Raw genomic sequence first — 242,521 nt, 5'->3', positions numbered from 1 at the left:
TCCTATTTTTAATGAAATTATGCAATCATTTTTTATTTTTTTTTAATTCCTCCTACTTGCACACCTGGAGGCAAGAGTTTAGACCCCTCCTGCAGGTCTGCAGATGCCACAGCTGTTTTCTTGCTCCCATATTCCTGACAGAGGGACACACAGACGCAGTCCTGGCTTGTTTATGGCTCAACCAGTTATTCCTTCTAGTTTAACACACATCAAAATAAAGGGGTAATTTTTTGGATGTGCTTGATTCCATCACTGAAAGCAGCCAATAACAGGATCAAAAATCTGTTTGCAAGTGTGCAAAGCAGGAAACGCACATCCAGTGGGAATTTAAAGACTCATTGGAAATGGAAAAAGGAGAATAGGACAACGCCCCAAATCTTCCGTGTTGTCTCTTATTCGCTAATATAGCTTAAACCCTAAGCTCTATCTTTCTCACCCAGTGACTTAATATAATTCTATCTAATTTACACACTCACATTCTCAGTTTCTCTACTTAGTTCTTGAAGTTTTCTCCGGGGTTTTAAGTTAAACTCAGTGCTCTCTTGAGAGTCAGAGCCTGTCAACACAGATAAGGGAATATTTCCTGTGCCTCCGACTCCAACATGAAGCATCTTTGCTGTTTAAGGGGCTGAATCTCATTTCATGTGAAGAACCGCCAGCTATCCGGGATTATTTTTATTTAACTCCACCAAACATCTGTATTACAAAGAGAGAGGATGCCAGGCCCTGAGGCGGGGAAAGGGGAGCTTCATGGCGGCCGGCCTACAGTTCCCAGCATGCACCGCGTGGCTGACACGAGGGTGCTAATACTGAGCATGGACGGACTACAGCTCCCAGAATACAGCGCGCGGGCAAACGGCACAGTGCGAAGGCGGCGTAAAGTGCACTACAACTCCCAGCACGCACCGCGCGGAGAAATCGAAGTGACACATTCCATTGATGGCGGTGACTACAGCTCCCAGCATGCCTCTCGGTCCCATTGACGGCAGCGCCTTTTTCCCGCGCAGGCGCAGAACGGGGTCGATGCTGTGAGGAGGAGGAGGAGGAGGCGGCGATGGCGCTCAACAAGAACCACTCGGAGGGCGGCGGCGTCATCGTTAACAACAGCGAGAAGTGAGGTGCTATCCCCTTCTCCCCTCCTCCGGCCTCGGGAGCCGGGAGACAGCGGCGAGTTGCCTTCTCCCCCTGCCCTCCTCCTGCCTTCCCCCTCAGGGGGAGCGGTTGTGTGGGTCATGGGGGGGCGTGCTGAGGGGGCGAGGCGGGTAAAGGGGGTGGTTTAACACTCTCGGTGCCGGCGTTGCTCGTCCTCCCCTCATGTCCCTACGGTTTAGGGGCTGTAAATATCCCCCTGCCCCAGGGCCTGTGCCAGGGGAGCTCTGCTGGGCTTCAGCCGCGGGTCTTGCCCTCCTGCTACACCGTTTCCCTCAGCATCCAGCCTGTCCCCCAGCCTGCTGCTGTCCCCAGCCTCTCCCCCGAAGGCTCAGGAAGGGCTGGCAGAGCTCAGCTCCCGCCCAGGTGATCTGGCCTGGAGCCAGGCCTCCCCCCTCGGGGATGCTGCACCTGCATCGTGCCTCAGCTCAAAGGCTGCCCGCCGTGGTTTGCCAGGTTCCTGGAGCACAGCTCCCTTTCTGTGTGTGCGGGAGGGAGCAACAGTGCTGGAAAAAGGTGCTGGGATATAACCATGGAAACGGCAAGCCTGCACAGAGCTGCCTCTGTGTGCATGGCAAAGGGCTGTCCGCACCCGCTGCCTGCCAGCGTGCTTCTGACGTGGCAGTCATCTGCTTCGGGGACAAAGGAGTGCTTCTTCCTCCAGCGCCTCTTTCCACGGGGCCACTTAAACATTGCTGCAGGAATTCTGTGCCTGACTTCCACCTGGGACGTGGCACTTCTTAGACGGCTTTAGTAGGATCAGTTCAGGTACTTAAATTTGCATTCCCTGAGAGAACTGCATCAGCTGAAGGTGTTGCTGTTCCCAGCTGTCAGCCTGCCTTTCGTCAGGGCCTGCCTGTCCCTGGGTTGATCCAGCTGAAATTATGCAGCCTGAACAGAGCTGGTCCTACTGCCCTTCCCCAGCTGTTCCTAGAGGGACAGGTATTTACAGGCAAATGACTGAGGATGGAAACATGTCAGCTGCCAAAGATAGAGGTGGTGGAGATTTCTGCAGCTTTAGGGATTAGAGTCCCTAATGTGGTGCTGTAATGTCAGTATAAGTTACCTGCTGTGTCCATGCAAAGGTTTTAATCAGGTCAGTTTGTAATTGAGAATTAAGGAATCAGTGCAGGCAACACAAGTTAATGAAGTCTTCTGGCAAGGAAGGGGAGTTCCTCTGGATCACATTTTTGTGTCAGAGGTGCTTGAGCTGTGGTGAGACCTTCAACAGCCATGTTGCATAAGCCAGCTTGAGCAGTTTCTTCTCCTGCAGTCCTTCCTCTGTCATGTCACTTGGGGACAATCGAATTAGGGAACTGATCCAGCAGAAATGCAGAACAATTTCAAACAAACAAACCAAAACAAGTCTTGAGATTTTGATCAGCTCCGTTGACCGGGTTTGCTGCCTGGTTGTGCAGACAGCAGCAGCAGCTGTGTCAGCACACTGGGAAGGGAATAAGCAGCCAGTGCTACTTCAGTTGCTGCTGCCAACAACAACAACAAAAAAGAGGCAAACCGGAACTGAGTTTGTCTGCTCAGCATCTCCATCAATGCTGAGGTTACAGGTGGTTTTGGTAGGTCAGCAAACTCCTGTGCGTGCTGCACTTCTGCTTTGAGCTGTAACTCCTGTCTCTTCTGTCACCATTTGCAGTGTTTTGATGACCTATGACCATGTAGAAATTACCTTCAGTGATCTGGAGCCGATGCCAGAGGCCTTCAAGGGGACCAAGAAAGGGAGTGTTTTCCTGACTCCCTACCGGGTGAGCGGTGAAAGGCTTTATCTCCTCTAAGGAGATAACAGCCCTGGACTCTGTATTTAAATGTCCTCAATGCATGAAAGTCAGGATAATCTACTCCTGCTTCAAGTGTGGCTCATCCTCTCCCTCTGGGAAGCATTATGAATCATGGCATATCCCATCTATTTGTCAACAAATAATAAATCTGATTAGTTCTTGTACAGGCAGCTGTTTTGTCCATCAGGCATCTTCGAACTGGAAATTAGCAGTGGTCTGGAAATGCTGAATGCAACAGCACAGCTACTAAATCATAGCTGTGTGGACTAGCAGGTTCTCTGGAATCTGTGAGGAGCATTAGCTGAGCAAGAGACTTCCTGGAAGGCTTTACTACCTTGAGGATTTGGTTTACCTTTGTGGCTGTTGTGTGTAGCTTTTGGCTTGTGGAACTGGTGATTTGGGAGGGGTTTCAGTCCATGGAGGAGTCTGTTCATAAAATAAATCAGGGCTGTGTTTCCTGTTGGTTTTGAATAGCTGTTGTAATGTTACTTTCTTTCCAGGTTATCTTTGTGTCGAAGGGGAAGGATGCTATGCAGTCATTTGTGATGCCCTTTTATTTGCTGAAGGATTGTGAGATTAAGCAGCCAGTGTTTGGGGCAAATTACATCAAGGGCACAGTGAAAGCAGAGGCAGGAGGTAGGTATTGCATAGGGTATGTTCAGTGTCTCAGTTCAGCTGCTCAATTCATAGCAAAACCCTGGCTAACCAAACCTAGACACTGTCCAAATGGGTTTTCACACTCCTGCAAAAACATGTTTCTTACATTGGCAGCTAAAAATATTCCCCTTACCAGCTCCCTGCTCAGTTACAATGAGCAGATGTGCTCTGCAACCCATCCCATTCCTGCCCTCTGCAAAACAGAAAGTTCAATCAAACAAGTGATCTCAGCAAATAAACATCAGAGTGGAGTCAGCAAGAATGAGGATGTAATTTTGCTTTGGTCACTTGGGATCACCTATCCCACCTGCATCCAGGTTCTCCTGTGCCAAAAGCTCAGATCTTTTCTGGCTCTGGGTTCAGGTGCAGATCCCCAGAGCACTTTCTCCATTGTGTTTCTTGTGCAGCTCAAGGACAGGTGTGCTATTGCTGTAGTGCATCCTGGCAGTGAAAACAGCACTTGGAAGGAAATGGACTGTCTTGAAATCAGGGAATTTAAGGAGCTGTTTCACTTTAAACTCAATGAGAAGGCTGTGGCAGACATTTTCAAGAATAATTTTGGTTTTAACTGTTTTTTTTACCAAAGGCACAGAGTTCAGCAAACTTTCGTCCTCAGCTTGATTCAGTCTAGTAGTTATGGCACAGAAATCACAGCACAGGGTGTAAGAGCCTTCAGCTGGAGTTCTGAAATCAGCATTGTAGCTTCTGCATGGGAGCTGAGTGGGACCATCCAGCATGAGAGGCAGCCTGAGCATTAACAATAATAACTGTGTGAAAGGCAAAAGGCTTTAGCTAAATCTTTGTTAATTTTTCCCAGAGGCCATCTCCTTTAATGATGATGTTGTCTTAAAAGCCATGAGAGTCTGGTTTAGCTTAAAAGGCTCTTTAATCTACTTGTTTCTGTTTCAGCACAGCTTCTGCTTTGATGCTTTTTTTGGGACTCTGGTCTGTGCTTATTTTTCTTTTTTTATACTGTAATGTGAGATTTGTTGTTTAATTATTATTTATTCTGACTTGAAATATCTTCCATGGGCTCTAATGGATTTATGTGGACCATGTTTTTCATTAAGCTCTTTGCTTTGTTGGGCACTCAGACTCCCAAACTAATTTGGAGATGACAGTTAGGTGTAGTTGCAAAGGCTTTTTAGCAAACAGCATTAACAAAATCCCTGTCTTCTGTACTAATCTTATCCAAAGCAAGAGCAAATCCAGCACTCCTGATAGCTTGGCCTGTGACAGCTACTGTGGCAACGGCCACAACTCCAGAAATCTTTTGAAGCTCTCCCTCGTGGATGTTTCTGCTTCAGGTGTCTCTTGACCTGACAATACCCCAATGTGAATTTTTCTGATGATACCATAATTCTGCCACTTCCTCTGCTTGCTTTTTTTTTTTTTTTTTAATTTGAATTTTTGGGATAAGCTTTTTAAAGCTCTATAAAGAATTACATAAAGAACAGCACGCAGCCTAAATAGCACAGAAATGGCTTCTCCTTGCTCCTCAGTGCTGTCTTTCCTCCCTCAGGTGGCTGGGAAGGATCTGCCACATTCAAGATGACGTTTTCAGCTGGGGGTGCAATTGAATTTGGGCAGAGGATGCTGCAGGTGGCATCACAAGGTATGGAGGTCTGGGGGTGACTGCCAGAGTTCTGTGGTTTCAGGAGCCCTTGTCTGAAGCTTGCTTTAAAAAAGACTTTTTTTCACATCCAACAAGCAGCAGATTTATTGGGATGACACTTCCTTGTTTTTCTCATAAGGACTGTCTAAGTTTGTTGGAGTTCTTGGCCTGCATTTGAGACAGGCTTGATGTTCTGATGAGGTCTTGTCTTTGCTTTTCCAGTCTCCAGAGGTGAAATCCCCAGTGGAGCTTATGGCTATTCCTACATGCCAAATGGATCCTATGCTTTTGCACCACCTGCAGCTAACGGGGGCTATCCATACCCACCTCCTCCTCCAGGTAACCCTGGGAACTGAGGCTGGGGATTGTTCTAGTGAGTAAGAGTTAAAATAGGTAAAAAGGGAAAGAACCACAGATTTTACACAGTGTTTTAGTGATGACATGTAGCTTTTGTACCTGAGTTTAATTACATTTACCTTGGCTGCTTTTGGTTGATAACTCCACCCAGAGGAGTTAAGTCTCTTGCTGTGTGATCTCCTTTCCTGACAGACTTTTATCCTGGTCCTCCTGCGGCCGATGGAAACATGGGCTACATGCAGCTTCCACCCCCACCATACCCAGGGCCCATGGAGCCCCACGTCAGTGGCCCAGACCTGCCCTCCACTCCTGCAGGTACGTGCATGTCCAGGTGAATGAACTCAAAACAGTTTTGTTAGGAATGAAACAGACTTTTTCCTTTTTGGGAACTTTGAAGCTCCACTTAGAAGTTGAAATTTGTTTAGAAAAGGGATTAGGGAGCTCCCCTAATCTCCAGCCTTGTATATCCAGCTCAGTCTGGAGTCCAGCCCAATTCTCTTCAGGGAAGACACCGTTAGTGGGCATTTTACAGATGGATTTACTCTTCTTTTGACAGAAAAAATACAGTTTGTGATTCTCCTGTTGTGGTAATCTTGCCCTAATGGATAAATAAAAGGAAACTGATGGTGAAGTGTGTTTGTGGTCCATTTTAGTTCACAACTCTGGCTTTGGTGGTATTTGTTCCCCTTCCCCTCTTTCATTCTTAATGTGATTGTTTTTGCTGAAACAATATGAAACAGGAGAAGAGATGATGGAAAGGAGTTGGTAAAATATCAGCCTCATTTTTCACTCATTTGGGATTTATTAAAATGAAAAAAGAGCTATTGTGGTTGGGCACAGCCATAGATCTCTTGCAGATAAGAATATTTGTTTGGATAAGGATTTAACTTTTTGGTTTGAATAAGCAACCATTCATCTTTTGAACTATTATTTGGAAGGTGGCACTGCTCCAGAGGGTTGTACAAGATTTCTGTGTTCTGCAGAAATGGAGGATCTGGATTATCCTCATAAATTACCGTCTTTAATACATAAATTCCCTGAGCTGCTATAAACTTGTGCTGATTTTTGTTTTGCCTGTTGATTTCACTCCCAGGAAGGATGGTTTGTTCACTGCTTTTTTATAAAGGATATTGTCTGTATTTAGGCAAGGCAGCAGCAAGCATTTATTTATGGTTGACATGCAAGTCCCAGGTGACATTTCCAAACTCCATCTTCCTCTGTTTCACTGGGAATTGACAATTCTGTGGTAACTGGAAGAGATAATGCTCAATTGTTTGTTGTAGCTATTTTGCAACTTGAGCCCTGCTCATAGGGTGCTCTGTTAGTAACTCTTGATGGCCAGGAGTCCTTGCTTTATTGTAAAGAGTTCTCTGTGTGTCCCTGTCCTGTCACTTCTCTCCCTGTGACAGCTGAAGCCAAGGCTGCTGAGGCTGCTGCCAGTGCTTACTACAGCCCAGGCAACCCCCACAACGTCTACATGCCCACGGTGAGTCCCTGTTGCTCTGGGCTTGCAGGGGAGCCCAGGTGTGTGTCTGCCAGATCCTCTCTCAGTGGCACAGCTGCTCTGAATTGATGTTGGTGTCTTGGGTTTTTTGGGGGCTTTGAGTTTACTGTTTTATTCTTAGCCATGCACTGATGTCCTTTTGTCATCTTTATTGCAGGACCAGCCACCCCCTCCTCCATACTTCCCACCAGAGGACAAGAAAAACCAATAAGCTGACACACAACTTCTCCATGACTCATTGCTTTCTTTTTTTTTCCATTTTGGCAGAATTCTGGGGCACAATCCATAGCACTGAGGAGTAGAGCCTTCCCTCAAGGCACACTGCTTTCAGGGGCTCTAGGAGTAGGTCTGTGCAGAGCAAGGGGAGGGATTTTGACAGCCTGGGTCACCTGTGGAGCTCTGAGGGTTTGCTGTCCTGCAGCATTCCCTCCTCCCTGTGCACAGCACTGCTACACCTGGGGGTTCTCTTCATCTGTGACTGCTTCCCTTAGCTCTGTTTCTTTTGATACTTAAATTATACTGCTTTAGAGTCAGCATCCTCAAAACTGCTAATGAACATGATCATGACATGGAAACAAGGCTCTTGGGGGTGGGAGGTGTCCTGAGTTTTCCCTTAGTGTGCATCCAAGAGCACCTCTGGACACAGGGATGCCTCTGGTTATTCTTTTTAATCCAGAGTGTCACATCCAACTCTTTGCTCTTGAGAAAGGACTCAAAGGCAACCTTTGGGATCTGAAAGGAAATACACACCTATGACATTTTTCAGATATATATTCAACTTTCTTGGGTTTCTTTTTGTTTTTAGTCTAAGTCATTCCTGACAATCATAGCAATCTGGTAGCCCTTCAAGTTTCCCTGCTGCTCACCATGTATGACAGTACTGACCAACTTCTCTTCCTTAGACATGCTGCTCCTCACAGGGTTCTCCAGTAGCATCTGACCAGTTTAGATCCCATGGGAACACTGATGTTTCTGCAGTCTCTATTTTCCAGTTAGATGAGTTCACTAAGTCCTGAACATTCTCCTCATAGTCTGTAATGCACTTTTGTTTTTCCTTTGTTGTAACACGAGTTACACTTTTTGGCCAGTGAAGCATTTTCCTGCTGTGATTTACCTGGTGAATTAACACCTAATGGGCAGAAAGCAGTTGCTTTATTTCTGTCCTGGAAGCACTTGAGAGAATATGCAAAACATTGGAATAAGCTGTAAGGTACAAAGTGTTGTTTATTGCTGTTTGTGTTCCTGGTCCAGCTGTGAATTCCCAGTCACCCAAACACAGACTCCTCATAGCATTGACTCCTTGGTTTCACTAGCAACAACTCCAGTGCAGAACCTCTGCAGGACTGATGAGAACCGGGGCTGTGAAACTTTTGCATTGTACAAAGCTTTGCACAAGTCACACTTCACTTCTGACAGCTGTGAGAGAAAATCCTTCCCAGCAAAGTGACAAGATCCTGTGCTAGGGAACTGCTGAGACTTGCTGCATGCAGCCTGCTCGGAGAGAAAAAAGGTCCACCTCTTGTTTTCTTCTTCTTTGAGTTTAGCTGATTAATGAAATTGCTACTGTTTGTGCACTGACTTTTCTAAAATTGCTACTGCAGTGATGTAAAGAAATGGTTATTTAAAAAAAATATTTATTTTGAAAGCGTTTGATTAATATATTAATGTGAAATGACTTTTGAATGCAGATTTGTTTTGCCAAGACTGTGAAGTAAAGAGAAATCAGCTCAAAACTTGGGGTGTTTGGTGTGTGTGTGAATGGGCAAACTTCTGATGAGTTGGTGGCTTTGGATGCAGAGATCATAAAGAACACTTTGATTTTATGTTTTATTAGTAGAAGCAAAATCAGTTGGCTCTTCACTGGTGACATCAGTTCTTGATTTGTCTCAGGTGACTTTGGGAATGAAAATGTTAAAATGTTTCAGCAAACTCCCATCTCACAGTTCCTGTTGAAAGCTGGTGCAGCAGCTGCTTTACCCAGATGTTTCACCCAAGTTGTTTTTCCAGACCAATTGTCCTCATAAAAGTTACAACCTGTTACTATTTTACTTTGCAAGAACTAGCTCAGCAATGCAGCATAATTAATGCATCTAAAATATGTCTAATTAGAGGCAAGCCACAGTTTTACCCTTTTTATCCTAAGTGTGCTGAGGTACCTGGATGGTTGTGCCCAGTGAGGTCGGAGCTGTCTCGGGTGTGTTCCCCCTGTGCTCCTGTCCCTGGAAAAGCCGGGAGTTGTGCTCCAGCAGCAGTGCCAGAGCTGTTCCTCACTTGGCAGGGCAGGACAGGAGTGTTCCACGTGGGATCAGGTCCTGCTCAGTCCCCCTGGCTCACACTCACACCTGTCAAACAGGACAGAAGCTGCTCTCCAGGTATCATCCAAACCTCGCTTAGTTTCATTCTCTTCCCAGCAGCTGCTGTGGGTGCCTTCATTCTCTTGGATTCCCTGACCAGCCAGCAGAGACATCTTCCAGATTCTGCTCATTTTTAGATCCCTTTTTCCTCTCACATCCTCCCACATGGCTGTTTGACTGCCCTTTAAGCCTGGCTGAGCCACTTGGGTTTGTTTTCTGTAGAAGAGGTGGCTGGTGGAAAGCATTGAGATAAAATTTTACAGTCCAGTAGGAGCTGAATAAATCCTGATTTGTAAATTAAATTACTTCAAGGTTTCCTCAGTCACATCTGTCCAACTCTAAGATGGTGCTGAAACCTTTCTGTTCTGGCTCATTCCCAGTTGCCATCTACTCTGAGACAGAATCCTAGAAAACAGATTGCACGAACTTTCCAGAGCTCTTGCCCAGCCCCTCTCCCTGTGCAGCTCTTAGGCCAACAATGAGAACAATCCATGGTTCTTTCAAAACCTTTCCTCAACTCTAAGTGTGCTTGAGAGAGAAATATTTGGATATCTGCTTCCATGGGAACTCAGCTCCATGCTTCGAGCTGAGTCACTTCCCTTACAGTGGAGAAGTGGCAAGACTTCCAGAGACACCATAAGGTTTCTGTCTGGCAAAAGGGAAATACACCAAAGGATGAGTCAGGCTGGAATAAATGAAATATTCCTTAGCACGGGTGAATGGGCTAAATCTGGATTTGGAGCTGTGGGCTTTCCAGCGTGGTTTGAGGCAGAATGTTCCCATTCCCCCAGGCTGGAGCTGGGCACGGTCTGTGGGGAGGGGAGGAGGAGCAAGCCAAAAAAAGAGATTGGGCGTGGTTTCGTGTGTTTGGAGTGTGCTTATGGGGAGTGAAGCACATTTTGGCAATGCTGGAAGTGTGGGGCCAGCTGGGCAGGCTACACAGCCAGCAAGGGTCAGGCAGGTATTGCGCTGAGTGGAGCAGCACGATTTGGGAATCCAGATCTTTGGGTGCTGCTGAGAATCCCTGCCAAAACCCCCAAATTTGCCTTTGCTACTCACATTCCGTGCCATCCCCCCGGTGGAAACTGGGAACTGTTCTCTGCTTGGGAAGGGGCTCAGGGAGGGTGGGAGGCTCACCAGTCCTGCTGCCCATGCAGAAGGTTTTAAACATTAAATCAGGGAAGTGCAATTTGAAGTCTGCTGCTGCTCTGGAAGCGGGGTGGGAGTAGGGCAGGAAGAAATGTTGTGCATTGACACGTCTCCAGGTCTGGTCCCTGCCTCAATGATTAACTGGCTGTGCAGCAGGAGGCTGCCATGTGACAGCCAGATTGGTACCATTAAACTCCAATATTTGTATGGTGTTATAGTACTGAAGGAAAAGTGGAGGCATAGGGAACAATTAGTGTTGGATCCTTTGGCAGAGGCAGATTTTTCCATCACCACCTACAGTTCTGTCTCTTTGATGTGACTTGGGCTCTTCACTTGAGAAGTCTCTCCCTGCCCCTGATGCTGGGAAATGCGGCTGCTTCCCTTCTCTGGGGAGTGTGGGATAACAGTATTTCCAAAGTGCTTTGAGATCTTGTGCAAAGAAGTGTTGCAAGTGCTGCTGACAGATTTCCTACTGTCAGCCCTGAAATCCTGGTGCTATCCCTGGGGGCTGAGGAAGGTCTTAGTCCTTAGGGATTAAGGATCCTAACCCTGGAAGGATTGTCCCATCCTGTATGTGCTTGCCTGGGGTTGCCTCCAGACACAGAATGAAACAGAATCGTCCTCTTCCTCCACACCATTCTGCCCAGGTTTTACCTCAAGTGCTCCAGCTTCATGCATTATTTTTTTTCTGGCTGGGGGGATGCACTAAGCAATTGTAGGGGTTGGGGTTAAGCCCACCTGGCCAGCACCTCCCTGTCCTGTGTGTGCCTTCCTTTGGAGATCACAGGGACTTCCAAATGATGCCTTAAGTTTTAGCTTCCATATTTTCCAGCTTCTGTACTGCATTGGTGTATAACTCTGAACTTCATATAAAGTGTTAGCAAGTTCAACTCACAGTTTAGTCAGACAAAACAGACCTCTGTTCTAGGTAGCCTCCCAAGGCATCACCACCACTCTCAGAGCTGTGTATGGTCAAACTGCCTCTGCCACATGATGGACACTGTGATTTCTCAGCTCAGCCTCACAGCACTGTCTCCTTTTGCAAGCACTGCTGGAGGTGGCAGGAGTCGTGTGGTGGAGTTTGGATCCAGCTGCTCCTGGAGCATCCAGGAGCCCTGCCCGCCCTTGCCAGTGAGCAGCTCCTGTTGCATCACAAGCACCACCACCTGTAAAGAGCTGCCAGGGGTGTGTTGGAGTCAGTTTCACCAAGGCTGGCTGTGATCAGGAGGAGTTTCAGGTTAAAGCTGCACAGAAAAGCCCAAGTGACAAAAGTGAGGTTTGTGGGTGGGGACGGAATGCTGAGATGTGCAGGGATCTTTATTTCAGTGAAGGCTCTGCAGCCGTAGCAGGTGTTACCTGTTTGGAGTGAGTCAGCTCCAAGAGACTGGAACTGGTATTTCAGCCCCCTCCTTGCTCAGGGCTGGCCCTGTGTCACCGTGACAGGCAGGGCCCAGCGGGACATGAAGTGGCCCAGGGGAGCAGGAGCTCGTTCCTGCCGGTGGTGGCTGCTGGATCTCACACCTCAGGGTGCAAACCCTCCCTGCAGGCTCCTCCTATCCCACCTGCCATTCCCTACACAATTCCTGTGGTGTTCGGACGCTGGAGCAAAAGGTATCAGCTTGGCTCTATTTACAGCTCAGCAAATCCTGTCTTTCTAAACTTTTCCTTTCCCCTGCTCAAGCTGTGTCTCCTCCTCCTCCCTTTCCATGTACTTTGCTCTGCGAGGGCTGGGCTCTGGCTGGGACACGCTGGCTCTTCCCGTGGCACAGACTGACTGCAATAATATTCCATGTTTTGGCGTGTCCCTCTGGAATGAGGGGGCGGTGGGAGCGGTTGTCCTGCAGCCTCCTCCCATCTCCCAAGAATGTGGCTCTGTGGAGCTTGGTGGGGTCCTCAGGGGCTTCAGCAAGTGTGTGGGGAGAATTGTTGGTAGAAAAGCCGTGGGGAGAATGCTCTGTGCTGGAGCTGGTCGGTAATTTGGCATCTGTGCTCCAGAATAACCTGGTTAATGGGCACCATGGGGGTATGGAGGTACCTGAGTGTCAGCCCCGGGTTCTTCCACCTTCACAAGCATCACCCTGGTCCCTCCTCAGCTCAGGCACATGCTGTCAGTCCTGCTGCTCTCAACTCAGCCCCCAAACCAGCAAATACATTGCCTTTGAAATCTGTGTCCCCCATTCTCTGTCCCTGCAGCGAGGGGATGATAAATCCAGTGTCTGAAACAGAATTATCTCACTGGGAGAGGGAAGTGAAGACAGCACATGACAGTGATGGTGAAAACATTTTTAAGTGGTCACAAGGTGCTGTGAGGCAAATGAGGGACATCCAGGTCTACACATAAAGTCTGTGACTTCCTCAGAGTCATCCTTGCACACCCCTGCCAAGGAGCTGGCAGCTCTTGTGCCAAACCTCTGCTCCTGCACAGGGCTCCCAAGGGGAACAAAGCTTTCACAACTGCTCTGTCCTGTGTCGGTGGCTGGAAGTCCCCTTTGCTCTTCCCAGAGGGATGGAATTTGCCTTGACATCCTTCTAAAATGTCCCAAATGAGGAGGGAGATGCTGTGTATTCCCCACTTCCTTCCCAGGTGCCACCAGGTTTTGTGAGGTGCCCCCAGAGTGCTCAGGAGAGATGTGGGGTCAGGGCTGGAGTTACTGGGGGGCCCCACTGGAAACAGGGAGGGGGATGACTGACATCCCTCCTGGGTATGGAATCGTTCCCCACAGCACCCAGTGGGTCCCAGGGGGATACTTCACTCCCCAAAGAGGGGAAACAGGGACATCTCTCATTTTGAAACCACCTTTCTGTCCTCTGCCTGGTGCCTGCACTGTCCCCTTTGCCAATGCCTGGCAGGCGCCACTGGCTTCTGCAGAGTCATCAGACCCCGTGCTTAAAAGGAGAAGTGAGGGAGGGACATGTTGAAATCATTTTTTTGACTATTTGTCCATCTCCGTCCGAGAGATAAGAGTGTGGCCAGGCTGTGGCTTCAGGATCAAGACGAGGTAGGAGATAAACTACTGTCAATGTTGCTGGAGGGTTATTTCCTAGCAGCTTTTCCTTTAGGGGGAAGATAATTCCCTATAAAGACAGTGATGATGCTTGTTCTTTGGAGATCTGTTTTCTCAGCACCTATAACCCCATTCACAAATGTACTGTGAACTTTATTTATACTGGGGACAGGTATAAAGGGTTTTCCTTTAGGATTCCTTTGTTTTGGAAAGGAATGTAAGGCTCCACCCCACATTGTGCAGATATATGTTGGTTATTTTGGGAGGCAGACTGACAGCGTGGGAAGCAGGGGCTATTTTGTGGAATGCCAACCCCCTCCCTTTGTAAAGTCCTGCCTTGGATGTCTGGAATGTTTTGCAAGTTGTCTGCCAGTCTGGGGAACTTTATCAGGAGTTTATCAAAGTTTATCAGGATTGTCTCTATTGACCAGAAATCCTCGCTCATTCTGGAGCTCTTCTCTTATTGATTTCTGGACAAGGAGTAATTTGAGGTGCAAATGCTGGAGCTCAGTGATTTTTGTCACTGGTATTTTGTGGAACAGGTGGCTGCTGGTAAAACCCAGGGGAAAAAGAGATATTTGCTGCTTTTGAAACCTGATCACCAAAGAGCTCTCCCATGGCACACACAGAGGCTCGGATCCATGTGATCCCTGCACAGATTCCTTCCCAAGGACCGTGCTGGCCTCTGATGGGAGCTGTGCCTGAGCATTTCCTACATGACACTGTAGTGGCCAGCTTGGGAACTGCTGGGGAAAGTGCTTTTAAACAGACACTTCCACACTGCAGCTGAACTTTTGCTTTCTAAAGCCTGCACAGCCCCAGCCTAGGCACCAGCTCCTGGCCAGAGGGTCACTGCCTGATGTTTAGCTGTAGTTACAAATGGGTTTTATTTCTCCAGTGTTACAAGGAGGAAAGAAGTGGGTTTGAGGATTACTAAACCCTTTCAGCTGTTCTCTCTGTGCTGGTTGAGGCAAGAGACATCCTGACTGCTGTTAATTTGTGTTGGCAAGGAGCAGTGAAAGGTGTGAGCAGCTCAAGGATGCTGAGTCCATGTCCTGCCTTTACCTCTGGAGCTCCTCTTTGCAGAGCCAGATTTTGCTTTTGCAATCAAAGATAAAAGCAAAGATGCCAGCAATGGTTTCCAAAGGCCATCATGCACTTTTCTCTAGTTCCCACTAACAACATTTTGCAAGGGAGCACAGAGCTGGTGTCCCAGATCAATAAACTGCATTTGTGTGTGTTTCACGGGACAGGAATTGGCTTCTCCACCACATCCCCTCCATCAGCAAGGCAGGAGATGCTTTTAAGCCGTTTGCCCAAGGTGAGCCAATGAAAAAAGGCTGGATAAAGCCAAGGCTGAGGCTGGCAGAGCTGGGTAAGCACCTCTGAAATGTCTGACAGTTACCAGAGCCCTCCTGACAGGGGAGAGAGCAGAAGTGTAACAAGCAGCTTTTTGCAGACCTCAGAGGACAAGGCTGAAAAACCTCAGGAGTGCATTTCAGCTTTATGGTATCTCACTGTATCTCTGGATTTTTATTGTGTAGATTATCTTGGCATCCCCCTACTCCTGGAAATTCAGTGTTTTTATGCTGTGCAGCCCCTCTTGGTCCCAGTCCTGTGCTGGCTGTCCTGGATAAAGAAAATCTGCATCCCACATCAACCCCCTGCCTTTGCTCTCAACCCTTTTTCCATCTCCTGGTCCCACAACTTCAGGGAGCCCCTTTTGCCATTATAACCTCCTCTTACAGGGTTCCAGGGAAAAGGGAGGTTGTGTCTCTCTCAAAGCAAATAGAACAGTGCAACCTGCCTCAATTAAAGGACTGGATGAGTGCAAGGCTGGAAGGGACTGGCTGCCTGCCCTCATCCTCTCACAGAGGTGCTGCTGCCAGCATCCTCCTGCAGCCCAGCTTGGAGCCAGCATGCTGTGGGGCTCTGTGCTGATGGACTCTGATTCCTTCACTGGTATTAAGGAGACAAATTCTCCAGTGCAGTTTCCATGGTCATGGTTTCCTGTTTGGATTCAGCACAAATCCCAGAGTGCCTGCACAGTATCTCTGATCCCACTGTGGAGCCACTGCTGCCTGTGTTACATCTGAAGCATCTTTTTGAATGGCTTTTGGACCATCCAGGGGTCAGGAAGGTGTGGGGAAGACAAAACCTGCCCTTGGGGAGTCACTGCCGTGCTGCACAGGGCCTGTGGCAGTGACACCAAACCCCAGCAGTGACACTGAGCACGGGCTGATGTCCTTGTCCTTCCCCGGGCTGTGGGTCAGGCTGCTGAGCAGAAAATGCTTGTGCAGCTCCACAGCTCCTCCAAAGCCCAGGCTGCTCTCAGCTGTGCCTGTAGACACAACAGACACCCAGCAGCAAACTGGATCTTCCCCTGGCATCCCCTGGTGCCCAGCCAAGCCTTCCCCCACCCAATTTGTTATCAGTGAGAGCATCCTGATAGGGATCTGCGAGGGGAGTACTGCTCTGTGACAGGCCTGGCAATCAGATAAAGTGTTTACAAGAATGAAAGCTGATGGTAAAGAACAAGTTTTCAGCGTCATTTCTTTCTGCTTTTTTTCTCAGTAACCAGCTTTTTCCGGGCAGCCCGTTCAGGTAAAAGGTCACAGGCCCTTTCTCAGTGCTGTTCTTGGCTTTTCATTGCATCTGCTCTCAGCCCAACCTTGTGCAACTCTCCTGGGTGTTGCAAGGACTTCCCCTGCTGCAGCTTTTGCATGGGGCTTCAAATCCCCTCCATCCCCCGGGGCTGAAGACACCCCCTGCTTTCTGCACCCCCTGCCCCTGCTCTCGGCACCACGGATCCCAAAGACACATCAGAGCCCAGATCCTTGGTGCTGTCTCTGCTAATCCTCTACATCACCCCCTTTGCCTTCTCAGGACTATTTCTCTCCAATCCCTGGCTCATGGGTGATGGCAGGGGCTGGATGTGACACGTCCCATGTGTGATGCCATGTGTGCCATGCGGTGCCGGTGGCTGGGGGTGCAGGGCTGGGGTTCCTGTGTCCCCGGGGTGCTCTGGCAGGAGCCCTGAGCGCGTTTCCGCTTTGCTGAAATGGCCACGCTCTGATAGGGGCTGTGGTTTCCTCCTCTGAGCGAGCGAGGCACTGGGGGAGAACACAGCTCCAGGCAGAGCTGCAGCCCTGCCCCACACTCAGCCTCCCCCCGAGATGGATCCTGCTGCTGAGAGCCCCCCAGGGACCCTCCCCGGGGGGGACAGCCCCGAGGTAGGTGGCTTTGAGCTTTTTGGAGGTGTGCTGGCACCAGGCAGGGTCAGGGGGACCCCAGGGACAGCACTGGGTTCTGGGGCTGTAAAAGGAGAATGAGAGAAAGGGGAGCGAGGCCTGGGGGTGCCCGAGAGATGGGGGTGCCACACCCGTGTAAATGGGCACCCCACGGGGTCACCTGCACTCTGTGCCCCTACTGAGGTCCCCTCTGGGCTCGGCTGTGGTTTCCCAGCACTTCCCATCCTCTCTGGGCTCTCTGCTGCCGGCAGCTCCCCCAAAACCTGCTCCAGGCCATCCCAAACCAACCAGCTTCCTCTGGGTCCCCACATCTGTCCCTGTGGGAAGGGACCCACAGCTCTGCCCAGGGCTGCTGGGAGGGCACAGTGCCCCGTGCCCTGGATGATCTGTCCTGGTGCTGGTCCCCACTCGGGGACTTGTCCTCCCTCCCCAGAGCCCCTGTCCCTGCTGCCTCCCCCTGCTGCAGCTGCTGGGCTGGGCTGATGCTGGTGCCTCTATCCAGACCTGGGTTTAAGCAACACTCCTGGATTTGAGCTGGGTTCTTGGCATGAGGATTAGCAGCAGTAAACAGGTCCTCAGCTTTATCTTAACCAGCCCCCTGTGCACATGGGAGCAGACCCTGTGTCCAGGGCAGAATGGAACAGCAAGGAGCTGCCCCAAAAGCAGCAGGGATTCCTCCCCCTGCCCTCCTGTGCTACCCCACTGCTGGGCAAGGCACAGATGCTTGTGTCTTGCGATAAATAACAGCAGCAGAGAAATAAAGTCCCTTTTCTGTCCCCTCTGCACTTGCAGCCTTGCAATGGGGCAGCGCTGGCTGTGGGGATGCTGAAAGATTTGGGATGGGGCCATGCCCCTCGTGCCTTGGCACAGGCAGGACAGTGCCAGCAGCAGCAGGAGGTGCCCCTGGGCAGGGGCAGGCTGGGACCCTCCTAAGTGCAACAGGTCCCCCTTTCACAGGGGGCTGCTCAGCCAGCAGAGCCCCCAGCAGCCGCCAGTGGGTACAAGAAGAGATGTGGACGGTGGGGGGAGCAGCTCAAGGGTTAAACTCGCCAGGGCTGGAAGGGTTGAATTCAGTCCAGATGGCCGGGGGATTATGCCAGCCCTAGATTTGCCATAAGCAAATGTTCAAGCTCGGGGTTGGTTTATTTTTTTTTCTGCTAGGGGTTCCTAAGGTCACTTTGGGGCCTGGGCTGACCCACAGGTAGGATTCATCCATCCATCCATCCATCCATCCATCCATCCATCCATCCATCCATCCCTACCAGCCCTGCATGAGCAGGTGCTGGGATCGTGCTCTGCAGACTCCCCTCAGCCCAAAAAAGCCCAAACTCATTTAAAAAACTTCTGTCACATGTTTTGGTGTCAGCCCCTTGTGCTCCCAGAGGCTCCAGTGCCAGGACTGCTAACAGATGGCACAGGGACACTGCTCCCCTTCCTCTGGCAGTGTCACTGCTCGGATTCAGTTCTTGTTTGGAAGGTCAGTGCTGTTGCTGGCCATCCTTCAAGTGGGGAATGAGCAGTGCACCCTTGCAGCTTTCAGAGATTTGTAGCAGTGCACCAATTCCTGATGGTTTTTGGCATCTCCTTGCCCAGCCTGGAGCTCCTCATGGTACTCTGGCCCCCTGCCCTGTCCCTCAGCTGCTTTTCTCTCCAGCCTGCTGGAGTGAGTGGCTCTGGGGGGTGAGAGGTGGGTGATTGGCTTTTAAAGCCTCCTGGGGGTCACCCCCAGCTGCTGTTGCCACCCTCGCAGCCCCCTCCTCAATTAATGGGGCTTGGGGGTGAAGTTCCCCGTGCTGCCCTGCTGGTGGGTAATGGGGGACACTGTCCCTTGGCCATGGGGTGTCTGTGGGGTGTCACAGCATCCTTTGGCACATCCCACCCTCGTGCTGTGGGTGATGCTGCCCCATCCTGGCTGCCCTGCCCTGTCTGGCCATGATTTCCTCCTCAAACCACGCTCTTGATGGGAAACCTCTCTTCTCTTCTCCTCTCTCCCCAGATGGATCTGTCCCACCGCTTCTCCAAGGAAGAGGTGCGAGCATGGCCCCACTGTGGTTTCCCTTGGTGGCCCTGGAGGGGGTGGCAGTGCTGCAGGGTTTTGGGGACGTGGCTCAGCTCCTGGAGCTCCAGGACAGCCAGTGGTGGTGGGCAGGGCTGGGTGCAGGGCCTGGCATGGGGCTGGGGGAGCTGTGAGGAGGAAATCCTGCTGATCCTGGGGGGTGCACAGAGCATGTCCCTGCTGGCTGTCCCCACATGAGGTGTCAGCACTGTCCCCCCACAGCTGGCCCTGCTCTACCAGGAGGTTCTCTACACCATCCGGCACCGCCTGGGCAAGCCCAAGCAGCAGCACATCGGGGATTCCCAGGAGCTCTACTCTTATGTGCAGAAGGTGTGTCCCCCCAACAGGGTCCCCAAAACCTGTCCCCTGACATGTCCATCCTCCCAGCTACAGGGGATGGTAGGGATTTGTTATGTCTCAAGCTCACACAGTGAGTTTTTACAGGGGCTTTGATTTACTCTGGTGGTTCACAGGAGACCACAAAATCCTCAGGAGGCTGAATAACACTTTTACTTGCAAATTTGAGAATATTTATGTTGAATATGGTTGGCCTTTCCATGTGTTAGGGGCTTGGACTGGACCAGGGGCCAGGATGTGGAAATGCCCCATCCCACCTATGCAGAACTTGCCCTGATCCCCACCACACACAATTTCTCTCTGCTCGTTTGGAGCCAATAATCTTTCCTCTGGCCCCCTACAGGGTCAGGCAGAGGAAGCTTTTAACAAACACCATGAAAGATGTAGCAGCAGCATCCAGCCAGAGGGCTGGGAGCATCCTGTGGCTGGGAGATATTAGCCCTGGGGAGTTTGTCTTGGGGATGGTGGGAAGAAGGCTCTCCCTCTCTCCCTCGAGAGATTTCAGCTGGTCCCCACCCTTCCTGCTGGACTGTGCCACTTTCCTCTCCCCTTGGGCTGGTCCCAGGGAGCAGAGGGAAGCCCCTGGCTGCTCTCCAGCCCCTGTTCACAGGGCAGCATCCATCACCAGCCCCAATATCCACACAGGCTTTTGGCATGGACACGGAGGAGCACAGTGCGATCATGCAGCAGGTCATGGAGCTGGAGGTACAGTGTGCAGACTGCAGCTGGGCTGGTGCTGGGGGGCTGCAGGGCCTCTGAGCCCCTGTGACTGGGATTTGGGGTGCTCTGGCATTGTCACTGTTTGGGTGGGAGCTGATGGCAAGGTCCTGCTCTGACCCCATCCTTTCTTGCAGGGTTGAGCCTTCCTCACAGGGTTGGTGACCCCACACATTAATAGCTGTTTTTTCATTTTCCCAGAGCCCCATTTACTGCCTGAAAGCCACTGTGAAGGAAGCCAAGGGAATTTTGGGTAAAGATGTCAGCGGTAAGTGGAGATGTGTGGGTGTCCCGTGGGAAGAGGGGCAGCCGCTGCTTCCCAGTGGAATTCCCACACCTTCACCCTCACAGGGCTCAGTGACCCATACTGCCTGCTGGGCATCCAGGCCAGGGGCCAGGAACCAGCCCACCCTGACCACAAGAAGAGAACGAAGGCTGTGGTGAAAGACCTCATCCCCGAAGACCAAATCCATCGCACCCAAGTGATAAAACAGACCCTCAGCCCAGTGTGGAACGAGACGTTCATCCTGTAATCCCCCACCCCACCCCTTGGCTCTGCCCTCTGGGGGGATGCAGGGCATGGCCAGGGCTCTCAGCTGTGGATGGGGGTTCACCACTCGAATGTTCCTCGAGTAACAAAATCCCCTGGTGCCTTGCAGGGAGTTTAAAGATGTGGAGACAGCCAGCTTCCACCTGGACATGTGGTGAGTGACCCTCACCTTGCCCCCAGGGTGTCCTGCCTCCTGAGATTCAATCTGCAGCTTTTTTAAAGGCCAGAGGCCAGCTGGGAACCCCTTTCCCCATCATTTTCTGTGGATCAGTGCAGGATGTGACTGACCTGTGCCAGCAGAGAAATCCCAGGCTGGCTGTGCCCAGGCAGGCCTGGTCCTAAACCCTGGTTTCATTTATGGAGAGAAGCCACATGCTGGCAGATTTGGGCTGGGTTTGGGGGTGGCCTCAGTCCTGCCACTTCCCTGTTCCTGTACTTTCCCTTCTCCACCGTCATTGCAACTCTCTGCTCTGTTTTTCCATGGCCTGGATTTCCCCCTTTCCCTGCGGTGGGCTTTGTGCAGGGACTCGGACGTGGTGGAGTCGATGCGGCACAAGCTGGGGGAGCTGACGGATCTCCACGGCCTCAAAAGGTTGGTGCTGCTGTGGCCCCAAGGCTGCTCAGGAAATCTGGGCTAGAAAATGCTTATTTGCCTGCTGGATTTTAAAAATCACCTTTGGATGGAGGAAGGGAGTGCAGCAGGTCTGTGTCACCCTGCTCCACGCAGAGCACGGCCGGGTCACAGCTGCAGGACACCTTCCCACCCCCTTTCGTCTGTTCCTTTCAGGATCTTTAAAGATGCTCGCAAAGACAAGGGGCAGGACGATTTCCTGGGGAACGTGGTGGTTCGGCTGAAGGTGAGCGCCGGGTGCCTGCCCTGCTCCAGGGCAGCAGCCGGGTTAAACCTCCCGGCAGCCGGGCAGGGTCCCATCCCTGCGGCAGCACAGCCAGGATCCCTCCAGAGCCACAAACTGACCTCAGCTCCCTCCCTGTGCCGCACTCACCCCACCACAGTCACTGCACAGCCTGTGCTTTTAACCCTACACAGAATCTCCCTGCCCCATTAGCACAGCAGGATGAAGATCCCCTGGTCTCTGAACGAGATCCTTCTCCTGGGGAGGCTGCCCAGGGCTGCCCCTTTGTCCCTGTGTGCCTGCAGGACCTGCACTGCTGGAATGACCAGTGGTACCAGCTGGAGCCACGGACAGAGACCTACCCCGAGCGGGGGCACTGCCACCTGCAGTTCCTACTCACGCACAAGAAGGTGGGATGGGATGTGGAAAGGGATCCTTTCCCTTTGCCTGGGCAGGATGGGACAGCTGCCTGTCCCGTGGGGCTCGTCTGGGGCTCACAGGTGCCAGCACCAGGGTCTGCAGGTGCTGACCCTCCCCTGAGCTCTGTGCCAGCACCAGGACCCTGCTCCTGGGGCACCTGCAGCCCTTGGCTCTCCAGCCCCTCTTTTTGGGCGCTGTGTCCCCACTGTGACAGCGTCCCTGTGTGTCCAGGCAGGTGATGGCTCTCTCTGCCTTGTCTCTTTCCAGAGGGCCACCACGAGCAGCCGGACACAGCCGAGCTACACCGTCCACCGCCACCTCCTGCAGCAGCTGGTGTCCCACGAGATCCTCCAGCACCAGGTACCACCAGCACCAGGAGCAGCCCTCCAGCAGCTGGGCTGGGGAAGGGCTTCCTTTGCAGCCCACACCCTGACACGCTGTGTGATGGGAATGAGGGTCAGGATGATGCCTGGCATCCTTCCAGGGCTCCCACTCCTGCACATACACCCCCTCCCCGCCCTGGTGCCTGTCCTTATTCTCCCTGTCTTGCTCCAGGACACATTGTCCCTCCCTTTTCCTCCTGGCAGGCCGGCAGCACCTCCTGGGATGGGGAGCTGAGCAGCCACGCCAGCACCGTGCTGTACCTGCACGCCACACAGAAGGACCTCTCTGACTTCCACCAGGACATGGCGTGAGTGCCCTGAACCTGGGGCACCCCAGTGCAGCGCTCTGGGCCTTCCTGGGACCCTCTGCCACAGCTGGTCTGTCCCATGAGCTCAGGTGTTGCCCCCAGGACACCTGGGTGCCACCCCTGTGACCCCAGCTGTGACTGGGGCTGGCTCCTGGGTGCCCCCAGCCCCCGGGGGCTCAGCCCAGCCCTTCCTCCTCCCCAGGCAGTGGCTGGCTTACAGCAAACTCTACCAGAGCCTGGAGTTCAACAGCAGCTGCCTCCTCCACCAGATCACCAGCATCGAGTACCGGTGGGTGCAGGAGCGCCTGAGGCCAGAGCAGGTGAGGGGGCTCCAGCACCACTGTGGGGCAGAGATCAGGGAAAGGCGCCCCCAGCCCAGAGCCTCTCCTCCTAGGAGCCCCTGGGAACACTCCTGTGTTCCAAGAAGGGCAGGAGATTGTGGGGTACAGGGGTGCCGGGGTGTTGGAGGGCATTTCCCAGTGCTTTGTTCCCCCCTCTGTGGAGAACCCCTTACCCTTTGCACTGACATCCCCTCCCCCACCTCTGATCACAACCCCCTGCAAAACTTAAATATGACCCAATTTCTGCTTCTCACAGCCTTTTCAGCTTTTCCCAGAGCATCCCTGCACCCTGCTGAGACACTGAATTTTCCATGCATAGCAATGAGGTTTAAGCACAAAGCTCAGTTCAGTCCCTCCAGGGAGAAGCTACCAGAGACATCAGGGGGTTTTTTCCCATCCCTGGAGAAGGCTGGAAGGGAATGGGAGCACCAGGTGCCATGGTCCAGCCAGCATCTGCCTGTCACTGAGGAGGACAGTGCATGTTTCCTTTCTTCTCCCCAGAAAGAGGAGCTGGCTGAGTCCTTCCAGTCCTTCCTGACCTACGGGGTCTCCCTCATCCGTAGGTTCCGCATCATTTTCCCCCTCTCTGTCCCGAGGTCCAAGGAGAGGCTCCAGTCCCTGCTCCGGTGAGTTGGTCACTGCTGCCAGCTGCACGTGGGGTCCTGTGGCTTGGCCACTGTGATGGACAAGCCCCTGAGCTTGAGCAAGGCTCAGTGTGAGCCCTTCGTCCCCATCTGGGCTGCTGTGACACTCGTCCTGTCCCATCCCTCGTCCTGGGCTCCCTGTGGCGGTTGTTGCTGGAAGGGAACGCTGTTTGGGCAGGGTCTCTGAGGGAAGGGGTGTTTGTTTCTCATGGCAGGTGCTGGGTTTCACTTGAGGTTCTCACTTTGCAGGGTCCTCGTCCAGATGTGCAAAACAAAAGCTTTCCATGAGCTGTGCACACCCAGCCCTGACCTCACCCAGATGGTCTCAACAGCTCTGAAGGTACTGGGGGTCTCACCCACCCCAATCCCTGCAAGGAGGGACCCTGTGGCTCTCCCTTTCCTTCCATCCCAGTCCAATGCCCACACCTCAACAAATCCACGTGGATCACCCTGGCATGGGAAATACCCACCCCTCTTCAACCTGGTGGTCCCTGTCTGTGGTTCCCACCTCACCCAGGGAACAGGGAGAGTGAAGGGGGTGACAGAGCTGGCTTTGCTCCTCCTGCTTCCCTGCCATCCCACCAGGACTCCTCTCTTGCAGTCAGGCACAACGGAGTGGTTTCACATGCAGAAGCAGCACCTCAAGCCCATGGTGAAGGTGAGTTCCCATCTCTGTCCCTCTGACATGATAAAGTCACCTCAAAATGTCTGAGCATCCCAAACAAGCTGTTCTTTCCTTTGCAGAGCATAGAGGAGAATAGCAAAGCCTTGTCCAAGCTCCTCCAGGAGGTGATAGAAGACCTCAAGCAGTGCCAAAAGATCTGGAATAAATTGTTCAGCACGTAGGTTTCAATGCTCGATCTCACCCCATCCATCTTCCCTGGGATCAGGAGTGACAGGGCATTTTGATGCCTCATTCCTTGGCCCTCAGGCTGCACAGATGGGATCTTTGGTGCCATCTCTGCCCCTTGCAGCTGTGCTGTCCTCACCCAGGACACAGCCTGGCAGGCTTTGCTGGGCAGGCTTTGCTGGGCTGGGGTTGGCAGGCTCCTGACTCCGCATTTTTCTCTTGCAGCAACCTGAAGCTGAATATCTTCTCCATTGCCTACCTGGAGCTGGAGAGCCTGGTGAGCAAGCCTGGGCTGCTCTGCCCTCAGGGGACTAAGGCCTAAAGCCAGGCTGAGGTTTTTGGCCACCCTTCAGGTGGCACCTGCTTGTTGCAAGGCTGGAAGGGGAGCGAGAGAAGCTCGCCCTCTCTCCCTGTGTGCCCTTAGAGTGACTTTGGGGACTATTTGACCCAACAAATCTCCTCAAATGCCACCCAGAAGGAAGAGGAGTCCCCTGAGCTGACCTTGCTCCAGAAGGAGCCTTCCTGGCCGGACCTCAGTGTGTGTCCCCTGCCCTTGCTCCCATCCAGGTCGCAGAGCACGTCCAGGAGCAGCTGCACGAGGTTGACAGCAGCATGTCCAGACCCACAGCCGAGAGCCTCTTTGATCTCTACAGGAAACTGCAGGAGCTCTGTCAGATGAGGGACTCCCTCCCAAACAGGTATGAGAGCTCTCTCCTTCTGAGAGAGGAGAGCTGCCAGAGGGAGGGATCGAGCAGTTAACTGAGAGGATCTCTGGATCCTTCCCACTCACCTACATCACTAATTGCACACCAGGCAGAGCAGGCTGTTGGTGTCTGGTGTCAGTGGGAGCATCACCAGGAGGGTTTTGGGCTCATCTCTGGGTGGGGTTGGTGTGAGAGCAGGAGGGGTGGTGGTCCTGTGCTGCTGCTGTGCGGTTGGAGAAGCCAGCACATCATCCATAGGGATGATGCCTTCATCCACAGGGATGGACCTCTGGCTCTGAGCAATTTCCACCAGTGGTTCGAGGAAGCATTACCCCTGTGGCTGCAGAAGGCCTACACCACCACGCTGGAGAGGGCTCAGAGAGCCATCCAGATGGACCAGGTAAGGTGGGGAGGAGAAATCTCCCTCCTCCCTTTGGGACACTCCAGCTGTCCTCCATGGCTTGCTGCTGTGCCTGGCTCACAGCACTGAGACCACCACGGAGGTGCCACTGACAGCCCAGGAGCAGCCTGGTTCCTCTCCCAAAAGCATAAAAATATCTGTTTCCCTGGGCCAGGTGATCCCACCCACCCTGGCCCCACACAGTGTCCCTGTGTCCCTGGCAGCCTGTGATCTGAGCACCCTGCATTTGGGCTATGCTGTGAGAATCCCCTTTGCTTCCAGCCTCCCTGAAGAGGGGAGGAAAGGCAGCCATGGGGCCACAGGCTGCCCTTCAATGGGGTCCAGCAACACTGGGTGGGTGTATGGAGGGAAGCAGGGAGCTCGTGCTGCTCCATCCATCCTCATCTCCACTCTCCAAAGTGGTTTTGTGATGACACTGGGATCCAAGGAGCTGATGATGGGCCAGAGAGCCCCAAAGTGAAGGAGCAGCTCTGCTCTCTGGGATGGCATCTCTCTGTACGAGCTGTGTTTGCCTTCTCTGCCCCTCAGCTGAAGCCTTACGGGTATCACAAGCACAGCACATCCACTGTTGACCTGTCCACCTGCTACGCCCAGATCGTGACAACCTGGCAGCAGCTCAACTGGCCAGACCCTGAGAAAGCCTTCATGATCATGGTCAATCTCCTGGAGGTTTGTACACCTGGGCACCAGTACCTGGATTTTCCTCCTCCTGCTCTTGAGGACGTGTCCATGAAGGAGCCGGTGCCCCACGGTGATGTGGGTCCCTGAGCCCACGGTGGTCCCTGTGATGCCTGGTTCAGTCCTGTTTGTTTCCTCTCTGTCCTGCAGGACATGTGCAAGATCTCCCTGATGTACTGCAAGCTCATCAAGGAGAGGGCTGAGGCTCTGTCACTGAGCGAGCAGAACGAGGGCGAGGCGGCCAACAAGGTTGGTACTGGAACTTGTCCTGGTTGCTCCAGGAAGGGCAGGATTTGGCCCTGGTTTCTGGACAAAGAGGGAGCTGAGCTGCTGAGAACCCAGCTGACATCCCCAGTTTGGGTTCCAAAGGGACCAGCTGGCCATCAAAAGCCATAATCTGGGAAAATCAGGAGGGAAATGATGTGAGCAGGGGGAGCAGGATGGGGATGGGGACACAGGTGAGGATGAAAATGAGAATGGAGATGGTGATGGGACTAGGGATGAGGATGGGGATGAAGATGGGAATAATGATGGGGATGGGGATGTGGGGTGCTCCAGGGAGTGTGGATCCTGGAGCAGACCCCCCTCTCCCAGCTCTGCATCGTGGTGAACAACATCGAGCAGCTGCGGCTGCTGATGCTGAAGCTGCCATCACAACTGGACTGGGCCCAGCTGGAGCAGCGCATGAGGGGCATCATCGACCCACAGCAGATCCAGAACGCTCTGCACAACCAACTCCACAGCACCGTGGCCTGCCTGGACCACGAGGTCCAGGACGTGGTGCAAGCCCTGGCTACCAAGGTGACCACCTGCCACTGATGGCCCCTTGGCCCTCACCCAGCCCACAGCAGTCTCACCCAAGGTGTCCTGAAGCCCATAACGCTCCTGGGATGGAGACAAGGTAGAGCTGGGCATGGGGAGGCTGGTGCAGAGGGAAAAGTCCAAGTCTCTTCCTGCATTTCTCCCTGGCAGCTGGAAAAGGGCATTGCCAGGCACATCCAGGAGCTCTCATCTTCCAGTGACACCCAGAAACCTGAGGATGTAAGTATCTGGTCCAGCCCCTCCTGGACCATCTTTTTTGGACAAAAAAGCCCTAACCCTAACCCTTTGCTTGCTTGGTGGGTGCCTCTGTCACCCTCCATGCCTGGGGCACAGGACACACCAGTGATGGGCCCCAGACCTCCACAGCCTTCACTTGATGCCCATGTCAGCAGCAGGACCTCAGCAGGCACAGCCTGCCCGTGTTCTGTGGGAAGGAGCCCCTCTGGGATCCTCCCTGGCCTGCTGTGTCCTGCTGGATACACCCCCCCTGCCCTCCCCAATGCCCCTCTCCTCTCACTGCAGTCCATCATCCCACTCATGAAGTTCCTGGAGTCGGAGCTGCAGTACCTCAACGAGCACCTGGTCCAGGAGAACTTCAAAAGGTGACCAGGGCACTTGGGATGCACTGTGGCAGAGGCCACCAGTGTCACCATCTCTTGGGCAGGAGCATCCCCTCAGCTCCATGGGGCTTGGGACCATCCCACTTTGGGGCTGGCAGGATGAGGCACTTCCTTCTGGGGTTTTGCAAAGACCATCCCCGAGCCCAGCCCCTGGATCCTGCTCACAACCTCCCTCTCCCCTGCAGCCTCCTCACTCTCCTGTGGCAGCACACCCTGTCCGTGCTCTCAGCAGCACAGGGGCCGCAGGTGCCCTCGTTCCAGCACTGCCAGAGGCTGTTCTGTGCCCTGAAGGTACCAAGGGGAAGCAGGGGGTCCTTGGCAAGGACAGGGGTTTGGTTGGTGGTTGACAGCATCCTTGTCCCCAGAGCCTGGAGCTGTGCTTCCATGCCGAGGGCTGCGGGCTGCCGCTGGAGACCCTCCACAGTGCAGCCTTCCAGGTATGGAGACGGGGATGGGAGTCCCTGTGGGTTGCTTTGGGAGGAAGGGATGCCAGGAGGACATCCCCGGGCTGTGGAGCTGTCCGTGTGCTTGAGCATCACCTCACACCCTCCCACAGAGGCTGGAGTCTCACCTGGCTCTCTGCTCCGCCACCAGCCGCAAACTCATCCAGAAATACTTCAGCAACAGGATCCAGCAGCAGGTAGGAGTCTGGATGGTGCCCCCAGCCCCCTCCCACATCCCACCCTTGCCCACAGGCCCTGCCTGTGGAAATGTGGAATTTCCCCACCACCCTCCCAGTCCTGGGGCTGTTGGGGCAGGGTTTGCACAGTGTTGAACAGGAGGGGACTCAATTAATGTCAGAGGATTCCAGCACACCCTGATACCCCAAAATTCCTGCTGAGCCTCTGCCAGACCTTGTGCATCCCCTCCATGATGGGGATGAAGGACAGCACCTTTATCCTTGTACCCCACTGCCCAGCTGGACGCCAGCTCAGAGAAGTACGGGGCCGTGACCATCAAAGCTCTGTACCGGCCTTCGGAGCAGAAACTCCATGTGGAAGTGCTCAACGCCACCAACCTCATCCCGCTGGACTCTGATGGTGGGTGTGTGTGGGCAGGGGAGACACACTGCCCCAGGGCCCCTGTCCCTGCTCCCCGTATGCCCCAGTCAGGAGAGATGCTGGCAACGCTTGGACTCTCTCTTGATTTGCTTTTTTGTCCAAGGAGGTGGATTTGGGGGAAAAGAGGGGTTATTGCACTGGTTCTGGGTGCTTCGGTGGGATGTGGCAGGCAGGACTATGCAGGACACTGTGCCCGCATCCCACTGTTTGTGGCACAAGCCAGCAGCCAGGGCAGGCGGCTTTTCTTCATCACGCAAACCAGCAGCAGATAAAAAACCACTCCGGGGGTGAGCAGGGAACTTCTGCCGGTCCGGCTGTCGTTCGGGGAGCTCTCCAGGAGAGGTCACTCCTCCTGCAGCCACCCCTGGCCATCGCTGTGCGGGCAGGGCTGGGGACGTCCCCGCACCCTCCAGGAGCCCGGGGTTGCGGTGAGGATGCCCTGACCCCGCCCTCTGCAGCCACCCCGGTGTGTCCAAGCCCCCCCGGTTGGGTTCATCCGTGCAGAGGGGCCAGGGGAGGGGGCTGATGTCTGCACCCCACCAGGCTCCAGCGACCCCTTCGTGCAGCTCACCCTGGAGCCCCGGCATGAGTTCCCCGAGGTGGTGGCCCGGACCACCCAGTGCAGGAGGAACGAGCTGCACCCCCTCTTCGACGAAGCTTTCGACTTGTACGTAGGGGCTGACACCCCCCGGGCCCCCCCCACTCCCCGCAGCCCCTCAGGCTTCAGCAGAGCCTCTGCCATGGGGCTGCTGCTCCAGGAACGGGCTCTGCCCAGGGATTTCAGCCCCTGCATCCCCCAGACAGCCGGGATGGTTCGGGGCTGTGCTGGGGCTCCAGGGGTTTGGGTCAGTGTGGGGCTGTGCATTCCCATGGGGCACGGCAGGCTGGCACCGAGGGGACGGGCTGTGATGATGCCCTGGTGCCCCCGCAGCTTGATCCCCGCCGAGAAGTGCCGGCAGGAGGGGGCCTGTCTGCTGCTGACCGTGTTTGACTACGATGTGCTGGGGGCCAACGACCTGGAGGGCGAAGCCTTCTTCCCCCTGTGCCACCTGCCCGGCCTCGACAGCGAGGAGGACGAGGCTGACATGGGACGGGTGCCCCAGAGCCGGCTCCCCCTCACCCACCCCAAGCCCACGGGTACGTGGTGCCACAGCTGGGCTGAGCTCCTCCAGAGCGGGGAGGGGGCTGTGGGGAGCAGCTCCCACCATTACCGCCCTCTTCTCTGGCAGATGAGATCCTGCAGCTGCTGGAGTCCAGGAAAAGGGACAAAGAAGCTCAGGCCTTCGTTAAGCTCCGCAAGCAGCGAGCCAAGCAGTCCAAGGAGACAGAGTGAGGAGGGGAAGGAAAATGGCCCTGGAAGGAGGGGTCCGGCCAGCGGGACCCCGGGACTTCTGTGGTGTTGGGACCAGAACCATCTGCAGGGAGTGTGGGGACAGAGGGGTCCCTGTGCCTGACCCAACTCACCCCCACCTTCGGCAGCAACGCTCCCGTGAGCCAGGGAGGGTGGGCAGGTGGATTCCGGGGGATTTCTTTGCCTGCCTGGACTAGTAACACTACACGAGGGCTGTGAAAGTGTGCCTGTCCCTGTCTGTCCCTCTGGAGCTGTGACTGCCAGTGCTGCATCTCCTGGCCGTGTCCCCAACCCCCCTGTCTGCAACATGACTGACTCAGGCTGGGGACAGCCATGGCCAAACCTGCCTTCATTTTTTTTTTTTTTTTTTAATTTTTTAAATGTCTTTTCCCCCTCATTTTCTTGTGGATAAGCCTCTTATTTTAAATGAAAAGCCACAAAGCTGATGCGTGGGCTGTGTGCTCTGGGGCAGTGGCCCTGTGCTGGGAGCAGCACAATGGGGTGGGACAAGGCATTTGAGATCTGGTGGGAGCTGCTGAATTTCTCCTTTTTAAAAATGTGCATAGCTGTTGTGTCTGTTTGATTTTGTTGGGTTTTTTTAATTTTACCACCAATTTTACCGACCTCCTGGAAGCCTGGGATCTTGCAGCAATCAAGAGCATCACAGCCCTGGCAGCCAAACCAGGAGGCATTTTGGGCAGACAGTCCAGGCACAGGGTGCAGGTCCCTGGCATCACTCCCAGCCTGTGCCAGGGACCTGGGTCCCTCTGGAAGTGGTGGGAAGCCCTGCAGGGTGCATCCACGTGGGGTGACCCACTATGACAGCAAAAATGCAAGGCAGTTGGTTGTAACAATTTGGTGGGTTTTTTGGAGCTTGTTTTTTGCTGCAATTAGTACTAATTATACACCTGGAGCTCCCTCTACCCCCACCCTGCAGGGAGATGGCCGTGTTTGAGCTGCAGCAGGTCCCTGGGAGCTGCCAGGGACCAGGGAATTAAAAGCATCCCCCTCCCGGGTGCCTGAGCACCAGCTGCTCCCTCGGTGGGCAGAGCAGCCGCTGGGTCAGCTCAGGTCAAATCCTGGATGCGGGGGTGGGAAAAGAAAAAAGCTCCTTTGGTATCTGTGTGACAGAGCCCACAGCAGGAGGGATTAAGGCGCTGCGGGCTCTCAAGGAAGCCATTTGCTGGCTTAGGTTGCAGTGCAGAGAAATAATATTCCAGAGCTGGGTCTGGGAGTGTGGGGATACTGCGGTGGGTGTCATCTCAGCCGGGTCCAGCACCTCACAGTTCATCTGGAGCTGGCACCTCACACTTCATTACGAGGTTTACTACACGAGGCTGGAGGTTTGAATATGGTCTCAGCTCATTTTTAGCTGTTTTTATAAAAATCACTGTGTCCCACCTTGCCCTGGGCTGGCACCGGCAGGTGTGTCCCAGGGAGCAGGTGGCACGGGCTGACCTCTCATTTGAGATTGCTTGCACTGTATTATTCAAGGTGCTTTAGCTTCATTTTTGCTCAGCTCCAGGCACTTGTGTGTGTCTTCTCCCACCCTAAAAGAAATCCCACCTTTTACAGAGAAAGACTAATAAACCTTAATCAGTCAGAGCACAGCTAGCGCCATGGAGGTGGAGAACAGCCCAAGCATTAAAAAATAATGCTTGAAGCACACAAAACCAGCTCCTAGCAAATGCAAGAATGATGAGAGGAAGAAATCTCCATCATCATCCTCCTAATCCTGGTCAAGGACCCGACACAGGCAGATGGCCAGAACACAAGAGGGAAGGGGCTGGCATTTAGATCTACTGATTTTATTGTGTTACCAATAATCTGCAATACAAATGGGCCCATTCAGATTTTTGTTGTGATTGGACTAATGGGAAGTGGTTGATACATCTTTGAAGCATTAATTAGACCAAAATTAACAGGTAATTTTTGGATCCACAGGCTGGGTGTGTTCTTTTGGGTGTCAACACACAAAACACTGTGCAGGCACAGCTCACCTCTGCCCAGCCTGGCTCTTCCAGGACATAAAACCATGTCCAGACCAAGAATTTGGGTGAGAAATGTTTTGATTTGCCACCTCCAAAGGGGTCTCTGCCCCACCTTAACCACATTGCATTGATGTTCCCCCTCTTTCACTATGCCTCCACCAGGAAAGTGAATTGCAACACCCCGAAAACGGAGGGGAACTCAGAGCGAAATTACTCTTGGTTGTGTGAAAATTTGCCACAGATCTGTTGCTTTGAAGGCTCCAAAGCCCAGATTTCTCCACCCTCCCAAGGCCCAGAGCAGAGCCTGGGGCTGCACATCCACCCGGGCACGCATGCGCACACACACACGCACACACCGCTTCAGTTTGTAGTTTTTTTCTTAGCAAAAAAATAAAAATTTATTGTCCTCTAAAAAAAAAAAAAAAAGAAAAAAAAAAAAAGAAAAAAAAATCCATCCTGCCCTTGGAAACTGTGACACAGATTGAGTTCTTTCCAGCCCCACATGCAAATTCACTCTGCCAAGAAAAGAGTCTAAACCAGGTTTCCGACAGCCAAAACACATATTTACAGAGTACGAGAGAACGACAGCTGAAATCACAGTTCTATACATGGAATCAACAACACGTTTTACACCACTGATCACCATTCTGCCAACTTCTACACGGACTAGGGGCGCCTCTGCCCAGTGCCCTTCCTCCTGGGGAAAGCAGGGAAGGGACTGGGCAAGAATTGCCACCAGAAATACTGCAGTGTGTATTATTATTATTTTTTTAAAACGTATACTGTATTTATTTTGTTTTAACATTGGAAGCTACGGAGTGGGGAAGCCCCAGAAATCTCTCCAATGCAGTCACTACTTTGCAGGAATACTTCACCTTTAAAATACTAGATTTTACATCAGTAACATCTATTTTGCTGTTGGCCATCACTCCAAGGATTATAACTCTGGAGGAAAACACTGGTAATATTCTTCCTTCTCAGATAGGGGAAAAGGAGGAAGAGAGGAGGTTCGGAGACTGGTGGAACAGCAAGGGGTGACTGAGTCCATTCAGTGTTACGGGCTTCCTCCCAGGGTAAGGAATTCTCTTCATTGTCTCAGCTGCACAAGCCTTGCCAGTGGCTCAGGTTCAGCTTCAGAGATGAACAAAAGTGTAAAACCCTTCAGCAGGGGATCAGCTGCAGGGACCCCCCAGGGGAGGGATCTGCTTTAGGAAATGTGCTCCAGCTCTGGGAGCCTTCCCGGGTCCCTCCCGTGCCACAGCAGGCACGTGGCTGCGGCACCTAAGGCTGGAGAGGAGCTCAGAGTGGTCCTGTTAGCCCAAAATGCCAACATCCTTCAGCTCCTGGCTCTCACCTACAGCTCCAACCCTGCTTGTTGCTCTGGATCTACCCAGGCTCCTGTTGTCCCAAGCCACCTGCTTTGGGTTGGTTTTCCGTAATAATGTACAAGTTTATTGACCTTTAGGATGCTGTGGTTTCACAACACAACCACAACTCCCTTCCCCCAGCTCTCAACTCAGAAGTGTCTGACCTGCCCAATTCATCAGCCAGGTCAGCTCTTCTGAAACTCCCAAAAACTTGGGGAGGAAAATGTCATTATCCAAGGACTCTGTGTGAGGGGGCAGGACCCAGATGTGGTCAGGGCTGTTCAGCAGGGCTGCTCCCCCAGGAACCCTGTGTGGATCCCACTTTTGTTTGTTTGAAGCCCCCTCAGCTCTGCTGTGTTACTGTGTGTCCTGTAAAGGGAGTTCCTGCTTCAGAAGGAAGCCTGACAGTACGTGACAGGGGCTGCACTTATTAGCACCAGGTTTATTTCAGCTCTTTTTACACCACACAAAAGCTGATCACAGACTCTCAAGCCTCAACTGCAGTGCTGTGATTATGGTTTGTCCTTCCTGCACGGAGCAGGCAGCAACAACTGCTGGAGTGGGTCAGGAATGATGCTCCTTCCCCCTGCTCCCACCTCATTTGGTTCAGAAATTGTCTTTAAATGGCCCACCAGAACATTCACAAAATATGCAAAGATGAAGTTCTCTTTTCCATCTGATGCTTAAGAAAATAAATTCACATTTCAATATTCCTCTCCTTTTTTTTTTTAAAGCAGCAAACAAATAGATAGAAACCTAAATTTAGGAAGTGTTTCTTCAAGAACCAGAGGAAAGTGAGAAAATCTATGTGCTTGTGCAAAGAGAGTGCTGAGAGAGGTTGGGGTGGGGGCAAGGGAAGGGTCTAGTGCTAATTCCTTCAGGCTGCTCTGCCATGAGTGCAGTGTGGCAATGGAAAGTTAAAATTTAAGGGCCACAAACAGGTGAAATTCTGAATTCTTTGGTCCTTCAGTATAAGTTTTAAAACAGAGAAACTGTTTTACTCAAAAGGGAAAAACACATTTTCTCTGGCCAGGAATTTTTCCTTGTACCCCAGGGAAACTGGGGGCAAACAGCTCTTTCCCCTTAACCCCCCCAAGTCCTGCATCACCCCGTGACTGGAAATCCCACAGAGACAGCCCAGGCTGCCCTCAGGGGATAAGTTCCATGTGGAGGGATTCCCTGGTGGAGTCACGGAGCTGGTGCTGGACAGATCTGGAAAAAGAGGGTGGGCAAAAGGCAGCATCACCCCTGAGCAGCCCCCAGGGAGGAGCAGAGAAACCCCCATGCTCATAAAAAGTGTTACAAACCATAGCCAAAAACGGGCTGATCAGCTCTGCTGCTTATAAATATTAAAGACCTGATTCAAGAGTTTATTTCCTATGATTTAAGTTAGTTACAAAAAAAACTTTTTAGTATTTTTTTTTCTTAATTGGGCTTTTTCCTCCTCCTCCCCCCCACTTGAATTTTTTTTTTTTATTTTTTATTTTTCCTAAAAAAAAGAGAAATGTTCACGTATTTTAATAAAAGGTCTTTCCTTAAGATCAGACCAAGGCAGATGTGCTGCCCCATGGCACAGACATTCAAAGGCTATAACCAAACAACATAGCCACAATAGTCACTCAACAGTGTCTCTCCATTAAAAAAAATTAAAAAACCTGATGCTAGTTACAATAAAATACACATGGAAAAAAAGCATTTTTACCAAAAAACCCAAAAACAAGTTAATGGGAAAACATAAAAAAGAACTACACAGAGCTGCACTTAAGAGATCATCTGGGAATGCATATTAACCCCTTCCATGGAGAGGAAAGGTGGAATTATGGAAGCAAACCTAATTATGTGTTTGTATTAAATATGAAGCTTTCTGAGAGGCTCTGGTAAAAATTCAGTTTTCCTACAATAGTGGGCAGCTGGAGGTTCCAGTGCTTTTCCAGGTCAGGGAGGGGCAGCACAGGACCATCCCTGTGCAAAATAAAAATGTTTAGTCAACTGAGTGGCCTTTTGGTTGAGATCCCAGCAGGTTACTGCAATCCACCTGATGTAAAATCCAATGGACATGCTGGTAGGGAAAGTCACAGGAAAGCTCAGCTGCTGGGCAGGTCTGAGCTGGTGGCATTTCTCTGTCCTGCTGGACTATTTCTGTCACCACACATCTCCAGCACAAGGATCTCTGGAGCCAGCAATCCACAAACCACCCTTGAGCTGCTGATACAGGCAACAAAAATGTCCTCAGCCTATCTGGAATTGGTTCATGCACTTCAGCAGTGACTACGAGTCAGGTCCCTGTGGCTAAAACAAAACTAATCTGGTCTGAAACAGTAAAAAGTCTCTGGACAGCCACCAGACAAAGGGGTGCCTGGAGAGAACTAACCTCTGCATCCAAATTTCCTTCATAAAGGGCTTTGGCTCACCCAAGGGCAATACTTCTAAGGCTGCTCAGACTTGGAACATGTTGGCTGCATCAGAAGTGAACATTGGTCACTGAATTTTGGGGCTTGGCTTGCTCTAGGTCCAATATAAATATTTTTTTTTCCCTCTTTTCTTCTTTTCATACAAATATACAAAGAGCGTAAAAAAATTTAAAAAGTGAACTTTGCTGATTAAATGACAGACAAAGTTCCTGCACATTCAGAGATGGGCAGTGTGAGGCCCTCCAGGCAGGAGCCTGGCAGAGCTCCCATCAGGGAGGACGGCTTTAACCAAGCTGGGTCAGTGAAAGAGCAGGGGGACCGAAGGCATGAGCAAGTCATTTCAATCCACCTCGATCCTCCCTGTGATCTCAACTCTTCCTCTGGAAAGCACGTGGAAGCCCCTCTTGCCCACTCTAAGTCCTTCTGGAAATAGTCAAAAATTTGTTATCACCTAAATAGAAAAGAGGAGAAACACAGACTCTTTGCAAATGGCCCTTTGATCTGTATTAAAAACAGCTCTCAAAGTTCATCAAGAGTTAGAATTAGTGGGGCACGGGTGAGGGGCAGTTTAGATACGGGATGTAAAATATTAAAAAGTGCTCTGCAACTAATTTTCTGTTTTCATGTGTGCATGTGCGTGTGTGTGTGCACGTCCCTACACGTGCACAGCCACACCCATCCGCACACATATATACATATATATATATACACATACATATATATGTACGTATGTATAAAGTTAAAAAGTTCTATAGGATATGATCAGAAGGAGTGTCCTCGGGAGGTCACGACTGCAGGGAGTGGGGCCTGTTGGGGTGGCAGATGGGGCACTCGCCCTCCTCAGCGCACGTCTCGCACAGCACCGCGTGTTGGCACGGTAACACCACCCGGTTCTCCTCCTGACACTTAAGGCATTTCACTGACTGCATCTGAAATACCGCCTGCAAGAGAGGGGGACAGGGCACAGCGTCAGTGTCACACACACAACAAAGGGCTCAGCGGCTTGGGGAAGGGCAGGGAGCAGCAAGTCTACCCTGTTCATGTCCTGAAGCAAAAGTAAAGCAGCACAGTGTGATGCCTTTCAGGACCTTCAGGATCAACAGAGCTGCTTTGACTGATTTAAGTTCTGTACTTTAGGTACAAAGAAGATGGAGTTATTTTCCTGTGAGCCAGCTAGAGCTCACTTTGATTACATCTACCTGGAAGTGCTCTGATAGGCTTCTGATTTCTGGGTCTATTAAAGAAAAGGGAAAAAGCTGTGACCTGTAGGAGCACAGAGGGCAGAGCCCTGCCTTGCCAGGCCCTGGCACTCACCTTGTCCACTTTCTCCAGGTTTGCCCGCAGCTGTTTCTGCAGGGTGTAGAGTGACGAGAGCGAGAGCGTCTCCAGGTCAGAGAAGGAGCGCAGGAACTGCGGGTCCTGGCCGGTGTGGATCCTCTCCAGCTCCTCCTGCAGCTTCTTCACTTGCAGCTCCAAGGCTTCCCTCTGCTCCCGGGCCAGTTCACATTCCATGTTAGCTGTGTTGGCGCGATCATTTGCCTCCTCTGCCTCCTTTTTCCAAGCATCACAAGCCTGCAAGTTCCAACAAATGGGGTAAAAGAAGCAGTCTGAAAACTTGGTCTGCCTCCAAAGAGAAACCCAGGCAAAACTATCAATTTCCATACACTCCTCACACCAGTTCTGACCCATCTGCCCTGTTCCCAAATTCTGAAACATGTTTGGAGCCTTACTTCAAGGCACTGCTCACTCCACATATCCCATCTGCTTGGGCCGTGGCTCTACTCGTCTGGCTCACAGTGTCCAGGGGATGAACTTTCAAACTGACAAATTATCATGGATCAAAGCTCTGAGAGACTGTCAAATGCTTCAGAGTGCCTGTCCTGACATCTGGCCTTGCACTTCCAGCACCTGAACACACCAGGCCCAGTGACTTGGTGATTTCCAAGGGAGAGGAAAGAATGCTGAGAACCTGTAAAACCTACAGCTCTGTCCATCACCTCCACGTCCAGAAAGAGTCTGTTGAAAGGCTGACACCCCCTACTCCTTTACACTCCCTAATCCCATGATTTGCCCAAGTACCTGCTTGGCTTGTTTCCAAGACTCTTCCCACTGCTTTATTGTGCCGTTGGCTTCGTCCAGTTCTTGTCGTAGCCGTGCCATCTCCGCAGCACCTGGACCTGACAGAAATGCAGGTGAGGTACTGGGCGAAAAACTCCCCGAAGCAAAGTGTTCCCATATGCTGCTGTTCATCCCATTTAAACCTGTTTCACAGGGAAATAGAGAGGGTTATGTCACAGGTGCTGGCAATTTCCCCATTTTCTCCCTAACCTGTGAAATCCAGGATTCAAAAATGTGTAAATAGGATACAAAGTTCATTTAGGAATCAGTTTCATCCCCATGACCCCAGAGTCCATCACAGAGGGACTTTATAGGGAAATTTCACACTATTAGGCCTCATCTTTAGTGATGGAGGAAGGAACCATGACACTGAGTGGAGGCAACTCTTGAATGAGGCTGTTTTTAGAAGCATCACTTTCACAGCAGAGCTGACTGTCAGCTTGAATGCCCCTTCTTTCAGGAGAACCCCTGCCCTGCTTCTACATCCCCACCTTTCAGGGCAGCACAGCCACCAGAGTTGGTTCACAGAGCCCAGGTGGTGCTTCCTCCCACCCTACACCCTGAGAAACTCCTGCTTTTGTCTCCTCAGCGTGGGGCTTAGAAAAGGAGCCTCACTTCCAAACAGTGACACAAAAATGCTCCAAGTCATTACTGTTTCCATACACAAGGAACAAAAGTGGAAAATCCTGTTTATAAACAAGTAGAGACAATAGTATCTGTATCTGCTTCATCCCCTGCAGAGCTCTAGCACTGAGCTAGTGAGCAGCATCCAAGAAAATGAATTAGCCATTTCTCTATTTTAGCTTGTGCAAATAAACTCTCTTTTCAGGAAGAAATTCAAGGCTTAGGAGACAAAGGAGTAGCATATCAGTTGTAGACAAAACTGGCTATTTTTCCAGAGTCCAATGTTTGCACATTCAGGGGAAAACTAGTAGGAAAAGGTAATATTGAGGCAGAGTGTGGACTCTTACCCACACAATTTGCTCCAGTTTGATGTGGGAGTCATTTTCATGCAGTGGTGTTCACCACTGGCTGGGAACATTCCTAAACCGAGCTGCAATTGATAATTCTGATCTCACAGCAGCTAAACTGTCCTGCAAGTGACCCCTGGAGTCAACAGCCTCTCACTGAGGTCTATCCCAGCAGCATTGACTTCCCAGCCAAGACACAAATATACAGCTGAAAAATAGTAACTCGTCTTCACCAAGGGTTTAGGCACATTAACTCATTCAGCAGAGCAGCAAAGGATCTTTGCCTGCTCAGGCCACTTACCACAGATCCATTTCAGCTGCTCTGAAGAGTGCTCAGTTGAAAGCAAGAAGTTTTAATGGAATCCCAACTCACATTTTGTTCTTTAAACCTCAGTTTTCTTGAATGGGAATCCAGCATTAAGCAGGATGCTGGCAAGCCACAAATTCTGCCACAGTGCTGACCAAACTGATCTTTCAATTTAAACTCCCTCTTCCCAGCTGCTGTTCTCATTTCACATTGGAAGTATCAAGCCCCTTTGGACAGGAAAACCTCTGCATATTTCGCACCTAGCACAGTGGAAACCAGCCCAAAACTAGGTATTTTAACTCAATTTCAATACAAATAAGTGATTAGCTACACACTTGACATGTTATGAGCATTCATTAAGTTAAATGGAACAGATGATTGCCAACTGCTAAGAAACTATTTAAATATCTTTTCAAAACCCCAGCAAAGGATTTGTTGTGTTCATGGAAAAATATCTTTTATAAATAAATTATTTTAATGCATTTGTGAATTTCCTGCAATTTTTTTGCTTTTTATTTGTATAAATACACAGTCAAGATAAACATAACTAATTTCTTCTGAAACAGCAATTTTTCCTTTCCTTACAAAAACTGGGATGAACAGCCAGCCTCAACCTAATTAAGAGCAGAGATGGCTTCTGATGTCTTTTATTACAGTTAATTGTAAAAGCTGTTAAAGCCAAACAAGCAGCAATGGCAAGCATGGAAGCATGGGCTTGGGCTGTGCAAACAAGGGATGGAGTTACACAGATAAGTGCATGCAGAAATAGCTTACACAAGCATGTAATCATTTTATTAGGTTAAGCTGAATATTAAAGATTAAAGTGTATCTCAGATTTTAAGAGGCATTTATGTCTAGCATCAATAGAGAGAATTAATATTTACTGTTACACACAGAAATGAGCAGAACTGGTGCCCCTGTAGCCTGGAGGCCAAACAGTTTTATTTCTCAAGGTAATCCTGTGTCTTGATAATAAAATAGATTTGTCTGCTAAATTCCCTGTTTTTCTTGATACAGCTGAAGCTCCAAAGTAATATCTCTTCCTTCAGTCCCTCATGCAGGAAAAGGACCCTTGAGGAAGGGAAGGAGCAAAGGGGACAAAACTGGAACACTGTCTTTTTGCAAAGTCCACACTGCAGAATTGGTGCAGTGTCAAACAGTGGCCCAGGTCTGCTCTAGAGCTCCCAGAAGCCACTCTGACCCACAAGCAGTCCCAAGGGCAAACTGCAATCCCTACCTAAACTAAGCCAAGATAAGCACCCAGCTCTGAGTTTTATATGAAGTCTCAGCAAAGCACTGCTGGCTGGAAGAGGCAGAGCTCCTTTCCCCAAAAGGCATCATCAGAGCAAGACAATTAACCTATAAGTCCTTTTTTCTCAGCCCAGAAACCAGGGAAGTAGAGGGAATTGCTCCCTTGTTCATGAGGTATTAGCTGACTTTTGGTAAAACAGCTTCTAGTCCCATTGCTGTTCTCATGGGAAGAAGAGATACATGGCAGCAGTGAAATAACACATTGAAATTAAAGCCGACTGAAAAGAAAATACTTACATGGCACAGACAGGCATGTACATGGGACACACACACTGTGCATTTACCTAATGATCCATGAGAAGCTGATGTGCCCAGGAACGTGTTTTCTGACTGGCTTAAGTGTCCCTGGGGCTGATGGAGGAAATGCGATGAGAGGCTGACCGGTGGAGAAGGAGAGGCGGAGTGAAAGGAGGCAGAGCTTCCAAGGGACCCGGGGATATTTACAGGAGCAGAACTTTGCAGCAAACTCCCACCTGGACAAAGAACACACAGAGAGGATGGCTATGTATGACCATGAGGTGTGGGCACAGGCAGGAGTTCAGAGCAGGAGGTGTCAGGTTCCCTTTCTCCTCCCTGAGCCCCTCGGGATTCCCTCCACTTTTCCTGAGGTTTCATTCCCCTCTCAGCCTTTAAGAGGAGCACTGAAGCTGCCATCCCATGACCCAGGCAGGTTAAAACTCTCCACAATTCAATGGATTACTCTTTCAGTGGCCAAAGGAACAAAAGGTTTTCTGACCAGAGCTCAGTCCTTCTAGTCAATCTAGAGAAGATAAATTTGGTATCTGGTGAAATACTTCATAATGAAAAATTCACTTCTAAAACATCTGCCTTTAATAATTCCAAACAACCTGTAGTGAGAAGACCACCATGCTGGGTGGTCTCATGATCTCAACCACTAAAAACCAGTGACTAGCTGTAGTTACACATACCTGAGTGCCTGGATCTATCACTAATAAAAAACCCCAATAAACAAAAGCCTAACCACAAAAGCCATCAACCTCCCTTACACCAAAAGTTCTGCCTGCCACTCACAGATTTAGGGAGATCTCAGCCCTGCTCTCTCCGCAGCAATGTCTGTCCTTAGAAGGTCACCAGGTAACACCCAGGTCTGATGTGAAGAGAGGGAGAAGGGGAGGATCCCCAAGGCACTGCAGGTGGGGAGCAGCAACAGCAGGGCTGGCAGCAGACAGGGACAGTAAACCTCCAACAGGCTCTAATCTTTGGCAGGAAAATGGAAGTGCTATTCTTTCCACAGGTCCCTTCCTACCTCAATAAAACTCCAGGCAGTGCAGTTCCCTTGGAAACCTTCAGACAACTGGAGTTAGCTCCTGTTCAAACACCTGCTTTGCACAGCAAGGGTAGCCAGAAACTAAAACCACTTCCAAAAAAGTTAGGAGACGTTTCTTTTTTCACTGGACACCCATCAGAGACAGGTAGAGGAGGCCTTAGCCTACCTCCATGTATCAAAATGAGACAGACATTCCAGGAACCACATCAGCAGACCATGATGACACTCTGACAGATGGATGGCATTACCAGGTCAGTGAGTTTCCTGTTACAGCTAGGGAGAGTTTTCTGCTTAAGATGCAAATTGTTATACTTTGGCCTGATTTGAAATGTATCAGATGCCTTCTAGAGTCCACTTACACACTCAAAAAAAGAAAAAAAAAAAAAAGAAAAAAGAAAAAAAAGAAAAAAGGAAAAAAAAAGGAGGAAAAAAAAGGAAAAAAAATCAGGCAAGTCCCATTCAGTCTCAAGAAACATCCCCAAGACACCTGGGCCCAATGGAAACAACTCAACTCTTCTAGTGAGTAAGGGCAAGCTCTCACTTTAAAGATGCTCAAGGGTTGCCAGAGTTTGTTGTAACTGCTGTATTAACCAATGTAATTTTGGGACTGGTTTTAGGGCTTGGTTGGGCTGGCTCCACTGAGGTGACTGGGCAACACTGCTTGGCAGAAGATAAAGAAAGCTCTGTTGCTTTCATGTACCTATCATGATGCCACTCGTGTGGGGCACTGTGCTGCTGTCAAATGTCTTCTCCAGGGCAGCCACTCCGAATTCATTCAGGTCCAGGTCATCCAAGGCAGACTCTGCCAGACACAGAGGTACCAATTATGTTATAAAGGACCAACAACTTCAAGAGATAGGATGGCCCAAAGAGCCTACATGCAGAGGAGCCTGTGCTTGCTACCTCTCAGTGCCCTACTCTCCATCCTATTCTCAAATGGTTTGGCAGAAGTGTCATGGGCAGCTTTTCAGTTCAGGTTGTTTAACCTGACCTGTTTCTTTTTGTTTTAAAGTATTCCCAAATGGTATATGAAAACAAAAATCTGATGAATTAACAGCAGATCCCATAAGTCTTCCCCAAACTGCTCTTTTAACTCTGTCCCTTATATACAGGAACACTGGCTTATGGCATGTCTGGGTCTGGTTTGTGCTTTGTCCCTGCTTTCCTGAAAAGCCACTTGGAAAAGAAATACCACGAGAAGGGAACACTTGAAAAACATCTCTGAGGTTCACATATTGGGTAAAATAAAGCTTATTAATGCCTGAAACTGTTATATCTATTTGAACATGCCTCATTACTAATGATGATCAATATAATTCCAACCCACACATGCCCACTCATTTCTATTATTATTTTTAACAAATTAGTGAGATCACCTCAGAAACGTTATATTTAATTAAAAAAAGGAAAAAAAAGAAAAAAAGGAAGAAGAAAAACAGGTGACCAAAAAGCCTGTGCCTATCTAAGAGTGACTCCACTCTCTGGACTCTCCTGTTTTCCTCTCTCTTACAGCCTCTGTCCTGCACTCTACAAAGGGCAAAGTCCTTACAATCTACCTGGTGGTAGCTCTGGCTATAAAACTGTCATTTAGACCTGAGGGGTTGTAACTGTGGAAAATGCCCCTGTGATTTGCTGCCTAGTCCAAGACCTCTTTGTCACTTTGACAAAGCTAAAACTAAGGCCCTTTTACAGCATGTGACATTCTGAGTGAGTGGCTCAGAGGCCTTCAGTTGGTCCCGTGGATGAATTTCATCCAAAATGACCCGCAGGAAACATCAGATGTGTCACAGTCACAGAACAAGCTTCAGGAATCTGCCAGCACTGACAGACACAGAAAACTGGAGGTCACTGGAACACCCACGTTATTCCAAGTCTCATACCTGGTGATCCATGGCTGAGGAAGCCCTATTTTCATAAGTGAAAAAGGCAGTTACCTATGACAGACTCAACGGTGTCACTGGTTGGATAGAAGGGAAGGGCATTGGCATTCATGCCTGGAATGCTGCTGGTGCCGGCGGGGCTCGGGGGGGTTGCAGCCAGACTGGAGGTGATACTAGAGGAGATGCTGGATGTCAGTGGGCTCCCCACTGGGAGAATGCCCAGGATGTCCTGAAACAAGAGGTAGGAAATAAAACATCTTTATAGAACAACCCCTTCAGTAACGTGCAGGAACGAGCCAAATGCCAGCAACAAACCTGTTTCCTGCCTGCTTCCAACCTGACAGATGGCTATTGCTACCACAGGGCTGGGGGTGGGGAGAGATTAACAGCTTTTCTTTAATTTCTGTTGACTGTTCTCCATTCCATGTCCCCCCCCTGCCCCAGTATTCTAAACATCTTTCAGGCTGCCCCAGAATTAACTCCTGTGACCCACAGGTTGCATGCAATCACAGCCATGGGCCACACAATCACTCACTCAGCCTTAGCTCAGCACACGACTTAGAACCTGATATTAAATTCCCTTTGCCAAATCCTTGAACTTAGATGACTCCAGAGATCCATTCCAGCTCAATTTTCTGTAATTTGAAGACTCTCTCCTGCACAGTCCAACCCTATGAATCTACCCTGAATTCACTCAAGTCTAACTACTCACAAATAACACCTCCAGCAAATCATCCCATCTTCATAAAGTAATCCCTCCAGCTGAGCATCCCTAATGGTGTCTGGACTGTTATTTACTCCCTGCAGAGCTGTCTGGATCCACAGATTTCTCTGTGGTGCTGGAAGCCCTGAGCCCTGCCAGCAGCTCCATACCTGTTTGGGCTGTAACAAAGGTTGCTCCTGGCTCCTGTGTTCCAGGGAGTGGGACTTCATTTTTGCTTGCTGCAGTAAAGAAACAAAACAAAAGGTAAGCAGAAGGATTATTTAGCAAAATTAAAAATGACTGGCTGCTGGCTTTGGAGAAGCCATGGGAAACACAGTCCACTCCTCTCTTGGGCTGCTCAAGGCACTGGAGAATTTGGAGAGAGGAAAGGCACAGCAAACTGAAAACATTCCAAGTAAATTGCTTTCTGTATACCAAGACATCACCCCTAGAGTTAAGCAGAGACTTGTCACAGTGACATTTGCCTTTAATGTTGCTGTAAGACTCCTGCTAGCACAAAGCACATCATCAAAACCAAATTATTTTGCCTTGCTGTAACTAACTCATCAGCCCTACTAGCATCTAACGCCCAGAAAGGGCCAGAAATGATGGGAGGCACGCTGCATTGTTAAATTATGCAAATATTTTTCAGTTTGGGGAAAATAAAAGCATGTAGATTATGTTTTCCCTCAAACTTTTCCAGCTCCCAGCTAGGATTGCAAAGTAAAACACAGTGATAACTAACCCATTTTCAAAGCAACATTATCAAACTAACTTCATAAAAAATCCTCCCCTCATCCATTAACATAAGAGCTCAAAGGTAGAAAACATAAGTGAGACCAGGGCTGTTTGGAACTGCAAAACTGCATGATTGCCAATACACATTTAGAATCCCACTATCCAGGCTAAAAATTCAGCTTAAGGTCCTTCCAGCATTATATCCTTAATGGATATCAACTCTCTTGCTTTGCAACATCAGCCAGTTCTGCTGGGATTCAGTTGGGAAGTGGCTTCAGGAGCCTGTCAGAGTGTAACAGTCTGTCTGCAGGCCTTGCTCCCTTCCTCCTGTGCTGTGACATGGCACAGGGAGATCAATCCCAAATCCAGCACCATCTCTGCAGGAAACTGAGGCACAGTGTGCAACAGCAGCACATAAGGCACCATCTCGAGTTAAGTGATACCATTTGACTTCTTGGCCTCAACAGTCTCATGACAAAGATAAATTAATGCTGGAGAGGGGTGACGTAACTAGACAGGCAAAAGAGCAGCAGAAGAATTCTTCCCTTGGTTTTAAATAATTTTCTCTGCTCAGCTCTATGCCCATGGGCAGATGGAGAGGTCAAAGCCTGGCAGACAGGCAGTTGGGAGATGAACACAAAGATCCTTCTGCAGCAGGGACTGCTCTCTCCCACATCCCTGAACATGCTCCCAGCACAGGAGTGACGATGGGCTCGCTCTCCTTTGTGTGTGAGAGCTGTGCTGAGTGCCCCTGTGTGTGTCTGATAACGCTCCTGCTGCATTATCCAGCCCAGCCCTGCCCCGTTTGACACTCATCTGAGCACAGAATGCGCTGTCTCGGACGTCAGCAGCGGAGGGGAGGGCACACACGCAGCCATGCCCCCACTGAGAGGCTTCCTGCCAACGTGGGGAGCTGGCTCTGCTGCAGTTAAGTCTTACTGGAAGTGCTTTTTTTTCTTTAAGGAGGAGAAAAGTGAACATATTTCCAAGCTAGCCCAAATTCCCACTGCCTGGAATTCCCACAACACAAGGGAAAAATAGAGCAAACAAAATGCCACCGCTAAGCCAGTCTCCTTTAACTCTGAATAACATTAGAAAGGGCACACATAGAGACAGACACTCAAAAGACAGGCTGAAATTCTCCAGCTCTCTCTGCTGCAGTCAGGGAAGAGAACAAGGGACATAAATTATGAGTGAAACTAAATGTTTTCTGACCAGCATGGAAGAAACCTACTGTGCTGTGTGTCAAGACTTGGGAACACCTCCTGGTCGTGGCATTCAAGTCCTTCCAGTGCAGCCAGCATTTTTCCAGCTTGCTAAATCTTTTGGGACTTGGGAAAAGTATTTTTAGCTTTAACTGCTGGCTCAGCTTTACCATAAGCTATGTGGAATCTATTAAGACAGAAGGTGCTTTTTTTCATTCTAATAAGATAGAAACTATTTGTACCAATTCTACAGGGGAAAAATGACAAGCCCATAGCAGAACTGAGCCAGAGTGTCTCCTCTGACGTTTTCATACAGGAGCTGACAAAGTTAAATGCCTCATTATTGGTCTAATTTATAGGATATTTGGGAATCTCTGGTGCCCACTGCAGTTAAAGGGAATTACAGTAGAATTTAAAAAGTAAGTAATTACATATTAAAGTAAAATTAAATCAGGACACTTATGAGACACCTAATTTTGTCTGTAGAAGCCTAACATAAGGCAACTGTGATTACCTTCTGTCTATACCTTAATAATAGCTATTTATTCCTATTTAACATAGGTTTTGCTTAATTAAAGCCACATAATTAAGTAGTTAAGTGAATACGGTATCTTTGTAGCACAGATCTGACTTCAGATACAAATGCTCATCATCTGGCCTTCCTTTTACAAGTCCTATTCATGCTCCATCCCCTTTCTCCTTGGCTTAGGCTTGCTGCCCATTTTCTCCGAAGCAGGGCCTCCTTGGCACCCTGCCTCTGCTGGCAGCAGACAGGGGTTCTCTCAGTCCTTCAGCTCTGGGTTCACTCCTCCTTTGCAGCAGAGGCCACAGAGAACGAGGACATGTTTTTCCTTTTGTTTCTAAACAACTGTTACAAGCTGCTGTGCCTGCAAGAAGTGCCAGGATCACAGCATGCTCTGCTCTTTACCCCCAAAGACGTGTTGCATCAATTTGCAGTTTCCTAAGGCACATCCCCCTTAAGGCAGACAAAGGGAGCATTGATAAGAGAGCACACATGCATATAGCTTAATCTGGATTTGTCACTCCATCATTTTAATTAGACTAAACAGTGCTCAAGACTGGCCCTACTGCAAAGCTTGGCCATATTTTCCCAAAGCCATAAAAATAAATAAAACCCATGGAGTCTGCTTCTAAATTCAACTACTTTATGCAAGACCTTGTCTGGACAGGATATTTCCACAGTTCTCTCACAGCAGTGCAGGCTCATTAAGACTGACTTCTTTAATGTCACAGACCAAAGTTAAAACATGGTCAGGCTGAAAGCAGCACTTATTGTCCTCTCTTCTCAGGCAACACAGAACTAGTATTCTTATCCCTTTTTATACTCTTGTATAAAAGACCTTGTAGGAGATACTTTTGCAGGCACCTCCTCATAAAAGTAGCTATTCCCCTCCCTCTAAATCAAGATAAAGTTACAAACTCAGTGAGGAATAAAATCTGAAATAAAAACCCAAACTCTGGGTTGGGCTCAGGTTGGAAGGGGTGGTGCAGAGAAACTATTAATTGTAACATCAAGAAAGGAAATTCACAGCAAGAAGCTGACTGTGGAAAAGCTCATATGTGGCAAAAGAGCTGGAAGAGACTGTTCCAGACCTAGGGAGCAGCATGAATAAGGCATGACACCAGGAAGAAGACTGAGGAAACAGCAAGGCAAGACTGGGATATCCAAAAGGGATAAGAGGAAATGTCATTAAGAGATGTGGGTTGGGTAATATTCAGAGGGTTCCTCAAATAAGAATGAGAAATTCTAATTTAACACAGAAGCCACAGGATACAGCCACAGAAGCAAGAGAAAACTAACACAACATCTTTAATACACCAGAGGAATGGTGAACAGAGGACAAACCAAGTCATGGAGACCAAGGTAAGAGTTTGGAGAGGGAAGACAGAAGGAAGGATGAGTTTCCATGGGACAATTCAGCAAAAGACACAGCAACTCTTGGCAAGGACCTAAACATGGAAAAATAAAGAGCAAGAAGTGATGTGGGAAGCTACCCAGGGTCAACACAAGACAGAAGCTGAGAGGGATTAGGAAAACAAGCAGGAGCTCAACTTCTACAAATTGGGTGTGTGATGGCAGCAAGGGAGACAAGACCAGATGTGAGATGAAAGAGGCTGGAAGGGAGGCTGAAAGCAAGAGCAGAGATCCAGAAACTTCTCATATGAGACCAGTGCTTTTCCACTTTTGTTCCATCAGAAACAAAACCCCATTCATGTTAGACTGGGCAATTTCTCATTCTTTCTCATCCCCCCAATTCTTCCAGCCAATATTCCCCACTAACCTGGCATTTGAAACTCTTCAAATACTCGGCCCCCACCTGATCTTCTCGCTCAAACCCCGGTGCTTTCTTGTAGCTGCCGGCTGCTGTGACTGAGTCTGGAGGAAAACCAATGGTCTCCAAGCTGTGGGGCTTCCCAATGGCACCGGGAGGAGACCCACATATATTAGATGGGCTTCCAAGACTGCTGTTCCTACAAAGAATCTAACAGAGGGAACAAGTGTCAGGAAAGTACAGCCAGACAGCAGGAACCACTCAAAGAGAGGCATCCATGGAAGTGCTCGATCACGTCACTGTAAATTGATTACACTGACAGCCAACACAACCATACAAGCTTCCAGTAAACACTCATTAAAAACACAGGAAAAAGCTCCACTGAATTTACACAGTCCCACAATTATGCTTTTTCTGTTGTTACTTTGGAGTGAAGTCTTGTAAAATCTAACCTACAGCTCTATTGATATTTATTCTTTCTGAGGCCTCAGAGGTGACAGATCAGCTTCCCAAGACGACCATAACACTCCTGTCTTTCCTTAGGCTACAGTGGGTCCTGTCTGACTCTGGGTAGTGGTGTGGAACCTGGAAAGGTGCTGTGGCAGTCACAACAATTAGGCATATCTGAGCTATATGTACTACTGTATTTTTTGCTTTCTAGTTGGAAATCTCAAAGGTTTAGTGCAGACACAAGTCAGGTATCAAGAGCTGCATTAAAAAACCCAATGATTTCCAACACTTCCATTCTTTGGACTAATACCAGGGATCACAATCACATGCAACAAGGCTAGTTTTGCACTGTAGATGAAGCCACAGACAGCAGCAAAGGAAATTGAGTCTTAAAGAATGTGTCCGCCTGGATGAATGCAAATATCCCATTTCTCTGGGACAAGAAATTATTTGCCTCCACTGGCAAGCACGACTCTGCTTCAGACATCACAGATTCAAATGTGGCACAGTCTGGGCTGGCATTAGGGAAAAAAAAAAAGGAGCAGCCTACAATGTTTTTATTTTATTTTTATACAGACATTCTGCTGTCCACGCTTCCCTACAGTCGCAAAGATAACTACTCACTGTGGTGGAGGTGGGGCTAGTTGGCAGAGTTCCTGATTTATTCCACACCTACAGTACAAATACAAAACAGAACAGGCCACGTGAGGCTGGCTGCTACAGGGACCTTTTCTCTGATTAATTCATCATGTAAAATGATCACCAGCAAAACCATATTTGTTTGCAAGCTACATGCAGATGCCCTGTGGAGTGATGAAGTCATAGACAGACATGTGTTGCCATTTGGCACATATCCAAGGATTAGGAAAGACTGTTTAAAAGACTAAGAGCTTGAGATAGACAAGACCTAAACAGCCTAAAAGTTGGAGATATCTTCAACTGCCCTGCAGCTTTCAGAGAATTTAAACCATACCTTGGTAAGATTGCTTTCCAGTGTTATCTAGTAAGAGACAATATTATGTCCAGACTTTTCAAAATCTGTTTGGAATTCTACCCGCAATCCAATTCAGGACAACTGTGAACTATAAACACAGATTCTCTTTTCAAAGAGAGGGAATAAAATAAAGCAGAGGTCCTGGATGCGTTCACCTCAGTCTGACCAGTTTCAAATGAGTTAAACTCATGTCATTGTACCTTCTCAAAATCTCAGCCAACCATTTGAAAAGGTTACACACCTTATCAAGTGCAGTACAAACAGGAAAGACTTAACAAAAAAAAAAAAAGAAAAAGCTAAGTAAAAATGTAGTCTAGCATTCCATGGGTTTCTAATCTGACTCTGAATATCTGTTCAGCACTTAGACATCTCCTCTCTTGTATGGAGAACTAACTACCAACAATGTGGGGCATTACTGAAACATATCCCAGAGTTCAGCTATCTCCAGAAGTACAAGAGGGCGGGAACTAAGGATATCCTATAATGCAACACACAATATGCACAGGCTAAGGCTCTGAGATTACATATGTAAACAAACTCAATTGTAGTTATGTACTTTAGAGGCTGCTGGCTCACAGCCTTTAATTATAGGTCTTGGAAGCTAAGGCCAATATGTACCTCCAGACAGGAAGGAGTTGGACTTCATGTGCGGATGTATTCCACTTTCCTGAAAGTACATCAACAAACCCTGCACAGAAAGGAAGGCCTGGAATTTTTATAGGTGAGAGGACAATACTAAAGCCACTGAATGTATGTTCCAAAAATACAGATCCCTCTAAAAAACGTGGAGCTGAGAATTAAAAGAAAAATTTCATATCCTCTGGGCTTTTGGATACTTTTCTTGGAAGGAAGAACAGTGACTCTGAGAAACACAGATTTGCACAATATGGACAAGGCTTCTCCACAGAGCTACTACATACATTGCTAAGGTCTGGGGCATGTGGACTGGAAGGGCTGACTGGAACAGAGTCCCCAGCTGCTGAGGGCATGTACATCACTGCTGCTGTCTGGGTGGGGCTGGACACGGCCGAGGATTGCTGTAAATCTTCACTGAGCGCGGGCTCTGTGGGAGACAAAGCACAGGGAACACCACTCAAAGCTGGGCAATTGCCATGGAGCATGAGACATTTAGGAACAAGAATACTCAGATATTCCTGAGAGGAAAAGCTCCACAAGCACCTTATAAATATAGAAGGAGAAACCTTATTTGGCTTATTTGCTTATCTAATATTCCTCACGTTTTTACTGTCATCACATACACACTGTGCTGCTCTTTAGCTCATTAATGCTGCTCCAAAATTATCTTCCCTGGATGAATTGTGTGTTATTCATTCAGCTCCCTTGAACTAAGCAGAGTTTCCTTCTTTGCTTGGCACGAAGTTGATGGGTGCATTATAATTAGCTGAGGGAGTTAAAGTTTCCATCTGTGCTCAGTACAAATCATTACCAAAAAAAGTGGCATTGGTTTGGAAGGTAGAGATGCTGTAGATTTGTAGGATTTACATCTAACACTCAGCATCTTCACAAAAACTATAGAACTGACACTACATCTATATTTCAATATCCTCAAAATGCTGGTTTCTTGCTATTAATCAGTAAAACTCAGGTTAAGAGCAGATATAATAAATGGAGTCCTGTTATTTTAATGGCATTAGGCCTGTCTTTGTTGACCTTGTAGGAAGGACTAAAAAATACAAATTCATAAGACAGCACAAAAAATAACCAAATTGGAATGGCCTAAGTGCCACAGAATGTTACTCTAAGTAATACCATATAATGTCAAGTGTAATAATCTTATTAGGAATAAGGCATTCCTAAACAAAAATACTATGTTATACCCAAGGAAGTTTGCTAAACACTGCTCCTTTATCAAGATTTCATTTCCTAAAGCTTGCTGGATCCCACTGTGTAGTTGCACTGCTGTGTTTTGGGCCATTACAGCCCACAGCTCCAGCTATAATTACTGCTTGTCAACAAGGCTTCCTATAAAAGGAACTGCATACCCTGTAGGGAATTTACTCTCCCCATTCCTTGTCAAAGGCAGCAATTACTAAATTCCCTCATTTACAAAGGATAATCAAATAACAAAGAGATTTTTTTCAAGGCCATGCAGTGAGTCAGTATCAGAACAAATCTAGTGAGTAACCTGTTCTAATTGTTGCAAGTTCAGCAGTGAGATTGCAGGGCAGCAACTGAGGAGGAGCCCTAGGACAGTAACTAACCATTACTTATGAACGTTAGGACCACCTGCATGTAGAACTTCCACAACCAAAACTGCATCACTAGTTTATAGTTGATTAAAGTGAGGATTGAAATAATGCCCTGTAAGTCAGGGAGTATTGAGAAAAGAGGATTTGAGATAAAGCAGTAAAAAAAAAAAGCTGCATATTTTTCTTTTCCAACCTGACTTAAACTTAAGTAAAACTTCATGAAGAGTAAAACAGCATTCTTTTTTCATGGATCAATAAATTATCTACAATCAGCAATTTTAACTTCAGCTTTTTAAAATAGGACACTTGGCAATTTAGCTAGGTACATTCATGTACAGAAAAGAAGCAGCTTTCTCCACTTCCATCCTCCTGAACTGACACCCAGAGAACTGAGCAGGTGAGAGGGAACAGAGGGAGATCCTTCAAGAGACAGTGCAGTGAGAGCTAAAGGCTGAGTCCTACAGGCCACCTACTGCCTCCAGCTCTGCCAACACCTCCCACACCAGCACAGTTTTATAGAAATCAAAGTTTAACCCTTCACAGAAGCTCTGGCTTTGCAGCTCTACATTTGAACTCTCTTGGTCAGAAGCTTTCCACAGCTCAAACATCCAGGAAAGATGAGAGAAGTAGTGCACGTACGTTCTACGTGTGCAAAGGCACAGAAGGGTCCTCGGGGACAGCTGCCAGACTGCTGCATATCATTGCATTTGGTGGATTTGTAGATCTAAGGATGGGGAAAAAAAAACAAAACAAAACAAAAAAAACCAAACAGAAATGAACAGAAAATAACAGTGACCACCAGGTACAGAAGTACTATGAAGAAATTTGACAGCAGGCAGGGACACAGATAAGAGATGCAAAGGCCAGCAGAGCTCAGGGTGACCATTTCAGTGCTTTGTTTCAAAGAGAGGAAAACCCACTATAGTTTTGGAAAAACCAAAATATGCCCATGACAGCTAGAGCTCACCCAGAGACCAACCCACCACACACCAGCTCACCCAAAGGTCACCATCTGCCATGAAGTCCCTCAGACTCACTGGAAGCTCCATGGACATTACAAATGGCAAAAGATAGGAAACAGCTGACAGATGACAGCACAGAAAGTTGCAGGCACGTGTTTGCAAGGAAAATAACAAACCATTGACAAGGACTGTAGCAAATGGATTATTCCCTTTCCCCCCAGTTTGACAGGCGGTGACAATGGTTACTGTGAAGATACGGGCCCCACAAAGCTTTTCAACACTGTAACATGAAGCAGACTACGAGAAGGTCTTAATTACACTTTCTGTAAGGATATTGGAATGCTCTGGGCATGCTCACAGCTAAGAGCTTGGTGGTGTTTAGTGCTATCAACATGAACCACAAACTCTTAGTCAAAGAAACAGATGCCTTTTGCTCACATGCAGACCCACATCATGCTTTCCAAAGGACCCCCATACCTGAGACTGCTCCTACACATGAGTTTTTCCCCACTTTCTTACCTCCTCCCATACAGTCTATTCTGCCAAGAAGCTGAATTGCAGCTTACTCCCAACATGCAGCTTCTCTCTACCCCAGGACCACACTACAAGCAGCCCACATCCTCTCCCACCTGACACAGTAATTTACTTTGTAAGACTGGAATGTTTCTGCCTTTCTGAAGTGGAGTGAGGAGGTTACTGTACCTCTGGATGGAACTGCTGTTCTGTGCGAGTGTGGCAGTACTGGCAGGAGTCTCCATTTTCACACTTGCTGGGATCTCCCCACTCATCCCCGTGTTTCACACTGGGACATGGTGAAGATCTGTGGAAATAAGGCAGCAGGAGAAGGCATCAGACTCATGGACGTGCTCTGAGCTTTGATTACTTTGGGCAGCTGGAGGGAAGTGATTCTCCCCCTCTGATCCACTCCTGGAGGACTGCATCCAGCTCTGGGTCCCCCAAAATCAGAAGGATGTGGACCTGCTGGAGCAAGTCCAGAGAGAGCCAAAAAGGTGCTCTGAGGGTCCCTCTGCTCTGGAGCCAGGCTGGGAGCACTGGGGGTGTTCAGCCTGGTGAAGGCTCCAGAGAGACCTCAGGCTCCAGGAGAGCTGGAGAGGGATTTTGAACAAGGGCCTGGAGTCCCAGGACAAGGGGATAAATGGAAAGAGAATAGGTTTAGATTAAATACAAGGGAGAAATTCCTCTCTGTGACAGTGGTTCACAAGTTGCCCAGAGAACCTGTGGCTGCCCCTGGATCCCTGAAACTGTTTCAAGCCAGGCTAGATGGGGCTTGGAGCAACCTGAGATAGTGGAAGGTCTCTACACATGGCAGGGGGTGGAACAAGATGAGCTTTAAGGTCCCTTCCAACCCACACCATTCCATGATGTTACAATTCCTCAGTTGGGGCCAGGTTTGGCTGCCCACCCTCAGCTGTACAATCTGTTTGGCTGCTGCTTCCACAGCCCCCACCCAGCTGCTATTGCATCTTCTCCCCCTTCTTCCAATTTCCCAATGAAAAAAAAAAAGGCTTAATTCTCTATTTGAAACAAAATACAACTTGAACCAGCATAACAATATTAGCAGCTGATGTGATTAGTGTCAGAGACGCTGGGTCTGGTTTCTGTTTTGGAACTGCACCTTCATAGAAAGCTAAGAAGTTAATTGGCTAATCCTAAAACACATAATACCCTTACAGAAGTATGTTTCCAGGTTTATAATGTGGCCATGTGGAAAAGAGGCTGAGTCAGGTCACTGGGGAAAAGGCAAGTCTGTTTTCTTTCTCCCAGCCAGGAACAGTTCCTTTTCCCAGATCTAAATTTTTGCCGTGACCTACTTCCCCTCCTCTTTATGCTCTTAACCATTCCCTCAAACAACAGCAGAGGGAAGCAGATAGCAGCACCAGCACAGCCACATCAGGTGGGGTGGGGAAAACACACCAGTGAGTAGAGAGCAGCAGAGCAGCTTTCAACTCTTCCCTTCCCAAAGGGCCCAAAGAGGGGCAAAAAGCACATAGCTGCTGCCTAAAGACTGCCCTCGTGGTTTTATTTCTCCTTAAAGCATCAACATTCCTTTGATTGTTGCCTGTTTCGTTTTTTTAAATATAGAATTTCAGTGCCAATTCAAAAATTTCTGTGAATGTTGGGGGTGGGGAAGAGAAGCGAGAACATCCCTGGTATTTTCTCTCCTGGCTTTCTGGTCTGCTCCTATGTTTTTCAAAAAGGAACTAAGGAAAAGCCCCACTGAGACCACAACAAAAGCTCTGTTGTGTCGGAGGAAATGAGGGCCTATAATTTGGATGAAATGCGTTCAGGGAGACACAGCATACTGAAAAATCCTTCGACAGTTGAGTGACAGAACACCCCAGTGCCTCAAAAGCAGAGCCTTTAGCAGCTGGTTAAGAATGCATGTCCAGCCACAGGCCCTCCTCATGATCCCCATCAGCAGGCATACACAACAAGCAGCCTGATGATTCTGAATCCTTTACCATGAACACACTGTTGTGTGAGTTTGTTTCTAGATGGGGATTAAAACTTTCTTTTGTCTTCTCTTCCCTGCACTGCTTTTTAAAGGAGAGGTTTATGTGGTAAGGGAAAGCCAAACACAGGTTCTCTTTGCTATAAAACCAGAGTTGTAACATGACTTAACAATTCATTAATTAGAGTATTGGTTACTATATACAGGAAAACTTCTTGTTTAGTTTATCTTTCTGCTAGGAAGAAATAACAGTCCATCATACCTCTCAGTACATGGCTTGGAGATACACTAGAAACAACTATCTAGTGGTCAAAATCCTGCCTCCTGCACCATAGATTTCCAATACACTGCACCACTCAGCTGGGAAGTACAATATCCAGGACCACAGTACCTGTATTTGTGTTTTCTTGGACTTCGTCTTCTGTCTTTGCTATTGTGGTAGTAGGGACAGGCATAACCCTGGCGACAGAGCCGGGGGGGTTTCTTACACTGCTCTGTCTTGTAATTTCCCAACACATATGTTGTATCTGCAAAAAAATCCCAATGAGTCAAGAGAGATGACCACAGCCCATATTTACTACAGAAAAGTTCTGGGCAGGAGCAGGCACTCCATAGAGACAAACTTTCCCAGCCCAACAGACCCTCAGTGACACTCACCTTGCCACCTTGGCTCCTCACTGAGTATTTTCTCTATCATGGCATGGCTGGCAGCGACCGCAGACTGACCCTCAATGCCTCCTTCAGATGTTGTCTGACCATTCTGTAAAGCTTCCATCGCCTGAAGCTCTCTTCAGGGACAGAGTTAAATGAACAAACAGACTGAGCAGAGGAAGAGTCAGATAAATGTGTATAAAAACTGACATACTGGAGCATTTGCTAAGTGGGTGCATTTCAGCCATGCATGTTTTGTCAGAACATCTTTAGCTGAACAGCAACTGCAGTAAAAATAAGTCTTCATTCCCTGGGAATTCCAGATGCACTGTTTTGACCCCCTCCATAAGATTCCAAAGTGTGATCCCTTCCCCCATTTTGAGAATCCTCCCTGGAGGTTTTTTACATTTGCCTTATTAGGAAGGGATGTCTCGCCATCGCTTCATTTCAGGCTGAAGCAGTACTGTCCTTCAATCATCTCACTTTTCACTTGGGTACAGAAATTACCTTTTCCATCATCTCCTTTTTCATTTGGGTACAGAAATTACCCTTTTCTCAGGAGCCCCAAGCTCTACTGACCTGATGTCATACACGGGTGAGCGCAGGTCATGGGGCCCATGAGCAAAGGCGCAGTGGACTCCATTCTTGGTGCAGTTTCCCTTGGAGTCTGTCTCATGGATGCAGATTCCAGTTTTGTAGTAGCGCAAGTGATACCTCCTCTCTGTGTCTCCAGTAGTTCTATGCAAGAAGGGACACCTGAGGAAGGAAGAAGGGGAGGAATAGACAAGGTTTTGTCACACAGACGAGGGATTCAACCAGACACTTTGCTGAGAGAAGATGCTGCAGTTGACACCATCTTTGCTAACTCTGCCCCTTCTCTTTTGCTGTGACTTCCAACACTTCAGAGAACCCCCAAACCTGTCACTGCAAAGGATGTGAGGGTTTCCCTCCCTAAAAGAAAACTGGATTATTAATCCAGCAGCACCTTATTGACAAGTGGCTGCCAGGAATCTGGAAAAGAGCAAGGACATGGGACAAGGAAGGACGACTACAAAACTACCATTTTAACTCGTTTTGTTTCCTCTTTTAGGCAGAAAAACAATCTACATTGAGAAATAAAAACAGAAATATAACAAGATGGAAAGGGCAAAGTTCAGATATTGCAGCATCAAGGTAAAAATATAAATGAGCAAAGGTTCCTAGATGACAACAGTTTTCATTCACTGAGTTTGAGCCACGTATCAACCAGCGATCTAGAAGCCAAAGTCCCCAAACATCCCATTCCCAGTTCCTTCCAAATCTCTTCTAGCAATGAAGAAAGTATTGAAACTGAAGCCTCAGGCCTGAGGGACTGTTCCATTCTGCTGTATTCACAGAAACTTTATTTAATCGAGATAAAAAAGTTTTGCCAATAAACAGCATTTTTGTATGTTGATACTGGCACCACAAAAGAGAATTGAAATTCCATCTTTACACAGCATCTCTCTATAAAACACTCTCCATATTTGACCACAGTTTGGCTACACTATTTATCCCATATCGGTCACGTGGCTAAAGTTATATTAGCAGGTTAACCCCTTACTAACTGGGGTCTACCACACACACAGCAGAAAAATTTGTGGTTTTGCCCCAGTTAAACCTACTGCAGTCATTGGGGAGAACACACAAAAAATCCAAACTCTTCCTCATGTTGCCTTATTCTGGGTACCTCTCAATTCTCTACTGGCTTTTTAAAAGCTCAGAAAGACAAATTAAACTGATATGAGTTTAAAACTCGGGGGGCAGATTGGAGGACAAAGGTCCTGCTCTTTCTTCAATTTGTGAAAAACTAAATTATCCTGCTAGTGAACAAGAGCTGAGAGTCAGGGACTTAGAGGACAGAGTGTTTCTGAACTCATTTGTCTCATTGAGCTGTTTTTCCCACCTCAGCTTTGCTGAAGATGCTAAAGCTTGCGAGCACAGTGAGTTCCCAAGAGCTGAATTCCCATCTAATTCACCCTCAGTACTGCCACTGCAGCAGGCCTGGAGCACACAGGCTGCTATTCCAGATTTTACATCTGGTCTCATGTTACGTATGTGACAAAGCTGCTTTACTGCTGACTTGCCTCATCTCTGCAAGAACCAGCAGGAATCATCACCTGGCCTGATCCCAAAAGCCTAATGCCTGAAAAGCAGGGTGCAGCCTTTACTCACTCATCTCCTTCCGGGCAGATTCCCGTGGTCTCGTCATACTTGGTGCAGTAAATGTCAGGGCTGTAGTTGAAGGTCCCGTCGCGGCGGCGGATGGACCTGCGCCGGCGCTGGTTGACAAAGTGCCAGTGGAAGCAGGTGTAGGGCCGGTGCTGAGTGCACTTGTGCTGCACGAAGAGCGGGCACTGCTCCGTGCGGAACTCCTTCAGGTACCTGCGGGAAGCGGGGTGTGAGCAGCGGGATGCTGGCCAGGGGAAACACCCAGGCACCCGCAGAGCCCCGAGCCCTGTCCATCACACAGATGTCTGCTGTCCTTCCCACAGCCTCCCTGCTTCCCCTCCCAGGATGGAGGCTGGGAGCTGCAAGATATCCATTACACACAGGAATGTAACAAGAGCTGAAATCACTTTCTGTCGGGATCGTTTTGAAGAGGCTTTTCATGAGCTTAGGAGACAGTTTGTGAGAAAATAGAACCTTTCTAACCCTTTCTAAATCTGTGACCTATCTGAGCAAAAAGGGCTTTCCTTCCTCCATGTTCCGTTAAAAAAAAAAACAACAGAAAGAAAAACCCAAATAGAATACACTTCTTTGAGCCACATTTAAAGCTTCAAGTTACTGAGAAAGAAAGATTTTTAAGATTCTTTCATGCCTTGTCCTCCTGGTTTAGCTCTGCTTTATCAGTATATGGTCAATTATGAAATAAAAAATAACCAATTTCTCTCTTGCAATCATATGAACTCAGGGCTCAGTCTTGGAAAGTAGGATAACTATCCTCAAATTCCCACATGTTTATGTTGCTTTAATTTTAATATGTAATTCCCTGAAAGTACATGGCTTCTTTTATCCCGAGAACTAAAGAAGTCACAAGCTTTTATTTGTGACACTAATAACAGTCTCTAAACCCAGATTGTAGAGGATTACAAAATGGTTTAGATCAACATAATGATCTGACTGTGATCTGTGTGTAGGTGCTTAGAAAATCCACGCTGCTGAAACCCATAGGCTGCCCTGTATTTACAGGGAACATCCAAACAGCTCCAGGAGCTCAGACCCAACCGAATCCCACTAGGTTCAGTCTCAAAGACACATCCAGGAACAAGGCAGAAAACACAGAACATTCTGGTCTCTTATGTTTACAGGTCAGTGTAAACAGTGAGGACCAAGATTTGTAGGTCAAAAAAAAAAATACAAGTGTTCTGCTGGAAGCAACAGGGTGATATAACAGCAGATTCGGAGTCATTTTAAACTGCGTATGTAGTCTGAGGCAACAAAAAGGAGTGTAGGAATTCATTCCCATGTCAGACAGTCTTTATCTGCTGTTTCTGAATAAACGGAAAGATGTCTGATGCCCAAAGATGGATTTACAGATAATATCACAGTGCTAGGCTCATTCTGAAAGCAACATCTGTAAATAAAGCCTTCTTTCCTCTTTACCCCAGCTGAGGAGAAAGCCTCAGGAAAAGGCACAGATTCAACCAAAGTGGTTTTATTTGTTTGCTATGAAGAGACAGTATCAGTGGCAAGAGCTTTCCTACATTGGATTTTACAAGCATGAAAGGATAAAAGCTCTTCCTCTTCTTCAACCTCTAAATATGTGAGATTTGCAGGTTCCACTGCCTGGGATCTGCAAACGCCTGGGGCTGGAAGCCTCCACAGCCGGCTGTAAGCCCTTCTCTACCCAAGCCCATCTGTCCCCTGCAATCCAGAGTGGCTGGAACAGTATCTGCACTGGGGGCCAAGGCTTAACAGCAGAAAAAACAGAGCCAGCTGCAGAACCAGGTCTGCTTGGCATAGGTGAGGGATAACAACATCACTTTGCTTCTTCTCCCATTTAAAAATCCAGCCCTGTTCAAATGGAGATCCCTACTTCAGCCACACCAGCAATTCATCTGGAAACTGAAAGCTGTGGTAAATTCATCCATTCTTGAAAAGCTTTCTAAGCTATTGGACCAAGTAGTTGTAGAAGGTGGAATTCCACAGATTATTTTATCAGTGCACTAGGAAGACTTGGAACAAAAGTGACTGCAACATTTTGGTTAGAAAGTGAATTAAGTAACCTTAAGCAGGACGATGCTGTCCACAGATGATATAATCACCAACCAGTCCTTTCCACTTACACATATCCATGTACACCTTAGAGACACCAGATCTGTGTTACTCCCATCTTACAAAGAGCAACACAGCTACGAGCCCCAGCCAGTATCACACAGCAATTGGAATCCCAGACAGAAACCAAGAGCATTTTAATTCCTCCATCCTCACCCAGTGCTGGGCTTAAGTTCAAGAACAGCATCCTGAACCTCCTCAGTGCTCTGGAAACTAAGGGGAGATACCAGGCTTACACAACCTCAGTATTGAGCCCAGCACTCCACACTTGTGACAGGCCCAAATTAAACACTTAAAAATCCGACAGTTTAACAACTCCATAATCAGCTGAGCTGAAAGCTGCTTCCCTTCAGCAGGGAAGTTTAAAAACGTACACACTGACTAGGGATTTCGGTCTCTAGTGTCTCAATTGTTGCTGAAGAGTATTTGAAAATTAATTGCATTTCATGATTGGCTAAACTCCCCGGAGAAACATTTATTGTAATGTTAACGAGAGATAATTACATAAGTAAATGGTTCACCTGAAAAGTGTTTAACACCTAACTTGCTTCATCAGAAAGTCCTTCTCTAATGGTCTCTATTAAATAAATGATGTCTCACTCTTAATTTCAGAGCAAGTCCTGCAAACAGGTACCACTGAGCTCCACAGACATTAACTGTGCACAATCACCTCTGCAACAGACCCAGCTGAGGGAAGGAGAGTTGTCACATTAACTCAGTCATTTCAAGCCTTTCAATCACTGCTTTGGGTTTTCCTTTTTTCCAAGCCACTACAACGTTTTAAATCACCCTCCTCCACAATAGCATGAATGGTAAATTGTCTTACAGCCCTTTATTTTCTTGATCCATGAAGTGAGTTTTGGCTCCTCTGGGAGAACATGGACCACTCAACCACCCACTTTGTATTAAAATATATAAAAGGCCTCTAAAGCACGTGTGTTTTGAGAACACAGAGAGGATATAGAGCCTGCACCACCGCAATGTGATGTCGCAGAAAGCAGAAAGCCATTAATATTTCAGGAGCCTCTTTGCAAAGGCTCTAAATAAAATGCAAAGAACACTGTCAGGACAGATCCTTCTGGTGTCAATGGTCTCTGTAATTTTATATTTTTTTTTTCCAGAACAGCAGAAAAAAGGAATTTAGGAACGACCCTTGAAGCTGAAATCACATTGATGACTGGTACACATTTCACAGCATGTCAGCCAAACGCTGTGTCTGCACAGGAAGAGGAAATCCAGTAACGATAACTTGCATTTCTCAACCCCTCTCAGGAAACTCTACAGCCCTCACTTGAGGGGCAGAAGAATTATTAGCCCTATTTTATACTGGAGCTACTTCCATATTTCTTTTGTAAAAAACAAAAAATGTAAGTTTATGTTGTATTTTCATCCAAATATAATTTTTAAAAGGTGGAAAGCACATAGCACTGTCTTCTGATACAACATTAACATCAACACTCAGATTCCTGGAGGAAATGGTATCATTTATGAGCCCTAGTAAACAAAGATGAATGCAATTCTAAACAAATAGGACAAGACTGGCCAGAACAATGCAGATCAAAGTCCCCAGGCTGAGCTGAACTTGCTGTCAAACAGGATGGACGCTGCTGGAAATGAAAGGTTTTTTCCCTGGGAAGACAAGAGGAGAGGTTCTTGGAGTAGTTTTAGGAACTCCTAGAGACCAACAGGAGAAGCAAACATCAGAAAAAACTCAATGCTACTTTGCTGAAATTCCACTTCCTCTGGGATAAGGAAAGGGGCAGTGATTATTCTGCAATTACTTAAGACTAGTGAGGAGGTGCTCACTGTCTTTAACTGCTAGTAGCATCTCAAGTCTCCAGGGCAGAGTAGCAAGTGTTTACCTCTGCAGCTTGGAATTGCAGGAGTTTCCCCTCTGCCCTGGAGGAATGGAGCAGGAACCTGCTCTGGGAGCTGCAGGGAAAAAGATGAGTGCAGTGGGGGAAGAAGAAAAATATTCAAACCTAGAAAGGAGGAGGAAAAAAAACAAAGCAATAACCCAAGAAGAATTTTTAACTTAGAAGTTTCATTTTTATCCTCCACAATCGCAGTCGTGTCCTGATCCCTTCCTTGCCTCCTAGTGCAGAGATCTCTTGTTTTTCTGCAGCTTTTCTGGTTCACACTGGTGTGCCCAAGCAGCTCGGTAGGATTCCTGCACCCATCCTGCTTCCAGGGCTGCAGCTTCCTGTCAAACTGACCCAAGTCACACATGCAGTGGAATGAGCTCAATTCAGGAAAATGTGCTGGTAATGCACAGCTGAGCTCCAAATTCCTCATAAAAGCCTTAATCCAAAGCTCCCAGAAATCACTGGAAGATGCACACTGATGCCAAGACAGTCTCTGAATTGTAACAGAGGGATCAGGGGAGAGAAACAATACCAAGGAGCAAGGAAATGAAAAGATTAAAACCAGCTCCTCAAAACTCTTGTGGCTTCACTGATGCAAAGCCAGGCTCTGCTTTGCTTCCAACACCCCTTGCACTGTTTGAGATCTTTATGCAAGTCCCAAGACAAGCTCCTCTCCCTTGCAGCCCTTGTTGCTCTTTCAGGTCAAAGAGAGGCTCACAAACAGGACCTGAACTGTCTGCAGCAGAATGACACCAGAGAGAAAACCATTGGACAACATAACCATCAGAGTCTGGGTAATCCAGACTAGGACACGGTCTGCAAATGTAGGGCAGTAGTGAGATCTAACACCACCATCATCTACATTCCACACACGGGTGGGGGTGTGTTTACACCCCTGTGCTGAGAGGCTGCAGCAGCCCTGCTTGTCTGGTGTCACTCCAGTGTAAACTACGAGCAGCTTTTACACCAGGTCCTCACTCAGTGCCACTGGCACTGGGGCTCCCTCCCCACAGCTGCTCCTGGGTCACAACAAACCAACCCAGAAAAGGCAGCCCAGGCCTGGGCTGTTTCTGTAAAGTCCCACCTGGTGTGGGCACTTCATTTTGTTATTAGCATTAATATTAGGAATTATTAGTTCAGGGCTGTACAGAGATTCTCAGCCACCATCCAGAAGAGACCCCAGAGGCAAATTTAACAAAAAATCTACAGATTATTTTTAGGTTGTGTGTTTTGTCTTGGGTTTTGGTTTAGGGTGGTTTTTTTCTGTTTTGTTCTGGCTTTTTCTTCAAACCAAGTCTTAAATTCCTGTTAAGATTTCAGGTATCAGGGAGAAAATGCTTTTCTGCCATTACCATTTATTTTAGTCACGTGTGCCTTCTCTCAAACCATTACACTGGCAAAAATGCCATTTCACTGGCACAAAAGTACATGGGAATGCTGGGGACATTTGTTGGCATTTTTACATCAGTCATGTCCTGCTGTTTCACACAGGACTGCATGAGGCCATGGACCTCTCTGTAAGGTCTCAGGTGGTCCCAGTTCCCATCCTGAAAAATGCAGTCTGACTGAGAGCTCACTGCTCTCAGCTGCTTATTAGCTTTTGTCCTCTGGAAGCTCTGAGTGGCACTCACCTGTCCAGACAGCAGGATGGAGAAAGTTTTCCTAATTCAGATTAGGAGAGGTTAAAAAAAAAAAAAAAAAAAACCAAACAAAAAAAAAAAAAAAACAACCCAAAAAACCCACCCCTCAAAAAAACCCCAAAACAAAAAAAACCATATATATATATATATACATATATATAAAACCCAGCTTCACTTAAAAATTTAAATTAGGTTTGAGCCAACACAGATAAAATTATCTGAAGCAAACCAGGGTGTGCTTATCCAACAGACTGTCTGCTCAGCAGACAGCATTGCAAAACTCTGGAGAAAATATCTAACTATAGATATTGATACTTCTAATTCAATAATGCTTATCTTTTGGGAATATTTTCAAAACTGCTATTTTCTTCTTAAGCTCAGAGAACCACCCCGACACAAGAGGAAAAGAGCTGTCCATATTAAATCAGCTCTCTAAATTCATTTCACCCTCATAAAATTTTATTGCAAAAGATGATATCAGACACACTTTAAGTAAGAAACCCATGACTCAATTATTTTCTTTTACTGAACTGTGGTATTCCAATTGAAATGAGTCAGTGGTGCATGACAGAATCTACTTATTCCAACAGGATACTCAATAAAAATCCTACTAATGCACCTTTCGTTTAACATATTACTGATAGAGAAAACCCATGATATGCAGCTCTGACATTGCTCAGGAGTTTTTGCTCTTGGGGTAAGGGAGATGTTTCAGATTAAGCAAGTTGAAAAGAGAGAGTTAAAGAATAGATTGTTCCAAAATAATTCAGAGAGTTTGATACCTGCACTCACACAATGTCTTAGGAAATGCTGGCATTTCAATGCAAATTCCTGACAGGTAACAGAACCTTCAACGCTCAAGATTTCTTGGAATTTGGGAGGAAAGATTTGAAGCAATCTGACTTCATGGTAGCTGCAAACCACCAGCAACCTGGTTTACAACTCTGCAATGTTTAGTGTCTGTCCAGTAAGAACAGAAGTTAAGACAGGTCTGTTTCAAGAAATATTTTTTACTGACTGACAGATGAAATTTAATATTGAAACAGAGCCTCACATGAATCGCTGCTGAATATGAAACAATAACAAACACTTTAAGCAGCAATCTTCAAAGTCTTAATCATAATTTCATGACAAAATTCTCATCAAGTTCTACCAGAAATCTATGTCAAGGCATAGTTTGGGTTGAAAGGGACCTTAAAGATCATCTATTTCCAACCTCTTGCCATGGGCAGGGATGCTTACCCACTAGATGAGGTCTATCAGCTATTGTGGCTCATCAATATTTAGATATTTCCCCTTTTACCACATTTCATGGTATTTAGAAAAATAACCTCATACACCTGACCAAGCCCTCACACTTTACACACCAAGCTTTTTGCATACACGATGCACCATTTGGCACAAAAGGCAAACATCTCTCTCATGACATCTCCACAAGTATCAGTCCATCTGCCTTTCCATACCCTCAGCAGCCAGGTGCGGTTCTGTAAACCTTGAAAAGATTAGAAAGCATTTAAATCTCAAAGAAAAATATATGGATCACTTTATAAAAACAAAAAGCTGACCGTGAATGTGGGGAAGGAGAAAAGGATGAGGAAAAAGTTTCAGTAAGCTCAGATCTGTCAAGAAGATAGACTTCACATGCCTCAGTGTTTTCTTTATCACCTAAATAAATTGAACCATCAACTGGAAAAAGGTCACACAGCAGACAGCAGTGTGTGATTTTAAAGCTGCTAGATTTCCCCTCCTCCATTAGAGCTTGACAACAATGTCAGTCTAAGGGCAAATAAAGAAAATGAGAGTTGGAGAGACTTATTACAGATGCATGGAGCTGGGTTTGTTTGGTTGTGGAGGTATTTTGTTTTAAGACTTCATATAACTCATTGTGTACCTCAGTGGTCAAAATGCCAACTGCTCGCAGCCATAAGCCATTGCTTCCCCCAGTTTTTGTTGTAGAAATAGGTAGGCAGCGCTCAACTCTTCCATTTTGTAGGCATCTGAATGACTTAGCAAGCAAAGTTGAGCTGGATGCTTCCAAATAAATGGAAATGCAGAAAATAAAATACAAACTGCCAGATTACAGGAAACTGAGAATAATACACCAAAATGCACACAGTCACATTCAACAGTAAGATGATCCCTACTGGAGCTCCATTTCTGGATTTCAAAGTTGATCACATGTTGGACAAGAACACAGCAAATTCATTTCAGCCACGACAAATTAATTCTATACTACCAATACTTAATTGATAACTGAGTGACTGCAAAAGTTCAGGCTAAAAATAACATGTTTTGGCAACTATCAAAAACCATCAGGATATTTTTTGATTAGAAGGAAAAAGACAAACAGTCAAGCCTTGCCCACAGTGCAAAACTAAGGGAAAACAGAGAAACACTACTGCATGGTGCTGGCCCATCATGGGAAGACAGATTTGCACCAGCCTTGGGCAAAACATTGTTCAGTTTCCACAGTTATAGCAAAAATGGTTTTGTTTGGAGAGAAATGCCATGCTGAAGGTAAGAAGCTCACCAACACTCTGTCCTGATGAGGAACAAGAATCAAGGTCTTCAGCCTGGAGTTCACTTGATAAAATGCACATTTATCACATCTGTGAGCAGCCAAGACATGAGTTCCACGAGTCACAACTGTGTTCCTGTCCATGGGTGTGGGGAAGAGGTGCTTGCTCAGACTTCCCAGGAGCTGTGCATCCCTTTGCTTGGCAGCCCTTGAGTTGTGTCACTCAAAACCCAACAAATAAAGTAATTTGAGTCATTTTTTTTGTCTGCATGCTGTCTTTAAAAAACAGGCACTTGTTGCATCAGCAGACCGTGAAATGTATATAACCAAGTCACACCAATAAAATCCATTTCAAATACAAGTGTTTGTTTACACAGAGCTTTCACCTTTTTAATTAAAACAACCCAAGCACTGGCAAAGGCAAACACTTAATGGCACTACATTTCAGAGGCATTTCCTTTAAAGCCATTCACCAAGATCCAGAATTCTGCATAAAGCCTTGAACTTACATTTACATTTCCTTGAGTTAGTTCTCCTTTTTTTTCCCAAATTACTTGGCAATGAATATTTATTAGACATGACCTCGAAATTACCTCAATATTTAGGCAGTTCATGCAATGTTTTAAACACACAGCCCATTTTTCCAAGTTTAAATGACATATTTGCAATTTGACACCGTTAGTTTATGTAAACTGTGCCTAAAGCACATTTTCCTGTTTTCAAACATGGATCACCCTGATTGAGACAACCCTCATCCCTCTCTGGGCTGGTTTTTGCACCACAAACTATTTAGTTGTCATTAATCCTTCCCTACGGCACCTGTATAAGTGGTGAGTCTGTGAAAACAGGATCATATAGAAATAATTATTTTTCAGTAACACAGGTTGAGCCTGTTGCAGGGAAAACACTGGAGCTCACTGCATCCAAACACTGCTGAAGGTCTGTACCTGCTTCAGTTGTCAGCACAATATATCAACATATCCTTAAATATGAAGAGTTAAATATTTTACTACTAATTACTTCACAAAAACATCCATCCCCAGACTTATCTATTATGGCAATTTATTCAGTTTATAGCCAGGTAAATTTTCTCTTTATATTAACTCATATATTAACTTATATTATCCCATCTCTTATGGATGGGATGGATGATGGATCTTTATCCCAGTGTGTTTGTAGCCTCAGAAAGGTAGAACCCAAGCAGGGTTAACACACACCAGGTTTGGTACATCAAATTAAAGTCTGAATAACACCCTGATGTCCTGTGCTGTAAAAATTAAAGTTCCAGTTTCCAGCAAAGGTTTTTTTTCCACACTGTACTTCTGTCACCACTGATTCAAGCACTAACAAAGCCTACCCAGGGCTTACAATTGTAGAAACACCAGGGAAGGCTGGGAACAGGGCTGGGCTGTTTGAAAACTTGTGTTACTCACTCTGCTAGTTCCCTAAAACAAAACATCCCACATGCAAGAATTCATAATGGCCAATTCAGAAAAGTATGATTTCCATACAAGCCATTCCACAGCTCAGGCTTTCAGCTGCAGATTGTTATGAGCATTTGTAGCCAGCTAAGCCTCAACATCTTGTCTCACAAGAGGTGCTTTGGAAACAGAGCACAGCAGCCTTCCCTCTCCTGGCCACGCCAAGACCCTCATGATTTTACAGACAGCTCACAGATCAGCTTCAGCCCCACACTCACAACAGTTTTAAGATAGAACATGAGCTGTTTCAAGGGCTGTATTTACACAGGACCAAAACCAGACAACCAAAGCTCCACATGATATGACAGCTCTGTAGTGCTCTCACCCAGCCCAATCTACATTGGAAATGAAATAGCATCTGCTTCTTCTCAGGTTAAACACCAGCAGCTTTGCAGCAGCCTCTTTGGAAAGGCTTTCATTTGTGAACAGACATTTTCTGCTGTGAGTTTGAAACAAAACACGGTTATTATCTAACAAGCATGAACCTGCATCCATAACACATGTGCCAGCACAAAGATAAAAGCCAACCCTTACTGGCTGATTTTGAAGAATCAATGTCAACCATTCAATCGATTTTCTTTTCCGCTCAGCACTCAAATCAGACTTCATCTGTGCCTGCAGTGGCCCAGTGGACTCTTTCAGCACTCCAGACAGCAAGCACACCTCTGAATAAAAGTCCTGCACACTCTGGTGTCCCAAAAAGCTCCACTGCACGTTGATAGCAGCTCTCCTCCAAGGGGAAAGCAGGCAAACTCTAGACTATTCCACAGCTTCTCATTTCCTACTTTGACCAATCAATGCACTGATAAATCTCTCATGATATTTTAAATGTGCAAACAATATTTTTTTTGTTGCTGTAAAGCTGCACAGTTTTCCTCAGGCATTTGCTGTTTGTATTTCTGCTATGACAGTAACAGTCAAGTGCCATCAATGAAAATTCATGGTCTATTGAAAACTTTAGAGGCGAAAAAAAAAAAGTCACCTCTGAGCACACTGGGTGTGGACTGACAGCTTCTTTTTGAGCTGAAGACAAAGGATAACAAATAGGATAACAAGTAATACTGACTTTAATTCATTTTTTTGCAGATATTCATAGAATCATAGAATGGCCTGAATTGGAAAATACCTTAGAGATAATCCAATTCCAGCCCCCCAAGTTCTGGTTCCAAGTTCATCCAGAATAGTTTCAAAAAACTAATTCTCTTTCCATATGGCCATGACTGCATATTAATCAAAACAAATTTTAGGCATACAATGATAAAAAGCCATCCCACCTTAATTTCTTAGCTGCACTTAGCAGTGCCATCAGTCTTAGGAAGGCAGTATATGCTCTGCTGAAATGGATTTGCCATTTTGACCAACTGATAGTTAGAGATGGTATGAGAATTTTCTTTGACAAAATTCAGTGCAAGTTTCTTCTCTACCACTGTTTTGACAACTTCATGCAACAAAATGTCTCTGACTTCTAGCAAGAGATAAGAAAGGGGCCAGTATTGAGCATTTCAGTGATCTATCTCTTTCATTGCCATCACTGCACTTTTAGTGCTTAAAATTCCTTAAAATATTTCTTTCAAATAAAACCTAGAACTTTCCTTGTTGTAACAATCACCTCCTAAACCTGAATGAACACTACAACAGGGTAAGGGGTCTGTGAGTCAGAAGCCAGCCTGCACCAGAGCTAAGGAGAGAAGGAATTGCTGGTATTCATTTCAAGGGAACACTCATTCCAGCTGATATTTCAAATGTCAAGTTGGTATTAACTGCATCAAGCACTGATCAAAATACACAAGACAAGAGATTGCTGAGAAAATCATCACAAGCATCTAAATTGGCTGTCAGCACTAGGAGGAGTTTGGGAAGGTACAAGCCTTTAGCATCTCCCCATGCTCCCTTCTGCTGAGGCTCTGTATTTTTGATGCCCTGATATAAAAGACAATAAAAGACAAACTCTCTCTCAATAAATTAGAGGGGAAAAAAGGTAGCTAAGAAATAGCACTTGCTCCAGAGCCTGCTGGCACGTGACCACCCATTAATTTAGGACACTGAGCGGGAACTGCTGGCTGGCTCTGTGCACACACAGCTTTCAGCAACAGCTCTGTACCTGATTTGCAAGTGATGTGCTGAACATTACAGAAAGTTTATAGAGTATATAAATTCCTTATAAGATAGAAACTGCTGTGATTTACTCCCTCTTATAATTCACAATCTCACCAAAATCCAGTTTAAGGTGGAAACTGATAAAATATTGAAAATTGTTTTTCAATCTAATCTAATCTTTAAATCTAGTAACAATTAGACAAAAAAAAAAAAAAAAGTCTTCACTACAGTGATGCAGGTGACTCTTGGGAAAAAGGACCAGGTAAGTTCTCACCATCTCTTTCAGCCTATTCTGCTACTTCCAAAAAGATTTATGGAGTTTTTAAAAACAGCAAGTTAATGGAAGAAACTAAACCTCCCCATAGCATCCTCTGAAAGTGAACATGGCTCTTCATGTCCTGACAAGCAGGTTCTCACAAGCCTCAGCCCAGCAATTAAAGATATTATTGCCTCTTTATTTTGCTCCTCTGTCGGAAATTACAGCTCCTTTAACAGGGACCACAGAAGGGCTGTGTCCTTGCCCAGGCTCAGCCGGGTGCATTAACACAGTCCCCAGTGACAGCTCATGCTAATATGCCACACAATAAGTGTGATTAACTGAAGTCCTGACACATTCCCTCCTGCCACGATGTCACAGGGGCAGGGACATGCAGCAAGCAGCCAGGCAGGGATGCTGGAATGTACTGCAAGAAAGATTTTCCCAAGGACACTGGTCAGACCCCTTGGAACAAGAAGAATGAAGTGTTTCAGCTGCTCCTAGAAGGTAATAAAAGCTTTTTCTAGAAGAACAGATCTAAAGACAATAAAATGTTGGAATTCCAACAGAATTTTCCTGAAAATAAAGATGTTAACAATGTTAAAAATACTAGACAATAAACTTACAAATGAGAAAAACTGGTGTAATGGGAAACTCTAAGCTCTGAGCTCAAGATCATAGAACAGATGGAATTGGGAGGGACCCACAGAATCACCAAGACCTAGATTTTCTAGAACAATTATTAACTTTAATATTGTCTCCCATGCCACAAAAAACTATCCTATGTGCTAATGTAAGCAACATATGACCATCAACATAATACTTTTTATTAAATTAAAAATTAAAGAACCATCTTCCATAGTGAAACAATTCTGCATCATTGAGCCCTTCTCCTCTTTCACAGAGTTTCGGATTTTTGAAACATCAAATCTTGCCAGACCAAAACTAATTCTGAAAACATCACAGCAGTACATGAAGCTTTTTGCTCTGCAAAATATTGATATGACACCTCTAGGGCAGTTGTCCATACGTGAATTCCCTGTCAGACTGATAGCCAGAAGTATTCAAGAAGTGGGAATGCAGCAAGCAAACCACAGGTCCAGCCCTACTTCAACACAAAGGGGAAAACCCCATTTTGCCCCAATACATTTGGGGCACAGATTGAGCCCAAATTCCCTTCACCAGCCCCTCTCTCAAGCTGGAGCCTTTCAACACTCAGCCTTTGAAGAACCATAAAATCTAAAATGTTATTTTCAGCACATGTGTTTGGTGGTGAGAGCATACTGTGAAGGCAGCTCTTCCTGTTCACACTCCAGCACTTTGTATTTCCAACTTCCTGTAACTATTCACACTTCCTAATAACAGCTGGCAGTGGATGTGCATTCAGTGAAGTTCACACAGACTCAAAAAATACCAGTAATAATAACCAGCTTATACTTTCCTGATGACATTTACAGGTAATGATGTAGTAGACCACTGGTAAGCCCCAGGTTTAGAAGTATTGACTCACTCTGTGCTTTCTTAAGGGTATTACCTTTCATTGTATATAATACAGTAACATCATCTATTATACATCTTCTCTGCTTTCTCCAAAGGTATTACCAAATCTGAAACCTAAAAACACCTGGGTTTCTTTTTGTTGTTTTTGTTTTCTGGGTTATTTGGGCATTTTTTTTCTTTGATTAGTTTTGTGTTTTGTTTTGTTGGGGTGGCTTTTTATTGTTGTTGGTTTTGTTTAAACAATGGAGCTAGTTTCTACAACTTGTATAAGTCCATATCAGCTTATTGATCTAAGGGTTATCACCAGTAAAACCAAAGCAGAATTAGGGCAGCAGTTTGTTATTTTAAGAGTCCTGATGGTTTAAAAAGAACACAAAAGGTTTCTAAAAACAATTTCCAAAGCCTCAACTCATGCAGTAGGGTGTGAAGACCACCCAACTCCAGCACATTAAATGTATAACAGACTGAGCAGGAGAATGTTATGGCCCTGCAAGAGCAAACAGCAACCCTGAAAAATTGCTAGCTACAAACCTGGTTTTTGGTTTTCTTCCCACAGACACTCAGTCTGCACCTTTGAGATCAGACATGTCCTGTTTGCTCTGCCAGTGGTAAGACACCATCCACTGATAAGGAGATAAGGATTACTCTCTGCTGCTACGGAGATGCGTTTTTGAGTGCTGTTGGTTTTGAGTAAGAATTCAGATGTACAACTTTTAGATAAGTAAGACTTAAATAAGCACACCTATGGTCTTGGTACTTTTGCTTCTTCTTCACCCATATTTCCATTGCTGTCCTAATCTGAGTTCCTATTTGAGGCCGAGAAACCACCAGACAAGGCACGATGCAGACGCAAGAATGTCTCTGATTTAAGTTATAGCCAAAGTATTTCACCAGCTCCATTTTCACCCCCATTTACAAGGTCCTTCATTCAAGTCCTGTGGTCCTTCCATGCCTAAATGGCACCAGAATGGTTGCCAGACAAAGCTTGGCTGAGCACAAGCCAGCAGTCACTACACAACAGCCCAACCAGCCATGTGGATGCAGCTCCAGCACAACTTACAGAGTACTAATCCTTCAGGAATTTCCCACAATTCCTCTCCATGTGCAAAAGGGAAGACAAGTTTTTTGCCTTTTCTGCTGCAAAGGTATGATCACAAACTTTATCTTGGTGCACTGCAAAAGAGGACAGGATGTGCTCTCAGCATCTCACCCAGAACTCAAGAGTTGGTACAGCCGGTCAGGACACGGAATCCTGAAGGTCACTTCCAGGAGTGCTGCTCATATTTAAGATGGGCACACTCAAGAGAAATGTCTTGAGTAGCAATGACTTAGGTTATGCACAACAAATCTGTGTCCCAAAGAGTTTTTCACCTAAATCAGAGTATTTTAAATGCCATTTGTGAGCGTGTGTACTCTGAATGCACCCGACTGAAGGGGCTCTCTGTTTTTTATTAAATGGGTTAATTTATCTCCACCTGAACATTTGCTTTCCTGCAGAGTTATTAAACTGTCTGACTTTCAGGTGAATGCACAGTGAATAAAGGGCTGCTCCACTTTCACTTATCTAAATTCTGCCAGATCAATAAACACCCAAGCAGTGGAAACAATCTTTACAATTCACAATTAAGGCATCAAGTCTGACTGAAACCAAGCATGCTGCCAGCAGCCGAACAGAGGAACCGTAGCAAAACAAAACTGTCCCAGAGCATTCCGTACCTACAGCTCCAGTGACTGAGCACTTGCTTTCAGTTTCTTCCACATGTGTAGATGCACATTAAAGACAGAAGTACCTGCAGAAATAACGTGCTAGACAGAGCCAAGAAATGCTGCAAAACCAATCCTCAGCTGAGGTTTGACAGAGCCTACCCAAACCAAATCCACTTCCCATCCAGCCCCTGCAGAGCACATTGCCCCAAGCTGATCCCAGCCTCCAGGAACCCCAGGAACAAGGCTGTCTCACCCCTTTGTTCCTGGGAATACACTGGTTTCATCCTGCTATGGGAGCTGTGGGATCACAGAAAGCAGCCACATGCAGGAATATCTAATCCAGTAACCCGGGGAGAGCACAATGGAGTATTTTGTTACTCACTCGGGTTCTACAAATGCAATACCAGATCCCCAGACAAGGAGCATGCCATCCATAATTAAACAGCAAACTTCAGCATCTACCAGCAACTTGTCTCCAGGAATATCCAGCTGCATGCCATGACTGCTACCAAAGGACACAAATCATGGAAGTTCAGCCTCTTCTGCTGACAGTGACAAAGGTGTGGGAGAGCATCACCAGCTCTATTTTTCCCACATTTTCTTTTGCTGCACATCTAAAGTAAACACGAAGGCTTCCTAGCAGAAAAAAAGAGAGGTCCAAAGTATCTAAAAAATCTCATGCAAGAAACACCAAGAGTTTAGAAATTCACACTAATACAGAAATTGGAACATTTCCTTACAAATACAACCAAAACTTTCCGAGAGATGCCCAGCACCAGATTGCCTGTCCCCAGGGAACAGCAAAGTATGCAGATAATTAAGCTTACTTGAGTTTACAACTTGTAACCTTCGTGTCATTTTACGGAAACAAACTGTATTTAAAGGAAAAAAAAAAGGAAGAAAATATTTACATTTTGACAACATACAACTTGTTCACATGAGCGACCACCAAATAAGTTCCCATATGTTATCAGGAGGAGGTTTACAGTCTGATGTGACCCAGTGTACACATCCTAGACTTCCAAAGGATGGCTCACATCCCACTGTCAGCACTCAGCAGCCCCCAAACCCGTCTTTCACTTATGGTTATTCAGCTCCTCTGCAACTGTTTCCACTGAAGTATTTTTAGCATCCATCTTCAAAACACAAGTTTTACCCTCTGGAAAGAAGCTAATTGCACCACCAGCTTTGTTCCACGCTGTCCCATTTCCGTCCTCTTTCCCAATCTCCTCTTTTTTCTTGAAGTCTTTCTTCCTCTATTTTTTCTAATACTTGATCCTTATTTCCACAGTCATGCTTAGCCAAGTTATCACCTTCACCTTCCCTTATAGCCAGTGTCCTCACTTTCTCAACTTCATCTCCTTGTTTTCCTTCTCACTTTTTACCTATTCTTTCTCCATCACTGGTGTCACTCCATCTCTACAGGCAGCTCCTGTTCCTTCTTTTTCCCTACAGCAACATTCCCAGCAGACTCTTCCATGCCCATTTCCCCCCTAAAACCATCAAACTTGTAGACCACACCAGAAACTAGACAACCTATGACTGTCGCCATTTCTGTAAGGATCATGACAGGATCTTCACAATAACAATAAAACCTGGAAGCCCTCACTCTGCCATAGTATTCCAAACAGCCTGAACGAGCCTGTGAATTCCTCAAAGCTCTTTTTATTCCAGGTATCACAGTGTGGACACAGGGAAGTCCACCATGAACCTTATGAAAATGGAAATTAAAAGCACACAGAGCACACGTCTCACTTTGGGTGGGGGCACTGACACAAGCCAGAGATATGAGTATTTGTAGGGTACTTATAGGACAACACCCTAAAATGATAAGAGCAAACGGCTCAGCACATGTATTTTCTCCGCAAGGAACAGTTCCAAACTTTTCTCTTTTAATGACCTATTTCCAGCCGTACCCATCCATCGGCAGCCCACCTCACAAAAATAATGCTCACTCCTGATCCATTATCCCTGTTGCACAAGAGGATGGGAACATCATCACCACAACCTCCAACAATTGGTCACAGGCCAACTTCACACAGCTCTGACAGGTTGTGTTTCCTTGGGACAAGGCAGGGAAGTGGTATTTTTTGGTTAGGAAAGACACATTCCAGCAACAAGTGTTCCCTAAGGGAGTATCTCCAGTGATGGAGGTGACACACACCAACAGTGCGCCCTGAACAGCCAGATCACACCCGTGCAGTGTCAGGAAAGCAAGAATGGGGCAAACGCTCGTCCAGTGTTCCAAGGGGGATATTCCACACATCTGTGTCATTCCCAAAGACACCTGCCCTGAGAGGGACCCACTCGAACCCTCCATCACCAACCACCAAGACTATGACCTGGGGACCTCCTGTCACCTCACACCTTCCCCCACAGGTGCCTAGGAACCCCCAGAACCCTCAGGGGATGGAGGACAGGGGTGACAGCCCTGGGTGGCAGCTCCCCAAAACCTCAACCCCCCAGAGCACCACCCCCACACGAGATGACACCCGGGGGAACGGACCCCCACCGTGGGCAGGGGGCAGAGCTGGGGATCCAGGGGTCCCCTCACATCCCGTGGGACAGACGCCCAGCCTCGGGCGGGGGTGTCACCAGAGGGCCCGGAGCTCCACCAACACCACGGGGGAGGGACCAGGGATGTCACTCGTGGGTCCCCTCACCCGCCGCGGAACGGATCTGGGGTGTTGCCCGGGGGTGCCCTCACACCCCGGGGGATGGACCCCCACCTCAGGAGGCGGTGTCACCCGAGAGGGAGGGACCGGGGAGTGAGGGGCCGGGGGTGTCACCCGAGGGGCCGGGGGTCCCCTCACCCCCGGGGGAGGCGCGGCGGCCCCGGTGCATCACGGGGGTTTGGAGGGGGGGGGTCACTCATCCCCCGCCCCTCCCTCTCCCCCCGCCGCCCCCGGCCCGCGCCGGCCGAGGCCGGTTCCAGCCGGTGCCCGCGCGTCCCCCCGCGCGCCCCCGCGCGCGCCGCACGCTGACGTCAGGCGCGTGTTGGCGCGCGGGCGGGCGGGCGGCGGCGGGGAAGCTCCCGGCTTTACGTACGTGTAGTGCTGCGGCTTCTCCGGCTGCGCCTGCAGCGCGCTGGCGGCGCTCGCCGGCCCGGCCGCGGCGGGGCCGCCCGCCACCGGGCCCTTGGACATGCCTCCCGCCTTCCGCCGCCGCCGCCGCCGAGGAGACCTTTATTATTCACTCTGCGCGGTCCGCACGGAGGGCGCCGCGCGCAGGCGCCGCCGCCGCCATTGCCGCCCCGGTGGCGCGCGGGGCGGGGTGGGACTTGTAGTTTGGCCGCGCGCGCGCCGCCCGCCAGCCCGGGACGCGGTGGGCGGTGGCTTCCGGCCGGCGGGACTACAAGTCCCAGAGGCGCCCCGCGGCGTTGCGGCCTCCGCGTTTCCTGCCGCGTGGGGCGCGACGGGAGCTGTAGTGCCCGGGGAGGCGGGGGTGGCGCGCCGGGGCGCCCCCCGGTGGTGGGGGGGGATTGGGGCTGGGAAAGCCCCGAGCCCAGGGCCGGCACCGACCCCCGGGGAGAATCGAGCCCCTGAGGGGGAGGAGCGAGCCACAGCACGGCACCGAGCCCCTGGGGGAGCACCGAGCCCTGGCAGGACACCGGCCCCGGGGGCGGCACGGCCCGCTAGGCCCAGCCCCTCCAGGCCGGTTGGGACGGGAGCGGGGGAGGCCAGGCCGGGGGGCTGGTGAGGGGCCGGGAGTTATTTGTGTCAGGCGACCTCACTTCCTTCCTCCCCCCTCTTCCTCTGCCTCAGGGGCTGAGCGTGGACGCGGGAGCGCGGCCAGAGGGTTATTTTAGTGCTGGCATCGCTCATCGCTCCACGGCCCTCCCCACCCACGGGACAAGGCCGTGCAGGAAGTGCCCGGGAATAGCACTGCGGCCCGAGGAGGAGGAGGAGGAGGAGGAGGGGGAGGAAGGCCCAGCGAGCGCATGGAAAACCTACCTCGGAGCAGGTGACACCAATGGCACCTGGCTGCTGGGACATCGGGACACGGGCTCCCCGTCCTCCCCGGGGAGAAACCCCCCCCTGGAAACAGCCGTGTCCAAGGAATCGGCCGAATTCCCATGTGGAGCGCTTCCTCTGCCAATTAACTTCTCTCCCAGGGGAGGAAATGATACGAGTTTCTTTTAATAGGACTTTGATCTCTTGGGCTCCACACAGAAGTGCTCCTGGCGCTGGGATCTCCGGCGGGGTGGGAAAGGGCACACGGCATTTATCGGGCAAACACCTTTTTTACCTCTGCCAGCCCACACGGGGTGAGCAACGTTAATAATAAACTGTAGGCTTGGTCTCTGTAGCTGGTTTGGGGAGGCAAATCACTTTTTAAATTCCTATTTATACTGATTTAATATCTACTGCAGGCAGGCTTGTCCTGAGGTGATTTAGTAGTTTATTTCCAGGCATTTGCAGGAATAAGTCACAGGATATCAATACCTTCTTATTCATCTAACCAGCCTCCATGAGAAGCTGGAGGACTGGAATTATGCAGCTCCTGGTCAAGTAGGGCTTTTTCTCAGTCAGTGCAGGTGTTTCAGTGAGTATCTCCACACACTGGGTTGGGTACACCCAACCCAGAGCCACTGTCAGTCATGAACCTGCTGGAAAATCCACTCAATTATTGAGGAATCACACTGAAAACACCACCAACCTGCACTTTGTCCGAAGGGACTTGGATGCCACAGGCTCCAGTCCCTCCTAGTTGATGTTTACAACCTGGTGCTGACGCTGTTTCATCTTCCAGGGCACACGCCCTGCCAAGTGATGGGGAAACACTGAGGACACTCCAGGTGATGTGCCCAGGGTGCATTTATTCCCATCTTTGCTAACCTGGGTTGGTTTGCCCTCCTCAGCTTCTGTGTGTACACCTGTCCCGCACCCTGCTCCACCCCAGGTGACGCCCGGCTTTTCTCCAGGGTTTTGGAGAGGAAAAAAACCAAAGTATCTCCAAAATGAGAAGTCCGAGTAGCCATTGCTATGAAAACTGGAGAAGGAAATAATTAAGGAGACTCTGAACTCATGGTAACAAAGTTTCACCTGGTCTCTTGGCATTAGTGACAGTGCAGTGCGCTCTCAAAAGTGCAAATTAAATGTATTAAATTCTGTTACCACCAGAACCAGTTCCTAATTTTATTTTCCCTATGAGTGAACAACTCAGATGAAAGGAGAATTCTTCCCTTTCCACCTTCCAAAACAACGCAGTGAGTATTCACCTACAGCTCCCAAGCTTGGATACACAGCTTTTTGCCTCTGATAAATAATTAACATTTTCCTTTAGAAGAGAAAAAATGATCCTGAAAATGAGGACCAGAGGCAGGGGAGAAGACGTCCCTCAGGCAGCAACAGCCTCAGCACACGTGATGGCCCTGTCACACCACGGTGCCACATCTGCTTGAGTGGCCAGGTGGACACAGGAGCAGGATGTGCTCCCAACACATTCCCGACGTGCCAAGCTCCATCCTGGCTCGTCCCACAGGGCCAGCGCTGACCCCAGAGGCCGAGGAAGCAGAGTCTCATGCAGAGAGTGGGTGATTCCAGCTGCGCTCCACGTTGGGAAGCTCACGGACGCCTTTGGGAGCGTCTGTTTGTGTTCCCTCCATATCCTACGTGCTACAACTCCAGGGCATTTGGGACCTGTTCTTCTTGATCCTGGGAGCCTTCCCATGGGGGCAGGGACCTGCCTCCACAGTCAGTGCAAATACAGTAAAATAGCAATATAAATCAAGGCATAAATTAAGGCAGCAGTTTTCCCCAAAAGACAAGTTTTTTATTGAATTGTTATTTATCTTAGGAAGACAAATGCCAAGACGGTAACAACAGGGAGCACAGATTCTGGATTTGTAGTTGCAGTAAAAGTTTGTGATTCCCTTTGGGGATGAAGGTGCCCCACAGAGTCAGTGTGATTTGGGGAATGGCAGGGTACGAGGAGCTGAGCCCCAATTCCTGAATGCTCCCTTCTCAGGGCCAAAGGTCAGGCTCTCACTCGGGGCAGTCACATCCCCGCGCTGCCCACTGCGAATCCAAGTCCCGTGACAACCCTTCCTTGGCAGCTGGAATGATAAATCCGGGCAAGAAGTGCCGGAGGCGCTGCCAGGCTTCCCTTCCCTTGCGAGGGCCTCTGCTCGCCCCCACGGACACCCCCGAGCGCGGGTGTCGAGCGGCCGCACACCGGCGGCTCCCGGGGGAGAGGGGGCGGAGGCGTGGGGGACCCCGCGGCCCGGCCCTCGCCGCTCGCAGCCCCCGCCGGGCGCCTCCGCTGCGCAGGCCGGGGCCGGGGCTGTGCGGCGGGGGCGGCCGGGGGTGCCCGGGGGATCCCGCGGCGCCGCCGCCGCTCGCCCCGCTCCTATTGACTTCCCATTGTGGAGCTTCGCAACAAAGGGTAGGATCCAAACCCTGCCCCGTTTCGTCCAATCAGCGCGCAGAGCGCCCGCCCGCCGCCGATTGGATCCTTCTCCTCCCTCAACAGCCAATCGGGCGCCTACTTTAACAACCAATCAGAGCCCGGCCGCGCGCCCAATCAGCGCCGGGGAACCGGAGCACGGCCTTTGTGTGTGGTGACGCGATGGCGCCGGCGGAGGTCCCGGCCAATAGGGCGGCGCGTTGCTTACAGGCATTGTGACGCCACGGCGCCGCGCGCGCGCCCCCACTATAAAATGCGTGTCCCCGCGGCGGGGAGGGCGCAGTGAGCGGCGCGGCGGCTGAGGAGCGGCTCGAGGCAGCAGCACAGCGTAGAAGGTTCGGCGCGCAGCGCTACCGGCACCGGCGCTTCCTTCTCTTCCTACCGGTAAGTACCGGACAGCGGACGCGTCCCGAAGCGGGTGGTGGTGCTGCGCGGCTACTCGCGGCCTTGGGTCCTTCCGGAGCGCGGCGGACAGGCCGGGCCTTGCCTACGTGCCCTGAGTCACGGCAGGTTCCCATCCCCCCATTGCACCTCCCCCCCCACCCCGGAGCGGCCCGGGAGGAAGGAGGAGGCGGCGTGACTCAGTCCGCTTTCCCCGGGGAGGGGAGCGGCTGGGCCGCAAGGCGGGGGCGGTGGGGTAACCGTAACTCCTCCTCCCCGTCCCGGGGGAGGCCGCTGGCCGCCTGCCCGCGGCGGGGGAGGGGGGCGTTTGGAACTTGAGGGTATTGGCTTCTGTGTTGTCGGGCCTCGGGGTGACGGGGAGATCCGGGCCCCCGTGTCACGCGTGCCTGTTTCTGTAGGTAAGTGAGGAAAAATGGCCCGTACAAAGCAGACCGCCCGCAAGTCCACTGGGGGGAAGGCGCCGCGCAAGCAGCTGGCCACGAAGGCGGCCCGGAAAAGCGCCCCCTCTACCGGCGGCGTCAAGAAGCCTCACCGCTACAGGTAAGGCCCTCGGCTCGGCCCCGGCTGCCGCAGCCCCTGCTCCGCCTCACCGCCCCCTCCTCCCTCTTCCATCCAGGCCGGGAACCGTCGCGCTCCGTGAGATCCGTCGTTATCAGAAATCCACGGAGCTGCTGATCCGCAAGCTGCCCTTCCAGCGGCTGGTCAGGGAAATCGCCCAAGATTTCAAAACAGACTTGAGGTTCCAGAGTGCGGCCATCGGTGCGCTGCAGGTACTGCAGAGGGCCGGGTGGGCCGCGGCGCTGGGGGAGCTGCGCTTGAGGGTTTGTAACAACATTTCTTCTGCTGCTCTTGAAACAGGAGGCCAGCGAGGCTTATCTGGTGGGTCTGTTTGAAGACACAAACCTGTGTGCCATCCATGCCAAGAGAGTCACCATCATGCCCAAAGATATCCAATTGGCTCGCAGGATACGGGGAGAGAGAGCTTAAGTGAAGGCTGTTTTTATGGTGTTTTGTAGTTAAATCTGTAAAATACTTTGGTTTTAATTTGTGACTTTTTTTGTAAGAAATTGTTTATAATATGTTGCATTTGTACTTAAGTCATTCCATCTTTCACTCAGGATGAATGCTAAAAGTGACTGTTCACATAAACCTCAGTGATGTTGAGCCTCGGGCTCGGGAGTGACAAGTTGCTAATATGCAGAAGGGATGGGTGTTCTTTCTTGCTTCTCATGCATGTTTCTGTATGTTAATGACTTGTTGGGTAGATAAACTTGTAAGGTACTAGAATTGATATAAATGTGTACAGGGTCCTTTTGCAATAAAACTGGTTATGACTTGATCCAAGTGTTTAACAATTGGGGCTGTTAGTCTGACCATGCATCACTGTGATCAAATGTGGACTTCCTTCAGAGGGTGAAACTACAAGTCTTAACCACAGTGTAACTTACAGTTTCCTAAAAACGTAAACCTGGCAGCTATAGAATACACTATGTGCATTTATAATAGCTATTTTATATATTGTAGTGTCAACATTTTTAAATTAAATGTTTTACATTCACATGTGAGGAGTCTTTGTCATTTGGTTTGAACGAGCTTGAAGAAGCTTCTGCCTCCTCCTACAGATTCCTGTAAGCTGGGGATGCTGCTCTGGCAACTTAACCTCGGCTGGCGACAGAATGGAGAACTTTTGGAGTATTTTGGAGATTTTGTGCAGCTTGAATTCTTGCTGTTGCCAGTGGGAGTGGAGCTCTACAGCTCTGCAGGGTCCAGGAGGACTGGGTGAAACTGCAGTGGCTTTTTGGGGGGCTTTTCTCTAATCAGAGCACAAACTCGGCTCCGCATTCTTTCCTCCTTTCCAGTGGCTGTAGGGAAAGTTTATTTTGGAATTGTGACTGGTCTGGCTGAGGCAGAACCACCTGGCTGTTCCCAAGCAGTGTGGATGGCAAGGTGGGGGAGCATCCCCGTGGGATTGGGCTGTGCTAGTCCTGGATCTGCACAGGGGATGGTGTGCAGGGGCAGCAGCTGATTGTACACCCTGGGAGCAGAGGGGCTGCTGAGCCACACGGGCGGCTGCTCCATGGGATTCTTATTTCCCATCCAGACTTTCTTGGATGGAGTAGGATTATACTCCAGCCTTTGCTTCAGGCTTGGCTAAGGCAGGTCTGGGTTCCTGCTGGGCCGTGGTGGAGGAAAGTGCTCAGACTGCACCTGAAGCACAGGTAATTGACACTGAACCTGGAGGGAGCCAGAACAGGCTGCACAGGTAGGGCTGGAGTCATCACAGAAAGCAGCACAGGAAAGTGGTTGAGCCAGCTCAACTTGATTTATTCCAGTGGAAGGATGGTGGTGTTCTGGGGGAAGAGTAGCAGCAGTTCTGACCTGACTCAGGTAAATTGGTGTTGGCTGTTCGTGATCTCCCACCACGATGGTGAGGAAGAGCATGAAAACCATCCTGGCTCGTTCTGGGAGTCGGGGCCTGCAGCCCACAGCTGCTGCTGGGACAGTGGAGCCTCATCGTGTTCTCCCTCAGACAAACCACTCTGTGTGCTTAAATCCTGCAGCTGGAGGAACAGGCACTCCTCACCCACCTTCTTACACAGCCTCCTCCTCACCTCCCTGTCCTACACTGCTCCAAGGAGCAAACCCAGCCCCTGGCTCACAGCAGTATCCTGCTTTGAAATGATGGGTTTAGACAAATATTTTCCTGTTCTCCTTGCTAAAGCTGTACGGGGAAAGATTCCTTTGATACAGAGTAATGAAATTAATGATTTAGACACAAAATTAAGCACCAGCTCAAACTTTAGGTGATGCTCAGTGATCTCAGGTCAATCACCTGGGCAGGACTTTCCAGGGACCCTGCCTGCCAGGAATGTCCCCATGGGAAATCTGAGGATCTTTGGTAGCCCACGTAATTCAGGAAGAACCACACAGCTTGCATTTAGGCCAATTGAAAATGAAATTTCCAAGTAATGGGATTTGTTTGTGAGCGCTTGGTTTGGTGCTGAGCTGCAGTAGCAGTCTCAGCTCCTGCAAGAAAAGTATGTTTAAAATAACATCCCTTGAAAACAGTATCTCCTGCAAGTCCTTACTGGAAACAATGAAGCATCTGGGTATGCCTAGAATAGTTTCTTAAAATAAAATCATTGTCTGGTGGTCCTTAGAAACCCCCCCACACACCAGAAAATATCAAAGTATCTCTTCATCTTAGTAACCTCAACAAAAGGAATTAAGTCAGATCCTGCATGTGGTGATCCAGAACAGAATTCCTGGTATTCCACGGTGTCACTGATGGTAGCTGAAGCCATAAACCCTTCCCTTACCGATTCTCCCGATGATTTCCTCGCATTCTTGCTCAGAACTGGATGCAAACACCAGGCAGTTGAACGTGCTCCCATCAGGGCTCTCGGGGGAAGAGCTAAAAATGGAAACACATCCATTATCCAGCAGAGCTCGGAGCCCAGCCCTGCTTTCAACCGCGCTGGGGACCCTGCGGCTGCTCCGGACCTCGCTTGTTTATTTTCCCAGCCCCACATCCCTCTGTGCCCCCTCCCAGGGCCACAGGCAGTGCTCACACCACACAGAAGGCAAAGATCCCGGGGCTCCACGGGCAGCGTCCCACGCAGGAGATGGATGGGTAGGGATGGCGGCACAGGAGCTGTGCAGGGGACAGGAAGGGGCCGGTGTTTGGGCTGTGGTCAGATCCTGTCAACATTCCTGGGTGATAATGTCCCCAGGACCCTCCAGCTGGGCTCCCCATGCCTCCAGATTCCCAGGCCTTGGATGTCACTCACTCACCTTGGAAGAAGCCTTCTCCTTCACAAGGACTTCTGCCTCCTTCACATCAAATAAAACCTCCTGCAGGGGGGATGAGGGGGAAGAAGCCCTGATCAGCACAGCCCTGAGCTCTGTTTTTAATCAGACACTCACCAGAGATTATCCAAATGAAGAGGTGATGAAGCACAGTCAACCTCAGCTTTTTAAAATTTCCTCTGTGCTGCCCTTTTTCCCCCACCACCCAGTGCTCCCACACTTCAATCTTTTCACAAACAACCCCCAGAGTCTCAAACAACAGTGACCTGAGCCCTAAAGCACCCTTGGAATCAGGCTTAACCTTCCCAGAGTTTTCCAAGTGCTTTCCTGCATGCTGTTGCATTTTTTTCCTTAATGCCCCTTCCTATCCTGGCTGCTGAGATGCTTCTGACTTGAAAAACCCTCCCAGGGGTGATGGCATGGCAAATATTCAGCCAAGCCAAGTGAACTAGGAGCTGGCAGGAAAAAATATCCATGGCAGAGACCCTGGTTCCCTGTATTCTCTTCCCAGGATGTCCCCAGCCCTGTCGCTCACCCGCGCTGCCAAGCGCCTCTCCAGCACGGCAGGGATGGCTCCCTCCAGCACCTCTTTGCCACCACACTGAAATGGAATGGGAAGGAGGGAATAACCCCTGGACACATGAAAAGAACTGCAGAAGAGATGATTCACCCCATGGCAGGTCTCTGCCCCACAGCCTCACCGTCCCAACGCTGGTCTGGCCCAGGTAGCGCAGGTTGTAGAGCAGCCTGGGGAGGAAAGGGCTCAAGGGCATCAGAGGAAGGACCCCACACACCACTCCTGCTGCTCTTGGCAGGAGAAGATGCTCACAGCCCCCTCCTCACCTGCAGGCCATGGGGGCAGCTTTGGCCCCACAGCCTTGAGCAGAGATCAGGGACAGCGTGGGCACAGGGCTACCCCAGTGCCAGGAGCCTCAGCCCAGCCTGGGGGCTGCCCATGGCACAGACCCACCTGCCCCCCTGCAGCTGCCGGGGCTCCCCCTCACCCCTGTGCTGGCTCAGCTGCAGGTGGAAGTGAGGCTCCTTCTCCTTCAGGGCCTTCAGGTAGGGCAGCAGTGGCTCAAAGACCGTCCCGTCGTGCCACCGCCACCGGAGCAGGCGGAGGGTGAGTGGCTGTCCCCTCAGTGTCTGCAGCATGGCCCCAGCCTGGAGGGAGGGAGGGAGGGGGAGCAGAGGGGAGCAGGGGGCAGGAGATGAGGGGGACAGCCCAGCCCTCTGTGCCCACCCACCTGCCCGGGGCAGGCGAATCTCAGTGAGCAGCCGTTGATCTCATCGAGGATGTCACCGGCCAGCACCACCTCGTCCACCTCTGCCTGGCTCCCAGGGAGCACCTTGGTGACAAGGACTCGGCCATCCACATACCTGAGGGTGCAGCCAAGCCTCAGCTCAGCCCCAGGGACCCTGCCTGGCTCCCCTTTTGTACCATCCATGACATTTCACCCATACATGGAATGCAGGGAAAAGCCACCTCATGGATACCGGCAAAGCTGAGCTGATGGGGAGAAAAGGGCCTGAGACAGCCCCAATGCTCTCAGCAGGATAATTAATTCTTTTTTTTTGAGGCATTTTCAGTGCTGGGATGACCAGATCCCTCTGGAGAGTGGAGAGGAGGATCCAGAGTTCCTACCTGAGCACCATCCCCAGTGCTCGGCACGGGACTGTCTCATAAACACTGCACACCTGAAAGAGAGTGGATGGTGACAGTGGCCTTGCCAATGGCCGTGGGACATCCAAGGGACCCCATGCCCTGGATAATTTCTGGCACTGATGCCAACCCAGGGCTTTGGGAGCCCAGGGAGAGGCAAGTCCCAGTGCCACAGGCTGAGCTGGGACCAGCTTGTCTCTGTCCTCTCAGGATTCGGCCGTGCCCAGACCCTGAAGGGACAAAGCTGCTCTAGGGACGGGATGGCAAAGCAACAGCAAACCCTTAACTCATTGAAGAGCCCTCCTGCCTCACCCCACATGTCCCCACGCAGCGGGGGGATGCAGCTGCCCCTCCCCAAAGCCGCTGCTCTTTGCAGCAGCACTTACTGTCACATCGCATTAGCCGGGACCTCGAGACACGGCCAGCTCGGCCAGGGGCACTGGCTGTCAGAAATGCCCCAAAGCCAGTGGGATCCCAGGCTCTGCAGCAGCACCACGGCTCAGTGCACGCCTTGACCAGTCCCAAAGCTGCCTTGAGCTTTTTGGGGATTCTTTTGGGTTTAAAAGGTGGTGGAGGGATGCTCTTCATTGTTAAAAGACATGAAGGCATCCCTGCTGCTCTCAATAACGCACTGATGTTTCACTGAGCAAACCAAGAGCAAAACCAACTGATGCGTAATCTGTGTCAGTCCAGGGAAATGGGGATTTTTTTTGGCAAGAAATCAGGGGATGGAGCACAGGGAATGATCACTTATATCAGCGATTTAGGCCTGGGTACTTCTCTTGCTTGTTTTTACTCCTGGGAATGCTGAGATCTGCTCCTGGTGCAGGCCCAGGCACCCGGCAGGATCCAACCTCCATAGCAGAGACAGCTCTGCTTATCCTGGTGAACCTGAGCCAATTCACCCCGGGGTGCACGGCAATCCCTCCCCACCAAACCCCTCCTTATCTCCCTCATTTGACTTCTCAGGGAGGGCCAGGTGGCGGAAGGACGCTCCCGGGAGCGATGGGCTCTTACCGGCAGCAGCCAGCTCTCGTCCAAGAAGCTGCAATTCTGCAAACAAAGGAGTGCCAGCACCATTGGTCCCTGCAAGGAAGGGGCCAGGGCCCCACACTGGCAGCCCTGTGCTGGTCACCACCCCACTGATTCACCACTGCACCTGCAGGTCCAGGGAGAAATCTATCTCTGTCAGCACCAGCAGCAGCGAGAGGAATGGCTCTGCGGAGGGATGGGGATGGAGAGGCAGTGTCACCACCTGGCAGCCACAGCCTCACAGGGACATGGCAGAGGACAGAATGAAGCCATTTGCAGTATAACTGAGGTGTCCTGGGAGCAGGGCTTTGAGAACATCCCAGCACCACGCACCCAGGCTGCTGCTGGAGGCTCATCCCAGGCTCCCGCTGCCAGCACAGGGGCAGCTTGGTACCTTTTTTCCCCAAATTCAGACCAAGGCTTGTAGCAAATGCTATTTCTCCCCTTAGAAGTACAGCAAAGCTGCCCAGGCTCTCCTACACAAGCCTTGCAATCACACTGCTGGGTCTGAAATCTGCTCATGCACCAGCAGTGCAGGTGATTTATAAACCATTGATGTACAGGTTTAATATGGGGTTATTTATCATAATCAAAAGATTAAAGGTTTCCACCCTGGCCTAGCCCAGCAAGGAGCACAGCTGTGGATGGATGGAGTGCTGCAGCCTGTCAAGGCAATGCAGCCATTTAAGCCCCTGTGCCAGCCCTCAGCCCAGGCCCATCTGACATTTCCTCCCCTTAAAGCCAGACTGGGTCTGCTTAAGGCAGAATCCTTTGTACAAAGGAATAACATGGAAGATACTTCAGAAGCAATTTCCCTATCCCATGCCACTAAAGCCAATCTTAGATGGATTCAAATCCTGTTTAAATATTTACACCTTTTTTTTTTTCTTCCTCCCCAGTCACTGCAGCAACATATTTAGATTCCAGCGCTAAGTTTGGATTAGAAAAAGCACAGTGGCCTCTTCCCCCTCCCCTGCAGCAGTGCAGTGCTGCATCCTGCCTCGGGTGAGCCACCATCTTACCCCGGAGATCTTCACTGCCGAGGATGGAGCTCCCTGGATCATAAAACTGAAACCCAGTGAAACAACACAGATTACACCTCTGGTTCGCAGCTCATCGGCCGTGGGTAGCAGCTCCCCCCCACATGCCGCACCTCCAGGATTCGGGGGGTCTGTGCCAGCTGCCTCACGGCCACCGCCAGCACCTTCCCTTGCAGGGCCAGGCGCAGAAAGAGCCGCCCCCGGCCCTGCGCCGTCCGCGTCCGCTCACAGCCCCCGGCTCTCCGGATGCTGCTGGACAGAGAGCTCGGCCTGTTTGGGGAGAGGAGAAGCAGCTTGGGCAGCACACGGGAGCGGCCTCCCTGCGCCTGGGGTCTCTGGGATGAGCATGTCGCGACAGACGCCAGCACAGCTCAGATTTTCACCCCAGTCTAGCTCGGGGTCGCTTACAGGCCGCTGGTTCCCGTGGGAAGTCGCTCCAGCCAGTGCCAGTAATCCCGTCTCCGGAAGCCCCAAGCCGGTTCTGCGGGAGAAAGGGAGCTGGACACCCCTCGCCGCGGGCCCGGGGACGCTGCCACCGCCCGCCCGGGCACGAAGGGTCACTCACGTCGGAGCCCCTTGCGCAGGATGCTCTCCAGCAGCCGGCAGAGCGACACGAGGTGCGGCGAGGTGTCCGTGCACGGGCCCCCGTCCTCCCGCAGCCGCAGCACCCCTCCTGCGGGGAGAGAGAGGCGGCACCCGTGAGTGCCCAGCCGGGGAAAGGGGACAGGCCACCCCGGGGACAGCTCTGCAGGGCCCCCGGAGGGGTCCCACCCTCCCCGGCTGCCGCCGCCGCCCTGGGCAGGAGCTCGGGTGAACTTCCCCGAGGCCAAGGTCGGGCGGCGGGGCCGCAGCTCCGGTCACACCGGTGCTGCTGCTGCAAGAAGCTCGGCCCACGCTCACCTTTAAGGGCGCTGAGCAGCGGCTGTTTCCTGGCCATGGGCTCGCTGCCCCCCAGGGCCAGGTGGTCCCGCGACGGCGGCTGGACGGGAACCGGGAACGGGGAACCAGGAACGGGGAACCGGGAACGGGGAACCAGGAACGGGGAAAGGGGAAAGAGCCCCGCCCCAAGAGCGGAGCGGAGCGGCCCGGCCCCACGGGCGGTGGAAACCTCAGAGACACACACAGGTGTACGTGTACCTAAGCTGAAAGCACAGACGCTGATGTACATTGGTGTAACACAGCGTCACATACACCTATCTATCTGTACAGATATATAAACGCCATACATTGTATCGGCAGGCCCCGCGTTTATGAGACACACGTGTGAAACATACACGTATTTATCTGAGTGTGTAAGGACAGGTTTTGGGATGTAGATATATGTGTTGTAAGGCTTCGGTGCCGGCCCCGCCGCAGGTACACACGGGCTGTCCGGGGGGATGCCCACGCACGAACAGCGATTCCGAGGACGGGGAGAAGGGGCGCGGAGGGACCCGGGGGCGGTGCAGAACCCACCGGGGGCGGTGCAGAACCCACCGGGGGCGGTGCAGAACCCACCGGGGGCGGTGCAGAACCCACCGGGGGCGGTGCAGAACCCACCGGGGGCGGTGCAGAACCCGCCGGGGGCGGTGCAGAACCCGCCGGGGGCGGTGCAGAACCCACCGGGGGCGGTGCGGGGCTCCCGGAGAGGTTCGGGGCGCTCGGGGGCGGTGCAGAATCCATCGGGGGCGGTGCAGAACCCACCGGGGGCGGTGCAGAACCCACCGGGGGCGGTCCGGAACCCACCGGGGGCGGTCCGGAACCCACCGGGGGCGGTGCGGAACCCACCGGGGGCGGTGCAGAACCCATCGGGGGCGGTGCAGAACCCACCGGGGGCGGTGCAGAACCCATCGGGGGCGGTGCAGCTCGGCCATGGCGGAGCCGGTGGGTCCCGGTTCGTCCCCGCTGCTGGCGGCCGCTCGCCGGGCGCACGAAGCGGCTTTCGGGGGTGCGGCGGTGCTGGCAGCGTGGGCCCCCGGCCGGGTCAACCTCATCGGAGAGCACACCGACTACAACGGCGGCTTCGTGCTGCCCATGGTAAGGGCCGTGCTCCGCCGCCCCGGCCCTGGACTCTGGCCGTGTCACCCTTCCGGGCCCTCCTGGCGGCCGCCGGGGGTCCTCGGCCACCGCCTTCCCATCCCCGTCCCAGGATGTCCCCTCCAGGATACCCCATCCCGGACCCTCAGGGATCCTCCGGGATCCCCTGCCCAGGACCATGGGCTTCGGAGCCAGACCTGCTGCAGCCCCCCGTGCAGCCCAGCTCCTCACTCGCTACTCGGGGGATGTGATTCTCTTCCCAACCACCTCTCCGAGAGACTGAAACCTTTTTTTCTGCAACCCCGTCAAACAACTTCCCGTTCCCACAGAGCGGTGTTTCAGAACAGCGGGAGCTTCCTGCTCCTTCCGAGCCCCTTTGGCTCAGCGGGGAAGTCCCTGCTCAGTCCTAAATCAAACCTTCAGCTGATTACTGTGAGGCCGAGGAGCGTGGGAGCAGGTCAGCTGAATTCCCTGGCAGGCAGGAAAACTTCCCGAAGCCTCTGCCATTCGTGACATGTTTCCACTCCCCCGGAGCCCAAGCAGCACCCGGGACCGAGCCGGGAGGTCAGGCACAATATTCAGTGGGAAGACTGACCCTGTGTATCAATAAATGGGCGGAAGTTTAATTCTGTGCCAAGCTGGAGTGTGCAGTGGGCTCAGGGGTGTGAAGGAGAACACTTGGATGCTCCAGCTGTGGGCTGAAGCAGCCACAGCTGTCCCCTGCCACCCGTGGGGATGCTCCGAAGGGTGCTGCGGGGTCTGAGCCCACCTTCCCCACCCCCAGGCCCTGCAGCTGGGGACGGTGCTGGTGGGATCCCCCACGCAGGACGGGACCATCTCCATCATCACCACCTCGGCAGAGGCGGACGAGCCCCACCGGGTGCAGTTCCCGGCTCCTGGTCCCGGCAGCTCCCTGAGCCCGGGGCTGCCTCGCTGGGCCAACTACGTCAAGGGGGTCATCCAACACTACCGGGGTAAGGCTGAGCGGTGGGTCAGAGCCCCCCTTGCTGATTGGGGACTGGTGTTCAGACTCTGGGAGTGCACTAGGGGCTCTTCCAGTGTCTGTGTAATCCTGCAGCTCTGCCAGGACCAGGCTCCAGGAAACTCAATCTCAGCTCCAAAGGTCCTTGTGCTTGGGGGGATGCCGGGTTAAACTCTGCTGTGGATCACTTTGTGCTCTGCAATGTTGCACAGGGGCTCCTTGTGTCATTCCCCATGAGCTGTGGGGCGCACACAGCCCTGCAGGGGCTCATGGCCCCCCTTCTCCTCCTGCAGGTGGTCCCGTGCCAGGCTTCAGCGCGGTCATGGCCAGTGATATCCCCCTGGGCGGGGGCCTCTCCAGCTCGGCTGCTCTGGAGGTGGCTACGTACACCTTCCTCCAGCAGCTCTGCCCTGGTAAGGCAGCAGCCCATCCTGGGCCCTGGCATCTGTTTCCAGGTGGGAGCTGGGATGAGGGGGTGCCCTTAGCTGGATCCCACAGCCCTTGGGAAAGTGCTGCTGTGAGTGGGTAACAACTCCCCAGCTGGCACCGCCCTGCCTGTGTGGCTCCTCTGGCTCATCCAGCCTGACCTGCCCAGACCTCTAAAATCCGTGGACCACTCCTGGGGCTGGTTGGGAGAAGGAGAGGAAATTCCCTTGGGAGCATCCTCTCCTCACCCTAATGCCACCAAAAGTCCAGGTACCTGAAACACCAGTGTCCATTATCACATCCAGCTGGATCTGGGGGCCCAGGCTGGCATAGATGCCATGCAGTGGTGCAGGAATGAGCACCTGCAGCTGCAAAACCCCATTCCATGGGAAAACAACCCTTTACCTCCATGTTTGCTTCCCCTGATTCCAGGCAAGGGACAAAGTTGCAGGAGCTGCTAACCTGTGTGTCTCTGCTGTGGCACAGATGATGGGGATTTGGTAGCCAAGGCTCTGGCCTGCCAGAAAGCAGAGCACTCGTTTGCTGGGATGCCCTGTGGGATCATGGACCAGTTCATATCCGTGATGGGCAAGGAAGGCCACGCACTGCTCATCGACTGCAGGTCAGGGTCGAGCGCTGAGCTCACTGTGCTGTGCTCACCTCCTTGAGCAGCTGGGGGTGAACTGGCCCTGTGGCCATGAACCAAGGGCAGGAGTGCAGGGAGAGGTTAACCCTTGAACCCAAGGGTTCAAGGGTTTTGAAGCCCAAAAACCTCATCATGGGGGCAGGGCACCCTGCACTTTAGTTCCTCCTTCTCTTGATTCCTCCTCCTGCAACCTTTCTGCTGCTTGCCTGGGCTGTCTTTCCAGCGGTCGTTAGGGTCTGTTGTGGAACTGATAACCGGGAGGGAGCGAAATGCTTGAGTGAAATCCTAAACCACCTGGACTTTGCCTCTGTAGTTCAGGATCTGCCTGCCACGTGGCCTCACTCGGGTGTCTGAGAGCCGGGGTGGGCAGGGGGGTGGGCACATGGCTGAACTCTCCCTGCAGGTCCCTGGAGACCGTCCTTGTCCCCCTGAGCGATGCCAGCCTGGCCGTGCTCATCACCAACTCCCAGGTGCGGCACACGCTGTCGGGCAGCGAGTACCCAACGCGCCGGCGGCAGTGCGAGGAGGCGGCAGCGGCGCTCGGCAAGGCCAGCCTGAGGGATGCCACCCTGGCCGAGCTGGAAGGTGGGGACAGTCCCCCCCTCATCTCTGGCCACTCCTTGGGGCATCAAGAGCTTGGTGCCCCATGGGTTGAGACCTGGGGCAGGTGGGTAGGTGCACGTCCTGTGCTGGGAGCGAGCTGCAGGCAGAGAAGCTTTGGCACAGGATGGTTGCAGGTTGCACCCCGCAGCATCCTGTGAGGTTTGCTGCAGGGACACAAATGTCTCTGCAGAGGCCAGGAGCCGGCTGGGGGACGAGGTGTTCCGGCGGGCCAGGCACGTCATCGGCGAGATAGCCCGGACAGCGCAGGCAGCGCAGGCACTGCAGCACAGGGACTACAGAACGTTCGGGAGGCTGATGGTGGAGAGCCACAACTCCCTCAGGTGAGGATGGCCAAGGATGCTGGCAGCCCTGGGCCAGGATCTGCAGCACCCAGCATCACTGCCATGGCACCAGGACACGCGGTGGAGCTGTCGGTGGTGCAGTGGTTGTGCCCAGGGTGCAGGGCACAGCACGGCTCTCCTCTCTCCAGGGATGACTATGAAGTGAGCTGCCCAGAGCTGGACGAGCTGGTGGCAGCAGCGCTGGAAGTCGATGGGGTTTATGGCAGCAGGATGACCGGGGGAGGCTTTGGTGGCTGCACGGTGACGCTGCTGGAAGCTGGGGCTGCAGAGAGAGCCCAGCAGCACATCCAGGTATGTGGGGGAACAGCCCCAGGAAACTGACTAAAGATCCCAAGGGAACACTCGGGGGCACAGCACAGGGACACTGTTGAACTGTGACTCCTGAGCCCGTTGGGGGCAGTGGAGCCCATCCAGGGCTGTGCAGGGGTAGCCCTGAGGCTGCTGAGCTCTTGCAGGCAGTTCAGCGCTGTGCTGGTCACAGAGCCCTGCCCCAGGACCTCGTTGCTTTAACACAGGTAGTGAAAGGTAGTGCTGGGGGAGCTTCAGGAAGGCCAAATCCATCTACAGAAAAGTGATCTGAGCTTGGGCACTGCTGAGCTGGGCACTGGCAATTATAGCCCAGGAGAGATCTCAGTGCCATCACCACTGTTCCCTAACTGAGCACCACGGTGTGCACAGGGAGCTGGAAATGCCAGCAGAATGGGGGTGTCAGGACATGGGGCCTATGAACAAGGCAGAACATCATTTTGCTGCTCTGTGAGATCATGGTGCACTTGTAAATAGCTGGGGGAGTGGGACAGGAGGGAAGAGGAAGGTCTGAAATGAGCAGAGACCAAAAGGACTTTGGCCTCTGCCAAAGATGGGAGAGAGGAAACATGACCAGGAGCTACAGTACAGTGAAGAGTGAAGGTAGAGCGAGTGTGGAACTGACCAGCAGGCCCTTTCCCCCCAGCTCTGGCATCAAACCCAGCCTTGACTGCTCCTCTTGTTTTCCAGGAGAAATACAGTGGCACAGCCACCTTCTACCTCACCAAGCCCTCAGATGGTGCAAAGGCCCTGGCCCTGTAGAGGAGAGACCCCCTCACCTGGGACCCTTGGGCTGGCACTGCCTCCCTCCCCAAAGGGATCCATTTGTCCATCTGCATCATTTGCCTAATAAAAACAAAACATTTGCACAGTGCCCATGGTAGCTAAAATCACTTGGGACCCTTCCTCAGAGGATATTGCTTTAGCTCCAGTTTGCAGTGGTGTAAGGAGCCCTTAGCAGGGCTGTGGAGTCCAGGAGAGCTGCAGTAGATGGCAGTGGAGGAGCAGCTGGCACTGACACCTGGCAGAAATTCCTGCTTGGGAATTTCCCTCTGGCCCCTGCCCTGCATCTACTGCAGCTGGAGGGTAGTGAGGGGGAAGGGATTTTTTAGTTTACTTTATAAAAAAAAAACCAAAAAACAACAACAAACAGGCAGAATACAGAGAAAATATTTATTGAGTGCAAGAGGAAGCCAACTGATCAAAGACCTGCTCTGGATCCAGCTTGGAAAGGCTGAAACAGCACCAGCTCCAACAAGCAGATGAAATTAAAGACAGGCCTGGGTTAGTGCATGGGGAAGGCCTGACTCCCTGGAGAGCAGCTGAAGGGCCATGCTCTGCTCTTGGAGAACGAGATCATCTTTGGTTAAAATGCTTGGGGAAGTCCCTGTTTAGGCAGTTCTCAATATTTGACCCTGGACCACAAAGCCCAGGGAAAGGGTCACAGAGTCCTTGTGCAGGAAGAGAGAAAATCCCAACCCCAGGCAAGAAGGGAGCAGGGAGGAAGGCAGCCTTGCTCAGGAGAAATAAGTGCTTCTTGAAGGCACAGTAAAACCTCAGGGCTGGTGAAGAATCCCTTCCTTGAGCCAAGTTCACAACTGACCTAGCTCCATCTGCAGTCATAGAGACTCCTGTGGACTTGGTTCACACACATCCATCTTTGGCTGAAAGATGTACAACCCTTTCCCCAGTGAAATAAAAAGCCTGAAGAGGAGAGGGAATTGTTGGTAGTGAGCTCTTCTTCAGAGTCCAAAAGAAAAAAGGAAATAAAAAAAGAAATAATAATAAAAATAAAATAAAAAGCACAAAAAAAAGGACCAAAGTCCATTGTGAGATCAAAGCAGGCTGGTGATGCTGCTGGGGCCCAGGCAGCTGCTGCTTTGGTTGGAAGGTGTAACCAAAGTTAGAGCCTAGCGCTAGCTCGCCTAGTTGTTCCCAGGCTTGCTCTTCCTTTGTATTTACTGATGGATCACAGGTCTCTTTATGGATGTTTCTGCTGGGCAAGAAGTCTTAAAACACACCCAACATCCTGTGCCCCGAAATCTCACACTGTCCACATCAGCTGTGTAAGGAATCCCAGCACCATTCCCATCTCAGCTGCTGGGGCCATCCCCATCCCTCACCTCCAGAAGCTCCCAGCCCTTCTGTGCCCAAGTGTTCCAGTTGCGGGATGCTCTGCAGTGAGTGGATCTGGCCCCTTGCAGCCTTCTGCTGGAGTCTGGAGCTGAAGGATACAAGGTCCAAGGCAGAACCCACCAGCCTCATCACAGGGTTCAAGTGGCCTTTGGATCAAGCCCTTAACTCATTTCTTCAGGTATTCACGTTTCCCAGCAGCCACAATCCCAGTGTAGCCTCCACATTCAGCATAGATCTCCTCCACCTCCATATTTTTATAAAATAATAAAATACATATATATATATTTATATATACTATGAAAACTGTACAGTATTGTATGCAAAAAAAAAAAAAAAGCATCAGGGCCATCAAGTAATGCAACACAAACGAAAACTTATTCTTTGCTATCATGGTACCAAATGTCAGCAGCAAAGGTCAGCCATGAACAGGTGCAGTAAGAAAGCACAGGTTACCCCTAAACCCTACCTTGCAGCTCTCATAAAAACCCCCATACTGAACAAAACAACCATCTCCACTGGATAGGTGAATTGCCAGAGAGCCTGGAGCAAAGATGGAAATGGTGACCCTCTATAAATTGAGATTTTGGCATCTGGGATCCTCTCAAAACCGAGGACCTGACAATAAAATAATTCTGTTCCATTTACCTGGGGAGGCTGAAGCCATGGAAACACCCCAATTTCTGCCCTGAAGGATGAGCTTACACACCCAGCTGTGCCAGGGCTCTGAGTGTGCTGGGCTCCAAAGGAGAGCCTGGAGTGCCACAGAGGGTCTGTCCCTGCTGGAGGAGCTGCCCAGGCACTGCCTGGATGAAGCACCCTTGAGTTATTCCATAGAATCCTGGCACCTGATCCCAAAAGTCCTGCTGGTGCTCGGCCTGCCCTGGCTCAGGCCTCGTAGAACTGCCTCTCCACCTGCTGGGTGAGGGTCCCGCTGGCCATCACGGTGCGGCTCACGAACTCCTGGGTGAGGGTGCTGCTGGAGTTCTCCACGTGCTGGGTGGTCACCAGCATCCCGTCTGCAGGGGGAAAGCACCAGGCATGGGGTCACAGGGAGCAGGGTCTGCTCAGCCCTGGGACTCCAGCTTGTTTTCCATCACAGAAAGTGGTATTTAAGGGCCTCTCCACACCAGGTGATTTGCTGAGCCAAGGGGATGGATCTCCTAACAGCTCCCAAACTCTCCAAACTGAATGCATGAGCTCAAGTGGGACAACACTGGACAGATACACTGATGTGAGTAAAGATGTTTGTCTGGTTTTCTCTGCTCTGAAGAGACCTAACCTTGCAGGAAAAGCTATCATTCGGTCCCTAGTGATAGTGCTGGAATACAGCATTCCCTCCAGGACTGGGCAGCACATGTGGAAATGACTGCAGCTCTCCCTGGGGCAAAGCAGGGACACAGAGTAGGAAAAGGGGCTGAACCTCTTCAATCCCACCTGATGGACTCTCCTCCCCTGCCTTTGGCACTTGAGGTTAAAGCAGCCTCAGACCTTTGGAGAAGCAGAATTACCCTTTGTTTTCTGAGGGCTGCAAAGCAACAGTGAGCCCCTACCTGTGAAGTGGGGATCCAGAGAGGAATGGCTGATGCTGGTTTTGGTGGTGTATTCAGTGGGGAATTTGTAAACTTCTCTCATGTACTGCTGTCCTCCAAACTGGGAGAAAGCACCTGGGGAGAAGGAAAAGGGACAAGTCAGTCAAGAAATAACAAAGAGCTTCCAACTCCTCAACCCTGCACAGTGAGCACCAGCAAGCTCAGAACTTTCCCTTGCTGATATCAGAGCCAGGTTCAGGAGGAACTGGGAGGACTGGGAAGGTCTCACACCCGGACAGTAAGGAGCTGCCTCCAGGTATTTGTACAAACAGGCAGAAGTTTCACCATGAAAGTTAAACAGTGGCAGGTGTTCCTCATTCAGTGCACCAGAACTGGGACAGTGCTCACCAGGCACAGCACTGCCTTCATGGAAAACACTCTCCATGTCTTTCATGGAGCATGGAGTCACCACCAGAGCTGGAAAGTGACTGCAGGAGTTGTGTTCCCTGCTCTGAGAGGTTTCTCTTTGCACCTCCACAAAGATGTGGTACTGTACCTCTGTCCTGAGATTCAATGGTGATGAGACCTTCTCTCTCTGGCCCAAAGCCTTGGGTGGTGTTGGCCTGCACTTTGAACTTGTACGGGACATTCTCACTCAGGTGGGGCACAGTCAGGGTGGTTTCCAGGTTGTCTCCTTCCACATAGATTGTCCTGGGCTCCCCTAATCCACAGAGACACGGAGTGGTCAAGACTGACCAGAGTGATGGTTCCTCCAAACACACTCCCCCCCAAATCTGCTGCCTCAGCTTCCCCTGAGTTTTATACAACCCACGGGCTGTAAGATTGCACCCACTTCTACTGAGGGTTAAAACAGCCCCATTTCACTGCAGTGGGGGTGCCTCAACAACCAACCTCCACGGCATTTTGGCTGCAATAATCAACAGGTCCTTCCTCTTCCCACCACATTTGTTACACCAGAGCATGCGATGGCACAAAGTGTCAGGAGCCACCAGCTCCCAGGCCTGGGACCAGCCCCACGTCCCCACTTTGTCTGTGCTGATGTAAGCAAACAACTCTTTTACTGGTCCCAGCCAAAATGCCCCTCCTGGGCCCCATCCTCTACCTCCTCCATGCAGCATCTCACAGGTGATCCTGTAGCCCAGGATGGGCCCATTGGGCTCACGGGGTCTCTCCCAGCTGAGGTGCAGAGAATCTGGGCTGAGGGCAGTGAAAACCAGTGGTCCAGGGGCACAGGGGGTGCTCAGGGTGAAGGGGGTACCTGCAAGGGCACAGGGGACATGTGAGAATCACAGAGAAGGGAGCCTGGGAGGGATCTGCAGAGAGCATTTGAGAAATGAGCTGGAAGGGTTCAGCTCCCTGAACAATGAGTGTGAAGTGAATGTGTGGGGAAGAAGGTCCTGTTCCAAAATGAGGGGAAGGAAAGGAGAGCTGAGGATGTGGCAAGAGAGAGAAAACAGCTGCCAGCACCATCGACAGCAACACAGACTCCAGTGCCACCCTTCTGTCCCCAGCCACCTCACCTGGCACGGGGCTGAGCGGGCTCTGCGGGTCCACCTGGGACTCGATGGTGATGACTCCCTCCCTCTCAGGGCCCCAGCCCTCCTCGCTTTGCGCCTTCACCTTGAAGATGTAGGAGTGGTTGGGCAGCAGGTCCTCCACCACCACTGAGTTCTGGCTGGGGTTGGGGATGGTGATCCTGTGCACCTCTCCTGGGGCACACAGGGAAGAGCACGTCACCACCACGTTACAGGCACAAAGACAGAGCCACCACTTTCACCTGAATTGTCTCAAACTGCCTGCAAAAGCCATCCAGGGTCCCTTCCCAACCACCTGCATCACACCTTGCCAACAACAATGGGTAGTGCAGGATGAGATGTCTTTCCAAAAAAGGCTTGGGACAAACAATAGCTTCTTGAAAACTCAAGGGGTTTCAGACAAAAGAATAATATAATCTCAGGGCAGTATTAGTGATAAATGTAAAAAGGTATTTTCATTTCAATCCTTCTTCCAAGTCCCATGTGTTGAAAAAAGATTCATGTAAAATGTTTGGGCTGAAGGAGAGCATCAGTCAAAATGAGGGTTTTTTTGGAGGAGAGATGATTATACAAACAACTCCAGAAATTGCTCTCCCTCTAGAAGAAACAGGGAATGAAAACTGTGGAGTAGCTGCAACATCTCCTGCACAAAAAAAAGGCTACACAAGAAGCAGATTTAGGACCCTGAAACCCAGAATGATTGGAGGCTGGAAGGCACCTCTGGAGATCATCTGGTGCAATCCCCCTTGCTCAGAGCAGGGCCATCCAGAGGCAGAAGACCCAGAGCAGACTCTCCAGCACCTGAACCTCCCACCAAGCCCCCGTGCCTGCTCACTGACCTCCGTTGAGCAGCTGGTACTGCACGCTGTAGCCCTGCACCTCCTTCTCGCAGCGCGGCTCCTGCCAGCTCACCTTCAGGGACGTGGGGCCCAGGGCAGAGAACACCAGGCGGGTGGGGGTGTCAGGGATGCCCAGAGGCTTCCTGGGGTCTGAGGCAGAAAGGGAACATCAGGCTGGAGATTTTGGGGATGGGGCTAAGGGGGCTGAGGGAGAGGAGGGGGTGGCACACGCAGACATGGGATGGTCCTGATGGTTCAGGGAGGATGTGGTGAGATGTCATCTCTGCAAGCTGAGCTGTCATGAGGGGAACTGGCTGGCTCTGCACAGCTACAGGGATGTCCCATGGCCTCAGGGTGGGACAAGTTAATGTAAACTTCATGCCCCTGTGGCAGAGAGCCCAGAGAAGGGGCCTGGTGCTGGCTGTGACCTTCCTCACCCCTAAGAACCCTGTCCAGTCTGCCAGAAGCTTCTTAGACTTCATCAGGTGTAGGTCAATTAAGACTGGCCCTAATCTATAGCTAAATCAGCCCTCCAGACCCTGTTTGTGTGGCCTGGGGTCGCATCTGGGTGCTCCTCAGCTCATCCCACTGGGACACAAAGCTCAGGAGAGCACAACACCTCCCAGGTGACACTCAGGGACTGAGGCCACTCATTGACAAGGAGCTTGCAGAGGGACATCTCATAAGAAGCACACATTCTCTCCCAGAGTTCTCCAAAGGCCTGTGGACTAAGACTGAGAATGAGAAGCTCATTAGGAATGAAAAGAACAGGGACAATGGGTTGATCAGAGCACGGTGGCAGCAGTGGTGGTGAATGTTAATCAGTCCAGATGGGCTGAAACCTGCAATTCACCTGCAAATGGAAAGGTGGTGTGATGGAGGGGCAGGCTGGATCAGAAGGAAGATCAGCACAGCACGCAGCAAGCCATGGAGAGGAGGTTTGGGGTGAGCAGTGGATGGCAGCAGCTCATGGATGGGCGGTGGCTGGGCTGTTATGGGATGTGTGGCTGGGAGGAAACACTGGACAAGCTGTACCTATGAACTTGCACATCCCTGCGGCCCCATCAGTCATGATTATAGAGTCCCGACAGCCAATGCTGGGGTAGTAACCCTTCACCTTTGCCCTGCTCCTGAAACCCACGTCCCGGGGCTGGAGGAGTGTCCTCCCAGCATCTTCATGGATGGGAGGGAGGAGTGTCCCCGGGTAATCTACAGAAGCGGTGCAAGAAGAAAGAGAAAAACACCATTGGAGATTTCAGAGCAGGTTCAGCCCAGGCTCCTGCACAGGTGACTTTTTAAGGCTCAGGTTTGAAGAATCTTTAAACCACCTTCTGTCAGCACCAGCTGATTGACACACGTGGAGCTGAAAGGCAACCACACTTCTGGATAGAGTGAGGAGAAGAGACGTGCTCCCCCTGAAGTGCTTCGTAGTGAAAGGATAAGGATGGAGCTCCCTTCCCTGAGCACCCTGCCTGTGAGGGGTGGGAACCCTTTCCAAACTGGTCTGGAAGCAGAGAGGCCTTAGCAAAGCACCAAGACATCAGTGGTGGGGATATGACTCTCTAGACCTGCGGTTCATGGGCCCCCTTAGCTGTGAGCACAGTCCTCACTCCAGGAGGACTTGAGGGTGCAGGTCCAAAGGCAGTCTTGGGGATGGAAGGGAAGGTCCCACGGCTGTGGAACTCACCGTGCCCCATCAGCACCGTGGAGTAGTCTCTTGTCAGCGAGGAGCTGCCCATCACCCTGTGCTCCTGGTGCACGTGGGAGCTCAGCTGGTGGTAGCTGCTGTTGGCTGTCCTGGTCAGGGTGCCACTGCCACTGCCAGGGAAGGAGAAGTCCACCCGGCCATTCAGCAAGTGCTCTGTGGAAGAGGGCACACCGTGAGCAACGTGGCTGTGGACAAAGTTGCTGCTCCTCTTCCCATGAGGAGGAAGCAGGAGGCATCGTGGTGCCCCCCCTGCCTTGGCTGAATCCCAGGTTCAGCCGCTCTGGAAGGTGATTCTGGAATGTTACATCTAGAACAAGCCACAACACCCAGCATGAGACACAAAGATGTAAACAAAAACTTCTCCCTGCACCAGACACACCCATGGTGCCCAAGGTAACTCCAGACCTCGGCCTTGCTGGGGCACTGCCGTGTGGTTCTCGCCACATTCTCTCACATCTCCCCTTAGACGCAAGCACTGGTTTAGAATTTTGGATTATAAAAGAAGGTGGAAGAAGGAAAATGTCCCTCTATGGAGGAGGTTTCTCCAGATCTCATTCTGGATCCCATCTCAGCTGGATCTGAAAAGCAAACTCGGCTCCATTGTTCTGGTCCTTGACAAACAAATCCCCATCCCCTCCCAGCAGGCCAGGAGAGATCAGCCATCTATGAGCGAGTGATTTCTGTTTAACAGTCCAGCAGATCTGCCCCAGAAGCTCAGGGCCCTTAATTAAGGTGAAGAGCTGCCCTTGGAGGTGGCACTTAGCAGGTATCATCTGAGTTTGCTCCTGCCTCGAAGGTCCAGCCTTTGGTAGAAGCAACTTGCTAGCAGGCTCCCAAGTCCGTGCCGAGATGGGGGTTACCTTGACACTCGTGTGAGCAGACACACCAGGACAAGGTTTTGAAGCAGATCACACCAACAGGAGGGTGGGCACACAAGGGGAGGCAGGGGACACAGAGCCCATCCATCGGCCCCTCGGCTCAAAGCAGGACGAGACAGGACACTCAGTGCTGTAACAGAGCCGTCCTTCACCTGCTTGGGGCCGGGGCGTCCCGCTCCTCCTCGCACTGCCAGGAGCCACAGCGCTGTCCTCCTCCTGGAGGAGCCCCTCAGTGTCCGAGGAGAGGCGGCTGCTGCCAGAGAGGCGGGGAATGGTTTCGGGTGGGAGCCTCCAGGTGATGCGGCGAAGGTCCAGGTCTTCTCCCAGCAACGGCACAAATTTCCACCTGGAGCCTTTTGGGACAAGGCAAGCACTGGTGTTGGCACGGTCTGCAGGGGTCAGGGTGGGCCACCCACCACCTCCGTGCTGCTTGCTGGGGAGAGGAAGGGACAAGCACCAGTGGGGACGATGCCTGTTCACAGCCCGTGTTCCAAGAGTGAGCTGAGGAGCTCAGGTGGTGCAACCATCGGGTTGGTGGAGGAGAATGGTGGGAGCGTGGCACGCAGGGGGTTCCTCAACCCCCAGACTGTTTTCTAGCCCTGTGTCCATCATGACAAAAGGTGAGAGTCAAAGCCCCACCACACGCCTGTCCCTGCATGAAGAGTCTGCAACAATTGTCCTCTGCTCAGGAGAGGTTTCATTGCTCCTTGATGTGCACTCAGGGCAGTTGGACTCCTGGCGTTCCCATCACTTTGCTCTCTGAAAAGACCAGGGACTCACTCTTGGGTGCCAGGCCCTGGAGAACGCTCCAGAGAAGATCCTACAGACACACCTCATCATTTCACTTATGGCTCATGTCCCAGCACAAGACCAGGGAGTCAGCCTCATTCAGAAAGTGAAGGGATGGAAGAAGAGAGGCCAGTGCCTTCCCAGCACTGCTGAGTTCCCTCCTGTTGGCTTGGCCTAGACCCTGAGCATCCAAGGGACTCAGAGGTCTGTGCCTTTGCCGGTGCTTTTTTCCTGATGTTAGCTCTCATTGTCCAGCCAAATGGCAACAAAAAGGGAAGATGAGCAGGAAGGGCCATGAAAAGCTCCTCTCCCACTCCACACTGAGATTTCTCTTTGCCCCATGGCTACAACAAGGAGGCACTGGCCTTATTTACAATGTGACCAGCCGAGTTCCCCAAGTGTTCCCATGGGTGCAGCTACTGAGCTTTGGAAAGGCAGATCTCCACCATCTCCACAACTTGGATCTTCCCATCCTTGAGAGATGGAGAGGAGCAGTGAAGCTCATTGCTGAAAGCTGCTGTTAAAGGAAATGAATGTTAGAAATGACCTTTTCAAACTCAGAGACACAAACCTGAATCATCAGAGACACTGGGCCTCTTGCTGCCAGCTGGAGAGCGGAGCACATCTGCGCTGTACATCAGGTAGCTGTCATAGTCCTCACCTCCCTCTGCATCGATGATGGGGACATCAGGGATAATGGGGACTGCAGGAGAGGTGGAAAGGGCCATTAGACAAGCAGCAAAAAACTGCACAATGCTCAGGCTGGCCCTCAGCATTCCCAGGAAGGCTGGAGAAGCAGAGCAAACAGGAGAGGGGGGGGAAACAGCTGGGCTGATGGGGAGCTCTCCCCAGCACTGCTCCTGTCCCTCTGCCCCTGCCCAGGCTGGCACTCACTGGACATGGGGCGCTTGGGCTGCGTGGCGAGGTTGATGGTGGCTTCTCTCTCGGGCCCCCAGCCCGCGCCGTTCCTGGCCTTCACCATGTAGCGATAGGGCTGCGACTCCCGCAGGTTCTCAATCAGCACCATGCGCTTCCTGGGCTCTTCAATCAGCACCTTCTTCATGGGCCCAATGGGTACTGCAAGGCATGGGCATGCCTGTCACCCAGCAGGCACAGAGGACCCTCAACACCCTGCACTTTGGTGTTGGGATGCAGCCTGGCTCTGGGAAAAAGTGCAGCAGCTCTTTGGGCTGCTCACAAGCAGCAGCATCGTCTCAGGGTAATTCCCAAAGCCAGTGCTGAAGTCAGCCTCCAGGGGAAGTCTTCTGTTGCTGGTGTGTCACAAATAACACCTTCCTGGCACCCCATCCCTTTATAGACCCATGAACTAAGCTTTTGAGATGAAAAACAATGTAAAACACTATGAAATTGAATGGGGGCAGTTTTCTGGAATTTGCAGGGTTAAATCCTGACTGTCAATTCTTCTATCTCTTTCCATCAAGACGTGACCCATCCAAACCCCAGTTCTCAAAAGAAACATGCCTGGAGCTGTTCTGGCTCTGCTGCTGTGGTTTGGGACTGGCCCAGCCTGCAAAACGTGTCCTCCAGCCCCTAAGCCTGCCTGTCCCATCCAAAAACGAGCTCTTACCATTGTCCTCGTTGACAGGCCCATAACTGACTTCATAGGCCGTGATCACCCCGTTGGTTTCTGCAGGCTCAGCCCAGCTCAGCTGGGTCACAGTGGAGGACACAACGTTGAACGCCAAGCGCCCGGGCTCGCTGGGCACTGGGAAAGCAAAATCAAAGGGTCCCCATCACTGCAAGTCAGGACCCAGTGGAGACCCAGAGCTCCTGAGATCACAGCTGGGCTGCAGTGGGAGACATCCAGAGCTTGACCCTGAGGCCAGCAGAAGCTCAGGGCTAGAGCCCTGACCCTGGTGCTGGGTGCAGAGGTACAAACTCGCTCCCACATGGAGGGAAGGAAGGTGTGGGGTCACTCACCCTCCTCCAGCGTGCGGCAGTGGATGATGTCCGAGTAAATCCCTTCTCCCATGGCATTGTAGGCACAGACTTGCATCTCGTAGTCGCAGAAGGGGTAAAGGTTTGTCAGCCCTGCTGATGGGGTTTTGACATCAATGAGACGGGCTTCTGACTCAGGGTCTCCCTGGATCCAGTATTTCACCTGGCAAAGCAAGTGCAAGCCGTGATTCCTTCAGAACCTCACATGATGGGTGAGAATTCCTTGTCTCTTACTAAAGCTCTGGGAATGGTGTTGTGCCATTCCTTTCAAATGGGAGGCCAGGACAGTCTGGGCACTACATGGTAAGGGATGGAACCGGAGATGAAGTCACCAGGAATTTTTCTTGCATATCCTCATCCACCAGCAATGGTCCCTCAAGGATGGAGGGGACCAGAAGGGGTGAACTTCTCCCTCCTTCTTTTGTGTGTGTACTTGGACCCCTTTGGTACAAAGGTCTGTGTGAAACACCTGCAGGAGGAGACCCACACTCCTCCCTGGGATCCACTCACCCCTTACCTTGTACCCCAGGGGTTTTCCTGGTGGAGGAAACCAGTTGAAGCTGATTTCCCTGGAGCTGAGGGCACGGGCGTCGGGATTAAGTGGTGCACTCAGGCGGCCTTTGGGGGACTGGGGGACCTGGCCCAGGCCAGTCATTGAGGGGACACCATCCACCAGCTCTGCAGACAAGAAAGTGTCATCAGTGCCAGTCCTCCCCCTTGGATGAAAAAGAAGGAAGTGTGCCTCTCTCAGCACTGCCCTGCTGTGATAAACACATTATTGATGTTATTGACACAGCTGATGACAGTTTTGCTTGTCCAGGCACAGGAACCACCACACACCATTCATGGCAAGTCCTACCTCTCCCTTATTTTTATAGCTTTTCATTCAAGTTCCTAAGGAAAAGGAATTAAGAATCAATTTCCTTTGAAGAAGAGACGATCCATCCTCTCCCCACCCACTGCCTATTCCTCCTCGTGCCTCTAGAGGGGGACCCAAATCTACCAGTCGGAGCTGGAGGAGCCTCGCTGCGGCTTTTTGGGCGAGGATGGCACTCTGGGCACCGCATCGGGGTGGGCTGGGCTGGGCAGGAGGTCCCGCAGCCACTGCCACCACCCGGCTCCCAGCCCCTACCTGGGTCAGCAATGGTCACCGTGGTCTGCGGGTAGCGGCCGATCTTGGCGCCGTACTTGGGGTGGAGGAGGTCGATCGCAAATTGCTTGAGCTGGCAGCTGTTGAGGAGGGTGTCTATCTCTGTCAGCTCCAGCAAGGGCACCTGCACCTCCTTTCGGGTCTCCCCAGGCTGGAAGAGCAGTTCACCCTCCGTGAAGATGTAGTCCTGAAGCAGAAGGAAGAGGTGTGTTCAGGGTGAGGCTGGATGGGGCTCTAAGCAGCCTGGTCTTGTGGAAGGTGCTCATGGCAGGGGTTTGCAATCTGTAAGGTCCCTTCCAACCCAAACTGTTCCATGATTCTATGATTACAGCCTGCAGTATCCATGAGGTGACTCCCAAAGAGCTTCCCCTCATCCCCCAGTCAATCCTCATTTGCCTTCCAGTGCCCACAGCTCTGGGGGCAGCTGGTACCCTCTGCCTCAGGCACAGGTGTCCTCTCAGGACCTCCCTCCCCGAGGGAGCAAGGGATGGAGGAGAAGGTTTGCCCTTGTGCTGACCTCAAGCCTTGGGTCCCCTCTGTCCCAGCCACATCCTGATAACCCCTCTTCTGCAGCCCCAGGGTTGGCCTTTTCCCAGCCCCACATTCCCACTCCTTCCTGCCTGCCACAGCCAGGAGCACCACCCTTACCCTGCCACTCTTGGCGGTGAGATCCCGGGTCCTGTAGGTGACTTGGGATCTCCCGTTGTCTATGATCTCCCGGAGCACAGGGATCTTGGCCAGCTTATCAAAGCGGCTGTGGGAATATGCTGGCTGCAGGAAGGTGATGAGGCTGCTGGCTGGAAGGGGCAGGAGAGAAGGAATGTGTAGAGCAAACACACAACAAATTGCATCCCAAACACTCAGGTGTCCTCCCTGAACAGATTTCCAGTCACCCATGGGTGTGAGATGTGCGTGGAGTGTCATTGCATGGGCTGGAGATTTCCCCACTTCCCATTTGTGCTCCTTGTTTCTAACAGCCAGGTGGGAAGCAGAGGGAAAGTGCTGGGGACATTAGCACAATAACATTAAAGAGGTTCTGCTTCACACCAGCACTCGATGAACTGGAGCAGCAGGAATGTGGTCAGCCCATAATCTCTCATGGAATTGGCAGCATCCAAACTTGTGATGGTCAAATGTTTCTGTTAGCAGGGAAGATGATCCTCTGGATGCATTAAAGGATGCTCCAGTTTAGACCCAGGTGACCTCAGAAAGGAGTCACCAAGCGAGTCTCTGCTCTGTGACCAGGGGGTGCTCAGATATGCAGACTGTGCCTTACAACCACGTCAGTCTGTAGAGAGGACACTCAAACACAAACACCTCCACAGTCACAGCCCTTCACCTTGTTCTTTGATGATGGTGATGTTGACAACCCTGCGTCCAATCTTGGCAATGCCATTGGGGACCTCAATGGCCTCCACCTGCAGCTGCTTCTCATCATCATCATCATCCCTGATGAAGAGCGGGACACGGACATCCACCAGCTCCACAGCCTCTTGGAACTCCACCATTCCCTGAGCATCTGGGGGAAAAGACAAAGGTGAGAGGTGGGAAATAACCCCCTGCACCCAGCCAGGAGCCAGTGCTGGGCTCTGCTCCCTACCTTGGTCTGAGGTCACAGTGTAATAACCCGGTGCAACCTTCAGGTCATTGAAAGCCTCGTGGGAAACGTGTTTTTCCACCACCTTGATGATGTCTGGCTTGGCTGAGTACGGGGCAGTGAGCACTGTGTCCACAATGGTGTGGTCCTGCCTGTGAGGAGGGGAGGGAAGGGCAGGTGAGAGCTGAGACCAGAGTACCTCGTGTCACACAGCAGCTGGGGGGGCAGTGAGGTGCAGGGCACTCAGTACACGTGTGTGTACAAAGAGGGAGGAGCAGCACCACAGAGCTGCAAATTCCTCTTACCTTTTCCCAGAATTGGGCTGTAACCTGGGGGAATAAAAAAACCCAACAAAATCAGAGTGACTAATACCTTTGGAGAGACAAAGTGCTGTGTGAGTCACAGCCCTGTGCAGGTCTGAGCTGCAGCACTGCCCTGCAGGTGCCAACCCACCCCGCAGAGCCCCAGCACATGTTCCCTCCTGCCCAACTGCTCCCTCCTGCCCTGGGTTTCCCAATGCAGCAAGGAACGTGCCCACAGGGGAGAACACATCTGGATCAGGCTGTGGGAAGGAGATACCACTCCCTGCTCAGCACTGGCATCCCCAAATTCCTCCTGGCCTGCACCAGGCACTCCTAAGTTTGCATCAGGCTGAAATTTTGAAGCCAGTGGGAATTCTCCCATTGAGCACCATGCAACCAGGATTCATTCCTGTTGTTCCAAAGCCAGACTCAGCTGAGATCTCCTCCACAGCTGGGCGGGCAAAGCACCACACCAGACTTGTGTCACAGACGAGTGACACGCTCCCTCCCAGCACTGCAGATTTCATTCCTCTGGGTCACCCCATCACCAGCAGCCCTGGGGGAACCCTGTCCTGCAGGAGTCTCTCCCCCACTGACTCACCTGAACTTGGTCTGCTGGACCTTGTGGCAGCCAGGAATGTGCTTGAAAACGTCGTTCAGCTGCAAGGAGCAGGAGGGACTTTCAGAGCGTATCCCTCACTGAAGAGGGATGTGCTCAGGGAGCAGATGCTGCTGCCACAAAACACAGGAGCCACCCCAGGCCCTCCCACACCAGGTTTCTTCCCAGGACATGGCAAGAGGATGCAAACTGAAACCAAGCAGGAGCTTCACATGCCCCAAAGCAAACCCATAATCTCAACAAGATGCTTCGCTAATTCTTACAATTGTGACCTTAAAGATTGTGCTTTCTCACAAAAGAAGACAAACTGCTCCTTCCTTTCCATAGCTGTGGGTTCCCAGGGAAGGGGCACTGCCCAGTCCCCTGTGTGGCTGTCCCCAAGGCCAGCTGTCCCCAAGGCCACCCTGAGCCCCCCTTGTGCCAGGCTCCTACGTTCTCCTCCACTTCCTTGCGCAGCTGCTCGCACTCGCGGGTGTCTGGTTTCACCAGGTTCTGAGTGAAAAGCCGGGTCAGCCTCAGGGATAGCCCGTAGGGAACTGGAAAGAGAAATTCCCCACTCAAACTCTGTCCTTCTTGGCCAGAGAAGTAACCCACGCAGAAGCTGGAAGCACGGGGACACTCACTGAGGTCCTTGGGGTTGGTGGCAGCGGGTGAGGTGACTCCCTGCTTGTGGACATTGTTGTGGATCTTCCAGCGCACCGTGTCCCGACCCTTGAGGGAGCCGCTGCGCACCAGGGGCGTGTCCAGGTGGTCAGAGGACATGAGGCTCTGGCGGAGCATGTAGTGGTCCTCCTTGAAGCCAACGGTGCGACCTGCAGAGCCAGGGGTGGGCTCAGAGCCTGGGCACACTGGGACAACACCAGCCATCAGCTTCCCAGCGCCAGAGATTCTGTTCTGGGGGATATTTAGGGTTTCCACCATGCTGAGAGTGTTGGGATGTCAGGAGGGGAGTGGGATGGAGAGAGCAGGATTCCCAGCAGGGACAGGGAAGAAAAGTGGATCAGCAGCTCCAGGACTCCTTGGCTCAGGCTCTCTGCTAGGAGCCTCCTCCCAGAACCACCTCTCCAGCTCATCCCAGCACACCCCAAAGCCAGGAAGGCTGTGCACCCCAGAGCCCTCCCCCCAGGACCAAGGGCTGGTACCTCGTGCGCAGCAGGGGAGCAGGGCCAGGCAAGCCTAGAAAACAAATGGCCAGAGACACCATCACTTTGTGGCCAGGGACAAAACCCCTCTAAGTTTCCATCAGGAAGGATCCACATCAGCAGGGGTGCGTGGGCTGTGGGTGGATGGGGCTCTCAAGCTGATTTTAGCCAGATAGGGGAAATCTGGTTAAAATTTAACCATTGGCTCATGTTTGCAGCAGCAGAGGGTTGGATCCCACAGGGACATACCCTACTAATCTGGCCAGGCTGAGTGGATTCTGAAAATTTGTCATGTTTTTGGCCATATCTGGTTCTCTCCCTGGGCTGGGGAAGCCAGCTGAGACACTCACCTTGCAGCAGGCACAGAACTTCCAGCAGAGCAGGAGCAGCAGCCCCAGGAGCAGGATGAGGAAGATGAGCAGTGGGATGAGCCAGAGGAAGCTCCCAGGTGGGCACTCTGCAAGTGACAGCAACGTCACTCCCAGGCACCAGCCCCGTGTGGGGTGAGCAGGGAGGCAGAGGCAGAGGCTGGAGCACAGCTCTCTGAGGGATGGAGCAGCCCAGTTAACCTTGGCAATGCCTCACAATGAGGAAATGCTGTTCACACCTCTGCTCCCACCCAGCAAGGGCTGTGCAGCACCTTGCAGCAATCCCTGGCAGCAGGGGAAAGGTTCTGATCTCTAAAGGTCTCTGAGGGTGCCACACTCCACCCCTTGCAGCTGATGTGACAGACAATGTCACCCATCAAGGTGGGCAGGGAGGTGCTGCCTGCAGCTGACCCTGCCCAGGGGCACAGCAAAGGGACAAAGCAGGGATTGGAGGCACTGTGGAGTTCATTACTCTGATCCAGATCCCAGGCTGGACATCCCCTTCTCCTCCCAGGTCCCTGCTCACCTTTGTTCTTCTGCACACGGACGGTGGTGTTGGGGAGGACACTGGGGTCTCCCTCCAGGGTGTAGTGATAGGTGCAGTCATCATCCTCATCCTGGAAGGAGCAGTACTCACCAGCCTCCTCTGTGGGGAGAGGGGACACTGTTGTAAAGTCTGCAGGGAAGGACTTGGGAGCACCCTGTGTGCACACACGGAGCAGAGCATGCAGGAGACGCCACACACATCTGCACCCAGCTCTTCTCACGTTACCTTTCTTCAGCTCCTCCACCATCTGGATCTGGAGCTGGCAGGAGCTGCAGTTCCCTTTCAGGTTGCCTGTCCCCCAGGTCTGGCAGCGGACACAGTCCCGGATGCTGTCACACACAGCCTGGAAACCCTGGGCAGAGACGGGGTGGGATGGTCAGGGACACCCCCGGGAGAGAGGGAGGACGCAGCCTGAAGGGCAGAGCTGGAGAGGCAGCTCCTCATCCCAGAGTCAGGGCAAGGTCCAGGTCAAAAAGAAATCACTGAGAACAAGAAGCTAATGAAGGCTTTATAAGCCCAGTTGTCTCCAAAATCTCTTACACCAACTGCTGGCATTAGGGCAGCAATTAGATGATCTCCAAGGGTTTCAGTGGCCTTTCCAAAACATGATCAAGCCAGTTTTCTCCATCCCCATGGGATTAGCCCATGCTTGTCAATGAGGGAATCAAATGTGTTCAAGGCCAGGTTGGGTGGGGCTCTGAGCATCCCGATCTAGTGGAAGGTGTCCCGGCCCATGGCAGGGGAGCTGGAATGAGAAGTTTTAAAGTCCCTTCCAATCCAAACCAGTCTGTGATTCTATGAAATGAGTTTTTTCCTCATCTTGAGGCAAACCAGAACAAACCAGAAGCTGAGCCTCAAACCTCTGCCCATCACCAAGGTGCAGATAAACACAGACAGACTCTCAAGAGTTGCTGCTGGTGAACAGGAGGGCAAAGAAAGCCTGTGGCTACAAAGCAGCTCCCATGCCAGCCCCTCCCTGCCCACAGGACAGGTGAGACAAACCCTCGCTCAGGATTTCGTTCCTGGCTGAGATGTGCCTTCATCTCTGCTTTGCCTTTCTTCCCTGGGGGCTCTGCATGGGGATAAGTGATAAAGCCAGAGGGACTCACCAGGGAGTAGCTGATTTCACAGGTGGAGCTGGTGTAGAGCGAAGCCATGTCACAGATGCATCTGCCACATTCACACCTCCCGTGGTTATTGCAAATGCCCTGGGAGAGAAGAGATGAGAGCCTGAGAGCAGCGCTGGGACTCAGCAAGGCACCGCTGTGACCCAGGGATTCCAGCAGTGGGGCAGGTCCCACAGCCCTGCTGGAGCAGTGTTCTGGGGAGGTGGGGCAGCACCTACCCCTCGGCTGTCGATGCAGGTGTCGTTGCTCGTGGGACATTCGCAGCCCGGGCCCTCCCAGCCGCTCTCGCACACGCAGGCACCCCTGGAGCAGCGGCCACGATCTGGGGTGAGAGCGGGGATTACCTGGGCCCCGGTGCTGTGCCATTCCCCCAGCCCTGCCTGTGGCTCCCCCACCTTCCCTGGGGTGCACAGGGGCTGCAAACAGACTCCACAGCATCCTCCCTGCACGTCTGCAGAGTCCCTGCAGCTCATCACTGGTCACTTCATCCCCCCTGCCAGTGCCACCAGCCCGGGACACCCTGTCTGAGCCACCAGACCCAGCTCATCCCCGAGCTGGGGGGCTCTGGGGGTGCTCTCACCGTTGCAGAGGAAGCCGGAGGTGCGCGGGCACTGCAGGACATCGAACTCGCAGAAGGCGCCGTCGAAGCGCAGGCTCTGGTCCTCGGAGTAGCACTGGCACTTCCCGCACAGGCACTCCCCCCGCCCCGAGCACGGCTCCACCTCCCCGGGACGGATGCAGGCTTCGTTGTTGGGGGATGACGCCGGGGAGCAGTCACAGGTGTCCCCTCGCCTGGGGATGGAGATGGTGCTGAGAGAGGCAGGAGCAGAGCACAGCACTGCAGGGTCCTGGGCAGGATGCCCAGGGTGTGAACGCATCACTGTGGGTCCCCAGACACAGCAGGGTCCCTGGCAGGGGTGTGGGATCTGGCCATGTGGATCTGGCCATGTGGGATCTGGCCAGGTGGGATCTGGCCAGGTGGGATCTGGACACAGTCCTTACCAGCCCGGGTGGCAGATGCACTGTCCACAGACAAAGTTCCCATGGAAGCTACACTTGGGGGAGTTCAGCTCTTGTTGCTGGAAGTGAAGAGAGAAGAAGAGTTGCTGAGTGGGCCCAGCTGCCCTCAAGACCATTTCAGGAATCAGAAGGGCAGATCCAAGGGCAAAGTTTTGCCCTGAAGACCAAACTCTGACAGGACATCACACCCAGCTTGGAACAGGCAGTGATGGAGATCTTGGCCTGGCTGAGCATCACTGAGGGGTCAAGCAGGACCAACACATTCCCACCCCAGGCTGGCCAGAAGAAGGACTCCTTTTTGCATCACCCCACCTGCTCACAGGGACACACGTCGCAGACGACAGCAGCTGACACGGTGAGGCTGTCGCTCAGGGACGTGGGTTTCACGTGGATGACTCCGTGCCGCTCCTTCTCGGGGAGGCTGCAGACGTGCTGCCCACCAATGTACTCCAGAGCCTTCACGTGCATGTGGAACTTGCTCTGAAGGAAGGGACACACTGCAGGGATGAGCCAGCTCCCACATCCCAGCCGGACACGGGGAGCTCATCCCCCCCATACACCTTCCCTCCGCTGCCATCTGAGGACTTACCACTTTTCCACGGGTGATGTGGAAGGAGCCAGATTCTGTCTTTTCAAATACCGAGGAGGTGAACTCTGTCTTCAGGGCTCTGGGGGTGAAGTCAGCCCGGATGTCCATCTTGGAGCGGATGCGCTGGGTGGCAGAGGATAAACACAATGTTGGTTTTCAGCGGTACCCTGTGACCACTCCATGGCCTGCTCCAGAGGGGACACATCCTGCCTTCTGCCTGCTCTCCTGCCCAGGAGGTGCCCACCCTCTGCCCTCCCTGGGAGCCAGGGTGAAGCTCCACAGAGCACCGTTACCTCAAAGGCTGTGCGGAGCAACTCCACAATGTTGGAAGAGTCTTCCTGGAGCACCCCGATCTCAGAGATGGGGAAATACTTGTGCAGCTTCTGCAGAGAGACAGGAACTCTCTGAGCCAAGGCCTCAGAACCCTCCTCTTTCACAGCAGTGGACTCTGCTTTGAGCAGGACTTGGACCAGAGACCAAATGTCCCTTCCAACCTAAATTACTCTCCAGCTCTGTGCCTCCTGCTGCTTTACAAGCAGCAGAAACCAACACAGAGAGACCTCTAGAAGCCCAGATTCCTGCGCCCAGGAGTAACCTAGAGCAACCCCCAACACAGCGTGGCACCCTCCCAAATACCAAGGTGTTGGTTTAGCACTTAAGGACAAGCAAAGGGAGAACATTTTCTCCTCACAGCTGAGCTGAGGCACAGGTCCTGGAGGAAAGGTGGCATCACTGCCATGGTCTCCTCACCTCATAGTAGCTGTAGGAGTGGTTGGTGACAGCAAAGATGGGGATGATGTTGTGCTGGCCCAAGAGGCGCACGAGGGTGGGCACTGAGGGATAGTCCTGCTTGGTGTCGTACACGTAGGTGCCATGGCTGTCCAGGTGACACTGCTCATCGTTCCTCGCCAGGATCCCTGCCAGCACGTTGGTACCATCAGCTTCGTAGTGAAACGCAGATTCGGTGGAGAACACGAGCAGGTGAGTGCTGTCCTTTCTCCAGCCGATCTTATCCTGCAGCCAGGGAGGGGGAGAAGGAACTTTTATCTCTGCGCCTCCCAAACCCCTGCACAGCACTTGCAGCCTTTGGCAAGCTGGAATACCCAGGGGACAAGGCAGCACGTGCACCTGGCAGCACATGCAACCAGCCACGTGTCCCCAAGAATCCCAGCACCCATCCGCACCCGCAAAGCGCGGGGAGTCTCCCACCCAGCAGCTCGGTGCCAGGCACCAGTGTGTACAGGGGGCAAACCCACGCTTCCCTGGACGTGTCTGGAGCTGTGCTCATCGCTCAGCCAAGCCCAAGTGGGCTCTTTTCCAGGGAGCAGAGTTTCATCATCACAGGCACGGAGGGGGACAGAGCAAAGAGGACACCCATCATGCCCAGCAAGCAGCTCCTGCACTGGGCATCAAGCACCTATTGGGCACATATTCTAAGGCTTAGGGAAAACTGGGAATGAAAAACAGCTTGGCACTGGGAGTGTGTGGCTGGGAGGGCAAGAACCAACTGTGGCTGAACTGGGGCTCCCTGGCTGCCCTGTCAACTGCCCTGTGTGTGGCTGTTCTGCTCGTCAGTGGGCATCAGGAAGATCCACTCATTAAAAACACTGCCCTGGCCACCCTCACCTTGCAAACAGCTGTCTGCAGGATGGCATCGAAGCCGCCCTCGGGGGCATCCAGGTTGCCGGAGATGCGCTCCTTGCTGAGCTCCTGGCTGAAGTGGTTGATGTTGCTGGTCAGGCGGATGACGTGCTTGAAGGAGAACGGGGAGTCGGCGTTGTGCCAGGGCTCACGCAGCCTAGGAGAGATGGAACCAGGGGCCTTGTGTGGGGCAGCAGCCAAGAGATGCTAGGGGGCAAGGAGAGGAAACGTGGGGAGAGTCCCTCAAGGGAAGCCATGGAGTTGAGCAGCTCAGCTACCAGCACTGAGAGGGAGAAGGGACGAGGGCAGAGATTGAGGGGAAGACAAGATGTGCAGTCAGTTGTGGCAGAGCAGGGAAGGTCTGAAAGCAGAGGATGACACTGCTGGCACTGTCACAGCGCTACAGCAAGCCCTGAGGGATGGGGAGACCAGGGAAGACACTGGCAGTGAAGGTGGAGATGGATGGAGGCTCTTGCACTGCTGACACTGAAAGCCATGAAGAAACAGAAGGCACTTTCTGCTCCCTCTACTCCCACCTCAGGGACCCATGGAGCTCACTCACTTTTCAGGTCTCATGTCTGTCTGAGGGGATGAAACTTTGTCCACAAACTTGCCAAATCCAATGGTGTAATTGGAAGTCAGGGCTTTCAGGAAGTCCGCTGGGAGGAAAGGAAAGGAAGGGGGAAACACAAAGAGATGCCTGTGAGCTCCCTACTCCAGGGAAAGAAGTCCTTTTGTGGGCATCTTCGCTGCTGGTCAGTTCTTAGATAACATTTCCAAATTGTCATATTTTAAGATCTTTGGGCTTTTATAGGGCAGAAACCTACACCCCCTTTGGCAGCCCCAAAACTGGAGCTTCTGCAATAGCGCCCAGCAGGTTGAAGGTGCCAAAGGCCCTGCAAAGACCAGCTCTGAGGGGCACCAGCTGGGCTGGAAGGGGATGTGAGGATCCCTGCAGGTCCAGAGAGACATCCCCACACAGGGCTGTGATAATGAGAAGCTCTAATTAAAACAAACATCTCTCAGCCCGTTGCCAGCTGCATCCCCCTCTCTGGTGCTGGCAGAGGTCTCACAGCCACAGGCAGGAGTGAGCTGCCTGCCTTCATCAGGAACAGGCTCCCCTCTTCTCCCAGCTCTGCCCTCACCTAGGTTATGCCCCATGCTTTTGAGGTTGTCCAGATCATCAGACATGGAGTAGGAGAAGTCCATGAGGATGTAGAGGTCCACAGGGCTCTCCTTGGGCTGGAAGACATCCATGTCGAAGCTCATCTCCTCCCCAGCCCGCAGCCGCATGTACATGGCCTGGGGGGACACCTGGGTCCTCTGCAGGGACGTGTTGATACTGGAATTCTGTGAAGGAGAGGGATGTGAAGGGGATGGACTCCATCCCAGGAGGATGCAAGGAGCAGGGAGATGTGTGGGAAGTGCAAAGGCAGGGATGAGCACCCTCCCCTCCCTCGTGTACCATCCAACAGGCTCCACCACACCCACTCCTGTCCAGCCAGGATGCTCTCATCTCCAGAGGGATGAGAGAATTTTGCTTGCATCTGCTTTGTCTGCAAGGTCACCCCAGCCTGGATCAGGAGCAGTGGCCCACAGGTCCCCCAGCTAGTGAAGGCATTGCTTTTGGGTAGACCCTACCTAAATAGCAATCTGGTTTGTTTTTTTCTTGCTGAGGAGCCTAGAGAAGGATGAAGGACATGAAGGACCCCTCAGGAGAGGCTGGGCAGGGGCTGTGTCCCCAGCACACACCTTCAGTGTCCTCATCTCCCCCTGGGTGTAGACGATGCTGGCCTCGCCGCAGCCGGAGCGCAGCAGGTTCTCCCGCAGGTCACAGCGCGGCTCCTCAAAGCTCTGCCAGGGGGCAAGAACAGCATCAGAGCTGCAGAAAGCACCAGATCCACTGAGAAAGGAGGAAATAAACAGGGAAGGAAGCAGGGTTCTGTGCCCAGGGCATTATGAGCCTTTGGGAGCAGGAGTGGGGCAGAGAGATGGGGATGAGCCTCGCACAGAACCAAACCATCAGCTGAAATGTGACCACCAGTGAGTTACTGAGCTGCATGGGATAAAACTCTCCCTCCATCCCTTGCACACACTGTTTCTGGTGCACTGGCACATTCTGATAAACCTCTTTATTGCTGCAATTCTGCCCTGGATTCCCATCCCTCCCCATTTTTTGCACCAGAAGGAAATCCACACTGCAGCCTTTCCCATCCAGAAGAGAAGCTGGATCCAGAAGCTGTCCCTGCTCTTGTGTCCCTCTCCCACAGATGGTGGTGGGTCCCTCCATCAGCAGGGTGGGAAGTGGAGCCCCAGGCTGCCCTGCAAGGTCTCACCTCGTCGGTGCAGAAGGAGCAGTCCTTATCCACACGGATGCACTCGGTGCAGCTCTTTGCCCGGGACAGCACACAGCGGTTGTCTGCCAGGAAAGATCAGGGCATCAGGGATGGGGAAAACACACTGAGCTGTGGGAGGGTGTGAGGAAGGCTGATCCCATGGAGAGATGGAGGTTTTGTCTGGTTAGTGGAAAGTGGCTGCAAAACAGCAGCAGGGTAGCAAGGGAGGGTCCCCAAAAGCTGGGGAGATGGAAAACAGCAGGAAAAGCACACAACAGGTGTTCTCCAGGTGGTGTTTCTGGAGCTCAGGACAGGTACACACAGTCCCCAAGGGGAGGAGGCAGACACAGCTCCCTCAGCTCCACTCACTTTTGCTCCATTGGCAGAGGCCGGTGGCGCACAGCAGGGACAGGAGCAGCACCCTGGCACATGCCCGTGGCAGCACATTCATCCTCTTCCTCCTGAAATGAAGGGATTGCTACATTGCAGAGAGCCAAGAGATGGAAATGGAGCTGGACATGACCAGGGCAGCTCCCACAGAGCCCCTTCCCAGCCCCACCAGGGTGGGACACCCCTCACATCCCAGGGAAGCCGAGGCTGGAAGCAGTTGCTGAGCTCTGCATGGCAGGGCACAAAACAAAGCCAAGGATAGTTTGTACTCTGCTCAGGTATCTGCAAAAGGCTCCAAATCCCTGGCAATGACACCCCTGTAACCTGGAGTTGGGGTGCCCAGCTCGACATCAGGGGCTGGTGCAGGCAGCTGGAGCACAGGAGGCTCCCAGACAAACCCAGCACCATCCTCCCATGTGAGCACTGACACTGCTTTTCCTGGTAGCTTAGGAAAAAAAAGGAGGAAAACAAAGTGAATTGTCCACATGTCTCCCCAAAAGCAACACTGACCCCTCCCTTCAGCTATTTCCTATCACACTAAGAGTTTCCAGGATGGTCAAGCCAACAATAAAGAGAGGGTGAGGCCTTGGGAAATGCCAGGCTTGGGGTTTTGGAGTTCTTGAATGAATTTGTGGTTTTGAGAGCCTGGCAGCTCCCCTTTGCCCTGTCCAGGGCAGCAGGACCCCTTGATGAACACAGAGGTCAAATCCTAAACAGAGGGAACCATTCTCCCCTCACCACACGTGACTGAGGAAACTCAGTGCCATCCAGAAGTCAGCATTTGGATGTGATAAATAAAAGGCACAAAGCTGGAACTCGAGTTCTGCAGCTGCTGTGCCAGAGGTTCAGCCTTGCACACAGCAAGGGGAGCAAGTGAGAGCAGCCAAGGGAAAAACAACAGTGTAGAGTTATCATTAAATCATCTCCTTCCTGGTAGATACAATTGTGAAATATAAAATGTGAATGAATTCTTACAGCTTTTTGCTGTTTCAGCCCTGACTCTAAAATGAAAAGAATGTGAAAGCCACTTAGACAGGGAAAGGAAACAAGAAAAAGTTGTTTCTGCAGTTACAAAGAGTTCCTGGGGGGCATCCAGCACACAGAACAGTCACCTGGAGACTCAGCTGCTCACAGCCTGCCCTGGCCTGCAGGGAAACCCCTGGAAAGACCCAACCTGACTCAACAGCAACAGATCCCACTTGGCCTCTGCAGCCAGTGAAATACATTGAATGCAGCAATTGTTGTGACACAGGGCTCAACCAACCCAGCATCAACAGCACAGGACATCTCCCTTGGTGGCTGCACTTGGCTCCATGTGAGAGTCACTGGGTACACAGGCAGCAACTGACAGGACTTTGGTGTCTCATTCATCCTGCCAGCTGTGGCCAGAGGGATTTAGCACAGTCATTAATGCCCAGTGGCTCAAATGTGAGAAACAGGGGAGCCTCAGGGCAGCATCTCTGCAGTGAAACCCCGGGAAGCTTTGCTGTTCCTCAGCCTGTAGCCAATGTACAGCTGTTCTTACTGGTGAAAGGTACCAGCTGACCAAGGGAACTCCTCAGCTTCCCTTCTGTCACACTGATTGTCCCCAGGCAGGCCCTTTGCAGGTTTGGCTTTGGGTGGTCCCTGTCCCCCCAAATCCAGTTGCAGCGCTGGCTCTGAGGCCACCATTCCTCACCTGGCACATGCCCATGACCTCCTTCAGTCCTCACACCAAATGCTGTGTCCCTTGCAACTGACACAGGTAGATTTTGAAGCCAGGAAAATCCCTTTTTCCTTGCTCTGCCCCAGCCCAGGACAGCGCTCTGGAGACGTGGGGAGGTGCCAGTTACAGGTGGGATACAAGGGTAGGGAAGAAATCCTCAGAGCCCATGGAAGGAAAACAAAAACATCACCTGAGCACTCAGCAAATCCCATCTGCCACCATGGGCCACAAGGAAAGGATTGAGTATGGGACCAGACTTCTCAGATCACAAGGACCTAACGCCTCTTCCTTTAATCACCAGTTAGGAAAAAGTCACCAAGGAACGGATGGACACACCCTGGGCCTCTGGCACACAAATTGCTATCATGTCTTTTCAAGTGCTGAGATAGAAGGCCATAAAATCCTGCTTAATATTAACAACCTGTTGCCCTGTGAGCCACCAACCTTCAAGGATTTTGCTGGGCAGATGCCAGCAGGCCAGGCACTGGTGGCACAGAGCACGGCCACTGCAGGAATGCAGCCTGCAATATTTGTGCAAAAATATGGGAGTGGCCACCCCTTACTTTCAGAAGTGTCCTCTGGAAGGGAAAACACCGCTTTCACTTCAGGAAAGCTGCAGGATTTGGTTTGGTTTTCCTGACGACAACAACAAAAATAGTGTTCAGTTGTTCAAAAACAAGGAGAAAGGCAGAGTAGCTCCTGGCTGCACATAAACTTCCTACCACTTCCCAGACCTGCTCCAGCATTTCCTCCTGGTCTCCTCTTGCTCCCCCAGCCTTTACCCTGCCCCTCAGCACAGCCTACAAACCTGCTCCAGGAATTTGCCAGGAACCCCTGAGTCTGGAGAAGCTGGGACTGGCTACCTCATCCCCAAAAATCCAGGCTATGCTCCAAACAACCCACAGCAATGAGACAGAGGACAGGGTTGGAATGGCAGATGGGGGAGAGGGAGCAAGGAGCAGGTTGTGGTGAGCCACAGAGCAGCAGCAGGAGCCTGGTCCCAGCTGCCACATGGGGGACACCCGGCAGGGAGTGGCAAAGTGAGGGAGATGCTCAAGCAGTGAGTTCCCAAGCACAGCCTCTCCTCTCTTGGGTGGGAGCTGTTCTTTTCATGGCTGCAGCCATGGGGGCTGTGCAGGGCACTGACCCTGGAACAGGCACCAAGGAGCAGCCACCTGTCCCTGTGTGCTGAGGATGGGCAGTGCAGCCATGGCCCAGGGGATCAGGGACTCTCAGCTCATGCTCTCACCCCTGCACGTCTGGTGCCACAGAGCAGCTGGGCCCGTGCTCCAAAACTTGGAAATTGTCAAGCCAGACTCCCAAAAACTTCCAAAAACTCGACCCACATATCAAATCATTACTTACACACAAAATCGTACCGGTCTTGTTTTGTTTGCCTTCCCCCTCCATTTCCCCTCCTTCCCCAGGTGTGCTCCTGGGAGGCTCCATGTGAGGGTCTCCATTTGTTGTTTACAGCTGCCAGGCTGAGCTCCAGACCCCAGACAGCCCCCAGCACCCTCCAGCTGGGGACAGGACAGAGCAGGACCCAGCCCAGGCACCCACACGGAGCTGCTTTGTGGCCAGCACCCCCGTGCTGTGAGGGGCTGGTGGCTGTGGGACCATCTCCCCCGGGCTCGGGGGAACCCCAAGGAGCAGAGGCAGGAAGGGCACGACCCTGCCTGGGGACTGCCCAAATGCCAGCACAGCCCCGGGACCATCCCGTTCCCTCCATGTGCTCTCCCTGCCGCTTTCACTGCTCCTTTGGCCCCACAAGACACTTTCCCCCTCCTTCTCCTCATCCCCCTTTTCCCTCACCTAACCCATGCCCCTCACACCAATCCTATCCCGTTTGCTGTTCCCTGTCCGTTCCAGATCCACCAATTTGCAAATACCCCAACACCTGCAGTTCAGCAAAGCCCACCCTGAACCCCCCACTCTCTCCTGGCCTTTCCCCCTTCCCTTGCTCCGCCCTTGCAGGGGCAGCCACCAGTTGTGGAAAGCAGCCCCGGTGGGCTCCGGGGGCACCCACAGCCCGGCTGACCTCGCACATTTTCACCCGTGGAAGCTTTCCCTGGGTGCCAGCTCGGAGGCACAGCAGCCTTTCCCCTGGAGCTGGGCTGAGGGACAGGACAAGCCCTGAAACCCCCAGCAGCTGTCCCCAAAGGGCTCTGCTGTCCCACCCTGACCCCAAATACCTGAGACACAAACCCGGAGCCGTGCAGCCCCCAAAGCCCTGCCCGGCCACCAGCGCTGCCTTTCCCAGCCGGAGGCACCGGACGGGTTCTGACAGCAAAAAACGGGAAAAGCAGAGGGAGCAGAGGGCTGAGCCCCTTGTCCTGCCCACCTGTCCCGCATTAATTCACTGCCCGCTTCATCAAAGCAGCAAAGTTCAAGCGAGCTGGACGCTGCAGAGCACAGATGAATTAATTCCACAAACCTCATTAGCGCTGGGTCTGACCGCGAGTCCAAATCCTCTGCCGCAGCCCGAATAACAGGCACCCACACACCAAGCCAAGAAATTCTTCCGAAGGCAGAGGGGGAACGCGCTGCTTCCCTGCTGCAACTTGATTTCCAGCTTTGGGCTTTTCTTTCTTTTTTATTTTTTTTTTTTTTTCTTCCCTCCTCTCTATTTTGAGTCCTTTTTCTCTTTCCGGTTAAACGTCAAGTCCCGGTCCGGGGGGGAGTGCAGCCAGCCCGCGATCCCACATAACTCCAGTCAAATATTCCACTTTGTTCTCACTGCCCGCGCTGCCGCCTCGCCCTCCCGAGGGGCTGCCTGGCAGGAAAGGTGGGAGCTGCGATAAATGAGATCGGATCCCAGGTGAGGAGAAGTTTTATCCCAGCCGGGAGGGAGGAGGGGGTGCCCGTGACGCAGGGCTGGCATTCGCTGCTCCCTCGCACACCTGGCCGGGCAGGCACAGCCCTCTGGAGCCTCCCTCCGAGCAAGCACCATCCCACAGGGAAAGAAAGGGCTGAGGGAAGGCGCTGTCCGGGGCAGGGAGCCTGGAGGGGCTGCTCGGCTTCACCTGCCCGCTGAGGGCACAGCTCAGCGAGCTCCCCGACCTCCCCCGGCAGGGGTTTCTCCTCCCAGTTTCCCCCTGGCACGACTGGGAGGTGTCACCCTCAGAGCTCAGGTAATTCCTGGCTGAAATATCAGGGAAATCCCTGCCCCGACAAGCTGCAGATGCTGAGCCCAGGCTCGGCGCTTTGCAGGCAGAGAGGATGGCTCTGCATCCTGCTTTATGCAGGGCATGGGCACGGCAGACACTCCTCACCTGCAGTAAAGCTGCCCCGAGAGTCAATGCAAGCCCTTGTGGCACCATGAATGAGAAGCATCCATACCTGCATCCCAGCATGGTGCCAGGCTGCAATCCCACGCCTGATTCCAGTCCTTCTGCTGAGCTCGAGCCAAAGCCCCAGTCCAAGGAACAGCAGAGGAGAGTCTGGAGTTCAGGTGAGGTTGTTTTTCTGTCCACAACACCCTTTTGTTTAGTCTGGGGTTGGTCACAGCTCAGAACCACTCACACTTTCCACAGAGTGGAGCACAAACGTCTTGGAGCAGATGCAATGGCAAAGGCTGCATTTCAGCTCCTGATAGATCCCCTGAGCTTCAACACAAACAATAGCAACAGCTAGATGAAAAAATGGCACATTTCCTGCCTGATTTGGAGATTAAAATTATGAGCAGGGAAATTCTGCCCTCCTTGCTATCAGTGGGGCTTTACAGAGGCTGCTGCTCAGCAGAACTGATTGAAAGGTGAGGAGCAGGACTCCTTTCTCTACAAGAATTTAGGAAGCTCAGGTTAATATATGCAAACTGCCTTAGCCCCAGGATAAAGGAGGATGTGCTTGTGCCATTAAAAACTGCAGCAAATGGGAAACAGGCAGGGGTGCAGGGGGAGATGGCCCAGGCAGTTTCAGTCTGGCATTTCCGAGTTTCCCAACACATGACTTGGCAACCCCAGCCCTTTTGGAGATGTGATTTCCTAGATTTAAACAAAAGTTCTGAAAATGAATGAGGTTTGCTGTTGTTTTTTTAAAAACACATCAAGACAGCAACTGCAAAAGGAGAGCTGGGACATGAGACAAAATAAAGGCAGTGCAGGACCAGGCTGTGAGTGCCAGGTGCTGATGCTTGAGCTGCTGGTGAAGAGCAGATGGTTCCCATGGAGGGGCTGAAGGCTCCTGCTGTGCCTCAGGAGCCACAGCTGCAGGAGATGTTGAACACTGCAGATGAAATTAAAACCGGGCTTCAGTTCCCAAAATGGGAGAGGAGCTTGTGCTGGTGCTCACAGACGTGTCTGGTCACCTCACCAGCCCCATCCCACCTCCCACTGGTGCAATTTTCCTCTTTGAGGTAAGCAATGCTGCCACTGCAGTTGAAAAAGCCAATTTAGGCTGCAAGCAAGAAGCAGAGTAGTAAAACCCCAGTTATTCTAGTGATGGATCCCTAAGAGGAATCCTGAAGCCAACCAGAAAAGCTCATGAGCACCCACATTCCACCACAACACTCAGTGTCCTGATTTTCTGGATGTCCTCCTTTCTCCACCTGAGATGGGGAATGTTTATGTTGCCTCCTGTAAAGGATCTCTGTTCTCACCTGCAGACCCTGCCAGCCCCAGGGCTTCCTGACACCCTCTGCCTCCCATCCATCCCCACAGCCTGCAGCAGCAAGGAGGGACCAGCTCCCTTCAGTCTTTCCAGCTGGGGAGGAGAAGCCCAGTTGCAGCCTCTGGGTGCTGCCAGAAGAGCTCAAGATACCAATTATGCACCTTTCTTTAAAACACATCCCCCCAGCACCTGAGAGATCCCACACCCATGGAATGTGAATTTTCCCAGAGCTGTAACTGGGCTGCTTTCACGTTTGCAGGGCTGATAAAGGCCCTTTTCCAATATAAAGGCAACTTCACCACCAAATTTTTAGGGCAAAAAAGCAGAGAGGAATTAGATTTTTTCTGTAAATACTCATGAGAATATAAAAGGTTTTAGCTTCATCTTATTTTTTATTTTTTTTTAAAAAAAACTTGTTTTATGAGTTGTCTTCCAGATAACTTCTCCAAATTACTTCCAACAAGGGAAGAACACCTGGTGAACCCAAGTTCTTGCCTTGGTTCCACACCTTGCTCTCCCTGCCTGCTGGATTAGGCTTTTGCTGCACAAATTTGCTGTTTTTAAGAACAGAGGACAGGGATTTCAGAGGCAGGGTCAGCAGATTTCAGTGCAGATGGCTCCACCACAGCTCACAGCCACATTTGTGGCAAATCTTGCATTTATAAATCGTTTTTTGCTGTGGCAATGTGGCCTAGAAATTTTTGCCCTAGGAGGGAAAACAAGTAATTTTATAGCTCACATGAAATTATTGCTCTCTCTGCTGAGACTACCAGTCTGAGTGCCAATTACTGATAATTACAAGTGATTTCAGGGTTAATTATTTTCTTCTTTTTTTAATGCCACGCCAGCTTGCAACAGAGCCTTTCTTCTTTCTGTCCTGCCACCACAGCGTGCCTGGAGACAGCTTTGGGGCTTTTCCTAGGTCTTTATTGAGCAGTTACAGCCAAAATCCTGCTGCTGGAGCACATTCATCCCCTTCTGAAATTCTGTAACAACACACATTACTAAAAGAAAAATAAACAATCCCAACACTGCACTGTACACTGTAGTGACAATATCCTGCTACGTGGCTTAAATAAAAGGGATGTGTAATAATGTATTATTAACAATCATTAACATGCACATAATTTATTGCACTAAATGATGCTTAATATAATTCCCTGTTCAATTAAAAGTGCCAGATGAAATCCTGTCATATTCTCTCCCTCAGCCTTTCCCCCCAAGCAGCATTAACTACACGTGCCCCCTGTTTTCCAGGGGATGTTCCTTGGCATGAACATGTTCCTAAAGGAAAATCTCACTGATGAACATTTGCCTCTGGGACAGACCAGCAGCAAGAGGGAAGCGGGACACAGAAACACCATCAGAGGAAAACACCAGTAAAGGATCCAGGATACAACTTCAGCCTGGGACAATCCTATCACCCATCTGGGGACACCAGGGCTCTCCAGGGATACCTCAGCATCTCACCCAACTGCCAGGAGCTGAGCACACACCGATGTCTTCTCTGCAAAAAGGCAAAACCTTTCCTTGTAAAATCCCAGAGCTCTGCTGTTTACTGGCAACACAGAGCACGAGCCCAGCCCCAGCCAAAGACAAGCTTCAAATAAACAAAGACCAACCACTGGAAGTCATTGGTGTCCATAGCTCTCGCTTAGAACAAAAGGAAGGAAGTGGAATATAAACAGTCAGAAGAACAGCAGTAGGGAAGGCTCAGAGGTGGGAAAGTGCTCTGTAAAAGCCATGCAGGAATGTGCTGAGGTAAACGTCCCCTCCAAAGGGAAGAGGAACTTTGGTGGAACTTTGTTGCCCTTTCAGGGGGTCTTGAGCCTCCACAGCAGTTTATTTATTGGAACATTTAACACTAGACAGTCTTGGGGAGTCCTGCTGAGAAGATCTGAATTTCTCACTCCCTCTTTGGAGATATTCCAGAACTGTCTGGACACAACCCTGTGCCAAGTGCTCCAGAAAAAACTCTGCTTGAGTCTGGGCCAGTGCCGTCCCTTCCAGCCTCACCCATCCTGTGATTCCCTGCAGGTACCAGCTCTGGGCTTTCCTGGGCTCACACCATTCCCCAGGAAGGAGCAGCTCATACCCTTTGATGACTCACTGGGCACATTACAAAGCCCACCTGTTTGAGGGGCTTCACAGGAGGTAACTTCTCCCCTGCAATGGAGAAGAGCTGGAAAGGAGCTCGTGCAGGTGTTGGCTGCAGCCATCACCTCCCTCACTGCTGGAGCTGTCATCAGCAAAGCCTTGGCATGGCCCAAAGCCCTGGCAAAGAAGACTCTTTCTTTCATTTTTTGTTCATCTCAGTGCATAACTCCCCTAAACCAGACAGTGCAGCAGCAATCCAACTAAAACATAGCTTCAGGTGCTCCCATTCCACGGTTTGAGGTGGGGCTGGCAAGGGCTGCCCTCCCCACCTGCTCCCTCGGCCCAGCAGCACCCAGTGAGACAGAAAATAAAAGCAAGTCCTGAACACACAAAATCCCTTCCCACACCAGCATCAAAGGACAGATCTCTAAAGCACAACAAGCAAACAGGAGAGAAAATCAACACCTCGGGGCATGGAGGTGGAAGAAAAGACTTCAGAAGGGAGAGGGAGAGTAGAACCAAGTGTGCCAAGGATGACTTCATTACTGCAGCTCTCCTGCCTCTGCTGAGGCAGAGACACAGACTTGAACGTGGAGGTTCAGCTGAGACAAAGCTCCTTGAGTTATGAGACACCCCTGCTAAGGAAGGAGACAGGCAGAGAGAAGTCCAGCGGTGTTCAAGGAGCAGAGATTGTACTTCTTGGACTAAGGAATGATGAAAATGGGACTGGTTTTACTCTCCTGGGTATGATTAGCATCACTTTGGAAGGAGAGGTAAGAGCGAGTATCTCCAGCTTTTAGAGTCACAAGTGCAGCCTGAACAGTCATTGTTGCAGCAGCATAAGGAACATTTTCTGTGTCAGCTCTGGGTTTGCAGCTGAGGCAGAGTTTAGCACACAGGACTGACACACCCAGCAGGACCCTCCAGCCTCAGCAGGGCTCACACAGCCAGAGCTCCAAAGAAAACCACTCCAAACTCCTGTCTGAGGGCTTCAGGCCATGGTTCCCAGGCCAGGAAGGATCCTTTTCCCTAAGGACATCACCCTTGTGTGCCTGATGTTCCCTCCAGCTTCAGTGGCACTGACTGACCACAGCTCAGTGAAAGCCATCAACCTGTCCAGTCCCATTTTCAGAGCTGGGAAAAAGGCTTTTCCCTCAGACCTGCAGCTTCCAACCCGAGTATCCATCTATTACCTCAGCAAGACAAACAAGAGCAGCAAGTTACTGGCTGCAAGTTTGTTATACAGGGGTTGGCAGCCTCACTCCAGCTCAGGAGGATTTCTCCTCATCCCTCATGCTGCAACATCAAGTTCCCATGATCAGCATTTTCCCTCACTCCAGATGCTGGACAGTGTCACTCAGTGTCACTCCCTGCCTGCCAGAATAAAACAGGAGCTGAACCACCAGTTCTCAGTTCTGATCCTAAAATCCACCAAGAAATCCAGGGGTTTGGAATGACTATGGATGCTGCAGAGCGAGGAGGAAGAGGGCACATGGAAGGGGGAAGGAGTGGGGTGCCAGGATGTGTGATATGAGTAAGATAAATTTAAACAACGTTCAGTACCTTCTGCAGTGGGATTCAACACCAAGAACTCCAGCAGTTGCCCTGACAAGGGATTAACTGGCAAGAATGACTAATTAATGTGGTGTCATCAGGCTCTCCCAGTTTGTGCTTTCTCCCAGTGACAGTGTCAGGGCAGAGCTGTTCCCCACAGGATGTAGATGGAGTTAATGCACCTTTACAAGCTTACAGGAGCCAAGCAAGCAGCCCAATGCAAAGTAAATTAACAGAGATGTTTCCATCTAACTATTTTCATGCCTTTCAATATTTTATTGCTTTAAAAAGAGCAATTCCACCATCTCCCCCAGTCTCCCATGCTAGTCACATCAGTCCTCTGGTTTAGTTCCCATGAGCATTCCTGGATACACAGATGCTTCTTTTTTTAAAGCTTAAGTGACTGCCAGGCCAAAGTGTTTAACATGTTTTAAAATTATCTAAAAACAGGATATCAACAAGCAGGAGCAACAACCTGTTATTTCTGCCTTAAGTCTCCATAAATGCAAAGTCTTGATAGGAGTGACATATGCTACATAACAAACTGGAAGGAAAAAAAGAAGAAAAAACAACCCCAAATCATTGAATTCTCAGAAAATTACACTTTTGCTGATCTGGCAACCATCTCTCCCTACCATTGCTTAAAACACTAGGACAAAGAGGCTCTGGGTAGAAATTTGACTCTAAAGACATGCAGACACATCAATGACACCATGGATTTTTTTAAAAGACTTTTCAATTTTTATACAACAAAATTTTCAACTGAAAATACTTTTTCACAACAGTGGAGGAAGCAGTAACTGCCATGTGTGCATTCACAGAACATCACGAGCTAAAACAAAGATGGACAACATCACAAACAGGATCAGACACTCTCCTCTGCTTATCTGCTGTCCAACCTCATTCCATGGCAATAGAAGTGTTTTCTGCACAGGTCTTTGCAAGTGAGTTCACAAATCAAACCTCTACAGCTTGAGGGTTCTGCATAGAAATCTCCATCCCTGTGAGATGGTAACAGGATGCTCCAGCACAGTTTCCTCAAGAGTTCCACAGTTTCACATGTGGTCACTAAGATCTACACAGAGAGCACAGGGTACAGGTGTCAGCACTAGAACAAGGAGTGAGCCTACACTCACTGATGTAGTTTGCTTCAAGTCTCTGCTACACATCTGGACGTGGACACTGAGTGGTTGTCTCTGCTTCAACTCCCTCAGAACTGAGCTGATTCTGGAGGGAGGCACCTACACAGGCTGCAGGCAGCCCTGGAGCACCACCTGGAATACACAGGGTTAACACTGACAGGCCTTCCCTGCTTGCCCTTTTAATTTATTTTCGTTTTTCCCCCTAAACCAAACTTGCAAGTAGGTAAGACCTCAATGCAGTAATTAATAAGCAAACTTTTACAGCTGACTCCAGATACCACCTTCCTCCAGCACAACACAGGCAGCCTGGTTCTTCCCCCAGCAAGCAAAGGCAAAGGCATGGTGGGCAGAGGTCCATTCCTGTGGGCACACAGCTGGCATCCTGCTCCTGCCCCCAGCCTTCCAAAGGAGAACTGTGGGCTGCTTCAAAGAATCTTGTCATCTTTTACCAAAGGGGAAAGCCACCCCTCCCTTCCAAGGACAATGGCTTCAGTGACAAACAAGTCCAAGATTCCAGGCCCAGCACAGCAGTCACTGCTTGGCCTTTTTCACAATGGTGCCCACAGCTGAGATCACCGTGGTTTTGGAGCCACTGGCACTGGTTGTCACTGTGACAACACCTGGCAGTGTTGCAGTGGTGGTGAGGATGGTGGGCTGAGCTATCGTCGTTACGGGGATGGCAGAGTCCCACTTGCTCTTCCTCTTCTGGGCATCTGTGAATTGGATTAAACCAAGCACACAAGGATTAGCATTATGTTAGAGGTCACCAATCCCCTCTTAACACCCTGTCTTGTCAACCCTTAATATCCCACTGCTTGACTAGACAGCTTCCCCTCATATTATTTCAGGATACACTGGCAGTAAATGGTGAGAAGGAAAGGCAATTTTTTCTTGGGGAACGAGGAGTAATAGTAGAATTCTAGACCTGAACTCCAGCCAAAGGGGAGAGAGGATCACTCCCTGCCCCAAAGCAGATTTAATTTCAACAGAGCAAATGTATCCCGCTCACTCAGCTACAGGCACTGGACACACTCATCAGCCTCCAGCGATTTTTATCCCTTCCCCTCAGTTTCCAAGACAGAAGACTGACTTCCAGTATTTCCAAATCTCAAAATTTATCAGTCCCAGGAATACTCTATAACTACAGACAGCAGCAGGCTTCTTAACCCACTAGTAAGTCTCTTCACTATCCCACCTGGCCCCAGTCTTTCATTCCAGGACAGCCATGGAATACAGGGACTAGAGGAAAGCTAGTCCAACACCCCTTAGAAGAAACACTCCCTTGCATTATCTACAGGACCATTCAGGAGGCTTCAGGAAGCACTAATCCCAGCATTACTGCAGCTTAAGGGATACATTCACAGCTATTCTTTACCTCCAACAGTGGTGCTGGATGTTGTGGTGGTTGTGGAAGCAGCACTTGTTGTTGTACCCTTTTTAGTGCCAGTCACAAATTCGATCTGGTAAGGGGAAGAAAGAGGAGAAGATAAAAAAAATGAAGTGTTAAGATACACAGCCTTTTTTTAACCCACAGAACCTCTCTATGTTTTTTAAAAACAGCTTTTATGTGATGGAAGACATTGGACTGGCCTCTGAGCTGCCCATCATGCAGGAAGGAAAAGACAGACCTCTCAGGCCACAAGAATTAAGGATTAATTAAGTTGCAACCCAGCTCCTAAATCTGATACAATAAAAATGTGTTTGTCAACTGGTACAAGCACAAGATTTGATACAGCTCAGACAGCATCGATCCTGGTCATTAAACACTGTATTTATACAGTTAGAAGTTCTTGTTCATTTTACTTTAAGGAACATGCAAGGCAAGTCCCTGCTTGCACAATTTATTGTGACTGCATCACAGCAGGAAACCTGGCAACAAGAGCTCCAACAGCACTGCAGCCTCAGAACTGCAGATCTGGGCAAGGGCATCATCAGATACCTGGATTACTGTGCAAGAAACCAAAACAAGCAGCAAGACACAGCATGCATTGCATGAAAAACCTCCTTGTACTGGAGATGGAAGGAGCCTTCTGCAGCTTAGGTGGCAAATCTTTAACATCAGACATGTTCTAATGCCAGCCACTGGCTTAAAGGAAACACAGGACAGGAATGAAATCTCTTCCAAAGCCTGTCTGTGCTCTTTTTGGGGCATATCTAAGAATAACTGGGCTTGTCACAAAATGCACAAAGTTAAAATAGGCCCAGCTTTTCTGGAAACTGGATGCAACAAGGAGAACAGAATGCAGGTATTGTCTCACACAGAGAAATTATGAGGAAATTAAGCTTTAACTAGGCTAGGCACTAGGAAAAATGTCATAAATTAAGGAAAAAGTTGTTCTTTATTCATTATCTTGCCTGTATCTGACTTACTTAATGCCATTTTTAGAGCTCTCATTTAAAAATACTGACAAAACAGCAGGAAATCCAGTGGAATAAACAACCTATAAATGGACCTATAAGGAAGGGCAAATAACTTTATCTGTGCAGTTTGGGAAAGACATGCAAGAAGGAAGGAGAGATCTGGGATAAAACAAGCAGTTTTAGCACAGAAATAGCAAAGCAAAAGAATGAAATTCAGCAGGGAAAGAAACAAAAGCCCTGCACCTGCATCTCTTTAGGTTTTGAGTAGGTACCTTTGTACGTTCCTTCTTGGCCTTCTCCAGTTTGTCCATCTCAATCTTCTGGGCTTTAGCTGAGAAACAGCAGAAGATGTAAAGCACTAAGAACAGTAAAATTCCACAGTTCTCATTTACACATTTCCCATTAAAAAAAAAAATCAAATTCTATATAGAAAAATTAAACTTCCGTGAAAGCAACTGCTGCTTTTTAATCAAAGCATTGCAGCACTAATTTAATGATTTGAGAGATGAAAACATTGCAGAACCAATTTAAATTAAAAGCCTTTCCAAACTGATGAAGCATCAATAACATTCAGGCACATCCAACCAGAATGGAGTCATTAAAGAGCATGTGATGACTTCTCATTTATACAGAAAGTGAAGACTCCAGTGTAGTTAATTAAGTACAAAACACAAAGACCTAAGCTAGGACAAAAAGAGACTTCCTGGAATTACCTAGTGCCTCGTAATATGAATCCTCTGACCAGCCATGAGGATCAAACATGTCCTGAAAAAAAAAAAGAAATAAATCAGATTAGGGCTATTCCCACAGAAACAGAACCCAGTGCAAAAATGTTTTATGTATTGCCATTCTCTGATGATAATCAGAGGTGACAATGAGAATCATCACTGATTTCTTCCTGTGTCCCAGTGACACAAAGATCCCATCAGACCTTCTTTTATGGGACCATGTTCTGTTGTGAATGAAGAAACAGCTTTGAAGCAAAAAAAGGATGCTGGGGTAAGTCATGCATTTTTCTGCTACTCAGCTTCTTTCCCCACTCAAGGAGTTCCATTCAGACCTCCACAATTCAGCAGTTTTTGTGCAGAATCATTGTAGCAAAGGTTGAGGCCCTGAGCCTCAGTGCTACACAAAAACATTCACTTCACTGCAGAGGCTCAGACTGAGGTTGCCTTACAGGACCTCTGAGCAAGCAGGCTCGAGAAAGCCTGAGGTGAGACTTTACACCTCTGTGTTACCTTTATCCACTCCTTTTCCAGTCAAAAGCACTGCCCTCACCTTTGGATAATTTGTACCGAGTTCATCGATGGAACAAAACTGGATCAGCTTTTCATAGATGCTGCAAAGGAGAAGCAAGAGGTCAGAACAGAACCAGGGAGGTAGAAGGGAACAGAAGTGTTTCAGATGTGTAAACAGAGAGATGCTGTCACCTCTTCACACTACAAAGTGAAATGAGAACCTGGGAAGCTACACCTGCTATGATGGATGTGACACCCCATTATCCACATTATCCCCTGGAACATCTCCCAGCTCCCAGAACAGGCACATCTTCTAAAGTACTTCATCCTGAGTCTTCACATTTTAAATCTAACCAACACACCAACTCCAGCTGCTGCTTTACCAAACACAAAGAAGAGTTTTACTGTTCCAGTCACAAAATTGAGAAAGACTATTTGTGTAAGCAGTAATCCTTCCTGTTCAGGATCCTTCTGCTACAACTCCAACAAAGAAGAAAATTCTTCAAATTTGCTCTGTGGTGCTGTGGTCACATGAAAAGATGGTGGCTCACCTGGGATTGCGAAATTCCTTTTTCCTCTGGATGATGTAGTTCATATCCATGCCCTCTTTCACTTTCCTCTCATACAGCTTTTGAATTTTATCCTAAAGGAGAAAGATCATAGGGTGAGCCAGGATGAAAAGGAGCAGCACACCAGCTGACTACTGGACATGTGAAAAGAAGCCAGCTGAACCAGTGACATCCTTGACCTGAGCTAGGATTTCACCTTTACACCAGAGCTAGGCTGCTTAAGTGACACTTTTTCCTTGAATGTCTGAAGTACCTTCATGAACTGTCTGATTGGTAAAGGAATTATCTTTGCAATTACTGAAGGCTTTAGTGATTAAAGATCTGTATATAAGGCACAGACTCCTCCTTCCCAGTCTATTGCTTCCCTTTACACAGAGAAGCCAATTTTGAAATCCAGAGGTTCTCCCACCAACTCACAGCACCCACCAACACCCACCTGCAGCCTCAGGTGAGCACCTGAGAAACAGCAGCTGGGCTACACTGCCCACAGGGCAACATCCCTGCTCATGTGTAACCCAGGCAGAGCCAAGTTCTGCTGGAGAACTAAACCCACTGTGATCATCAGGTATTGCTGGGGGTGCCCACTGGCAGCCAAATGCTCTTAGGAACAATGTGCTCATAAATCCCTGCTTTGGTACCAGTCAGATGGAATCAGCTTCTCTTTGCACATCACCCACAAGGCACAAGCCCATGCCAAAGACAATTTAACTGACTCAGGTTGCAGATGTCAAGCAGTCTACTCTCCAAAAAGGCTGAAAGATTTCAAATCAAACATGTTTTTTTCCTTCCTCAGCAAGGTGGATGAAAGTATGTAAAAGTATTCCTACTCTGGTGATGGTGAAGGGACAGCAGAGGCAGGAGCTTTCAGAAAGATCAGAGAGTTAAGTGGTATTGCTAAAATATCCTCAGTAATTTCCATCATCTTTTCTTTATGACTGAAATTTCTGAAGTGCAAGAGGCACATAAAAAAAGACCAGAGGCTGGGCCTTCAGTCTTTCAGGATGGGAGAAGCTGAGTCAATTTTCTTCTGTTGCTTCTGGTTAAGTCACTTCATGTCTCCCTCCCTGGACAGTCAGACACAGAGCTGACTATTGTCTGAGGGCTTGCTGCAGCCTGAATAAAAGAGGATTGTTAAGAGCTGATATGAAACTCAACAACCTTAAAAAAATCTTCTATGAGATAAATTTTCATCAGGTTGTCAAATAATCAGCAAGAGGAAATGACACAATCTCCACATCCAGCACACACATTGTGAGGTTTGAAGGAACAAACTGCAAAAAAGTGAATCTGGGGAGTAGAAATGATTGAATAGGTGTTCCCTTTTATCCCCTCCCCATGGAGTAGCAGTGAGGTTCCCCAAGTCCACAGATGGGCAACTACTCAGTCAACTTTATAATAAGAAATCCTCCCTTTGGCAGAGTTCAAAATACAGTTTATCAGAGGAAAAATTTGACAAAAGAGCAAACCACTAGTTTTGCACTTTTGCATTTCTAAGCAACAATCCCATCTCCTTGCTCAAAGTGCTCTAAGATGTGGTTTTACATGCCAACAGAGGACAAGTTCCCCTTTGATGTAACACACTAAATTGCTGTCAAAGGGGAAAAACTCTGCATTATTCTGTCTGCCCTGTCAAGCTCTGTGCATTCCTCAGGTCTAACACACTCCAGTTCATTGATGTCAGAACAGTAAAATCCTCCTACAGTACTAGAGGAGGTCTGGGTGTGCCCAGGTACGGTGTGTGGAGAAGAAAGCATCATCTGGATGGTGAGTCACTCTGAATCACCACTGCATGTTAGGGGCTACTTTATAGAGCCTACAGGAGTGATTCTTTACTTGTATTTCTGCTGGGCAGAAAATCAGAGTTAAAACTCAAGCATATTGAAAGAGCAGTCCCTACTCTTTCATTTGCATTCAATGAAGAGAACACAGTTCTCACTGCTGTTATTTGGGTGTGCACCAGAGAAAACATGCATTTGTGTTTTTTTGTTGCCTCTAAGGTACCAGCCTTCCCTCCAAATGTTTACAATCCAGAGACATGTAGGTGGAAAAGGAATCCAGGCATTGCTGCCTCAACTATTCCAGTTTAGGGGATTTTGGGCCTGTACAGAAAAACAATTTGCTCTTTGCTAGGGAGCTGAATTTGCTGAGGTAAGGGGAAAGCAGCCCTGACAGTAAACATTGCTTCTGTGTCACTGCTGGGATCAAGAGCTGTTTTAAAGCACAAGTAACCCAGAGAGGCTGGAAAACAGCTTAGAGCTACTTTGAGATTCCTAAACTAGAACTGCTGTAAAGCCTAAAGCATTAACATGATGCATTCATGAACTCAGTGTGATAAAACCCAGTTTTAATGCTGGAGCTTTGCCTTGTGCAAAATTACTGAGCTGGGTTCCCAAATATGCCCTGAACTACAAGTCTTTAAAAAAAATAAATAAATGGACTTATACCAACCTGCAATTGGTTAGAGCATCTGCCAGGGGGCTCAGGAGGGATTTTGATCTCATCTGGAGACATGTTCCGCACTCTCTCTGAAAAAGAAGCTGGAGAGGGCAAACTGGGATGAGTTCTGGCGCTACTGACAGGAATTTCAGCCATACAAGTCATTAAATTTGTTTTATGTCTTTGTCATCACTACTCCCTCATTGGCAACCCAGGGCAAAGGTGATGAGAATGCTGACAACTGGTACTTGTGGTGTTTCCAAGATGCTGAGCAAGAAGCAACTAAAGAACCTGAAGGTTGGCTCATTAAAAGAGAGATGTGATGCTTGTTTTATTGATACCTACACTCTTGGAAAGAGAATTGGACCATGCATGTGGAGGAGCAAAGGATCATTTTTATGCAGTCTGGTTCTTTGCCATTTTAGGGGAGATAATCACTTGGTGACTGTTTAGTGACTATTTAGTGACTATTTAGTCACTATTTAGACTATTTACTTCAGGACATACCTGGATGAACCAAAATGGTTCAAGGAGGGAACAATGATCCCTAAGGCTGTCAGGAGTTAACCACAAGAAATTACATTTCATCCTTAAGTTAACACTTCCTTAACAGGCACTTTGATCTTTGCTTACAGAGACAGACTATTGCTAGAAAGAACAACTTGTCCTGCAGGACTGGGAACAGCCCAGTCCAGATTGCCAAATTTCCACAGCTGTTTGTGCTGGGATATACTACTACAGTACCTGATTGCTCTGTAAAGATTAGTTTACAGAGTTATCAGCAAAAGAAGCAGCCACATTTCCCTCCATTGCTTGCTACTTTCCCACTATTATGGGAAACCCAGGCAATTTTCTGGCCAAGCCAGAAATGTGCCCCATTTAAGCAGCTGGGATTGTTTTCAAGCATAATTTGTCCAGGGAACACACCCCAGAGTTGCTCTGTACTGGATAAGAGACCTGAGAGCAGCACAGAAGTCACATAGACCAAGTTTTTCACACGTGCAGCTCCTCAGTTATGCATTCCTCAGTAAAGCTGCCTGAGCTGCAGCTCCAGCACGCAGAGTTCAGCTCCTCTGAATACAGGCCAGGAGGGCCCAAAGGCCAGACAGGGCTGCTGGAACCCTGGAGAGCTGAGGCTACAGATAAACAACACCACACAAAATCAGTGCTGCTACAGTTTCCATGTCCTTTGTGAAAATGTGAAGCACTAAGGACAATATCCTTTGGAGAGGCAAAGCTGGCAGGCGACCGCTCATTCTATTTGATCAAGATGTTGCTGAGGGTTAAATTCTTCAGCAGTTGCCAGTAAGGAACAAAAAGTGTCCTTTGGCATTTACCAAGTGGGAGCCTTTGTGGAAGGAGGAAAGCTTGCCAGAGCCCCCAAAGAAAGGCAGGCAAAGGGAGCTCCCTGACAACAAGGCACATATTTGTTCCAGGTTACAGCTGCTGGTGGGATGGGGAAGCCTCTGGGTCAATCAGAGCTCCAGGAAACCCAGAAAGATAGTGGCAAAACCACAGAGGTGTGGATAATACACAGCACACAAGGCTTGCTGGGAAAGGTAAAAGCTGCTTACTGGCTTAAGAGGTTCACAGCATCAGCAGAACATTAAAAAAAAAAAAAAAAACAACAAAAAACGACCATTAAATCTTTATAAGGCAAAGAAAGCACCTAAAAAAAAATTAAAAAAATAAAAAATAAAAATCAAGCCTAGCTCCACATTAGGCATCCCACAGAGAGGGATGTCTAGTGTCTTTGCAGATGAGGCACAGAGAAACAAAACATTTATGGGAAGGGGAACTGTGTGCTCATATAAACTCAGGAACTCTGGGCAGGAATTCTGTTTTACCAGCAAAAAAGTGTCAGTCATATGAATATCTTCACCAATCTATTCAAAGCCCCCTTGAAAAATAAATCATTTTGGAGGCAGAACAAGAGCTCCCAATGAGACAATGTATTTTGATTAATTACTTTCCAGGTTTGGTGCTCATTTCCTCTTTTGTTTGAGCCTTGTGAAAACAATCCTTTATCAACATTTTGAGGAGAAGCATCTTATAATGGCTTACAAGGAACTGGAACTAAGAAATCTTTGCCTCCTGCAATCCCACCAGAGCTGGAGGCAGCTGAACACTGCCAGCAGCAAGGCAGGACATGTACCTCACAAACTGAGCACAAACTTGCAGCATTACTCAGTTATTTCATCACTTTGCTGCCAGACTGAGGTGCCACATCATTAGGAAGAAAAGGGTGAGTTTAAGGGTGAGTTTAAGCCCTTTGGGCTTATTTACAGTAAGGAAGTACAAATAGTCCATGCCCTCCAGCAGTCCTCGAACTTGCTCCCCATTCAGACAGAATGGCTGATTCCACAGCATCCTCCCAGCAGCTCATTCCCTAGAGGAAAGGGTAGCTGGGATTATAATCCTGGCACTGCCATGAATGGCCACATATTCCTGTATAAAACATTTTGTGTTTTTCAAGTCCCAAGGGCAGCTTTCCACCCTCTCTACAGCAATAACTGCAGATGAACAGCTCACAACAAGGTGTGTCCTCACAGGATACATCCAACTGCTCTGTGCATCCTGTTATTCCTGCCAAGATCAAAGTTTTACTTTGACATGAGTCACAGGTAGTGACACTGGCTACAGCCCCTAATTTGCCCTGTGATTTGCAGCCTCACAGCCTAGAGGATCTCCAAGTGTGGACCTCAGGAAGTGGCTGTTGGCACAGTTAATCACTCCAGGCACACCCAGATTCTGGCTCACAGTAAGTAAATATCTTCCTCAATCAGATTCCCAGTCCTGACAAAGAACTAAGGCTGTGAAGCAGATCCCGTGAGTCAGATGGGGGTTCAAGAAAGCAGAGGCCACTGCCCCTGAAAGCATCCTGCTGCTAAAGGACACTGCTGCTGGTGCTTAGTCCATACATTCTCCTTCTGCAAGCTGACCTAAAAATTAAAAACTTCATCAGCACAAGCAATAGGTGTTTGTAGCTTTTTGTGCAGTCAGCACATGCACTGTGGTAAAGGAGAGCCACTCCTCTGCTCCCAGGCCATGCACAGCACGCCAAAGCAGGCAAATATTACGGGGTACCTTGCAAAGACTCAGCACCCCAGCAGCCAGTGGAAGATATTTGCTCACCAGACCTTGGTGAGGCAGAAAACAAAATGTAAATGCAATGTTTAATGTGCTCTTCAGTTTGAGATAGATGGATTATCTACAAGGACAGTGACCTATACCAAATAGCAGGAGACAATCTGCAAAGCAGGAGAGAAAGAGCAAACTGTGAGCTCCACTTCCAGAAGGAAACAACTGCTCTCAGTCCAAAGACTGTGCTGGACCCATTGTCAGAGAGCACACAGGAATTCTGTTTCCTACAGATGGGAAGGAATGTTTTCCTAGTGCAGAGAAAACCAAAAGAACAGAGAGCACAGGAGCTGGCTGCACAGGACAGACATGGTACAGATCGTGGCTCTTGGATTAACGCTGCTCCCAAGTAGGATGAATAACTCCTGTCCCTTTCAGGGGTCACTTATGTGCTGTGTTTGAAGCAGCCACAAGGGATTAGAGGCAGTTAGTTTGTTTCTAAATGTCACACTATACAAAAAAACAAGGAAAGGGTGATCAGAGTGACAAAGGTTTCCCCTGGAGACATGCAAACCGGTGGTGCCTGGTCTCTAAAACTGCATTCCCTGGCACTCTAGTCAAGGCTGCTTGGCATAAACCAGGGTGTGGGGGGGGGTTCTGATTTGCTGGCACCAGAACAGCCAAATCAGAGGGAAGAACTGGAGACAACAACATGCCAGTGAGTCACCCATCCATGGAAGGACACCAGGTCCCTTTCTGCTCCATGGGCTGAGAAATGCAGAGGGAGACCTGCAGCTCAGCCATACTTTCTGCTCTTATGAACACACTGACTTTGTGGTTAGATATCCCAATGGCTGGAGAGAACATTTCTTATGATCCAAAAGGTAAACAACCATGCTGCAAAGAACTTCAGGGCCAAAAAAACCCCTACATCCTAAAAGTATCATTTTGCAAGGCTGCAGGAAACAGCAAATGCAATGTCGTGGCAGCACCATGAACTCTTCAGAGTGGTACAAAAAGCTCAAAAGGACAATGCTGATGTAAAAATCTATGAAAATAAGTTTCACACATATTTCCTTCTCAATCATGGGGCTAAAATCTCCCCTCTCATTCTGTCAGCCACTGATTATGTGATCACTACTTTGGCATAAGTCAGGACAACCATGCCCTTCCCAGCAGCTCATCACTACTGTTTTCTTTGTGCCAACTCCAGTGTTCACCTAGCATGCACTAAGCACATCAGGGAATGGATCCAGCTGGAAGCCTTACAGGGAAAAAAAAAAAAGAAACAACAAAAAAAAGAGCAGTGAAGATGGATCCCAGCTGGCTCCCACTCCCAGAGCTGCTCCAACATTACTGTGCATCTGGGGGAGGTAAAACACAAACAGTGCTTTTGGCAGGAGACTACATTTATTTAATACTCAAGCAACTGCAGACTTTAATAAAGGTGATGCTGAAAAATGTGGGGTTATCTTCTGAGAAGGGCAGGCCTGTATGCTTTTAATGCAAAAAGCAGTTGTGAAAAACTGTCCAAGGAGGACTTTGACTTCCCCAGACTGATAGACAAAAACCAGATTGGAGCAGTTATTTGTTTTGTGTCAGAAAATCTTGCACCTTTTTCCATTAAAAAAAATTTAACTGTGGAAGTCCAAGCTTCCAGAAAGGGAGTGGTTCTTACATTACTCCAACTGTAGGTCTCTTGCAACAGTTCCTTTTCAACTAGATAAGATATGGTCTAATGGAACAGACCTACAGAATCCAGCATGGCAAGTATGCTGACCTCTAATGACCTGGTTCTGCACAAAGCCAGCCTGCACACTGCTGTTGGAAAAGGATATTAAAGTTAAGATTGCAGAGACCTCAGACCAGGTCTCAGACTCTCCAATACTGTTCACCCATACCAAGTGTTCCCTGTGCTGCTTTTAAACCCATGTACAAGTCTGGGCCATCCTGAGATAAAGAAATCCAGTCTGGGCAGCCACTGGGGGAAAAGTGGACTAACAGAATTGTAATCTGAGCCTTACACCTTCCTCAAGAAAGGACTTCCCACTACATTGCTCCACAACTGTACAGCTTCACCCATATGTAAAATACAGAGGAAAAGAGCAGCTGGCTTCCTGAGATTTTGCTGTACTTTTTACCCCAAATGCTGTTGTGTCATATATGTTTCCAGGGTGCATTTTGAGGTGGATGTGAGTAGATTGGAGAAAGATTTCTATTGCATTTGATGATGAGATTGGTTGAAGCAGTTTTGCCCTCTAAAGGCAGAAAATCCAATAGAGCAGTTGCAAAGTCTGAGCAGGCCAACAAAAAAAGACTTATAAATCCCAGACTTCAGTGACAGCTGCTGTAGGAGTCACAGCTGAGCATCTGAGTATTTTCCATCTTAATTTATACTTACACATTTTAAGTCTGAAATATCAAACTGCTTTGAGAGATGAAGCAACTTCCAAACTCATTAGTTTTTAATGATGTTATTACATGGTACCACACGACTGCAGAAGTAACCTCAGGAAAAGAGGATCAGTTCAAGACAGTCAGAAATGCAGTGTAAAATGCAGCTTCTGTGCAGTTCCCAAGAGACCAAGTAGAGAATTGTATTTCAAGATGACAACCCTGGACTTTCCAAATCTAATAATTGTGCAATGAATAAATGAGATGTCACAAAAATCAAGTCAGTTTTAGTAACCATTAGAAAACATACAGTACTATGACAGCACAGCTGTAAATCTCTAAGTGGCTCACATTTAAATGTGAATAGTTTTGAGAACAAAGTCGTCACTCCAGGTTCCACTGGCTCTGACTAGACAAAGCTACACTATTGGTTCTAAGTTCATATAGAAAAACACCAACATTTCAGTTCACTGAAAATATTCAGGCAGTAATTGAAACTACAGCACTGCCAGGGCAGAGGGAAGATGCTTTTTTTACAAAGCAGGACTTACAACATCTATCTTAAAAAAAACTGTGAATAAATATTTCTGAGTGAACTTACCAACTAGCTCCTGAGGATCTCTTTTCTCCACTTCTGAGAATTCCTGCAGAAAAGGAGGGAGAAACAGATTTTAGTCAAGTTATGCCTCCAACCTAAAAAGCTACACTGTTTATTTGTTTGGAAAATTACAACTTTATTCTCAGACAAGAGAATAAAAATTAAGACTGAAATTCGATTTATTACATAAGAGGACAACATTTGGACCATGGAAAGTCAAAGTCTAATAGGATGCACCATTCCTTTGCAAAGCTAAATTTAATGAAAAAAATTAAGGCTTTGTTTCACCAGGTCTTGGACACTGAACTCCTTTGGAATTCCACAGAAACTGTTGTACTCTAAGCCTTTCCTCAAAACAGATCAAACCATGGATTCTTCATTTCTGGTGACTGGCCCTGGGCACCAAGCAGGAGTTTTAGAGGCAAACACAGGCTGGATCCAGCCCACAGGAGACTCCTTTAGTCCTGGGAATGCTGACCACAGGCCTGTGCAACTCCCAATGCTCTAAGCAGGATCAGCCTGGTGCATTCCCCAGAGGATGTGACAACAGCCCAGATGCTGCCAGAGCCAGAGCTCAGCTGATCAGCCTCTCCAGCCTCCCAGAGCTCTGCAGGGTCCCAGGCTGCAGAGGTTTGCCAGATGTGTGTGTGTGATTCATCTCTGCCACTGTACAGGGCTTTGGCTGACAAACCCTCTCCAAACCAAACTGCCAGGGAGAGTGGTGGTGATGCAGATCCTGCATTCCTATTTTAGAAGGATGATCCCACTGCCAATTCTCTTGCTGCTGCTTTCCAGGAGTGATACAGCCAACCTGCTCTAGCAGAGACTCAAGGGCAACCTCCACTGGCTTGCAGTGCTCTGTCTGGAGATCTCCACACAGTTAATTGAAATTAAGGACACTTCATTTGCAGATGTTTGCAGCAGAGTGTGCTGAGCAGAAGGCATTATGTAGGATAAGACACTTAAATATGGTTTCACCATACTGAGACCAACACTCAAATATTTTGGTGCTTCTGGGAGATCCCAGGAGAGTCACAAGCGATATCAAGTTCAGCACAAATAAAGTTTCTGAAACAGTACCAGCTGTATGCCAGCATCGAGCTCTCCCCCTGCCTTCCTCCCAAAGACCTTTTGTGACTCACTGGACTGTTCATCCAAAATTCCTCAGTGCCTCCAAACACTGAAGCCATTCATTGAACCTGACACTGACAGAATGCTGCCTCCTTGCTGCTTGGTAACTGCTCCCTGACCCCCTCCTTTTCTCCATTTCCAGTCAGGTGAGAGGTGCATCAGGTGAGGAGAGAGCAGTGAGGTCACCAAGCCAGATGTGGGAACAGCCTGTGCCAAATTCACTCTGAAAATGACCCATTTTCAGAGAAGACAAAGCCCTCTGGAAGCAGAAAAACAAATTCTTTGTATGGCACTAACTGCTACAGGGCATTTTTTTATAGCCATTCATGGAAGACACAAGGAAAAAAAAAAAAAAAGGCACTATTTCTGCATTAGTACACTTGGATCACAAAAATACAAGGCTAAAGCTATTTCAGAAAAAGAAAGAAGTACACAGAGGAACACACATCTTCTCCCTGGCCAGCTGGCCCCAGGCCCCTCTGAGATGGGCTGAAGTGTCACAGCTCCAACCCCTCTGAGACAAAGCCTTTGGTGTGTGCACCAACAGCTCTTTTCCCAGGGCCTGCAGCAGCACAGACAGAAAAATTTAAACAGGAACATGACATTTCAAAGCAAAAAATTTATGCCAAAGCAGTAGCTCTCTTTGGTGAGAGCGCTGGACAGGAATCCAGGAAAGCCAGACTGCCTTCTCCATAAACCTGCATGGATGGGGAGTTCACAGACTGAGCTTCAGGTCACCACTGGAGAAGTGGGAGCAATTCTGGGGTAACTGATGGGCTGTGAGGACAAATCCAGATGAATGTGGAGGCTGAAGATGCTGCAGGTGCAAGGTAACATCTGTCCAGGCACATACAGTGACTCACCAGCAGTAAATACATGTGGTCAGGAGACTGCTCATTCCCTTTCAGAGGGGAACTCGCCAGATGGGTAATTAAAACTATTTCTCACCTTGGTTTGAGATGACAAGCAAATGTTTGTTGAGGTGAAAGAACTGCTTTAGCCCTAACCTTGACTAAACTACATCCTGCACTCTTTTGAAAGTTTAAAGTGGAACTGAGAGGGAACTGGAAGAAAGAGGCTATGTCCCTGAGCATCTCTTGATCCTTCCTCATACTCAGCACTGCATTTATTATTCCATTATGCTCCCCCCATCTCCTTCTGCCCACCTATCCCCAAAGGCAAGAGAAATAATCCCCCAAAACAGCAATATTGCCAAGCAGGCACTTAAACAACCCAGCAACACAGCCAAACTCAGGTGCATTAGACATGGGCTACGTGGCCCCAAAAAGGCTGCCCTCTTATTTGGGGCCACTAACAGCCTTGCAAGGGGCTGTGCTGCATTTCTGACTTTCCCAGAAGCTGATTTTCCTGGAGTTAGTACCAAGCATAAGCACACAGCTTTCAAGAAAAATTAACTAATACACTGAGAGAGAATCTGATGTCCAACCCCTCTCCTCTCACATACCTTATATTAGACAAAAATCTAATTTTAGATCTCTGCTTTTACCAGAATTTTCTTCTTTAACTTGCATCCTTTGAGTCTATCCCATTTATAACACTCTAGATCAAGCCAGTCCTATCAGGCTCCACTGTTTTGCCCTGGCCCACACTTTCCCACCACAGCTGCTCCAGCAAGTCCAGTCCCCACATCCGCAGGCCCCAGCCAAGACATCAGAGAGCCCAGAGCTACACCAAGCAAAAGCAAACACGTTCAGCACTGGGTTGCAGCCACACCTCACTGCCCAGGGGATAGGAATTTTGCTTAGTGAGGAGTTCCTTCATACCTCCACCCACTGCTCCATCCTGAACAAGCTGGAGACATCAACACAGCTTTTCATTAACTTGGGCTGCTTTCAAACCTCTTAAATGCCTTCAAAAAACAAATGGATGACCAACTTCTCCTACAATGCTTGTTCATATTTGCTCAGTTTGCTGTTGAAAACTACGAGGCAAGCATCAACAACTTGACCAAAGTTTGGCAGATGCAAGGTTTAAGGAGACTTGTCCAAGCCTCTGAGTATCAACTGAAGATCCAGAACATTCTAAAATCCTCCAGTGGAGCAATCACACAACAAGAACTGTTCTGCACCCCCTGAGGCTAATTTAAGTTTGAGACACACAATGAGTACAATGAACTGATTAGGAAAGACAGCAGAAAAACCACAAATCTGCAGATCTAATCTAATACATTAAGTGGAATGAAATGGAGAATCACCCAGTGGAAAAATAAGGTACAATAAATACTGAAAAGTTGCTACCTTTTGGTTATGAAAGAGAAGAAATATTTATGCATGGATGAGAGATTTCTAAAGGAATTCCAAAGCATTTAAACAATGGAAAATTTGAAGCTAACTGAATTTTATAGGGAAGTTACCTAAACACACTTAGGCAAAGGTGATCTCTCTGTAGATTACATCACCAATACCCACTGTGTTATGTATCAGTATCTCACATGGAGCATGAAATCAAGCATGTGAGTAGTTCCAGCAGGAGGAATTTTATGTCAAATCTCCCTATCAGAGTAAATATATGAAATTATTAGAGATTTCAAGCATCCCAGAGCTAAAGGCATCACTTAAAGGGTTCATTTCCATTTGAATTCTGAGGCCTTTCAAAAAATAACAAGGTTAAGACTTTGCTAGTAGCACCTGTACCACAAAGTTTTCACAAACCAAACCCCTGAAAATCTGTATGGAAGCAACTCTAAATTCACTTCTAGCTTGACTGATTTTAAAAAAAAAAAAGCACTCAGCAAGTTGATTTTCTGGCCACAATCTACTCTGCAGCCTTGATCTCACTGGATCAATGGTTTGAGGGCCCAAAGTCAGACAGCCTCACTCCAAAGAAGCCACTGGAAGGAGTTAAGGGATGCCATGGTGCCCCAGAGCCAAGCTGGAAGAAGACTGGAAACACAGAAACAAGCAGGAGGGACACTCCTTTCCCCTCATCTGGAGACTAATAAAGAGCAGACTTTGAAAGGCACAAGCTGCTACGGACAAAGTATTAAAAACACCCCAAACCACACCTTTTTCATAGATTTCTGTGCTTCCAAGAACAATTGTGCACATCAGCTTGCTGACAGGATACAACACTTACACTGTTACTGATCCTGTTGGAGTATAGGTACAGGTTTTTCATTTTTTCTTTCCTAAAAGAAATGTTTTTTCAAGCCCTGGACAAGATGACTGCCTGCAAGAGCTTGGCTCATGAGCACCCAGAGTGCTGGTTCAGTTTTCATGTATCATCATCAGTTAAAGGGGAGCAAGATGAAGGGAGTGTGTGTACACACACATAAGGAAAAGGCTGCATTTTGCCTGAAGCTTTCACCTCACTGGGGTGAAATCCAGACCATCTCCTCAGTCCTACGGTGTCTCCATCCAGTTTCACAAAAAACAGTGTCTGCTCAGGCTCCATGGAAAATAAAACAACCAAACACAATCCTCACAGCATGGAACAGAGATTAAAGGAAGGAAGCAAAACAATATGAATCTGAGACTGATGAATTCCAGTTTCAACAGGCTTGCCCAGAACAGCTTTATTTAACGGAAAGAATGGATGGCTCCAAGAATTGGCTTAAAACAATGCTCACTAAATCCTTGCTGTGACAAGATCCATAAATCCAGCACAATGCTTACATCCAACATAACTGTTGGCATTAACTGTCACCACAAAGTACAAATTCAAGCAATTCTTGCAGAAGCAGGTGCACATGTCAGTGCAGGTGCACTCCAAACTACAGGAGAAATTGTTCAAAAGGGAGGCAGAAGATACAGAATCAGACCTTGATGGCTTTAACTAAGATGCAAATTTTAAGAAATAGTGAAGGTGATGCCAGGTTTGCCACTGCTCAGTTGCACACCCAGACTTGCAGCCAACTGAATCCTGCAGCTTCATTTTCCCACTGACTTCCAAGTAATATTAAAAACAACTAGCTCAGACAGTACCTCCCCCTCAGTATTTTCTATTTTTTTTTTAGCTAATGCTCTTGTGCTGCAGAATTTCTTCTCTCTCCCAGTTACTTCACCTCATTTTTTGCACATAAACTTAATGCAAATTTAAACTGTCAGCCACAAAATGTAAAAACCAGTTACTTCATTGTTAAGCAGTGTATTAGACTGAAGATATTGCAGAGAATTTTTCAGTACAGTCCTTCCACCGGTAGCCAGGGGATCTGCTGCTGTAACAGCTGTTACAGTGGATTTCTTGAATCTGAGCAAGTGCCAGCAACAAGATTTTGTAATTTTCCCTCCTCTCGACAATTCAAAATATCTCCAGTAGTCCCAACCCACAAACAGCCTCACTTGGCTGAGTATGATGGGAAGAAACTATAATTTAGCAGAAGGTGTTGTTGTCTAAGCCAATAGTGATGATGGCCTTGCCAGAGCAAGCAGGTGAAATGCCTACATCATGCAGACAGCAGGAGAAAGACAACCCCAAACCCTGCATCATGCTTTTTTTTTCCCCTTTCTTTTCTTTTTTTTTAAAGGAACATGGTAGCAATTATGTTCTGCTTTTCCTCTATAAAGATCAGAAGTACTCATGGGAACAGAACACCAGAAACATCTCATTTAATATTAAAAGTGCATGACAACATCAATTTCATTTCTTGTTCCCCAGATCTGCCTGATGTTGGTGTGCACCCAGGCTGAAGGCAGCAAATAGAGTGCATGTCAAGTGCATTGAGAGTCTGGGGAAGAGAAAGCCACACAACAAGAGCACAATGCTTTTACTCCTCCTCCCTGCCCAACCCTTCTTTTCTTCTTGTATTGTGAGAGAGGAGAATCCCAAGAGAAAGCCTGAAACATGCACATTTCCTACAGCCATATCCTGTTTGCCAGCTCTGCTACGTAGCTCCAGGCAAAGTGCCCAGTTCAGCATAAGAAACTGAACTAAGAAAAACCTGTGGGCACCATGATCTAGATAGCAAGAGAAGTCCAGCAGCTCAGAAATAAGCCACCATAGAAAAAAGAGCTGATACATCCACCCTTCAGTGACACTTCTGTACAGGTTTTACAAATCTGTTTGGAGATACAGTCACAGACAGAAAGGGAAAGAAGAATCAAAGAATCAACTCCTGAGACATTCCCTATCAAAATGAATGTAGTTGACACTGCCTTTTACTTTTCCAGCTAAATTACATCTAAAAAATCCACATATATTAATGAAATGAAAATAAAAACTCCACTGAAAAAATCCCAACCAAGACCTGGCAAAACATTTCAGTGAGAAAGTGCTTTAGAAAGGAAGCATTCATAGCATGAAGCATTTAAATAGCTTCTTTGAAACTTGACTCCATTCACCTGACATATGCTATCTCAATACTTGACAAAGATTATTTGTTAGGAGCAATTTCCAGTCAAGGAACTGTGTGCCAGAACTTCTGCTCTCCATGTGGAGATATAATTAATAACACCTGCTTCCCACTGGAGCCTGGTCTCAAAGCTACCTGCTTCCCTTCACAGCCCCAGCAGCACAACAGCCCCCAGCAGCCTGACCCTGATCTGCACAGGCCAAAAATTCTGCTTTCAAGTCATTTTTGCTTCCTACAGTGAAACAGAAATTCACTGATGAAGTACCAGCAGGACATGACAAGGCTGCAGGTGTCAAGCTACTTCGATGATTTTATTTTTTTACAGCTTGTTGCAGTGCAGAATCAAGCAGAAGGTGAAGGTGGGCTGTGAAAATTCTGAGGCCTCATAGCAGCAAAGGAAAGGCTCAGGGGAGCTGGCAAAACTAACTTCTTGCACAAGCTTTCTCCCCTAGCACATAGTACTAAAAATTCTTCATGGTTTGGAGTAGAGGCAAGATGTAAGAGCAGCAAGAAATTCACTCCTCCATGAATGGATCCCACGGAGTTTATCCAGATTTTGCTTCTTCTGTCCCCAGAATGGGGCAGCTGGAAGGAGCTATTTTCAGCTATTTGCTGGTGTTTGAGGCAATGCTCCATCTGTGCTGACTGCTCAGCCTCTCACTCTGACATGCACAGACCTGCACACTCAGAACAGCAGCCAGAAATAATTGCAGCTACAGAGCTGGACTTGTGGAACTCAGACCTTTATCAGGTGAAATATGCAAGGGGAAGCAGCTCCAGAAAGGACTTTTCTTCAAGTTTAAAGACAAACAGAACAAGCCTGGCTCTTCTTTGGAGGAAGGCAAGCCACACCTGTGTCAATAATCCCTGGTATTTAGTACTGCAGGGAGTGAAGAGTCTGCTGCAACATGTATGCCTGGCGGGGAGGAAGGAACAAGCATGTCCACGGACATGTCTCATCTTCCAAATGGCTCCAGAGATGGATGGAAGCCAGGAGCTCTCCAGGAGGCATTCCAGCTTCAGAGCCTCACAAGGCTGTGATCTGTCTCCCTCTCAGACAGAGCTGGAGACAGGAGTACGTGTGGCAAGGGGAAAAATAATCCCAGATGCCAAATGTTGCTTCGCTTCCTGCACGCACAACAGCTTTGACTGCCTGTGATATTCTCTGGCAATAACCAAGGTTCACCCAGATAAAATGGGAACCAGGTATCAGCTGGTTTCATGTCTGGGCACTCACTGTAGCAATGCAGAGAACAGCATTTGCAGCTGAGTTACCTCTACTCCCCTCTAAACTCTCTGCAAAACTCCAGTTCTCACTACAGAGCTCTGAAAAAGCATCTGTCAAACCTAAAACAAGGGAAAAACACACAGAATTGGAAGCTCAGGCAGCATTTTACACAATTATATTAAAAGGAAGCTAAAACACAGAAAAAGAATCTGAGACTGCAGTGCTTATTACTGGCACCTTCAGGCTGTGCTTCCAGGCAGAGGAATGAGTGAGGAAACAAACCACTGGAATTCTAACCTTGACCCTGACCCTGGGAAATGCACAGTTCATGCTTTAAAAGTGTTTAGAGAGGTATGCTCACAGCCATGCATAATGCAAGGCTGTAATAAGGATAAAACTTTTCCCAAACATACTTTTCCCCTTCTTTGGAGCAAAATAATTACACCTGAGATGAAAGTTAATGAGTAGGTCCAAGCATTTTTGAGAACCTGGCTTGATGAATGTATGCTGAATTCAGAAAAATTAATATGCCTTATCAAAGTAAGAGTTAATTTCAGGGATTATGTTACTGCACACACACCCATTTACTGGTTCTCAGCACTTACCACTTTAAATCAAGATAATTTTGGTATTTAAACAAACAGGTTAATGGGTAGGCAAGATAAAAAAACCACTGCAGTCAAAGCCTCCAAGTATTAGCACACACCTACACATCATAACACAGCAGAATTACTTTACAGGTATGCTGGATCAATAAAAGCTAAACATAATAAAGAGCTGATGGTTATCAAGAGGAGGTACTTAGACATGCTTCGAGGCACAGTATTCCTCTGAAAATTTGACACCCTTCTGCCAGATCCCAGTTTGGCTGCCTCTGCATAAAACACCTCGAGGATGCAGAGGGGACCTGGTTTTGTTTTTTTTAAAACAAAACCAGGAAAGGAAAACATCAAAGTAGCCACCTGTTCTGAAAAATTGCTACCATGTGTCAGGCATTCACCTGCCAAGGGAGTGGCAAATTTCTTAAGCTTCCCTGCACTGGCTGGTCCTGATACAACAATCAAGGCTCAAGAGTTAATGATTTCCCTCTAGGAAAGCTCCAGGACCCAAGCTGCAGGGCTGGGCTCTGTCCTTGATCAACACTCACAACCTGTTATTCATGCAGCCCTCTAACAAGAAGCACAGAACCCCTCAGGAGAGGCTTGGAGCGCAAGGTCAGTATTTTAAGGTTCATTTTTCATTTTCCAGCAGGGTTGGTCCATTTAGTGAGCTCTGAAAGCTTGTATCTTGTTTCTGCATCAAGGCTGTAACCAGAGCCAGCTGCTGGCCAGAGCCCCAGCAACCTGCACTCCCTGCAGCCCTTAACCCTGTCCTTCCAAACCAGCACAATGCCACATTTCACACCCAACCCCAAACCTCCTTCAGTTTGTACCCAGGGCTCCATCAGCTGAGGAAAGGGCACAAAGAACTCATCCAGCCTGTGGATTTCACTGTTTTAACATCACTGTTAAACAATAGATTTTGCTGCCTATTTCTTTTCTCTTTAAAGCAGAAGGTTTTGTTTCTAAAGTGCTTTTAAGGCAGATGCTTGTGTACAACTGGTGACTGCTCAAGCAAAATTGTGGCCATTCACAAACCTATCCTGTTCCAGAGCCTGAGCACATCCATCCAGTTTTGATTTCTGGAAGAGCAGCTAGCTCAACCCAGATTTGAATCTCCAGCTTCCCATGGGCACCTGAAGCACTTCAAAATGCAGGATGCAACTGAATACATCTGAATCTGCTGCTTAAAGAGAAGCATTCTGCTTTTTGCTGCAAGCACAGTGTTTTTTTGCATAACTCACAGATGCTCAGTAACAAGAATCCCATGGGCCAGAAATCTTTTCTGCAAGAATGCTTCCAGATGACTGATGAAGCTTAAATATTCTCCTCCTCCTGGCATGCCTTTTCCTCCAAACAGGTGTATAAAAACTTTTCTGTCTTGCCAAAAGTAGAGAGAAAACAGTGGTTTGACATCACAATGTTAGAACTTGGAAAGCTTATTGTGACTGGCAAAAAAAAATAACCCAAGGAAAGCTGCAGTCCCAACCAGCTCCTTGTATTGGCTTCCCCTCCAGTGAGGAACTAGAGCTGAAAAGCCAGAGAGGTGTCCCTTCACCACAGCCAACAAGGGGAGATACCCTGGGATCAAGAGAAAAACAAGACAAATATAAAATAAATATCTTCCCAGTGGGGCTATTTGAGGCAGGCACCAAAATCCACTCTCCCCATATCATGTTACCAAAGAATTTTTACATCATTCCCCACTTTCTGTCTCCTCTGACTCAGCCCACAACTGACACCAACTGACCCTTCTGGAGGTTTTGTGTCTGGCACTATCCAAGTGCACAACGAGGCCAAATCACAGGATGCACCAGCAGCAAGGGAACTGCTCCACACACCCTGGCTCTATTATTCAAGATATAAACTCTAGGTAGTTCATTCATAATATGTACAAAGAGGCAAAACACCATAAAAAAAAAAAAAGAAAAGAAAAAAAAATCTTCAGAGCTTGAAATTACTGTATTTTTTATAGTATTTTTTTATTATTTTATATAAATTACTATATAAATTGCGTTTTTTTTCCCTCATTCATTCATTTTAAATTATTTTCTTTCTGCCTATGGTCAGATTCAGACCTTGAAAAAGCCCTAGCCATATATAAAGAGCATGGGGGATATATTTAAACATGTTTCCAGGTCTCTGATGTCTCCATGAAACTGAGCAGGCACAACTACAGCACTCTGCAGGTCCAAAACAAAACTAAGTTGCCCAAAAGTGTTAGCAATTTGTGATTTAGGGCCTCCCTTTTTGCTGCACTTTGGATTTACAGTACCTGCAACACTTGTTAGCTGTCACAGACATTGCAAGCTCCAAGCAGTGAGGATGGAGAACACTGCCACTTGGTGGTAAAAGGGGAGAGGAAACTTTTGCACCTGCTCCAAGTACAAATAATTCCACGGGGATGTTCCATCTCTCCCCATCTCAAGTGAATTTCTTAACAGCATGGCTGGTGCAGCTGCACCAGTGCCCCCAGAGCCACACCCCAGCACGGCCCCACCTTGCCCAGGGCCAGCTGGCTCTACAGCTATGACTTAATATTAAAAAAAAACCCCAAAAGCCCAAATGAGACAATTCCTTTTTTCACCTGTGTTTGAACACATCTGTTAAGGATGACATGGAAGTCTGAAACTGCTGAGTTTCAGACTCAGCTCAGCTTTGCCTCCCTCCTACTCTTTTCAAACCCCACCCTTCATGCCACACTGGGATGGCAGGAATTACATTTTACCTTTATTTATTTCCTTTAATTCACATTTTCAGCTCTCACAGAGTTATTATTGCACAGTCTACCAAGACACAAAATGCATTTTATTTTTAATGCATTCATTATTTCTTTGCTCCTCACTGAAGCTGAAATGCTGCCCTGTGGCCATGTGTGGCTCTTCTTCAGAAGCACAAAATGCACCTGGGACAGCAGCATACAAAACTCACAGAAAGTAAGAGGCTTTTTAAACAAGCCAACATGAAATGTCAGTGACATATTAAAGCAGCAACCACACAATTCTGTGGTGAGATTTCCATCATGTATGATCAGTCAGATAAGAACAAGTACAGTCTAATTGTGCTCTTTCTCTCTGCCAGATCTATTCTCCACTGCCCTGAAGTTCTACACCTCTTTTAGAGAAGACAGAAATGCACACACTTGCAACAGGGCCTTACTACACAACTTCAAAAACTTGATTTACACCAAATTTATCTTCTAAGGAAATCCCATATTTTTATTTCATAGTACACATTTGAATCCAGCAGTTTTTACAGAAACCTCTTGCTAGCATATTTACCAGGGCAAAAATGGAAAAGTAAAAAAAGGATGAAAGTGAGACATTCCCTTTTCCTTTCTTTCAAAAGAAATTTCTTTCTTGCAACAAGGAAAGGAGACAATACACTCCATTTCCAAGTGCCTGGGAGCCATTTTACACAACTGGGACTTTACCAGTTGCAGTGCAGCTGCCAAGATTTCCAGATGTGTATCACAATAAATCTGTAAGAATGTTGTGGGACCCGGAAGAAGGTGCTGCTATAAAACTAATTCAAATAGAATATCTAAACACATCCATTTGCCTTCACCTTAGCCTATCAAAACCATGTGGTAAATCAAATTCTCTACAGAATTTTGCTTTGCAGCACAGTCCTCAGGTGTTTGTAGCAGAGTTTAGGGGCTGTCTGCATCCCTGAGGAAGCTGCTGGACAAAATAAATGCCTTTGCAACTGCTCAACACTTGGCATCCCTGACAAACAGAACTGCTTCTACTGAACTAACAAAAAAAATTTAAACATGGCTGTCTATAATTTCAAATAGATTTGGTCTTCTGTCCTCCAGCTTTTAGAGTTATCTATGTCCTGTGTGCTGCTAAACATCTGCTGTTCAGCAGAAACAAGTTGAAATCCCAAGATAAAGATGATTTAAACTATTTATGATAATAGCTATTATCTGGGGATCTTATCTCAATTTTTAAATTTACCTATGACCTTTACAAGACTGCTTCATTCAGAAGGACAGAGCTGGAGAGAACTGAATTGATTTTGGCACCTTCCATGGCCTCTAAGAGCACAGGATCCTTTATTCATTAAGTTGTTTTAAATGAAAAAATTATTCCAGCTAACACTGGTCATGCAGAATTCTGTACTGGATGTTGCACCTCCCACATCACCGCCAAACAGGTGAGATGCTGTCAGCAAACTTCAGATCTAATGCACAACATGACCAAATTCATGAAGGCCGACCTTCATTGTGACTCAGCCTGTGATCTGCTGTTAACTGCCTTTGGCACAAGCCAGAACTAAAGTCAGAAACACAGGTTAAAGCTACAGAAGGTGTGGAACTAACTACAGATCACAAATGAACACCAAGCCATGCTGTTAAGACTTACTCCTCTTGTACTGAGCTTCCCCACCACCACCAGACCACACTTTCAAATACCTTTAGGTCACCAGCCTCAGGTTTTTCAGTCTCTGAATCGTCATCTTCCTACAAGACAAGAATTTACAGGATTAAGCTTAAAGAGCAGGCCTGGCAAGTAACTGAACTTACAGCAAAGGGCATTCAGCGGCCCAGCAGCAGTCCAAGACCCTCTCCATGGAGGATAGTTTTGCCCCACCCACTCATAACCAGAAAACAGGTCCTACAGTTAGGGGAAGAAGTATTTGTTTGGTTTTGGAGGTTTTTGTAGGCAAAAACATCACTCAGTACCAGTTGTGCCTACAAAACTCATGCAGCTCTGGAATACTCAGACAACAAGAAGCAGCAGAACTGGGGAAAAAAGCATTTGTCCTTTGATAATTCTGTCTCCTCCAGTTGGCAGGTGGTGATTGAAGAGCCTCTGTTCAGCAGTACCCACAGAAAAAGCAGCATTTACAAGACCTGTGATAGTCCCAAGCATCAGCAACACACACAGGACACACAGCTGGCCTGCCACCAAACCAAACATGCAGGCTTGGAGAGGGTCTGGCCTAGCACCAAGTTCCAGGGATGCAGCAGACACAACTTCCTTGCTGGTGCCAAGCTCTCGTGCCTTGCTTGCAGGTGCTGTGAACCTCCACAGAAGGGAACACTGACAAGTTTCAGGTAAAAGTCTCCATTTTTTAAAAATTTATTTTATTAACTAGAAATAAACCAAAGAACTGGGGGAGCTTCTGCCCTGTGAAAGCCTAAAATACTGAACACAGCACTGTGTGAAAATCCACACCAGGTGAGCAGGAAGTTCCAGTTTGGTCCCCACTGGCAGCAAACCTGTTGTCCCCTCACTGGGCATCCTCCAGGATGCTTTCTCAAAACAACTCATAACCTCCATGAGCTACCAGCACAAGCAATGCCAAGGAAGTTTTCAAACCTACTCAGAGAATATTTAATGGAAAAAAATGGGAAGTAACTTGTGCAACCTGCAGTGTAACCACAAACCTATGCAAGATTCACTGGCTGACACCAGAGTGATTGACTGATTGTCATTTCCTGAACAGCAGCTGATGATGGACAACTGCACCCTGTACCAAAAGCTGTGTATGCAATAAAGTCACTCCATTTACACCCCCTTTACAATGCTAACTAAACACAGCTGACCTTGGCAAGCACCTGGGTCACACACAGGGCTTCCTCTGAACTACAGACCTCCCTTAAACAGAGTCTAGAAGTGCTGGATATAAAAAGAAGAATCACTGAAGCAGTAAAAAAACTTCATTGCTTTGCTAAGGGAGACATCAGGGGAAACAGAACAGAACTTAAAGGAATTTCTTGGCTGCTACTTGGGCAAAGAGATGGCAGAAAATCATGTCTCCTAAGAGACTGATCTAACACACATAAAGCAGATTTCAGTGAGGAAATAGATAGGAGTATCCCTGGGTTTTGGCTGTGTGGCAGAAGAAAGAACTGGAACAGAGAGAAGATAACACAGTGCTAGGAAAAAGGGTCACGATAAAGAAAGGAGCTTTCCCTCTTCCCCAAAGTTATTCACTCTCCCAGACCCAGGGCAGAACTACACATCCTTCTGTGTGATGTAGCTGCACTCACAGCCTGTGAGCTCCATGCCCTGTCCCCCCACAGTGCTGTTATCCCAGAGCTCAGGTGATATCAGACACGTGCCATGCACCTGTGACACACAAAAGCCACCCACATGTAGACAGGACACTGTTACATCAGGGTGACCTGATGCAGGGAGTGGATTGAGCTACACACAAAAGTATAATTTAAGACAACACAGAAGTTATTCTTTTTAATCCACCAGCTGACAGTGTGGTCCTCTTATAAGATTCTTACATGTCAACTATGTTTAAAGAATAGCTTTTATTTGGAGTGGCTGTAACAGCCTTTTTCCCATAAAAGAGTCCAACGACACCAACACAGAAACGAGCAACATGAGCTGTGCCAAGCTGCTTATGGGTTTCAGGGCAAATGCTTTCTACTTAAAAACAAAGTGGAAAGGAGTAGATGGAGAGTGCTGAAACCCACAGCATGAGTCAGATATCCCGGGTTCCATCACGGGTCGCTATTCCGGGTTTTTATTTGGAAGAGAAAAGCCTCTACAACCTGTGTAAGGGGTCAGGACAAGCTGCCGGAGCAGGGAGGTACTTACTGACTGCCTGCTGTTCTCATCATCCTCCTCTTCGTACCCTTCCTCGTCCCCATCCAGGCGGGTAAAGTCATCTTCTCCGTACCCAACTGAGACCAGGCCGCCTTTCTCTCCTAAGGAGAAAAAGGAGAACTGTGAGGAAAGGGGAGCTGGCAGCGTGCGGGGCCTTCCCTTCACACAGGGGAAAACGCCAGGCCGGCGCGGGCCGCGCGGGGGAGCCCTGGCGCCTCAGCCCGCTGCCTGTCCCGGCCCCCTGCCCGCCCTCACCCATGGGCGCTCCCCCATCGCTCCCCGCCGTGCCGGCCTCGCTGTCCGACTCCGGGTCCGAGTCCTCGGCATAAACCGCCAGGGAGGAGAGAACGCTGCGCTTCGCCGCCGCCATTTTCCGCCCCGGCCGCGGCGCACTTCCGGCGCTCGGGGATGACGCACGCGGCGCGGTCGCCGTGGCAACGCTGCCATTCCTCGGCTGTCTGAGGCTCCCGGAGCAGCGGGGGAATCCCGGCCTCACACAGGAGAAACTGCTCGGGGAGCTCACGGCCGGAGGGGAGAGCCCTCAGCGAGGCGGAGCGGAGCGTGTCTGGGGAGGAGAGGGGATGAAAGGTGCGCGGGCTGCTCCTTTAACTGAAGGTTTTGACGTCATTTTGTGGCGCCGCGACAGCACCTGCCGGGTGTGGAGCGAGCGCGGAGGGCGGGGGCCGGGACAGGGCGGAGGTGGGACGGGAACGCGGGGGCTGCAAGGACACGGGGCCCTGGGAGGGAAGGAAGGAGGGAGGGTGGGTGAGAAGGAGCCGTCTGCCCCCACACACCCGTCCCCACGCCCATCCCCACACGCCCATCCCCACACACCCGTCCCCACATACCCGTCCCCACACACCCGTCCATGTCGGGTGCGGGCGGGTTTGGAGAGCTCTGAGCCCCCTCTGCTGTGCCCCGTGGGGAGGGGGCTGACCCACAGTAAACACACTGTGGCCCTCTCCGGTGAGGGGGTCTGGATAAACATCCCTGAGAGACCCGAGAACAGGAGGAGTGTGGCAGGGAGGCTGTGGGGGAGGCCGTGCGGGTCTCAGGGGGTCGGGGCAGGCCTTGGGCTGAGGAGGGTGGCGGTGTCCGGCTCCAGCTCAGGTTCCTGTCGCCGTTCGCAGCGTCCTTAGGATGAGCGGGAAGGCTCCCCCGGGCCTGGAGGGCAGGGTCCGGAAAACACTGCAGAAGGTCTTCGGGTTCGAGTCCTTCAAGACTTCCCTGCAGGAAAGTGCGACCATGGCTGTGGCCAGAGGTGAGGCTCGGCATGGGACACGTGTGGAGCACGGCTGGGTGTCCATCCCCGTGTGGGGGTGACCCCGCAGGAGCTGCTGTTGTGCCTGCTGTGAGCAGATGTCGCCTGGACTAAGCAGGAGCGCCAAGCCCTCCACACCTTCTTCTGCTCTGAGGTGGTTTTGGTGGCCCAAGAGCACGTCCTGCACATGAGCTCTGCGTCTTCTCCTTTCATTTGCTTTGTAACACCTCCATTGCATCAGCCGTGGAAATGGGAAAGTGCAGCATTGTTGGTGTCTTTTCTAATTGTTTCCTCACACCTGCCAGTGTGTTTGTGGTCAGATGACATCAGACCTGTTAACATTCAGGCATTTTCAGAGTAAAACTGTCCTTGTGTTAAAAGACAATACCAGCAGAGGACTTGATTTCTTAGCATAGCTGAGATCCTCAGAATCATGGGGCCATTATCTGAAATATTTTTGTGCTGATGTTGACACACACACCCCGACAGGCAGCTGGGGGTGGACAGGCAGCTCACCCAAACAAGCTGCCAACTCCCCCAGCAGCTCTCTCAGTGTGAATCAGAACAGTGCCCAGTTCAGTTTCCATCCATCACCACTCACAGTTGACAACAGACCTGTCAGAAGTGGGATTCTGTGTGCAAGGTGTCTCTCCCTGGTGTCACTAGCACCTTCCTGGCTTGAACTGGATCCTGGTTAGTGCAGGAACAGTCACTTCAGGATATTATCAATGTGATTGAGATTTCCAACTTCTGTTTCATGTGAGGGATAAGCTTTAAGAGGATGTGGTCAAGTTCTGTCATGGGGCTGGTGATGTAGTAAGTGGAGGTCTGTAAAATGAGTGAAAGCAGCTTTTTTGGAGGAGATTCAACATTAATAACTTCTGTTTATTTTGGTTTCTGTGTAGCTTCTGGTACTTTTATTCAGCTGCCTCTAAAAGTTTACAAAGCAATCTGAGGTACTTTGAAGGAAACCACTGCTGGCATGTGTTATAAAGCATTGCTGTGCTTTTAGAACCTAAACTGAAGTCTTTTGTTGCTATGCCACCTGGTACATGCACACATGTGCTGTTTCTGTCCACCCCTCCAGCCCAAGCCCCAGAAACTCAACACCACTCAGAGGCCTTGAGCTTTCTTCTGTTGTTTTTGCAGGAGAGAAGGATGTCTTTGTGTGCATGCCCACAGGGGCAGGGAAATCCTTGTGCTACCAGCTTCCTGCAGTTCTGGCAGTGGGAATCACCATTGTCATTTCACCTCTGATTGCATTGATTCAGGTAACTGTCTCCTGTTAGCTGGGGAATAGCAGTCAGGGAAGGGGTTGGGAGACTCTGGAGACACGGCAGGTGCTCTCTTGTCTTTCTGCCCACGAGTCTCTGCTGCTGATCTGCCTCTGGATTCTCTTGATGTCTTGTTGTGCTGATAGGTGAGGACAGCAGAGTATCTCTGGTATGATACTTTGCATTTCTCTAAAAGGATGGTTTTGCCTTTAATAGTAGCCTGGTGGTTTTTGTAACTGGGCCTTTCTCCATTTTCTTCAGACAAAAGCAGCAAAGCAGAGTAAATCAAATGCACCAAAAGATGGATCTTTCCCCAGAAAAAAAACCTGCCACTTTACCTATAAACTAATAACTCCAGGAGTGATGAAGTTGCCTTTGAGGACACAATTCATTCTGCATGAAAATGTCTTTTCATTGCAGTCGATCTGATGGGAAGAAGCTGGTTTAGCAGAACTGCTCCATGATCACTTTCATCTGTGACATGTTTTTTCCTCTATTTTACCTTTTCTTCTGTTTCACCATCTGTTGGGAGAAACAAGTCCCTGTAAGAGCAGCTGTAGCATTGCTTGGACTTGTGTAGACCATTAGCACTGCATGACATCTGGTGCTGCAGGCTGCTGGTTTGGGATTTGTTGTTTGTGGAATTATTTAACTCCTTTACAGTCTCACTGTAATACACATTAAGAACTATAGCAGTCTTTCCTATACTATAAAGAGTGAATTTGTTCCAAGTGTGAGGATTACTGATTGGGCTCTGGTATGGCAAATATTGGTGAAATGGATGTTATGATATTGATAAGGGAGTTACAAATAGGTTGAGATGGGCTCGATGAGTCTTAGGGGAAAGAGCTGGAGTAAACCCCCAGAGTCTTCTCATTAAGCCCTGAGAAGGGGTTGCTGTGCCTGAAATGATCATGATGTATTTCAGTGTAGCCAAACTTAAAAGAGTTTAGCCTGTGCAGTTCATTATAGGGAAGGCTAAGGGGTGGCTGTGAACAGAAAACAGAAACAGACATTAAATCAATGACTGAAACCAGATATTGAGTAAAATAATTAGATACCTGTTTTTTTTCAGGACTCTTCATATCCTGAAACATCAAGTGCAAGTGAGCAGGGGATAGGGAAGTGAATTTGTATGGCCTGTGTTCATCTGGATGTGATGCCATGTTTTCTTCTTGGTTTTGATGACACACTGGATTCTCATCCATGCTTCTGGTTCTGCTGCAGTGGTGATTTCCATGATCCTTGCCCTGTCTCAGCTGTATTAGGGCACCCTTCAGTTATTTTGGAGTGAACTGCTCCCTGTTCTTGCAGGGTGGGAGTGTTCATTTTCCATCTGTGACAACTTCATAGTGTAAATACTGAGATGTGTTCAAGTCACAGTGCCTGTGATGAGTTGTTTTGCACAGATCCCTCCTGGTGCTCCCTAGCAGCAAAAAGACTATCTTAAAGTGAATGGATTCACAAAAATGCAGTTGAATGTAAGAGCTGGATGGAGCTCACAGGTGAAGAAAAGGACATGTAGAATTGAAATTGTAAATAACAGGACTATAGGTGTGTGTTGTCCTGGGATTTGATCCTGGAGGTGGAAGCTGAGGTCTCACTTGGGTCTCCCAACTAATCATTTTAGTTGCTGGTGACTTTCTTTATTCCCATTTGATTTTCATTTCTATTTTGTATTTACTTTAGGATCAGGTGGATCACCTGCTGGCTCTGAAGATCAAAGCCTGCTCTCTGAACTCCAAGCTGTCTGCCCAGGAGAAGAAAACCATCCTGGCTGACTTGGCAAGTGAGAAGCCTCAAGTAAAGCTCCTGTACATCACCCCAGAGATGGCAGCTGCCTCTTCCTTCCAGCCAACACTGAACTCCCTGGTGTCCAGAAACCTCCTGTCCTACCTGGTCATCGATGAAGCTCACTGTGTGTCCCAGTGGGGACACGACTTCCGCCCCGACTACCTGCGCCTGGGCTCCCTGCGCAGCCGCATCCCCCAGACCCCCTGCGTTGCCCTGACTGCCACTGCCACCAAGCAGGTCCAGGAGGACGTGGTGGCAGCGCTCAAGCTCAAGCAGCCACTTTCCACCTTTAAGACTCCTTGCTTCAGATCTAATTTGTTCTATGATGTGCAGTTCAAAGAGCTCCTGACTGATCCGTACGCTGACTTGAAGGATTTCTGTCTGAAGGCGCTTGAAGTGAAGGGCACCACTGGGGTAAGTTTTACCTTTAGGGAAGAAAACTAAACTGGACAAAATGTTAATGGTCCCTGACCTTCTAGGGCTTGGTGGGGCCCTGACAGACCTGTGGCAGGAAACAAGGAGGTCCCAGAAAGGAAAGTGCTTGTGTGTATTTTCTAAGTCCTCTAAAAGTACACACATATTTTTTTTAGTTCCTCTAAAACAGGTAGAATGTGAAGGCTGTGTTCCTGTCAGAGGTGTCCTCAGAAGGGGGTTAGTCTAAAAGGAAATTGATTAGGAATACTGAACAAGCATTTTCACTTGCTTTGTCACATCCTCTGTGACCATTGTGCATTTGTGTTCTGCTCCATTAGTGTGGTAAGGGTGAGCAGAAGCATTTGAAGTGTTGAATTTCCTGCTCTAACACTAATTCTCAAAACAACTCTCAGCAGCTCAGCTATAACCTCTGCACCTGGGTGTGTCTGTGAGATGGTTCATGCCTTGTGTCTACTAGGAGGATGAGAGGCTGTATTTGCAGCTTTGTTGTTTGACTTCAGGCCGTGTCCTGGCCTTTGTCTCCTGGCTCCCAGGTGTACGCCGGCTGTGGCATCGTGTACTGCAGGATGAGGGATGTGTGTGACCAGCTGGCCATTGAGCTGAGCTACCGAGGGCTGAAAGCCAAGGCCTACCATGCAGGTACTGGAGTCTGCATCTCTCACTAGCTGGGAGAACTGAACTCTTCCACTTGGGCTGGAGCTACCTAGAAAAGAACTTTCTAGGCATGCTCTGCAATCTGTGTGATGCTCACACATCAGGTCTGTGAGATAAGTGCAGGCCCTTCACCACAATGACATTCCCTTGTCTCCAGAGCTGTTGGATCTTTCATGGCCTGAATATAACAACTGCTTTTATCCCAGGTAGGGAGCTAGATTTTTTTCCTTTGGAATAAAAGCATCTGCTGCTGACTTCTGCTTGGTTCCAGGCCAAGCACTGAGAAGAGAGGAGTATGTACATCAGTCAGTTTTAGTGAGGGCGTTGGCCTACAATGGGGAAATGGATGAGAAAGAAAATCCTCTTGTTTCTTTCCTTCTTGATTTTTTTTGGGTTTTGTTTTGTCTTTGGTTTTTAGTGGTGTTGTTGGTTTGTTTGGTTTGGTTTTTTATTGTTTGGTTTTGTGTTTTTTTTGTTTGGTTTTTTATTGTGTTTGGGTTGGTTGGGTTTTTTTTCATTTGTTTATGGAGTGGTTTTTGTGTTTTTTTTTTGGGGGGGGTGGGGCTTGTTTATTTCTTTTTTTGTTTTTTTGTGGTGTTGTTTACTTTCTTCTCTTTTTCTTCCCAGGCCTCAAGGCAGCTGACAGGACTTCTGTCCAGAATGAATGGATGGAGGAGAAGATCCCTGTCATTGTTGCAACCATCAGTTTTGGAATGGGAGTAGACAAAGCAAACGTCAGGTGTGTGAGGCTGAGTGTTGTGCACAACCAGAGACTGAGACCTGAGCAGGGGGAAGGAAAAGTCTCAGGCTCTGTTACCTAATACACCTGACTCAACTGCCTGATGAACACTTGCTTAAACCATCAAAACCGGTGCTGAAAGATTTTTATCTTAGAAGCAGCAAAACCAAACCTGGGAGGGCTTTGTAAAAACTTTAAACACAAGGCAGCATAGCTCTTCTTTGCCAGTCATCCTTAAAATCAAGAGAATTGGAAGAAAGCTTTTCTGCCACACCCTCCAGGGTTTCAGAAAGAGCCATCTCAGTGCAATCACAGCTGTCTCTTTCACTTCTCTTAATGCAATAGCTGCTGTTAAAAAGCACTGGAAAGAAAATCTGCACCTAAAATAATTCATCCACCCTCTATTAAAATAGTCAGAGCCAGCTTTTTTTGGAGATCTCTTGCAATGCAATGGGGAAAAAATAGCCCTTCACAAAGGGCAATAACCATATAAAAATACAGCTCTGGTCCAAGGACAGAAACTTTGCACATGGTTTCCACTGCTGTTCCTCTGGGACTGCTGTCCCCATAAGGGCTCTGTGTTAGAATTCCTGCCCTGCAATACGGCTGTGCTGAGTTATTATTATGATCACTTACTAGAGGGATAATTCAGGTGTAGCTCAGACAACAACAGACCTGATCTTTAAAATCCATGTACAGAAGTTGCTCTGAATCCTGTGAAAGGAGGGCAGGATATCACTGAGCCAATCCCATCAGTTCACAACTGTGCTGCCAGGTAACAGGATCCTATAGCAGTGACAATTTTACTCCTTGATGCACCTTTCCAAACAGAGAAGTGAGGAGTCTCCTAGGACATGAATTAATGACCTGCTGAAGCCACTCTGCCCTGCCCAGTGGTCATTAAAAAGGGCAAAGAGTAACTGAAATGCATAGTAGTGACTGAAAGTGAAATATGGCTGAAATGTGCTTGTAATCTAGTTAATTTTCAAGGAATGGAGTTAAAATGTCTCTTCACAGGATTTTTTAAAAATAACGTTATACCCAAGCCTAGTTCACAAGACACTGCTGCTTAGCCTTTGTAGTGTGTTGGCAGATTTCTGAGTATTCATGCATATGTTATCAAATAAGGTCAGGTTTGACAACTTCTAGAGGTGACTCATCTGGACAAAAGGGAAAACAGAGGTGGTGTCCCTTTTTTTCTGATGGAATCTGTTCCTCTGTCTTCACTGTTAATTCAGTCCTGCTTAAAATTATTTATCAATTTCTTCAGCAAACTTCCTGATGGGACTTAAATGTACAAGGCTCTGATGCTTCCTGCTTGGCCTGTTCCTGGGCTGTTTGTGTTTGAAGAAATACGTTTGCTTGTTTTTGTCATTTAATCTTTAGCTACACCCATATGCATCATACCTGCCCTTGGGTCATGCTGGCTTTAAGGAAGACTTGAAAACCTTGGCAGCATTACAGTGCTGCCCAATCCTCTCAAAACAGGTACAAGCAGAATTGCTGAACAGTCAGGTACAAGCAGGATTAAAGCAGTCTTGCAATGCTGTGTTGAAAAACCTTCCTGCAGAGATTACGTAAAATTTAGTAATGATTCTATAGTCATATTTGCTGCTTAGGAGGGTTGCCTTCATCTGAAAAGAACAGTGAGGTGGAATTTCCCATGGAGATTTTGGCTAAGTGTCTTTTAAAAGTAAAATATTTAAAAATGTGTTTTGTAATGGTGTGATTGCATCCTACAAAATAAATACAACTCTTTTATTAATGCTGTATTTTATGGTAAAATATCCCAAACTCCTTATTTCAGTGTCCTTATTCTCAGTCTTCATAGCTGCACAGTTGTATGCATGTTTGGGATACTCATGTGCTCATTCTTTTCCATCCATTTGGAGTGGCATCCTGCTCACATGCTGTCCAGGTTTGTTTTCTTACAGCTGTGCTGCTTTCCATGTCTTGTGTGCTAAGAGGACTAAAACTTCAGTGTGCAAATTCTCTTGGTGTGCTCCATCCTCTTTTCTGAGCATTCCTCTTTTGTTGCCCTGTTTTTTGCTGTTATTGATGCCCACAGACACCACACTGGTGTGTGTGCAGTGCTCTGACAAACCTGCAGCCTCATGTTCCCTGTTTTACCACATGCAGGTTTGTTGCCCACTGGAATATTGCCAAGTCAATGGCTGGATATTACCAGGAGTCTGGCAGAGCTGGGAGAGATGGAAAACCATCCTGCTGCCGCCTCTATTACTCCAGGAATGACCGGGATCAAGTCAGCTTCCTGATCAAGAAGGAGCTCTCTAACATCCAGGTGAGAGCTGCAGAGCTCTATCCACCTGCCTGGATACACTGCCTTGGCTCTGGTCTGGTTTGCCTGCAATACCCTCTGAATATGAAAAGATGAAATGAAATGAAATTTTCTGAGCTGTGTGGAGCCCCATTTCAAGGGATAGCAGAAGGAAGGGAAGCAGGGAAGGAAAAGGCTGCCAGAGCCAGCTCTATTAGAGAGGAATGGGTGAGCAGAGGTTGGAGTAGAGACAGGGAGGTGTCTGTAGCTGTTTGCCACGCAGCTCAGAAGGGTTGGATTTGATCATTGCCAGAGTTACTCTATGTATATTTAAACTGAAGACTACAGTTCCTTGTCCCATCTACTTTCAGGAAAAAAAAGGCACCTTAAAAGAGTCTGACAAAGCTGTGATGACAGCTTTTGATGCCATCGTGAACTTCTGTGAGGAGCTGGGGTGAGTGCATTTCTCTCAAACACCACTGTTAGTGCTGGGGAAAACATGCCCTGTTGTTCCAAGAAACTCATATGGCTGAGATCCTGCATGTGTCCCTAAGAAATCTCTCATCACTCCCACCTCTGAGTTAACTGTGAAGTCTTGGAGTCTGATCAAGTCAGGGGAATGTTTAACTTCTGTCTTTGATGATGGGTTGACTTAGCATTTACTTTTGTTTTGACTCTCCTCCTTAAGTACATCACCCCTCTCCTAAGGGGGCAAACAGAACCATGGGATGGAAGCATTTAGATTTAATGTTTCTGTAAATCTCTGTGTCTCCACTCTGCAAAGTATCTATGATTCTCAGTGATCTTAAAAGGACCTGATGGTGCTTAGAATGTTTCAGAAACAGGTTCAAATTATGGATGTGCCCAATCTAAATGCAGACTAGCAACCACAATATGCCTTGTTCAGGTTTAGTTCATGCCTTGTATGCTGTAATTGTACTAATTGCTGTTCTATGCTGGGTAAGACATCAAAGCTGTATTTTTTCCAGGAAGAGAGCAGTATATGTTCACTAACTGAAAATGGTCTTTGTGTTTCATGCTTACAAGTTCTTCATTTTGTTTCGTTTTTCACATGTGTGTCTAGGACAGCTTTTTCAGCATGAATGTAACATGTGCTGCTTTTCTGGTGCCTTCTCTCCTTGTCATGTTTGGCAAACAAATCCTGGGTTTATGGGATAGCCTTGCTCGTACTGAAGTGTGGCACAACACTGAGCCCTGGGGCACTCAAAGGGGCACTTCTTTGCCCAAAGTCAAGGTGATGCTGTGAAGCAGCTGCTGGGAGGCTTCTTGTTTTAAGAATTTGATCCACTTGTCTGAGAAGCTCTGCTCCTTCTGGGGTGTGTTCCCAGCTCGCAGATGGCTGTTGTGGCTCAGTTTTGTAGAATCATAGAATGGTTTAGGTTGGAAGGGACCTTAAAGATGACCTAGTTCAACCTCCTGCCATGGCCAGGGACACTTTCCCCTAGGCCAGGTGGCTCCAAGCCCCATCCAGCCTGGCCTTCTAAGGGATGGGGCATCCATAACTTATCTAGGCAACCCATGCCAGTATCTCACCACCCTCCAAGTAATAATCTGAGTAAGGGAATATCACTGACCTAATTAGAAGTCACCTCTCCCAGACTTTTTCTCCTCTTACTCAACTTGATCCATTCTTCCAACTGTATATCATGGGATATGATCCCATGATCATGAATCCATGATCCCATGATATGAACCCATCCCATATTGCAGCACCCCTGCCTGGCTCCCCTGCTCATAACTCTACAGGAAACTGAGGTTCTGTGGAAAGCAAAGCCACGTTGCATTTCTTTTTTTACATATTGGATTAATACAGTTCTACTCACTATCCAAACAGTGAAAACAAACCTCAAACTCTGACCTTGCAAGGTTATAAATAAGAACAAATAAAGACAGATTGTGTACTGGCAAGCAAGTTTGCATAGTGTATTTAGGCCTGAGTATGAGAGGAGAAGAATGGTCTAAGCTGCTTTTAGAGAATGGGCTCAGACAAAGCTTTCAGTGGCCACAGTTTCCTATTGCTCTTTTGCAAGGTAAAAAAAATCCCCAACCGACATAGCTGCAGCAGCAGAACACATCTTTATCAGCTTTAGGTGGTGGCTGACCATCTTCCACCTCTAGCTGGTGGTTTTGCTTGAAAGATGAAATTCAGAGATGAGTTTACTTTGGATTTGGCAAATGTTGCAGTTCCTGAATCCAGACAGCCTCATGTATTGAGTTTGCTGTGGCCTGCAGAACAACTTGCTGGCATTTGGACATTGCTCTTGATACAGGGAAGTTACATGGAGAGAAATAACCACCCAGGGAGTGAGATGAGAATTTTCTGTCAACAACACAATCAGGTTGTGCTCAGGCTGGTTCTTGCTCAGCTGTACCAAGTTCTGGGTCCCCACTTTGCTGTCTATGAACCACCCCGTTGGTGCCTTGGAGATGTGCAGCACCCAAAGATAGCAGCAAATAAAATGAGGGCAATAAAAACAAGACAGAAGATGCCAATCACCACCAGCCCTCCAAGAGCCCAGTCACTTGCTGAAATCAGTTTCTTTAGGTCTTCCAGAACTGAGGATGCCTCTTGCTCTGGTGACATGCTGGCTTCCACCCTGCTGGGGGCAGACAACAACAGGGTCAGATGTTGTATTCTCTCCATGTCCTCAGCCACAGCCCCAAAACCAGTGCAGGTATGAATGGTGTCTGTGCCTGCAGGCATCCCCCTCCAAAGGAGGGTCACCCTTCACAGAAATGGGAGCATAAACCATAGGAAATACAGACAAGATTGGTTTAACAATCAGATCTATAGAGATATTAAGAGGAAAAGCTGCTTGCTTTACAACATTTACAACATTTTGACAGTTGAGATTCATTTTAATCATAGTTTATCAATATTTTGAATACAGTGTCTCTCCAGCATGTTCAATATGAACTCTGTCAGCTGTACAGCCTGTACATGAAAGACACGTATTCAGTGGGATAAATTCCTTGATACTATTGGAAGGATCTCTAAAAGGGAGAGTTGGGGGCTTAAACTCTGAGGACAAAATTGAGATTAAATGAACACTTATTTAAAAACAAACAAGCAAAAAACCCCACCAATAATAAGCAAAGATCATGTACAACTTGTTTCTTCCATAGGGCTTAGAATAGTCCAATTATGTTAAAAAGGGTGTCCTGCTAATGGAGTCTGCTTTACTAATGGTTTCTGTTACTCTGCAATAAAAGCATAAATTTTCCTCCCACAAAGTCCAGTAACAATTTAAACTGGGATCTCAGTGGGTTCTACTCACTTGCTCTTTCACTGATACTTTGAATAATGACTTGGCTGTCAGCCTTCTAAAGGACATCTAGCATCTCTTTGTGAGCATCTTGTGGTTTTAGTGAAGCTTCCTTGCCTCTCAAGGGAAAGGATGGAATATTTCTCACACTTTCTTGCAAATGTGACTATGAAGATGTATGAAAAGATATTGGTTATTTTTGAAAATTTGCTTGACTTGCTGCCTCTTTTGTCTGTATCCTGAGTACTTTAAGAAAAAGAATTACTCCTGTAAAGTTTTTCATCCTCAGCAGACTGGATTTGACTCGAAGCACAAGCTCACACTTGCTGAAGTTTTTTTTCTTTCTACACAGCTAGTTTTATTCAGTTCATTGTTTGTTTCTGGGTAGATGGCAGATCACTGTTCTCAGTCTTTAACCAGCCACACAGGACATCAAAGCTGTTCTGGATTCCTTTGCCTTCAAAAAGGAGGCAGCCTAGATGTAAGTTCCACAGACCCAAAGGCAGAAATCCTATGGGACTGCACACCCCAGAAAGTTCCTGTCTCTTTTGCTAACTGCAGTTCACCTCCCAGAATAGGAGAGCTGTATGACATTTCATAAATACCTGAAGCTGTTGTGGTTTGTAGTAGGTGTTTCCTCTGTTGCCTCCTCTTCACCCCTCCAAGAGATCTTGGCCTGTGGTGAGGGACCTCTTGCTGTACCTGGAGACTTGTCGAGGTAGCCTGGAAGTTGCCTCTTTGGGCTGCAGTAAATGATTAACAGCTGATTTTTCTGCAAAGGTGTGGCTAATCTAATCAAATCAAAGGCCTTGAACCCAACTAAAAAGTCCTAATTCAGCTGTTCCTCAGACATTTCTTCCTCTTCATGGCTTTATCCAGTCCTACAGCTGTTGCAGTGCTTGTAAAGGCCCACTGTGGCCTCTGCCTAGGGCAGGCTGCAGGATGTGGTGGAGAGAAGAGGGCTGTGTTTCCTGGAGCTGTGTTGCAAGCTCCAGCAGGAGACTGGAGTGAGACTGTGAACAGGACTGCCCTGCAGTCCAAAATTCATTGTGACAGTTTAGGTGAATAAACCCATTCCAGAGCTGCAATAAAACTATCACTTTCCTGACTGGAGGAGGCTAGAGGGCTGGTGCTGGAGAGAGGGGAGAAGGAGCAGCGTGATGTGTGAGGCTGCCTGTGTGTGTGAAAGGAAACTTATTTTTCACAAGCCAAGCAAACCAGAGGGATAATGTTACGGAACAGAAGCTATTCCATTAAGTCATCAGTAGAACTTCAACCACTTCACTGGAGGGGCTGGCTTTGCTGGCACTTTGAGGTTCCTCTGGGCAAGAAACTATTTCAACAGTTGTATTGTCACAACTGAAGTAACAGTATTCCTGTGCAGTTCCTCCTAGGCTTTCACAGTATGAATGGCAGTTGCTGTGTTAGAAGCAGCCTTGCCTTATTCTGTGCTTTTCTGCATCTCCCTCTGCAGGTTGAAACAAGAGGATTCATCCTCACTGCTGCTCCTTATAGGTGCCTGTATCTGAGTACTGATTGAAGCTAAAACACAAAAGCTTGTGTGAGTGCTGAGCAGGGACCCAGGGACCAGAAGGTTTGTAGTCAGGAGAAGATGAAGAGCTGCAGGAGCCTGGGCATTTTCTGGCATCTTTCAGGCTACTCTGAATGTATGCAAGGAAGCAACAGACCAGGGAAACAACTGGCATGTCTGAATCCCAGCTGTAGGAATAGCCCAGATGAGTGCAATGGTACAAAATAGTCCAAAACAGAGTATTAGGCCTGAGAGGTGCAGACAAGTGTGTAGAAATTGGTCCCCTCTACATAGTGGCTGGTCCTTTGCTCCAGAAAGCCACCTGAATGCATCAGAGGATTGCCTATTTTTCTTTCCTTCCCTTTCTTTAACAGTGCTATGTTTGTTATGTTTCCAATTCAGGAACTTGCAGTGGCCGAGATAAGACAGGAGCCATTTCTCTTGTTCCTCTGCCTGGTATCTGTCAGTGGTTTAACTTGTACCACTACTGGGAAACATGCATTTGTGGCTTTTCCTGTTGAGATAAGGCCTGGCAGCTTGTTCCCAGTGACAGCAACCTGTCAGCCCTTGGTGTGTGTCCAGCCTGCCAAGCTTCCCCCTGTCTTAGCACAGGCTGGCTCCGTGCTGCTGGAGCAGCCCTCAATGGGCTGCTGTTAATGTCTGCAGCTGGCACTGTCTAGCACAAGCTTGGAAAGAAAATGAGCTCTGTTCTTCCCTGGGTCTCGTGACTTAATCTAGATACAAAAACATCTGTTGAGTCTGTCTGTGCAAAAGAGGTTTGAGGCTTCTGATGTCACTTTGATTGCCTCTCATTTGTGAGTGAAATGAGCAAAGATTTATGGGACAGGAGGTTGGTGTGATGCACCTCTGAATGTTTGAATTGATGCTGTGCTTGAGATTGTTTCCCTCTAACATGTTGGCTGGCAGTGAAAACTTTGGGACAGCCTAAGAAATTTTTGTTTTGTTTTGGTTTTTTTGTTACACTTTGGTAGTTTCAGTGTAATTGTGCCAGTACCTCATGCTAGTGCAGTCTGCTCTTGGTAGTTGTTGAGTCTCAAATATTTATTTCTAAAGAACATCCTCATTTTCTACTGGAAAGTTTTTATTTTTATTAATTTAATAGTAACACTGGTAGTTTCAGGAATTTTATTTTTCTTATAATTCTTAGACAATTCATTATGTCTCTGGCTGCAGATATATTCCAATGTGCAGCAGTACAAAAATACCAAATACCTAGATCCGGTTTGTTGGCAAAAAATAAAGTGCATTAAATACATAAGAAACTGATGTAATGTGCCTTTTACTAATACATGTGCAGGCAACAGAGAAAATACATTTCTTTACAGAGTTTTCTTTATTTTCTGTACCTTTTGAAGTGTCAAGAGTATTTTAAAGCCCACTGTTAAAAACTTGATGACTGTTCTCCCTAGCTAGATGTTGGCTTTGGTACATACACTTAGTTGGGATACCGAGGCAGAAGATAACTTCTCTACATGCATGTAATTTTTATGCCTTCTCACAAAGGTGTTTGGTCTCCCATTTGGGGCTGAAACACCACTGGTTCAGAGTTTAGTGTAGAATTGTGGCCTTCCTGTGCTGTGCCAGTTGTGGAAGTTGTGGCCTGTGCCACAGCCTTCTACGTCCATAAATCTCTTTCGGAAGTTCACTGGAGCGTAAACCAAACACACACAGTGGCTGCAGCATGGAAAAGGGATTTATTTGCACTTGTTAACTCCAGCCCATTCTTGGCTCTGCTCTGTCACTCTGCCCTCTGTCAGCTGCTGCACGCATACCCTGAAGTGATGGCTCCCATCATGTGTCACTCCTCTGAAATGCCTCTGTGCCTGCTCATAAACACACCCCTGGCATCATGTTCATGGCTACTAAAATAAACTGCACACAGTGCAGGACATCAGGCACACAGATTCCTCAAGTAAGGATTGGGATTTGTTCATCTCCTGGATGAACAGGAGATGTTCAGGCTCTGCAAGAATCATTCATCTGCAATAAGCAGAAGAGTAGAACCACAGGGCATGGAGAGGGAGCATGTTGAGCAGAGAATGATCAAAGTAAGCTGTAGGATTGGTGAGTTTTTCCCTTTTGCCTTCATCTTTCTGTTTACAAAGAGTATTCTACATGATCTGTTTTCTTTGGCAATTTCCCATCATTGTATCACCAATGAAATAACACCAGGGGCAGTTGTTACCAGCTGTACTCAGAGCCTCAGCTGGCACATCTGGAACAGAAGCTCCACCATTTGTTGTTTTCAGCAGATATCTCAGCTAAACATGTCTCCTGCAACAGGTTTGGCCACGAAAACATCATTTGATGCACAATGACTTGAGTGATTGGACCTCCCAGTGGTGTCAGTGGGTTTTGCTAAGGCCCAGTACCATCCTTCTGCTGAGAGCAGGCAGTGCCTCGTGTGTGGCTGTGTGCGTGGCCTCTGTTTTGCTCCGTGGCTCTGTGTCCCAGAGGGGATCCTCAGCTGGCCCAGCTGCAGGGCTGTCTTTGGGAAAGCTGTCTCTTTTCTCAGCAGTCTGTGTCCATGCCCTCCCACCCCATCCCAGCCCAGAAGAGGGAGACAGTGATGGTAAAGGAGCTTTACCTTTCTGGTCACAGTAGTGGCTGTCACTGAGAGAAGGAATTCCACGCTGTGATTTCTGGTCCTTTGAGTCATGTTAATTAATATTGTTATTGCCATTTTCAATGGGCTAGTGTGGAAAGTCATTCCCATAGCACTGAATCACAATGTCCATGCATGTCCTTGATAGCAGGTTGTGTCACCTCATGAATGGGCAGCTGGGCGGACTTGGCTCTTCCTGTGTCTGGAGTCAGGGTGTCCATCACAGCCACAGCAGCTGTAGCAGCAGCAACTGCAGGCAATGATCATGAGCACCAACACTGTAACTGGAAAGAGAAACAAAGGATATTTCTTCATAGCATAGGAACAATCCCTGCAGAGTAACCCAATGTCTCCTCCAAGTTGTTTGGTGAGCAGCAAAATGAGCAAAGCCTGGTTTCTTGAGAATTTTTTTTGCCCAATATCCCCTAATATCCTTCCTCCTCCTAAGTTCCTGCTCCTTTGTATTGGTTTTCCATTTAATCTGGACAGTCATTACTAGGCATTTCAAGACCTTAAGAGCTACATTCCAAGCCATGTCAGGGCTTCTTTACCCACTTAATGGCTGTTGTTTGGGAGCTGACAAAAATCCAGCTTTAGATTTCTGAGTAACCAAACTCGAGGGAATTTCATTACTCAAACTGGCAGTTGTATTTCTGAAGAGTGAATTCAGCATACTCTTTAAGCATAGAGACTCATGACTGTGTTGGCTTTACTCTTCTGTATTTAGCTTGAAAAAACAAGATACTTCAAGTGCAAGAGTTCAATTCACAGAACACCAGGCTAACTTACTGTCCTCCACTCTAGCCAGGATGGTTGGTGTTGGCAGTGATGTGTTAGTTTATCTGGAGTAGAAAAGGATGACATGTTCCATCCTGCAGAACATGTCAGAGTGTGAGCATGCCTCTGTGTGTGCATGTGTTCCTTTAAAGCCTGGACCTGGGCTGCCAGGTAACCAGGCCTGTGGGGAACCAGCTGTAGGGATGAACCAAATAAAGCAGCAGGTGTGACTTGGTGAATTCCAGCCCAGGGAGGAGTGTCCAGCTGGATGCACACCCTTCCTTTTGGCCAGGAGCAAGTCCTGTCTTCCTTCCTGCTTGTTTTCCCATTGTATAAACACAGTTCATCCCCCTTGATCCAGCTGTTCTCTGTTTCATGCCATCCCCACACAGAGCAGCAGGAGGTATTTTGCCATTACCAGAGAAGAGTAAATAGGCTCATCTGAAGCATACTGCCTTCCACTGAGCCAGAACAGGACTGACTCTCAGAGTCTCTCTTAAGTGTCTTCTGTGGCAGGGAGATGCTCTAAAACCATTTGTCATAAACTGTCTTCTATGCATCAAAACATTACAGCAGCTCAGGGTTGGTAAAAATATTGCTGATTTAACTGATGTTTAAAATGGGAGCTTTGGGGAAAGCTGTACTGCTGCCTGTCATGCCCCACAATCATGTAGAGGTACATGTTGAGTATTAAAAAATTACCTAGGAATTAACCTGGGCCTCAGAGCACAGCCTAGAAAACAACAGCCAACACCACCAACCCACCTACACAGCCTGTGGAGCAAGTTGCCCCCATAGGAGAGGAGAGAAATTCTGACACCCCTTTGCCCCCACCCACAAACTCACCAATAAACAGAAGAACCACAGAAAAGCTGATGATCTCCACTGGCTCAGCCTTGGGCAGTTTCTGAAGCTTAAGGAGAAACTTCTCACCAATGGCTTGAACTTCCTTTAGAAAACCTTCAGAAGACATTGTGTCACAACCTCTCCAGGCTTTATGCTGCGGGAGAACCAAACAGAGAATAAACCTTTTTACTGACTAATGCTAGGGAGCTGCCAGCCTTCTTATACAGCTGGTGATCACAAGGAAAACAAGTTTATCTGGTCTCAGTCCTTGCTCCCAGTAGCTAAGGTGGAGGACTGTTAATTGTCTACATGTTCTGGCACTGTTTTAATTTCAAAATCCAGTTTCGAGGGTGTTTTTGTCAACTGCACTGTTAAGCAAAGTCCAAATGGTGTTCTACAAGGACACTTTTTCCAGCAGGCACTGAGTTAGACTGGACAGTGCCTGCCCTTGGCTCTCACCCAATCAAAGCACTTTTTTTCCCATTTGTGCTAACTTGTCCTTCCAGAAACAAATGCAATTCTAACCCAACTTGAATTCTGAGTGCTGAACTCCACTGTACATAGTTTTCAGTTGTTTCTTACTGAGTAACACAAAGTAGACTCCCTTGAAGGCTTCTTGCACTTTGAGCTACAGAACCCCCCTTCAAAAACAAAGGCATTTACCTCAACATCTCAATACAATAGCATTAATAATGTTTTATTAACATTTACTGTATGATACTAAAAGTTAAGGTCTGCATTCACTAGGGACAGCTGGATGCTTTTCAAATTCTTACAGATGAGCGCAATTTTGTAAAGAAAGCTAAATTTAGGGGTTTTTTTCCTTTTAAGCCACGGAGAAATATATGAATTGAAAAGTGGATTTCACCCATCACTGCTGATGCTGAGCAAAGCAAAAGCCCCTGGATCTGTCAGGGAGATATCTCCCTTGTGGAGCTAATCCCTCCTGCCCTGCTCAGTAATTTTTGGCCTTTTTTATTCTCAAAGTGATCAACAGGAGCTATTGCTACTGAAAATATTATTAGTCTAGCTAAAGTTAAGTGCCTCCATTTTGTCACCAATATTTGGTGTTCTTTTATCCCATGAGGAAAATTTTGGGAGGCACTACAACAAACTAGCTGGCATGAAACCTATGTGCCTTCAAATTTTGCTTCAGTCAGGAATTGGAATTGGATATTTTTGAGAAATATCCATAGTTCCACCTTAAAACAAGTGTTTGGACAGGTCAACACTTGAATGGGTTATAACTTTTATTTCATTATTACATCAAAATGTACTGATTTGTGTGCATTGTAACAGTCAACAACACTGGGTTTTGGGACTTGAACATTGCAATTTAATATCTTGATCTTGGTGATAACACAAAGCCAAGTGACTAAGACAGCACTTCCAGAACAAACCAGTTAGTTCCTCACTGCACATCTGGCTTGGTTACCCAAACAAATGGATGCTTGGAGTTCAGTTTTTCTAAACACACTGAGGACAGAGAGACCTTGGCTGTTTCTTTGCATGCTGGGCTTTAGTGCTCTAGTGCCAAGTTAAATCAGTTTTGTATGTTTATGCAATTCAAAAGGGGTTTTCTTTGTTCTTTTAAATCCAAGCTAAGGAATAAAAATTGGAACCAGCTGGTTTCTTAGAAATGGGGGTGGATGGAAAATCTACATCCACAGAAAGATTGCTGTGGAACTTAGAAAGGAGGCAGAGCTGTGGTCTTTTGACCTGAAAAGGTAATTTTTGGGACTAGGGTTAAGTGCTTCTTTCTTGATGATTGCATACCCCAAGTGACCTGCTCCAGAAATCACTGCTTTATCCTTAGTGCTGCAGAATTCTGTGTCAGCAGATTTTCAATTTTGTTTCCATTCCAAGAGATGGTGGAGGAGGCAGAGGTGAAATGATTTGTGTTTTCTGTTCTTGGCTCTAGAAGAAAAAAATTTAAAAAATAAAAATTCTGGCTCTAACATTGTGAAAATGTTTGTTCCCTTTGGAGATGTTTCTGCCTGTCCAGAAGCTCTCCTCATAAGGAGTTTCCTGTAAACTTCCATGCCATGCTTTGGATTGCACAAGAAGCAACAGGTGTTAAGAGCCAGCCTTGTGAAGTTTGGTTATACAAGGTGAAATTACTGATCAGAATTGTAGAACTCCATGTGGATTAGAAAAGTGCTTAGTTGAAAATGATAAAGCCTATCTCTGTAATGGACATTCCTCTCTGGCCATGTTACCTGATCTGGAGCTAAGTGAAGGAGTTTTTATTCTAAAACTTGCAAGGAATGTTGCTTGTTTACCTTGGTCTCAATTACATCAGGGACAAAGTTTGATGGTGGTGGTGCAGTCTCCAACGTGAGGAAGCAAATGTTTTCCTGCTTGACTGCACTTTCTTCTGCTTCCAAATGCTCTCTGCTTTGGGACTTCTGCTTCTGCAGCAAGACAATAGGGTGAAGAATAAAATAATTCTTAAAGGAAAAAAGTAAAACTCCCAAAAGAAAGCCAGTTACATTCATTTTGTATGTTCTACTCTACTTGTGATGTAAAATTTTTGTTCAGGACTGGTTTTGATGTGACCTTTTCCCAATTGATTTCAGTGGAACCAAGACTTTACCTTTGAGATTAGCACAAGGGTACGGATAGTGTGATTTAAACCAGTTGTCTTATGCATCTGCCTCATTTAAAACACAAAGGTGATGACATTAATTACAATAACAGAGTGGAGCTGTGAGAATTAATTTCTTTTGTTTTATTATATTGTGTTCAAATAAGTTTCCACTCACCAACAGTAGTAAAGGCCAGGTGGTGCAGGATATTCAGTTGAAGCAGTAACTGTGAAGATTATTATTAAAATAGGGAAGTCTTCAGAGATTTGAAACTTAAGGTTGTAGGCCTTAACTGACAGTTTACTTTCTAGGCCTGGAGTGCTGTTTTAGAGCTTGGAGGAGCCACCCAAGTTAGTACCTCAGAGATTCTCAGGGCTTTGGAGCAAACATAATTGTCTGCCAGTGTTTTCCTCAGCTGGGAATTTCTTCTTGCTCATGATTGTCCTTCCTCAAAACTTCACCCACTGAGGATGGGAACCCTCCAGAGCAGAGGAGACTTGGCTGTAGGGCAGCAGAGCTGATGGAACTGATCCATCTTATGGAAAAAAATCCTGAATGACCACAGTGCAGTGTGGTCTTCATAACACATTGTCAGACTGATGTCAGGAAATTCTGTTCCACAGCTGTAGAGCTCACATGAAGTAAAAATCAGATAAGGAGAAGCAAGATAAGAATCTCATGTAGAAAAGAAAGTAACAAAATATCTCCTGACAGGCAGTTTGTGACATCCTGCTGGGATGGGGTGGCAGCCTGAAATTCATGGTTTTGACTTAAGAAATTCATCTAATCAGTGATGCCAGTGGAACTAGACCATCAAACCTTTCTGCCTTTCTCTAATGTTGCAAAGCCAAGCTGGGGGAGGGAATAAATCAAATCATTTAATTTGGGTTTATTTGGTTTTGATAGAAAAAAGGCCCATTGTGCCACGAGCCATGAGTTACTAGCCTTGGTTGAAAGGACAGAGCACAGAAATGATGCTGGGGAATGGCAAACAGCTGCAGGTTTGCAGCTCAGCTGCAAGGATTACATGACCCTGTAAAACCAAAGTGCGTGTACTGTGTGTAGGACTTACACAGATTTAGATTCCCAGAAAGCACTAATGCAGATTCATCTTGCTGTGCCCACTGAAGAAAGCTGTGAAAATTGCCATAATAGCACTGAAATTATCTTTCTGAGTTGTTTTAATGGACTCATGCCATGCTGAAGCACTCAAAGAAGTTGGCTGCTCAGCCCTTTGGAGAATAAAGCCATTAAAAAGCCTCAATCTAGACATTCAAGAGAAAAGCCTCCATCAAGGTTCCTTTTTTGCTGTGAACTGGCTGCATATGGAGGCTTCTTTTTCCAAGAAAAAGAGCTTTGGGGTGACCATGTACAGTGGGGTCTGACATCCCTGTGTCTGCCTGAAGCTGGTGAAGCTGCTGTGAGTCTTTTGGAATTGCTGTATATTGAGCAGGGTTTTCTGGTCTGTCCTGATCTGTGTGTGGACACAGCTGTATCCAGAGGTGAACTGTAGGGAGTGGGTGAGCTGCTGAGAATGAGACACTTGTTTACACATAGCCCTGGGGGTATTTGAGCAGCCTTTTTTAGTGCAAAAGGCGCAAATTTAAGTTTGTGGTTTAGCCCCAGGACTGGAAGTTAGTAAATACAGGCAGTCTCCCTGGCCTGCCAGAGATGCTCCCTGGTTGTGTGACTTTAGGTAAGTCATCACATCCCACCGTTGGGTGACTTCATCTCTGCAAGACAGCAGAACATGGAACCACATCAGAGCTTTGTTTGTTAATTCTTGTGTGTCCAAGTTTACATCATGCTTGGGAATCTTTAGATAGAAAGGCAACAAGTCCCTGGTTTGCTGTAGTTGTAAACTGAAGTGGCCATTGTTTTACTCAATACTTCTTACACTTTGTTCACTGAGCCTGTTTAGGATGGATTTAGATGAAAGTGTGGTTTCCACTCTTGTTTGCTCCAAACCCAACCATGCTCCTCATATTGTTCTTGCCATGATCCTGATCCATTGGTTTTACTGTGCTTGCGTGGGTTTGTTGCTCTAGTAACCTAAAAGTGGAGATAAAAGTTTTGGAGGGGGGAGTTTTGGGTGGAACAAGAAGCTGCTAAAGCCTCTAGTCCTAATGCAGCAAATCCCAGGGACGGTGAGTTGGCTCTCCTCCACTGCCCACAGCAAGAGTGCTCCAGAGACCTTACTAAGTAGAACCTTCCTGATATTCCCATCAAGTAGAATGCCAGGGCAACATTCTCACTGCAGCCTTGGCTTTTCCTTAAGACCTTGGCTCTGAAGAAGCAAATGCTTCGTTGTTCTTACTCAGACAAGTCCAATCAGTTGGTTGAAATTGGACCTGTACAGGGATGGGAAGCCTGTATGGATTGTGGGGGTTTATCTGGTAGGAAATCTTACAAGGCAAGCCCAACCTCATGGAAGGAGGTTGCTGAGCAGCCAAAGGGGAGGGGGTGCTTTTTATTCTGGTCTAACACTCTAAAATAAGCTCTGACTGTACTTGGCCACTTTCTAAAGAACATGAAGGCTTGGCCAGTTTCAAAACGTACCAGCTTTGTTCTTGGTCCCTGAAATGTCCTTCTGATTTTATATGGATAAGGTCTGCAGTGCTTCCTGTTCTCAAACAATGTGGGGTTGCTAGGTGTGCCTACAGTGTGGATGCATTTTGGCATGTCATAATTCCTTCATGATTGTTTATTGTTCTAAGTGTACTGCTGAGATGAAAAGAGCCATAGAAATGCAGTTGTATTATCAGTGCATGGTTTTCCCTCATCATTGTTAATGCAGTGTTTGCTGCCATGACTGTAGTTGACCAGCCATGTGAATCTTAACTGTAGTTCAGACAAGCCCATTTTTCCTAAAACAGGAGTGCACAGAGCCAGACAGACCTATAATTCATTCCCAAGCAGATGAAAATAGTTTCCAGTATCAAGAGAATTCAGCCCTTTAACATCACACACCCAAACTGGTAAATTGTAGCTCAATGCCATGGGAGAAAAGCTGGAACTTTGTCTGTTGGTTTGGAACAGAAGGCCACACATTCCTGAGATTTTAAAGCTGCCCTGCCTGGGTCACCCTTTGGCTGGAATACCCTCTCATCTCTACCACCTAGCATTTGGAGATGGGTTTTGAGGCAGCCCTGTAAATGTGCCTTCTCTTCCCTACAACCTCATATTAGATTAATATAAAAAGGCACTGAATTCCCAGTTTCAGTAGCAGAGGTAACCGCTGGGGCACTGAGCTGGGATTCTTTACACCTCTGCAGAGCACCCTGGTTTTCTCCAGTCCATCCCACAAGCATGTCCACAAAACCCCATGAGATAATTCCTCACTACTAGAAATTTTTTAAGTGGGGAAACCAAAACACGGAGCCATCCAATGAAATGAAAAGGTCAATTTTAAAAATAAACCTGTAGTTCTACAAGAGAACTTTTTTTAGGGTTGGTGATGCTTGAATCTAGCCTGAAAGTCTATTCTAATATTAGCAAAATATCCATTTCCCAGGAAGCTGACTGAGAGGTAGCTGTGTGCCTGTGAAAGCCTTTAGTGACTTCACAAACACAGTGGGATCTATCAGTAGTTGGTGTTTGAGGTCCAGCATCTGGAAGCCCTGAGAGTGCTGGAAACTCCTCCACCTTTTAACAGCCACTTCTGTGCCCTGTCCTTGATCTCACATCTGCAGGTCTCATAAATTACATGCATTTTTGAGTTTTTTGAAATATCCTGGACTAATCCTAGTAAAGGTGCTACTGGGGTGTAGGAACTCAAAACCAGAATCTGCAGCAGAAGCTGCTGCCTCAGGAGGAATTGTCTGGAATGTCATCAGCTGTGGCTGTGTGGGGTGGCGGGGAGAGCCTGCAGGGAGGTGTGGGGTGGTGGGGAGAGCCTGCACAGAGGTGTGGGGTGGTGGGGAGAGCCTGCACAAAGGTGTGGGGTGGTGGGGAGAGCCTGCAGGGAGGTGTGGGGTGGTGGGGAGAGCCTGCAGGGAGGTGTGGGGTGGTGCGGAGAGCCTGCAGGGAGGTGTGGGGTGATGGGGAGAGCCTGCAGGGAGGTGTGGGATGGTGGGGAGAGCCTGCAGGGAGGTGTGGAGTGGGTGCTGCTCCCCACCCCCAGCTCTCTCCCAGCCCCTCACAGTCCCGGCTGCCCAGTGGGTGCCTCTGGCCCGCTGCAGGGTCTGAGATCAGGGGGATGTCTTACAGAGAGGAGCCTCTTCTCAAACTGGATTATTTTGTACCTTCATTCCCACAACCACTGTTGTGGCTGAGCCCCGTGTACTGTGACAGCTGTAACACAAGCCATGTCCTGCTGCTTTTATCCAGACATGTGTTTCACGTTGCTGTGCCTCTCCCCCCACACATGAACAGCACGGCTGCAGCTGGACAAGCCCCCAGCCAAACCCATTAAGATTTTCTTTTGGCCAGGAAAATTTGGCATGTTTCTCTACCTCCTTCCCTCCCCTGCCCTTCTCCCTTCACTCCTCCCTCCTTTTTCTTTTTTTTTTTATTTTTTTGTTTTGCTAAACTTTGTTTTTTCACATGCTTTATTTAAGAAGCTATCTTAACTGCAACAGAGCCTACAGAGACTCTTCATTAGCAGGGTGGAAACTTCCCTCCATCCCCTTGAGCCTTAGGGCCAGGCTGGAGGCCTGTGGGTCTGAGCTACATCTCCTCACTCAGGCAGTTCCAATTCCATGCTTGTACAACATGTAGGTCAGAAAGACCTGCCCTCCATTCCTCGTTAATGGAAATGGAGAGAAGTGGAAATACCTGATCCTTAACATTCCTCCCTACAGGCATGTGTAAGATTGAGAAGCCCTCTTTCTGTGAGAATTGGCTTTCTGCTCCTGTTTATAAACAGTTCACTGCCCCTGCCCCTCCTGGCAGAGGCTGAGGGGTCCCAGCTCAGTGCTGGGAGCTGCAGCAGCTTCCAAACAGAGAAATCAGCTTCAGATGGCAGAAAATAGGGATTTATCCAGCCAGTCTCCATGACCAGCCCTTCTTCCCATACCCAACAGCAAAACGGAGATGGGAGCACAGGTGGTGGGACACCTCTGTAAAACCAAAGCTTGGACACCATGGCCTATAATGTCTTTTTCAACCTAAATGATTCTAAGTTGTAAAATGATTTTAAGTTGTAAAATTTCATGTATTTAGGTGATCCTTTTACTCTTCCTTCTCGCTGCACTCAAACTTGACAGTCTGGTTACTGTAAACCATGAGCTGTGTATGTGCACGAACGTGCCTCTCAGAGCAGTGGGTTCTCATGCTGTTTTGAACACTAAAGCAGCATCTGTGCCTGAAACACTGGCTGAATTCTTATTTTTTTTTAAATGATCTCATTAGTAACTGTGTAAAATCTTTCCGTTTATTTCTATTGGACACAGATGCTTAACTTGCACAGTGTGCTAGTTCCACGACCAGGGTTCGTTTTCTGAGTTCTCTCCTCCAGGATTTGGGGGACAGAACTGGGCTGCAGCTGGGAGGAGCTCCGGGGAAAAGCTGTGGCTGGCACCCTTCGGGTTTCATCGGCGCCTGCCTGTGCTGCGAGCTCCTCGCTAAAGGCACGCACAGCCTCGGAGCCAGCTGCCCTGTCCACACCGACTATTTCTGTATCGGGTCCCCAGCTTATCGGGACACAGACGATAGGAGCGCAGGAAGCCGAGCAGCCGGCCTTAGTCACGGGCAGAGGAGTCGCGGAGCCCCGCTCGGGCTCGGAGCTCCTTTTGTTACGGGGCGGCTGCGGCGCAGCTCTCCGCAATCCCATTAAAAGCTTTTCTCCTGCCACCTTCGCTCCTCGGTGACCCTGGCAAGCAAATGGAGCCTCCCAAGCTCTGCTCCGTGGCTGACCGAGCAGGGGGAGCTCCCCAGGCTCCAGCCCCTCGCTAAGCAGCGTGGGGTGCCGCGCTTGACCGAACAGCAGCGATAGCTCAGCCTTACCCGACCGCGAGTTCTTCCCCTCTTGTTTTTCTTCCCGTCTTCTCAAACTTTCACGTCATCTCTCCCCTCATCCTGGCTTGCGGCTCGCTGCTCGCTCGGCTCCTCTCTCTGCTCCGCTGCTGACAGCCAGCTGTTGTCTCGGCCCTTTTTTTTTTTTTTTTTTTTTTTTTTTGTTGCTGGTTGTCCTGGAGATGCGAAGTTTCGTGTTACATGTGTGCCAAAGAGGGAGGGAGGGAGAGGAGCCACCGCAGGCTGAGCCAGAGCCGGTGCCAGCTCCCCGGGCCGCCCAAGGGCCGGCACTTGTTGCTGGCTTCCTCTGTGCATCTCCTCCGAGAGAGGAGTTTCTTCTTTACCTTTTAATGACGCCTTTTTCTGGCGTGAGACTTGAATTCATCCCCTGCCTGCGATAGTTCGGGGCAATGTTAAAGCAAATAACTTTTATTTACACTGCCCAGTTTCCTTCTGGCTCCCTGGGGAAGGAGCTTTTCTCTTGGGTTCAAAGGAGGAGCAGCACAAGTACTCACAAGGACAATGCAGCCCTGTAAGAGAGACCTGCCACGGGCAGGGCAGCAGTCACAATGCTGGGACAGTGAATGTGATGCTGGGAATGGTGAATTTGATGCTGGGACAGTGAATTTGATGCTGGGAATGGTGAATTTGATGCTGGGATGGTGAATTTGCTCTGTGCCCTTGGCCAAGTAATTTACTGTCTTGATGCTGAGCTTTTTGCTTCTTGTATTCTAGGGACAGCTGACTGTCACTGTCTTGTCTCACAGGGTGAAGCTCAGGTGATGCTGGAAGGACACAGTCCTTCAGAGAGGTGCAAATTTAGAAGTTCTCATCAACCTCATGACTTGCTCTTCTATTTGATAAAGCTCATTAAGTGGCTTTGGCTTGACAACTGCATAACTAATTTGCCCTCATATGATTTTTATATTTTTAACCCTTTCACTTCATATTATTTAAAGACTTGCTGAGTTTATTTCAGGGAGCATTTCTGATGAGGCTCTGTACCCTTTGGCTTATACAATGGAATGCTTTTTTCTGGTGTTTTTTGGAGATGCATAGCTTCTTTTGTGAAATGTGACTTTACTTCTTCTCTCACTGTCCATCTACTTCTCCTAATTGCAGGAATAGGGCTCCTGTTTTATTTGGTGTATAAAGACAAGGACTACCAAAACAACACAGGTGCAAGCACCTTTGTGGTCTGAAATGTATTGCCACAGACAAAAATGTGTTAATAAACCTCATTATTTGCTCTTCATCCCATTCCTTAATTTCAAATGTGTGGGAGGGGGTGTCTGAAATGACATAATTTTGTTTAGACATTTTAGAGACCAATGGTCAGCTTGTACATACTCTTTTTGAAGGGTGAGGAGAGACAAATAATACAGTTGCATATTTAAAAGATGAAATAATTTTAGGACATGTATAATAGTACAAACTACCATTAATTTATGTAAATCATCTCCACCTCATGGGCATTAGTCAGGTGTTGGTGTGACTGGGGAAGCTTTCCCCTCACATGTTAATGCATAACGAACTATGTTTCAGGAACTCTTGTGTTAAGCATTAATCCAGTGATTAACCCCAGCATCCCTGTTAGTAACTTTGTTTTTTGCCTTTTGAACTTAATTATAGGATTGCAGTTTTAGTTTTGCAACTGAATTTCCGTTATGGCCCAACTCCTGAACACCGTTGGCTAAAGTGGGGCTGTGGCCCCAGTCCGGGTAATTCTTCAGGAAGAAAAAGGCAATTACAGAAGGCTGGGTGGAAAGGGCTTGGTTTTACAAGCCTGATGGGTTAGAAACTGGAACTCTAAATTCCAGTGAGCTCACAGCTGATCTCTGCTTCCACCAAAGCCCTCCCCTGGGGCATCTAAAGGACAAGAGGTGTGTGTGGCTGTCCCTCCCCAGCATAAGCCTGGTGAGCTGTGGGAGTGGGGAGAGGGCTTGTCCCTCACTGAATGCCTCACTGAATTAACTCTAATACAGATCAGTGCGTGCAAGGGGAAGAGACACGGACTAATGAGAATGCCTGCCTGTTTTCTTTTGGGGAAACAAAAAGCTGACTTGCAGCTCGCTGACATTTCTATAGTCACGTTGCATTGGCAAGCCAGGCAGCACCAGCAGTTCTTTTGGAAAGGCAGGACAAGGGGATCGAATGTGTTGCCCCCATCCCGGTTCCCCCACCCTTCCCCTCCATGTGAAAGGAGCTCTTTGAGTGCAGGAGCAGAGTGAGTCAGTGTGGCTCTGCAGGGGGATATAAAGGCAGCTTTGTCGGAGCCCTCTCCAGGCTTTGGTGCCCTGCACGGTGCAGACACCCTGCTGCAGCCCCTTACCTGAGCACTGCCAGCCCCCTGGCACTTCAGTACACTCAGGTCACTACCAGGGGACAGGAGCCTGTGACCTGCTGCTGTGCTGCCTTCCAGATCAGCCTCCCAGACATGGGAAGGAGCGAGCTCCAGCCACCGCAGCCCCTTGCAGGGTTTGTTTGTGATGCTTTGGTAACATGTAGTTGTGTTCCCCCCCAGACACACACAGACACAAGTGAAGATGAAAACCGTGTTTGTTAGATCTCTGGCAAGTTCTGACATGCCTTAAAGGGTATGGAATAAGAGTAAATGAGGTGCTCACTCTCTTACTTTTCCCTTCTGTGACCCACTTTTTGCAGATGAAGTTGGTAAGGCTGCTAGGGCACACCTTGGTAGAGAAGAAAATTTTCCACCTTGTTCTTACTGGTAGTAAAATAATTTTCTTCTAAAATAACTTTTTTTCCCACTTGGCTGCAGGATTTGATCTCTAAATGCCTGATGAACTGAATGTTTTCATATATTTATTATCAGCATTTTGACTAATGCACAACCAGCCACCTCTGCTGTGAAACTTTAGTTTTAAAAAGTTCCTCTAAATTCTCCTTTCTTAGAAAAGGGGGGAAAGTAACTGCCTCATTCTTTGGCAAAATCAGTGTATTCCCTGGTTTAAGTTAGGGAGTGTTTTAGAAGAGAAATTACTTCCTGCCTGTATTGCTAGTGAGTATATTGTCACCAAGTTCTTTTCTATGTACCCCAAAACATTAATGCCTGCCAAAAATCTGAAAATTTCTGGAAGAATCTAATCATCTTCACGTGGCTGGTTTGCTAATCCTGGTAAACTGGTTGTGCAATCCTGTGTGAGCAAATGGACTGGTTTTCATGCATGTAGGACTCTACCCAAAATTTGGGTGCTGATCTGGAGCATGTGTCAGCCCATCAAGATCCAGGCTGTGTCATCTGAATGGTGCTCCCTTGTGACCTCACTCTGGACTCTATTTCTGGGACTTGCTTTATATTCCTGTGTCTTCAAATATATATTTCTTCACTTTCAAATCACAAATAATAAACCTAGAAGCTCTTCAATGTTAGATATAGAGATACACTCTGAGGTGTAGTGACCAACAGGGCCTCTTTACCTACAGCCATCCTGATAGGACATGGAATATATTTAGCCAATGACACAGAATTAATGACTGTATATTTCATCAACTGATCCTTTTGCAGATCTCAAAGATCTGAAAGGGTTTAGTAGAAGAGATTAACACTGATTTTTTTTACATATGGGGAAGTGGAGGCAGAAAGACTTTAAGGTGCCAGTAACAGAGCCTGAATTCTGTTCCAGGTATTAAGCCCTGTGATTCCTGCTGGAATAGACATTCTCTGTGAAAAAACAAGAATCAAATCTTTAAATAAAGACACCCTACATTTGAAGGGTGGAGTTTTTGTGGATAGAAGTGATAACCAGATGATTTTGCCTTGTGTTTCCAAGCTGTCGCCACGCTGCCATAGCGAAGTACTTCGGCGACGTCACGCCACCTTGCAACAAGTGCTGTGACTTCTGCAAGAACCCAGGGGCAGTGAAAAGACAACTGGAGGCACTGGAATGCTGCAGCAACAGCTGGAGCAAAACCTGCATCGGGCCCACAAGATCCTCCTGGGATAGCTACGACCCAGAGCTGTATGAGGGCGGGAGGAGAGGCTGCAGAGGCTTCAGCAGGTTTGTACCAGAGAGGTTATACTCATCTCATAGGAGCCATCAGAGAAAAGAGCATCCACCAGCTGCAGGCCCAGACACTCCTATTTCCAGCACATGTTTCTGTGTGGATGGTATTTTCCTGCAACTTTCTGGCAGCAGCAGCTGGAATTTCATTTTCCACACACTTTGGCAGCCTCGTTCACATTCGTGTCCCAGAGAACCAAAAGCTGTTTTGACAGAGCTAAGAATTGCCCTGCACAATGTAATTGGTTCAAGAAACTAGCCTGAAATTTTTGAAAGCAGCAAGTGGGTTCGGCCTGTTCATAGTCACAAGGATCTAAAATGTTTAAAATTGTCACCAAGATGACATGGTCCACAGTTCATTCCTGATTTAAGACAACTGTCTTGGGGGCCAGCAGGCCAGGGGCCACTGTTGTGACTTAGTCACTACAGAGGATGTTGTGAAGTGCCAGTGTCAGATTCTTGTGCAGATTGCTGCATTACCCTGTCAGGCTGACAGCAAAAGAAAGATGTGCAGTGGGAAACATGATGAATTCTTTAAAATGCTTGGCAGTGTGGAAGTGACAACTTCTCTTTCCCCTTGTTCCCTGGCAGAGTTGCAGTGATTGTGCAGCTGTGTCAGGATGAAGTTGCTCTGCTGGCACTGCCCATGAAGCTGTGCCAGGATACACAGTGCTGTAGGCTGGCCAGGCACTCTGCTTTACCTTAAAAAGCTTGAGATTGATACCTTTGTTCTTTGGCCAAGTCCAGCTGAGTCAGAGGAAACCAGAACTTGTGACTTAAGCCTGTATTTGGTCTCAGGACCTGAGAAGCCTCAGCCAATGCTGTTGTACAGAACAGTGTTTGCCATTTGGTTTATTGAACCTTTCCATGATCTGATTGTAGTTTTGCCTTGGAAGTTGTAATATTCAGCAGCTCTAAAGCTCAGATTTGTGATACCTCTGAGTTTGGCAGCTGTGGGAGGCTACATCTGGTGAGGATCAGCTGCTGCATTTCAGTGTATTAGAGATGGGGATTTCATTTATTGCAGCAGCCTGTGAAACAAGTGAGGCTGAGGAATGGGTGTTGTGCCCTTTCTGCCATCTCTGCTCCCAGGGCAGGAGGGACTGACAGATGGGGTACATGACAAGAGGCAGTGACTCCTGAATCCCCTGGGAGGATCTGGCAGAGCTTCTGAAACTGAGTCCTCCATTCTCAGGGTACTAGTTATGTGCTCTTAGTTCATGCCACTGCCTGCTAGTTTATGGGATTAACAAATGCTGTGAATTTTTGGAGTTCACTCACTGCTGTCCTGGTTGGGGAATGGTGGAGAAACTCAAAGTGAAGACATTCAGAAAGGATGTGGGGTGCATTGCTGGGGTGGCTTCCCAAACTTGTCCCCCAGTTAATGCTGCAGCTACAGAAATGCTTGTTCCTCTTGCTTCCCTGCCTTATCCAGGTATGATGAAGAGGGCAGTGGCAATTGGGATGAAGACAATGAGGAGCGTCGGAAACGGGAGTGGGACAACTTTTACAAGAAACAGATGAGTCTGCGCAAAGTAAGTTGGGGTCAGTTTTTAAGGGATGCCCAGAGAACCCTCTTGCTGTGAGCTTGTCTGACAGCCATAAAGACTTCCTGGCACTGATGACAGTGAATTATTTCATCTTGGTGTTGCTTGCTGTCTTTCACTTCTTGTGCTTCTGCTTTTGCTGTGTTCTCCATATTCTGGGCCAGTCCCATAATAGGAAGAAATGCAGCTTATTCATGTGCTGGTTTCTCTGCAGTGCTAAGCAAGAGGAGCCTGTTGGTTTTAATTCCCATGGCAGTAGTAAAAACAGATTTTCCCATTCAACCTCTCCTAAATATTCCTATAGCAGAGGTGAACTTTTGGCTTTGTTTCTCGTTCTTTGTCTTCTTGGCCCTGTTTTGGCACTTTTTCAATGCCTTTATAACTTCAGCTTTAATTTTCCCTGGAGCAGGGATATAAAACATGTCTTTTGTGCTTCTAGATCTGCATGTGTGTAGTAGGAATGGAAATGTTTGACTGATCTTTGTTTTCTTCCAGGGCAAAGAACCAGAAAAGGAAGATTTTGTTCCTCCAAGTAAATATCTTCTTTGATTTATAATGGGTTTTCTTTGGGAGAAGAAAGTCTTGTATTTTGCAGCTGTATGCAATTTGTACAGCATCACCACTGGAGGTATCGGTCCCTAGGCACAGAGGTCAAGCTTTTGGCTGTGAAAACTTGGCTGGAGGAGATGGAGCACAGCTTAGCTTTGGTTAGGGTGAAGATATGGAATGTATCTTTCTGAGCAACATTTCCAAATAAGCAAGAGAGAAGGAAAACTCTGTCTAACCTGACTTCATAGTGTTGGCTATTTCTGCAGTGTTTATGCAGCAATAACAACAACAAAACCAATAAATATTAGTATTACAATTACAATTATTATTATTATTATTATTATTAATAATAATAATAATAATAATAATAATAATAATAATAATAATAATAATAATAATAATAATAATGCTATAAGGAAACTGCTGAAAAGCTTTGCTGTTTGTAACTCTGCTGCTTGGGGCCCTGTCTGGCACTGTTGCAAAAGAACACTTGATAGGTCAGGTAACTCTATGCCTGATTTTTTTGGTTGATATTGTGGGGAACAGAAAAGATTTTCCTAAGAGCTATAAAGAAAGGTTTTCTGAGGTGGGAAGATTCAGGAAAGCTGTTAGTCCTAAACTCCAAAGTAGATGGTCTTTATCAGAGGAAACATCCTGACTTGGGTTTCTGCCTACTCTTTTGGAGCGTGTAGCTTCTCCAGGCAGAAAGGGTGACCACAGTGTTCCTTGGGGCGACAGTGCAGGGAGGAGAAAGCCAGGCAGTCCTGGACCTGTTCCTCCCCTTGACAGCTGAGATGTTCTCCATCAGCCTAGCCCTGCCACGGCTCCTTTCCCAAATTCCTCTCCTGTGGCAGGTGCAGACTGTCCCCTGAAGGATGCTGCCAGCAGGAGGATCTCCAAGCTCACTGTGAAGGTAAGTGATGATGCAAAGAGAACAAGGCTTCTGCCTGGCCTGTCCTTACTTACAGTGCAAGGAGCACTGTAGAGCATGTCTGAGTATCCCATGTTTCCTAGGGCCGGGAACACTGCTTGAAGATGCTGGAAGAAGCTTTGAGCAACAACCAAAAGACTCTAGCAACAGAAGGAAAATGGTATGGGATGATGAAAAAGGGGTGCATATTGAGTCCCTTAACAGGGCCTGCTCTTCCCTGAGCACAATTACCATTCTCAGGGAATGCTTTTTAAGTTATTTTGTCCAAGGATGTGGTTTCACTTAACAGCATCTTTCTGGCAGTGATATTGAAGATCAGACCTGAGGATTCCTGTGGCTGATTGTTACCAGCTTGGTTCCAGGAGTGGCAGTTCTTCCCTATCCCACAAGATGGGGATAGTGTACTTCTCAAACGGAGCAGTGGGCAAGAATCTTGATTTAAAACCGTTTTCATCACCTTTTCCATTCTCCATCAACTCACCACTACATCCCTTAGGATTTGACTGGAAGTTATCACTTATTCTTGCACCGGAGGGAGTGGATTTTGTACTTTCTGGGAGATACTCAAGCATTAGTGTTCCCTTTGCAGATGCAGAAGTGTGTCTTGCCAGGAATCACCCCAGCCTGTGTTTCAGGTCAGACCCTGGTGCCTGTGCAGTGGAAATGGAATATGAAGCTTTCAGGACCAGCAAAATGGCAAATTCCTACAAGGCAGCTGTGCTGAAGAAGGTAGGGACAAACATCTACATCTGCTTCTCCCTGGCATCTGCTTTGCCCTGGAGCTCCAGGGCAAATAGAGCAGAGTTTGTGTGGGAAAGGTGAAGGACAAGCTCTGTTTTGCCTTGGGTATCTTACAAATCTTTCTTCTTGATTTTGTTTGCAGGAGGGCCCAGAATCACCTCGGGTTCACATCTTTGTTGTCTTTACAGGCTCTGAAAACCTACATAGCAGTGCAAGCTTATCCAGATATGTTCTAGCAATACAGGGATTTGGGAATTCCTCAGGCTACTGCTGACACTAGAGAAGCCTTGGTTTAGGTTATCTGGTTGCCATTATTCTCTCTGAAGATGTTTCTATTCTTGAGACAGGTGCCTCTCCAGGACAGATATTTGTTTTGTTACTATGGATTTAGTATCTACAAAGGCAAGAATACATAAAGATTTCTGGCCATTAGAGAATATTTCTGTTCTCTTTTCAGGTGGCAGAAATCAATAAAGCCTCCAAACAAGGGGAATTGTTCTCAGTCTTTGGGTCTGGAACAAGTGGTAACAGCAATTTGGAAACAAAATCTGTGTCTCTAGCAGAAGAAGACTTTGTCCCTGCATCCCAGGTTCCCTCAGTGAGTACTGGTGGAATAGACAGGAGGGAATGGTGTGTTTTGCCTGTCTGCATTTTTATAAATTTATTTTGTGTCCTTTCTGTGGCTACAACTGCGTATTTCTATTGTAATTGCTTTTTTCTGTCTGTCACGTTGTTATTAGTGAATATAATTTGTGTGCAGGCCACAGTTTAAATAAGTTCTTTCTCATCTTGCTCTGTCCAAGGATGCTGCCTTGTTTTGTTATTGCTGGCCTAGGATTTCCACCTAATCCACTTCCCTCACATCTCTGTTGATGGATGCAATGATCAGTCAGATTTAGAGCCTTCCCCAGTTAACAGCTTCCCACGCTGGTGTATTGTATGCAGAAATTTAGCTGCTTTCATGGTGCTGCACACAGGGATCTCACATCCAAAATTTCTTCTTCTTCCTGTCTCCCCAGTTCAAACCCAAGCGTGTGGGCGCAGGATTCCCAAAGAAATCCAGCTTGTTCCAGACAGCTTCAGAACTGCTGAAGACCCAGGAGGAGAGTGATGCAAAGCCTGTCAAAAAAGACTGTCCAAGTGGGCAAGACAACAGCAGCTACAGTCTGGAGCTGGACACCAGAAACCCTGTTCTCCAGAGGGAAGAAGCTGTAACCAAAGCAGTGGATGAGAGTGCAGGGGTAGAACTACACCCAGAAAAGAAGGGACAACAACCCAGTCCAGACACAAAAACTGCCCTTGGGGATAGTCCTGCTAAGAAGTTCAAACGCAGCAAGAAGCAACAAATGCTCGCAGAAGCAGCTAAAAAGGAATCACAGGATATTTCCAAATTCTTCTCCCTCCCCAAAGGTGCCTCTAAAGCCCAAAGCTGCAGTGTAGCAAAGGGAGATGGCTCTTGTGCAAGCACACTACCTCAGGTTTCTTCTCAAAGCATGTGTCAAGGGAAACCAACACCTCAGGAAAACAAAGGCTCTGGAGATCTGACTGGGCAGTTCCAGACAGAGAATAAAGAACTGAGAGAAACAGAAGTAACACTGACTGAGAGAGGGGAGAATTTTAAGACCCAGCAGGCTGCTGAATCTGAATTTCTTGAGGAGGATATGGATGTGAAGACCAGGTAAAATCTCTACTTCTCTGCTCCCTGTGTTGTCCAGAGCCCCACCAGCCTTGTCCTGGGAACCTGTATGAGGTCTCTGGGTGAGTGAGGGAGACTCTTGCTTTACCATGCAGTCTCATGGCCAGTGACAGTGAATGCAGAAATATTTTCACTGTGGAATGATTGCAATTGGCCTTCTCTCCACTCTTCCCACTAGTGTTACTGAAAATGTTGCAGACACTGAGCTACCTGTTGTTGGGGAAGGTGACAGTGGGAAGCGGCCAGGATCAGATGAGGTAAGACTTCAATGAATGCTGATTTCCTCTATTTCTTCTGCTCTTCCTGTGCCAAATTTCTCTCTGGGAGTGACACTCCTGCTCTGACAGTGTTACTTATCTGGGGAGGGCCCAGCTGTAGTTGCAGCAGAAAGAACCCAGTTCTGTTGAATTCCTGGTGTTTCTCTGCTGCCATCTGGGCTGTGCCAGCACCTTGGGCTTCAGTGGAGAGCTTTCCCTCCACTGCTTTGTTCCCTCCTCTGTTCAACTCCTGTGGCTGTGCCCTTGCTGGTGACTTGCCTGGAATGAGTGTCTCCACCCCCTGAGATCTGTCACTAACTATAATTAGGGAGCTGCTTTCTCAAGGCAAGGGCACAAGCACAGGCCAGAGACACACAGGACCATTGGGAAGTGATCCCTGCTCACAGCCTGCCTTGCCATTCAATCTCTGCCACACTGCAGTCTCCTTTCTCTTTCAAACTGAGCAGGAGTGTGGCTCTCCTGATGTGGCTGATTTTTCCTGAGGGGTGTATTCTCAGCAGACATCCTGAGAAATCTTTAACAGTCACTTTTCCTCTGTAGGACAGGCTCTAGCAATTAGCTGCCCTAATAGGAGCACAGGGTAGTTCTAAATGTGATATTCTTTAAGTTTTTTTTTTCAAAGTCCCTTTGTGTGGGAAATAGTGTCTGCACAGCAGGTTAAAAGGAGTTATAGAGATTCCCACTTGGTATTCACTGGAGGGAGAGGCTGCAGGATGCTACAAAGGTTTGTGTTCTTGGAAAGTGGTGGCTGCTTGGAAAGGCAATGCTGCCACAGGAATTGGTAGGTTTGGTTTCCTTCTGTCCCCTCTCCAGGATACGGAAAGTCCTGCAAAAAAGCGGCTCCGGACAGCAGCAAAATCTTCAATTCTGACCCAGCCAGAGGGCAAAAGCGCTGGTCCAACAAAGAAGAAGGTGACTTTTGACTCAAACTTAGCACAGTGTGATAAAGAAGGAATCAGCAAGACCATACAGCCAGTGACCAAAGGCATGTCCCTCAAAGAGACTGCAGACATCGTTGTCAAGTATTTGACCCCGTTCTACAAGGGGGGAAAATTTGCTTCCAAGGTAAGATATAGCTCAAGGCCCTCTTTAGCAGAAGGAGAATTCATCTCTCTAGGGAACTGGAGCTCTGAGAAAGGGGAGATGATCTGGATCCCACCTTTTATTTCCAAGTTATGTTTTGTTATGTCCTGTTCTAGTGACTCCAGGTGCAGCAATTCCCCTCTCCCTCTAAAGGGGAGTGTTGGTGTGTGTTGGTTCCAGACTTGTGATTGTTCATACTTGCACATTAAACCCTGGCACGTTTTTAACTCTCACCTGTGGAGCAGCAACAGCTCAGGTTCAGTGCTGGTGTAGTTTCCTTGGTGTGCCCTGCAAGGCAGGATTTGTGTGCCTGGGCTTCTCCAGCACTGCAGGGCCAGCTGTGTGTATTCAGTCTAGGAGTGGCTTGTGCTACAGCCAGTCTGAGCTAAGGGCAAAACATGGAAACAGACATGGAAACAAACATGGAAATAGACTGGTGAGGTAACTGGTGCCTGCTTTCTGCTCTTTGTGTTCCCCAATGCTGCAGGATCTCTTCAAGGGCTTTGCCAGACACCTGTCTCACTTACTGACCCAGGAGCAGAGTCCTGCCCGCAAGACAGGTGGGTCTGGGGTTATTTCAATGACAGATGGGTTTATGGCTTTAGAGGGGGCAGATATCTTAAGTATCAACTCAAAAGATGTTGTTTCCTTTCTTGTAGTGAAAGAGGAAGCACAGAGACTCATCAAGGAGTTTTTCAAAACAAGGCTCAGGTGTGAGAGTGAGGCAGACTGGGAGGAGCTGCAGAGCTGGGAGAGCTGATCCCTGCTGCTTGTTGGCTCTTCCTTTCCTGCAGCAGCACTACCGGGGATGTGAAAGAACTCAGCCATGGAGGGTTTCATAAGACTGCAGAAATGAGATTTATTTTTCTTTTCTCCACTGCATTTTTGTTTACCTCTGTCCTTAGTGACACATAAAGAACCAGATTTTGTGAACTCATGGTGAGTTTCCCCAATAAATGGGGTGCTGAAACCCTCAAGGACCAAGAAGTGTGAAGTTGTACCTGCTGTGTTTGTTAGGGGCTGCTGCCTTGGATGTTCTGCACTGTCTCCAACCTCTGCTACCTGCAGCAGCCTGGGCAGGGCTCAGACTTTCCACTTGGGATTCTGCTTTGGGATGGCACCTTGCTTTCTAAATGGCTCCTCCCCTTGCTCCCCCTCCCTTATTTCAGTGTCACCAGTAGAAGCCTTATGCTACAAGTTTTCGTGCTTTGCTCAGGGCTGCCAGTGACAAACTCAATGTTTGAGTTCCTGGATGGAATATTTTCATTTGAAGAGCAGAGGAAGAGCATTTTGTAATTACCATGGAGGTGGTGCTTGGTTTCTAGAGGAGGAAAAACTCAGATTCTTTTCCTTTTAATATGAACTTCTTTAAGTTTGTCCAGTTCTGTCTGCCCTTTAATTTAAGTGGTGATACTCTTTCAGTATTAACCTCTGCAACACTTCCAGCCTTTGCTTGTAATCCCTAAAGCCATATTTGCTCCCTGTGCCTCACCAAAAGTCTGCAGGACGGGGGACAGTGCTGCTGTTACAGCTGGGTAAGGTTCTGCTGTGACCCTCAAACTGACACTGTGGTACCTCTGCTGCTATGCTTATATGGAGCCTGAACCTGATTCTCTGGCACAAGTCCTTCCTTCTGGATTTTTGTTGGGTTCTCCCTCTATTCCATACCTACAGGGGCTGGTGGCCTCAGGCTTCCAGAGAAATGTGCAGCCTCAGAGGCTGCCCAGGGGTTCGGATCACTGTACTCCACAGATGTATTTTTTTTAAATATTCTGAAGGGTATATGCAGAATTGACAATAAAGCAATGTTACAACTGCTGTGGATTGTTCCTGGAAGCTTTTTCTTATCATTCAGTCCCACAGACTGGTCAGAGGTACATTAAGCAGCACTCAAAGGGAAGCACCTGCCAGGGAATTTGCTGTAGTTCCCACTGACATCAGCTCACCAGCAAAAGTCTAACTGTGCATCAGGGCTTGTACTGAGCACCCTCAGATCTGTTCCTCTTCCCTGCTGACAGTGACAACATTTTCCTCAAGCTTTGCCCATTACCTGCAGTTAAGTTTTCCCTGGTTAGATGTAAGATCTATCATATCATGCCTTCAGAACATCTCTGTGATTATTTTATTGCAATCTCCTAAAGGGCAGTTACACCTCAGGTCATTAGAAGAGCTGTGGCAATAAAAATAAATTAAATATTTTTATACAACCCAAAACACTTGAGTATAGTACAAGTTCTGTTTGAAGATGCTTCCTCCATGGGCATGGAGCCACCATTGAAGTGTGACAGCTGCATGGCCATGACTGACTTCTTTATAGTGGAGGGAAGCATATGCATATAATTATGTCAGTGAGAAATTAATTAACAATAAACTTCCTTACCATTGCAGCTCAATCTGTGCCCCAGTGTATGTGCTAATTGTATGATTAACACTGATCTGCTTTTCAATTAGGATGCTTTCTACAAACTCCTGCTTCATAAATCCTGCTAGAGGACCTCTGCATTCAGAGACAAATTGGCTCCTGGAAAATACCAGCAGCCCATGGAGGCATTGCACAATCTCAGCTGGGATACACAAATCTCCAGCAAGCACCAGGCTTTGCTCATGATAATTAATTCAAAAGAGAAAGGAGGAGTTGCATGGTGTACAACTTGAAGGCAAGTGCTTACTTTGGGGTCAGCTGCTCTTTGCTGGAACAGGCTGTGTGTGGAGAGGCCCTTGGGGTTTGTTTGGCCACAACATGAACTGTTTCAAGGAAGTGCTTGGGGACTGAATGGCAGATCACGAGGGTTATGGTCACTCCATCAACAAACACTGTGCTGGCATTCTTAGAAAGCAGCTGGCTGAGGTCATGGGTGTCTTCTGGGATCTCCCAAGGACATGGGTCAGGAAGCACTGATCAAGTTCAGAGCAAGGGAAATAGTGCTGTTTTCCTTTGTTTTCTCCTTCTTTTAGGCTCTAGGAGTGCAACTGTGTTTTATCCAGGATGGCCACAATTGTGTGGTACAGTTCTTTGGCCTGCCAAAACACAAACCAGCATCAATCACTCTTTGCCCCAGAAAGACCTGCTTCCCCTAATTAAATGTCCCCATAGATCACTTCCCATAATCTGCCATGTGCTGGGACCAAGCTGCATTTTGGAGCCTGGAAATGCAGTGTCCCCTTCCTCCTTTGGGACAGGAGAGAGGAGGAGCAGCACCATCCCTTAGCAGAGGCTCAGCTGGGCAGGGGAGGGCAATTTGGGAGGTGCCAGGAGGAAGCTGCAGGTCCAGGCTGATCTCACCTGTGACAGTTCCACCCACATGGCCCTGGGGCTGCTAGGGGAGCCATAGCTGAGCTCCAGGCCGGGAAGGCCCCCATCAGAGACGGGCCTCAGGGTGCGCATCTTCTGCAGCTCCTTCAGAGGGATGACCTGGGACACCACCTGCAAAAGGGAAAAGCCACCAGCCACTCTCAGGAGCAGTGCCTACACATGAAACCATCTGATTCTCACCACAAGTCACCTCAAGAACCTGTTGAAAGCTGAGGGAAGGTCTGGGGCACAGGGTGGTGTGTGCTGCCCAGCACAGCCCTGGAACTACCACAGGACTGGGACAAACAGGAACGTGTTCTGCATTTAGTTTTACTGTGGCTTGTGCTTGTTAACATGAACTTACAAAAGAGCCCATAGCAGTAATGCCTGTTCTACACTCTCTTGCTTGGGGCCTGTGCTGTTGTCAGAGTAGCTGTGATGCAGGGAAGTCCAGCCTCTTCATGCACAAGTTCTGAAGTCACAGTTATTATCTGACAGACATCAGGGGGAATTGTCTGACATACCTGGGTGGTGCCATCCACCAAAATGATCTCCTCCTTGTTCACACCAAAGAAACAGGGCACAGGGACCATGTTATCACTGATTCTCTCCACTATGAAGATGGTGTAGCCAAAGAAAGGCAATTTCATCACGTGCTCTGGAAGACAGCAAAAAGTGGCCTCAGAGCAGCAGCTTTCAGCCAGCAATTTACTGCACCTGCCTGGGGTGGTCAAAGCTGCCAGTGTTCCCAAGATTTTCTACATTAAAAAGTAATAGTGACTACTTCTGTCTCCCTCCCTGGCTTCTGAGACTCAATTCTCAGCAGCTTGAGTGGATGTCCTGTCCTTTTCTGACCTGAAAACAGACATGCAGCCAGAATATCAATTAAAACACAGCTTGTACAGAGCTCTGAAAATCTGAAAACTGCAAGCTCCTACAAGAGATTGTAGGAGTTGGAACTTCTACCATGATCACCATGCTTGGGAACAAGATCTAATCCATAGTGAGGAGCTGTCAGGGAATTCCATTCTCATGGCTCATTCCAGGATCCAAGAATCATCAATAACCTTATGAATTGTCCCAAAAGTGATTTCAGAGCAGCTTCCAGAAACTGAAAACAGCTCATGAGGTGAGCATCATGAGGATGTCTCCTCACCTATGAACTGGATTTTGGCATCCAGTGGCTGGAGGGGCTGCCTTGTTCTCAGCAGTGTGGCCACGTGGTTGTGCAGAGCCTTGAGGCTGATGGAGGGCTGCAGGGTCTTTGGAATGTATTCCTTCAGTTCTTCCCTGTGCCAAAAAACAGATTCTAATTCAACCTCCTGCCCAGCTAAAATCAAACATCAGCCAGGGGATCAAGAGGAAGGAGGAGATGGGGCAACAATTTTCCATTGTAAATCTGGGAACAGGAGGGGAGGGGAAGAAAGAGCACAACAGGTGATGCCTGCATTGGCTAAGGTGGAAGGAACCATCAGAGACAGTGAGACCACCCTTGCTCACAGAGAATTCAGCTGTGCACCACTGACCAGTGCATGGAGAGAAATCCCCCCTTTCTGGAGTCAGCCAGAGCTTTTCAGTGAGCAGCAGGGTTATGTCATTTCCCTGCTGCTGGTGCTTTAAGGGGATCTGATGGAGGCATTGCCTCAACTCCAAGTCAAAGTGCATAAGGAAAAGAAGGAGTGGCCAATTACAGCTTGGAACTGCAGGAATGAAGGTTTCCAGTATCCAGGGACACTTTTTTTCCCATTGGGCATCTCACTACAGATTTCAGGTGTCCAGGGTTGAAACCTCTGACACTTGTGAGATAGAACAGAGGATTCACCCAAACCATGAGCTCATGCCTTTCCTTCTTGGTGTTACAAATCCATGGCAATCAAATGAAATGACTGTGGCACCCTCATGACCCTCTCTCTTCTCCAGAACTGGACATTTCTTAATTATTCAGAGAGGACTTCCAGGTACCTGCCCCTAATCCCTGTGGTGCCTATGGCCACCACAGAGAGATCCCCTCTACCACAGACATACCTGGAGGGAGCAGAGTTCTGCTGCTCCATTTTGGCCCAGTGCTGGAGCATTGCCAAAAGGCCCACCTGCATCTCCATTTCTTTACTCTGGCTCAGCAGGATCCTCCCATTCAGGTAATCCCACAGCACCTGAGGGACAGCACAGCAAAGAGGCCTTTGTTAAACCTGCCAGAGGGTACAGGCAGGTCTGGGCAGTGCCAGGCTGCACAGACCCACATCCTGCCTTGCTGATAATGCAAAACAAAGGCTCTCAGCTCAGGAAGAGCCTGGGGAGCTGCACAGTGTGTGGAACAGCACTGCTCCAGGCTATGGCCACAGGCACAGAGCCTTCCTGGCATCCATAGCTTCAGTGTTTAGTCACTCCCACAAACAGCACACAAAGCCTATCAGCCAGAGCCCTCCTGCTTTTTCAGCCCCCTTGGGACATTCCTGTTGGTTGGGACACCACATCTGTCCCTGCTAGGGAGGGTCCTGCTCTGGCTTACCTGTCCATAATGGACATCTGTGTAAGTCTGGTTGTCAAAGTGCAGAGGTGTCCTCCAGATGAGCCTGCGCAAGGTGACAGTGACCAGCTTGTCCTCCAGCAGGTAATCATGCAGATACTCCTCCAGTTTTATTGGCCTCACCATTTTACCTACATGACACAGAAAGAGGGTCATCCATCCCCCTTGGTGGAGAGGCTGGGACAGGAGCCTTCCTGCACACCTCAGTTCCACCCTGCCCTGAGACTCCAACCATCAGCCATTCCAAAGGGACACACCTCATTCAGGAACAAGCAACACAGCCCCTGAGAAGGATCAATCCTTAACCCTAATACAGAGGGAGACTGCTTAACAGGACCCTCCCAGGAGCCAGCAAAGGTGGAGGAACTATTCCAAGCAGGAGCAGTGGTGCTCCCTGTTGCAGAGGCTGCTGGAAGAGAGAAGCTCCATGCTGGTCTCTACTTGCCAAGATTTTTGTCGTCACTCCTGATAGCGAAGAGAACAAAGTCCTGTATCTCTTGCTGTTCACCTATTCCCATCTGCTCACAGATCTCCTGCAAGAGCTCCTTGGCCACCTGAAGCAAGGAAAGAAGGAAATGAATACCATGACAAGCCCAAGAGCAGGTAGACACATTATTCCTTGTCAGAGAAGGGATTTCTCTGGTGTGGCTCAGAGTCCAGAGCAATGGAGGAATTCACAGCTGGAAACTCACAGTGAATGTCCTGATCCTGGTGAGGTACTCCATGCCTCCAGGCATCAGCACCACCAGCCGGCGGGCACCGTGTCCCTTCTGCAAAGGACAATGCTCAGGCATCAAGACATGCAGGGTCCCATCAGCCCCACACGTGCTTCTCCCTCTCCTTCCTCATCCCTGCCTTCCACTGCTTGTCCACAGCTCCTGCCTCTTCCCTTGCCCACTCCATGGCACTGCACTTCCCAAGCTCCTTCCACCCACATGCTCCATTTCCTTTCCTGGAACTGCCCCTGTCACACTGCACGTGGCACCTCCTACAAAACCTCTTCCCTCTCCCCCTTCCCAGCACCCATCCCACTTCCCTGCCCCTCCATACCAGCAGAGCCTCCATCTCCACAGGGAAAGGGAGGTGCCGACGGCCCCCGTACAGGAAGTTTTTGCGCAGGTTGCTCTGGCAGATCTTGGCTATATCTGCAGGAAAAGGAAAAAGCTCCATGTGCTGAGCCAAACAGAGCTAAACATCGTGCCCTGTGGTGTTGGGTCATCCTGGCTGGGTTGAATTTAACCCCTGGTCACTGCTAGGGGAGCAAAGAGACTTGATCTCACCTCCCACCCTGCCAGGACACATCCAAACCATGACAGTGTCCAGGATAGAGGAATGACAGGATGGGGGGATTAGACCTGGAATATTTGCTTTACACAAACAGTCTTACCGTGGTGGGTGCTGGATGGATCACTGCTGGCCAGCTGCAGGAACTTGGTGGCATAGGGCATCAGGATTTTGGAAGGCAGGAAGTACCCAGTGAGCAGGTTTAGGAGCAGCCAGCCCCGCAGCTCGCTCTCCCTGCGGATCAGAAAGGACTGTGAGCACCTTGGGATGAGACAATTCCCGCTCTGAGCAGCTCAAAGTGAGCTTGTGCCCTTCTGAACACCTCTGGCAGTTGGCAGAAAAGGAAGTGTCAGCCCTTGGACAGAGGTTTCTTGTGCTGAGCAAGAGATTGATTCAGTTATTCCAACAGCAAGCAATGAAAGGGAACAATCAAGGCCACTCCAATTCCACAGCTGCCACCTCGCAGGACAGCATGGGGCCAAGACAGTCCTTGCCTGGTGTTTACCAATTCCCCAAGGCTGGGAGGGGGAAATCAGGGCTCTGAGAAGCACCATTACCAGGAGCCACCAGGAATGTTTACTGGTGCCCAGATAGATCAGCAGCCAGAAATATAAGGAAAAATATCCACTAAAATGAAAATGCAAGACCCAGTGACTGACAAAATGTCCTGAGTGCTCAGCAGGAGCTTTAGCACTTGAGCAGCTGGGGACAAGCCATCATGAGGGGACACCCTCTCCCCTGGCCCTGGTGTCCCTGCAGCAGATGGTTCCTCTCCAGCTGTGCACACACAGGAGCTGGCAGCGCTGGTACTCACTGCTGAGGGTTGTGGGTGACCTGTTTGATGACCTGGCAGTAGATCTCATCATGTAAATTCTCCTTTTCCTTGCACAGCTGCATCCAGAGAGGAGAAAACAGCATCAGAGAGGGGATGAGAGCATCAGAGATATCTCCAGGTCATCTCTGTGTCCTTCCTCTCCCAGCTTCAGAGCTCTGACAGTTTGGCTTAAAGTTTGGGCTTTGCAGCCTCTGGTCCCTAGTGCTATTTAGGCTCAAAGAAGGAGAGAGGAGAGCAAGCTGTACTCTCATCCAGACTGATATCCAGGGAAACTATTTACATACAACTCCTCCCCACAGTCTGTTTCAGCTCCCTTCCTCACGAAGGAGGTGCCATTATGGCTCTCCCTGCTCTTTTCCTTCCCAGCAAGGTCTTGGCCCTCCATTCCCATTGGTGCTTCTGCTCTTTTCCCAGGGGAAGCTCACAAACCTGAAGGATTTCATAGATGCATTGGACCTCAGCCTGGTGCTTGTGTTTTGGCTGATCTCCCATGAACCGCATCAGCGCTGCAAGGCAAAGCCTGGCCTTTAGTCTGAGCAGGGGTGGTTCTGCCACAGGGTTGGCAATGGGCAAGGAAATGTCCTGAAAACTTCTCTGCTGTTACAGAGCTTACACTGGACATGTGGCATCAGCCCAAAGCCCAGGCAGAGTGTTCAAGGTACTTTGTTCAAAGCACCTCGTACTCAAGGCAAAGTCCCTTTTGCTGGAAGCTTTCAGCAAGCACACAGGGGGTTATGAACTGCAGAGATGCCTTAGAAGGGGCCCTCCTCACCCAGTTTCCACTCCCACTGAGCCCCACAATGTCTGTGTGTGCCCACCCTGACCACCCCACTGCCTCCCTCTGCTCTGTTCCAGGGAGATCCTTACTCTGGAAGTTCTTTGTAGCCAGCTCGTTCAGCTCACTGTCAGAGTACTGGAGCAAAGACGCCTGGATTGGGACCTGCAGGGCCAGAACACAGGGATAAAGCAGGGCTGTGGATCACACAGGGCTGTGGATCACACAGGGCTGGGGATCACACAGGGCTGTGCTCTGCAGGGCTGTGGATCACACAGAGCTGGGGATCACACAGGGCTGGGGATCACACAGGGCTGGGGATCACACAGGGCTGGGGATCTCACGGGGCTGGGGATCTCACGGGGCTGGGGATCACACAGGGCTGTGGATCACACAGGGCTGTGGATCACACAGGGCTGTGCTCTGCAGGGCTGGGGATCACACAGAGCTGGGGATCACACAGGGCTGGGGATCACACAGGGCTGGGGATCACACAGGGCTGGGGATCACACAGAGCTGTGCTCTGCAGGCTTCACCACCCAGGATCCCACAGGCAGCACCAAAGAGTGGGGGACACCAATACTCATCCAGAGACCGCAGGCAAGGATCTGCTCTTTGGTCATGTGGGGACAGAGCCAGAGGCAGTGCTGGAGCTGGGATTCTGGCTGTGGCCAGGGGGAGAGGCTGAGCTCACCTTGGTGTGCCGCACCAGGTCAGCAACACTCTTCTCAGCAGATGTCCCCTTCAGGCCCTGCCTAGACAGAGGAGAGGGAACATGCAGTCCAAGAAATACCCCCAGAAACGGCCTGGTCAGGCTACCCAGGTCCTGTTTGGGAAGGAGCACAGCCTACTCACAGGGACTGGGCCTCTCGGAAGTAGGCGATGGCGAAGTCAGTCATGGTGTAATGGTCACCAGCAGGGACTAACATGCTGCTGGTGGCTTCTGGTGTCAGGCTGAGGACAGAACTCTGCAGGAACACCACCAAACCGGCCCTAAAACATCAGCTGAGGAACTGCAGTGTGCATTCTCAGCTGCCAGACCTCACCTGTGTATGGTGCCTCCCCTCCGACACTGTGATGGATTTGAGTGTCTCATCTGCAAAGACTCATTATCTTCCCTCTGCTCTCAGAGGTCAGACATTACCAGAGCCATGGACCCACTCTGGCAGCTCCCACAGAATCCAGCCATGTCCCCTGGGTGTTCCTCCCCAAGGACTGCTCACCTCCCTGCTGGTGTTCCTGCTCTCTGGGGAAGCTTTCGTGCTCTTCCGCTGCTCTCCCCGTCTGTCCATGCTGGTGCTGAGGTAGTCAGGGGCAGGAGCCAGCTGCACCAGGCTGGTGGGGAAGAGACCACAGCGGCCACCGGTGGAGCCGAACTGCCACCCTGGAAAAGCAGCAAAGAGTCAGGAACCAGGGCAGCTGCCAAGAGAAATGGGCACTGAAGCTCTCTGCTGGCAAAGGAGAGCATCAGATTCACCAGGTTTTCCTACATCCTAAGAAAACATATATATATATAACATATATTCCTATAACTGAGGAAACTGGGATAAAGCTTGTCTGGCAGAGCTGGAGGCTGATGATGCCAGCCCACCCTGTATTCCTCTGGTTCTGGGCACCATGGAGCCAGCAGGCCCTTGATCCTGGTCCTGCCAATGCCAACACACCCCCTCACCTGGCTCCACGCCCTGCATGGGCAGCAGCTCGATGAGGTCGCCCTTCTTGAAGCTGAGCAGGCTCTTGTCATCCACGATGTAGCTGCGCAGAGCCACAACGTAGTTGGTGTCCTGGGGAAAAGGCCATGGCCAGGTCAGATCTCATCCCAAGGATGTGAAGGGTTCGGATCATGTCATCCCATGTGTCCCATGGACACTCTCAGGTTCATCTGGGAAACCACCTTCATTCCCTACTCCAGCTGCTGCCTCACCTGCCTCAGCTCCTGCATGAAGAGTTCCACCATGGACTTGATGCACGGAGCCTTCGGAGAGTGCAGGATGAGCTGCTCTGTCTTCAGGGAGAACTCCAGGGAATGGCTGCCTTTCATCTCCACTGACAGCACATCTGCAAAGCTGGGAACACAGCGTGCTCAGGCTCCTTCTGCCAGAGCTTGGGATGCAGAGCGTGGGCATGGGAGCCCATTCCAAGGACTGGGAATGGAGACATGCCGCAACATTCTCCATGCTGGCCTTCCACCAGCTGCTCAGGGCTTTCACCATGAGGAGCTCCCTGTGGTGACACACACGGAGCTGATTCACACCCAGCACTCACTTGTAAGCAAAGCTCAAGGTAGGAAGGAGAAGGAGAAGCCAGACTCATTAAAATGAGGGTCAGTGAGCCACAGCTGGCCTAGGATAATCCTAGAGAGCACAGCACTCAGAATTTTCAGCTTCCCCATTCAGTTTGCCTCCAACACCCTGCCAGACACAAACTGTCCTCCTGCAGCAGCCAGGGCCCTTTTGCTCACCCATAGCTGCATAAGATCTTGAGGTGCTCAGGATGGTATCCAGCTGCTTTCTCCACCTTCAGCAGCCTCATGCCCCGGTGAGAAACACCCAGGATCTGCACATCACTTCCCTTTTCACCCTGTAAGGGAAGTGCAGCACAAAGAATCAAAGGCTCCATCCCACCTGTACAGGAAGCACCAGGGAAAGGAGATGCCACACAAGAGATGTGAAACCCTGCAAGGTATGGAACGTACAGAATCACTGCAGTGTGGCCAGGCAGTGGGACAGAAAGAGTGAACTGGAGACAGCTAAAGCAGGCCCAGGGTCTGGTGAGAGAATTAAGACTCACCTGAACTGGGAAAAGGCGGGAGAAATAGTTGGCCCAGTTGTCCCGAGCAGCCACTACAATCCTCTTCTTTATCCCATCCTCCTGAATGGACTGGGCACTGTTGCCAACTCGGAACTCCGCTAGCAGGGTTACAGAACAGTTACTTGCTCAGAAAGACAAAGGTGGCCAGGTCTCCCTCTGCCCATGGATTCATTCCCAGCAGTCCCTCTGTGTTCACAGCACAGAAACCACGTGCAGAGCAGGAAGGACTCTTGCACATACCAGTCTGCTACTGGTTTCCATCCCTCTCTCCATGAAGATCATGTCAGTTGGAATTTGAAACAAATCAAAATCCTATCCTTGGGCTTCAGTTTCCACTCCCCACAATAAACATTTCAGAACTAAGTTTTTCTGGCTCACAGAAATTCCAGGGCCATGTGGAATAAACAAACATTCCTCCACTGCACTCTACAAATGTGCTTTCCTGCAGCAGTGACAAACATTTCTCCTCTGCCCCAAGTACTGAGTGAAAGGCTTGGAGGCCAGTTTCTCATTCCAAACCAGAAACTGGGATGGGCACAGAGGGGAAGGGGTGATGGGGCTGTTAATTACTCAGCAGGTCTTTCATCTTGCGCTTCTCCTCCCTGGAGATCCGAAAGCTGGACTCAGAGAAGGTGTCACGGATGATCTGCAGAGGAAGGGAGCAGAGAGGCTTCCATTGCAAAGGCCACACCTGGCAGTGCTGGAGCATCTGAGGCTGTTAAACTGAGTGTCAGAGAGGAGTGAACAGGGACTGGACTGGATGGACCTGGAGAAGAGACTTGCACTGCTCGAGATGGAGAAGTGAAGGTAACTTATGCAATGTAATTATGGAATGTTTTGTCCCCTGAAAGACAACTGGCCTTGAGCCACACTCCAGTGCTTACCTGTTCACACAGCAAGTTCAGACAATAAGGGTGGCTGAAATTTTCTTTGGGGTAAAACACCTGCAAGAGAAGGGTAATAGTGGCGTTACAGATATTGCAGAAGCAGCTCCCCAGGGATGTTTTGCAATCCATATGCCCTGCTGCCAGGGAGGAGTGAGTTCATCTCCAGGGACAGGCAGGGAGGAGACACTGTGAATATAAACAGAAGGAGTAAAGGACCAAAACCTGAGTGGTCAGACCAAGGGATGAGTTTAGCACACTCTCCAATACTTGATTTTAAATATATTTGTACTATTTTAACAGGAAAGCACCAGGCAACAACAAATTCAGTTTTGGATTTCTCAGTGGTCTACAGAGGAAGGAAAGCACAGGTAGAGAAACTGAGACACAGGTGTCAGTGAGGCAGAGCAAGACCCAGATTCCCCATGGCATGATCCCCTGCCTCCAACTCCTGTGTCCGTGCTCCCAGAATTATCTTTGTGCTCTTATCTTACATCGAGTGTCTATGACCAAAAAACACATTTTAACCAAAGATGGGACGAGTTCCCCCCACAGCTACTCCTCAGATAAGGAACTGAACCTCTTTGCGCAGAAAAATTTTCCAGGCAGGGTCAACATAGGAAAAGCTGACACTGGCAGTGAGCTTGTACAGCTGGGTCTTGATCCCATCATCACCTGCCACTGTCACAGCAGAGTCTGTGTGGGGAGAAAAAGCAGTGAAGATGGGCTGTGATGGGTTACAAGGCCCTTTCCACCCACCAAAGACCAACCAGGAGAAAGGGGACAGTTCCTGATGGAATGTTCCAAACATTCTTAACGTGTCCAAGGTCTTCCAGGCTCAGCCTCCCTCTGAGAAACATTCCCTCATTCCTCAGCCTGTCTCTAAGATCCCTCCAGAGGTCTGTAAGGTGAAAGACCTGGCTTCCCATTCCTCCCTGTTCTAAAGTCCACCCACTATTGCCACTTTGATAATTATGCTGCAGGTAAACAATAAAAGTATTGTGAGCTGGACCTTGGTAAAGCTGTAGCCCAATGGACCTTTCTATTTTTAGCTGCATTTTTCAGAAGGGAAGAGTGAAGAGCTGGGAGGTGCCATGCTGGAACTGTGACATCTCCCTGCTCACAGATCAGATTGCACCATCCCCCTGGCCTCACACAGCTCCCTCGGTCCCTGGCCCACTGGCTGATGCCAGGACCTGTGCCATGGTTCTCCTGGGCTGATTCCATCCCCTCCCTGCCCTGCTACCAAATCCCACACGGGGGAAATCAGTGCTCACCTTTCCCTGTGGATTCCTGCCTGCCTTGGTCCTCAGGTGTTGGCTGGGGAAGAAGGGGAGCACGACGGGCCTGGGAAGCTGGTGGGGCACCCTCTGGTTTGAAGATGGACAGGAGAGGCAACTGCTTTTCCTTGATAGAGCTGGAAGCTGGCCCTGGCTTGGGTTTGACAGGTGGAGGTGTTTTCTTCTCCTGTGGCACAGGAGATGGCTGCAAGACAGCAAAACCCTTTGAGCCAGTCGTTCCCTGCATTCCTGGGCTCCGTCCTGACATTGCTGTTCTAACTCATCCTAGGGCAGCAGCCCACCCCTGGAGCAAGATCTGTGTGAACAGCCCACCAATGTCTTTAGATCAACACAAAATCTACAGAGATGATCAACCAAACCCAGAGGACCAAGTATTTGAGATCAAAGCCTCCAGTTTGGAAAGGAAAAAATGATGTTAACAAGCCAAAGCCTTGGTACCAAATGTGGAGAACATGAGTTGCTTGGCTCCAGATCAGCCTTAAGCATCTCACAATAGGACTTGCTGCTCCAGAGCCTTTTCTCCAGGACCTCAGATGACTTTACAGACTGGAACCCAGTCTAGGATGGGCAGCACCATGGTGTGAGCTCTCAGCTATCTCACAACCCAACAAGAAATCACCTGGCTGCTACTGCAGCACCAAGGAGATCCCAGCCTGCTGGAAATGGGATGAGCAGGCTCTCTCTGCTGAGCTCCTGAAGTAACCAGAGAGCAAAGAACTCACTGATGGCTGAGGTGAGGGGTTCATCATTCCCAGCTTGGCCAGAGCCTCATTTTTGGGGTCATTCTTCTTTATAAATGGCTTGGATACTCTCCTGCAAGGGAACAGGGAACAGCATTACGGGGTTTGGGCAAAATGGAGCCAGGTGGCAGAGCTGAGATAGAGAACCCCCATCTCCCTCCTGCCCACAGGGGGATCCCACACTCTCACCTGACGGGCTCAAAGGGCTGGGGCTCAGGGGCTGGTCTGCTCTGGTACATTTTGATGATGTTCCCGATCTCGTGGCTGGGTGCAGGACGTGACTCAGGCCCTGAAGGCTTCACTACAGGTGGCTCCTTCTTTGGTTTTGGTGTCTCCATTTTTGGCTTTGGTTTACGAGGTGGCAGAGGGGAAGCAGGAGCTATTGGGGTGACAGCTTTAATCAACAGACAGCAAAGACACAAGAGAAATCCCTTTATCTCATTTGACCTTCCCTTTCTTTCCCTCTGATGCTGACAGGCAATGGCCTGACATTGCCCTTTCCTCTCCTGTCAGACTCCCAGAACAGCCAGATCCTTTCTTCCTCTGCCGAAATCCTGACCTTATGCTCCTGGAAAATTCTTCCTTGTCAACCTTTGGGTCTCCACTGCACAACATCTTACCTGGCTCTGCTTTAGGGACAGGCTTCACTTCTTTCCTCTTCTCCAGCTCCTCTCTTTTCTCCTCCTCCTTTGGCTGGGGTTTTGCTGGAGGAGTCCAGGTTTTGCTAGGTCTGACTTTCTTTACTCGGATGTGCTGCTCTCCTGCATAGAAAGGGGGACTTGAGCTAGTCAAACCCACACCAAAAACCTGGCACTGATGGCACAGTTCCCATGCTTGCCTCAGTCAGCAAAAAACTCTTTTCTAGAGTGAGGGAGAATGTGGCAGTCACAAGCTCAGAGATTTCTAGAACACTGGCTCACAACAGGTCACAATCTGAATTATAGCTAGCTGAACAAGAACCCCAAACTCCTGTACACACATCACCAGCAGCTCCTGCAGGGATTAGCTGGATTCCAGACAGGGAGGCAAGAGCACCTGGGCATGCCAGGAAAGCTGCAGAGCAAGGTGTTATGATGAGTGAAATTCCCAAAGTGGCAGGCGCTCACCCATCTTCTGGAAGTACTCTCTCTTCTGCTGGAAGGTTTCCCGAGGATAGTCATCATCCTCACTGCTGGAGAACTCCTCTTCTGTGTAGTTGTAATCCTGCAGACAGTGCACCACTCATTTAGTTGGCACCAGCCAGCAGTGCCCTTCAGCTCAGGGGTGATTTTGTCTCAAAATGTTCTGATCTAGATCCTTTCCACACCCAGGAGTGTCCCAGCAGGTCAGTTTCTAACACAAGGAACCCTCAGCCAAACACAGAGAAGAGGGATTATGTTAGAGGCCCAACACAGCTTGCTGGAAGATAAGGAACTCAGAGTAATTAATTCTCCTGGAGAAAAATTCAGCTTAACTGGAAATGAACTGGCCAACCCTGCAACCAAACCTCCACATAGCAAAAACCACTAAGGTTCGATCCTTAAAGACTCAGCAAGCAGAGTTTGGAAGGTCTCAGTATCATCAGTAAGCACAAATCTCTGCTCTCCTCTCTGCCAAACCACAGCCACACATGGATGGATGCAGAGCAAACACCAAACATGAAATTCAAACCAAATCCACCACAGCTGTTTGTTTCCCATACCAGCTCTTTTGCCTTAGCTGGTAGCTCTGGAGACCTTGATGGTGTTGCAGCAGCCTGGCTGCTGGAAGGTGTCTTGGGTTTTGGGAGAGTGGCTGGGGCTGAGGCTTTTGCTGAGCTTGAGACTCTTGGCCTTGAGTTCTCAAGAGACTTTTGCCACTTCTGCAGCTCCTGCTGCTGCTGCTGGGAAATGCTCATGGCTTGAAGGGTCATCTGCTGGGCCTGGGGAAGGAATTGCAATGTCCATGAGCTCTAGGCTACACAAACCCAGCCATCAGTCACAGGCTGTCCTGCTTTTCCACTGTTAATCAACACCAAAACACCCACACAGTGCACGGCAAATTTCCCAGTGTGTGGACATGGCATGCCCAGGGAGTCTTCTTCCACCTGGCCAAGGATGCAGAGCTCCCAACGCCCCCCAAAGGCTCAGCTGCCAGCCTGGGACTGCCATGCATCCACATGGCTTTGCACAGAAAGCAGAACACTGCAGACCTGCATCTGTAGCAAATCCCACCTTAAAACCCCATGGGAATTACAGCTGAATCTTCTCAGGGCCTGCTCCTGTCCCTGCTCCTCACTCACTGATGGTGCCTCAGTGTCCCCATGGACACAAAGAGGGTAAAAAGAGGGTTCCCAGTTGTGCAGTCTTAAATAATCCCCACTTTTCACCCCAGCACGAGCACAGAGTGACACAGAGCAGGCCCAAAGAGGAGGAGAGCTGTCCTCCCCCTCCAAGGCACAAACACCAATGTGTGGCTCTTCCCCAGGTCCTGGGGCCCTTCCACTCACCATGAGCATGGCTTGCTGGTTGATAAAGGCTTGCTGCTGTGCTGCCAGCTGGCTGGGATCTACAGCTGGAACCATGGGCTGGGGCATCACCATGGCTGTGGGAGACAACACACACAGCTTTAAAATCCTACATGTGAACATGAACATGTGAACAGAGTCTGAGCATCAGCCTGGAGTGTTCACTGAGCCCCTCACCTGACACTGAAATGCACAGGCTACACTGACAGCCCCTCTTCCACCCCCTCTCCTTTGCAGTTACAGAAACACTGCTGTTACCTGGCATAGGTGCAACCCCACCAGCCCCTGGCATCATGGGCATGGCTGCTGGCATCCCCACCATGGAGGGCACGGGCTGGTAAACTGGTGTTTGAGTCATTCCAGAGAAGCCTAGAGGCAAAACACCAATGTGCACAATGCTTTGGAGAATCCCAAATGAGAATATCCTGAGCAACCCCAGAGAACACCTCTGGTGTTCTCCACATGCACCAACCACAGCAGGACACAGCAAAACACAGATGGAAAAAGAAAACATAAGAAAAATGTGTGGCCTGCCAGATTTTAAATAGCAGTATCCAGACTCTGTTTCTGCAGCCTAGCTTAGGACACCACCATTCTTCATGATTAAACTGATGAATAATAAACTGATAAATAATTCCTGCCTGTGTAGATCACAGATGGTTTCTCTCGAGAACTGGGCAAAGATCTCTGGGGCTGGGACTGTCACATCCATATTGGTCTCTTTGCAGTGGGTGGCAAGGCTGGATGAACAATGAGCCCTGGCCTGGATGGTGTTGTGTGTCATGGAGAGGAGCTGTGGGGAGAAAGGAATTCCCCTGCTCTCAGCAGTCAAGTCCCAGATGGGGTCAGGAACAAACCCTGCTGAGTTTGAAGCCAGCAGAGCAAGAGGTGTGAGGGTCAGACTGGGCTGGGAGGAGTCAGCACACAGCACAAATCTACTGAATCATGATGTCCTCACCAGTGAGAATAGCCCTGGGATGCCATGGGAAGATCATCATATACCTCACTCATCTAAGAAGCCACATAAGTGACAAAGTGGCCTCAGGCCAGTGATTTGTAAAAGGGCTCGTCATGCCCCAGAGCCTCTCCAATAGCCAGAAGTAGTCCCTGTCTCAGGAATGACTGAGCTGGACATTCCCCACCTTTCTGAGACTGCTGGGTGTGTTCCTACCTACCCAAGCAGATTTGTCAGTGCCATTAATATATTGGTGCTTGACTCCACCCTGCTGCAAATGCCACAGTCTTAGCTCCACAGAAATGAGGAGAAATAAAGAAACCAAACACACAAACCAGAACCTCTTCAGGGTTACTCAGACTTACTAACCCAAGGAACAGTTACCAATGATGGGAAGTTCTGTAAGGAGGTAATAAGAGAGATTAAAACCAGCCCCATAAGGGCACCAACTGCTCTGCTGAAGCATGGGGTGAATAGAATGACTTACAAGTATTTGTCTAGGGAAGAGGTTGGCTGGGTCAGAAACAAGCTACCTGCTGCCTTGACTCCAAGACCAGATCAAAAGAGAAATTAAAAGCCCAACAAAGTTGTTCCCTTATCTAACACCTTCTCCAAAGCATCCGTCTCACCTGGGAGTGAGGAGTGCAACCTATGCTAGAGCCCAGTGCTCTGCATGAACCAGCTGAACATGCAATAATTAGCATTTAAGGGGCTCCCTGACTTGTGCTCACTGAAGGTCCTGTGGTCCCAGGTGTTCCCAGCTGTCCCCATGCCCTTACAGACCTGTGGAGGGAAGGATTCCTCTCTGTGTTGGTCCAATCTTGCCACCTCCTTTCATGCGTCTGGTGAGAATCTCTCTGTTCTCCATGTCCTGCATCAAAATAAATCCAAAACAGTCATCTGAGCTCAGAGAGACAGACTTCCCAGAGGGACAGACATTGAAATGCATGTCTGAGCTGAACAGGGGCAGTGAATATGCAGGAAAAGCTCGAAGGACTCACAGGGACAGGAAAGCTGCAGACAGAAGGCAGGAGGGAACATCAGGGGACTTACAGACACTCTGGAGCCCTGATGCAGCACAGGGCTGAAGAGATCATCCACATAGTGATCCAAGCCTACAGGGGTACTCAAGTCATCTCTAAACCTTGAATCTGGGGGCAGAAAGAAGTCTGGTGACAAGGCAGGTAAGAAACATTCCCCTGCCTCCAAGTCCCTTTAGTCATCTTTCAGAAGAATCTCCTGACTCCCCCTCTGCCCTGATGGGCTGGGACCCATCTGGCCCTTCCCAGTGTCAGCCACAGCACTGGGCCAAAGCTCACCTGGATGGACACCAAGAAGTTCTGGAGGAAAGCTGGGTGGGGGGAAGGCAGGGGCCTGGATACCTGGAGCAGGAGGGATCCTGTTGAAGAGGAAAATGAGATGAGGAGCAGAGTGCTGAAAGATGGGTGACAGGGCCACAAGTGGTGGGGCAGGAGGAATAGGTGGCTCACATGTCCAGGTCAGAGGACTGCAGGATGCTCCTGTCCCTTTCTGGAGTGATGGGGTACTCAGTGGGGGCCCGGGAGGAGCTGCTGAAGTTGCTGGTCTCCTCCATCTCTCCAATGAGGTCCAGCACAAAGTCACAGCCCAGCAGGTCCTGCCATGTGTTGCCAGTGAACATGGAGACAGACCACCCTCGAGTACTCTTGTCACAGCCCCTGGGAGAGGAAAGGTGTCCAGGCAGGCAGGGGAAAGGGAGTGGAAGGAAAACATTACATTCAGTTTTTTTTTGCCTTGTCTATCCTGGCTTAAGTCCTTTAGAATTAGGGTGTGAATCAACTATTAAGTGCTCATGGTTAGAAAAAAAACTAGAATCATTCAAGATTTGTCCTTTTTATTATTTTTTTTTTCTCTGAAGCTGCTCTCACAGATCACACCAGTAGTTCCTATGTTCTTAAAGATGGTTTATGGTTGAGGTTATGTTAAGGGTGAAGAAGGGAGCACAGGCTGGAGTGGGCAAGAAGTGAGTATTCTACACATGACCATATAAATCCCAGCCTGCAGACCAAGCCAGTCTGAACCTTAGAGCTGCTGACAGCCTCTTTCACACCCCCAGACCTTCCCCCATCCTCTGGCAGTACCTTGCACTCAGGATCCAGGCTGCATACTGCTCCCCAGTCATCCAGGACTCCACCTCAGCTGAGAACTTCTCCTCTGGCACAGAGAGCAAAGTCAGTACCCACAGCCTCCCTGGCAGGACCCAAAGCAACACCCACATTCCATGGGACACAGGCAGAGCCTGGATGGAAAGTCTCACTCACTCCTGAGCAGGACCACAGGAGGACTGAAACCTCTCCTTCCATAGGAGAAGGCTCCACATGGACACATTCACATCCAAAATATTTGTTTGATGGCACAGGTTGGCATTTCCAACCTGACAGGTGAAAACTCTTGCAGTGACCCCTTGCTTGGGGATCACTCCACTCACAAGGAGCCAAAGTAGGGATGTTCTGTGTTCAATTCACAGAGCTGCTGGCTGCTCAAGAGGCAGCTTCAGGTAATATTTGAGAAGGGAGAAGGGCAGAAAGTCCCTGTAGCAAAATACTGCTGCATGGGCTGTGCTGTAATGGACAGAAGCCCTGTAAAGAGGCACAGCCTGAACAACCCTCTGTTGAGCAGGGCCCAAACCCAGGACAATTTCATCCCTCAGCCTGAGAAGCAGGTCCCACCAGGCCTCTGCAAGTTTTGGATCTAAATTCAGATGCTTTCCCCCATGGTCGTACCAGCAAACAGTGCTCTGATATGCTTTACTTTGTTGAAGGAATTATTTCCCAAATGCTGATTTCTGCACTAGAAAAGTCCTTAGAGACGAAAAGATAGCAGGAGGGCAGAAAGACTGAGTTACCATTAAAGGTATGAACATCCAGCACCATCTTGCCTCTCCTCTGGTTTGCTGTCCACTCCAGCTGGGTGGGAGGGTAAGCCCGAGAGCGTGCAGGCTCTGTCTCTGCGCACTGAGCTGCCGTCAGCATCTTGCGCTGGCAAACAGCGTTGTAGCCCTCCATGCCATAGTCTGACACAAACCTAGGAGAAGGCAACTGCATGTAGCACTGCTCATCCCTCTCAACCCCTCTGTAAGCCTGACTTGGTCTTTTCTCCTCTTACTTCAGCAGTGGCTTCTCCAGTGCTGGTGAGGGGCCAAAGCAGCTCAGCAGAGTCGCCATCAGGACCCAGCCTCGCTGGCTGTGCTCAGTGTCTGGGTTCCTCCAGGTCTGGGCAACCACCTGGCTGAAGATTTCATTGCGCAGAGCAGCATCACTCAAACCTCTCCAAGCAATGTAGTTGCCCAGCAGGACCTCCTGCCAGCCACTGAGACTCTTGTCACCAATGAACCGCAAAATCTGGAGGCATCCGGGACAAGAAAGAGAGAACTGGAGCTGTAACCCTGTGTCCCAAACTGTGTAAGGAGCTGTAGACACCAGGATGATTGTGAGCCTGAGTAGCCAACACTCAGATTGGGGTCTCTCCTCAGGCATTGTGCACCACCAAAGTGCTGGGCAATTTGGGAGGCAATGTTTATAGAGGTTGTATCCTGACTAAAAGTCTTGGATCAGACTTCAGTCTCTTCTGAGGTGTGACTCAGAATTTGGTCTAGGGCAAAATATTTCCCCTTGGGCAGGGCTCAGACACACAAGTGAATTACCACAGGATATTTGCTACTGAGCCCACTGAGTGTTTAAAGCCTTTGGTACAGTTAATATTATACCAAGTACTATGGGATGTGGTGTCTCAACACACTCACTGAAGAAATGATTCAGCTCCTTGGCTATGCATATCGACATCTTCAATGCTTTTTTAGTTTGTATTTCTCACCCTTAGGTACAGAATTATTTATTTTATCCTCTACACTTCCATATGTCACAAACCAATTTTTTTATAAAATTGACAGTTTTGGAAAGAACATTTATGAGTAAAAACTTCTAAAAACACTTAATGGTAGCAAGCATGTCAGAGATTCACTGAGAAAAATGGAATGGTGGTTGTTTAGTTCTCATGGAATTCGCTGTAGCAAATTCCTACTTCATTAGCGATGAAGAAAAACTGCCTTTGATCTTTAGAAAAATAATAGTATTCTGCTTAAATACAATCCTACTCACAAGATTTTGTTGAAGCTTATGCTTTTCTATAATTGGGATCACGAGGACAAAACAAGAGACTGTTTTTAGGTATTAACTTTCTTAATGGGCTTATTTTAATTCTTTGTAATTCCCAAAAAGATTACCAGATTTACTTAGAAAGTATTTGGAGTTTCATTCTATTTTCAACCATTTTAAAGAAGATATAAAGGAATATATGTTTCACATCCAGAGAGGTGAAATAGCACCATCACCTTCACACAAACACTACAGAGTGAGGGTGTGGCTCCAGGTGTACTTTTCCTGATGACAAAGTCCCTGCCCTTTCCAGCCTTTAAAACACAGTTCACTGTCCCCTGCTGGGTACTGACACATCTGTGAGCCTGAGGTGCAATCAAGATGTTTGCTATAAATCACATCATGGAAAAGATCTGGGTTAAATGAAACTTTTTCATGACTGATAGATGAGTAAGTGGCTGAGAAGACAGACATCCCTTATCATTGCTACTCAGACTGGAATATTGGGATATTAAAGTTTAACAGTCCTATTCCTATATGTCCTGCCAAATTCTGAGGCTCCATCACCAGGCAATTCACTTTGATCCCAGCAGTCTGTGGCTGGTCTGTGCCTCCCCAAAACCACAGCAAACCCAAGGGGCTGTGTGTGATCTCTGTCAGGCTCCAGGGCCTAGAAGGAGCAATTTATGCTGCTTTTCCAGCCCTCTGTGTATTACAAGAAAAGCATCCACCACCAGGAACTTGTTGTATCAAGGCATCAAAACATTGTCTGTGCACACCTGTTCTTCAGTAAGGTCAGGAATGACGTCTCTTACCAGTTTGTTTATCTCAAGTGCACTCTCCTGGCGTTCAGCATCCAGGTGTGTCAAGGGGTGCTGCAGAGGCTGACCAGGGGCAGGGAAATCTGTCTTCTACAAAGAAACAAAGAAGGAGAGAAATATTTGCTCCTGGTGCTGCTAAAACCAATGTCTGCCCACAGGGGAGGCAGTGAAGGGAGATAAAGAGTTCCCACCTGGAAGTGTGATTTGATGAAGGAGGAGAAAGGATAGCTGTTGATGGTGGGAGGGAGGGAAAGGTTATCCTTGACCTTGACTTCTGGGGGCTGTGTCTCAGTTATCTGGTTGGCCTGTGCTCGGTGTCGACCTGCAAGGGAAGGAGATCTGGTGTGGAGGCAGGACACAAACAATTCACACAGCAGCTCCTGGCTGACCTGCACCTCACCCTGCCCGAGCCCCTGAACCAGCCCCCAGCTCCAGGGACACCCAGCAGGCACAGCCTGACCTCCCTGAGGTCACAAGGACTCTCTTCAGGAGGGAGATTTTACAGCTCTGGACTTTCAGACTCTTCTCCCCAGGGAACACCTGGAGATTCAAGTCTACTCTGCAGCATTTACAGGCAGGAAATTCTGAGCCCATAGAGATCTGCTGACAACTGCCCAGTCCACAAGGAACTGAGAGGTCTTTGTAATGAGGGATTTAAAATGGATAACAGAGAACATCACTAAATGAAAGGGATTTCTCAATGCAGCACAGCTTCTGTGCATTCCTCTACCTCCAGCTGTGTCCCCTGATGCTCTCCCATCCTCCCCGTTTACTTCCCATCAGCTTTCACTTCCAGCAGTTTCACTGTTCCCTGAACTCCTCTGGCTTACATTGCTCACTAGACCTGCTGATAGTCCCTGGAGGGCTCTGCCATGAAATGTGAAGTATTTGGGAATCCAGCACAATCTGCTCCAATTCACAAGACTCTTCTGCCTGATTGTCTCCCTTACTGTCCCCCACAGAAGGCCACAGGCACTGCTGGCTTTGGGTTTGACACCACACAGAGAGAGAGAGGCAAATCCTGCCTCAACCTATTTGCAGCTTAAATATTCACATTGTACAGAGAGCTACAGAGGAAACACAACTGCACATAACGCTCAAGGTCAGAACAACAGCTTGTGAAATTATTGCAGTTAGTGGTGTTTTGGTGATTTGAAAACCAATTGGTGCATCCCTAAATTGATAAATAAACACATGCTCAACTTCTTACATTGTTACATCCTTAAGTTATTATATTGTTATATCCTTCGACTAATAAATTGTTATTTCTCAAGTTATTTCATTGTTCCACAATCAAGCTGTTAGCTGTTTCTCCTTCCTTCTATTTTAAATTTTCTTTTGAGGAAGCACTTTTTAGTGAAACCTAAAAATATTTCTTTGAAATGGTCAAAACTGTCATTTTCTTCCCCTTCAATTTCCTTAAAGATTTTAGAGTAGGTAAAAGATGGGTTTAAGTTCTTCCACACCAGATAGTCATCTCTGTCTGGGTTCATTAAGCAGTTTGCTGTTACATATTTTTGACCAAAGAGTTTTGCACCATCCCTGCCATCAGTTCTATGAGTCCAGTTCAAAAGAAAAGCTGAAAAATTAACAAAGATACTGATTTTCAAGCTGGTGTTCTGCCCCCTGGCCCAAGTTGCTTTTCCTCCCTACCATGTCAGGAAAGAACATCCATGGTACCATTTGTCTTTATCAGAGTTACACTGCAATGATAATGAATCAAATCCAACCCAGTGACAAGCAGCAGGGAGAACAAACACATACATTGATATAAACAAGGAAATACTCAGTGAAACAGTGCAGGAAAGGGAAGGAAGGAGGAGGATTTCTCACCTTCAACAAAGTGCAGGAGGGCTGCGAGCTCTGCAGGGATCTCCAGCAGCCCCACATCCTGGAGAGAGAAACAAATCAGGCACTGGCTGCCAGCAGAGGAACCACATAAAAACCCTGAGCTGAGACAGGGTGAAACTGCCTTGGAAAAACTGCCAGGACAGGGATGGAGCATCTGAGCCAAAGCAGTGACTTCTGCCTCCACAACATTCAGAACCACTGCAAATAGGGAGGTATTGCATGAACACAGCTGTGTGACATGGGTCAGCAAAGGAGGGAAAGGGGAGCTATTCCTAAATGAAAGAACAACTGCCACAAGGGGAATGACAGGAAAGCTGGTTTTCTTTGACTCATCTCTCATTGCTATCAAGTCTGGCATATTGCACTGCAGAGAGTGCACCTGAAAGGTAAGAGCCATTTCCTCTTGCACTTTCCTGACATTTTTCTTTTGATTTTTCGGTATCCAAAAGTGCTACAGCATAAAATAAGACCTGATTCTGATCTTTGATATATGTTGGAGGTTCCTAAGAAAGCTCAGATCTCTACCTCAGTAATCCAGATGAGAATCTGGCCAAAGAGTGTTGATTTTTCACTGTTTTGCACCTTGCACTGGAGGGTAGGAAGCAAATGGGCCACTACAACACAGTGTGTCAGCATCACTGCATGTAGAGTCAGCTCAGGGCATTTCAGATAGAACTACTCAGATTAAGGCACAATAAAACCAAGCCAAAGCCAAAAAAACAGAGCTTTTGGGGTTTGTTTTTCTTTTGGTTTCTTGTTTTTTGGAGTTTTTTTAAGATCTGCATAGTAAAGCCTCTTGTCACTAGCACATTATTTTGACATCTCTCTCCACATAAAGCTTAAAGACAGGTTCACAGCATTTTTGATCAGTTTGATTTTGCTCATGAGAATATACTTGACTTCAAGTCTGGCTTTCCAATGGTGTGTTGAGGAAGTGAACTGTGAAATTCCACAGTTCTGGATCCACACCTGAGGAAGAGGTGATACAAGAGCACCTTATTCTTCTTGTTGTTGACAGATCTGTACAGAATTATGGATAATATCAATTCAGATTCCCTTGATACACACACTTCAGCAAATGTGTGTCCAGTCCAGACACATAAATAATGACATTAGTTAGAAGTGTTGATAGAGGCTAAATGTGTTATGAAGCTTTTAATACATCCCTTCCTCTACATCAGCATCTGTTAATATATTTATGCAGAAATGTCTCATTCCCACCCCTCACAGTAGAAGATCACCAAAAATAATCTTCCCTCCACCTCTGAAGACAAGGTCCAGTGCTGTGAAAAAACACATTGCTCTGGTTTGGACTGATTTATGATGCCTGGCTGTGCCCAGAGTCTGGGAAACACTGAATAATGAGATATTTCAATATTAGAAGGCCCTTTATACCTAACCTGCATTCTGTACTAGGTTCCACACATGTGTGTGCCCCCTCTAGATGTTCTGCTATTCCCCAGCAAACCTGGGCTGAGGAGGCACAAGAGAGGGAGAACACCTGGAGAACCTGATTTTTTTGCTCTCAGACCCTCCCAGACCATTTGACAACTCACCATTCCTTGGCTGGGACTATTCTTTGTGTCACCACAGGCCAGGGAGATCCTTCTTTGTTTCCTTTCCTCTAACTCCTGCTGTTAGGAGATGAAAAGGGGATGGAGGGTGGGAAAATGTGTATGAAGTCAATTCCAGCTGTTCTGGGGGCAGATGCTGTGGGTGGGCAGGAGATGGTGTCCTGCTCCAGCAGATAAAATGACAGAACAGCTCCAGATCCTTCTTGGGACCCCAACACAGTGTACTGAGAAGGGACTGCCCAGGCAAAGACCTGAGCTCTGCTGAAACACCTCCTGCCCTTCAGGACACAATTCAAGAGCAGGAGCCTCCAGCACCTGCCCAGCATCCTGTCACACCTCCCCTTGCTGAGAATTTGATGTGGCTCAGGACAAAAGCACCCAGCAGCTGCCAGAAACATTCACCCACCTCCTTCAGCATCAAAGCACATGATAACAGCCTGAACACAGAGAGATGAACTCATCCATGGAGAGGAAACCCTTTAGAAAGGTGGGAGGGATAACAAAAGCTCAAGTCCCTCACAGCTCTGCTCTTTCCCATCCATTCTATTTTTCTCCAGCCTCACCACTCACCTGACTCCCAGCTGGAGATGGGGAAGGAGGGTCTGTCTCTGCCTCTCTCCTGCCTGTCAGTGCTGCAGAGCAGTGTGACTACATGGGAGGCTACCAGGGCTGGGCTAAGAAAGACAGTGACAAGTGAAAGTCCAAAGGGCAGGGCTGTGGGGTGGGGGGAAAGGAGGAACTTTGCAGCAGGTGAACTTTGAGACCTTTGTTTGCATGTACAGCAAACAAACACTGAAGGAACAGAAACAGATTCGAAAGAACTGCAATGTGGTTACCTGGGAGAAAGAAAAGCTGGATCCTGTCCTAGTGGGAAGGGCAAGAAACAGAACAGAAACTCAGGCTGTGCTGGACATGGCAGAAGAGGAGGCACCTCTGCAGGTTTGTATCAACAATTGTCCTTAATCCTCAGCCATGCTGCACTGGGTCCTTCCCTTGTAAAGCTGACAGCTATGAGAGGTTTGTTTCTACTCTAAGGATGAGTGGTCTGATTTCCTCCTTCTGATTTTATTTTAATAGTTTATATTATACCCATTTGACAGAACCATGGCTCTCTCCTGTACACCATTTTCCATCTTCTCTAAAACCTGCCATCCTGTTCTCACCCCAGCTGATTTCCAAGAGGCCGAGGGTTTGAGCAGCCTGAGGCAGCTGAAAGGGATCAGGGGAGGATCATGATGGACTGAAAAAATCTTACATTTCAGTCACCATCAGAATTAGAACAGTGCAACAAAAAAAGCAAGATGAATGACTCCTTACAGCTTGAGCAGAACAGCAGCTCTGAAGACCACAGATGGAACTAGCTCTTGTCTCATGTAGGGCAGCCTGGAGTGATGCCTGCAGAGGCTACCTAGAACAGAGGCTAGACAGAGTTAGAGAATAAAGTAGGTATTTATTAAAGGCCTTCAACAGATACACCTTGGGCAGTGCAAAGCCTCACAGAGGCTGCACCCAAGATGGATGATGGTTGAGAGTTTTTCAGACACAAATTTAGTATGTTTGCATATCAGGGGTTAATTCTCCAATTACAGCTTCAGGTAATGAAGTCACATTCTCCCAGTTTGCCTCCCCCAATTCATTTTTGTTTATACTTTTTTACAGGCTGTGACTGTGACCTTGGATCTCAGGCCTGGAAGGATTGTTCTGTCTGACCAAACTGTGAAGAGAGCCTACTAACACTCTATTTGGAGTTCAGAGATATACACTAATGCAGAACAGGATCTGAAAAATATAAAAGCTAAAACTTAAGACATCATTCCCACCCTGGCTCACACAGCCAGACCCATGAATCAGCTGTGTATGCAATACCTGCACCAATTCTGAATGTCATCTAGAGGGAGAAGGTTCCAGCCTCTGTGGTTCCTTCATTTGACTACATTTGTGTCAGACAGAGGGTGAAGGACACCTCACTGGGTCATTCCCAACAAACCTTCCAAGGCCATCCCTGCCCTGGCCTCACCCAGTCCCCAGCTCGCTCTGCCTAGGGCAGGAATAGCCCCTCCTGTACACCTTGCTCTGACAGGACTGCTGTTACCTGGCAGCGCTTCCTCCTCCGAACCAAAGGTCTGGAGATTAAAATCATGGTTTTAAACTGCATCAAAGTCTTCTTCAGCCTCTTGTAACGCTTCCTAGAGGATGAGGAAAGAAAAGAATCATCTAATGAGGGACACATCAGCTGCACAAACACACATGGAGCAGGCCAGGAGCCAACATGAGGGGGAGCCTGGACATCCCCACCTGTGTGTCCCTTGGCAAGGCCAAAGCGCTGTCCCTTGGCTGGCCTTTGACTCCTCACCTTGCCTGGTACCCTCGGAAGTGAGCCTGGATGACCGTGACTTTCTCCTGGAGGACACGGAGGCGCCGGCGGTGCAGGAGGCGGCGGAATTTCCTCTGCAGAGTGACAACAGCCCAGCTCTGCCTCTGGAGCCATCGTCTCTCCAGCAGCTGCCTGGCCTTCTCCTTCAGAAACACCTGGGCAAAGGCAGCAGCTGCTGACCCACGAGGGAACCAGCAGCTTCTCCCAGAGCTGATCAATAACAAAAACTGCTGGTTTATCCCTTTGTAGCCCTCAAGGGTTTTTGCTAAGGAAACTGGGGAGGGCAGGAGGCGCAGGTGACAGAGATGGATGCATTTGTGGTGGACAAGGAATCAGGGAGGGATGAAAGTGGCAAAAGTAAAGCCCAGGAATGCTGGGTATACAGAGGACATGCATGCTACAATAGCCTGGAGCTGGAGTCTCCTGTTAATCTGAAGTGCTACAAAGGCCTCCTTTGAGACAAGAGGCAAAGGTGAGGGGGGAAGGTGTGCAAGGCCCTCGCTCTTTGGGCAGAGGCTGAGCTCCTCTCCATGCTTTGCCAGCCTGGGAATGGGTGGGTGGGGCTGTGCAATCCAGGTGGGATTCTCTGTAGGCATCACCTTTGTCACTCCAATCTGATAGAGATCCGAGGGGCTCCCCACCACATGAGCCAGCACTGCTGCACAGCCTTCCCTCTGCTCCATGCCGCTGGGCCTGCTCCCAGCCAGGAACCCGTACCTGGCACAGGAGGAGTGGTTGTGACAAAAACCAGGGCTGTACATGGAGCCCTCAGAGGACAAAACATCCAGGGCTGGGGTGATCCCAAGCCAGGCCAGCCCTGTACCTGGCCAGGAAGCTCTGGAATGGCAGACGGACTGGGTATCCCTCCTTCCGAATGCGGATGGCCTCCAGGATCCCGGAATGCCGCAGCTGGCAGTTGACATACTCCACATCAAAGATATTTGACAGCTGCAAAGATAAAGCAGAGGAAAAAAATAAAAAACAAGAAATAAAGAAAAAATAAAGAAAGGAGACTGAAGGCAGGGAGTTTAGAAAGGGTCTCCTTCTCTTGTCCTGTCCTTAGACTGGATCTTGCCATGGGCTGTGGGCCATGGAACACAAAGCCCAAGGGATGCTGACCCTGGCTTCTGCTCCTGCAGCACAGGATAAACCCACATGGCCACGGGCACAGAACAGGGAAGAAAAGTCTCAAGTTATCAAATGAAACAAAGTTTAAATCCCAGCTGTAAAAGGAGAGCTGTTGGAGACAAATGAAGGAACTGAGGGACTCCATAAGGAGCTCAGGGTGCTGCCCTACCTTCCTGGGATTAGGGGTGATGCACCGGATGAAGAAGGCATGGCTCCTGGAAACAGAAGGAAGAACCATGGATCACCCTCCTCTCTGTGCTGACCCTGGAAGACTTCACACTCCTGTGTGCCAACAGCATCTCTCACCCTCTCAGCTTGGCTGTGAGGTCTTCCAAAGACTGCTGGAATTTGGACACCAGTGTGGAGGCCTGAGGCCTGAGCCCTTTGCCCCTGCCCCCCAACTCCCTTTGCTGACCATAGGCAGCTTTAGCCCTCTGGAAAATGTGAGACACCACCTGCAAAAACAAAGAAATTACCAAAAACTCACTGAACTATGTGGAAAGAAGAATCTCTTCTACCTGAAACTTAAGGGGACCATTTTCCCTTGCTCCTGGCAGTGTCAGGACTGCAGCTGCATCCTGAGGCAGTCTGTGTGTTTTATATAACGTGCATCAATTGCGGCCAAAGACAATTTGTTCAATTCCCAAGTAAATTCAGTAAAATAAAACTCGTGGCTTCTCCAGGTTCTCCTGACACCTGATCAGCAGCTTTCTGCTTCACTGATTATCTGCAATAGAGATCTTCCTCCTGACCCACTGCTGTACCTTGAGGCGGCTCTGGGAGAAGATATCCAGCACCTCTGGCCGCAGCTGGTCACGGTTTTTATTGAGAAACTTGTGGACCTGCAGAGGCAAAGTCTGATTTAAAATACCCTTCAGACCACTCAGACAGTGCTACACACACTGGGACTGGGGACAGGCAGCTGGAGAGGTGGAACAAGGGAAAGCCCTGGAGAATTAAGCTGGTTCTTCCTGCTGCCACCAGGATAGATGGTGGCAGAGGACAATGACTTCTGCTTTGAGAAGGGATTGCTCCTTTCCTCCCCCACATCACCCAGCAGGCTTTCACCTCTGTTTGTTTTTGGGTTTTTTTTCCTTTTCCCCCCAGCAGCAAGAGCTTTCCTGCATTTCCAGGGCTCTGAGGCTGTTGCATCACTCAGGGCAATTCCTATTTTGCTTCTGCCCAGAGGCAGCTTAGTTGGCTCTCTTAATAACAACCTCCTCTCTTCTGATAATCTGATGCTCTAGAGGGATGTGCCATCACAAGGGGAAAGCTTTGATCACTGAGCTGGTCCCTCAGGACACCCACAGCTTGTCCCCAGGCTGGGTTACTTGTCCAGCTCCTCTGAGCCCCTGCCAGCTCACCTGGTAGGTGACAGGGCCAGCGTAGTGCTGCACAGTGAACTCTGGCAAGGGCAGCTTAGGCTTGGTGTACCAAGGGCTGTTCCCATGGTGGTAATGACACTTCTGGAGGAAAGTGTGGTCTGTGGCCTGTAAAAGAGATTCCCTGATGCTGCAACACACTCAGCAGGCTGAAAAGTCACTGTTAAGCTGAAGGTAAAAACATTGAATAGTTGTGCAATCATTCCAGAAAACAGCCTCACCTTAACCATCCTTTGAAAAGGATCCCATGAGAGGCTGAGCTCCTCACCTGGGTCAGGGATGTCTGGTCATTCAGGATGCACAGGATGCCGTGGGGCTTTGCAGTAAGGAAATCCAGGCAGGACTCACTGTACATCTTGGAAATAGGAATCCAAGCTAACTGCTCCTGGCTGTATTCCTCCTGCATGTTAAAGGCCAAATCCAGACATGCAAACAAGGACAAATGGAGAGAATTAACAGAGGGATTTGGGTTGTTTATCAGGAAGTTAGTGTTTTACTGCTGTTAGGAACTTGCCTAGAATTGTCTGGTTTTGTCCTATGAAACTTCTTTTAAAGCCACAAATGATTTTCTTGATTTGAGAGAGGAAGGCTGCTAAGCTGAGTGATAAAGTGAACTATAGAAGGCAACAAGTCTGATAAATACTTCCATCCCCAGGACATAAGTGGTACAGAAAGTGCTACAAAGAAGCCAAAAGGTTTTAAAAGCACCCTCTGAGGTCTGGGCTCTTTGGCCCTGACCAACTCACTTATAAAATCTGGAAAAGGAAGCAAGCTGACAAAAATCCCTTAATTTACTGTAGAATTAATAAAAGGTATTAAATAGGCAGCTGTTAGGACTAGGATTCCATGGATACTGCTTAAGAGGACCATTCAGTTTCCTGTTCCCTGCTGAGGGATGTTCTGAGGATGCCTCAGCTCAGTCCCTGTGTGCTGCCTTAAGGTGATGTGAATTCCACTGAGTTCCACTTCACCTCTTCCTGGGCAATGACAGTCTGGCTGAAGAACCACTGGAGGTGCTCATTGGCAAAGTTGATGCAGAGCTGCTCTAAGCTGTTCACCCCCAGATCCTGCAAAGACAAGAAGGGATCATCACTTCTGAGGCCCAGGGAGCTGTGGCTCCCTGTAAATGCTGCACAGGCTGAGCTGAGCTGCTGGTTCTGGCCAGTGTGAATGAACCCAAACAGCTCAAACCATCTTCTGTCTGGTTTGCAAGCTGTCAGCCTGGCTTACTGACCAGGCTGAACAGCCAGAGTGAGACAAGCTGTGAAGGAGCACAATGAAGAGATCTACTCTTGGATGCACAGCCCTACCTCTGTATTCCATTGTTTCTAGCATTCATTGGGACACACAGGTTTTAACAAGAGCCTTAAGTAAAATACTCCAAGGCCTTGGTGAGCCCTCACTGCCTAGGCCATAGCAGACAAACATGAAAAACAACCTCAAAGCCATGGATGTCCACGATGCCCATGGCACAGTCAGACTCCCAGGGAGCCAACCACTCATTGATCCTCAGCAGCAGCCACTCAAAGAGCAGGGAGTACAGAGCCTTGGCAATGGAGTCCCTGAGTGGGAGAGGGGAGAAGAACCAGTTACTGCAAAGACAGCACCTCTGGCTGCATCTCACCCACCATCAGCAGAAGTCACCTGGCATCAATGGCTCCTTCCACAGACAGAGGGGTGAAGATCTGATCATAAGATGTAACCTGGATATGTAAAGAGAGAATTTACTCTTATTATCTTGCAAAAACACCTTTTTTCTTTTAATCTACAAGGAAGTCAACCCAGTGAATAAATGGATATTTTTTCCTATTTGGTGAGAATTTACCCAGATATGAAAAGGAAAATTAAACCCAGAATTTTGCTGCCAGAGGTGGGAGTCAGCTGGCCAAAGTGATAAACCTGAAGCCACTCACGTCAGAAACAATTCCTCCTAGATGTGAGTTCTGCCATCTTTACAGAGCTGCCTTCAGGAGTTCAGCCCATCCCAACCATTTTATTCCTGGTGTTACCTCCCACATTTTGAGCCTTCTAAGTTTAGGACAGTGGGGCAGGACATTTCGTGCTTCAGGAGGAATGAGACATCACCAGAAAAGTACTCACAGTGACACGGTGAGTGACAGCACTCTGCAGGGGTTCTGCTGAGACACACAACAGATTGGCCACAATCTGAATCTCAGTGTCACTGGCAATGGCTGCGTGTTCAAAGGATTCTTTCTAAATAATAAAGTGTTCTTTATTGTATATTACTATACATATATTACTGTCTATATTACTATATATTATAGATAGGAACAATGGATGGGATACAAGGTGCCTCTTGCATTAATATCTTGTATTAATATTCTCAACAGCACCTCAGCTGCACAGAGCTGGTCACAGCCTGGGCAGAACACCAGGTTCATTTTGGCTCCTTAAAAAGCCACCCCAAGCTCTAATGACCTTTGGTTGTCTCCCATCTTCTGTCCCTGCCTAGACCAGTTTAGAGCACAACACTGAAAGAACAGAAAGGTCTTCAAAGGATGTCATCCTCAGTCAGGAATCATGTCCTCGGTCCCACTATGAGACAACAGCAATATTCAGCACAAATATCCCATTCTCAAGCTGTTGGGGTTACTGTACCTCATAGGAGGTAAAGCAGATGTTCCCCAGCTGCAGAATGGCAGCCAGGACAGCCCAGGTGGAGCTCAGCTGATCATCTGAGAGGTTGATTCCCTCCAGAGCTTGCACCAAGACCAGAAAATCCTGACTGTCCTTCTTTCCCAGGACATCACATGCTCTGCCCTGAGAGAAAAGGGACAGATAATCGTGATCAGCCCCTTTAGCCTCGGGCAGGGGTTAACCCACCACCAGGAATCTGCAGAGAAGCAGATCGATGTTTTAAGGACTGGAGGAATCTGAAGAGATAAAAGACACCTCTAGTGGAAATTCAGCATTTGTGAGGGGCCAGTGTCTTTACCCTCAGGAGTTTTGTGATTAAGATTTCTTTTACCCACACATACCAAGTTTCTGCTGGAATTCCAGTACAAGCTCTCCAGGATCCCCCTGTCCGGGCAGAGTTTGAGAAGCGGTGCCTGAGCCGGCTCCCAGGTAAATGATGGCAGAGATGCTGCCCCAGTTGGTACCAGCTGGGGTTCTGTGCCCCCAGGAGCCCCCCAGGGTCACAGCCTGTCTCACCTCGGCCATGGAGCTTCACCACAACACGGGTTTATCACTCCTCTCACTCCTCTGCTGCTTCTTTTCTCTACAAAAGAACATTCCTAGCAGCTGCCTGTGACCCTAATGGTCACGGAAATCCTGGGTCAGGGGTTCTGCAGAACCTGTTTGTGTTCAAGGGCATTCTTTGACCGTAGCTCTCAGCTCTCAGCAGATTTTGGTGAGACAGGGATGAGGTCCAGGCAGCCCTTGGGCCTCTTGCCAAAATCGATTTTGTCAGTCTCTGCTCTTTTGTGCATAATCTGATCTTTTTCCCTTTCCTTCTCCGCAGCAGGCTGGGATATTCCTGTTAATTATCACCTCGATGACTTTGCTTTACGATGCTTTGCCAGCCAGGAGCCATCAATCACCCATTAAGGGCTGGGCCCTTAATTACCCTCCATCCTTGAGTCATTAATGGCTCTTGTCCATTGCTCGCCTGAAGGTGAGCTGATAGCAATCACTACCGAGGATTCCTCCTGACCGCAGCTTCTGCCAAGAATTTGAATTTGCCACCTGGGAAAGCTGACTCACACTGATATAGAAAAAATCTCTTGCAATTGTTGTGACCTCCTTGATTATGGAAAACAATCTTAAAAAACTCAAACAAAACCAAACCTACACTCACCAAAAAAAAAAAGAAAAAAAAAAAAGTATTCCAAGATTGTGACTTTATGTAAGTCTGACAAGCAAATTTAAATTTAATTTAAATAATTGCAATCAACAGTATATTTCAGTGATTTAAAATCTGCACCCATTGACTCAGTCAATAAAGCAAGTGTTTTGCAGAAGATAGAAAGAAATCCTCCCTGCTTTTTGCAGTAAATTGCAAATGCAAGGAAAGGCAATGGGAAAAGGAGTTTTACACCACACGATGGAGCCATGAGTCTACACAACGACTCCTCGGTAAAGTCCATCCTTCCAGAGTAGACGGGGACTGAAAGGTGAGAAAATGATCACAAAAGAGACAAAGATGTTGATTCTTAGATCAGGTTTGAGAAGGAGCAGAGTATGAGAAGGAGCAGAGCTGACTTTAGCATAGTTCTGAGAGTCCTTTGCAGGGGAGAAAAGTGATTTGGTGCCTCTCTAAGCAAACAGAAGGGATGCCTGGGCCATTTCTCTCTGCCAGCTGCTGCAGAGCACCCTCAGCTCACTCACCTGGTTCAGGTAAAAGTAGGACTCTGCCTCCTGCAAATACATCTCCTCTTTCTGCTCCATGGGCAGCCCTGCCAGCAGCTCGTAAAACACGTGGTAGTTCCTCTCACCGTGGGCCTGATGGGACACATTCAAGGAGTTGATTCATATCCAGCTCCAAACCCCTCCAGAACACACTCACAGAGCAGGACACAGGTTCTGGGGTCAGCAGGACAAAGTCAGAACCACTTCATTTGAAAAGTTTCCAGGGTTTCCACTGACACCTTAAGAACTGAGAAACATCTGAGAGAAGTCCTTCACACAGCTCTAATATTTGACCATTTCCGCACTCCAGAGATTAAGAAAAACTAATTGAGGGAAGATTCAACTGTCAGTAATCCCTAATAAGTGGTTTAATTCAACCTGAGACAGAGAAACCTCCTATTCCATTCAAATAAAAGAAGTGATCACCCTGTGCTACATGGAGGGGATGTAGTTCTTGCTAATAGAAGAAATAGAAAGTAATTTTCATACAAATTCCCACCCCTGACACTTAACAGTAAATTTAAGATGAAATGTTAATAAGGGAGAGAGGGTCCACTGGTCCTCACCTGAAACACCACACGAGACTTCTCCAGCAGGTACTGGGAGATGGATGTTCCCACCACGATGCCACTGAGAATAAGACAACAGATCCTGTCAGAAGCTGGCGTCTGCTTTCCTGCAGACTTGTGTCTCTGCAGGTAAGAATGATCTTAGGGATATAATCTGCGTGAATTTTCAAAATATTTTGACAAAATTGTGGGACTTTCAGGGAAACCAAGCATGCATGGAATTAGAAGGAAAGTCTTAATGTGGGTAGGAATAAAGGTGAATTCTTTTAACAGTCTGAAAACACCATCAGAGTTCCACAAAGTGTCTGTACCTGACCTGTGAGTGCAGCTGTGGGTTTGGTAAGTGACCTAGAAGAGGAGCTGAACAGCAATAGGTCAAAGCTTCCTGCTTGTATGAAATTATTTGGGGTAGTGAGGATGAAGGCCAGTTGTGAATAAATGCAGACAGACCTTACAGTGCAGAGTGAGCAAGAAAATGGCACACGAAACCCACTGTAGATAAATGTGAAGTGACGGGTACAGACCCAGCTTCACATATAAACAGGCTCCTATTTAAACATTCCTCCTTGGGACTGAGACCTGAGGGTTTTGATAGACTGTTCAGTGAAAGAATCAGCTCAGTGCTTGGCAAAGGTCAGAAAAAAAAACCCCAAATAAACCAATCAAACCCAGAAGTTAGAAAGAAGGCAGGCTCAAAACAGAAAGGTGGTTCTCACAGAACTTCTTAGACCTGTGGAACACTTGTTGAAGGCTGTTGCAGCAGTATCAAGTTTGCATGAATCCAAGAAGAGACTGGAAAACCTCAGGAGACTGAGGAAAACTGAGCTGCTGCAAATGTTCAAGAGCTCAAGGGGTGTTAGGGAAAAGCATAGTGTGTATTTGGGCTGTTCTTGCCTCAGGCAATGCCTGAGATCAGTGCTGAGGACATAGCAGGGTATCAGATGGGTCCTTGGTATAAACCAGTTCAGCCATTCTTATGTTCTTAATTTAACACTCATCTTGAGAACTATGCTCTGTTCTTTTTCAGAGGAAACACAAGAAAAAACAAAACAGGGGTGTAAACTCACCCTCTTCCTACCCTGATGACAACAAGAGTGAAGGGGAGGGGGGGGTTATTGTGTGAACTCTCAGCACTGCTCCACCTGGTCTCACCCTCACCCCTTGGCAGCTGGAGGGGCCCGAGGAGATTTTTCAACTCACTGTTGCAGGTGGACGTTCAGCAGCTTTCCAAAACGGCTGGAGTTGTCATTGAGGATGGTTCTTGCATTTCCAAAACTCTCCAGGATGGGTAGGACATTGCAGGGCTGTAAAGAAAAGAGGGAGGGAACACTTCAGTAGCAATCACGGGTTTTTAAACCCAAAAGGGGTTTAGGTACCTGTCAGTTTGAAAAGATAAAACAAAAATGGGACTTCACTGATATAATTCTCACATGGGTAAAAGATATCTTTTTAAATGTGTCCTGGTATCATTCTCTCTAGCAAGTGGTGAGTTGCTCTGTGAGCTCTTTACCCTTGCTGCTATAATCTTTCACTTTACTTCTGCTCTGTGTTTGTTCAGATTCACCTCCCAGACTCTGCCAAAAGCTCTCCATGGCAGCTGCCAGCTCGCTGTTCAAACAGATACAGCAGTTTTCACAGCATCACATCTCCCAGGTATTAAAATACAGAACTACAAATACACCAGCTGTCCTCGAGTTTTTATGGGAGCTTCACCATGGAGCACAAACCCTCCCAAGTCCAGCCACAGAAATAACATCAGCAGCGTGGCCTCTCTCCCCTGTCCTTGGCTTCTTTTCCCTGCCCAACCCTCACGGCCTCCAGCCAAGCTCTCTTGCCTGTTACCTGTCTGATCCTGTGGCTGTCAGATCCCTGGTACAGCATGGTCAGGTATTGCACAATGGCTTTGGCAGCTTCTGTTTTACCTGATCCACTGTGCCCACTGCAGGAGCAAGAGGTGGAGAAGTTGGCATCAAAACAGAGGTACCTGATCTGGGTACATCAGAGGCCCTGCTACAGCAAATCATGAGGGGTTGTGCTGATTTACAGCTGAAAATCTGTCACCCATTGCTTGAAACATTGAGATAACCTGACAAAATGGGCCCAAACAGGATTCCACTGGGGAATATCAGACTCCTTCTCTCCCAATCTTCTGAAGTGAAATGAAATTCAAACTGTATTTGCACAGAGTGAAATAAAAATCCACCTTATTCAGGTTCTTCACAGCAGCCCTCACGTAAGAGCCAGAAGGATCAACTTACAGGCAGTGAAATACAAAAGTGGAACTTTTACATAAAGAAATTAAAGGGCCTCCAACAAAGCCCTTCACTTCCTACCTGATGACAATACACTGCTGCTGCTCTGAAGACTGGGACAGCGTGTAGGCCATCTCTGCTATGGCAAAGATGTGTCTGGATGGACAGAAAGAAACCCTCGTTAGCTGACCCCACATTTCCACCTCACAGGTGCAGCACTGAAAGATTCCTCATCAGGGATCTACATTAGAGATGGACCAGTGTCTTGATCAAAGAAACTTGACTTAAATATCACAGAATGGTTTGGGTTGGAGGGACCTTACAGACTATCTCATTCCTCTGCCATGGAGGGAAAACTTCCACTAGACCTGATTTTCCCAAGCCCTGTCCAGCCTGGCCTTGGACACTTCCAGGGATGAATTTTAGCTCCAAGCAACTACAGCTTTGAAAAATGGGCTGTTCCCTTCCTGTCACATTCATCCTGCTCTATCAGAGAACTGGAGGAAAATAAAATACTTTCTGGAGCACAAACAGAACAGGGTTCAGAAAGTTATTTGAGAAAGAAAAACCTACGGGGCATTTTTTGAGAGAGTCCCTTGCTGGTACTCTGCAGCCACATCTTCAGAGTAGATACTGAGGTCTTTGAAAGGATTCACAGAAATCAAAATTTGCCCAATGTAAGTCTAGGACAAAAAAAAAAGAAAGGGGGGGAAAATCTGGTGGCTTCTTAGAATTTTCTGGATGAGGGAGGCAACTGAATGCATATATTAATACAAATATACAAATCCCCTTTAAAGGTATATTATTTGTTCTGATTATACTGCCGATTTATCAAAGACGCAGCTTTTCAGGGGTCATTTTCTAATCTCTGTCATCAATAATTTGGGATAAGTGAGCACTCACTGGTCTGTGTCATCTTCTCTATCTATTCTCCAAGCTCCACGTGAAATTACAGGTACAGGTTTGAACACTTGAGCCAGTAAATGGAAAAGAGAACAATTAGCCATCCACAACCAGATCTGGACTGCAACACTGTGAAATGTTTGCAGAAACTCTCAGGTTTCTTCTCAAGATCCACAATTTTAAACTCAGAACTTCTCTGCTAAAATAGGAGAGTCCCACTAGGAGCAGCTGAAGCTAAAAAGGAGACCAAGTATACTCACAGGTTGGCAACAAATACCAAAATTACAGAGAAACTCTGGAACTTCCAGATTTTGCCCCAAATAGTTCATGCTACCTGATTTCTGAGCAAAAGCTGTGTGAGAATACTTTTTATCATTGTTCCTGGTAATGAGTGAGGAACTTGGTGCATTATTAAAGCTTGATGGCATAATATAAATTATTTTCTCTTAAAGTTCATTGTTGAGAGTGAATAAGCAGTGAAGAAAACCAAGCCAAACATCACTATCCATACATAAATGAGATTGCAATGGAACCTCTTCTTCAGGCACAGCAGGACTGAGCTCTCACAGACTTCCCTACAAACAGAGGAAAGGACTTGTCAGTCATAAGCTTCACTTGCATGTGTTAATGTTAAATATTAACCTTTCTGCCTCCCAAGGATCACAGAATATTCTGAGTTGGAAGGGACCCACAAGGATCATGGAGTCCAACTCTTAAGTGAATGGCCCGAATGGGGTTCAAAGATTTTGTGTGGAGCTGGGACTGAAACTCTTCACTGCCTTCATGTGGTTACAACGTCTTCAGGATTAAAACACATCAGAGAATGGAGCATTCAAAGCTCAGAACTTCCTCTGTGTGATCACAGCTCCTTGCACAGCCTTTACAGGTGTTTATCTCAGCAGGATGACAGGAGGGGAGGATGTGTGAGGGGCAGTGTCAGGGGCTCATCTTTCAACAGCAGCAGTGAACCAAGGGTTAAACAGCTCTTAAAGATGAATTTTTCACTGTTGAATTTTTCCTGTTGCTGAAGGCAACAGGAGTCACTAAACCACAGATGTCAATGTCAGTAGGCAAAGAACATAGAAATGTGCTTCTCATCCTGCAAGCTGTCCTTTCTTACCACTCACTTCATACAATAAGAAAGACATTGTTAAATTCCCAATTCTGTCCTTCTGCTACATCACAGAAGTCACATCAGCCTCTAAACCTAATTTCCCCTATCCATTAAGTATTTTGTGGTTTTTTTAGAACCATTTCAGGACTGGGAACCATTTAACAGGAGGAACAGAGTTCCAGGGATGCAGCTGTACAGAATTCTGTTAAGCAGGCTGAGCTGCTGGCTCTGGGGTGTGACTGCAGAGGTTCAATGTGCCCTGTGTGCAGCAGAGCCTGGGGACATGCTCTTCATAACAGCCAGGAGCTCCCTCTGCACCTCTGCTCCTCCCCAGTGGTTCAGTGTAGGTCCAGAACTTCAATACTAAAATTCAGTCTTTCACTTAGCTTTTCAGCAGAGCATCAGTTACTCAGCTATGATATGCATCAAATCAATTCTGTTTTCTCCCACAGAGGAAAAATTTTATTTTCTCCTATCTAGCTAAGGATCTGTAATGTGTTTTCTATTGCTGAGCCACCTTTGCAGGATAACAGGCAAGCCCCTGTGACCTGAATGAGCTGCAGACACTGAGGACACCTACTCCAGTCTGGTTAGATCTTCAATCTCCTCAAATTCTGCACAGTGTTCTTCACACATGTACACCTGAAATGCACAGATACATGACTGAAAATCAGGGGAAGTTCAGTTCCATTCCAGTACTGGGGACAACCCCTGTACCTGTTCCTGCATGAACTCCATCTCCAGCATGTTGTCAGCAACATCTTCTGCCTCCCACTGGTCCTTGCAGACCCTCACACGGCTGCTGGTCAGCTGGGGCTCCTTGGAGATGGCCCATTTGCTCAGGTTCTCGATGGTTGGCTGTGGCAGCAGCTCAGAGTTCAGCCACGCTGCAGGGTCACATCCCTGCTGCTGGGACCAGTGCACTCCAGGAGTGACCACGGATCCTGCAGTCTGGAGGTCACCTGAACCCTCCTTGGTATCTACCTCACTGCAATAATCTGATGTATGAAGTGGCTCCTCTTCTCGACGTGGGAGGAAGCCCTGCTCACTCTTTCGCTGGCTTGGGTCCATCAGAGATCTGGGAAGGTCACATTTGAATCTGTGACTCTGTTGCACAGGAGTGACAGACCTTCTCTCTGATGGAGATTTCATTTTCTGTAAGGAATAACCACTGCCAGAGCCCCTGGACAAGGAGTTCTTAGCCTTAACCAAGCTGTGGACTCTGGGGAACACTACAGCAAACTTGGCATCAGTAGCACTGTTCTCATCTGAGCATGGAAAGGAACCGGTTCCATGAGCAGGGGAATCACCAGGAGCTAAATCAATGTGTCCCACTTCCTCTATAATTTTAGGACCACCTTTCCCCTCCACTAATGCAGCGGAAGATTCTTTGTCCCTCAGCTCAGCCCTCTCCAGCTGTTCAGCTGCACCAGGGAAGGCTTTGCCAGCCCACCCAGCAGTGCTCAGAATCCGAATTGCCATTCTACTTCTGAATCCAAAAGGTTTGCTGCTCTTCTTCTTCTTCTTTCCAAATTTCTTCAAAAGCCATCTGGAGATACCAATTGCACGTGCCACACTCAGCAATCGAGCTTTCAGCCTTGCTTTCTTGGCAGGTTTTTGGCCAAGCCAGCTGGTGACTTTTCTAAAAGCAGAACGGGTGTGCAAGTGCTTGGATCCTTCCCCACTGTACCCAGGTTCTGTTTCAGAAGGTGCCTCTGCAACCACTTCTTCTTCTTTCTCTTTTTTTGCCTTTGTAGACTGGCCTGAACTCTGTTTAACTTTTCCAATAACTTTTCCAACTTTCTTCTTTTTTCCAAGGAGCTGCTTATCAGACAATTCTTTTGTAATTGTGGAGCAGCTTGAAGTATTTAATCTTTTCTCTCCAAAACTCTGAGCTATGTTGGGTTCTTTCTGTTTACTGGGAGTTTCTAGAGTTATGGGTTTTGAACAGATGTTTGCAACATTGTTCAGGTCTGAGCTGGTTCCCAAAGCCATCTGGGCAGGATTTGGTTTCTGGCTTGGTGATAGTTTGATCTCAGTGTTTTTATGCTGGTTTTCCAGACTGGGGGGTATTTGGGATTGAGAAGGACATTTCTTTGTAAGCATCAGAGCTGCTGGGTCCTGCCTGCTGCAGTCTGAACTGTCCCTCTGTCTATGTCCAGCCTCTTTTTGTTCTGGGATCTTGCATTTCCCAGGTTTCTCCTTCAATGTCTTCTGCTCCTTGGAGAGGAAAGATCCATCTTCTACCTGTCTGCCTTCATCATTCACCTTCTTTTCCTGTTCACATCTGCTAAGGTGAATGTGGAGTTTTGCTTTCACAGCAGTTGGGAGCTGTTCTGGTTTGTTTTCTTTTACTTCATCAATATTCTCTACAGGGCTGCTCTCCCCACTTCTGTCAGAATTCACTGGTCCATCTTTTGACATATCTCTGTCATTTTCTCGTATATTTTCCTTGTCTACTTCAATATTTTTCCTGTCCTTAACACTCTGAACTGGGAGTCCAGAAGTGCTTAACTGATCATCTGTCTCACTGCTCTCAGCTGGAGCACATTCTGGTTGTCTCAGCATCTTGTCTGGCTTCCTCATCCTCTCCTCTGCTTCCAATTCTGCAAATTCAGTGCCTTTGGCCTCAGATTCAATTTTTCCACTTGTGGTCACCTGCTCCTTTTCAGGTTCAATAGGTGCTTCCTTGCTTTCATCAGCCAGTTCCTTGTAGCCTTTTCCTTCACTCACAGGAGGATCTTTGAGCACATCTTCTTTCCCACTGTTGCCATCTTCCCCTGAAGAGCTGCTCTTCTCTTCACAAGAGCTGCTTTTCTCTTCACTGGAGGAAGTGCTGTCCACCACAGTTTCCTTTGTAGTTGTTCTGTGGGTTCCATGGCCTTCACTGCTGGAGTCAGAGCAGGAGTTACCTGAGGTTTCCAGAATATTTTCATCCTCATTTTCAGTAATCACAATCCTGGTAAGATTTTCAACTTGCTTTTTCCCAGTCCTCTCACCTTTTTCCTGTGCTGTACTGCCTTGAGATTGAGAACCTGATTTCTGCTCAGAAGCCTCCTTGAAGTCCCAATTCCCTCTGTGCCTTCCCCTGGGGTTCTGTGCCTTTTCTGCCAAGTTCTGTTTCTGAAAAGAGCCTTTAGCACCCTGTTCTGTGATAGCCTTTACAGCCCCCAGCTCAGAGCCTGTCTCACCAAGTCTCTTTCCACACCTCTTTTTAAAACTCCGTTTCTTTCTCTTTGTGATGGCTTTTTCCTCCCTGTCACTGCTGTCCTCAGTCTCCTGCCCTGATGTCATTTCCCGTTGCTTGCAAGCCTTTCCTTTTCTTCCCTCCAACCTGGACACTCCACGTTTTCTCCCCAAACCAGATTCACTTTTATCATTTCTCCTGCAGGCTCTTTTTTTTTGGAATAACTTCTTGTGGTCATTTTCTTTGCTTTCCTGAGGCCTCCCCAGCCTCTGGATTTTTAAGGGCTCTTCTCCAAGGCCGTCACCTTGTCCAGGCAGTGACTCTTTGGCCTTCACTTGGCCTCTGCTCTTTTCTTCCCTCCACTTCCCACGGTGGATCTTTGAGTCTCCTGCAGAGTTTTTGTCACAAACCTTCTCTTTTCCAGCCTTTTTCTGCCGAGTCTTGGATCGGGAAGGAGGCATTTCCTCAGTGTTCAGGAATCTGTGAGGGTTTATCTCAACTCACCTGTGAAAGGAAACATTGTGCATTTTGCTGTGAAATAAGCTACAAAGGGAAGCCAGATGCTCCTGAGCACTAATTTGCCTTGTTTCTGTGGAGCCAAAAAAATGTTTGCAGAGCCTTGCCTGTGCAGTGCCAAACTGACTGCCCTGTTCCAGGTTAATCTCTGGCTTATTTGTCTCAAATCACCCTGATTTTCTTCTTTTATCAGAATCATACCATCATAGAATATGATGACCTGGAAGGGACCCATCAGTACCATTCAAGTCCAACTCCCCAAGAATCCCATCTTTAGGCCATGTGTCCATGACTTTCTACAGCTGACAAAGGTTTGGACTTGAACTGTAGTTCAAGATAGAATGATTATTTTATTTAAGTTTCTGCTTCTCCAATATCCTTTGTGCTGAAGAAGAGAGGAACACATCTAATGATGTGTGTGAAATAAATGTCAGAAGCAAACGCTGCTCCAGTGTCTCATAACATCTCCACTCAACTGCCCTGAGTTCACTGTCATTCCCTGGCAGGGTGGGAAATGTTCAGGATCCCAGGTGTTATCTCTTTATATCTTTATCTTTCCTCTAACCATATGCATGGAATAAAGGATGTAAAAGTGCCCAAAGGATTGGTCCTGATCTTTCAGACTGATGCAAAATATCACTTCTACCCTTTCCAGCTATCCAGACCCTTTATGAGTCAATCTCTTGCTGCTTCAGACATGCCATGGGGTCCCTGAGAGTGAATGAAGTGGTGATGGTGGAGCCTGGGATTGGGTCCCCAGCACCAAACACTGCAAGGAAGGCTCCAAACCACAAAACACTGAGAGTGCAACTGAAAGGAAATGATGGATCAGAGGAAGGAAAACTTGGACTAAGGGAAAAAAAATCTTACAGCAAGGAAACCCATCAGTCTGCACCATCTTCCCAAAGAAATAAGAAAAAAAGGCTTTTGTTTGGGCTATTTGAGTCTATCTTGGAAATTTCTTTATCCAGTGATGGGCAGGGACCAAACCAGCATATGGGACAGGGAAATTCCATTATAGATTTTGTCTTCTCATCTCTTTCTCTGTTAAAGTCTTCTCTCCATTTTGTCCTTTTCCTTTCTCTTTGTTTTTCAGCCAGCTCTGTGGGTTCTCCACAGGCAGAAGAGAAACTTCAGCCATCACAGATTTACAAATTCTCTCAGTGGGTAACAGAGGATGGAGCAGTCAAGATTTTGTTACTGATTCATCCTAACTTCACCAAGCATTAACTTATTTAAAGGCTGAAATCCATCATCTGGAAGCCTCCAGTCACATGTTAGACAATTATGGAATGCTGGCAATGTATTTACCTGTCTGGCACTCTGTCCCTGCACCCCAGTAGCTGAGGGTACAGTGTCTGTACACAGGCTATGAGCCCAAATGAGTTTTGGCCAAGGTTTCCTGGAACTTCCATCCACAGGCATCTCCTTGCCCCAGGGAAGGGGATGGGAGGAAAGCACACAGTCAAGATTGCAATTCAGCAAGCTTTAAAAGCTTTAAAACTTTATAGCTGCTATAAAGTCTGTCAAGGAATGAGAATTTTTAGCACTTAGTACCTCAAGAAAGATGGAAATCCAGCCACTCTCCATAAAATCTTATGACCTGATTGCAGACTGAAACTTGTCCAAGTGTATTTATTTACAAGTTATTAAAATAAAATTTGAAAAAAGGCCATTAAAAAGTACATTCCAGTACTCTGGGAGCAACTCTGTAAGATAACACGCAGTGAATCAAGGAGTTTGTCTCACCTCAGTCACTCCAAGGAGGGCAGCAAAACCACATTTGAGATTTCCACAGCTCAGGAAGGATGATGTTCTAAGAAAAGCACATTGGGTATGTGTAAAGCACAGGGGTTTATTGCAAATATTGGTTCATTTTCTGCACCACCTATTTTGTGCTGTTCTGCACCACAGAACAATCTGCAATGGAGGAAAAAAAAAAAATGTATCTCCCTTTCCCCCAGCTGGAACTCTAATACTGAAGCAAAAACTGCTGCCCTGAAAGCAGTTACACACATTAAGGGCTCCCCAACAATGTGTCCTTAGGGTTCCCTCTAAACTTGATTTTTTGACTCTGTTCAAACCCTCCTGGATACTCTGCACAGTGCAGAGCTCATCTCTTAACACCAATCCTCTTCCCTAGGTGTCTGCTCACCTCATTTCAGCCTCTCCCCTCCCCATCTCTAGGCCCCAGTACTCCTGGCCTAGATCTCTAAATCCTGCAACAAGACTTTTGTTACTGAGATTAATGGCAGCTGAATTAGACCCTAAATCCTCAGTACAGAATAGTTGTTAATAATCTGTCCTCCTGGGGGCTTATAGTTGATTCAGCTTCTCTACAGTGCCAAATGCAGGAGAAAATAATAAATAAAAGTCTGCTTTTATGTGCTGTGGCTAGATAGTCATGTGTCTGCAGAGTTAAAGCCTTCCACAAAACAGAAATGCTGAAATTCTTGGATAAGGAAGAAGGTCAGGAACACTGCCCAAATTTGTAGGGAGCTTAGACACAGGAGTTTGGTTTGACTCACTGTAAAGACAGGACCCCAGACTGAATCTGGGTTAGAAAGTGAAAAACTGGAGTTTACAATTCTTCAGAGACAGGGTTTTAGAGCAGATTGGTTTGTAACACCACTGTTATTACTGGGAATGGGAAGATGAATCACTGCTTATATAAACAATTCTTTTGACATCAGACCTGCTCTGATTAACTGCCCTGGACCATCTGCCTGCTGGACACATTGCAGCAGGTGAAAGATGCTGCTCATCGGTTTTTCAGCTCCCCTCAGCACAGCAACTTCACCTAAATCACTACAGGAAAAAGAACAATTCTATGGCATTCTCCCTTTTTAGAAGAAATGAGAATAACTCACATCAGAGAAATAAGATCTTCAGTGCTGTCAAGAATCACAGCATGAACCGACAGATAAAAAGAAGAGCAGAAAGCTCACGCTGCTATTTTAAGACCAAGAGGGAATTGTCTGTCTTCCCTGAGCACAGCGGATTCTCCCAACTCATACAGAGGAAAGTACAATCATTAATATTAAAGGAACCTGCCTGGAACTTAAGAATTAAGTTTCTATTTTCATTCACTGTACAAATTGCTCAAATCCCTTCTCTTATCAGCACAGTAATTTTTTTGTAACGTACCTACATGGATTCCAGCAAGCTGCCCCGTCCCTGGATCACAGCTCACATCCATGCAGAGGTAACATATTCCCTCTCCCATGCCTTCTTTCCATGCAGCCCAGGGTCTGCTCCAGAGTTCCTGCAATCCTGCCCAGCTGTGGAGTCTAACAGGGATTCTGGCTGGGCTGTGCCCCAAGAGCAGATAATTACACGTATATGGAAGGAAAGTGGCATCAATAATTCAGGCTTTCCCATGGTACCTTTTGAACTTCTCAACCAGCAATATCAGCAGCTGGCTTGCAGAGTTTGGGATAAAAGAAGAGGTGGGGTTTCACCTAGGTCAGGTGAATGTGGTATGATTAGGTGCACCCTCAAAGAAAGATTGAAAGGGTCAATTCCAAAACTAAAACACATCTGCTATAAAGCAAGAGGCTACCAGACAAGGCACAGTGAAAACTACCAAAAAAAAAAATGCTTAGGCCAGTGAAAATAATTAAATCATAGGTCCCTTTCTTCTGCAGCCCTGGAGTTTTATTCCAGGGAGCCAAGCATGGGTAGCTCAGCCTCTGCTCTCTCCTTGCCAATGCCAAGCTTTCTGCTGAAACAGGAAAGCAGTTTCCAGCTCCTCACTGAAAAGACAGCAAAACTGGCACCATTTTTGCCCTCATTATGCCTAAATCTCAGTTCAAATCAAGCAGAATGACTAAATCTCCTTTCAACTCGAATTTCCAAATATTCTCTTGCAGACAGGACGAGGTTACTCACAGCCGGTGCTTATGTCCATGAAACTCTGTTTAATTCAGGGATGGTTTTGCCCTGCCTGGGTTGTTCTCAAGAAACCAGGTAACAGAGCAGGCACAAATGCTCAGTGGGAGCTGTACATGCAGCCTCCCCCTGCTCTCCCCAGGCTGCAAAGGGACAGTGCAGGGAGAGCAGGATTTAACTGCTCTGAGGATGTCCCTGGCTCTGGAAGGTTTCCTGCCCCCTCCCAAAAAGCCTTTCCACAGGAGCTGGAGGTTAAACAAAATGAACTCAGGTCTGTCCAGCCACCACAACAAACATGAAATGTGGTAAGATTTTAGATGCTTGCAGCATTAGTTTGGGACCTCTTTGTCCATCTCCTTCCAAGAGCCCCTGGCTGTTACGTTCTGTACCTTGAGGACTCCTCCATTAAGAAGCAAAGATAAAAACTGGGGATTGAGCTGGAGAACTCAAGAAACATTTTACCTGAGCCTTCTGTCCCTGGATGCTCCACTTCTCTTAGCTCACAGGAATGAGGCTGTAGAGCAACAGTGTAGTTAATTATTTCATCACATTCTTTTATTAACTGTCCACAAATAACTCTCTATCCCTCTCTGCAGAAAAGAGAAATCTCTCCTGTAAAGCCCAGAATGACTGATGGCATCTGAAACATTAATTCCTCAACAAATCTTGGAGAGAAGCCCCAGGGCTCTTGGCTCTAAGCTTCTGATGTGTGTGTGTGTGGCAGGGAGGAGAAACTGCTCCGAAAAATTCAGCTCTTGAGGAGGAAATGTCTCTAACAAACTCCATCAGCATCAGATGGAGCCTCTTCAAGGCTCTGCACAGCCTGGGCAGCACCAGAGCTGCTGCTTTGATTTGTGTGATTTGTCAGAAGCCTCAGATATGTGTTTTTCTCCCTGGGATGGCTGAGATGAAGCCACTGATCACATTCACTTCAGATTCCTGTCTGCTCTGAGCTACCTGAGATGAGAAAGGCTAAACTGGTGCTGTGCAGATATTCCCTCCCCATCCCAGTCTCCAGCCTGGCTGTCCCAGCACCTCTGACCTGAATTCTCTGCACAGACTGAACACATTTGTTTGCCTTTTAAAGTGCTCCTGGCAAGATGCTGGCAGTTGGTTCATATCACGTTAAGGGAGAGGGAGATAAGCACCAGGAAAGATGAAACCCTTCAGATTTCAGCTCCAGATCCCTAAGCAGACTGGATAGTGGAGTTTCCTAAAGATTTATTCATTTATGCAAAATACCAGGTCCTTTCAGCCAGAATTCAGCCACTATGATTTTAAAAAGTTATTAGACAGTGATAAAATACCAGAATCACCTTTTGACTGCAAATTCTTCTTAAGACAATTACATAAAATAAAAGCTTTTGATACTATTGCATAAAAAAGACGTGAGAAGGTAACTCCACTTTTAAAAATTAGTAAATCACACAAATACAAGAGCAGAAACTGGCTGTGATTGATCAGAAAA

The 242,521-nt window shown here is 48.6% G+C and overlaps 13 protein-coding genes across 37 annotated transcripts; 5 read left to right on the top strand and 8 right to left on the bottom strand.

Annotated features, from left to right (window-relative positions):
• The first annotated feature begins 993 nt into the window (after window positions 1-993).
• WBP2 (WW domain binding protein 2) lies at window positions 994-8,808 on the top strand. 2 transcript variants are annotated; one of them, XM_058852523.1, is made up of 8 exons: window positions 994-1,113; window positions 2,801-2,909; window positions 3,443-3,578; window positions 5,122-5,214; window positions 5,437-5,553; window positions 5,764-5,886; window positions 6,981-7,057; window positions 7,233-8,808. In XM_058852523.1, the coding sequence occupies exons 1-8, from the start codon at window positions 1,055-1,057 to the stop codon at window positions 7,284-7,286; spliced, it is 768 nt and encodes a 255-aa protein (XP_058708506.1). In that variant the 5' UTR covers window positions 994-1,054; the 3' UTR covers window positions 7,287-8,808. The 2 variants fall into 2 exon arrangements, with proteins under 2 accessions (XP_058708506.1, XP_058708507.1); XM_058852524.1 differs by having other exon boundaries at window positions 1,004-1,118.
• Window positions 8,809-12,021: 3,213 nt separating this feature from the next.
• On the top strand, window positions 12,022-30,417 carry UNC13D (unc-13 homolog D). Of its 6 annotated transcripts, XM_058852288.1 has the most exons (33): window positions 13,534-13,577; window positions 16,158-16,187; window positions 18,831-18,863; window positions 19,113-19,220; window positions 19,893-19,952; window positions 20,166-20,232; window positions 20,316-20,493; window positions 20,624-20,668; window positions 21,038-21,106; window positions 21,302-21,371; window positions 21,563-21,778; window positions 22,056-22,148; window positions 22,376-22,479; window positions 22,682-22,799; window positions 23,322-23,446; window positions 23,714-23,804; window positions 24,066-24,122; window positions 24,209-24,306; window positions 24,540-24,591; window positions 24,882-25,012; window positions 25,298-25,418; window positions 25,968-26,108; window positions 26,268-26,366; window positions 26,712-26,918; window positions 27,090-27,158; window positions 27,462-27,541; window positions 27,745-27,850; window positions 27,925-27,996; window positions 28,116-28,199; window positions 28,479-28,599; window positions 29,164-29,287; window positions 29,552-29,757; window positions 29,850-30,417. In XM_058852288.1, the coding sequence occupies exons 3-33, from the start codon at window positions 18,831-18,833 to the stop codon at window positions 29,951-29,953; spliced, it is 3,249 nt and encodes a 1,082-aa protein (XP_058708271.1). In that variant the 5' UTR covers window positions 13,534-13,577; window positions 16,158-16,187; the 3' UTR covers window positions 29,954-30,417. The 6 variants fall into 6 exon arrangements, 5 of the variants coding, with proteins under 5 accessions (XP_058708270.1, XP_058708271.1, XP_058708273.1 ...); XM_058852287.1 differs by lacking the exons at window positions 13,534-13,577; window positions 16,158-16,187 and adding an exon at window positions 12,022-12,189; XM_058852286.1 differs by lacking the exons at window positions 13,534-13,577; window positions 16,158-16,187 and adding an exon at window positions 16,430-16,816.
• A 3,334-nt stretch (window positions 30,418-33,751) lies between these two features.
• Window positions 33,752-76,926, bottom strand: UNK (unk zinc finger). 7 transcript variants are annotated; one of them, XM_058852303.1, is made up of 17 exons: window positions 76,704-76,926; window positions 58,489-58,698; window positions 56,875-57,051; window positions 56,302-56,432; window positions 56,036-56,171; window positions 53,874-53,991; window positions 52,849-52,933; window positions 50,920-51,062; window positions 49,630-49,677; window positions 48,565-48,765; window positions 44,489-44,557; window positions 43,670-43,844; window positions 42,436-42,537; window positions 40,732-40,920; window positions 37,820-37,917; window positions 37,055-37,312; window positions 33,752-36,681 (listed from the first exon to the last, which is right to left on the bottom strand). In XM_058852303.1, the coding sequence occupies exons 1-17, from the start codon at window positions 76,799-76,801 to the stop codon at window positions 36,526-36,528; spliced, it is 2,394 nt and encodes a 797-aa protein (XP_058708286.1). In that variant the 5' UTR covers window positions 76,802-76,926; the 3' UTR covers window positions 33,752-36,525. The 7 variants fall into 7 exon arrangements, with proteins under 7 accessions (XP_058708286.1, XP_058708283.1, XP_058708282.1 ...); XM_058852300.1 differs by having other exon boundaries at window positions 37,820-38,001; window positions 48,601-48,765; XM_058852299.1 differs by having other exon boundaries at window positions 37,820-38,001; window positions 76,704-76,925.
• A 3,368-nt stretch (window positions 76,927-80,294) lies between these two features.
• On the top strand, window positions 80,295-82,025 carry LOC131585797 (histone H3.3A). The gene is made up of 4 exons (XM_058852314.1): window positions 80,295-80,447; window positions 80,864-81,005; window positions 81,082-81,235; window positions 81,324-82,025. Exons 2-4 carry the CDS (start codon window positions 80,878-80,880, stop codon window positions 81,450-81,452), a joined length of 411 nt encoding a protein of 136 aa, XP_058708297.1. The 5' UTR covers window positions 80,295-80,447; window positions 80,864-80,877; the 3' UTR covers window positions 81,453-82,025.
• A 93-nt stretch (window positions 82,026-82,118) lies between these two features.
• LOC131585794 (uncharacterized) lies at window positions 82,119-90,804 on the bottom strand. Of its 4 annotated transcripts, XM_058852309.1 has the most exons (17): window positions 90,444-90,804; window positions 88,911-89,152; window positions 88,576-88,683; window positions 88,419-88,491; window positions 88,124-88,280; window positions 87,993-88,038; window positions 87,098-87,156; window positions 86,956-86,991; window positions 85,921-85,973; window positions 85,523-85,655; window positions 85,246-85,439; window positions 84,977-85,022; window positions 84,811-84,876; window positions 84,261-84,320; window positions 84,038-84,120; window positions 83,786-83,880; window positions 82,119-82,816 (listed from the first exon to the last, which is right to left on the bottom strand). In XM_058852309.1, exons 2-17 carry the CDS (start codon window positions 88,945-88,947, stop codon window positions 82,617-82,619), a joined length of 1,446 nt encoding a protein of 481 aa, XP_058708292.1. In that variant the 5' UTR covers window positions 88,948-89,152; window positions 90,444-90,804; the 3' UTR covers window positions 82,119-82,616. The 4 variants fall into 4 exon arrangements, 3 of the variants coding, with proteins under 3 accessions (XP_058708292.1, XP_058708290.1, XP_058708291.1); XM_058852307.1 differs by lacking the exon at window positions 90,444-90,804 and having other exon boundaries at window positions 88,911-89,447; XM_058852308.1 differs by lacking the exon at window positions 90,444-90,804 and having other exon boundaries at window positions 82,716-83,026; window positions 88,911-89,447.
• On the top strand, window positions 89,797-95,147 carry GALK1 (galactokinase 1). The gene is made up of 8 exons (XM_058852310.1): window positions 89,797-90,026; window positions 90,811-91,000; window positions 91,302-91,421; window positions 91,921-92,056; window positions 92,484-92,665; window positions 92,874-93,024; window positions 93,174-93,336; window positions 94,042-95,147. Exons 1-8 carry the CDS (start codon window positions 89,862-89,864, stop codon window positions 94,111-94,113), a joined length of 1,179 nt encoding a protein of 392 aa, XP_058708293.1. The 5' UTR covers window positions 89,797-89,861; the 3' UTR covers window positions 94,114-95,147.
• Window positions 95,148-95,294: 147 nt separating this feature from the next.
• On the bottom strand, window positions 95,295-122,094 carry ITGB4 (integrin subunit beta 4). 2 transcript variants are annotated; one of them, XM_058852283.1, is made up of 41 exons: window positions 121,716-122,094; window positions 117,553-117,644; window positions 117,184-117,266; window positions 116,600-116,701; window positions 115,993-116,197; window positions 115,410-115,506; window positions 114,833-115,004; window positions 113,957-114,220; window positions 113,500-113,589; window positions 113,207-113,329; window positions 112,930-113,097; window positions 112,600-112,676; window positions 112,178-112,389; window positions 111,816-111,919; window positions 111,580-111,678; window positions 110,696-110,822; window positions 110,450-110,569; window positions 109,906-110,012; window positions 109,556-109,589; window positions 109,037-109,225; window positions 108,846-108,949; window positions 108,396-108,454; window positions 107,798-107,821; window positions 107,496-107,644; window positions 107,235-107,414; window positions 106,544-106,692; window positions 105,878-106,082; window positions 105,263-105,423; window positions 104,728-104,908; window positions 104,375-104,512; window positions 103,681-103,863; window positions 103,358-103,489; window positions 102,150-102,350; window positions 101,099-101,272; window positions 100,447-100,620; window positions 99,412-99,561; window positions 98,558-98,746; window positions 98,140-98,295; window positions 97,573-97,737; window positions 97,038-97,151; window positions 95,295-96,503 (listed from the first exon to the last, which is right to left on the bottom strand). In XM_058852283.1, exons 1-41 carry the CDS (start codon window positions 121,718-121,720, stop codon window positions 96,373-96,375), a joined length of 5,589 nt encoding a protein of 1,862 aa, XP_058708266.1. In that variant the 5' UTR covers window positions 121,721-122,094; the 3' UTR covers window positions 95,295-96,372. The 2 variants fall into 2 exon arrangements, with proteins under 2 accessions (XP_058708266.1, XP_058708267.1); XM_058852284.1 differs by lacking the exon at window positions 100,447-100,620 and having other exon boundaries at window positions 121,716-122,090.
• A 5,705-nt stretch (window positions 122,095-127,799) lies between these two features.
• Window positions 127,800-156,616, bottom strand: SAP30BP (SAP30 binding protein). Of its 2 annotated transcripts, XM_058852312.1 has the most exons (11): window positions 156,459-156,616; window positions 156,195-156,304; window positions 154,049-154,096; window positions 141,363-141,405; window positions 135,299-135,387; window positions 132,833-132,924; window positions 132,322-132,382; window positions 131,757-131,808; window positions 131,316-131,374; window positions 130,058-130,142; window positions 127,800-129,395 (listed from the first exon to the last, which is right to left on the bottom strand). In XM_058852312.1, exons 1-11 carry the CDS (start codon window positions 156,571-156,573, stop codon window positions 129,214-129,216), a joined length of 936 nt encoding a protein of 311 aa, XP_058708295.1. In that variant the 5' UTR covers window positions 156,574-156,616; the 3' UTR covers window positions 127,800-129,213. The 2 variants fall into 2 exon arrangements, with proteins under 2 accessions (XP_058708295.1, XP_058708294.1); XM_058852311.1 differs by lacking the exon at window positions 154,049-154,096.
• A 42-nt stretch (window positions 156,617-156,658) lies between these two features.
• On the top strand, window positions 156,659-196,049 carry RECQL5 (RecQ like helicase 5). 7 transcript variants are annotated; one of them, XM_058852291.1, is made up of 20 exons: window positions 156,659-156,791; window positions 157,334-157,464; window positions 158,614-158,735; window positions 160,428-160,946; window positions 161,501-161,606; window positions 162,249-162,360; window positions 164,500-164,662; window positions 165,010-165,092; window positions 186,043-186,270; window positions 187,709-187,808; window positions 188,316-188,352; window positions 189,224-189,282; window positions 189,384-189,460; window positions 189,936-190,029; window positions 190,499-190,639; window positions 191,061-191,719; window positions 191,916-191,994; window positions 192,829-193,080; window positions 193,586-193,658; window positions 193,737-196,049. In XM_058852291.1, exons 2-20 carry the CDS (start codon window positions 157,344-157,346, stop codon window positions 193,856-193,858), a joined length of 3,147 nt encoding a protein of 1,048 aa, XP_058708274.1. In that variant the 5' UTR covers window positions 156,659-156,791; window positions 157,334-157,343; the 3' UTR covers window positions 193,859-196,049. The 7 variants fall into 7 exon arrangements, with proteins under 7 accessions (XP_058708274.1, XP_058708277.1, XP_058708279.1 ...); XM_058852294.1 differs by having other exon boundaries at window positions 193,758-196,048; XM_058852292.1 differs by lacking the exon at window positions 156,659-156,791 and adding an exon at window positions 156,833-156,902.
• On the bottom strand, window positions 172,230-182,396 carry SMIM5 (small integral membrane protein 5). Of its 2 annotated transcripts, XM_058852315.1 has the most exons (5): window positions 182,240-182,396; window positions 175,988-176,119; window positions 175,482-175,622; window positions 173,706-173,859; window positions 172,230-172,366 (listed from the first exon to the last, which is right to left on the bottom strand). In XM_058852315.1, exons 4-5 carry the CDS (start codon window positions 173,830-173,832, stop codon window positions 172,245-172,247), a joined length of 249 nt encoding a protein of 82 aa, XP_058708298.1. In that variant the 5' UTR covers window positions 173,833-173,859; window positions 175,482-175,622; window positions 175,988-176,119; window positions 182,240-182,396; the 3' UTR covers window positions 172,230-172,244. The 2 variants fall into 2 exon arrangements, with proteins under 2 accessions (XP_058708298.1, XP_058708299.1); XM_058852316.1 differs by lacking the exon at window positions 175,482-175,622.
• On the bottom strand, window positions 195,980-220,046 carry LOC131585789 (unconventional myosin-XVB-like). Its single transcript, XM_058852285.1, has 43 exons — window positions 219,937-220,046; window positions 219,349-219,426; window positions 217,775-217,832; window positions 216,133-216,263; window positions 215,936-216,031; window positions 214,132-214,367; window positions 213,872-214,050; window positions 213,108-213,180; window positions 212,478-212,684; window positions 212,307-212,386; window positions 212,041-212,138; window positions 211,771-211,858; window positions 210,291-210,401; window positions 210,015-210,109; window positions 209,229-209,447; window positions 208,654-208,750; window positions 208,168-208,308; window positions 207,737-207,926; window positions 207,530-207,620; window positions 206,784-206,991; window positions 206,087-206,202; window positions 205,507-205,566; window positions 205,193-205,268; window positions 204,602-204,720; window positions 204,273-204,391; window positions 203,736-203,877; window positions 203,484-203,595; window positions 203,035-203,195; window positions 202,667-202,779; window positions 202,506-202,566; window positions 201,904-201,976; window positions 201,466-201,542; window positions 201,016-201,092; window positions 200,305-200,435; window positions 199,968-200,062; window positions 199,610-199,687; window positions 199,363-199,471; window positions 198,900-199,048; window positions 198,416-198,543; window positions 197,547-197,680; window positions 196,915-197,048; window positions 196,382-196,522; window positions 195,980-196,116 (listed from the first exon to the last, which is right to left on the bottom strand). The coding sequence occupies exons 2-43, from the start codon at window positions 219,349-219,351 to the stop codon at window positions 196,057-196,059; spliced, it is 4,866 nt and encodes a 1,621-aa protein (XP_058708268.1). The 5' UTR covers window positions 219,352-219,426; window positions 219,937-220,046; the 3' UTR covers window positions 195,980-196,056.
• Window positions 220,047-221,404: 1,358 nt separating this feature from the next.
• On the bottom strand, window positions 221,405-222,501 carry LOC131585976 (unconventional myosin-XVB-like). The gene is made up of 3 exons (XM_058852670.1): window positions 222,458-222,501; window positions 221,720-221,950; window positions 221,405-221,552 (listed from the first exon to the last, which is right to left on the bottom strand). The coding sequence occupies exons 1-3, from the start codon at window positions 222,499-222,501 to the stop codon at window positions 221,405-221,407; spliced, it is 423 nt and encodes a 140-aa protein (XP_058708653.1).
• Window positions 222,408-237,107, bottom strand: LOC131585975 (unconventional myosin-XV-like). The gene is made up of 18 exons (XM_058852669.1): window positions 236,951-237,107; window positions 235,707-236,371; window positions 234,177-234,317; window positions 232,016-232,125; window positions 231,524-231,598; window positions 231,033-231,129; window positions 230,391-230,494; window positions 229,188-229,251; window positions 228,601-228,714; window positions 226,870-227,031; window positions 225,895-225,953; window positions 225,673-225,812; window positions 225,222-225,451; window positions 224,519-224,650; window positions 224,233-224,358; window positions 223,633-223,710; window positions 223,175-223,323; window positions 222,408-223,083 (listed from the first exon to the last, which is right to left on the bottom strand). The coding sequence occupies exons 1-18, from the start codon at window positions 237,105-237,107 to the stop codon at window positions 222,672-222,674; spliced, it is 3,015 nt and encodes a 1,004-aa protein (XP_058708652.1). The 3' UTR covers window positions 222,408-222,671.
• Window positions 237,108-242,521: the final 5,414 nt, after the last annotated feature.

Source organism: Poecile atricapillus, chromosome 17, assembly GCF_030490865.1.
Source record: "Poecile atricapillus isolate bPoeAtr1 chromosome 17, bPoeAtr1.hap1, whole genome shotgun sequence".
Classification (NCBI taxonomy): domain Eukaryota; kingdom Metazoa; phylum Chordata; class Aves; order Passeriformes; family Paridae; genus Poecile; species Poecile atricapillus.
This window is presented reverse-complemented; position numbering and strand designations above follow the sequence as displayed.

Bases quoted from the DNA above. Each gene is read 5' to 3' on its own strand.
- UNC13D (XM_058852286.1), top strand. From the start codon at position 16,760: ATGGATCCTGCTGCTGAGAGCCCCCCAGGGACCCTCCCCGGGGGGGAC. The intron at 21,107-21,301 runs GTTGGTGCTGCT...TGTTCCTTTCAG, and splicing joins GATCTCCACGGCCTCAAAAG to GATCTTTAAAGATGCTCGCA. The intron at 23,447-23,713 runs GTGAGTTGGTCA...CTCACTTTGCAG, and splicing joins AGGCTCCAGTCCCTGCTCCG to GGTCCTCGTCCAGATGTGCA.
- SMIM5 (XM_058852315.1), bottom strand. From the start codon at position 173,832: ATGTCTTCTGAAGGTTTTCTAAAGGAAGTTCAAGCCATTGGTGAGAAG. The intron at 172,367-173,705 runs GTGAGTTTGTGG...TTCTCTTTCCAG, and splicing joins TGTGGTTCTTCTGTTTATTG to TTACAGTGTTGGTGCTCATG.
- RECQL5 (XM_058852291.1), top strand. From the start codon at position 157,344: ATGAGCGGGAAGGCTCCCCCGGGCCTGGAGGGCAGGGTCCGGAAAACA. The intron at 157,465-158,613 runs GTGAGGCTCGGC...TTGTTTTTGCAG, and splicing joins GACCATGGCTGTGGCCAGAG to GAGAGAAGGATGTCTTTGTG. The intron at 186,271-187,708 runs GTTTGTACCAGA...TGCCTTATCCAG, and splicing joins GGCTGCAGAGGCTTCAGCAG to GTATGATGAAGAGGGCAGTG.
- ITGB4 (XM_058852283.1), bottom strand. The intron at 110,823-111,579 runs GTGAGTCCCTCT...GTCTCTGCCCAG, and splicing joins GTGAAATCAGCTACTCCCTG to GGTTTCCAGGCTGTGTGTGA. The intron at 108,455-108,845 runs GTAGGAGCCTGG...TGCTCCTTGCAG, and splicing joins GCAAGGAAGTGGAGGAGAAC to CTGAACGACGTTTTCAAGCA.
- LOC131585975 (XM_058852669.1), bottom strand. From the start codon at position 237,107: ATGCCTCCTTCCCGATCCAAGACTCGGCAGAAAAAGGCTGGAAAAGAG. The intron at 236,372-236,950 runs GTGACGGCCTTG...TGGAAACCTCAG, and splicing joins AGAGTCACTGCCTGGACAAG to GTAACTCCTGCTCTGACTCC. The intron at 231,130-231,523 runs GTAGGAAGTGAA...TTGCTCCTGCAG, and splicing joins CAGCAGTGTATTGTCATCAG to TGGGCACAGTGGATCAGGTA.
- LOC131585976 (XM_058852670.1), bottom strand. From the start codon at position 222,501: ATGTACAGCCCTGGTTTTTGTCACAACCACTCCTCCTGTGCCAG. The intron at 221,951-222,457 runs GTACGGGTTCCT...GTTATTGATCAG, and splicing joins AACCACTCCTCCTGTGCCAG to CTCTGGGAGAAGCTGCTGGT. The intron at 221,553-221,719 runs GTGAGGAGTCAA...CTCATCCTCTAG, and splicing joins TTCCGAGGGTACCAGGCAAG to GAAGCGTTACAAGAGGCTGA.
- WBP2 (XM_058852523.1), top strand. From the start codon at position 1,055: ATGGCGCTCAACAAGAACCACTCGGAGGGCGGCGGCGTCATCGTTAAC. The intron at 5,554-5,763 runs GTAACCCTGGGA...CTTTCCTGACAG, and splicing joins ATACCCACCTCCTCCTCCAG to ACTTTTATCCTGGTCCTCCT. The intron at 5,887-6,980 runs GTACGTGCATGT...TCCCTGTGACAG, and splicing joins CCTGCCCTCCACTCCTGCAG to CTGAAGCCAAGGCTGCTGAG.
- LOC131585797 (XM_058852314.1), top strand. From the start codon at position 80,878: ATGGCCCGTACAAAGCAGACCGCCCGCAAGTCCACTGGGGGGAAGGCG. The intron at 81,006-81,081 runs GTAAGGCCCTCG...TCTTCCATCCAG, and splicing joins AAGAAGCCTCACCGCTACAG to GCCGGGAACCGTCGCGCTCC. The intron at 81,236-81,323 runs GTACTGCAGAGG...CTCTTGAAACAG, and splicing joins CGGCCATCGGTGCGCTGCAG to GAGGCCAGCGAGGCTTATCT.
- SAP30BP (XM_058852312.1), bottom strand. From the start codon at position 156,573: ATGGCGGCGGCGAAGCGCAGCGTTCTCTCCTCCCTGGCGGTTTATGCC. The intron at 132,925-135,298 runs GTTGGTATAAGT...TTTCTCCTTTAG, and splicing joins GATGCTCTAACCAATTGCAG to GATAAAATTCAAAAGCTGTA. The intron at 131,809-132,321 runs GTGAGGGCAGTG...TTTTTTTTTCAG, and splicing joins TCGGTACAAATTATCCAAAG to GACATGTTTGATCCTCATGG.
- UNK (XM_058852299.1), bottom strand. From the start codon at position 76,801: ATGTCCAAGGGCCCGGTGGCGGGCGGCCCCGCCGCGGCCGGGCCGGCG. The intron at 40,921-42,435 runs GTACATGAAAGC...TTCTTTGTCCAG, and splicing joins CACGAGTGGCATCATGATAG to GTGGGAGTTTGCTGCAAAGT. The intron at 37,313-37,819 runs GTACTTGGGCAA...TGGAACTTGCAG, and splicing joins CTTGGAAACAAGCCAAGCAG to GCTTGTGATGCTTGGAAAAA.
- LOC131585789 (XM_058852285.1), bottom strand. The intron at 212,387-212,477 runs GTGAGCCACCTA...CCTCTTCAACAG, and splicing joins CAGTCCTCTGACCTGGACAT to GATCCCTCCTGCTCCAGGTA. The intron at 211,859-212,040 runs GTAAGTCCCCTG...ATTTTGATGCAG, and splicing joins ATCAGGGCTCCAGAGTGTCT to GACATGGAGAACAGAGAGAT.
- GALK1 (XM_058852310.1), top strand. From the start codon at position 89,862: ATGGCGGAGCCGGTGGGTCCCGGTTCGTCCCCGCTGCTGGCGGCCGCT. The intron at 91,001-91,301 runs GTAAGGCTGAGC...CTCCTCCTGCAG, and splicing joins GGTCATCCAACACTACCGGG to GTGGTCCCGTGCCAGGCTTC. The intron at 92,666-92,873 runs GTGGGGACAGTC...ATGTCTCTGCAG, and splicing joins CACCCTGGCCGAGCTGGAAG to AGGCCAGGAGCCGGCTGGGG.
- LOC131585794 (XM_058852307.1), bottom strand. From the start codon at position 89,178: ATGTACATCAGCGTCTGTGCTTTCAGCTTAGGTACACGTACACCTGTG. The intron at 84,877-84,976 runs GTGAGGCTGTGG...ATTCCATTTCAG, and splicing joins GCCAGACCAGCGTTGGGACG to TGTGGTGGCAAAGAGGTGCT. The intron at 82,817-83,785 runs GTAAGGGAAGGG...CTCTTCCCCCAG, and splicing joins GGAAATCATCGGGAGAATCG to AACACCACCATCCTTCCACT.